Source organism: Pagrus pagrus, assembly GCF_965226575.1.
Source record: "Pagrus pagrus genome assembly, chromosome: 13".
Lineage (NCBI taxonomy): Eukaryota > Metazoa > Chordata > Actinopteri > Spariformes > Sparidae > Pagrus > Pagrus pagrus.
In genome coordinates this window covers 8,599,667-8,865,010 of record NC_140197.1, presented here as the reverse complement: position 1 = coordinate 8,865,010, position 265,344 = coordinate 8,599,667, and the positions used below count along the sequence as shown (strand labels likewise).

The following is a 265,344-nucleotide window of genomic DNA, read 5'->3' as shown; positions in this document are numbered from 1 at the left end:
CAACAACCAGTGGTTGATATAACCCATGGTATTAAAGGTGCAGTGTGTAGGATTTTGTGGGATCCAATCATGTTTTCATTAGTGTATAATCACCTGAAACAGTTTTTGTTACCTTAGAATGAGCCTTTTATATCTACAGAGGGAGCGGGCCCTCTTCCACAGGGTCTGCCATGTTGCACCACTGTGTTTCTACAGTAGCCCAAAAGGGACAACCCAAACACTTTTGCATTTTTAGCAGCCACTGTAGTTTGTCTATGATGCTTCGTGAGACGAGATGTGTTCAGTTGCCAGGAGCACTAAATCCTACGCACTGGCCCTTTAACTTGTATCCTAAACACGAGGAGTCTTCTCCATCCGGCTCAACAATTACAAACAAACTTATTCTCATAAGACAGCTACATTTCACACAAAGCATTCACATGCTTGCAGGAATGATCAACATCAGGGTCTCCCAGGTTAGCTGCTGCCTTCATGTGCTACTTTGTCAGAACATTAAAGTGGTAATGTGCGACATTTTGGGAATTACACTGATTCGCTTTCTGACTGAGAATCATATGAGAAGACTGATGTTACTCTTGTGTCTATACAGTAAATATGACGCAAACAGCCAGTTAGCTTAGCCTAGCATAAAGACTGGAAACAATATGAATGCAAGCTAGCGAACAAATGTCGTTTATCTTGTTTAATTTGTACAAAAAACCCAAGTGTAAAATTGACACCATTTTTTATTTTATTTTATAGAAATGGTTTTATGTTTACAATATTTGTGCTAAGCTTGGCTAACTCATCGCTAGCAGTAACTTTTATATATAGCTCTCATACGAGTGTGGCATCGATCTTCTTCTAGTTTTCTCTGAGAAAGCAGAAAAGCAGATTTCTCAAAATGTTGAGCGACTACTTTTAAACGAGGATGTATTAAAATTAAGCTTTTAATTGGTACTAATTGGTAAAACACCAACTATAACTGTTGGTCCAGCTGTTGCCAGATGTGTGATAAACATAGGTCTATTTTTTTATTTTCTGCCACCTGGTGTGTCGCTCAAATGTCACTGTTGTGTTCAACCGACAGGTAAATTGTTCTTCAATTTTTCCAACTCCATGTGAATTTCCAAACAGAAATTGAGTTGTTTGTAGCACATGAATGCATAGTAACCGCAACTTACCCCACTGTTGAGGTCAAAGGTCTACTCTTATTCTCTCACTTGCTTCAGCAACACAGACACGCCCCGATCTCCCCCCCCTCACGGCTGCAGCTTACGGCTGCAAGTTGTTACTATCCAAACTCAGCCCTGTCATGTTAAAGCAACATTCTGCCTTCTCTCCTCCTTCCTCTGGTCTCATTTTGGTCATCTGTCATGCCGTAGGCGTTACTTTGAAGTGTGTTTGGGCGTGTGGGGATTGGGGTCCGGCTACAAAGGTGAAATACTACAGATGGTGGAAGAAAAAAAACCCACAGATGGTCAAATATGTTGTGGAGCAAAAGTACTGTTTTTTTTTTTTCTTAAAAGAAAAAGCCAAGCTGTTTTGATTTGATTTTCCGCCTGTGCTTCTCTGAACGGATGCCGGACTGGTGTCTCCTCTGCTCTGCAGTGACTGTATGTGAATGCTTGAGAGAGGCCGCGCGTGTGTTATGTGTTGCTCTGCTACTGACTGTATGAAACCTGTGTGTGAGTGTGTGAGCGTGAGCGTGTGTGTGTGTGCGTTGTAGTGAGTGGACAGTGGTGTGCTTGCAGTGACTGCATCTTATGGCCATCTGCTCTGAATAAATAAATGTTCTATACAAACAGCCTCTCTCTGTGTTGTGATGTGAACTTTGTATGTTCAAGGTCCTCCTCCAGGGGGCAGCACATGACTGAAATACAGCAATCAACTGTCAGTGGATGACACCTTTTAAAGCTCCCTTACTCTCACACAGGTGTTTTCATTTTATTTGGCTATTCAGAGCTCATGACGTACACACAATATGCTTGATTAAAAGAAAGGTTGACATATTGGGTGATTCACCATTTGATTTTCTGGCCAGGAGTCAGATGGGAAGATTGACACCACTCTAACCAATGGTTTTTCCAGTAAATAAGAAGCTACAGCTAGCAGCTGGTTAGCTTAGCCAAATGTGGCAAATCTGTCTACCAGCAGCTCTTATGATCACTTATAAACATATAATATCTTGTTTATTAAATACGTACAAAGACCAAAGTGTATAAGGGCACATTGAGTTAGGGTGTGACTGCCCCCTGAACACATGTCATTTCCACCCATAAGGTTCTCTCAATCAATGCAATTAAAACCAAAGATGCCGTTGGATGACGTCTTGATATGTTCGCAGAGGTTGTTTTAAAGCTTTGCCGACGTCCTTCCTCACTTTCTAATGTGTCATCTGGTGCTTCCCCAGAAAGTTATTGTGACAGGCGACCAGATGAAACACACAATTACCTTGAATAATATAATGGATTGTTCTTGGTTCATTCTTTGAAACATTTGGCGTATTGGAAGTACTTAACTCCTTTAGGTCACCTGTTTTCAGCTGTGATGCCAGCCTGCGAGAATAAACAGAATAAACAACTACACAGATATTCCTGTAACCTTTCCTATGCTTGACCAAACAACAAAAACACTGAGCACAAGGTCCAATTACAAGCTTTCTCTTTTGACAGCATCTCATGATCTCCATCACATGACTAATGAATGTTTGATCATGTAATAACAGGTGGCTGTATATGGGCGGAGGTCGTATACCTCGTCTATGTTCTAGGACAGTCTGATGTTAGATGTGAATGATGAAGACCATTATACTGCCCTACAAGCGCAAACCGCAAGTTTTTTTGACTGTCCGGCTAAATGTGTTTGAATAGAACAGAGGTTTTGTGCTCATTAAATGTATATTCTTTAAGTCATTTTCCAACAGCTTCAATATCATAACCAATTATTTGAGCCATGATCCTAAAAATGCATTGCAGTTTCAAATCTAGGTCAATAAATGTTAAAACTGTTGCGATGCTAGATAATATACATATAAGGTAAGAGTCCCCAGGGGAGAACACAAACATAACCTTTTTTGGATTATCCTGAAGAGGGCTAGAAAACAAGATTTACAGACACAGACACTTTTTACAGCTCTAACATACCACAGTTACTGCAGCCAGAGCACAGAAGAATCAAGGCAGTGCTGGAACTAGACTTAGAATAACCGCCTTGGTTTTTGGTTGGATTTTGTAGTTAATTTGACATTATTTTTTCTGTAAGACAGAGCAAGACTAAACTTAGACAATTAGTCACAAGGAATAACAGACATTTAAAAGTTCAGTTTGTGTCAGTGAGTTTTGACCATAGTTGTAGCGACTGTGCTTTGGCTTTGTGAGGCAGAATATGCACTTGAAAGTCCTGAAAAGCTGGTCAGGCCGGTGGACCGAGTGCGTCATTGTTGAAATAAACCAGATCAACAGTTCTCAAAGTGTACAACAGTTTTATTGATCAATGATCAAACTCAGGCTTAAATGATTACAAGTATACAAGAAATCACTGAAACTGTGACCAGTGAAGACACTTCCTCTCGTCCCCACTACCTTTTCTCACCAAGGCTGAAGTAAGGAGCGGCCAAGTCTGCTTTGAAATGAAGGCAACATACTTCTGAACATCTGTGAAAACTTAACTTAGCCCATGTGACTAAACTTGGATGTAGATGATGTCATGAAATTAAAACTACCCTCCCAGGCATATTTAGTCATTTTTCAACCCAATATGGGTCCTGAAACATCATTTAGGAAAGCAGGACTTTACTTTAGCTCGATGGCACTTTCTCTGCTTTGGCCTCTGGGAGTTTTAAGGTTAATTACACACAATCGACTGCTTGCCTTCACTACAAGTCTGTGGAGTGTTACAGTCATAGAACAACAATCAGTATTAAGTTATGTTTATTCTAACCAGCTGAGGTTAGAGATCGGAAAGGAGGGGGAGACAGGAAGAGGGAAGAAAAAGACACATCATTACAGTCTGTCCTCACTTTTCATCCACACATATGGCACTCATTGAAACACACTCACATAGACACAATAACAAAGACATACATGCACGCGGACCGTCTTCCTCTCTCCCTGTCCCTCTGTTATTTAGGCCAGTGTGAGTCATTCTCATGGGCACATGTCCAGGCTCGGCACTATCTCTTATTTTACACAACTGTACAACCGTGGAGTGGCTCTCAATACATGGCACTAATAAAAAAACTCAGGAAATCTATAGATCTGTTATTCTCTTTAAAGTCTTTACTTATTAAAAGGTGGTTTATAAAGGCTGGTTTCACAGAGCTCGGCTGGGTGACACCACAATGAACGAGCTGGGAGGAAATGTGTTATTACACCTGCGTCCGTCCCTGCTGACGTGCACACTTTTTCCATCTAGAACTGAAATGCAGCGTTAAGAGACAAACCCTCTTCCTCTGGACATCCTCTGCTAAGGAAGAGGAAAAGACTTCAGTTAATTTTTAATGCTACTCAACCAATGTTATGATCAATGCACTTGCAGGGTGGGAGTGCGGGGACACTTCATTCAGATGTGCAATGAAATCTCATTCATGTGAGATGATGTAACATACACCAATGTGTTTTTCACATGCAGCCTTGGTACAGTTTTTTGGCCCACGTGAGAGTCTGATTGACAGCTTTCACATAAGTACTTTTACCTCCAAAATGTACTCAGATGAAGTACTTCACTACACCGTTTTAGTGCAAATTTGTTGTTCTGTCACATTTAACTGCTGCTCACTGTTTAACGCATGTTCCTCTGAACACAAACTCTCAGTCCTGCTGTGTGTGTAGCTGCCAGCTCTATCAGCTCTGTTAGCTGTTTGCTGTGTTAGCCAAGAACACCTCAGTTCTCTGCTGCCCACCGGCTGCTAACAGCTATTAGCTCCCCTTTTTCCTATTTCAGTAAGGATTTGTTGTTCTCAATGTAGCATTATCAGGGAATAAATGGATAAAAGGAATGCTTTCCCCCATTGATAATCAATCATCATTTCAGATTTTAACAGGTCATATTTTACACAGGTCTCTGTCTGAGTAGCCACCCAGTAATAGTAATAATAATAATAATAAGAATAGTAACTATAGTTACAGCATGAATGAAGACGCACTCCTGTGTAGTCAGTGCTCGGTTCAGTTTTTCATTTGCAAATTGTAAGTTATACATACATAAGTACAGAAGGCCTTTTCATCCTAGATGTGTCCCGGTGAAGATCTCTGTTCGTCCTGAACACATTTTCTATCACACCTGTTTAGCCAACGTCTTACATGATACAGTCTTAGGTTGAGGTTGAGAGTCAAATAAAAACTATTTGGGAGTTGTTATAACTGAGTCTCTGCCTTTTCTGTCACTGCTCAGATCTGTGCACTTTAACAGTAGGTCACATAGATATACAGTACATCTTTGAAAACGAGAGCAAATGGTAGTATGTGAGAATAGGATTTCTGGGCCGGAGTCTACATACATTGTAAAAAAAACCAAAAACTGTTGCTACTTCATATGCATTAAACAATCCCATCCCACTTTGCATGTCTCATCTTTGTTCCGGTACATTCTGGGATAACATAAATACATTTGGAGTGAGTGTGGTGTCACTCAATGTTTGTGAAACCAGCCCTTTGACTTATCTGAACAGTATGCATTAGGCATCATCAGTACAGTTCTTAAATGGCAGGAGTGTCCACAGGGAGTAGGCAGGACCATCTCAAGTTTAAAAAAAACTCTCTGCTTCCTGCTCTGATTACGGGGATGCAGCGTCCAGTCAACGTCGGTTTCGGTGCAGAGTGGTGCAACTGTAAGGCAGCTTGTCTTATTTTGCCCCATAATGCACTGCTGATGAGGTCACTAAGGAGAGCGTGACCCCGAGCTGAGCCTCGACCCCGACGGTGGGGTCCAGGTGTCCAGGAGTGTTTACAGGAGTGTAAAAGCAACTCTTATATAAAATAGTTCCGATGCAGCTTGCTTGTGAGGTGGCGGTTATTATTGGTCTGTGGCCGTTTGATCACAACCAAGGTAACGGGTGTGAAGGAGAAAATCATGTGGAAAGGTTACCGTTCATAGCGTCATGTGAAGTCAGCTGGACTCCTGCAGAGCAAGCTGTTAGCTTAGCATGTCCACACCTGAGAGAGAGACAAAGAGAAATTACTGCAGAAGCTCCAGCAAAGTTACAATCTATCATAAGTTACATATCATCATTAAATAAAGATGCTTTGAAAACCAGCAATGGTTAAACTTCAGTCTGTAGTATGAATGGACAGACATTTAACATACATAGCACTTATAGAAGCTGGACGGATAAAGCAGTAAATATCCTAGTCATGAGTGATGTGAGTGAAATGATGGAGACATGATGTGTCATACCTTGACAGTGCTGTCGACAGCTCCAGAGAAGAGGCGGCCTCTGGACACAGCAAGAGCTGTGACACTGCCCTGGTGTCTCAGCAGGGTCTGGGTACAGATCATGTTGTCCATGCTCCACACCTAGACAACACATGTACACACACACACACCTTTTACTTATTTTTTGTTTCAAGTATATTATATGCAAAATTGACCTCTGCCTTCTCATCTGAAGGTTTTGTCGATATGTATTTTTTTCTCGTGATATTGGTTTCACTGCTACCTCAGCCAAGACTATCAACTTGTGTTTGCTGCTTTTATCTCACATGCCAAGGGAGCACATTTTAATGAGCCATACTTGCTAAACTAGTCACAGGTGAACATAATTACAGCCATCTGAATAATTCTTTATTTGAATTCATTTTGGGTTCTTTGGTGCATGATGTTGATGTTGATTGTTTCTGGGTAATACGCTCATTCGCTTTGCTGCTGAGTTAGATGAGAAGATTGTGTTTGCACCTCAGTTTTTGGAGGAATCAAATAAGATTTAATGTGCGTCAGTGAGCTTTAGAGGTGCTGTTGACAGATTTTGGTACCGTTTCCACTAAAGGAACTTTCCCCAGGGATGAGGAAGCTTTGGAGCTCAGTGCATTTCCAGCGCAGGGACCAGGGTTTAAATTAAATTACAGTGACAGTATTTTACCACTATACTTATACTAGTGGACTTCAGTGTTTTATTTATCACAGATACTTAACGCTAATAAAGCATCTTTATGAGTCAGTGTGTACTGTCGCATGCTACACTCTCTTTCCTGGCACTAACACATTTTAGGAGTGCTTAAATATAAAACTGTTTAAGGGTTCATCTTTAAATGTTTATTATAAAACACAAACAACATCACATGCAAGTGAGTGACATGTATTCTATGTTTCCACGCTCGTACAAGCACACACATAGAAACAGACACACTGTGCATCCTCACCCGAAGTGAGCGGTCATAGGAGGCGCTGAACACTTTGGTCTGGTCAGGGGTGGAGATGACAGCAAGAGCATAAACTGTTCCCACGTGACCTGTCAGGGTCCGCACCTGCTCTTTGGACTCAATGTCCCACACCTACAGAGAAGACACAAACACCTTCGTTATCGTAATAATCATCATTAAAACACCAACATCACAGGTCTGTGTCCAAGAAAGTATCTTGGCTTGTAAGATAGTTGGAAGTAAGCAGCGGCTAAATCATCATCAGGTCCACATCAGATCTTAGTCTGGCGTTAGTGTGTCTCGAGTGCATTTAAGACTGGCTTAATAGTGGGTGAGCCCTATGTGATTAGAATTTGAACCCTCAAAAGGGCATAAAAGGGTAATAAAAAAAAATAAAAAAAACAGCAGTCCAAGTAGGACTGAAGCCAGAAAGGACCTCATGCCTTGCGAGAGAGGGCGAAACACATTATGGTTTTGCTCACGAGGCAGGAATGAAGAAAAGAAAAATGAGAATCAAAAAACAAAAACGTATGTACTCAGTCCTGTGAGTGTGTGTGTGTGTGTGCACTTGTGTGCAATCCCTCTTACATGGATGAGGTTTTCATAAGTGCCACAGACGATGTGGTGGTTGGTGACGGCGATGGAGTAGACGCTGCCACCGCTGGTCTGCAGGACGTGAACACACTCCAGAGACCGGATGTCCCAAATCTGACAGACACAGAGAGAGAGGAGAGTCAGAGTCAGAGCTGGGTTGAAAAAAGAGGAATAAAAGGAAGGGACAGATAAATACACAAGTTTTCAGCAGTGGAAAAAGTGAATTGCTCAACAGCTGCAAGTTGTCAATTTTCATCTCCATGGCAACACACAGTGGAGCAATAGCTATCTTAACAGAGGAGTCTAGCTGGCCAATCGCAATGCAGCACTGAAAACAGGCCATGAAATGCAGCAGAGACAGAGAAGATATACTTCATATATTATCTGTGTCTGACTGTCTCTTTCATGCACACACACACACACACACACAGAAACGCACACACATATAAGGCCAAGCTTCATACAGCTTCATAAATGTCTTTATTGTCAATATTGTTTTGAAGCTTATCAACTCAGCTCTGCACACAAACATCGCTGTGAGCATTGAAACACTGGCAGGTTTAAAAAAAATAAAAAACAGCCAGGATGATCCTTTTGGTTGGGTGACTCAGTACTTTGTTTCATTTTTTCCTGGTGCCCTTTGTTCCAACACCTCACCCGTCTGACTGAAATGAATATATTGTCGGTCTGAAGGTAAATTCATAAATTACACACCATGAAAATGTAGCATCTTGGTTTCAAATCTGGTCTGTGAGCTTTGTCACGAGGCATCTCCCTGTCTCTCTATTTTATACTATCCAATAAATGCTAAATTACCAGATAATCCTTGGCAGTCTGATTCATTACAGGGAAATTACAGTGCCAACTATTTTTATTACAGTACAGTGGTAGCCACAGTTTACAAGCAAGCTAATGAGTCCACCTTATCAGACATTAAAAATAAAATCAAAGAATTTTATTTTCTACTTTTTAGAAAAGACATCAGTGCAAAAAGAGTTTTATGTTTAAACTCTTTTCAAGGAACTTTGTGTCTTCACTGTGTCAGTAATTTAATTGCCAAAATGTTCAAAGGGATGTTTTTCACTGAATGTTGGCAACATTTCTCACACAATTTCTGCAGCAAAACATTTTCTAAATGACTTCTGCAGCTAAGCACTGGCTAGAGACTAACTCCTCTACTTATGAGCGCCATAAAAATGACTTTATCTGTCCTTTCATCTCTCTTTTCTCATTCTTCATTCTTCCACAGACGTCCCACATTCCCAAAACCAGCCCCTCTCTCTTTGCTGTCGTTTTGCTCCTTCTCTTTATCTGTCTGCAGCGTCCCTGAGGTATTCATTAGTGACCAACTCTAGCATGACAGCAGACACACACACACACACACACACACACACACACACACACACACACACACACACACACACACACACACACACACACACACACACACACACAGGCAGACAGAAATGAACATGCAGGCACACAGAGTACTTTCAACAGTGAGGCAGTGAATGAAGATGACAGTCAGACAGAGACACAAAGTCCTTTTTATATAGAGAGGACAGAATCCAATTACTGACCACAATATATCCAAACAGCTTTCACTGCGCGCGCGCACACACACACACACACACACACACACACACACACACACACACACACACACACACACACACACACACACACACACACACACACACTTCAATTTCACAGTTACAGCAGGATGGTTTCTGTACTTACAACTAATTACCACCAATATTGTGTTCAGGGTCATGCTGATGTACATAATATCTAAAGACATAGCTAAACAACACATAAGGGTCTTGACCTAGCTTTACATAGTCACACTTGCTCACACACACAGCAGGGCATGTATTTTAACCTATTTACTAGGGGTGTAACAATACACAAAAATCACGGTTCGATACGTACCTCGGTTTCGAGGTCACGGTTCGGTTCATTTTCGGTACAGTACGGGAACAAAATGCAAAACATAAATTTGCTTGTTGTTTATTCGGAACTTTTGTTAACCAACAATTTATTGTAACATTATACAAAATATGAAAATAAAATAAAAAAATAGAATACTGTTGTAAAGTGCTGCCTGGTAATAAGTTAAATAAATTATTTTCACTGTCTCTTTAAGTCCCTCTGCCAGGTTTGCACTGGTGTGTTGTTCATACGGGCTGAGTTGCTAGGGAGAGGCTGCTTGATGGCCAAAGTCAGCTGCGTTTGCACTAAGGTCATTTTTTTTTCTTGTAGCAGTGATATTCACACTTGGGTGGTGCCGTTTCAAGTGCCGCGGCACAACGCAGAAATTCAGCCGAATTTAGCACAGAGCAGACAGGAAGTCTGACACGAAACAACAATAATACATCCAGTTGATTTTCAAAATAAAACACTCCGTATTGATACAAGCACAAAAACCTCAAAAAAGAGACAAATACGCGCTCTTCTTCTAATCCTTCAGTCGGGAACACTTCATGTTATGTTTATAACACATATAACTGCAGTCGTGTGTGATTACGTAATTATCACGGGAATTCCTCAGTTTCGTTTCTCCAGCTGTTCGGCGGAACTGCGCCGTGCCGGACTCGTCTTTCTCAGTTGCAATATTTAACCAGGAAGCCGAAGTGTTCCCAAGCAGGAGACTTAAGCGACAAGGGAGGGTCTTCAAGCTCTGGTTTCGCGCTAGCGTTAGCCATGATGTAAACGGGCAGAACGTGTAGCTGCAGGCAGAAAATAAACACACGCAACTTCCGTTCTGGAAACTCACCCGTGCACAGCCCTGTACCGAACCGAACATCCTGTACCAAAACGCTTCAATACGAATACATGTATTGTTACACCCCTACTATTTACCAACCAAGAGGACTTGTCAAAGAAGTGTTCTGTGTACTGATCATTCCTATTAACCATGTGGAGCTGTATTTTTGGGCAACTTGGCACAACTGTGGGGCCGGTATGAATGTTCGTTTTTCTTCTTCCTTCCTCCAGCTTTTTATTTAATGCTCCGTCTCCAAAATTAACAACAGCCACCATCCAAATCCCACTCAAATCTGTCACTGGCAGATCAATCTGGAGCACCTGCCAAACACAACACTTTCGAATCGAAAACTGAAACTTGATTAAGTGCATCTGAGTTGAATACTCACATTGCAACAGCCACAGTTAAAAACTAGAATGGCACTCAGCAGAGTGCAAACCTCTGCCAAGGCCTAACAGTTCCATTTAATTCAACAGCACTGATGCTGTATTGCAGAGTAGAGCTAGTCAGTCCTTGTACTGTAGTCTAATAATATAAATAAAAATGAAGTTGAAATATTCTTCATTATAACATAACCATTGGATGTTTTGAAACTTCATCGAAAGATCAAAAATTAGTTAGAACTGTGTGTATACGTATCCACTAATAATATCACCCCACCCCTCCACCTACCTTGATGGTCTGATATGAGCCACTGTACAGGTGGTTCTGGGAGGCCACCAGAGCTCTAACCCAGTGATTCAAACCGGTCAGCTCCTTCTTCAGTTTCAGCTCCGTCCCCACGATATCCCACACCTACAAACACACATATACACAAATACAATTCATGAAAAACAAAAAAAAACCTTTTTACCGACTAAACTTAACAAGGGAATAGACCTAATAAAAAGGATAGAGGATCAAAACTAAATGAACAGCACTGGTTTGACTCGTATCACAAAAAGTTTCCTATTGGAAAAAAATTGTGTTGCTATTATTGCCTGAGTAATAACAATGTGCTTTCATTGCCTTTTTAAATAATCAGCACACACACGCAAACACATGCTGTGCATGGAGCCGAGCTGTGGGCGAATAGACAGTGGTGAAATCAGTAAAGTGCATGATGTCACTCAGCTGAAATAGGGAGATGCTGGGTGACAGGAGGAGGAGGCAGAGTTGAGTTGGGTAATGAAAGGAAAGTCCCTGTGTACGAGGACTGACATCACACGCATACGCATGCACACAATCACTTCTCTCACTCACTTGTAACCATAGTAACAAAGACAAGGTTACAGCCATCACTTCTTACTGTCTGCCTCTCCCCCTCTCCCCCCTCAGCCACAGTTTTACGCTCTTCTTTATTACAGATCTCAGCAGTGAAGTCGCGACAAGCAACAGCAAATATTAAACCACTTTTAAGAAATCAGACTCACATGCTCAGCAACTGCAGACCAATTTCTTCTCTTCACTGACTTACTTTCATGTCAAACCTGCTTGAAAAAGTTAGTTGTTTGCTGCTGACCAATCTTCATTAGTTTAACTGCGTGTCCTCAGTACTTTGCCATGCTTTTACTCTTATTCCAAAACATACAATATAACTTATCCTGGCCTTGATAATAACCTTTGTAGCTCAGGGCTCAGTCTTAGGTCCTGTTCTCTTCTGTACATGCTACAATGAGTTGATATTTGTAATCATAATATCAGTAATAGTGTCCATTATGCTGAAGTTGCAAAGTAACACATGCCAAGATTAATCCAAACCAATAAACTACATCAAATCTTCTGTCAAGATAGCTTTTCACCAAGTCCGTAATAAAGTAAGAATCCGTCCATTTCTCTGTTTATCTGATTCTGAGATTTTGATCCATGCATTCGTCTCTCTCCTTTAACACACTACAGATCATTTTTAGTACTGTTCCTGACCTATAAAGCACTGATATATAAAATGATTTGTATAGGTGATTTCTTATTGATGTGATGGTGCACTTTAAACAAACCTTGACTTCAGTGGGAAATAACCTGACTTCTGTTTTTAAAATGATACGACACAACATATACTGGAATATACCATGTACACAACTGTACCTTAATGGCCTTGAGGGAGCCGCTGAACAACATGTTGTGGGAGGAGACCAGTGTGCATACAGGGTTGTCATGGGCACGGATAGTATTGACTTTCTGCAGGGTCTGGATGTCCCACACCTACGCAGCAGCAACACACAACAGAAAGAGAAAAACGCTACTTCTATGGATGCTCACAATTCAAACTGTCCAAGTTTGCCCTTAAAGGAGGAAGCAAGGATGAATGCTACTCACGATGATGGTGCAGTCTGCAGAGCCACTGTATAGCTTGTTTCTATGGAAACAAAAAAAGAGATCTAGTCATGGTCTGGGGGAAGGCCAGTCATTACCAGCTTTACATGCATGTTATGATCACAGAATGTGTTGTTTATGTCCATTTTATTACCCCTGGATACACAGTGCCAGTACGATGCCATCATGACCCTCGAGGGTTTTCTGACACTTGTAGGTGGTGCAGGTGTCCCAAACCTGAGGGGTAAAGGGAGATTGATTGACATACTGCTAAAGGGCAAAAAAAAAAACTTGTGCAACTTTTTTCATTTCATGTACAACAATGTTTTTTCTAACATTGGAGTAACTTTATTTGCGTTAGAACAAATCTTAACTCAGATCTCCAATACAAAACAACGTTGTGGGCGGAAGTTATCAGAATCTCTATGGAAGTAGGTGGGGGAAGGCTGTGTTCAGACCAAAAATAGTACTGCGTCAAAAAAGAAAAAAAACCCATTAGGGGTTGTGTTGGTGTAGGCGTGTTGCTACAGGTCCTTAATGGAAAATAAAATCTGTAAAGTCCAGTTTGATTTCTACATCCATGAGTTTTAAGGACCTCTGCTACATAAACAGTGGGTGTCAAGAAAATAAATTCTGGAGGATAATTTTTTTTTTTTGACGCAGTGCTAATGACGATCTTTAATATGTTTTGTGTGTGTTGATGTTACCTTGATAGTCTTATCTGAGGATCCGGAGAAGAGCAGGTCCCCGGTGGAGTAGACACACAGACACCAAACGGGACCCTGGTGGCCAACAAATGTCCCCTTACACTTGAAGATCTGCTGGGGGTCGTATGCTACACACAGGCACAGAGACAGGTCAGACTGGATATGTACTATCATTGGAAACTAAACAAGTGAGGACTATAACTGAAGTTGGAGTAGGAGAATTATAAAGGGACAGGGATGTAGATAGGAAAAGGAGGAAGGAAGAGACAGACAGGTTGGTGAAGGGGGTGAGTGGGAGCGAGGGGGAAGAGGAATGAATTGCCAGAGCAGACAGTCAGGGCTTTATTTTACATTTCAAATCAACAGAACTGTAATGATTAAACATTAAAAACTTGACATGTTCCAGTTCTCTGCAAGGCTTTATCAAATGCATTCCTCTACTGAGAGAGGTGAGGAATAATGAAGAAGAAGAGTATCTTAAAAAGGAGGACAGACAAAGGAGGCAGATACTTACAGCCCAGGATTCCCATGTTGAGCCTTGCATTGATGTGGGACAACTCATCCTACAGAGACAGAGACAAGAAAATGGGGGATTTGTTCACTTGTAAGGGAATGAATATCAAGTGAACCTTACTCCAATCCTGTTATTCTGGCCACCTGATTCAAACATTTACTCTCACATACACACTTGTCTCTGTGCACAAACACACTTACGTTAAGCATGGAGGCATCTCGACGAAATTCCATCAGGTCCTCACTCAGTTTACTCTGGTTCTCATCCAGCACATCTGAAAAACACACACGGGCAAAGTTAACAACAACTGAAAACACATTAAGGATGATGTGCTCAAACAAGGAAGCCAATTAGTGTCGTAAAACTTTCTCAGTCCATTATTTCTGTCAATATTTATCCATCAGCAGCTGTGTGGTCTTAAAATAATGTGTGTGTTGCAGTGCAGAAACATGATCTGATGAAAACAGGCAATTAGTGGTGTACCAATGCAGTGTAAACACAATCACACTCTTCTACATGTTATCAATAAGAATGTATTCACTTGGTAGAATAAGTAGGTACAACTATCTCACCAAACTTGAGCTCCAGGTTCTTCTCTAGCTGATCCAACTTCTCAGATAGTTTCCCTAACATGGAGCGCAGGAAAGCAATGTCTTGGTCCTTCTGGGCCAGAGTCAGCTGCATCTCATGGAACCTAAACAGGGTCAAAGGTCAGAGTTTTCATACAGACAGAGCAGAGGGGGAGACAATAATATGTTCACTATGTTCTAGAGGTATTTAATTACATTTAAAGCTTCATTAGAATTGTGAAAAGTAGGCTAAACACTTAACAGACTGAAACCAATCAATGTGAACTCAAGTGGCATATTTGTTATAATCAATAGCTCCACCTGTGATCTGTATAGTTTAAGCATGTCTGCTCACCTGTCATCAGTCTGCTGCAGAAACTCCTTCAGACCCTCAAATTTACACACTTCCAGGTGTGTTTCATATGTGTCTTGATTACCAATGAATGTACAGCTGTCGGGGAGGAGAGGAGAGGCAGATTAGGGGAAGGTAGAGGAGCATGTTATATACGAATAGAAGAAAGACAGGGACTTCATGAGACACAGTAGATGAAAAAATGAACAAACAAAAAGATGAATTGCAAATGTATGACAAACAGTATAAGACTTTACAAGAAATGGGGGAGGGTTAATGTGTCAGCACATATACGCATTTGTGTGTTATTAGGACTCACCCATATTTGGAGTGTGGACACTTGATGTGCTCACATTCTTTGAGGTGAGCCTCCAGGTTCATGGTGAGCAGCGGGGGGCAGGAGGGGTTGTTGGGGCAGCGGACTGGCCTGTAGTCACAACTGACCTCATGTTCTCTGCAACATGAGTTGGGGTGAGGAGAGGAGATTTAATGTGGTGCTGCTTTGCAGTATGTCATACTACATTTAAAGGGAAGCAGTGGAAGAACAACATCCCATGAAATTCCTCTCTATAGTCCTTACTTGCGTGCAGACAATTTGATGGTGAACGGGCAGCCCAGTGGGTCCACCTCGTATGCTCCAGGTTTCCCGGCCACTGTGGAGGTGGAGGCTGCAGCCCCTGCTGCCGCTGCGCCTGTGGCCCTGCAGCCGTATTTACAGTGAATGAACAGCTCTCCGATCTGCTCGGCAACCGCAATGTTGTTCACTACAACTGTTAGCTTAGCTGCATCCACTGGGCACTTGTCTGTGAGGAGAACAAATATGATCAGAAGGTTATAATATACTACAGCCACAGTAATATCACATTTAAATGCAATATAGATATTATTAATGTTATTAGTAGGGTTGCACAATCACTCACTATTAAAAATGAAGCATTTTGATGCTTTATTGGTACAGCATTTTTTTTTATATAATTGAATATAATTGCAATTTTTCTTTTTAGCACAACATTAAAGGATAACTACCGTTTTTTACAACCTGGACCTTATTTCTGGCAAAATATATGGTCATTTACTCACCCAGATAACTTTGGTGTCATTCGGCGTCGTTCGGACGAAATTAGATCCAGTGTAGCGGCGATATATCCATATAATGGGAGAGACGGGGCAGCGACACACAGCCTCTATATAACGCATTATCTGCCATGAAACTAGTTCATTTCATCAATATTTTGTTATGAAATGCTAGCGCTGTTAGCCTCTGAGTCCGGGCTCGTCTATTGTCAACATCCGGGGTCTGTAGGCTGATCTACTACCTCTGACCTGGAAGATGTCGTCTCTGAGCTGCGCGCGCACCCGCGACAGCGCGGCTTGTTTACCTGTAGCTGCTACTGCTAGTTTGACCCCGGATGTTGATAACGGACGAGCCCGGACTCAGAGGGGAATAGCGCTAGCATTTCATAACAAAATATTGGTGAAATTAACTAGTTTCGTGGCAGATAATGCGTTATATAGAGGCTGTGTGTCGCTGCCCCGTCTCTCCCATTATATGGATATATCGCCGCTACACTGGATCTAATTTCGTCCGAACGACGCCGAATGACACCAAAGTTATCTGGGTGAGTAAATGACCATATCTTTTGCCAGAAATAAGGTCCAGGTTGTAAAAAACGGTAGTTATCCTTTAAGCCCTAGTTATTGATGCCACCTATGGTTGACAAGTAAAACTGTCCATCATGATGCAGGTCTATTACTCGCACCAACACATTTGAACTCTTACCTGAAGTCAAGGCACATCGTCTGCAGAAGGTGTGCTGAGGAGGGAGGAAAAACAGATCATCATAAAATTTTCCACATTTGTTTTAACACAAATGACCATTCACTGAGCCCCACCTCACTTGGTTAGAGTTACTATGCCTGTCGAGCTTTCTGCTGCAAATATAGAGTTTACAATGATAATTGTGGCAGATTCAGCACATCTGAATCAGCATTCAGGTGTAGACAAAAGGAGGATTCTCATTTCTAGATGGCGACCTGCGATTTCATCGGCTGTACTGACACCTGTTGCTGGCAGTTTTTAGCTATTAACTTTATAAGCTGAGGTAAGCTTCTGAGTTAATTGAAAATGCTGTCTTAGGCTGACGTTTTAATGGTTCCAGCTGACATATTTTCAAACAAGAAGCCTGTGAATGGGTCTTATGTTCCTGATGAGGACAGCCATGTTATCAACCATCTACCAAGCTAAAGCTACATGTCCCAGAAATCCTCACCAACTGATGGTCCATATAAAAGGACATGAAACGAGAAAAACCTAATTGTTCTTGTGTTGCAGTGTAGATACTTGCTAAGATCAGAAGTATGGAAAATAAAATGTAAAATCTCACTAATTTTTGCTTATTGTTCATATTTCAAATAGTTTGTTTGACTTTTAAGATTACAAGAGATAGTCTTTCAAGATAAGGACTAACTGGTGTGTTTTGGTGAATGTTGCACTATCTGTGATAACACATTTGACTGGAGTTACTGGAGTGTAGCCATTTTTAGTTTCTGTGACACAACAGTAACCAGGAGCTGCTCCCATGAGGTATAGAAATATTACATAACAGACAAAACATACTTTTATTTACACACAATAGTGAATACTGCTGGCCGTGGAAGTAATACTGAGTTGCCATTATAAAAAGTAAGCTAGTTAGCTGGACATGCTAATTATTGTAGCTGATGTTAGAGCAAATAGATACACTGTACATACTTTTGCTCTAGTATTTGTTCCTTTGTAGAAAGTAGAGAATACAAACCACTATCCAAACAGGTAATATGCAATGTATCTCTCACACTACAACTCCATGAACACTGCCTCGGCAAGTTGAGAAATCCAAAGCCTGTCGTGCCTAGTTACAGTTGCTAAGCTATGATTGGAAAACTGCTGCTCAGGGGAGGGGTTTAGCAAACTGTCAGTTATAATTTACTTATGGTGCATCATCAATCACAGCCTTTATAGGAAAATGTCACATATTTATGCAAATCTCAATTGAGAAACTGTTAATTTAAAAACTTCAGAGAATGAGCAGAGGGAATGAGGAAGATGGAAGGATGAAGGAAAGGCTGGAAAGGACCAACTTCAACTCACCCCACATGTAGTAATGACAGGGTCCTTGAAGACATTACAGCACAACTGGCAGCACAGCTTCACTGACGGCTGTTCAGCAAACACCTGGGGCTCCTATGCATAGACACACACACGCTAATTTGTTTATTTGCTCAGAATTTGCAGTGGTTTCAGTTCCTAAACTAACTTGCCACTGTGCTATTATGTTTATTTGTTTGTGAGCATATGTTTATGTTTCCCGACATACTGTTTGTATATATATTTGTGCTAGGCGTCATACCGTGTCCTCCTCCTCTTCATGTAGAGAGAATGTAGAGCGCAGAGACATGTTGGACTCTGAATGGAGTGATCGGACTGAGATGGCTGAATCAGACCTCCGAGGAGTACCGATAGGAGGCTGAGGAGATTGGAGGAAGCAGTAAAGAGGAGATGTCATGCCCTATTCATACATTAATAGTACCATAGTACATCCAGATGTGTGGGATTTTGTTCACAAGTTTCATAATTATAGTTCACACAAAACTGATGATTAAATGTGACGTTTGAGACTCATTAACCCATTACAGGTTTATTTATCGCAATGCTCCTCAAAAATGATCAGCTTCAGTAAGCTTCATTATAATTGGTAATTTGTTTGAGATTTTTGAATTTATTAGGCTGAGCTGGAAAAACATGAAACGTAAAAGGATATGTGTGTGTGAGAGTTCACCATTCCATCGTCGTCATCCCGGGGAGAGTAGGTGAGAGTGCTGGAGGAGGAGGGAGTTCTTCGATGCTGCTTATAGCTGCTGGACCCTTCTGCTGAAAACATATGAAGGCAAATTAACAAAAACAATTACCAGAATAGTGGAGTATTTCAGAGACGATCAAGCAAAAAGGAGAAACAAAAATGCAGACAAACTAAAAGCACTTATTATGCAAGATAATGTGTGTATCACCTTTAGTTCCAGCAGCTACGGCTGAGAAGGTCGGGCCAAATGAGGCCTCCATCTTGCTCTGCAGACGAGAAAGGAAACTTTCAGCCTTAAGATTATTTAAATAAAGAGAGCCAGCCAGAATATGTCACGCAACACAGCTATAATATAGGTATTTGATTAAAATCTCTCTTCATGACTGTAGTGTTTCTTACCCCACTGCTGGAGTCGGCTGGTGGGGTGGAGGGGCTGCTGGGGGTGGTTGCTGTGGTGGCTGGTGCTGCTGTTCCCGAGTATCTGTTGCTGCTTGGCGTCTTACCGCTGCTCATAACCCAAAACGCAAGCAGATGCACGAGGAAACACTAGCAGCTAGCTGGGCTGCTAGGCCTGGGTATAGGAGAGAGGAACATGGGGGGTGCAGAGAGGTCAGGATGGATGTTCTGACACACAGTGCTAAAATAATACATTTCATGATTTGCCTGATTTGATTTGAGCAGCACTCCAGGAGCCTGGATGAGATCAAACCAAGTACATACTGCCTTCCTTTATGGTTTAACAGAGAGGGAACAAACACACCCACACTTGGCAAAAGAAATATTGATGACTGCCAGTGGTTACAGTACGGCTTAAAGCTACTTAACTTGAGAGGAGGCGCAGTGAGAAATCATGGAATTTGTACTGTGTGGAGTTCATGTTGTTCATCAGATGACTTTGACCTACTTTACTGGCTTCAGGCACAACAACACACCCAAACAATAACTATTCCACTTTAGTCGTTTCAGCAAGGAAGATTGTTTCATGCTATAGTTTGTGTGACTGGATTGTTTTTCATAGTTTTTAGAAGCGTCCAAGCTCCAAGCACATATTCAGTAAGCAATGGCTGAATACAGGAAGTTTAAAGTTCAGTCAGTAAATCAGTCAGTCACTAATTCACCGGTAAGGAACAACTACATCCTCTGGAAGTGGTCTATGTTTTCCTCAAACTCTGATCAGATTTTGTCCATCCAGGTTCTTGTCAAAGGATGTTTTTATATCAATATCATATCTGTGTTCTGAAAGCTGCTGTACAGAGCAGCACAATTCATTGGAATATTACAGAAATAGTATTATGGCTGAGTGTAATATCCCTTTCACAGTAGCTACAAACTTTTGATAAAGGTAAAATATGTGACAAAACAGCGTTATAAGGAAGTAATGTAGTGCTGCAGGGCGTACAAATCTCGCTCTTCAGATGTAAGAAAACATGTTTGTTTAGAACAGACTCAAACAGATGTGCGTCATCATGATTTTAATAGTTGTTTCAGTGAAAAGAAAGTGTATGATGGGTAAATGAACCATCTCAAATCAACCGTCTCAAAACATTTTGCTATCGTTATATCTGTCAAAATTATCACATTGGCTTTTTTTTTTTTTTTACCATATCATGAAGCCTTACTGCTTTAATTCTCCTCAAAGTAAGTAAACATGTCCTATCATTGCTTTTAGTATGGTTTTGCTCAATGTGAATGTTTCCCACAGCGATTAAAAGTGAGAATGAATGTTAATGAGTTAAATACAAAACTTACATAAGTTCTTTCTGACACAAAGTCAGTCAGCAGTGTCAGCTAAAAAGAGGACGTTCAACTTTGCAGAAGTAATTGTATTTTTGAGAGGCCTTTAAAAAATTGTAAAGTACATTGTATAAGTGAACATATCTCTGCACTACACAGGAATGCACTGTTGAAGTCAGAATTCCTCCTCCTGAGACGTACACACAGCTGAGGTAGCAGGAAAAAACCCACAACAGCTGTCTTACTGAAAGCAGCACTGACACCAGGCCTTATCAACAATGTAATGACGGGAACAGTGAAAAAGTGACCAGCATCTGCAAACCCTCAAACACACAGGCTGAGAGGGAGGGAGCAACACACAGACAAAGGCGAGTGGGAGAAAGTGACAGCCAAAAACCAGTGACCCGTTCAACTAGATAGTGATTTAAACAGAAAGGTATGCGGACTGTCAGTTCATATGGTAATAGGCTGCAGAATCTGCCGATGAAACTAGCCAGGACCTCTAATCCGCTGCAACCAGCGTCACTGTCTTTTTTCAGGAGCCAGGAGATTCCCGTAAAGAGGAGCCTCGACACAGAAAAAGGGGGGCGGAACACACAGCGGAGCAAAGTTGAAGACTGACAGCTAGCTAGCTAAATGTTCAAAGGCCGAAAATGGAAGAATATAACAGTTTTACGCGAGTTAGCTGCTATACACGACAGCTCATGCTGTAGTTTTTTTAACAACCGTCATCTTGTCGACAACCATTTAAAACTGCGATAATTAGCTAGCTAGCTAGCTAAAGTGGCTTGTTTGTTAGCTTAAGTTAGCTAATGTTACATTTTCTGTTAGCAATCACTGCTGCTAACTGCGTTCGGCAAACTCGGCTAACAACCAACGGCAAGTCTACCTTATTCAATAGCTAGTAAGACAATTATTTAATAATAGCTTCGTTTTAGTTTTTGGACTTACCATCATTTTTGTAACAGCGTAGCCTGAAGTCTGCAGACGAATTCCTAAATCTTCCCCTCTCTCGCTCTCTCTGCCTCACATACACACAGCTCTAGTGCCGCAGTGCATTGCGGGACATGTAGGAGCGGGCGCACCGCTGTCCCGTGACGAATATGGTTCTCTCCGCTGTCGTACTACACCACCCACAATCCACTTCGCGGAGCTGCCATTGGACTCGGTGCTGTCAGTAAATTCCGCAAACCAACTGCAAAGCGCACTATTCCCAAATACATCCACATCTGCCCCGGTTCCGCGTCGTTATTGGTTCGTGTAGAGACCGAACCATCATGCGACAGCCAGCATCACGTTTTACGGTGAATACACGTGCACGGTGGTGTGATGTAGGGAGAGACTAAGGGGAGACTGTATGATGCAGCTGCACGGGTAAAAGATATCATTATAATACCAGAGGGATGATTTACTATATGCACGCTGTGGTTCTATACAGGAAGGTTGTACTAATAGAGTGTAGAATATACAACAATTATATTATCTACCCACTCCCACAGTAAATATATTGAAAATATTGCACTGTTCGCCTTAAGATAACACACACCATAATAGGCTATACAAATGACATAGTAGCAATAATAATGCACAAGTCAATTGTACGTTGTAGATAGAATGGAGTTATAATGGGGTAGGACCTACATGCACAACCTCCTTTACCTACAAAACAGGACAAATCGAAACTTGCACTGAAGGAACAAGAATTTTCATGTGGCATTACTAATTGATTAATCATTTATGGAGCAAATGAGTGGAAGACTGTACGATGCAAGTACAGAGAAATGATGAAGGTGTGAAGACAGTGATGGGTTGCAAGATGACACTGTCAGCATGTTCATGTATTACAGTATAATAACTATGTATATAACGATATGGTAATTCTAACAGCTTGCTGTGTAGTGATTAAAGCTATACATCTCAGCCCTCAGGTGATGAATGATGCTCTCTGACTTGAGACACCAGCAGCAGCATCAGTGTGTTGTTCATGTGGGCTCAGTGTCAGCTCTACTTAATGATGTTTAACATTGTAGAAACACAGACCACACACACACACACACACACACACACACACACACACACACACACATGCAGTGAGGGGTTAGGCCAGATAATGTCTACATTTAATGTAAAGTTATTCTTTCATGTTGAGTCAATGTGAAGATATCAAATGTGATTGAATTAATGCAGATTTATCCATAAACCTGAAGCGTTTACTCAATTAATAGCCTGCGTGTGAAGTTAAAGGGCACATATGTGCGTTTCGAATGTTTTTGTATTCAAGCATTATATATAAAAGTAATGCATTTCAAATTGGTTATATTCTCTCCTGTAATAAATCACACTTCCAGCTCTTGACTCAACATGATAGAAAAACTTTGCATTAAATGTGAACCTATATGTTGTACTGAACAGAACTAGATGGACATTTCACATGTAATTAAATACTTAAAGTCACTGTTTTAGACAGATTATTTATTTCATAACAACACAAATGCCAAAAATAATATCTGAAATCTAAATATGATTTTTCTAACATCTGAGTGCCCCACTATAATATGCGCAAAAACTAAGTGTAAAATGATGTGCTGATATGTGATCTGTTGATACAGAAATATTAACAATGGATTTAAAGATAAATAACAAGATATACATTATATATCTTTTATTTTGTGGACATCTTAGGCTATATGGAATTTGCCTCTCTCCGTAGTTTGTGTTCAGAGTCTTTAGAATAATTTCTTATTTGATTATTTGTTGACATTTTTACACCAATGCCATCCAGACAAATTCATGCACTTACTGCACTCAGCAAATGAAGTCATTCTTTTTTGACTCGGAGTGATTACACACCGCACACTGTGAACTTTCTGCTGCGAAGGTGGCAGTCAGTCAAGTTCAGACCATTTATTTCTGAAGTGCTTTGACACAAGGCACTTTAGTGAGAACAGACAATGCAAGAAATACAATAAAACCATAATACTTCATTAAAACCCCACAGTCCTTGAGGTTTATTAGCACATGACAAGAAAAGTGTGTGAGCACTCGTGTGTAAGTACAGAGGAGCTGTCGCAGAGAGCAAACTAGTGTCAGGAACCCTGATGGCTGCTTGTTAGAAGGATGGAAAAACTTAGAAGTCTCAAAAAGTTATTATTCAGTTTTCTCCTTCCCCAATTCTTCAGTTTAGCCTGGATATCTGGGTATAAGGTATCTATGCAACTTAATACTTGTACTCTACATCTCAGAGACAAATATTGTAGTTTTCACTCCACTACATTTGTCTGAAAGCTGTAGTTAGTTGTGGTGATTTTGAATGTTTGTGATAGACTGAAGGGTGAAGTGTTCCCTTATGGGTTGAGTAAATTCTCCTGCTTCTTAAGATACATAAAGTATTAATAACCCTGCTGGATCAGCTGCAAAACACATTGTCACAAAACTGAAACCAGGCTGTTTTTCTGACACTTGAAAAATTGACTTTTTAGAGATTTGTGGTTCTCACAGGACATTTAGGATACAAACATCAGATTATCTCAGAGAATATGATGCATTGCTGTACAAAATAGTTCAAATGAGCTCAACCTTAAACATCTGTAGCAGTTAAATGCAACATACACATTAATGCAGCAGTGATAATAATCCAAACAAATATTATCAATATCAAATATAATAGGAAAACATTGACACGGACCATTTTACTGCATATTGAGTACTTTTACTTTTGATACTTAAAGTAAATGTTGCTGAAAGTACTTAGTCATTGAGGTTTTGAATGCAGGACTCTTACTTGTAGTGTAGAAGTATTTTCACCAGTACTTTTACTCAAGTAAAGGATCTGAAAATACTTTTTCCACCACTAACTTTACACTACCCTGTTTTCACCAGAGGAGGGCGCTGCATATCCAGATGTAGTCAGAGCATCAGACTGAAAACCCCTTTTTATGGCTGACTGTGATTCTCCAAAAAAGTGTCTAAGAGATGACAAAGTAACTGATACAAACACTTAATATTCATCCATATTACCTTCAATTGCTCGATTTAATGACTGTTACCACAACTAATACAAAATACAAAAAACATTTAAAATGTCACATTTTGAAAAGCACAGGCGTAATTAACAAAATGATGATGGCTGGGTGTCAATCAGCAGGTATTTATCATGCTGGCTCACTGTCATGGCTAACTCTTCAATAGATCATAGCCACCGTTAATGTTATCGGTAACACCTGTGCTCTTCCTGCCAGAACAAGTCATAATGTCTGTTACATGAATCACATCAAAGGCCCTGCAAAACCATTATAAACCTATAGAAGGGGTTTTAGTTCTTTTGACTGATAAGACTTGTCAGGACCGCGAAGACGTGAACGGACTGTGCTTGACCATCATCACTCTGATCACAACTGTTGCATAGACCTGCACACCTTTGACCTGAGCAGAGGTCCAGTCAGCCAGAATGATCGACAACACCTGTGTGGATGTGAAGTACTCAGATCCATTACTTAGATAAAAGTACCAATACATTCATGTAAAAAACACTTGTAGTAAAGTAAAGAATTCGTACCCCTCTTGTATAATTATTTACTTATTATAATGCTGGATGATGATTAGTAATGCATGAATGTGTGAGAATCAATTTCTGTTGCTGTTGGTTGAAGTAGAGATAATTACTCAGAATGACTATGCAGAAAAATTACCCCTGTCGTGTGAAGTGGAGTAGAATCATCATGGGAGTTGTTGTCCTCAATGGTAAACTGCCACCATTGCTGATGAAAATCTCTTTATGACTCAGACAGAAATACTGATGTATTAAACTTTTACTCATGCCATGTTTAGTCACTTTCTCTGACTTTCTTCCTCATTCTCTGACGAATCATCTGGCGCTTCCCTGGAAGTTATAAAGACATGCAGCCAAATGAAACGCACCATTCCCTTGAATAATTGTGAGAAACATTTTGGATATTTTGAACGTAAGTACACAATTCAACAAAATATATGACATAGGATGCGTCATTTTTTGGACATTTTAATGCAGAGATGCTACATATTATATCTTGAAATGTAATGCTTGGAATGGATTCTAATCTAGGTCTTTTGTGTGAAATACTGGAATACTTTTTTCCTCACTGGCTCTCGAACAGTTATGTAAGTGAATCCGAGAAGGTTTAGATGGTAAATGCCTCTTTACTGGAACTGCAAACAAGCACATAGACGTCTAAAATGTGACAAGGTTCCAACTAGGCTGGTTTTTTGTCACAAAAAGGGGGGGTCACAAAATGAAATCTGAAAAGTGAGTGAAATAGAAGTACAAAGTAGAATTAAATAGAAAGTCATTCCAGTAAAGTAAAAGTACCTAAAAAATGTACTTTGAGTAAATATACATAGTAAAACAAAAACTGTGAATACGTTCTTTGTTTTATATGGCTAACTGTGTCCACAATTACACAAAATGTCTCGTGACCTTGGCGAAGGACATTACATATTCATGATGTGAAGAAAAAATTGCCTCTTCACTTTCACAGCAGTGTGTTACGGTGTGATATATGTTGGATGGGGTGCAGGGGAGACAGGATCGCCACACATGGGGCCGATCCGTGCAGCTCTGCAGCCTGGAAAACAGTAGGTGCATGTGAATAGATGCCCACATGTACACAGGGAGAGGGAGGGAGCTGTAAATAGAAAGAGAGAAAGACCAGGCCTGAATGCCGTAATGCAGCCGTGAATAAGAGACGTTTTGAATGCAGCTTTGTTGATATACACACACACACACACACACACACACACACACACACACACACACACACACACACACACAGGCACATGCACAGCTCAGCGTTCCATTAGAGGAAGCCCAGGCCATTAGTACTTTTATCTTTTCTGTGTGGGACATCACTGACAAGACTCCCCTCTCAGCACACACACATAATCACACATCAACACACATGCAGCCAGCAGTCTCTGTCCCTCTGATGCAGATGTTACTACAGTGTGTTTTAATGGCGGTCATAACAGCGGAGCAGGCTCTCCACAGAGAGTGATTCAGCTCCATTTTCAAAAGGCTGTCTCTCCTTTCATGCTGATAAGATGCCTCAAACAGCTGACACTGCGCACAAAATATCTCCGCCAGTCTCTCTGAATGTGCAATTTCAAAACGTCTCATTGTGTCCCCGTCAGTTCGGTCTTCATTCACAAAACACTTGTCTCCTTCTGTGCAGATAACCATGCCTGTAACAGCTGACAGAGTGCATGAAGAAACATGTTCTGGATGTGACATTGAAATGTTATTCTGAGTCACAGTAACTGTGTCGTCTGTCTGCATAAACATGTCTCATTATACACTCGTAAGAAACAGCTGACGGCATACAGTGTGTCACTCACACACATAAACAAATGAACCAGTGAGTAAATGCAGAAGGTTTGAATGCATCCTCAGTTCTTGTGCTATATGCTGGCCACAACCTCTCTTTATGTGCAGTTGGAGGAGAAAACGGTGCACTTTGCAAATGCTAATCCCAAAGACGGCAAGACGTGCGACATAGTTAATCTCTAGAATTTGAAAAAAGATTCAGCGCTGGAGTTATGAGTGCATGCTTTCCTCCTCAAATTTTAACCCTCAAAAACCCAGGACAGAAACATGCCAGAAGAATTTAAAGTGAAAACGTAAAACTCTATTCACCATGCTAAAGTCATCATAATACGAAGACCAATGAGAGCCAGTTACATTAGCTCGCTAGTTAGCCAAGAGTAGACAAGAAACTAAACAAGATACGATTGTTGAAGAGGATATAATCAATAATTTTCTGTCAACAATGGACCACATTATTACTTTTGTGTAAAAAATACATTCATACTGATGATCCCACAGAGAATTATCACCAAACTCTGCAGTTACCCTCAGCTCAGAGTCTTTTTAGGGTCTTTCAGCTCACTGTTTTGGTCTTACAGCATGCAACGTCACTCTTTTGGTTTCAGTCCCACTGTTGTCATTATTGTTGTTTTTGTTTTAGCTGTAGTTTCAAATTATTATTATGGGGGGGGTTCTGTTGCATCACCCTCGCAAAAAGAAGACTTTTAATCTCACATTGCACGTTTTTATGAAAACAGTGGAAGACTGGACTCAAAGTCAGTGTTTTTTTTGCTTTTAGTTTGAACACGTCCTGCATGCTAAGTGACCAGACAGTAAACAAACCCAATACCAAACACAGGGCAGATTTGAGGCAACTGTATATAAATTCACTAACATAGTGACCTGTCTTGTCTGTTACAACCCCTATTTTTTGTAATTAGGACTGATTAAACAGGAATAATTTGTTGTACAGTACATGTAGTGTGTATAGCTTATAAGTGAGTATAGGTCATGCAAAATGATGCAGATTAGATAACTTTTTTTAATTAAATCCTAATTAATAAACAATACTTAAGGATGTTTTTTTCTGACCTCCACTTTGAATGCTGCTTATTTAGCCAAGTTATCAAGATAAACTTTGTATTTAAAACCATATTTGTAACCATGCTTAACGACACTGACTGTTGCTCTGTTGGTCCACTTTGGTGAAGGCTGAAATATAATGTAAACACCTGTTTGACCAGTCGCCATGAAACTGGATACAGACATTCAGGATGAAATGTACTAAAACTAGGTGTGGATACTTTAACTTTTCATCAGGCTTACCTAAAAAACAAAACAGAAAAAAACGACATTCTTATCAGTCTCAGTCTTCGCAAATGTTAGCATGTTAACACGCTAACTCAAGATGGTGAATATGGTAAACATGTTACCTGCTAAATATCACTATGTTAGCATTGTCATTGAAAGCATGTCAGTATTGTTATCGTGAGCATGTAAGCATTGTTACCATGAGCATGTTAGCATGCTGATGTTAGCTGCTGAGCCTAAGAACAGTCTCACAGAGCTGCTAGCACGGCTGTCGACTCAATGTGTCTGGTTTCCCTTTGAAAATGGAGAACAAGGTACCAGGTCAAACACACACTCAAAATCTTTGATGATGCAGACTTATACAAGGACCCACACACACATCCTCTACTGCAGTGATACAAGTGTTGCTCAGTTTGTGCTCAGGACATACAGTATGTACACATTGATTTTATTAGGATACATAACATACATAAAAAGTAGTTGCACCATTACATGTACATGGATCTTTCTACACACATACGTGACTCTGCCCGTGAGCACACATGTATACAAAGTATACTCTCAAACAAAAGGGCTGCCCGCCCACCGAACACACACAAAAACACACATGCTCATATGCACACACTTGACCTTGATAGAGACAACAGGGTGGCATCTCTTTCCCATTGACTGGGTCCATTAGGGGCCAAAGTGCAGCTGAGCCACATGCTGTACCACCACAAAGAGACACACTGGATTACAGAGGGACAGCCAGGCATACAATGGAGGAGGGGTGGGGGTTGGCGGTGGTGGGGCTGGGCGGATGAGAGGAGCGGGATGATGGAAGCGGCGGGAGGCAGAGAGAGACAGAGGATTGGGAAAGGAGAGAGTAGGATTTAATCTATTTTCATAAAGGTTCCATTTTCATATTATCAACGTACAGCTGGCTATTCTGTAAAACTGTCATTTAAATCAATTGATTGCTCACGGAGGTTATATTTCGGGCAAAAGAACATTTGATTTGTGGGACAGAAGATTTGATCAAAGCAATTCATTTTTGGGACAAAAATATAACCAAAAAGTAGGACATTATTTATTGAGATGAAACCTTTTTCGTGATGGGCTGACATGAGGGGAGTTCAAAGTGTGAGTGCAGAGAGGAATGGAATATTCCCTTTACGGGACACGAGGTGGACGAGTGGATTTTTTTAAGAAACAGAACAAGAAACACAGGCTCTCCCTTTTTCATCATGCACTGGTCCAACTGAACCTTGCTCTCGACGCTCTCTTTTTTCTTCTCTCTCTCCCACCCTGTACCCCATCTATCTACCTGGCCGTATATGATATTCTTGTTCTAATGGACACTTTTTCTCAGTAATGTAAGGCTGAGGTTCCTGATACGAAGTTCCATCTGTGATGTGCGTCATGAATTAATGATCAGTGCTGAGTAAGACCCTGTCTCTAAGTGCTGCTGGTGCTCACATCACCTCCACTGCCCCATCTGTGTGTGTGTGTCGCTCAGTTTTCAATATGCTTCACCTCTCTGCACGCAAGCAGAGGCTGTTAACTCAACCGCGGCTGTAAAAGGGGCGCTTATATCAGGAAATTCAAGTGAACAACACTGAAGATTTGATCAAAGCAATTCATTTTTGAGTGCTGTAGAAACAGTGCTTCATCTCGTTTGAAGAGAAAACAAAGGAATGCTTCCCAAAAGGAAATAAGCGACAGTGATACAGCGTCGATATCGACAGTGAAAGTGACATTTCAGCTTGATTTCCCTGCATACAAACCAGAGATCACATCACACCAGTTCCTCAAAACCTCCACTGGCTCCCCAATTATTGGATGTGGGGGGGCAGAGGCTTCTTCATTGCTGCCTCTTAAAATCTGGATTTAATCTATGATACATTAGTCCCCAAGCTCCTCGCTCCTTTTTCATTTGCTGTTGTTTTTGTACTGTTATTTGTTATTTACCTCTACTGTTTCTGTTATTGTCTTTTCCCCCTGTACCAAGTAAAGTGTCAATCTAGAAAATACTTAAATACTACTATGTTACTGTAGTTACTCATTACATTAAAGGATATTCCGGTATTTTTAAAGATGGGCCCTATATTTAGATATTTTGGTGTGTAAATGATTCATACTTGCCAAAAGTTATGGAATCAGTCCAGATTGTCTCAGCTGACAGCTGACAACACAGACTGCAATGGCTGCCTTGTTACTTATGACTATTTAACTGATTTTGACAATCTAGATGAGGCAACCACTGTAACAACTGAGACCTCAGCCTGTGAGTGGCACAAACAAGCACTTTAAGTAGACGTAACGCTGACGGTCGGAGTTGCCCCAAAGGATTACGTCGCAGCCATTGCAGCTGTGTCATGTCTGCCAGCTGAGACGATCTACTTGAGCGATTCCGAAACATACGTATGAATCATTTACACACCAAAACATGTCGTACGGAGCCCGAAGGATACTAGAAGGACAACGCCCATCCCAGCCTTGGTCTGTTCACCCTCAAAGATACAGATGTATCCACTGCCTTACCACCAGACTACAGAGCAGCTGCTTTTCCTGAGGATGTGAGACTCCTCAATTCATCCTCAACACTCAACATTTGGTGAATGTAGCACAAAAGGACTCAAACATAGTTTTGTTTTGTAAACCCCAGTGTGTAAAAATGCTAAATAAATGTACCCTGTACCTTACAAATATAGTCCCCAGGTTTAATAATACCAGAAATCCCCTTCAAGGTGAGTTGTTGTGGAGCCACATTTGAATCTGGAGAGTGTGATGGTACAGCGTATTAAATTTGCCTAAAGCCATAGTCTGGAAAATACAAAAGGCAGTACTTAAACATGAAGCAACCAAAAAGGAAACTGCTAGCCAGGCTCTGTCATAATGGTGACAAAAATATGAGATATAATGAAGAGAGCTTTACAGATGCTGGTAGACAAATTTTGTTTCATTGGACAGAAGCAGGCTAGTTGATACCCACCGTTTACAGTTTTTGTGCTAAGCTAACAGGCTGCTGGTGGAAGCTGTATACTGTACAGACATGAGAGCAGTATTGATTTTCTCAGCTATATTCTTAGCAAGAAAGCGAAAATGCAAAACTTGCCAAATTGATTTGGATTTTCTAAAACACTGTTAGAAGTCCTAAAACATTACAGTAAGTGCAATCACCACATCATTTTATACTGGTTACATTTAACTAATGTGTCAAACAAGAATAACTTCAAGAAGTTCATCACTACCACCAAAATAAAATGTCAATTCATCATTTATTAAGCCAAGACAGTCAAAAGTTTATGGTGTCAAAGTGTCATTAAAATTGCATAAACATTTAAATTGTGTTTCTTGAAGTCATATCACCGTGTGTGTAAAGGTTCTGATCACCAGTGTGTTTAGCGAACTGGTCTCATAAAACCAGCAGACCTTCTCTAATGGAGCATCAGTAATCTGCTGAAGGACCTCTAATCCAAACACACACATACAGAAGGACATAGTATGCAATCTCACATCTGCGGCGTGCAGATTTACACAAAGAGGTGTAATCTAATCTGATCCAGGCCCTTTTTTTTTACTGGCTGTGACCATTCATCAAATATGTCATAACATAAATGAAAGCAGATTAATGGGAATGGGTGAAAGCATGGAGACTTCCTGGATTAGAAACAGCTCGTCGAAGGCTAAAAGCCAGGAGGTGTTTCCAGAGCCTTCTCTGGAGTGACAGGTTGTTACAGACTGCCCTACATGGAACTGAGCCTTCATTAAAAGTGTTACCTGTGCGTTTCCTGCCATGTCAAGTCAGAATGTCTGACTTCAAAAAGGTTGGTCACAAGATTCATCAACATTCACTAATAAAGATAATTTGCATCAGTACACATGCCCTACTCTTTAAACACAATGCAGGATTTGACATAGTCATTCATATTCAACAAATAAGGGCCAAATATCCTGTGTTACAGAAAATAGTTTAGACAAAATATCTTGTTATGTTTTTTATTGTTATCTCTGTTAAAAAAATACACAATATTCAAGCTATTTTATGTCATATGTCACCAGTTAATAAAATCCCCTACGGGCTTCCACTGTAAAGATTCAGGTGATTGAAATTATGATTGTACTTTCATCATCTCCTTGACCCTCTAGTTCCTTTGATGAATGAAGGCATATTTCTGTAATCTATCAGTATGTGTGTGATTATCTGAATGCTCCCAAGTCTTACCAACTGTACATCTTTCTGTTTTTGCCATTCTGCTGACAGGGCTTGAATGTAGCAGAAGAACTTCTGAAGCTGAGCAGCACAGCTCTCAAGCTGACCTTCTGCCTCCTGCTTTTGGGAATCAATAGTGTTGAAGAAGAAAATCTCTTCAAGGTTTTTCTAGGACAGTGAGACAGCCAATTTCCCAGTCATTTCACACCTTCTGTGTAAGTGGTTGAATGCCTCTGCTCCCAGTGTGCACTCTGGCTCCAGCAGCACAGCGACGGCAGGTACAGGAAATCATCGGCCGTTGAATGGAAATGGATTTTTTTTTTTCCAGGGGGACTTTAAAGAGTGGCGGGCCATGACCCTGTGAGGTGAAGGGGACTTATCCGATCCAGCCAGCATCCTGGTGTCTCTACTCTCTGAGATGGTCACAGCTCTTAATGGAGCCTGTAAGGTGTAATATCTGTTACTGTGGGGGGAGGGGAGGCTCTATAATAACAAGTTTCCAATTTTTCCATCAAAATTTCTCTTCATCTCCAACAGCTTTCATCCTGGATTCACTATCTATGCTCCTGAACTCCTTACTGGCACAAGAAATTGATGGACTAAAACCAAGTGTGAGTGAATCTGAGTAACATTTAAACTCAAAACCAGATAGATAGAAGATATTTTTCTTAGAAGTTGGTGTGGGTGTCGTGACCACAGCGTGCTCCTAATACTTATCCTGTTTTTTCCCTCATGCCTTATCACTAACTCTCCTGTCTTTTCAGATCGCACTTCACCTGCAACCAGCTCCTCACCTGCAGCTCATTACCCTCATTAGCCTTCTAGTATAAACCAGCCTGTTTCATTCAGTCCCTGCCAGATTGTCTAGTGTGTTTGTCTGGCCTTCCAGCATTTTTGTTTTCTGTTCGCCTGATCTGCCTGTTCTGAACCACTGCCTGAATTACGGACTCTTATCTGCCTGCCTGCTCCTTGTCGGCTTTGTTTGCTCAATTGGACTGATTACCTGGTTTGACCCCTGCCTGTGTTCTTGAGTCAGTAAACTAAACTTTCCTGCATCTGACTGCTTTTGTGTCATGCTTTTGGGTTCAATTGTGCTACGTGCCTGACAGTACAATCTGGTCAGTATTAACCCAGCCGACTCAGAACCTTTAAAGCAGGAGCTGATAGCCATAGCTGACACTATTAAGCGACATGAGTAACAACTTAGCAGGTGGGCTTCAGTTCGCTTCGAGCACAGTTTGGAGTCTATCTGTGTCATCTCCAGAGGCTCTCCATTCCAGTTGCAGCTCCCACGGCTCCTGTTTCTCCTGGTCTGGTGGCTCACACATACCCAGGTTCCGAGCCACATTTTTAACATCACTCAAGGAGGAAGAACCGTGGCTGACTTCTCCACTGAGTTTCGCACTGTGGCGGCTGAAAGTAAGTGGAACACTGCTTCCTTGTTTGATGCCTTCTACAAAGGGCTATCTGACTGTATTAAGAATGAGTTAGTGGTATGGGAACTCCTGGTTGACCTCAATGCTCTCGTCGCCCTGGCTGTATGCATTGATGGCCATCTCTGCGACCACAGGAATACCTGGACCTCAAGGAGGTGTGCAATAAGGCTTGGGCCACCTAGCTCCCTCCTCACCACCAGTACGATTGTTCCATTGAGCTTCTCCCAGGGGCCACCCCACCCAGGTGCTGTCTCTTCTCTCTATCTGCTCCTGAGACTAATGTTATGGAGAAATATATTCACGACCATCCTCCTTGCCTGCAGGGACAGGGTTTTCATGTCAAAAAAGGACAAAACACTTGCATAGTCTACAGGGGACTCAACACTGTTACAGTCAAAAACAGGTACCCTCTTCCTCTCATTTCTTCTCCTTTGAGTTTCTTCAGGGGGCCACCATCTTTTCCAAACTTGATCTAAGGAACGCTTACCACCTTGTACGTATCAGGCAAAGGGATGAGTGGAAGACTGTTTTCAATACACCCAATGGCCATTACAAGGCTGGTTATCCCTTTTGGCCTCACTAATACTCCTGCTTTTTTCCAGGGACTCGTCAATGATGTGCTTCTTTATCTGCTCAATGTTTGTGTTTTTGTATATCTGGATGATATACTTATTTTTTCCAAATCTGAGCAGGAGCATGTTCAGCACACCCTCAGTGTTCTTCAGAGGCTACTGTTTGTAAAGGCAGAGAAGTGTCGGTTCCACGTCACAGTGGTGTCATTTCTGGGGTTCATGGTCAGCAGTCAAAGGACAGAATATTACAAAAAAAACAATAACAATAGCCAAAAATTAACAATATATTTTAAAAGGTAAGAAATAGAATAGACTTGTATATACATATAAACATGATATTGTACAAAATTAACAGCAGTGAATTTTTATTTACAATACAAATAATAAATATGGGTATTAAGAAAATTGACCAGATAGTATAGTCGTATTGCACAGTGCAGAGTGCAGAGTGAGGTCTATTGGGAGCAGTGCCGATTGTGGCGTCTGACAGCAGCAGGAAGGAAGGACCTGCGATACCTCTCTTTCACACACTTAGGGTGTATCAGTCTGTTGCTGAAGGAGCTGCCCAGTGCTGTGAAAGTGACCTGCAGGGGGTGGGACTCCTTCACCAGCAGCGATGACAGCTTGTCCATCATCCTGCTCTCTCCCACCATCTGCACTGGGTCAAGAGGGCATCCCAGGATGGAGCTGGCCTTCTTGATAAGTTTATCAAGTCTCCTCCCGCCTGCTGCCGAGATGCTGCTGCTCTAGCAGACTACTGATACGGAGTATCCAGATGAAGCCTGTCGAGGTCAGAGCAGCCACGGATTGGCCCGTCCCTCGCACCTGCAAGGACCTCCAGCGATTCCTGGGCTTCTCAAACTTCTATCATCACTTCTTACAGAACTACAGCTTGGTAGCCGCTCCTCTCACCTCCCAGAACATCCCATTCCAGTGGTCCCCAGCAGTTGAGAGGGCATTTGGTGATTTAAAGACTGTTTCCCCTCTGTTCCTATTCTCATCTTCCCATATCCCGCCCACCAGTTCATTGTTGAGGTGGATGCTTCTGATTCAGGACAGAATCTCGCCTCTCTCCTGGACAGAGCGTCTGGTTCTTTACTTGGGACCTGCCCCTCAGAGTGGAGTCTAGGACCCTGGCTCCTAGATTAAGTGGACCCTTCCCCATCTTCAAGGTCATCAACCCCCATGGCTGTCCGCCTGTGCCTTCTTCGGTCCATGAGGATCCATCCCACTTTCCATATCTCCCGGGTCAAACCAGTCAGGAATGGCCCGCTGCAAATGAAAGTTAATGTTGCCCTGTATCTAGGACAGGATAGGCAACTGTGTGCTAACATGTTAGCCATATGAACTCAAATAGACAATGCTATGTCACAGCTTGTTTCTGCTGCGCTCAAGTGACCGGAATAACTCAGTTATTACTGATTTTAGGTGCTGCTCAGTGGTAATGAGGGAGGGACAAGTTGCCTTTCACTTTCCCTACCCAGATTTATCTTACTGGTCTAGTGGATTGAAAGGGTGACCCTCTTGCCACAAGTTCGCTTCTCTCACCTTTTAGGCCTACTGTACAACCTTTTTTCGAAGAAAGTGAATAAGCTTATTTCCTAAAATGACTCACTATTCCTTTAAATCATATAAATATAAAGTAATGGCTCCTTTGAATGTACGACGAGTCATCATCTTATTCAGACACTTTAAATGAGAGAATCTTGTCTCATATTACATCGTCTGAGAGATGGTGCCAACTTGCTCAGATCTGCTGATTCAGCATGAACCAGATTTTAAAATGGCCCAGGTTGGGTCCAACACTGGGCTGAAAGTCATTTAGTGTGATGTTATCAGAGCAGGAATGAAGCCCTGCTCGGGGGAAGCTGTCTGGACTGGACTCCTATCAGAAGAATGCTGTGCTGATAGGGAGTTGAGGATATCAGCACTGACCATACACCAGGAAGGACTGCTGCTCCGCTCTGAATGTAAAGTCTACAGACAGCATATATGCTGCTGCCACTTTTGACCAATTTTCACTGTCAGAATACATTTTGGTTGAAATTATATACAATGATACAATCATATCCTTTTTAATTCTCTATTTAAAGGACTAATCCACTAGATTGTTGTTTAAGATATTATTGGTGACATCTGCTGTATAGTTATGTATATATATGTTTTTGCATTACACCTCTTCAAAAGCACTGCTAAAATGCCTTTTTTTCTGTTGGTTGCACTGTTTTCTTTATTTATCCATGTCAGTTATCACTGTTCACGCTATCTAGCAGTTTTCTTCTGTTTATTACAAACTGCTTTTGTTAGTGTTGTTGGAAGTTGTAACTGCTCTCAGTGCTTACACATAAACTTCTCCCACTAGGGGCCTCTCAATTAAACTAATGAAAACAGGTGTCCAGATAAAACACACCTTTACCAAGTACACACCTCAAATCCTTTCAGTGTCCCATAACACTAATTATTCTGCTCTTTTCAACATTTTCACCTCTAGTGAAACCACAACTCACTCAGTAATAACACTCAAACTGACACTTCAACTACTTCCAGCACTTTACTGTAACTGCAAATTCAGTGACTATCATGATTTGTATCTCACGGCTACTTCAACTGTTTCAGTCTTTCAGCTTTTTCAAAAGTTTCAACCATGAATTTTCAGCACATCTCCTTCTCCAGAAAATATTCTAGGTCATGGCTAAATCTGAAAGCCAGATTTTGTTTTCTTCATTTGTGTGTTGAATCCAACAGACTTCATCCTCCATCCATTCTTCCACGCACATTACTGTTAAAATCAAGTATGTTCCCTCTCAATAGCAAAACCTTAACAGATGAAAATGATTGTGCTGTTTGCTGCTGCACTGACGAATTGTGCATGTGCATGTTTCGAGGTTTCTATTGAAAATGTAAGTCAATATGCACCAAGCGGACTGGAGGAGTATGGAAATCTACTAACCCAGTAATGGTCCAGCTCATGAAATAGGAATGTACATTTTTTGTTTTTAGTTAGTCTGCATACTCCGGTCCAATGTAGCCTGCAGTGAAAGTACACCATCAGAATACAGATATATTTTCCTCTGTTAAAGTGAAATAGACAACATTATTGACTTATACGGTTGTTTTTATTGACAAATGAATACATCACATTAAAAATCAACCATTGCTCGGATAAAAACAATAAAAAGTCACTTATAGTCACAGTTATAAGATCTGTTCATCTGTGTCTTGATGCAGCAGTTTTTTGTAAAAGTGTATTTTCACACCTCAGTGTAGACACGACCTTTGGGCAGAAGTTGAACTGCCCTCAGTGACCAAAGTAAACCCAGTTTCACCATGGCTCAACTGAATTATCACTGTATCTTTATTGAAAACATAAAAAATATCTGAAAATGATACTGTAATAATTTCAACATACAGTATATACAATCGAATAACAGTTTTATTGTTTAGGCAACAATTTATAATGAGAAAACGTCGTACACCATTGCAGTATTTAGCTGGTTAGCAGTGCTACCAGAATGGACATCTAAGCAGATTGGAGGAGGAAGAATAACAATTGCAAAGTCATTACATGTTTTAGGGGATATTCAGTTACACCATTCTGTTCAGTAAGGCTCTGAAAACCAAACTAAACTTACAAAAAATATGATTCTCTTTTTGATAACACTAAAATAAACATAAAAAGATCACATGCCAAGAGATTTTTCTGGTGCTGACTTCTTGGAAGGGAGCCACCTGAAAAGGTCTGGAAGCTGCAGTGCACCCTGGATCGATCTGAGCCTGAAACACTTCAAATGATTGCTGTAGATGGCTAAGAAAAACTAGTTTCCAAGCAAGATATCACAGCTCAGAATGTGCTCTATCGCACATGCTGAGGAGGCTGTTCGAGATTTAATGTAATTCAGAGGTCATACAGACAAACTGGTTACTGGCTCACTAAAATACAGTCAGGGAAGCACCCGTAGAGATGATGTATGTAGTCAAACATGCTCCAGCTCTTCTTCTGTGGTCCCTTGGCACAAATGCAGTATTTCTCATATGTGAAATAAAACAAACCCAAATATGTGCCCCCCCCCTCCTCACAGTGAGAACCTAAATCTGCCTTTTGCAGATGGAGCTATAAGTGGCCATATTAGGGCAGAAATCCAGAGTCTGGCAATGGGGGCAAAGAGGGGTCCGCGCACACGCACGCACGCACGCACATGCACACACACACACACACACACACACACACACACACACACACACACAGCAAAGACAGTTTCTCATTTGACTGGTACCTGCTTTAACTCCCCCTCCCTCCCTCCCTCCCTCCCTCCCTCTCCTCGCCTGGGCAACTCTCTAAACGCATCCTCAGGGAACTCTCCCTCACACACACACACACACACACACACACACACACACACACGTACGCGCGCACACACACACACACACACACACACACACACACACACACACACACACACACACACACACACACACACGCACGGGCGCTCATATAGGAGGATCCCAGCAGAGAAGCGGCCAGTGAACGGCGGAGCGCGCACCGGACCGGCTCGTTAACTTGTCCGCTTCCTATCTTCGTCCCCCTTCATTCTCGGGCATCTTCAGCAGGAGCAACTAATCGAACTACCGGGTGAAGAAGAGACTCCTCCAGACAGCCTCAGACTGGTCGTCATCGTCTGTTTTACTCCGGAGACTGCGGATTTTATCCTTGATCGTTTCCAGTGGATACCGAGAGTGCGCACCGCCTCCCCGAGAAAAAACAAAGTCTACGGACACTAAAGTCTGCTGTTATTTGCGCTACAGCTGGGAAATAAAAAATCCTCTATCCGTGTGTCGGTCGAGCTGATTTGTCTGCCCTCCCTCCGGTTTAACTGCACCGGTCAGACTTGGAAAGAGCAACAGCCACCACCGGCGCATCAGTGAGGTAAGAGATGCGACTGCCCCTGTAGCCACATTACACAATTATTGTGCCAATACACTGGGCTCCTCTCTGAAAATCCTCATTACAGGCCTGTCTGAGGAAATGAATTATATCGCATTGAGTGTATTCAAGATGGACATCAAATTGGCTCCAAAATGAATTTGGGGATGTGAAGATGATCATTCAGGCTGTACATGCAGGTGTGTCATCTGCAGGTCGTCCTGGGTGTATTTCACCAAGTGCAACAACCTGGCTGGACGATTTCACACTTTGTTCTGTCCGTCTCCAGCCTCCCTTCACACACACACACACACACACGCACGCACGCACGCACGCACGCACGCACACACACACACACACACACACACACACACACACACACACACACACACATCTCAACACTGGGCCCTATGGAACCCACGAATATTACATAAAACTTACATTTCTCCGCTGCACTTCATCCTCCTCCTCCTCCTCCTGCATCTCTCCCTTCCTCTCTTTCTCTGGCCTCACCTGACCCTGTTTTAGAGGATGTTCTTCTCACACCTCTGGCTCTGAGCAGGGGCGGCTTTAGAAACTTTGGAATACAGGGGCAGAGGCTGCGGGGCTTTTTAAAGAGGGAGGCCTATTGTATAATGAGAATAAAGTCCTGTTAGTGTGCAGAATGTAGTTATATTGGTTATTTAGTGTGATAAATATTGTAATGTGAATTTACATCAATAAATAGTCGTTATTTGTAACCAGCCAGGGACAGATTATGAGACAACAGGTCCCTGGACACAGAATTGTAAAATGCTCCCAGCTCTTCTGCAAAGGTGCAAGAAATCTACACTGAAAGACACAAAACACAAAATGGCTGCATCGCTGGAAATCGTTCTGTCTCCTTCTGTAGTTGTCGCTTTTTAGTTGTGTGTCTTTGTAGCCATTTTGTGCCACTTAGTATTAATTTTGCCTTTTTTTGTCTCTTTGTAGTCATGTGATGAATTTTTGCATCTCTTTGTATGCTTTGTGTCTCGTTGTAGTTGCACTGCGTCTCTTTGTAGTGATTTTGTCTCTATTTGTAGTCATGTTGTGTGTCTTTGTAGTCGTTTTGCATCTCTTTGTACTTGTTAATTGTCTCTTTGTTGTCTTTGTGCACCTCTTTGTAGTTGTTTTCAGTCTCTTTGTCGTGATTTTGAGTCTCTTTGTAGTCGTTTTGCATCTTTTTGTAGTTATATGCGTGTCTTTGTAGTGATTTTGCATCTTTGTGTGGTCACTTTGCGTCTCTTTATAGTCCTTTTGCATCTCTTAGTGCTAATTTGATCAACTGTCCAACAAGAAATGTTAATTGTCACTTCACACAGATGTTCTGGTCGAGGGGCCCCTGGTCCGTGACCAATAGGACCGTTCAGTAATCCATCCCTGACACTAATAAGCCAACGACCCATTACCTCCAGACTCCGGCAGAGGGGGCACCAGGGGTGGCCAATAAGATTGTGGGGGACCCCGCCCATGCTGAGTCCCATTTCTACCCTGTGAGGTCCAGACCCACAGACACATTAAGGGACAAGCATACCCAGATAAGAGAACTCTGTTTGGGGTCCTCACAATAAAGTGACAGTGGTGCAGATATATAACAGATGACCTTAGTGTGTCCTGACGCGCATGAAAAACATTTATTCCATCCAGTCCAGCTCAGGCCTATATTGATCGGATTTGATCGACTGGACATGTCCCCATGTCGGCAGGGCTGTGCTGGTTTGATATCAGCTGGACTGGTCCCAGTTGCTTCAGAGCTCATTGAAGTGCAGAACGTATCGGCGGGTTGTAAAAGCTCAAACATCGTCTGTCATCGCCTGGCATTTATTATCCTCAGCAACATCTCTTCCTCAGTTTAACAGCAAGGAGCCTCGTCTTTCTTTCTAAATCTCTAGTCTCAGCTGGTCAGAGGAGCGCTGCCTGTTCCTTTCTATTTTTAGTCTCTATTTACAATGCAGTAGCTATAGAGGCACTCTGTTTCCCTTCATGTGTCTCTTTGCCTCACATCGCTCCTTCTCCGTCTTCCTTTTGTCTTTCCCTCTTTCACTCACTCATTTTTTGCATATCCCTTTCACCTTCGGTTTCCTTGTTTCCCCTCTGAGCTGTTTCAGCTGCCATCATCATACATCATCAAGTCAGACAAAGCGATTCAGTACATTAAGCATCGGTAGCAGCTCACCTCAAACTGCCACCTGCTCCACTAACACGCACACATGCGAGCAGACAGTATATTACTGTGTGAGGATGGGAAAGACAGCGGAGGAGACAGGGGGTAGAGGTTAATCTCTGGATGCTTTTGACCCAAATCACCATGCGACCTACATACCCTCCCCTAAAACAACCATAATATCCACCACACACCCACCCAAACATATCTTTAAAAGGCAGCGCACACACAAATACACAACAGCCTTTTGGATGCCGAGCCACACTATGACAGAACAACACATCCTTATCCCTATCCCACACATTTCTGAGGCCCAGTGAGTTATTAATTACCTGTGACAAAACATGCTGCAGCTACCGGATTTGGCCTAAATTGCGTTGAAATACTGAAGAGGAAAAAGTTTGATTAGAAGATCTCAAAGAATAGTTTTTAATAAAGCAAATGTAATTAACTTGTTCTTCATCTTCCATAATACTTCAGCATAATCTTGAGGCAAACCTGACCTCCCTTCATGGCAAAGTGTCCCAGTTTAGACTTACAGCTCCATATCTGCCGCAGTAAGGACTGCATACACACCCTAACCTCAACCAGACACCACACACTGCTGCTCAGAACTCACAACCAGTCTGTCACACCGACTGAACTGCTAGAGTCTAAATTAGATTTACGTTGGATTACATAAATCGGTCCACCACTGTCGTTCAGACTTAAATATCTCAACAACTATTGGATGGATTTCCATGAAATTTTGCACAGGCATTCATGGTCCCCAGAGGATTTACTTTGGTGATCCTTTAACTTCCCCTCTAGCGCCATCCTGATGTTGACACTTCTGGTTGTGAATGAAATTTCTCAACAACTATTGGATGGATTCAACTTGGTATGCAGGGTCATGCCCTCCTGAGGAAAGATTGTAATAACTGGTGTTCCGTCATTTTTCATCCAGATCAGAGCTCAGATACGATACGATATGATACGATACGGGAAATTTGTCTTGGACTCAAATGCACATAAATGCCTCACAGCTACAGTAGAATAAACTACATAAAACAAAACAGCACCAGCTGTGTCAGTCACAACGATAAATTGCACATAACAAATATTGCACCCACCCCATGAGGCATAAAGCAACAGCAGCACGAGTCTGGGCTGCAGCAGGGCAGCGCCACTGGAACAGCGCCACCGGAACAGCCTGTTAACAGCAGTTACCTGCTAAACATCAGCATGTTAGCATTGTCATCCTGAACATATTAGCATGCTGATTCTAGCATGTAGCTCAAAGCACAGCTCTCTGCCTAAAAATAGCCTCACAGAGCTGAGTGCGTTATTATGGATCCCACTGCTTTTCTTGAACCTGCCCTACTCTGCCTCTGATTGGTTGCCTTCGCTGGTTGGGTTGGTTGAATTAATGCATGAGCAGTGAGATTGGTTGGTTAGGGTTAGGGTGAAAATATCAGTGTAGGCCAGCTGGATGTAGATATTTAAAGTGACTGACTTTAAAGCAATGTTAACAGTTGGTTGTATTATTCCACAACAGTAATATTGCCAGTCTTCATACATGTTTGCCATTACACTGTGACTCTCTTCCTATTAAAAATGTCAAATTCTACTTCCTGCATTTGTGTAGCAGATGTCCATTTTTATTAAGACCACTTGCACAGTATTTCGACTGTGTGTATCTGTAAAACACATGTCCAGACAACACATCGACATCAGTCAGAAGCCAGAAGGGTACAGCCAGTACACATCCTTACCACATCCTGTGTGAAGAAGACGCAAAGCCTTTGGACTTTCTCCTGATGTCAGGTGGTGGAGAAAAAGACATGTTTATGCTCTCCAGTACAGTGAAGGAACCTTTGAGGAAGCCGATGTGATCCTTGTGAGAGTAAGCAGACGAGGGTTTATGAGATTGGTTTATAGTAATTTAACAATAAATTTGTCAATGTGTTTTAACAAACCACTCAAGCACCTTTAAATATGACTGCTGGTTGAGGTGGAGTGTGGTATTTCGGAGGGTTTTTATCAATACCAAGACGTACTCCTGGCTGGGCCACAAAGAGAAAGAGGGAGAAAGATTGCTAATGTGTGGTGTAATTGATAACTGTTTGAAATTTGTGGAAATGGACAGGGAACACTTAGTGAGGAGGCATCTGTGGAAGGCAGCAGGAGACAGATGGAAAACAGATACCAGGGAAAGTGAGAATGCTGCGGAGGGAAAAGCTGCCTCGACTAATCTTTTTGATTTAAACCCCGGAGTGTCAGACAACTGTAGATACATGGCAGCACGTTCCATCATTCCAGTTTTCATAAGTAAAAAATGTTTACATCATGTGCTATCCAAGGCTTAAAGTTTGTTCAGGTTTTAATAAGCTGGTGGCTCGGATGCAAGAAGATAAACATAGACACATGTAGTAGTAGTATGGGTGTGTGTTGAGCAAATGACAGGCAGAGTAATTTGAGATGAGCAGGAGACAGGACAATGGATGGAGAAGAGAGTAGAGAGAATATAATAGATGCAGATGGATAGATGGATGAGTGAGAGGAGAAACCACAACAACATTGTTGTTAAACATCACTTTGATTTAATGTGTTCATACATTTCATACATACGTGCAAATTTCTACCTGACGATGCATTTCATTATTTTCATACAACATCCGTTCATACAGTAACATGATGTGTTACTTTATGAGAGCTGAACTGAAACTGTTTTCTTTCCTTCAAGTGCTGATCTAGCCATGCATGCGGTACTCAGAATGTGAACCAGGTCTCTGGTGTCAAAGTCCTGCACAAACTTCAATTTGTGTGTGAAAAACCCCTCTGTCTCTTTAAAAAAAGGTGGCTTGTCATCATAATTCAGGCTGCAGCTGACTGTTTGCAGTCAAGCTTTATGTTCTCACATAGCACATAGAAAGCTGGAGTGAAACCGGAACTTCTGGGCTCCTTTCCAGAAGTAAGAAAGAGTTTGTTGTGTGTCTCACTTCATATTTTTAGATAAGGGTGATGGTTTCTTGTTCTTCTTGTCGTCTATTCAACATTCAGTCTTTTTAGCAACGCTTAAGGAACACTATTTCCCATAAGCCCTTCACAGGGTGGTGTCAGTTCAGACATGTAGTTTGCCAAAGCTGCAGTAACATAATATTAAATCAATATTGTTGATTCAAACTGTGGTTGCAGGGATTTTTAACTGTACACAATGTGCCATCACCTACCGCCATTATGTCCTAAGGCCAGTCTACCCCAAAACATGTTGCGTCCTCTTTCAGAAAGATGACGGCAGAGACTGAGGCAGAGAAAGAGTAAATAAAGGCCGTGAATGAGACAAGTGAGTAGAAGAAAAATGAAAAAGGCAGCACACAAACAGAGACACTGGCAGAGATGAAGCGAGAAAAGGATGCAGGATAAGAGGTAGAGGCTTGGAAACAGACCGATAGAGCAGACAGATACAAGTGAAAGTGGGGAAAACAGGGATGAAGGAGATGGTGAGCGATAGAGTTAGAAAGAGGAAAGTATTCAACCCTCCTGTTGTCTCTAGAGGATGCTGCTGAAACCTGATCTCAGCCAGGAACTGGCCATCACTCTGCCTCTCTCTGTCTGTCTAATATTGGTAAGACACACACTTTGTCATGTAATATTGCACCTGGTGTTTTCCTCAAACTCACAAAAGGACACACATGGACACGCCTCACTAAGTCATTACAGATGTCTCCCTGCCTTCCTAGCAGTCTCTTTTTTAAACCCACAACCTTTTTCTTGTCTCTCCTCCGAAATCACTTTTCATGATGCAGTAATTGTTGTCAGGCCGAGATGTTCAGAAACAAAACAGTAATAGGTGTTGAAATCGGCCAGCCATTTATATGCGCCTGAGGCTTTCAGATGTTCAGACAGCTGATTGATTATTTCTGCAGCAGCATCCTAGATATCCATTTCAAGGAGGGAAAAATCATTACCTGCTAATTATTTCTTAAGGCTGCTTAAATGCTGATGATCTGGTATATAAAAATCACTGTTCCTTTAAAAGAGGGATACAGCGAGCCATATAACTGTTGATCAGTGGGCTGTAGCGGTGCCTTCAGAGAGCGATCTGTTTCCAATCTTAATGCTAAGCTAAGATCACTGGCAGCTGGCCGAAGTCTTATAGCTCCCTATTTACCGAACAGACATTAGAGTGGTATCGATCGACTCGTATAACTCTCGGCGGGAAAGCGAGTAAGTGCATCTTCAAAATGTGTAACTATATATTTGACAGACAAGATGTACACTGTATTCTGGTGTGGAACGACTCTAGACACATGTAGAAAAAAAACATGTATGTTTTTGTGACTAGATTCCTTTTTTCACCATGTATGTATCCCAACCATTCTTACTGCAGTGGAGAGTTTTAGATCCATCTAAATGATGTTATGGATTAAACTGTTCTGGTTTATGTACATCATTAGCATCCTGACCATGCAGTGAAGTGCAGGTATTGAATCCAGTGCTGCATTTCCCTGCCTCACAATGCCCCCTCACTCACTAAACTGTCATAAAGGACAATTGTGTAATATCAAGTATTAAAAAAAAATACCATTGTTGTTTCGGTGCTGAAGCACCTCAGTGAGATCGATTCTGAGCTCAGACTAGACAAGCACTCGGCTCACCCGAATCCTCAAATGACTCACATGGGCGCACGCACACACACACGCTCTCGAGGGTACACAAACGCAAGTACACACGCACACAAGAGGGGAAGAGTATTGTTGAGAGGGTATAGTGGACAGAGAGCGTGGGTGGGGAGTGAGAGCGAGAGGGAAGGCGAGAGGGAGGGAGGGCGAGAGGGAGGGAGGAACAGGCATAGAAAAAGACGCAGCGGAAGAGAGTGAAGACAGTATTCCTGTTGAGAGATGACCACGAGCATGTTTGGCTTTTTCAAATCAAATTCAAATCCATTTATTTTTATCTGAACAAGTGTTTTCCTGACCTTAACATGTGAGACTTACAAACTGGTCATAGCCTTAAATGCATTTCACAAAAGCCACTGTAACCCTCACAATCAAGTGTGTATGTGTACCTTAGTGTAGATTACACATACACAGTTGTATGTTATGTAAAGGCCTGAATATAATGTCTACGGGTGTGTTCGTAAATCCAATCTGACACTATAAACTAAAATGAAAAGGTGTAGTGACTGTATGAATTAACAAGTAGTTTTAACATTACATCTGTTTTACTATCTGAAATATTAAAGCTGCTGTAGGTGATATTTTTAAATTAAATTAAGTGGTAAATAGCTGTAGTAATTAGTTTGGTCAGTAATACCACTCTCTCCTCCCCCGGCTCATGCAGTAAAAGAAGAAAGACATTTTCTGGTACCCCTGCCCGCTTTATCCAATCAGGAGAGAGAACTCCATAAAGAGGCGGTCATATCTACTCGTGAACACGCAGAGAACAGGATCCTCCTCTTTGCTGCTGCTTGTTACCGCTGCGCGTTCATGTGGCGATTTAGAGAGGAGGGAGGGTGACTGCTAACTGTAAAACGGACAGGACGTTAGCTAAAATGACGACAACGCTTACAGCAGCTTTAACATGATAAAACTCAAACATAGGCTATTAGCTTAATATATGCTTGTCTAATGTAATGTTAGCTCAATAACATTAACATTTCAACACATCAACAATCACAAGTACGTCTAAGCAAAGTTAAAAAAAACAATATTACCTCTGCGTGCACGCTTGTGTTGGTGACTATGTCCATGTGGCTACTACTTCTAACAATTTATCTGTTCATTTTAGTTTTTTGCCATTTATCCAATCCGTTTAGCTAATAATTAGACTTTCTAGATTGGTTTCATGCACTGTTACTCACAACAAGTGCTCTGGTGTTTCAGGTGACTGAAAAAAAAAAGGGGGGGTTTCTTTTTTTAAATTTGGTGAGCTACTCAACGATCTTTCCACATACCCCCTCAACTGCGTAAGTACCCCCTGGGGTGTAAGTTCCCTGTGGTTTGGAATCATAAGCTAAAAGCTGCATCACTGCCTTTTACAGTACTCTGATGTGGAGGTTAGGGAGAGGGCTACACACTCATCTTTCAGAGTTTTCTGTTGGGACACAACTGTATTTCAGAAGCACACGCAATGAAAGGGGGGAGGCGATGGTGGTGGTGGCGGTGGTGTTGGGAGGAGGGGGGGTTGTGAAGAGCAAATGGGAAGAAATGGGACGCAGCATAAGTACATGCTGTCCTTTTTCTTCTTTTTGGGCATCGAAGCAAAAAGTGTTCTCCTTTTCTCTCCCTTCAGACATTAAATGCAAACTCTACTCCAGCCTGCAGTCATGAGTGTTAGCATGAAATTATCAGACTACAGGCGGCAATAAACAAGAAATTAACCAGAATTTGCATAAAATTGATGTGCTGCTAAACTGCTGTCATGTTGGTTACAAACGTAATTAAATCTGGCATATTCATCAGAGCTGTGGAACTTTTCCTAAAGTGGAAACAAGCAGCCCCAAGGACACACTAGAAGGCAACTGAATGTATCCTGTGGTGTTAAGTGGGTCCGCCAGTTTTGGCAGCACTTGTTTGTGCTCCATGAATTTAACAGCTGCTGTTCTCCCTTGCTGTAGGTGGAATGGATAAGCAGCGGTTATAAATCAGATGTACTCCGTGGTGTTCTTGCTGCAGGGCACGGTTGTATTGAGTGCGTCTGCCTACTATTAAACAGTGTTACGTGCTGTATAAATATAACTCTGGCCTCCCTGCTGTGCACAGGTAGAAAAGCCCTACATCAAGCTGCAACCATGGATGAGATGGACCTGCCCCAGATGAAGAAGGAGGTGGAGAGCCTCAAGTACCAGCTGGCCTTCAAACGAGAGAAGTCCTCCAAAACAGTCACTGAGTAAGTGTTGCACAAAAAGCTCTACAAGCCTCTGCACAACCCCCGAAAGCAACAGTGATGAGTAGCTCTGGCGCGGAAAATAACATAGCTTTGTTTTTGCTAAAAACACAGAGCACACCAACAAACATAAAAATGAAATAAGACAGTGTTCAAGAATTAAAAGTTTACATAATGAATCAAGTTTGTGAGATTTGAAGTCAAACATATGTCCAACTTTATTTACAAGACTGCGTTTTAGGCAAAGTACAGTAAAGTTATTAGTTTGATGTTTGAAATGTAAATATGAAGCTACAGCCAGCTGTCAGTTAGCTTAGCTTAGTACAAAGGCTGAAAACAGCTAGCCTGACTCTAACTGGGCAGATCCAGGCTTTGTGCTAAGCTAACCTAAATATGAGTGGTATGATCTTCTTCTTCATTGAACTTCTGACAAGAGAGCGAATTAGTTTATTTTTTCAAACGATCTCTTTAACAGACAAATTCACACTGCTGTAGAACATTACTCTCTAACATGTGGCTGTAGGGACACATTAAGAATAAAAGCATATATATTATGTTATTTTTTATAATAAGGTTCTTAATTTTATTGTACAGATTTACACATTTTAAAGGCACCTTAATACCAAACAATATTTTTGTAAACACAGAAATTAAGATTGGGAGCCAGTTAGTTAATAACAAGGTTATTGTTGTGTTGCGTAAGTAAAAAGCACCTTTCCCAAAAGTGAGGTTTATATTTTTTTTGGTCTTTAACATATTTGATATCTTTAATCACTGTTCCATAACTAATCAGCAAACCACATCTGTTCAAAAAAAATCCTGTGTGATATAGAATTCAGTAGTCTGCTCCAATAAACACCAATATAATAAATGCTACTTGCAGGCTTTAAATATCTGCTGTTGTTATTCATTATAATAAATATGATTGTGGATATGACAGCATTAGTCATCCCACCACAATGATAAAACGATGATATGACTTAATTAAATAATGTTGCCTTGAAGGCTACTGTCACAGCCACTGCGCATATTGAAGCTGCAGCCGTCATTAACGACTGTACGGCTCTCTCTTTGTCTGTGTCGTGCTCTCGCTGCAGTGCCAGTAGATTAAGGGCCAATCACGGAAAACTGAGACGAAACACTTCATCTGAGGCTTCATCAGCACCGCTCGATAGGACCGTCTTCTGACTGATGCTGTTTTTTAATGTAGAGTACAAAAGTATGCAGGGTCAGTGTTTTCAAACCCTGAGTGTGACTCTTGTGAATGTAAAAATATACTGGAAAAAATAGGAGGACTGATTAGAAGCACGCTTTGTTTTTCTCAACTAACGTGCTGTAATTTAACGAATAATGAGCTGAATTTAAAGTGAGGGCTATGTGACCTAAGAGATTAAGATTAAAGAGTTCAGCTCCCAAACAATAGAACACATCTTTGATGACTTCAGTACACATTGTGCTACAGGCTCATTGTCTGGTACGGCGAGCTCATGGTGGCTAACGTTAGTTAATGTTACAGAGACATTGCAGACATTACTGAGACACAATCTCTCTTTACTTGTGCTTCTGTCACATTATGTTTTATCATGTCATAGATTAACATTTGAAGGGTTTTATGACAATAGTAGAATATGACGTAAACACATGGTATTTACTGAAATGTTCATTTGAGATTATCTTTCTGAAGTTTGCTCACATTAATAGTTAAATAAAAGCACTTCATTCAAATGAAACATTCTCCAAAAAGTTGAAGTACCCAAAAAGCTAGAGTTGCACAATGTAGTTACATCTGGCCTCTTGTCACTCATTCTTCCTCTCTTTCTTGCCTTGTATGGAAAAGAGGAAAAGTGGATGGTGGATGGATTGTGGTGATAAACTCCCTCTGGAATTAGAAAAATGTCTCTGTCTCTCTCCGTCTTTCCACAAAGCTTGGTGAAGTGGATAGAGGACGGCGTCCCAGAGGACCCCTTCCTGAACCCGGAGCTGATGAAGAACAACCCCTGGGTGGAGAAAGGAAAGTGCATCCTTCTTTAGAAGAAACCAACCAACCCTGCCAAGACCTTCCAACTACAACCGCCCTGACCAACAAACACCAACAGATGACCCCCCCATAACCTGACCCGTCCTGGGATGGCCACGGCCGGACAGCGCCTCCTAACCTCTCACCGTGAATGTACAACAGCTGATATCCCCCAACTTCCCTGAACTAACACACCAACAAGGGCATAGAAAAACACACCGACAGAGACACACACTCAAACACTATCACTCCAAAAGTTTGGGTTTTTTTTCCCTGACTGCCACACATTCACTGCAAGTTTAATCCTGCCACGGCAATGCATCATCATTACTATAACATATGACGATGATGATCAATACTCTTATTACATGTATAGATATATGATGACTTATTTATGCAGCTGCCAGTCACAAGCTTTCTCTCTTCATTTACAATCTCTACTCTTCATTGTGAGAACCGCCGTTTTATTAATTTTTTTCTCCATCTTTGATGAGTTGTAATAAACTGTAGAGTCACATTCACACTGCCAGACAGCAGACCTGCTGGAGTAATTTGGCTCCATGTCGACATTCGAAGCACTTACAAAATTATCACTTTCGTAAAGCCAGAAGCTAAATTATGGTACTTTTTCCAATTGAAAGTTAACAAATTGCATAACTCTGTGGTTAACAAAAGTGTTAACACCTGATTAAAACTAAATTAACTTAAACAGCCTATAATGACTTTTAATTAGATGATCATGGTTTTAATGTCTACGATTGCCCCAAGATAGAAATCGGCCTTGCACAACACATAGGACCCTGTGTACATTACAAGGACATTAAGACTCATCTCCTCATGTGTATTTGCTTGCTTTAAGTTAAGTAAGATGCTTGTTCGTCATCATAAAGCTTTTGGCCGCCGTTTACACTTCAATACAATTGTCATTGCTTCTTGGATGTTTTTACGACTGGTTCTTTGACACATGTACTGACCAAGTGTAAATGGTTACTTTGTCCTCACTGATGGCACTTCCCATCCAACATGGGGTCATTTGTAACATAATATCCCCATGATGCACGCCATTTTAACATTTTATGACCAATTTGAAGTCTTTATAAGTTCTTATGGTGCTAATGTGTTTATTGTTAAACATGCAACACCATTGTTACAGATATTTTTGAAAGATAGAAAAGGATTTGTTGTGTTTAAACAAGCTTGTCAATTGTGTAAAGGCTTCAGTGTGCTTGAAACGAACTAGTTCATACGCAGTGTCTAAAGTCTTGCAGCTGTTTCCGAACTCACAAAGACAGCTGAGGACACGCATGAGTTAAGAAAAGTTCGACGTGACGGCAAAACTAGCCCACAGCTATCCTCCCGGTGTGACTTGCAGAGCATGGTTTTTTATCATATTTACATTCTGAAGACGAGATCTGTAGCCAGTGTTGTTTTTGCTTCAGTGTCATTAGGTCAGAAAGTGTCATAGCAGCTCTTTTTGTGTTGTCAGAGCAGAATGAAGCTATGGGTCTCTAGAGGGGTTTTTGAGTTTACTGCTCCTTCTCCTCCTTAGCTACAGCCCCTGAGGACAACACACAAACACGCATATACACACATACAGGCACTCGACATGTAAACTAACCCTGCACACATACTATCTCTCTCCACTCCACACATGTACAGACGGACCCCTTTAACTTATTAACTTATTGATCAATTGGTAGTTTATTTATTTATTTATTTATTAATGAGACATTTCTCTCACCTTAGTTTTTGTTTCCCATGTCTGCACTCCCTCCTCCTCATACCCCACCTCAAGAGAAAAAAACAGAAAATGACCAAAAAATCGACTACACCTTGCCAGATCACCATCTACTACTGCCTTGTACACAGTTTCCTTAAAACAAGAATGTAAATATGTGGCATGATCACCGCTGACCTCAGAACTGGCCTGCGTGTGCGTGCATGCGACTGTAATTGTGTGTTTATGTGCATATTGGTTTTTTTTTTAAAGAGTGCATACATTTGGATGTTAGGCTCCCTTGCAGATTGTGAAGCACACACACATGCATGCACACACGTGCAGCTGTGTCACACACACAGGCAGGCCTGAGGCCGAGCAGATCTACAAAAATCACACACACACACACACTGCATAGTGAGAATGTGTATGAGGGGAGGAGTGGCAAGGATGTGGGATTCTCTAAATGACTCGGGACAGGGGAGCCTCACATCATCTCAGTACTGTAATGAGTCTCATTATATACATTTTCTTCAAGATGACCCAGTTCCCTAAAGGCTCAGATGACTTTGGTCCTATTACGTGTAACTGCAAATATTTAATTTTCCTCTTTTTTTAAATTACTTTTTGGTCAGTGATGTGCTAATAAATTGTTTTATGTTTTTTATTGAACATGCCTGCATCTATCTAAGACTGAACTTCTTACTTCCTGTTTTTTTTGTTTTTTTTTAATTGTATTTATTAAAATACGCTTGGGGAAAACAGTAACAAATGAAAAAGAAAAATTGCACCATTGTACCTGAAGTGAGGCCAGTGAATTTAGGATGTCCAAGAACAACAGTAAGCATATATGCAACATGACGACTCCAAATGAAGCCATCTTAGAAGTCCCAACGTTAGTTGAGATGCACCCCTATATTTTGGAAATTAAGTTTTTTTTAATAGCTTAGGTGTTGGAAAGTACAATGTATGTTAACTAGTTGAATGATACTTACTTAAGATATAGTCCAAACAGTCATGATAAATGCTCAGACTTCTAAAATGGCTTCCAGGCTCTGAGTTTCAGATTTGTAGCTTTTCCAGTGTCCGCTAAAAAATGTTGAACTTTTTTTTTTAGCTCTTACAAAACCACCAGAAAAGCAACAAATCTATCCTGCCACAGTCTCACAGCGACTGAGCTCCAGAAGTACGTGAGAGGGTCCCTGAGTCTGCCTGTCCCTTGTCTGTTTTCTGTTCTGCAACTTTACTTGTTTGGTTTGTTTTTATATAATCTGAACGTGCGTACGTATGTATGTTATTACTATTATAATGACAGCATAAAATCTTGTCTAAATATCTAGCAACATATTCCTTGTGAGAGTGCTTTGGAAAAAAATATTATGCATCAGATCAAGTCCTAGTGTAAAAATGACAATGAGCAATAAATTAAAGATCATTTTTTATTGAATGTTTTGCAAAAACATTTATCTTATTGAATAAAGTAGAAGATTTTTAGACAACTTGGTCGTCTTGGTTGGCTTTTTGTTCTTGCATGTACCAGTGTGAGTCAAGTATGTTTTCAACTGCAAATCTACACTAAGAGTGAATCACTTCATACAGTATCACTGCCTATCTAAACACTATAGATGTTGTGTTGTGCTGACTGACAGCTGCAGGTGACAGTAAGAATGGGGATGGCATCTTCAATTGACAGCGCTAGAAAATAGCTACATTCATGAGAAATAGCCACAGAAACATTGTCTAGCATGGATGATATCAACGCTGCTGTACATGATATGCGGCCTTTCTGAAAATGACACCAGCAGGACAAATAGACCACTTACAAATGATTAGTTAGGGCAAATAAAACAAATAAAAGGCTGCTATCTCCGAGCCAGAATGGGCTGTCATGTGATGAACATAATGACAGATTGAATAATGACGTGAAACAACATGGCAGAGTTGTACAATATAGTCAAAGGCAGCAGCTTTAAATGCACAAATTGGTGGGTAGTAGTTAAACCCTAACCGAAGTGCATTAAATATTCGTCCCCTGCAGGCTACATGGGTGGCTGAAGTTGGTAGTTTATTCCTTTATAACTCCTTACTACAACAACACCTGGTTAAACCTAACCAACTAATAACAAAGCCCAGAATAGGGACTAGAATCGTCAAAATGAGTTATATTCATGACCATATTAGCATCATGGTCTTGGGAAATCAGCCGGTCATATAGTTTAACAGCTAATTAGCTATAATGTATCAAACCAGCTTTTGATAACACTGAGTGCTCGCCATCATATTTTCTTGGCTTCAGTCACTCCTTAGACCAAGAAACAACAGACAACACTTCTTAGAAGAGCTCTGCCTCCGGGATATATTAAAGATAGAGTTAAAGATAAAGTTATATTACAGCGACGAGCTAGAAGGGTGGCTGGATGAAGTTGGTGGTTTCTTTGTTACAGACAACAGCACCTGGCTAAATTGATAATTTAAATGTTATTAATGACCGTATTAGCATTCATAGTCATGGAAAGTCTTGGTATTTAGCTACCAGCTAACCATCATGAAAGTTTGACCATTCTCAGCATCTTTTCCTGCCTCTTATGTGCTTAAATCTGATGGTTTTCTTTGCCTCAACTAAATTTGTTATCATCCAAGAGCTCAACTTCTAGGCTATAATCAGTGTTGGGCAAGTCACTTTCAAAATGCAATATATTACATATTACTAGTTTCTTTTATTTCAAAGCAATATATTACGTAACAATATAACTGTCTGTGTAGAGTAATGAATTACTTATTAAACTTATTATTACACTTCTTACATTCAAAAATGCCCAAATAATCTATATCGAACTATTAAATAGCCAAGATCTTTTTAAGTAGATGAATGTCCTTGAACACAGTGATGAGCAGGCAGAGGATCACAGTCTGATTAATATTTTCAATTGTAGGCTCAGTCACATGAAACATGACAGACCTATACCTTCTATAATGAAGCCTATAATGACAAGACAAGACAAAAATCTCTTCTTCTATGTCTTTATATTTTAGACGAGCGAACAAGGAAAGCATGGACATATGTGATTCATAATGTGAATTAAAGTACACTCGAGGATCAGGCTTCATTATTAGACTCAGTCACACACAGACACACAGACAGAACCTATAGGCTCAGCTATATTTAAAGACAGAACCTATATTAATATGGTCATGTTTGTGTGGATGGGTTCTTAAAAAAACATAACTGTAGTAACTTATTATTGAAATATTATTAGTAACATGTTATATTACCCCATTACCACTAAAAGTAATATATTACTGTAACACATTGCTTTTGTAACACGTTACCCCCGACACTGGCTAAAATAACCTCAGTAGGCCAGAGGGGTGTTGGTAGTTTTCTCCTTCATAGTGTATTTCTTCCGAGGAAGAAGAACAGAGAACCCCGCTGAAGGTTTTTCTCAATGGAAAATAAGTTTTTGCTGTTCTAATGAGCTTCTGCAGGTTTCGCTGGTAGAGCTATCCAGCTACAGTATGTGATTTGTTGACCTTACTAGTTTAATAGAGCCCATAACAGACTGGTGGTTCATCCAATCACCTGCCAAGTATATTTTAAAAGTCCCCCCCTGCCCTTTTCCAAACATCTCCCAGGTTTAGCAATGGTCCTAGCTGGAGAAAACAGCAGCTCTTTGCCTCTGAACATCATCTTTTCATTTGACTTGCTGTACTTTAAGAGAGCAGCTCTGCCTCTGGGATATGTATGCCAAAACTCTCGAGTATAAACCTGCAAAAGGAGGCAGAAATGAATTTTAGAGCAAGACACCTGGAGAGAAAATAAAAAAGAGCGAAGGACAGGGGTTAGAGACCGAGGGGGCAGATGGTCCTATAGAAGGCTCCACTTAGGGGAAAGACAGAAAGCTGCAATCTCTTCTTCTCCTTCCCCTCCACTGCTTCTTGTAACTCATGAATAATAGAAAACAAGAGATATTGAAGGGGCCTCACTTTTTTTCACCCTGTCAGTGCCTCTTGGTCTCTCACTTTCTCTTCCCCTCTCTGTCTTTCCCTTCCTATCCTATTCCTTCTTCTCCATCTCATTCCCCTCACTTCTCTCCCAATTTTAATCCACAGTGTACTGTGTACTGGAAAATTGATATAGGAATATAAACTAGTGTGTAGCCTACAGCATGTAACACATTAAACACACATCAGATCAGAATCCATTACAGGTTTATCTACAAGTCGGTTTTCAAATACAAGGAATTTCTCTTGGTGTTGTGACCAATGTGACAGTCAACAGTCAAAATATAGAAAGCATGAAAAAGGACTGCAAAAGTCAAGCAAACAAAACTATAAAATACTGAAGTTACATAGTGCAGAAACAAGTGATGGGGGGCAGAGTGGCTAAGACAGAGACACCATTCACTCTACTACAAGACACTGTACCATCAAAATGATTTTGAAGCTGTTATTTCAAGGTAAAAAAGTTATTGCTTGCTTTAAAGCACCACTTCTGTAACACATAGTTCATTACATGAACACATTCAAAAAATAATTGCTTTTCTACTTGACTTTCCTTTCTCAAGTAGAGTGAACTTCCTCTACATGTATATTTTAATGACTCAAAACTAATTAGTGGAGAAAAGCCTAGCAGCTGGCACATGTCATGCTATGAAGACGACAAACAAACATACCTTCATAATAACAGCCCCCATACGGCACAACTATAAAACTTACAGTATGTTTAACGCTAATTATCCAGCCATTTATGTGTGATGTTGTTTCTTTTTCATTTATTCCGAGACAGTTTTCTGATTAGCTCAGAAAGTAAAAATAACGCATTAAAAACAAAAACAATGCTTCATACTCTTCAACAACATTATCTCACATCTTAGCTATTAAAGGTGCTATTTGTGGGAAAAGTAGATTTTTGAGTCTCATTCCTAACCCGTCAAATAGTGACACTTTGGGATGGCCGCCGACCGTCCTAATTTTTTAACGAGGTTGGGAGTTAGACTCAAAAATCAACTTTTCTCACCTTTAAGAACAAAATGCAAGTTTGTGTGTTTGGACACTGAACTGCTTAATAAAATGCAAGCAATCCCCAATCTTTCCTATATTAATGGTTTCATTGACTCTTTTTCCTGTGGCTTATGATTTGTTTGGGGAGCTTCAGAGCAAATCCCAGCGCCCCTTGTTCATAAACTGATACCTTCAGACGAGTGAAGGTGGCATCTCAGCTTCATATATTGCAGATATTCTCAGTTTTTAACGCCGGTATGTTATAGTCCAATTCATTTTTGGGTATATTTTTAAACAAGAGGACATGGAGACGATGGGACGGCTCTTGCTCAGGGTGTGTCTGTCTGCTTTTTATGGGTCACCTCCCCTCAATCCCTTCGACACACACTGACACACACAGGCACTCACTAATGCACTCAATCCCCCTCACCCGCGCTGCTAAATCCTCACCCCCATTGTCCCTTTCCCCCTGAAATCCTCAAACCATCAGCCCTCCTCCACACACACACACACACACACACACACACACACACACACACACACACACACACACCCTCGCTCTCCTCACTCAGTTTCCCCAGTCTGTCTGCAGTCAGGGCTAATGCACTGGTTAATGGCCCCTCTAACCCTCTATTCACTCTCAGATTACACACTTGCACATGCAGGAAATACACACAAACATGCATACCAGTGCATGCACGTGCACGCCCATGCATAGACTTAAACACACACTGGTAAACAGGCACATGTGTTCACATACACACATGGACGCACATACATAAACACAAAACGGCCACTAATGGCCTCGCTGTACATTCACGAGTGGATTAGGATTAACAATCAACCCGCAACACCAACACACACACCAACGCAGTGTATACAACCAGAACCAATCTCTAATGCACATTCTGCTGGTGGTGATAATCTGCCTCTCTCTCTGTCACACACACACTCACCACACACACCAGGCCGACTGCTCTCTGTGCTGCCGAGGTCACCAGATGCCATCTAATCTGAGAGCTCTAATCCACTCTTTCGGGGACCTTCTCTCCCTCTCTCCCCCACTCTCTCATGAGTGCACTGCTCTCTTTTTAAAGCACTGGGGGCAGAAAAAGCACACAATAGTGCATATTGTATTACTTAGTTGGTCTCAGACATGCAAAACCACCCCTAAGTCTGTTGTGATAGACAACAAGCCTTGAAGGCTTAAGACAAAAAGATAAACTGTCAACATGAAGGCCCCAGTCTGCTTCAAAAGAAAATGTCTAAAGGCAAAGGGGTTCATACATGTTCCAAACAAACGCACTCAGCACGTTATTACATTAGTGCTCAGTAATCATGGGTCAAATCATGAATGTCTCCGAACTCTGCCTCTATTTTGATCTCAACTACACACCTGTCAAGTTTTGTTTCTGAATCTTGCATGGTGATGTTGCTGATAAAAATCTGTCCACAGACAGAAATATAAACCCCTGGAAACAACAGTCATGCTTGTGAAATGATCCTCTAAATTTTCTCTTTTTTCGTTTTCTTTTGCATCCTTTCATAGCACGAATATGCAGCTTTGAAGGCAACCTCTTGTGTCACTGTTTCACAGAAGGAACTTAAGATCTGTCTGTTTTTTTCTCTCACATGAGGGCTATTTTTGGCATCCAGAAAACATTCTGTCTCTGCTTCGCTCTAACTCCCCAAGCTCAAAGTGTTTGCTGTCTCTCTCTGCCTTGGCTCTCTCAAACGATATGACCTAAGTGTGCCTCTTTCTGCCTGGTCCCGCAGATTACTGATCTGATCCGCTGATCGGAGCGGTGGATTCCCTCGTCTTTAGGTTACCTTCGACGCTCAATATCTCAGCAAGGGGTTAATCCACCAGAGCTGAAGCTCAGACACTCACATAACACTCTGCTATATCCAGATGGACATGTCAAAAAACTAAAATGTTTTTACAAGTTGGAGCCAGGTCCAGGCAGCTTTTAGTGGCACAAGCCGCACGCAGCAGTGAGTTACTGCTAAAAATTTGCTCTGCCTCTGAGAAGCACTTTTGTTCTCCAATCAGGTGTTATAAACTGAAAATTTGGTCATACAGAAGGTGATTTTTGGTGTTAGTAAGTAGCTTAGGTTTAAAGCAGCAATAATTGACATCATCATATAAATGTATTAAAAGACAATGTGGGAAAGATGTGATATCACCTGAAGCAGCAGCTCCACACAGATCATTGTTTAGCTATCCAGCTCACAAAGTTTTGGTCAGCGAGTCAGGACAGGGAAAGTTTTTTGGTGAAAAAGCACTATAATCCCACTGTACACCTGCTCAGTACTCAACAGACAGTGATTATAGTGGAGCCAATTAGCCAGATATTTCCCTGAGGACCAAGATTTTTGCTCACAACTTTGCCCTATCAGCTTAAGAAGTGATGATATGTTGATGCTGTGTTAAACACTTGTTTTGTGGCCCAAAATATTAAATAAAAAATGAAAATAAATCCGTCAGTTTAACAAAATAGTTTGACATTTTGGCATATAACTTTATTTGCTTTTTTTCCAAGAGCTTGATGAGAAAATATTGCCCGCATGGTAAATAGACCCATGAAGCTACAGCTAGCAGCTAAATAGCTTAGCCTTCACCACCAAGAAAACCACAATATTTAAACAAACAAGATATATTACATTAATAAGTGAGCTTAATAGGTGCTGAAAAGATTTTGTTACTTTTGGAAAGAGCCAGACTTGCTTTTTCTACTCGTTAACAGTTTTTATTGTAAGCTAACTCGCTAATGGCAGGCTAGCTTAATTTTTTAGTGTAAAAACACGAGAATGGCATCGATCTTCTTATCTAACGCCCTTAAATTATGGAGCGGATGCTGTTGAGCTCTTAGTTACCTTCAATACTTCTAACTGTGGGTTGTTTTATTTTTATATTTAAAAGATCCTCATGTAAAATTTTATGATAAAACAAAAAATTGTAAGACATTCATCTTAACCTTCACAACCAAAGACATTAGATCAATCTTAACAGTCAGTATAAAAAGAGGTTACAACAACTTGATGTCACTGCTACTGCCTGTTATGATAATGTTATATTCTCTCAACAGATAAAGCACATTTCACAACAATATAAAGGTCCAACATAAAACAAACATACATAAATGCAGATTCAAAAGTAATTGGAAACCTGAAAACTACTGCAATTTGATCAACTAAAAATAATCTAAAACAGTCTTTTGATTCCTGTTAGTTTACTTTAAATCATGACAGATTAACGAAGACCATGAAAGTCCAACAGCCTCTTAGGAAGATGTATGGCTCCATATTTAGATGCTGCCTGGTAAAGTTAAATATCATAATATCGCCAGCCCTGTCAACAACACACCCATTAACCCAGCAGTAATCCAAGCTCAGCGCTACAGGATCAATAATAACCCAGCAAACAACTCCATCCAACCGGATCAGATATGAGGTCAGGTCAGCGGGGGGAGGAGCAACCACAACATACTGTACTGCAGAGTATTGGTAGTGAAAAACTCAGGACTACTGGTACTCAAGTGGTGGCTGCTGGTATCTTTTTCTCAATCAACTATTGGTAAAGAAAATATAAGAAGAACATCCATACATACTGTGCATGAGACTCAGGTAACAGGTGTGACAGGGGTCAAATCTGTGACCTTTTGCTGTATTAACTAAGATTTTAAACTAAACTTTAACTACATTTGAGGCCTAGTGCCTGAGATTAGGTCTATGTGACACCAGAAAATGATGAGTTGATGCTGTATTTGATATATATATAACTTATGAGGGAGTCCATCCCATACACACTTTTTAAACAGCTGACCCAGGTAAAAATGCTGCTGCTGAGCTGGGATAATCCTGACGGATTTCCAAATGCATTCCTTATCTGCCTTTTTACCAAGTATGATCATCTTTGTACTTCAGAGTCAAATCCAGAGGACTTATTGCATCTTGTGTAACAGTAACGGTTGCGTAGTTAGCAAATACAATAGTGTGTGGTGGTGATAAAACCAGATGGCTACCATGGCATTTCTCAGGCTTTCCCTTAAGCAGGAGAGAATACCAGGTCAGCTGAGGCTTTCCTCCTACTTTGTCTCCAGTGATGAGAGTCATTTTCTCTGGTGTGACATCTTTCCACTGAAGATGTCAAATCAGACAACCTGCTAACATGGCGTAAAAATTCTATATATAGCCTATGCACAGGCAATCTGTGGGGGTTTTACAGCGCAGACTGTGCTGTAAAAATCATGGCAGTGTGTAAAAATATTTAAATGCTGATTAAATTCAATCGATTGGAGGCTCATTAGGATTTTTCAGCAGTCACTCTGATTGTTACTGTCATTGAACCATGACAGTCTGTACAACCTAGTGTACTGAATGGTTTAGTAGGCCAGTACACACTTACATGTAGACTTGACAAGGCGAACGTTCGGTTTCCTTTTGGACTACTGATGGTGAAGCTCGCTCTTTATCTGCAGAAGACAAGTTGACAAAATGTTTTCGACCGTGCTGCCTTGTGTCAACTTCACGGTGTAGACAGCAGCATCACAGCTCTCAGTACTCTCTCTCCTTCATCTGTTATGTTATACAATGGCTATATTTTGTTTTGTAAAGCATTACTTATTTATTATTGTAGCAGAACAGGCTTAAAACACAACAGTGACAGTAAAGTTGCAGGCCGTGACATCAAAACAATTAGCTGAAAGACGCTAAAGGGCTCCGAAGAACTGAGCAGAACTGCAGGAACGGTGATAATTTAATAATAACGGTGGGTTTGTAATGAGTGAACCCTTTCATATTACAAGTCAGTTGATCTGGCCTTGTTCTTTATTTACACTGTCAAGGAACAAATGACCAAAACCAACAGATTAGTCTATCTCTACATAAACTAGACTGTTGCACTCACTCAGGCCCAAGCCCACACATTTCTACTGAAGATATATCTTTAAAAACTAAATAATACACCTTCTTTTTATATACTGTATACATTTTTCTGTGCTGTGGTGATGGCAGTGCTGGTGTTGGTGACGTCTATAGAGCGAGACGATGTAGTTCACTGAGACGTTTTACACAAAACTAAATGGTATTTTGCCATCTTTATGACAAACTGTGACTTTCTTGACTTGCAGACTTATCTTTAAAAATTTACAAACATCATATGTGTAAAGAGTGAACAATTACCTTTTTATCTTTGCATCACTTTTTACTTTATTTAGTGTTTGTGTTCTGAAAGGGACTGTAACAGCAACCTCGTAGTTGCCACTATCATTTCCATTTAGTTGAGTCATGCTTGAAAGAAGTCTATGCGAGCACGCGGTACGAGCCTACTTCTCCTGTTTCTTTTTAAGTGCCCTAATCCGTTAAATTAGCTGCTGTAGTTGCCTGTGAAATTCACAGACTTACCATAAATACATCTGTTTGCTGCGGCTGTCCATGTTTTCCTGAGCGAATGCACTGGGATGCGTTTCGATTGGAAGTTGGAAAGACCGACTCAGAAATATTGACTTCCAACTTGCGGTGGATTGCAGCAAAAGGTCCAATGAGGGACACTGGAAGGGGAATGACTTTGCCTCTTTATGTGCGACTGACTCAAACTAAACTACAATTGTCATGGTAAAGAAAGTAACAAATCATTCTGTGCGGCTGTGAGGCTCATTTATGTGTTTTGAATATGTTATTGACCACCAATGGAAGTCTATGGGCATGGTAACGAGATAGATGCTAAAAATAGGCCACAAATTATCACATGGCTACTGCTGCAACACAAAGCTGTCAAGAAACCCTGCTGTATTATGTCCATGACTGTATATGGAGAAGGGATCGAGGATCTGGTTCATTAAGACCTATGCACTGAGCCATGACTTCTGTTTTGGAGTGCTGATTTTGGCCTCATCTCTTTGCCTTACAAGGAAACGTCCGACTCTAACTGGTACAGTTGAATCATCGCTCATCTATCTCGCTGCTCCCGTCCTCACATCTCTGTCTTCCTTCCTTCCTCCACTTTTTGAAATCCCTCGTCTTCCTCTGCCCATTTGATGTCACTCCATGTACGTATAAATTAAAAGATATGCTTCTCGCTCCCTCTCTCCTCTCTGCCTGCCTGTGTCGGGAGATATGGGTCACTCAGGGGGCAAACTTCATTTCCGTAAATGAGGACAGAAAAAGAAATCCTCACACACTAGTTAGTTAACAGCACGCTGCCCCTGTGTCACCCGAGCACGCACACACACGCAGAGCGAGCCGGGACCTGTTTGTAGAGCTAATTAGCATTGACTCTCGCCGCGTGCCAGTGTGTGAGTGTGTATACGTGCACGAGTGTGTGCACAGCTGGGATAGGGTTGTGCTCCGTGGCCCAGTTTTGGCTGAATAAGGGAGAATACTGTAGGACCGATAAAGAGTTAGGAGTTCGGAAGGACAGATATAGATAGAAGTGAGAAAAGGAGAGGGAGGGAGGGAGAGAGCGATGTTGACAACTGAAACACCCCACTCCCCTGCGACTTCCCTGTGTGTGTGTGTTTTTTTTTGCGCCCAAGTCTGTGTTTTTTCCTCTGTGGTGTCATTACCGGTTGTCCCGCTCTCAGGGGAGTCCATGTTTACCCAGCATGCTCTCTGAGCTGTCACCGCGGGAGTTGTGCATCCGTCATCGCCACGGCAACCAACAGACGCACCAAGCCTGCCTCGATGTCACCTTCAAACGCAGCCTGTTCAGCATATTACACATTTGTCAGGTGACAGCTGAGCGGAAGCTGAACTGAAATGTTGACTCCTTAAAGTCAAACTGAATTATTTTGTCAGCATCAAACGGTTTCTTCTGAAGAAATAAAGAAGCTGAAAGATTTAAATGATCTGGTAAATGATGCAGTGTGCAGGATTACTTTCATTTCTTGGGCATTTACAAATTGTTTCCAGTCCAGTCTCATTTTTTTATACACAGCCAATGATGAGCTTGATTAGAAACTTGGACCTCAAATGTTTGATAAAAAATGTAAGAGGTTGCACACACGGACTAGTAACAGCCAGGTGTAATAGCAAAGCTGAATTAACTGGATGCTAAAACTTGCTTTCTTACATGTTCCATTCAGAATTAATAGTAAAACAGATAATATGGAATATGGTCGATCTGACAGGGAACTGGAAAGTTAAATAACATTTTACCCCAAACTCTACCAATACTGTGTATAGTCTGATATTGGCCTATCACAGTTATATCTATATCTGTATCAGCTAATATGCTGTCTTATTTTCAACAATATCTCAATATCGACAATAAGTTTATTGTAAAACTGTAAAATATCCTGCCTCCATTACATACATATCTTTGTCACAAGTGTTTGACAACCATATTTAAGATGTAATTGAAAATATCAATCAATTAAATATCAACATTGGAATTTTTTTCCTACCATAGATCAGCATCAGCCCCCAAAATTAAAAAATATCACCAAAATACAACAACATACATCAAATGACATAAGGTTATAATGTCTAATGACTAAATCATGTCAATCATGACATTTAGCCTCCTCTATAGCATTAAATAACTAATCAAAACCAATGTACGAAAAATTAACATTTTAACTTACATCAGCGTGCTAAAGACGACCTAAACTCTGAGCTTTTAGTTTGGCCCATGTCCCATCTGCTTACATAGAGGCGGCAGGATTTATGACCTGTACTGCAGCACAGCAAGGATTCACTTTTTTTGGGAGCTGTCACGTCGTCCATCTTTATGTACAGTGAACGGGCTGAGCTGAACGCTAATGTTAACATGCTAATAGTCTCACACTGACACTGTAAACTGATGATGTTTTGCAGGATTAATTCTTACCATGTTCACCATCTTAGTTTTTAATTGCTATCATCTGTTTATTAGCACTTAAGTACAGCTATGGCTGATGGGAATGTCATTCATTTTGCAGGTATTTGGTCACAAACAAAAGAAATTTTGATCTTATGATGACACTAGGGATCACTGAGGTCATTAGGCTCACTAGCAAAAACATTTCTTAGGTTTTAAGTTTGCAATCTGATTTAGCAATGAACTTGCTTGAAACTAGCTGGCAATCATTTGGTAAGAAATTAGCAAAGGATTTATAAGCCGATAAATCCAGGACTCTAAATCTGGGTGACCATTGTTTAACTTCACTCATGTTCGTACAGAATGGCAGAAGAACTAAAGAGTAAATTCTGTTTTGGGGGATTTTGCATGTTTTCACCTATCTAACCGGAAGAAGTAGAGAGAAGAGGAACATGTGGGCGCATCTTGCTTGATATTGTCTTTCTTCCAGTAAATCCCCTCTGAAACAGGGTGTAGGAACAATACAGGACATGTGAGTTTTTAAACCGAACGATACAGTGCTATTATTAGTTGGAGTTGGGAGTGCAGCAGCCATTCCAAAGAATACACTGTTTACCAAGAAGTGACAGAAATATACAAAAGCAACAAAAATACATGACTTCACAGAGCGTGAGTGTGTGAAGAGTGTAGGCCTTATGGGTCTCCAAAGTCTCATATTAACAAGAATCCCTGTGGGTTGCAGGCATGACTCACTCATTGCACTGGTGACAGCACCGTCACACACACACACACACACACACACACACACACACACACACACATGCGCGTGCACAGGACAGTGTGACATATCGTGGCTATGCAGATGATACAGTGCTGTGGGGGTGTTCCTGAAGAATAGAAGGATTTCTCTCAGAGGACAACAGAGAGGAGGAGGAGGAGGAGTGACACACTCGGTAGTTCCTCTGCCAGCTACACCCCAATTAAAAGTTATTTTGGACACATTTGTTTGTTTTCTCTTTTTTGAATGTGTGTTCGTGTGCATATGTGTGTCACATGAAGTAATTTACCATATATGTGCAGTTCCTGTTAAGTGATATACAGAGGCCGTAAAGTTGCACCACAGATCTGGCGCCATCATAAATATCCAGTGGAGAATTGGCTTTGTGGCGATGAGTTTGTTCGACTGTTATTTTTAAACAGACAACAATTGGAAAGTGCTCAGAAAAATGGCAAAAGCAAAAAAAAAAAAAAAAAAAATGTAGCAGTACTCAGTGGCTTTTTTGTGAGGGAGTAGAAATTATTCCCGAAGGTTTAGCGAGCCAAGATATGACAGCTTTGATGCCTGAGCTTCTCACAACTAAGGGACTTTATGTTCCCAACAACAACAAAAACACATATGGAGAAAGTGCCACTTAAGGATGTTGTTGTGGTAGCGAGAGGTGGAAATTATGGATCACTTTGCTGGTTTAAACCTTGTCATTTGGTTCAGTTAAAAGCCACTGTAGCTTTTTCAGTTTTTTTTTTCTAAGCTAAGCCAACATATCACTGTTCAAGTAAACTACGTCAGTAACAGACTATCACTGTTCACAATGCCCTGTAATAATCTGACACAGTCCTCTGCAAAACCACAACCTGTCATTTTTACACTGGTTATCTCAGCTGAGCATAAAAGTTATAAACGAGGCCTGGAAACAAAAACACAAAGTCTTCGGTGGAGTCTCGTGGTGACGGCAAGACCTTTTTACACGACACAGTACTTAAACTGGCGATAGATAACTTTTTCGCTTTATCGTAACATTATGAAGTAAGTGTTGATTGCACAATGTAATGTAATCGGTTCCCTATAAACCTCTCTTTCTCTGTAAGCCACCGGGCAAGAAATCTCCCAGGAAAATGAAAACTGACTGATGATCCAGTAAGGCTGGCAGCCTGGCACCATTTCTACTTGCTTTCATGTCCCCATTTTAGACTAAATAAATGGATAAACTCAGATTTTGTCCTGTGTTGCTAGTCGTTACTGCTCGGCAGAAAACAGAAAGCAGTTGTCTTTGTGACAGCGGCCCAACAATAAAACCACATGGAAATGCTAGGGGGGCGTCTGTTTCTACTTTAAATACACACCTGCCTTCCTCAGTGTCGCCTCAGGGTTTAACAGAAACGAGGACACAACTCACTGATTACACAAAATTGCTCAACAATAAATAATAAGCCTATGGACATTTTGGTCGGTGCAACAAATATTGTTGAGCTACATAAATTAAATAGCCTGCCACTAGAGCTCGACCGATACTCAGGGTCGATTTTCTACAATGTAATCTCTAAAAACAAGAGTTGTCCCATCGGGGAACATGTATGCTGATACCTACAAATCTGTGTGATAGGCCAGTACTGGCTGATAATATCAGCCAACCGGTTCGCTGTTTAGGCTCTACCTGACACTTCTTACAGAAGATGTCTGCAGCCACAAACACTAATTAACTTAAAGCAAATAGACAGCCTACACAGTTTTTACATACCACACACACACACACACACACACAGACGATGCATGGTTGCTATAGGCAATGGTTGCTGACGTGCGAGTTTGGTGAGTTCAGTAAGTACACAGTACAAGCACACAAAACTGCTCAATTTGGAAAGTGTGAAATGACTTGTGTTGTGAATTGGCGCTATGATAAAATAAAGATTGATTGGTTGAATTAAAAACCTGAGTTTGTTAGAGTAATGAGAAAAATCTAAAGTGTTACCTCCGTCTCTGGACATGAGATTGAATTTGTTAATTAGTAATCTATAGAGGTGCTGGTAGTTGGATGTGGTCACCTTTGGACAGAGCCAGGATGGCTGTTTCCAGTCTTCATGCTAAGCTCAGCCTCGTTAGAAGCCTCGCTTTTAATTCTGTGACTTTGTGACATTACGCTACGTCATACATTTGCATAATTTATGTCTTGCAGCTAGTTTGGCACATAAGAATTGATCTAGCACAGCTGCTCTGTTGTTGTTAGTGGTGCTCAGTATGACAAAACTGATGTGTTGTTTGAGCACTGAAAGCATGAAAACCAATTCTGGTTGTAACCCAAAAAAATTATTAACCTGAAAATGAGCATAATATGTCTCCTTCAGTAGGTCAGCAGCCACCTATGTGCAACAGAACTATCAGGTCATGATTTATATGTGGCTTTTGGGGTCTCCACTGCAAAAAAGTACTGATTCTGTCAAAATGAGTGATGATTCAATATGTTCAGATCAGTTTAAAGGCAAAGTGCACTGAAAACACTGATGTTATGAATGACTTTTGCTAGATGACACACCATCTGTATGCTCGGGTCAGACAGAACTAAGCAACTGGTCCAAGACAGATTTTAATCCACTGATTTTTTTTTTTCCATGCTCCCAATCTGTGTCATTGAATACTGAGTATATGCAGATTCGGACGTTTTCCACCATATTACAGCAACAAAACAGACATATAGACACACATTAAGCAGGGCCTTAAGTGACTGAGGCACTGAAGCGCTGAAAAACAAAAAGCCATGCCCACGGTCACAGCACAGCTCTTCAGAAAAGATGGTCTCAGTCAGGACAAAATAAAAGCCTGCAGACAAAAGCACACGCACAAACACAGACATTGTAAGTAGGTCTGTGTTTCGAGCCATATGCCCACGAATGCAGCGAGTCTCAATAAAACATGGTGGCTCGTTGTTAATCTTTAATAGTTCTGTCCTGGAGAATTAACCCAGATGAACACACATTTAGGGCACCATATCCCCACACACACACACATACAAACACTCACACACGCACACACACACACACACACACACACACACACACACACACACCAGACAGACAGATTCACTGTCTCTCGTTCTTCTCCCGCAATCTCTTCCTATTTCCCTCTGTCCCTTAACCTCCCTCCACTTCATGACAATCTCCCATCAGCAGTCCTTCCTCTCTTCCCTCTCTTCCCTCCCTTCCTCTCTCTCTGACATCTTTTCCTCACTTTGCTCAGTCCTTTTTTGGCCTTTCCCTACCTCTTCTCCCCTTTCACAAGATCTAGTCTACAAACCAGGATGATCCCCTTAAGAAAAAGATCAAACCAGTTGGTGAAGAAAATGAAGAAACAAAAAACGACCATGCGGAGGAGAGGAAAGGGGGAAAGAGAAAGGAAAAGAGGTCGAGGAGCAACAGGAAGTAGAGAAACAAGAAAGAGACCGTGCTAAAGTTGGCACTGAGCGATGGTTCAGGGGCTGATCTGATAAAACATTTATGTCGCAATGCTTGGTGGGAGGTTCGACTGATGGTCAGAGCAGTGTATGTGTGCGTTATTGTGCGTGTGTAATTTGGTGATGTCGCAGGTAGGCTATTATTCTGATGGATTAAATCAGATTATTGCAGCACTCTCACCCAGCAGCTGCCCCAGTGTACAGATGCGTATAGACATGAGGATCTGAACATGTCGTGTCCATTCACCGCTGAGCATGCATGTCCAACATGTGAAGGCCCAGAGCTTCATTTCATTCCCCGTCTCTGTCCCTCAATGGGAGCGGTTGCATAAATTTTAGTGAGTGAACTCATTCACCCATCCATCCGCCCGTCTATGATATAATACCACCACTCGCTGTTGACAGTGCTCTCCGTTCTCCTGACAGATCCAGTTAAACAAATAACACATCATCCCAAGCAAACACAACCAGCGACATATTGGATTTCATTATGTAAAAACGTCTCATTTATTCCTCCTGGCTGTCTACTCAGCCTCTCCTTCAGTCATGCTCTGTGCTGATGACAGCAGTGTCGTCTGTCTCTGAGCAGTCCAGCTCTGCCACCTGCTGGTAGTGTAGGAGAACTGCACAGATAAAGTGTGTGTGAGGGAGCTGGGCGCTAACGAGACAGACAGATCTCCTCCAGATGCAGGCTTATAACTGACTGGACTGCATGTTCAAGCAATTCAAGGTGCATTACATACAGAAATTGTAGTGTAACTATAGTAACTAAGTACATTTCCTCACGTACTTTACATTAGTACAAGTTTGAGGTAATTTTCTTTATCTGGATTTTCCATTACTTTATACTTCCTCTACTTTTTACTCCACTATATTTATTTAATACTAGTAACTTTGCAAATTCAAATTATATATACAAAATGTAATCATGTAATACATGATGGTGTATTATTGCTGAAGCTGCCCAGCAAGTAATTCATGAAGTCCCACATTTACAAGCTGCAACATTTACATGTTAACACATGAATGCATCAGTAATTATATTTTATATCCATTAATATATTAATAAATAATACAGCATATAATAAGTATATAGTGATATTATTGCTGTTTTATTTGAGTAATATTTTGAATATTTTACACTAACTAGTTTATTATGAGAATGCTGCAGCGCTGATTTGCTGTGAAGCTCCAGAAATGTTTTGGGAACTACAAAACTTCAACCAACTTTCACTCAACATGAGTGTGAGTAGATAATGACTGAGTTATATCTTTTGGTAGAACTGTTTCCTGAAGTCAAAGACTGGAATACTTCTGATAGGGTGGGTGATAAAGCATAAATGCTGAGCCAGATGTTTGTAGGTCTGGTCTCAAACCTGAAGGACCTCAGCAGCTACAGGCTGGTGGCACTGACAAAGCACCTGATGAAGACCCTGGAGAGGCTGGTCCTTGTCCATCACTGCCCCCTGGTGAGCCCATCAATGCACCTGCTTCAGTTCGCCTATCAGCCTGGCATCAGGGTGGATGATGCCGTCATCTTCCATCTACACAGAGCTCTCTCTCACCTGGAAAAGCCTGCACTGTGAGAATCATGGTCTTCCGTGCTTTCAATACCCTACAGCCTGTTCATCTGAGGGATAAGATGGAGCACTCAGGGGTGGACCACCACCTATCATCCTTGACAACCTCACCAACCGACTTCTTAACTTAATCAATGCTCTCTATTTTTGCTATCACCTCTGCTGCTGTTCTAATGCAAATGTCCCTGCTGTGGGACTAATAAAGGATGATCCTATCTAATCTTATCTGCTGATGTCGTCAGTCAGTGGTTAAGACAGGTAAGAATCATAGTGGTTGGTTTGATTTGAAGCTCTTATTTGCTTTCTTTCCAACAGGTAGAGAAGATTATACAGCAAGCAGCCAGTTATCTTAGCTTAAGATTAAGACTGGGGGAAACACCTAGCCTCAAGGTCAAGAGTTTAAGGAGTTACTGGTCTCAGCCAAGAGATAGCTCAGCACATAACCCCCATCAAACATCAACCTGACATTGTTTTTTATTGTTTTGTGAACAAATTAAAAGAACAACATTTTGTACCTCTGAACAGAGCAAGCCGTTCTAGCACTCTTTGTGCTCAGCCAAGTTAAGCAGTTTTAACCATGTATTTACCAGACAGAGCTGCATCGATCGTCTTGTTCAAACTCTTGGCACGGGTAGAAATGAACTCTTCCTGTAAACAGGCCTACGTGCATCATACAGACATCTTTCTTGAAGACATCGGGTTGTGGTCATCAGACTGTGCTCCTCCCTCAGGGGAACACAGCCTGAATCACTCCTTCCTACCTTGGGCACAATACATACTTCCCATTACTTTATTTAATTCAAAGTGCACCATGCAGCACCCTCAGAAAATCCCAAAATGGAACAAAAATGTAGTCCATGTCCATGGTGAGAACTAGTGTTCTCACCATGGACATGTTCAAAATCTCAGTTCATGCTCTCTCAGCGATTTTTTTTGGATAGTGGTTATATGATTAACATCCTATATAACTCTGTATCAGAGTAGTCCCTAAAATGCACTGACATGCTTTTGTCTAAAGCTACATAAAAATGAGGTACAGCCCGAGCTACAGTAGATCTGTAGTAGCCTTTGAGAATGCCTTAACGCTCAGTTCCTCGTTCCACCTGACTCAAGTGCCACAAGGCTTGCAGGTGCATGAACTATCACATGACCCTGAACTCCAAAAACGTTGGGACGCTGTGTAAAACGTAGACATAAACAGAATGCTAAGTGAGCTGTCAGCTCCAGGGTAAGAAATCGTTCACACTGGAACATTCCAAAGAGCGCTAACTCCAACTTTAGCCTAGGCTTGCTTAGCCCTAGGCTGAGGATAGCCCTTTTCACGCGCAGATTGTTAACCCAGGGTCAACCTAAACCCAGGGCTATACAATCCATACTGCACTTCCACTATCCCTGGGTTAAGCATGCAAGTGATGCTATGATGAACATCCTCATGTGTAATGAATGTAACTAGTCTGTTTACCTCAGCCCCATTTCACACTGAATTGTTTTGGCAGAAACCCAGAATTAACTTATAGATAGATAGATAGCTAGATATATAGGTAGATAGATAGATAGATAACCTTATTAATCCCCAAGGGGAAATTAGGTTATCATAGCAGCAGGTACATTACTGGTCATAATGTGAGATGTTTGGATTTGTAATATATGATAATCAATAATCAGTGGTTAATTCTCTGTACGGGCCTAAAAGTCAAACATCTCGCATGTTGAGGCACTTTGCTGCCACAGTCGCGTGCAGCACGAGATCTCGTAGCTTCCAGCGGAGCTCTTCTCGCCGCACCACCAACTTGTCACCAAAGATGGCGATTTGCTGAGTGCTCATGGATACACACATTTCTCGGCTAGTTGTTATCTTACCAGAAACGCCAACTTTAAAAACAAATTAACTGCTTCGGCGAGCAACTGTTTCTCCATCTGAAGCACATCTGACTCCGCGTCAGCCTCCGCCACCATGCAGATCACGCTCAAAACACTGCAACAGCAGACTATTCAAATTGAGATAGACCCCGAACAAACGGTGAGTGGCTATTAGCTAACTTGCTAACTTTAGCTAACAGTACTAGCTGTGGGACATATGTTTTAACTTTGCGTGTGGACTTGCCATTTTTGCTTGATATTTTCAGTCACAGAACAATGAATGTAGTTTCAGCCAAGGGTGCTCTCTAACCGCACGCGTTAGCTTGTTTGCCAGCCTACATGAAGCGGGTGCTAAACAACGCGAAACCTCACTAGCAAAACGTTAGCCAGTTAGCTAGCTGAGCAGCCCGTCAACAAAGTCATCGCGACGCGACTAAAAACGAATTTCTCATCGTTTCTAGTTTGTGTCGTGATTGCTTTGCTACTACTGCTTCTTAGCAATACCTAATGTGATTTTTAATGTAATGCCGCAACTTCTGTGGTGAACCTAAGCTGCCCAAGACGCTATGACGGCTAATGCTAACACGTATGACACTGCCAATTACGATTAGCCTTATTGGTAACGTACTAAGAAGCTGGCTAAGTTTGTTAGCATGTATACATTTTTAACATGCAGCTAGCAAGGCCAGCGTAACGCGAACACAAGGCTGGGTTACTCAACTTATTTCACGCAATACTTACGTTCCTCACGGTACATATCTCTTAGAGATAATTCACTTTCATCTGTGTTAGAGTAAGCACTGTAATGCTGTGTAATAGACTGAATCTGAAAGAGTAACTCTTCTTACCTTTGCAAGTCAGCTATGATGCCTGTTAATGACATTGTCATTGGTCAATCTATTAGTACATGGTAGAAAATAGATGTCCTGTGACTTGAAGGTCAGAAATCAAAGAGGTGAATGAAAGACTTGAATAATAACTTGTAGAAATGAAAAAGATCATTAGGAAGTTCTAACATGTGGATGGTTGGTCTCTGTTTTTTTTAGGTGAAGGCCTTGAAAGAGAAGATAGAAGCAGAAAGAGGAAAAGACAACTTTCCTGTATCTGGGCAGAAGCTCATATATGCTGGAAAAATCCTGCAAGATGACACACCTATTAAGGAGTACAAAATTGATGAGAAGAATTTTGTTGTAGTAATGGTGTCCAAGGTGAGCTCTTTTGTTATAATCGCAGATGACATTGGCTTTTTGTGCCGTTTTGTTGTTTTATTTTAACATTCACTTCTCAGCTGATCTCCTTATCAACAATCGCAGAAGTTAATTTGAGTGTTAAGGCACTCGTCTGACAGCACCTTCTTTTTCGAACTGTCAAAAGTCTAAGCCTGCAGCTGCCGCCTCGCCTCCAGCCTCAGAAGCCCCCAAGCCCCCTGTACAGGACTCTGGCTCCACGTCAACAGCTGTCCCGGCTGCAACCCCAGCTTCAGCTTCAGCTTCAGCCCCGGCCCCGACCCCCGCCCCCGCAGCTGCCCCCACTCCCTCCGAGGAGGCCAAAGAGGAGCCAAGTGCCGCAGCCACAGAACCACAACAGCCAGCCAGGTAGAGCCACATTCAAATCCTTGCTGGCGTAATGCAGAGAGTCGGGGAGTAGGACTTGGAAAATTAATGAACAAGTGATATTCGTATGAATTGTAGGGTTTGGTCGTCAATGTGACATGGGCCCCCCACAAAACATATAATGTCCTGGCACTGCGCCCAAATGTACCCTACAAGTTCTGGTGTTTTTATGTTTTTATATTTAAAGAAAGAGCGAGTGGCTCACCAACAGATTTATAAATCTGTCTGTAGATAAATGAGCTGTAACTAAGGTTGTTTTACAACCTGAGTTGTTAGAAGTGACTTTTGAATATTACCAGAACTGGAAAACTACACAGCAGAGCAGGTTACGGAAATCATAATCATGTTTGAATGTAGTTTGTATAATTATTTGGTTAATTCAAATATACGATGAACATGGCTGTTCAGCCTTGCCGCTTTTCCAGTAATAACATTTGATTGCCCGGTCGTGCATGCAGCCCCGCTATACAGGTGCACCATGCTGTTTCACTAGTCGTGCTTTTCCAAGGCAAAGATGTGTGTGATGTGCCAAGTATTTTCATGACAACACAAGTAATCTGTAGCATGTAATTGTATAGATTTGATTCTTAATTTCTAAATGAATTTGTCGACACTGTCTGCTGCTTTCCTTTTTACCTTGGAGCCACACAAATGTTTGTCTGATTTTCCTCTTCACCTTTGTGTTTGCAGCTCCAGCGGCGCGGGTCAGGGCTTGGATGCCTCCTCAGCGCTTGGTAGGTAACGGATGGCTTCTTGCCAGACGCGCATCATATGCTGTACAAATGCTGTGTGGCTGTAACCGTCTCAGTGCTGCAGTTTGGATATATTTACTCACTTTTAACCTAAGTTGTACAATTGACAGTGTGGTCAGTGGTTTCATATTACAGCAGTGATGTTTCTTGGGTATATCAGAGGTTATACTTGCTGTGCCAGAAATGGTGACTGCTATGAGTCAGTGACTTTACAGGCTGCAGTGCAATACATACTGCTCCTATATTTAGGCTGTGACAAAAGTGAGACATCCCTTATTGTGGTGCCGCAGAGAGGACTGGGGATTCCCCATTGGTCCACACATAGATTCTGTACATATTACAGAATGTTTAAGTGCAGGAGTCATGCCTTTATTAAAGTCCATATTCCTGATGGGCTTTTGACTGTGTATGATTTAAGGGTTTAGACTCAGTTCTTTGTTATTTTTGTGTTTGTCTGATCTTAACATCACTGGTGATTTAATCCTTAGTTCTATTATATAAACTACATGGTTGAAGGAATACTCTTCTAGTAATCCATTATAAGTATTAAGTATTATACTACTATTGAAATGTGAACTCAGTCACTGCCAAAAATGGGAACTGTTCATAAAAAACCAACATGTACCACTTTTCTACAGCGAGCTGCAGTGGCTTCCGTCTCAGGACAAAAGTGCCAAAGGAATAATAAAGAATGTAAATACACAATGCAGAGTTTTAACCATTGACACATAGAGATGTTCCAATACCTGTGCTTCGGGAATCAGCGAGTACCTATCTGATACCAGTGTGTGTAAAAAAACAAAGAACAAATGAAGACATGTAGGAATGAACCTTAAAAAACCTTTCAAGCACAGTCACTTTTTAATTAGAACAGTTTAAAGCAGTAGTGCAACAGCAATTTAAATAAATCCAGGAATAAATAATTCCCTTAAAACTTACTTATGGAACTCCTTTGATTGTAGCACCACACTTTGAAGGGTAAATGTTGATGCCGATACGGTGTCCACCCGGTGTGCAGATTCAGCAAAGACATGGGGCACACGTCGGAGGTCTAAACGTCAGTAGTAAAGCTGATTGCCTGCACGTCTTTCGGCCTAAATGAAATGTCATAAAATTTGGGGAGAGCAGTTTCGTCGTGCCCTTTCGCGTGATGCGTCTTCAAATGCTTTATAAGGTTGCTGGTGTTGAAATTGGCAACACTCGGGCTACTCCTCCAAATTACAGCCTTGTATACTGAACATGTCGCTGTGTCACTGGTGGGGTTATCCAGATGAAATATTTCCAAATGGCTAACGTGTTGCTAGCTCCAATCTGACTCATGAAATCAACTTCTTCTGCACTGCTCTAAAAACAGTAGTTGCCAGGGACAGCACAGCGCAACTTCCTGGTTTGGCTTTTAGAGCGGCAAAGAAAAATTGATTTCTGGTGTGTAATGTTAAACAGAGCTAACGGAGCTAACTGGGAAGTAGCAGGTTCCTGTTTCTAATTTATCTGGTATCGGATTGGTCACATACTCACCGATATCTACAATTTCGGCAGTGTCGGCAGCATTTCTGGTACAGATATCAGAATTGGAACAACTCTATTGACACATACGAGTATTTGATGGTCAAATGAAAGATTTTAGGTCAACTAATGCTACATTGAAAACAGGATTTTCGAGAAATCTATATAAAAGTCCTTCTTACAAGAGGAATAATTAGAAAAACATTTTATGGTTGATTTTTATATTCCTGTTGCTCTTCATGCATGAAGGTGTAAATTTGCAAATATACAGCATAAAGTAGTAACATGGTCATCTGTGTGTTTTGTGTTGTGTTTTCAGTGACTGGAGCTGAATATGAGGCCATGCTGAAAGAGATCATGTCTATGGGCTACGAAAGGGAGAGAGTGGTGGCTGCACTACGGGCCAGTTTCAACAACCCCCACAGAGCTGTGGAGTACCTTCTCACTGTGAGTCCCACATAAGCAAAATGATATTGGTTCCATCTGAAAAGCACTTGTACCTAAACATAAAGTTAGGTCAAGAACTCATTTTCTACCTAAAATATGCACACAGCTCCATTATCAGCATCAGACGAACAGCTCTTTCCCTTCCTGGCATTTTTAAGATTTGCTACGTAAAATATTACGAGCGTTGTGCCTACTGACCATCATGCCAGTCAGAAATAAACACATACTTTCCTACCCAGAAATACAAAAAAAGACTTTGACGTAGCCTACGCTCTTCTCTCTCCAGCACAGTTCCTCTCGCATCTCACAGAGGACCCGCTCCCACCACTCAGCTTTGTGTGTGTGCTGCTTTTACTTCGGAGAGGTCACATTTTGGGAATAGGATGGCTAACTAGGCTGGAAAAAAAACCTGATGAACATGATGTCAATCAGTTTGAGCAGCTTCCTGATACAGTTTCAGTGTAAATAATCTATGGCACGCTCTGTTCTTCTTAAGCTTTGTTCTGCACACAGTGAGGGAAATTCATATCATGCACTCCACCCTCAGTGTAGTCTCTAAAATGACTAATTCCCATAAAGTTCAATCAAAACCTGCCTAAAGCACAAAAAGTGAGAGCTTTTTTTAATTGCATCAATTGCCATTACATTATCCCTCTTTAGTTTTGGCTAAGTGCATCAAATAAACTAGCAACAGACTGTGTGCTATTTTGAGATTACTGAAGCCTTCACAAGGCAGTTGTCCACTATGATGGACAGTCCTGCAGAGCCAGACTAAATAAAATGTGTGAGTGTTTTCAAAGTCAATGTTTTGAGTTGTAATTAACAGCTAATAGTTACCAAATGATCATTTGGCGAACTCTAATGGCCCTCGCTGTTTTGATCTCTACACGTTCTTTGGCAGCAGGCAAGGAGTGTGTGTTTGTGTGTGTGATTGACAGTGGTATTGTTGTGTTTCCAGGGTATTCCTAGCAGCCCAGTCCAGGAGAGTAATCCTCCAGCACAGGCTCCCGCATCTGGACCCACAGAAGCCCCGGCATCTCTAGCAGAGGGTGAGGCATGCAGCTCATTTTGGTCCAAAAATACACGCAGGCGACATTTGTGTCTCTCTCTGCTGCATAAGAAATTAAAAAATAGTCCTAGTGGGGTATTATGGTGGATTTGAAATCTGCCTTTAAATCTCTTATAGCTGTAATGTGTGAATTGAAAAAAATCCCAAATGTATAGAACTCATAGCCTCAAGTGGCATCCATGCGTGAAAGAGAGCACATAGAGGTGACTCGTACAACCGTTGTCAAAAATCTGATCATTTCAAGCTTAATAGCTACAATAATTAAACGTCGTACTTAAGGCTTACTGGTTGGTGACTCATTGTATGACTCATTAGTCAGTGAATGTTTTTCTACCGTGGCCATGAGTCAGTTGTTGTTTAACTTGTTGCCACCACCTTTGTTGAAATGTCATCATCCAGTGAAGAATTGTTGTGGCCTTTCTCTGAGTGGATAAGGTCATTAGGCAAAGATTAGACGATTACTTGATATTAGTAATAGGGCCAGGACTTTAACGCGTTAATTAAGATTAATTAATTACACAAAAATTAACGCGTTAAAAAAATTAATGCATTTTAATCGCACTTATTTTTGCACCGCGGAACGTTTCTCACTGGATGAGTTTCAGGCGTACCGATTATACTGGAGCATTATTTAACAAGTTAAAAAGCCGCCGACACTGATCACTGCCCATGGATGTATAAAGTTTTGATGTAGCCTGAACGCAGCTCAAACCGACCCGGTGACTCAGCACTGCGACCAAGCTTTGATAAACACACCGGATCCGTGCCGGTTTACAGTATCCTCCCGTAGTTTAGCCGGTCGCTACTGTTTAAAAAGCGCTCGTCGCAGTGGAGCTGAGAACAGCGGAGTTTCCTCTGCTGCAGCTGAACAGCTGACATGTGGTCAAGACGTAGGTAGCCTACAGACCTGTCACTGTCTCACGGTGCACATCACACAGGGAAAACATAGAGCTGCCTGTGTTTTATTAATGTTTACATCAGGCTGAGTTCAACAAATCAGTTTATACTACTGTGATTTAAGTAGGCTAGTTAAATACAGTAATCATCATAGTGTAGTGGCAGGAAAGACCATTTACCAAATAATGTGTTACTTAAACATTTTTCATTGTGCTGTGCTCTAAAAATAAACTAACAAACTAGTGTAGAGTCCTGTATAAGGAATGTTCAGCTTAAATTTCCCCTTAAATTTAGGTTCTCAGGAAAATCGCATCTTATCAGGTAATTGTTAATCGATCGATAAGGTCCATCAACTGACGAATAATGAATTAATCGATAATTTGCATCCCTAGTCTGTTGGTCTTGGTTAAGTACCACCTTGAAAAAAAATAAACAATGTTTTGTTGCTTAAGCTTATGTATTCAGTCATTATTCAATGGTATACTAAAACCCATATGAAAAAAATTGCTTCTCACTGTTCTCAGGTCAAATATTTATATGCGATTAAAAATGCGATTAATTTCGATTAATTAATTACAAAGCCTCTAATTAATTAGATTAATTTTTTTAATCGAGTCCCGGCCCTAATTAGTAAATGAGTATCAGTGAATTTCCAGCAAAAATGTGAAACAGTTGTGGAATTTCGGCTCACTAGACCGTTGAGGAGAGATGAAGAAAACTCAGACACCGCTGATTTACGTTGAAGTAGTTTGTAAAACATGGCCATGGAGGAACAAAATAACAGCACAACTGTATGCACAGTGCGTCGCCATGTTTATCCTCCCGAGTCTCCCCAATGTTCAGATTATATCTACAGCTCAGAAAGCATCCCTCCCATACACGTTTATCTGTTTAACAACAAAGAAGGGAAAAGTTACTGCAGAGCTTCTCACCTCTGGCCAAGTGAGGAATAGAAAGAAAATGCGTAGTCAGTAAGTCTGCTACCCTAGATGGATCGAAGGCCATCCTAAGAGTTTACACAAACAACAGTTTTGGTTTGTCAGGAATTTGTTCTGTAGACATATCTACAGCAGCCTCCAGCTGCTAAGTTTGCAAAGGCCATGAGAGATATAAACTCATAGATCAGATGCCACTACGCCCTCATCCATACCTTATCGGGCCTAACGTTTATACAGGGTACATACGACATCCTATCTTGTCTTCTAAATTGAATATTTGGAGGTCTTTGACTGCTGGTCGGACCAAACAAGACATTTGCGGGCCCGCACAGAGCACTGCTGAAACCACAGGGTAGGTTTGGATGAACTGGAAACGCACATTAAGCTCAGTCTGGTCGTGGATCTTCACAGTGGAAGGGAACAAAATTAGTGTTTGCATGGCAAGGTGTTGATGACTAGATATTGATACATTTTCCCTCATATGATTGATCGTTTGCTGTCCCGCTAATGGTTGTTAATGTTGTACGTCACTAGGAGAGAACCCACTTGCATTCCTGCGGACCCAGCCCCAGTTTCTGCACATGAGACAGGCCATCCAGCAGAACCCGGCTTTGCTACCAGCTCTCCTCCAGCAACTAGGCCGGGAGAATCCTCAACTTCTACAGGTAACCAACTCTGTATACTCGCACCAAGAACTCTATACATGCACACATGAGATTAATGTTAAGTGTTTGGTGTTCATTAATAATCCTGTTTCTCATTTCTGTGGAATGTCTTTGTAGCCACAAGGCAAGCCCAGCTGCATTCAGATGAAGTTTTGTTCATTCATTTGATGGATCGTTACAAGTTTCAGATGATAACCACTCCTCTTCCTTCACATCTGTTCCTCTTCTGCAGCAAATCAGTCAGCACCAGGAGCTGTTCATCCAGATGTTAAACGAGCCAGTGGGAGAGGGGGGAGATCCGCCGGAGGTTGGAGAGTTGGGGGCAGCGGGGGAGGAGGGCGCACCTGTCAACTATATCCAGGTTACACCTCAGGAGAAGGAAGCCATTGAAAGGGTGAGTGATGAGTAAATGATGCAAATGTGTTTTTTCTGTTGTTAAATTAGAAATGAGGCACAGAATGTTTTTAAAGCCTTATTTTCTATCTCATTCTTTTTTCTCCCTGTCTAACAGTTAAAAGCATTGGGTTTCCCTGAGGCTCTGGTGATCCAGGCCTACTTTGCCTGTGAGAAGAACGAGAACCTGGCAGCCAACTTTCTCCTCAACCAGCTACTGGAAGATGACTGAACAGCGGAGATCACTGCCTTCGTGTCCCCCCCTCCTACCCCTCCTCTCTTCAGCTCAGCATAAAGACTGCACCCCCAAAATTTACTGTACAGCTACCAACCTCAGCTCAACCCAACAGGAGGGGAGGGGAGGGGAGAGCCAGCAGGGGGGTGCGGGGCGGGGGTGGAACGGGATGGGGAGACGGGGTGGGTTAGGTTACGGTGGGGTTGCACGCTTAAAAGTACACAAAGTGGAGGTTGTGTGCAGGAAGGTCAGACTTGGATTATCGGAGGTCGGGGTGAAAACGTGTGGAAGAAATGATAAAACCCACGTGAATTCCAATGGAATGTGTGGGGTTTGTCTGGGGGAGATCTTTAATTTGATTTTAGACGCGCTTTGTGAACATTAGGGAGGGGGGGAGGGGGGCAGAGGGCGGAAGGGTTTGCGATAAGAGTGAGTGCTTGTGTGTGAGTACATGTCTGTGTGCCTGTGCAGATGGATGCGATACAGTTAAGCTGAAAAAGTAATCAATTTGCATTCTCTAAGTTTGTTAATGCTGTAGCGGGATTGTATGGAAGCACATTCTCCTCACTGCACTTCAACAACATTATCAGTGTGTGTAACTGCTTGTATGTACCTGTGTAAGGCTCATGTACGTACATTCAGGAGTGGAATTGGCAGAGGTAGACTGGACCGTGCTGCCCTTTGTATGTGTCTGTTTGGGGGGAAAAATGGGAACTAAACTGACAAATAAGTATCTGGTTATTCTGTTTATTTTGTACCATCCTTCACCTGTCCTCCCACGGTGGCTGCACAGATTGCAGCCAATCAGAATCCCTGCAAATGCTGTGCCTGCCTGTAAAAGTTACTCAAATGTGGATTTTTTTTGTCTATGCTGATAGCTTTTGGTGCTAATGAACACTACCCATAAAAATCCTTTGCAACTTAAAAACACTTTTTAAGATCTAGTACAATAGAGGGAGTAGCTGAAATTGTTTTACGGTCTCATTCAGTTAAGATTCTTATCAGATTTTAATTGTTAGTAGATGCGGCTGTAAGAAAAAGAGGGACACTTTTATTAAGACTGCCCACACTCTGTATGTTTGTTAAGTTTGCTGGGATTTGACCCACAGTACGTGTGAAGACACATTATACAGGTTAAATGCATAACCAAAATAATAGAATTCCCTCGCACTTATGTTCATCATATTCGCACATAAATCTGTGTACTGCTCGGTGAGGTCGACACCTCCTGCACGGGGTTTTTACAGTCTCAGGTGTGATCGAGTCATCGGTTTCTCTTTAGGTCATTCCCAGCAGGTGCCGTCAGATACATTAAATACAACTTTCTAGTTATACGGTTACTATCATACATTGCACTTACATGTCAAGGGTGTCTTGAAAAGCATTATTTGCCTTGTAACTTTGCTTTCAGACATTTAGAAAGAACTGGAAACCAGATCCAGTCACAATTTCTTTCAAACATACTGTACTTTAATCTTCCCAGCCTGTGGAAAATGATCGTTGGAGATTCAAACCGTTGATTTGATTGAATCTGACTCCTATTAAAGCTTAAATGAAATTGAGAATTAAAGAAAAATTCTGACTGTCCTCCACTGTATGTCCATTACTGCCCATTAGGCTCAACTTACCATGAGAAGCTTACCCCCACCCCTGACTAACACCTGTGTATTGTACCTTTAATTAGAATAAAGAAAACAAATACAGTGGAACTTTGATAAACTACATCATGAAAACTGAGGTTTAACGCCACACAAAAAATTGTTACGTGAAGAGCAGATGTAATCATCACCATCACACTGTACGTGCAGATGGCCTGATTGTCCACTATGGATGACTGTATTATAATGTTTATGATGATAATTGTTGGCGAGGTGAGGGTGTTTGGCAACTTGTTTGTTTTGACTGCAAAGGTTCTCACTTCATGGGAATCCACGAAACAAACGTTAACTGTAAAAACAAAAATGTCTCCAGTCTCATTGTGTATGTGTGAAAGCAGTCTTCACTGACAAATGTCCTACAGCATCAACATGACTTCAGACTGTGCTGTGCTATATTAAATATCAGCAGTCTTTCAGGCTTTTGACTCTTTGTGCCTCATTAGCGCATTATCCTGAAGCAGTCCTTCAAAAAGTATGAACCAAATACTCACCTGTGGCTCAGTCCTGCCTCCAGCATGTAATGGATATTAAGCAGGGAGCACCTTTACACCTGCCAGAGTTTACAGTTAACCATATCTGCATGTCTCGACTATTGGAGGGAAACCCATACAAACGACTATTTACATGATAACTCACACAAAAAGGCTAACAGCCGTCAACTAATGGATCAAATGAAATGGTCTATACAATGAAATCAGAATACCTAAATATGAAAAATACCCAACTGTAGTCTAACTTCAAAGCCACCATGAAACTGCTTACAGTTGGCTATAAAATGTAGCTGTTCTGTGGCTGTGTGTTTACCTTTGCAGCCTAAAGTTGTCAGATATTGTTTAGAACAATTATTTATGCCATCTCCAAAGTTTCCTTTAATCAGTGCCTCATTTCTCAAACTAGAGAAAGCAATTTTTGAGGAAGTTGCAGTGTGGATGCTGGTTGTTGAAAATCTGTTGCTAAACTACATTGCTTGCTCTAAAAGTTGAAAAATACCCATCATGCATGAGCAATGGGGAACATTTGCTAATTTACACTTTACATTTACTACTTACTATTACTAAAATTTGTGTAGAGTGAGGTCGAAGGATGTAAAATAAACTATAGGCTGGGAGCTAAACTGCACTGCTGCCTTGGATTTGTACAGAGATATTTCCCCTTGAGATACTACTTCTACTTCTAACCCAAGTTGCACTGTTAGATTAGCAGTTCAAAGTCCTGTTAATTGATTTTTTTCAAGTGATAAAAACATGATGTCATTATGAAGTTGTCGCGAATGTGTCAGCAAACAGTTGCTCACTTTACACATCCAGCAGACATCATGAGCATCGATGTGGAGTCATGTTTCCGGCCCCCTGATGAATGTGTATCCATCATTCACTCTCCTTTTAGCTTTCTTCTGGCTACGCAATCCTGAGGTAAACCACCTAACTGCTAATGGTGTCCATCTGCCATTTGATGGTGGATAGGTAGTATACAATGGGTTTAATAGAGGTATGTGAATAGTTGAATACAGCTGCCTGCTGTAACTGGCAACAGTGCTGATGACAGCAGAGGGACTAAACCAAAACAGTAAAGTTCTTGGCCTTAAAACCAAAACAATTAGCTAAAAGATGCCAAAATGCTCTGTATAGCTGAGGGGAACTGCACACTGAAATAGATGGTTATTCTCAGGAGGTTCATCACCAGGAACGACCCCACTAACATTATATGTAGTCAGTTGGTCCGTTTTTGATATAAAAAACAATAATGCAGCTTTAAAAGGGGAATTTCTCTACTGAGCAGAGCTGCTACTTAATCTACAGAGCTAAACTGAGGTAAGATCACAATTCAGCACACAAAGCCTGCACATAAAACATCTGTGAGATCAGGCATTCCCCATTTAACTTGATGAACTAGAAAATGCCCTTAAAAAGTAACAGATAAATGTTTTAATAATCAGGGATTTGCATGCAGTGGTTTGATTTTACTCTTGGAAATGTGCGCCCCCCCAATAGAATTTAAAGCAGCATTATGTAGAAATTGGCATTTTGTGCGATTTGGTTACATGGTGCAGAAACAATTGATGGGGTGGCAGAGTGGCTGAGACACAGGCATCATTAAAGGTATAGTTGGTAATGTTGGAGAGCTAGCAAGTTTTGAAAGTGGCACCTCGTCTAAGCTCCATCCCCTTCTCCCCCTCCCGTCAGTGCTCCGTCCAAAGTCCGGCCCCCACAAACTTGAACGCGCATCAGACGTCTGTCAGCAGGGCAGAGGAGAGCCGTTAGCATTGGGCTAATACAAGCTACAAAAGTAGCTAAGTTGGCTAACGTTACATATTTCATGAAAATAACAAATCCCCCCCGAAGCAAAACAACTAATTACCTGTCCAACAGAAAGACAGCAACCTCTGCATCACTTCTGGAAGTGCTACTTTTGGCTGCATTTTCTCTGACAGTGGTCTCTCCTGCTAACTGTGCCAACTCTTCTTCTTCTGCTGTTTTATGGCTGTTGGCAAACAACTTTTAGGTGTGTATTACCATAGACATATATACGTAGACGCCTCGTTGACTGACGCTGCCTATTGGAGCGGACGTATCAGCGCGGCCGCCATCTTGGCTGGGTCTCCAATGCGACCCCAGTGCATTTACTTCTACTGAAGAAGGTGTAAACCCCCACTGAATTAATCACAACTCCACGATTTTTTACCCGATTTTCACACGGTTTTGTTTGTTACAAACGGCAGAGATTCAGTTATGATACAGGACGCTGTCACACATTAAAAATACATGCTTTCCTGCTGAAAGACTTTGTATTATGCTCTTTAACAAAGGCATATGGTATGGCATATTGAAAAAATGTATGAATCAATTCATTTTATATTTTAATAAAGAAACAAGTTTGATTGTTCATTTGAATTTATTCTCTCTCTCTCTCTCTCTCTCTCTCTCTCTCTCACACACGTTGATTTCAGAGAGTGAAAAAGAAAGAAAGGTCCACTGGTAGGTCCACTGGTAGAAAGGACAAGAAAGGTCTTCAGCTTTCCTTGAAGTTTTTGTGCTCCTCGTCACTACAGGCTAAAATATAAGAAACGTAATACTTAAAAACAACTTCATCAAAAAATCCCACAGTGTATTGTAATACACAATACATCACTAATTCCTAAACATGCAGAAAGAACTAACGGTAAAAAAAAACCAAACAACCATGTTTAGTAAAGTGTGATATTAACTTTTGTTTTACATATGATTCATAGACATCTCTGTTAGCATGTAGAGTAAAATACACCTACTCTGAGAAGATGAGATTGGAAGTTAAAGACAGATGGGGTCGCACCATCTCTAAGCCTGACAATCTGACCCATCCTGTCAAAATCATCAGGCTTGAAGTGCTCACTACAGAGCTTTGACGACTCGGTCGCAACAAAATCCTCCCGTTTTATAGCAACTTCCCATTGCCTCCTCAAGCCTGTATCACCTTCAAAATGTGAAGAAACAACAAAACAAAACAGCAAGAGACAATGAGAGAGAGTACCAGTTCCTGCTGTAATAACGTTACACGTCAGTGACGTTAGTTACGATGACAAAATGTTATAAATGGTAAAATAACCAAAATTATTCTTCAATCTTACTTGTGAAGGTAATCCCACGTGATCTGGTGTCAATACTTCGGCGGTTATTGCAACCGTAAGCTGCACAAAATACCGGCATAGTTGCTGCTCTCCGTTGACTCCAATTGACTCTGGTGCTAGCCGAGAGTGAGGAGACCCATCCAATATGGCGGCGACGCTGGTTACGTTCCAGCACGTCATGCGGCGTGTATGTATATATGTCTATGTGTATTACCGCCACCTTCTGACCTGGAGTGTGTATCGCATGCCAACTCCATATGGAGTGTGCTGAATATATCCGGCAACACGTGACATGTGATGAGTGCGTGCAGGGAGGAGGGGGGGACAGAGGGGGACGCAGGCAGGACGAGACACGAAGGCATCTGATTGGTTCCTTCAACTCGGACCGAGAGGGAGGGATTGGTCAGAGTTTTTATAGGCCTGCAGCTGCCACAGAGGTTTTATTTATTTCAGTCCTTTTTCTGAACACATTAGGTATGGACTACTCTCAGGATGGGAAGACCATTTCACCCAGTATAACAAAGAGTGTTTCTGAACAGGATTACCAACTATACCTTTAACCCTACTACAATTATCTGTATTATCAAAGTGATTTTCAAGCTGTTATTTTAAGGTGAACATTTTTTTTCTTTAAATAACTTCATATTAATAAATTGGAAAACTGACTTGTTTGACGCCGGTAGCTGCAGTGACTGAGGGAGACTGAGCTTACATGGAACGGTAAACAACTCCACGTTCCTGATAGGACGTTTCCTCATATACTGTAACAAAGACACAGCAGTACAGACAGAGACAGTACAGACAGGCATCATCGACAAGCATCACGTCCAGGTCATGTCACTAAACCTAACTGTAAACAATGTAGTTAAAAGTTGCTACAACTCACAAGCTACAATGGTAGAATGCTTCTCACATGTAGATGCATCAGTATTAACAACCTAATTATGTAAAATATAGTTATATATCAGTCACAGCGCCCATTTTTTGCATTTTAAATTCAAGATTTTTACTATAGCCCCTGGACGATGGGCATGTTTGAGAGACACCACTGAAATGACACAATAATCACAGACAGATAGGCAGGATACAGTCAAGAACATCCTTTTATTCAATCAAGTAAAGGGGTTGCTCTTTTCAAACTGTTTTTTATTATTATTATGGAAAAGAAACTGTAATTAACACATGCATTTCACCATGGGCTCTGGGGGTGTGTGTCTGAGGATATGGGACACTGCTCTGAGGGAGGAAGAGGAGGAGGAGAAGGAGGAGGAGGAGGAGGAGCACTCGCAGCGGGAGGTGTGTTGCAGGCCAGAGGCGAGGGGTTAGGCTGGCCAGGGGGGCTCAGTCTACAGATCACTAACCACAGCCCAGCATCCTACGAAACGTGTTAAAAACAAACAAAGGAAAGTAATGGGCGGACGGTTCGGCCACAGGGTCCGACTGGGCTCTTTGAACGGTGCAGGAGCGGAAACTGTGGACTTCCTCACACACATACACGCACGCACACATACACGCACACGCACACGCACACGCACACGCACACGCACTGCTCCCTGCAACCTGTTCGTCTCTGATATGGCTTCTCAACTGTGGCGCTTTCACTTGTCAAGGCTTGATTGATAATACTGCTGCTGGCTTCATTTGCTTGATGAAGGAAAATAAAAAAAAAGTTGCATATATTGTGTATTTTTTTTTTGTTTTTTTTGCAGGACAAAAATCTGTAATCACTTGATTTTGCTGGTGGAATTTTTCAAGGTGCTTTCTTTACGAGTCACCAAAAGTCTTGGAGTTTAGTTTTGGAACCATATCACTTTGGTCAGCGTGTCTTATCGAACACTTGCGATTTCAAATGGCGGTGAGTCAATACGATATTGTGAAGCAATGTGTAACATCTCTTATGATTGTGCTAAATCTGAGCCTTTCAGTCACCGTGCTGTGGAACCAGTCCGCTTATAAGGTGCTTCGAGTCATTTTCAGTTGTATTTTTTTCCATTTTTTTTAAAATTTTTAAATAGCTGGTCTCATTCAACCACTGAAAAAGGTGCATAATTGAAGAGTCTCAACGCAGCATCTTACCTGCTGCCTAAGACACATAGTAACAATGACAAAAAAAAAAAGAATCAAAAAGCAAATCCAAATTCAATTATAAAAAAAATAAATAGATAGAAACAAGGATTACAAACAAACCTGCCTACACTAGCAGTCCTACTGGTCATATACCCTCGCCCTCGCCCGAAAAAACAAAGTTCCCCGCGAGTGCTTCTCTCCCTCCGCCGGGGGGTTGATTTGACCCCTCACTTCTCCCGTGACCCGGCCCCAGTCCTCAGCACAGCCCAGAGCCCCGTGGTGTAACTTGTTCACTTACATTAGCTGTTGAATGGAGAAGCTGAAGAAGATGGGTATGGTAATACAATGTGAAGCGTACAGACAAGAATAACATGTGAGCTAACTGCATTCTGCTCAGACAAAAAAATCTTTGCGTATTCTTTTTTTTTTTTTTTTTCTTTTCTTTTTGAAACCCCGCCGTTCAGAGAAAAGGGAGAAAGGAGAGGAGGAGGAGGAGAGGGGAGGGAGGGGAGGGGAGAGGGAAGGAGAAGGAAGGAGAGGGTTACGCGGCTACAGACTACTCCAGTGTCCAAGATAGACAGAAGACAAGATACAGAGGAAGAGAAGCAAGACAGAAAATATCCTTTTTTTTTTTTTTTGGCTTTTTTTTATGCTTTTCTTAATTATTCAACAATAAAAAGAGGAACTAAATCACACCAATTTCCTTTAGTACTATGTATACTGCTTTAAAAAGCTCGAAGAAGAGGAAGAGAAAGATATAGAAGTACGAAGGAGGGGACGTTTTTTTTCTTTTGAGATGGGCACTCAGGATTACAAGATGGAATCTGTGAACAAAAGGCACTTTTTAGGGACAACCTTTAAGATGCTCTGAGTCTATAACACTACATCACCAAACAAATATTTATAATCATTTACAGTGGGAGATGGGGGAGGATTCGGGGGGGGAGGAGGGGATGGGGAAGGGGGTGGGGTTCACTTGAATTGATGACAGCAGACCAGCTGAGCAGGCAGAGGTCACTACTTCCCTCTCGCTGAACCAACTCGACATTTAAACACCCAATCAGAATCACCACTCGTGGTCGTGTTTTCTCTCTTTTGAAAAGGGAATCCGTACTTGTGCATCTCCCAAATCGGGGAAGATCTTGTCTTTGTCCCACATTAGGATCACTTGTGTTGGATACAGTCTGGAAAAAGCGTGTTTTTTCTTCCTACGACTGTTCCTCTGCTATGGCGGAAAGGTTGGAGGGGAAAAATGCCTTTTGTCACGACAACCTTTTCATACAATGAACCCCTCCCCCCTCGGTAAATACAAAAAAAAAAGAGAAATAGAATAATGCATGTTTTCCTAAAATTTGCTTTTTATGATAACACTTAATTTTGTTTATTATTATTTATGTATAATAGAGATTGAATGTACTTTATTCTTTTACGAAAGCACCAGTTTTCATAGTGATATATATTTTATGAGTTGCAAAATTGTTCCTTCAGCCCTCCCACATTCTGAAAACAAATGGTTAGAAATGAAGATTTTTCTTCTTAAAAAAAGCGATAAAAGGAAAAAAACAAAACACAAAAGGAAATTAAAAACAATTTCCCCAAACTTACTTACAAAGACTGGGATTTTTTTTATAATCGCCGCCCTCGTATTTAGAGTCCCAGAGCATGTGGACATGAAAAACAAAAAAAAAAACCTCAGAGGGTTTTCCCTCTTTTCTCGTGACACCCTCAAACAATCGCTAACAAACAAACACAATTCCTCTACCAAGGCATTGCACATGGCTCAATCAACATACATCATTTAGTTTCAAGAACAATACTTCCCATCAAAAACAAGAAAGAAAACAACAAAACCTAATCTGTTCTTTTGTTTTTTTTACCCTCGACTACATCATCATCACTGTCTATGTGTCTATTGTTGTTTGCCATGGATTTTCGGTTCCGTCATTTAACGCGAGAGTGGGCTTAGAGACTGGTACTTTAGCTCTAATCAGCGGTTTTTGAGATGCATCCTATGACTGTGCGATGTACGCCATGCTTCAAAAAATAACTAGACTGCCACAGAGCTTATCTTGCAAATAAAAAAATGTATATATCTATAAATATATATGTGTATTATATATAAAGATGCTTGCGATTATCTAGTGAGCTGTCACCGTTTTTTTTTTTTCCCTCTCCTGACATAAATTTTTCATCATTCACTATAGCTTATATGTGAGAAAAAGAACCTGAATTCATGTTTGACAAATTGCATAATGGGAATACAGAGGCACTTCCATAGATTAGAAAAGAAATCACCTTAGCCATCGTCTTAACGTCTTACTCAGCAGAGCTAGTTTCTCTCTACGAAGCTGATGAGATGGTCGCCAGTCTGTTGGCCAACTATGTTGTGTTTCCCTGCAGTGAAGAACGTGGCCAGGCAGTCCAGTTATTTTGTGAGGTTGGATGGGTGGTGTGAATTTTTGAACAGGAAATAACTGAATCGGTCAGAATATGTGTGGGCTAAAGATATAAAATGATTAAAAGCATAAAGGCCTCCTCAGATTGTCTATTTTTAAGACTTCCCTTTGAATTCAGTCGGGCACAGGGGATGTGTGTGCATAATAGTGAGTGGTCTTTATAAGTCCGTGTGTTTAAGAAGTGGCAATCTGTGCTCTACGAGTGTGTTTCCATCCCAGCGACACATCCACTGATTTTGAAACATTAAGTGGTGGTCAATACTGTAAATCTTACCGAAAAAGAAACTCTCAAGGTTGGCTGGCGTGATTGTTTTAGTGCATTTTTGATCGTTAAGGGCTCATCGATTCACAATAGCTAGAGGGGAGTGCTGGTGTGTGTGTGTATGTGTGTGTTGGGGGAGATAACCTTTGAAACCTTTACCATATCGTGTGCACCAAAACAAAACTGGGCACATGGGTGATCCTCCTACTGCCGGCCTTAGAGGCCCTCATTCCCTCTCCGAAACAAGCCAGATATGTCACATATTCATTTTGCTCCACAGTGTGGCTCGCTCTGCTCTTGGAGCAGCGGCCCGTCTGGGAGTGTAAACAACAGGGTAAACTTTAGGGAGACAGAAAGAAGAGCTACTCTCTCTTTTACTCTGGGTCCCATCTTCAGCAACCTTCCCTCCTCATGTATCACCACCAGTTACCAGCTGTACCCGGGTCAAATCATACACGCGGTTAGCTTTTTGTTGACCTGAATGGTTCAGCAGGTAAGTTCCCAGAAAATTGGCTTCCTGTGATTGTCAAAACCCTGCATTGTGTGGTCTTAAAGCACAGTGTGTGGCGAGCAAACCATGTCCAAGTTTGATATTTTGGGAAATAAGCTTATTCGCTCTCCAGCTGAGAGTTAGACAAAAAAGATTGTTACCACTCTCATGTCTGTATGGTTAACAGGAAGCTACAGCTAGCAGCTGATTAGCTTAGCTTAGCTTAGCTTAGCAGAAAGAGAGAAAACTGAACAAGACCTAGTCTCCATGATCTCATCCTTAGGTTTCTTTGAAGTTCAGTGTGGTAGCTCCAGCTGCCACCATCTTGGAAGTGCTGGTTGCTGACAGCTAGCTAGACAGCTAACAAGGAGCTGTCACTATGCTCTTAATTTTAAATAACTTTAGGCCTGAATATAATGTAAATTAGCAATTTATATAAAAAATCTAGTCCCCACGCAGTTTTCATGAAAGGAGAAATTAGCTAAATTAACTTTAGAGGCCAAAACTGTTTTGTTTATTTCTGCTGTCTTATGGGGATTTGTATTAGCTTCAGTTCTCAGCATCAGAGGTTGCCTTTGGAGAAACAGCTAGGGAAGCAGCCCCCAGCCTGAGCTAACTAGCTAAACGCTGGTTTGCGACTTGTGTTACCTTCAGACAGACCAGGCTAGCCGTTTCCTCCCCGTTTTCTGCCTTTATGCTAAGCTAAGCTAACCGGCTGCTCATGGCAGCCTCATATTTAACGTGCAAACATGAGAGTTGTCTCAGTCCTCTCATCTAACTCAGTAAGAGAGCAAATAAGTGTATTCTGCAAAATGTCGAACTCTTCCTTTACGTTTTGGCATGTACTGTTTGATCCAGGTAAGCTAACCACCCTGTCTACGCCGCTTTACCATCCCACTTCCTACCGTGTTTTTCTCCATAAGGTGCTGTCATTCAAATACAAAACAATTATAAAATAGTACAAATCCAAAAGGAATAAATTCAGATAAGCGAACACACAAGAGATAACAAAATCATTCATCTACATTACAAGAGGGCAAAGGGGGAACCAATAGCTGCTGTCTACAGTCGTGGAAACTGTCAGTAATGATGCACTCACACTGGGATCATCAGTGAGTGTGTGTGATGCTTGGATATCTAATTGAATAGGTTCACTGGGCTTACTGTGTGCATGTAAAATGAAAATACAATAACACAACACCACCACCTATGAATACTACAATCTAAAAGGTCTGACTGGGCGACTGTGTGTGTGTGTGTGTGTGTGTGTGAGTATGTGTGTGTGTTTTCTCCGTTGTACATACATGCTGTGGTAATGGCACAGATTGTGTGTGTTGTGCGGGGAGATGTGAGAATGAGCGGAGGCCAATGATTTGTCGAACTGAACGATGGGGGTCAAGGACACGTGAAGGCTTCTTGTACCTTGGTTTTTTCCTCTTTAAAACTCTTAATAGGCAAGTCTGGTTTACCTCCCATGCCTTGTAGGTAAATAGTGCACATCGTTAGGATTAGTGTTAATTGATTCAGCTTCTAGTGCAACCCTTAATCAAGATATGTTTTGGCATGGTCTCTCTCGAGTTAGTAGTAGGGTAAAAAGGGACTCAATGGTCATTCGGAGAGAGAGAAACATTGGTCAATTTGAACACGTTTTGGGTGATGACAGACATCACAGGAGCATGGACTGCAGCTTTCATTGGAAATCAAATAGTCTTTGCTTTGATCAGGCTGTGGATTCATTGTGGGTGAAGCTTTGTAGCTTAAATGTTAAATCTGTGTCGTGGAAACCTGATTTTGTTGGACAAGTTGATTTTCTTAGCCATTCATTACACAATGCATCCTCACGAAGTAGCAGAAGTTGACCGCTTTTTTCATCCTTAGGTTCCTCTTGTGTTGCTGTCGTGTTGTGCTGGTTCTGTAGGTTTCAGGAGAGATGCCTGCTCGCTGCCGTTTGTCCCCTAACCCCTTCTTTATCCTGGCATCCACTCGTCCATCCATTCATCTTTCCATCTATCCATCTTTGCTTGAAACGGGTCCTCCCTCTGACTGGGTAAATGAGTCCAGAGTTCCTCTAAAAAAGCGTAATGCTGCTGTAATTTCCTGCGTTGCTCGGTTATATTTTGGATCAGGTGAGACGTACTGTCAGGGCCGGTCGGTGGGTTGGTTGGAGGACAGTTACTATCCTGCGGGTTGTTTCTCTGTTTTTCTATTTCCGATTGTAAAGAAAGAATTCTAGTTGCTGGTTTGTGCACAGATCTTGTCAGAGGAACCAAGACTGCAAAAGACAAAGGGAGAAGAAGGGGTGGAGAATGAGGTTAGTGTCAAAAACAGTCAATGTGTGTACAATGTGTGTACATGTGCACAAACAAGAAGTGGACAAAATAACAAAAAACCTTCAGGGTTTTCCCTATTGTTTAAGGCTTAGGGGCACCACCCATAGCACTGTTGAATGTAAAATGCATCTTTTTTTTTTAATTGAAAAATGAAAATTTTCTTGGAGCAGGACACCCCAACCACTTGCCAAAACCAGGTGAAACGCTGCATCTTAATACAGCTGAAAAGACTACAATTTGGCAATTCTGGTGACTGGCAGTTGAAGCACTTCCAAGGCTCGAATGGACATGAAACTCCTGTTTTAAATCATAAGTACCAAAGACCTACTGTGTAGCTGTATATGCAATCTCCACTCTGCAATCTGTACATCTGTACAATCTAATACAATACAAGAGGTTTGCCAATTACCACTAAAAACAAACCACAGCCATCGCAAATTGGAACTTGATTATGACGGATTACAAACATTGCTAGACTTTATCCGCTAAGGACAATGAATATCACTGCAATCCAGCCAAAAAGTGGTGAGATATTTCACACCGAACAACAAATGTCAATTTCATGGTGGTGCTGGAGAAGAGTCAGATTCACCCTCTGGGGAACATGAACATCTGGACAAGATTGAAAGGCAATCTACTAAATAGCTGCCAAGATATTTCAGTCTGGACCGAAGTGGTGGGCGGTCTGACCATCCGATCTGTACTCGGTAGCAGCCGATAAGCAAAGTTCAGGTGTTGGAATTGGTATCGCAAAGGACAAAAATTGTATCTGAACATCTCTGACCCAAACAGTTATACTGTTGACTCTGTACACTGTGTTGACTTTTTGGCCACTAGAGGTTCCTACAGCTCTTCAATAGAGTTAGTGACAGAACAGTCAACTGGGCCACCAGCCCAGCCATTACCATCAATTCTGTCCATTTCTGGAGTCAAGTACGGTATGTCTTGGATTTGGCCGAGCAGTGAATGGCTACTAATGGCCAAGCAGCAGCAGGGGGAGAGCAGTCTGGCGCTCCCTGTCACTTACACCATCTTCACGTTGGGTTTCTCCCACTCAGCGTGAGCAGGGAGCAGAAATGGGTCACCGTCGCTGTTGTTGGCTGCCCTGCTTGGCCTGCAGGATCTGGCACCGTCGCAGCCAGTGCGCCAACATTCTACAAGTCAAGCCTTGGAAACTACTCGGAGCCTCCAGGGAAGCAGCCTTTTGTTTTGTTTGACTCTAACAGGTCGCATGAATACCCCCCTTCTGCCTCCTGCACTTCTCAGCTACCCTACTCCCCTGGGCACTGTCCCAGCAGGCCTTGGGCATTGTGACTTCTCCCTTCTTAGTTACTCTCCCTCTCTCTCCTTATGTGTATGCTCTTGCTCTTACAAACACACACACACACACACACACACACACACACACACACACACACACACACACACACACACACACAATCCATCTATCTCCCATGAACACTCCCACTAAATCCTTGGCAGCAGACAGTGACCACCCTCTTTTCTTTCCTGTCCCCCCCCCCCCCAACCAACCCCTTCTCAAATTCAAGATCAACTGGCTATGACATCATGTCTGGTTGCTGGGGGTAACGAGACGCCCGGGACGTGACTTCTATAAGGTTCGCTCAGTTCCCTCCATCTCCCCACTTTTCCTGCCCCGTTGGTATCTTGTTTCCCTTCTCCTCTGGTTGCAGTGCCTCACGTCTGCCACTAGAGGGCACATGGAGTCCACTGTTGTCAGTGTGAGAGCCTGTCTTGCAGTCACCACATGCACACTTCTGACATGCTCTTTGTCTCGCAATCAATCACTTTTTTAGTGGATCGTTAATCTTCTTGTTTCATTTTTCCGAGAGGCAGATGCAAACAGCTAATGCTGTGTGTTTTGGTTCAGCCATGGAAAGTAAAACCATACTTTATGACATTATGTCCCACTCAGTAGTGAACATCAATGAGCTGTTTAAGAAAACTATATGGAGACACGCTACATGGCAGTAAGTATGCAGATACCCTTCAACATATACTTTTATTACTTTTGGTGTAGGGCTGTTATGGTTTGGTTGAGGCCTCCTTGCTCCAGTGAAAAGAAGTCTTAATGTCGTAGCATTCAGTTATATTTTAGTCAAAAAAAACTGTTTGGGGAGGACCCTGTCCCGTTTTAACATAACAACGCCCCTGTGCACGGGAAGAAATGGTTTTCCCAGTTTGGTCTGGCCTGGACAGAACTCTGACCTCAACCCCATCCAGCACCTTTGAGATGAACTGGAACTTCTCTGAGTCCGTGACCGACCCCTTTATAATGCTCTTGAGGCTGAATGGGAGCAAATCCCTGCGGCCAAGGTCAGAAATCTGGTGGAAAGCCTAAGACCAGAGGACTGGAGGCTGTTATGGCAGTGAGCTGCGCACGGCAATGCCTGTGATTTTGGAACGAAATGTTCAGAAATCACATATGGATGTGATGTGGGTGTGTCCACTTACTTTGGCCACATAATGTCTTACCAAGGTAAAAAATAATAAATAAGAGAATCATTCAAAGTGAAGTTAGATAATTCAGCGTAAAGGTACAAAAGTAACAAAGAAGTCTGAAAAACTGACAAAGTACTTAAGAAGATAAAGATTTGAGTGAGAAAGAGGTGAAGGGGAAATAAAGAGTTGAGTATAACGAGCAGCGAGGCAGAGAGGATCAGGAATGGGAAAAGTAAGAGAACAGAGGGCAGAGAAACAAGGGAGGGGATCAGCCGAGCAGTTTCAGATGGTTTCCATGTGTTGAGGAGCAGCGCTGAGCTGGCTCCAGGTGGGTGTGGTTGGACACTAATGAGAAAAGTACTGTGGTAATGGAGGAGGCATATGAATGAGGCGCAGAGTGGTGAAGGGAAGGAACGAAGAAGGTGAAAGAGGAAGAAAGTACAAGGCAGAGAAAATTAATAAGAGAGAGGGAGGAGAGCGGAGAGGGACAAAGCTAAAAAAGAGGGAGAAAGTGAAGAAGAGAAGTGGGGTTCAGCAAGAAGACAGAGGAGAGCGAGCAAGAAGAGGGAGTGAAAAAGGCAGCGAGGGAGAAGGCCTGCTGCCTGAAGGGTTGGCTCCATATGTGCCAAATAAACAGTTGAGCACATATGGTAAACCACACACGTACTGTAAAATACAGATATACAAATGCACACTGCTGGTGTGCTGTGGGATGGTGTGAGAGGAAACCCAGCAGCAGGTTTCAGGGAGTGAGGGAATAAGAAATACTTTGGCGTACATCCACACAGTTAATAAGTTTCCAGAGTCTGACCGGTAATCACAGTCGAAACAGATGAGTTTCTGCCTCACTTTAACACACAGAGACGGACCGCCAGTATATCCCAGAGTCCTACCTGCGTCTGCTGCGGGATGTTCAGAAAGTTGTTGTCCCGTGATCCGATGCCGACAAACCTGTTGGGAGCTGTGGCGCCTGGCGTGGAGTATGCTAAAGAAACAGAAGAAGAACAAAAAAGGCCATCAGTGCATACACAAAGACAGCTGGTCCATTAACATGTAAAAGCAATAGTTACATTCTGGGATATATGCATATTCACTTTCTTACTTAATGTTAGATGAGAAGATTGATACCACTCATGTTTGTACTGTAAATATGAAGCTACTGCTTGCAGCCCGTTAGCTTAGCTTAGCACAAATGTTAATTAGTGAGTTCTACAGGTGCTTGTAGGTGGATTTTGTTACATTTGACAGCGCCAGACTAGCTGTTTCCCCTGTTTCCAGCCGTTATGCTAGGCTAAGCTAAGTGGCTGCTAGCTGTAGCTTCATATTCAAGAGAGGTAGCCTAAAACTCTTCCCTTGAAAGCAAAACACTAAAACTGGGAGGCTGGCCTGGCTCTGTCCAAAGCTAACAAAAATCAACTACAAGCAACTCTAAAGCAACTGCTTAATCCTTACAGAAAACAATTGCTATTGTTAGCTTCGTGTTAGTTCAGCTTAGCACAAAGATATAACAGATAAAACGTGTTAATTAGTGCGTTCTACAGGTGCTGGTAGATGGATTCTGTTAGCTTTACCCTAGCCAGGTTAGCCATTTCCACCCATTTCCACTCTTTATGCTAAGCTAAGCTTAGCTAAGCAGCTGCTGGCAGTAGCTTTATACTCAAGAGTGGTAACCCAGAAAGCGAATAAGTGTATTTCCAAAAATGTCAAGCTACCTCTTTGCTTGTACTACAATACAGTAAACCTACTTCATCACTTTTGTTGAATAAATAAAAATAAAAGAAAGATAAACTCACTAAGAACTACAGAAAGTACTGCTGTATTTCATTGAGGTCACTAAAACTCCACAGAGATGCCTGCCAAAATCTGGTATGCAAACTTAGATCTCCCTGAGTGATTAAGTCCCGTTGATAAACTCAGTTGAAGTGAATGGGCACACCAGGATCTTGACGTTGAGGATCAGTCAGGGACAGTTAAAACCCACTGGCATCAAAGTCTTTGACAAATTTAGGGCAGTTTGAGGTACCCTACGGACTCCAGCATCTGAATCCTACTGAGGGATTCAAGATGCAGTGTATGGGCTGTCATATGCATGTGTGTTGAGGAAAGGGGAGGAAGGACAAGGAGGAGAGAGACAGAGAGAAAAGAGAATTTGGAGGTTTATGTGTATGGACATATACAGTACATATACTGTTTTCTAAGAATTGGAATAACATACATAAGACATAAAAGACTTTGAGACGCTGACTGGGGGGTAAAACGCAAACACTAATTTGAAGGAAAGCTAAAAACAAAAAAAATTAAAGTGCTCCATCCAGTGCCCCTCCTATCACAGGTGAGGAAGACAAATGCATCGTGAGAAAAGCCCCACGGTTGGACTGACATCACCCTTCACCTTAGAAACACACACTATTCGGCTAAACAAGCACCAGACAAAAAATTAAATAAAAAATACAGCCAAGAAGTTGAAATCAGCTCAACTGATAATGAATAAAAAATGTCCACTAATGTCCCAATTTCTACTGGAATGTTTGGAGTCCACATAAATTAACTGCCCTAAATTTGTGCTCGTCGCAAGTAAGAATCAATTAATGATCAAAAGTTTTTTTTTAAATAAGTTTTGCTAATGAGTCCAGCAGGGCAAGAAAAGAGGATCTAGGAGAAGAACTGGGTTGGTGTTGCAGCTTCCACACCAGACAACGCAGAATGGGCTCTAAGACTGTTGGGGGGGCCTAACAAGAACCTTGATGAGCACCACAGAAGTCCATTAAGAAAGATATTTCTCACCAGATCACTGGTGGCCTTGATCTACTCTACTGAGCTCCACAGTATGCTTGCTTCCATAGCCTTCCAAGGGTTAAGGGAGGTGAGATGTTGGATACACAGGAACAATGATGGCACGAAGTTGGAAGAACAATGGCAGGGGTCTTTTCACTGGAGAGGGTTGGGATTTTCAGATTTTTTTTTTTTGTTCTTGTTGGTTTGGTTTTGAGAACAGTCTCTGCGGGGTCACTTACACGGAGATGCGGGCGAGGAGAGTCCGCCATCAGGGGGCGTGCTGTTGGGTTTAGAGTCGGGCATGGGGAGGGGCACTGGGCGGGCCACTGGGGGAGGTGGAGGCAGCAAGAAGGAGCCTGGCATTTTGCTCTGGCCGCTCCCGTTTGGCTGCAGACAACACAAATAGGGTCAGGAGGGCGACATGCGACAATCCGCAGACACGGGATGAACAGAGGACGCAGCTCGGGAGGCCAGGTCCAAAAAAATATCCATGACGGAGGGGGAGGGGGGGAGGCGATGGTGGAAGGAGGGAGAGGAGGTGGTGGGAAACAACAACCAAAGGAATGATATATGTGGACGGCATCTTTTATGGAGGTGTGAGAAATAATAATCACCACAGGGTTTGATAGAAGTGGGAGCTGGAGCTTGAGGTGAGAGGTTCCACAGGGGTGGTCCGTGGTGGGTGGAGGAGTTGTGGAGGAGGGGAGTGAGCAAATTATTGACTGGGTTCGTCCAGAAGATGGCAAGAAATCAAAAACCATGGGAGAATACTCGTCTACACAAGCACAACACCACCAACGATACCAGCACCAAACAACCAAACTCCAACTAAAATCGTAACAGCTAGAGATGAAAACAGAAACACGATGACACAACACAGGACGGGTATGCTTGACTGAAGTGTGCCGTGACTGATTCACCCTCGTGCTGATGGTTGTAATTTTTGAGGGGTTGGGTGGAGCAAAAAACAAAATAAAAAGGGGGAGGAGAAGGAACGTCGGGGTCTGAAACAGCAAACGGCAAAATGACATTGACAAGACAATACAAAGATTTGTTGACTAACTGAGTAAACAGATGTCTAGTGTGTTCACTTGTGTTGCTGTGGTGAGCATTTCTGTGTATTTCTCTATATTGTACATAGAAATACAACACCAAGAAAAAAGCACAGTCCACTGAATGTAATGATATTCATATAATTAGAAAATATTACATTTTAGAGCAATGCAAACAAAGTGCTCAATACAGCTGCTTTTATAGAACAGGCACGTATACGGAAGCAAAAACAGGCCAGAATAATTTGAGTTTCATGAGCAACTGAATACCTAATTTTGTAATGTAAGTGTTCACCTCACTAAAATACTTAAATCTATCTTTCTGACTTTATGTGGTTTGAATTCCCTCTTTAAAAAATGACAGAAGTTACCTTCATGTCGTAAAATTTCAAAATTTGGTTCCAACTTTTGTAAGGCTTTACAAATTTAGAAAATGTAAATATGTAATATTTGTAATATAATAATGTAACGTAGTATTTAAAAAAAACTTGTCTGAAGTTTCAAAATTCAGTTGTAAATTTCAAGCCATGTAAAAAAAATTAAAAATAAATCAGGTCACTTAAATTCGTTTGGTTATATTTACACAGCATTTAACATCCTGGCTATTAAGGATCAATCAAGCTTCAAGAAATCGGTTGGACCTCGTTGTCTTATCAGGTTACAGAAATGCAATTCAGTCACATGATCTAAGAAAAAAAAAAGTATTAGCTTTTAGTAGTAACTTTGATGAGTGATTCGAAAACTTGGACAATGGAATTTTTCTCTGAATTTGTAGATCAGAAAGGTTTTTGAAACTTGAAACCTTCTGAAACTGTTAAAGAGTAAAATCAAACCACATGAAGCAGACGGATGGTTTTCAAAGTATTCAGTGGTTGTTAAATATCACAATTAGGTATCCAGTTGTGTATAAAAATGTTTATTAGTGTTTTGGCCTTTTTGTGCTTCCATACACAAATCTTTCTAATAGCATACTTCTTTATTTTTCTAATATCAGTGGTCTGTTAGTATTTTATAATTGCTAACACTCGCATAAATGGCACATTTCATTAGAGTAACAGTGTTCTCCTCTCTGGCGGCGAGTCTTACCTGTCCGGCGGCCTGCCCCGAACCATCAGCACAGACAAACTGCACAAATTCCTTCAGGGGGTCCTGTCCAGGGTGGTGGTGGTAGCGGATGGTTGGGTGGGTGAAGTAGGGGCTAGACTGCTGGATGATGGAGGGAGACGGGAAGTGCAGGGCCGAGGCTGAAGCACGGGGACTCCCTGCCAACAGAGACATTTGTATTAGATGAACACAAGTGGAGACAGATGCAGAGAGCGAGAGGGAGACATGAACCATTGAATTTCTACACGTTCTTACAGACGGAAGAGATGTATTGAGTGATTAATGAATGATAGCAACAATAGGCCATCACGTCATGAATGGAAACGATCAAGTTTTAATCTGGTTTTAAAATGTCGAACATGAAAGAAGCGTTGTTTTTCCAAGAAAAGCTGATTGCGAGTTAATAGCCATTATGGGCATTGCTCATAATGTTTTATGATCACTCCAGTAAATCTATACAGCTTTATGGAGGAGATTTACACACACATTGCATTCATATGTGCTAAATCACAAACACTTTATGACAATCTAAGTGAACTGAATACAGACTTGGACGAACCCTGCACTCATCTGAATGTGTGCAAATTCAAAAGATGCATGCGTTATATTTTAAAATCAGATCCAAAGAGCATGTAAAAGGAAAAAGCACAAAGAGATCATTGAGTACTGTCTTAAATTAGCCGGTCTTAATGCCTACACGCCTGTGTGCTGTTTTGAGGGTGTGATTCATTGGCGTTGATGCAATTTGGCATCAACTGACGGTAAAGCCGTTTTTTTTTATCTGACTCATTTTGTTTCTATGACAGAACTAATTTGTACGTTCACACTTGTATGTCTAAGTTGATGGTTTTCTGTTAATGGGCTTTGGAGCCTCTTATCTGAAGATATCTATGTGTGCGCGTACGACAGGTGTGGGGACGCAAAATATCTCAGTGTTCGGCCGCTAATAAGCTTTAAAAAAAGCATTCCTTGTTTTGTTTTACAAAAGAGGAAAATAGAGGAACTCGGACCCAACAGAGCTGAATATACGTTTTGGGGTATTGAGGGGAGCAGTTGGTTGAGCCCTACCACCAAACACAAAGCCCTCTCTGTCAGACCTATATCCATTACTAAATCTGCTTGATTTGTATTAGAAACCTGTTCTCCTCTTAGCTGTGCCAGTCTGACACCCACCCCATCCCATCCAGGCCCCCCAGCTGCCCACATTGGGCTGCCAACACTCTTTGGTGCTTGCATCTTATACATTGTGTGTGTGTGAGTGTACTTCATGTGTGTGCCAAACCCGCTGCATTACCCCCCAGACAGGGGCCTATGCCTCTGAGCCCAGCAACACCTTGCTCCCATGCCAGGCTTGCCTGCTCCCCAGTGGAGCTGTCTCCCTGCTTCTATTAGTCCCCTACTAATCCCATTAGAGACTGGGTGAAGGCCAAACACTCTGGGGGTATGGGGGTGGGTTGGGGATAGGATGGGGTGGGGTGGTGGTGATTGTGGGGGGAGACAGGATCAGAGGGAATCCCTACACCCCTACCCTCTGTTTCTAGAGTAGTAGTTCCCAACCCTTTTTTGTCTGGTGTACCCAAAACCCTGTCAGATGAACTCAGCTACCCCTTTATCAACACCACTACCCATCATCCAAAGCTGTTCCTTTGAATTGATTTTCAATTAGACGTTTTTTTAAACACTATTGATTGTACAAAAATTAAATCAATTTTCATACAATTTAATTTAACAATTTAACTTTGAGTCTGTTTGGTCAAGTTTGCATTTGTACTACTACTTGGAGTGGCAGAAACTGAGTGTTTCAACCATTTATCCATTAGCCTACTTTTAGCTAACCATTTCAATCTTTTAATCATCACTGTTAGCTAACTATTTCAACCATTTATCAATTTCAGCTACCTCTTTCAATCTTTTAACCATTGTGGCTTTGTCACCATTCATCCATGACATTTAGCCGTCTTTCTGTTTTTCTTAGCTGCTGTTCTTTCAACTGTTTATCCACTGCCTCTAGCTATTTATTTCAATTCATTACTTTTAGCCAACTATTTCAACCATTAACTCATACATTCACTTAAGTATTTGAGTATACAGCTGACTCATTATATGTACATGTATATTTTTCTAATAAAATGTTGGTGGGTGGCTAGCGCTGTCAACTCATTGTCAGCCTTTATGTGTAGAGTTTGCATTTTCCCCCTGTCCCTGCACAGGTTTTCTCCATGAGAATGAGTGGTTGTGGGTTTGAGTGTTAATGGATGTCTCTGTGTGTTGGCCCTATGATTGACAGGCGACCTGTCTAGACTGTACCCAGTGTCAGCTCCAGTGCCCCATGACCCTAAATGATATGTAGGTTTAGCTAACGGAAGGATGGATGAAAATTATGATTTATGTTTTTTCAAATTAGTTCAGCTACTCCACAATCTTCCATGAAGTACCTCGAGTTGGGAATCACTGCTCTAGAGGAGGCATGGCTGAATGTTGCTGGAGGGACAAAAGTACCAAAACCACCACACCACTGCACGTGGCTAGCCCTTGCAAGCTCCTCAGCCCAACTTCTCCAACGCCTAAATCCCCTTGGATCTAAACTTCCACACAGAAAAACAACAACGCTCATGATGTGGTAAGCACTTTCACGCCAGTGCTGGACCAGCTGCAGCTTGCATAATATAAGAGTTTGTGTAAAAAGAAACAAATCACAACCGTATAAATGACAACTGCCGGCCACAACAAGGATGGGATATTGTGTATGTGTGCACATTTTAGCGTGAATATGAATATGTGTCTGTGCTTGTGGAGATTGGATTTGCTGTAGTTACATCTCAACAGGCATAGGGCCTGTCAACAACCACGGAGGAGGGTTTAATGACACGGCGGTCAACCTCATTGCTTCACATCTGCTTGGTGGCTTAAGAAGTCTTTGATGTAGCCTAGCTGCAGACCTACAGCACATGGGTAATTATCTCCAGTGAGCTCCTTCACTGGGTGAATTCACAGACGTGCACTTTCCAAAAAGAACAGGAAGTCTCTTTTTTGATCTGTGCCACGGTGATAAAATTAAGAGATGATTTATTGTCGGAGCCCCTTCGGCTCTGTTTGATATCTGATGTTATCGCGAGCTGCTTGTTTCAGCCTGGTGGAGGATCAGCTGGTTCACACAGCAACTCAGAGCCATATTTCCTGCTCTTGCCAGCATGAATAAAGACTTGTGCACCCACACTGAGATCCAATCCAAAGTTCCCACACAGTCAAGAAAAGCAAGTCAATAAGAATTTGGAAGAAGAAGTGAAAAAAGATAGGAAGGAAGATAGAAACCAGTGAAATGGAAATACCCAAAAATAATTTGCTGTGGCCTCCTCCTCTCACTCTGTGCAATGTGTACCGTATAACTATTCTGGGATATTACAAGGCTCTAGGTCCGCTGTGTGGTAATTTGATTACACAAACATGAATTTAGGAATATGCACCATGTAAAGATGGTATCAGCATCACCTTAAAACAAGATTCTGACACAGGAAACATCTTAAAGATGGGACCTCAAGACCCACATGAGGCTCTGATCATGTCAGTTGATATTGTGCTGTTGTGTTGCCCACTTTGTCCCGTTGGCCTCATCAAACCCATGCCGAACAGATGAAGAGCCCCTTAGTGACTTAGTATTGTACTTCCGTGAAGAAGGGGGATTCACAAGACAACGGTTCAAGACACGGTTAAAATCATGTTGTTGTTGTCATGGACCAAGCTCCAAAAAACCTGGATCCTTCATTTCCCATAATGCAACTTAAAAGTGTGATTCATAAATCCCCCTGCCTCCTAAATGCCTCTTTCAAATCTCAAACCTCCAGCTTATGACGCTTCATGTCAAAATTAAAAGTTTCAAGCCCAAGCTGAGATAACCCCGATGACATCAATATGACATCATTAGGGTTATTTTATTCACTTTGGAAAGCTCTCTTCAGAGCCATGAATTACATTACAAAGCTATTTTCACAGGCCTAGTAGTATTCACTGTAACAAGTAATGTAGGTTTATAATTAATTGTCGGCGAAGAGCATTTAAGAGGTCCCATAAACATTGCTTGCAACTTGTCCATCAAGAGATTCCACCAAAACGTGATCAAAACAAAATATAATGGTCATGTTGAGTCATCACTTATTAATCTTTCACCTGAAATTGCAAAGTATTTACAGTCTATCCATGTTTTAATATATACTTCTGGTTAAAGATGTGACATTTGAGGTTAGTTTTGTTGCATTTGAGACATTTAAAAACGTCTGTTGAGTCTTTGAGATGTGTCTGGACCAGGTCTTCAGCTTTTGCAACTTTTTGTGTGTCGTGACACATGACAAGATCGTCCAGGAGTCAAGAAAATGACACTTGATCGTGAGGAACCGAGATCAAAGTACGTGAACTTTACAATCAAGTAAAGAGATGTGGCAGAAGAGGCAGCAGCAACCCCCTGGTCTTCCATTCTTAGGAGAAGAAAGTGACCTTTATAGATACTACAACCAGCCACCAGACAGACAGAGTCACACACCACACCCAGAATCCCAAGAAGCTCCGTCACCAGCTTGACCTGCACCCTTCAAGGTCCCAAGAGGAGGCAGAGGTGCCTGCCAAGTTTTAATTCCCAGCCACTCTCATCTCCCAAAGACAATGCTCCCAACTGTGCGCCAGGGGGAAGGGGTGGGGCCCTGAAGAAGTGGGGGGGTGGGTAGGAGGATATGGTGAGGGTGGGGAAGAGGAAGGGTTGGGGGCGATCAGGGGGATCGGGAGCTGGGTTGGTCTCACCTGGTCTCACTCCCGCCAGCATTGGCAGTGGGTGGTGGGTGAACGCCATGCGGGGGGACCTCGTCTGGGAGGACAGGGCGCTGAAATCGAATTTCCCCGGCTTCTTAAGAGAACTAGGCGATGAGAGTCCTGGCAAAAAGGGGATCAACAAAATGGCAGAACAGAGACGAGGTTTTAATCAAACATGGCTGCTTTTCTTACTTTGACTCTACTCAAAAAAAAGATAGAAAAATAAACTTATCACTTTTAAATTTGATTGCAAGAATCGAATGATTATGACTGAAATCAATGGACTGATCGATTGATTCATTCATTGATTTGTTGATTGGCTTAACATACAGATGGGTTCTCACAATCTGTCCAATACTCTACGTTTCTGTACAGTAGGCGGGCTGTACCATGTCCGTCAGATTGAGGGGGTGGGGGGTTGAGGGCAGGGTCCGGTGAGAGGCCATGTTTTGAAGCAGCAGGGGTTCAGAGCGAAGGGAGGTGACGGGGGAGAAAGGGGGAAGGGGTGGGGAAGTTGGGAGGTCGGGAGGGCTAGGGGCTAGTGTCAGGAGAGAGGAGAGCTGGGAAATGCAATGGCGTTCCAACTATGGTCACCACTGGAGCGCATGAACAACACAGCAAAGTTGTGCCGACTGGTTTTACTCACAGGGCGTACCATTGATTCAATTCAGAGACGTCTCCTTTTCGAGATCTAACTAGTTCCAAACCACAAAGATCTCCGAGCTCAGTGAGCTGCAGGAAGTCAACAAAACACGCCAACCAACCTACTCAGTGCACTTGTCAGGATGCCTCTCCAGAATGAATGGGATCCTGGATGGCCTCGTATCTGGGGCAGACTGTGCTTTTCAAGCCAGAATGAGCTACTCGGCTACATATAGCTGCAGGAGAGCAAGCCAAAACATACATCAACTGATCCTCTGATGTAGTGCCCTTCTGCATATCTGACTGTCAGGTATTTTATGTTGCTGCTTTAAGATGTACAGTATTTCATAAAGAAGTGCCTTCTGAACTTTCTTACACACACACACACACACACACACACAAGCTGTTCAGGCTGAGTGGCGAGCACCGGGCAAACTGCCAGCCAACGCTGGATGGGAGAGCGGCAGAAAGATGGAAGGAGTTAAGCGGCAGAGGAGCGGTGACGGCACAGCCGACACACATAGACAAACATATTAAAGTGTCCCCCTCTGTCTATAAATGTCGGCTGAGGCTGAAGAACTGCATGAAATATCCCTCAGTTTGGTAAAAACGGGCACACTAAGTACAGGCCAGGCTCACCAGCGGACCAGAAACATGGCCAAAAGTGTGAGAGCTACAGATAAAAGAAGCTCTCTTCTGTGATCAAGGCCTCGTGCGGTGGGTGCAGAGGGAATTTATTTTGATGTATGGTAATCCAAAGGCACAATTTAGACTTTCAGGGTTTGAGGACCAGCGCCAAATGGTGTATTTGACCTCTGCCGGTAACCACAATGTTGAATATATGCTGAAATAAAACTTCTGGAAAGAACAATCCATAAAACAGAGAATAATGAGGAAGTAAAAGTATAGAAAAGTACATCAGCATGGACACATAGACCTCATTACTTCTCCCTGGAACAAACTGGACTCATGTTTTGCTTTTGCCCCACATTTGGTTGAGAAATACAGTGATAAACAACCCTGGCGAGCAAAAGCCCCATAAACAACTAAACGACACAATATTCACACATATAAAACAAATACACTCAAATAAAGACGTGGGTAATTTCAACATGGCCCAAAGAGACGTGGAAATAGATTTTATGAGCTAAGCATATAAAGTCTAACAGAGCAGATTTCTGAAAAGCTTTTTCTTTAATGCCACACTGGGAAATGTTTTATCACTATTTACCCACAATGCTCATAGGCAGCATGGGCGCAGCTGTGCATGTGTGGGCACCGATAAGTATAGAAAAAGGTGGGCGCCGGCACTTATGTTCAGCTAGGCACATCATGTGACACGTGTAGGTGGGAGGAGCGGATACAATAAGCAGGGTGAGATAAATTTTGTTTACTGGTGGAAGAGTGAAAAAAAAACAAGGATAAACACAAACAAAATAAAATCTGAGATTTTATTACGACCATGGCTGTGAAACCAGAAGGGCACAAGATGTTTTGGACCGAATTTCATGGGAAAGGAAGAGTAAGAAAGGGAGGTAACTATATAGTATTTATGTATTATATTTGGTACGTTAAAAATCATTCTTGGCTAAGATGTCAGCGACGTATTGCAGATCATCGATAATCATGATGGTACTTGGCCAATCATTGAGTCAACAGCCTTGTCATACAATAAATAAAAGTGGAGTAGAGGAACAGCTGAACAGTCTGGAGAAACAAAAGTTTCAGGAAGATAAAAAGTATTCTGCATTCAGCAGAACATTAGGAGTTCTGCTTGTCATCCATCTGGCTGATATTTTACTTCCGATGGAGTGTTTGGAATGTGGCTTGGTAATATATTACCACCAATTCAATTCAATTTATTGCATAAGGGAGTACACCTGCTGTTGCAACACTTGAAGAGCTACGAGTGGTGAAAGACGCAATGAGAACCTTTACTCAAAGCTGTCTAGGATAGATATTTTTACATCAACAGTAGATCACGTGACTGCTTGAATATGAACAGGCTGGATGGTAGTGAGCCCACAGAGTTATCACCTGACTCTGCAGTTACCCCCCAATTCTATGAGGCTTTATAGCTTCATTTAACTTCTTCATTTAACTTCTTGTTTTGGTTTTCAGCCCACAACTTTTGGTTTTTGTTCACTCTCAGAAACTCATCAGCAGTTGTTTCCAGCCACCACAGGCAGATGTTTCCACCATAAAACCCTCTAAAAACGCACCGTATGCTTTTTGTCCTGCGCCAAACTGCAGCCAGACAAAGTTAGCTGGTGAACACAGTGGAGCATTTACCTTGAATTAGCTAAAGAGATGAATATTTTTCTCAAAAGTTTGTAGAGACCAGAGAGCTTAAAGGAAAGTGAATATTGAATTTAAATTCGTGAGGTGGACGCAAACACGACACAACATAAATGATAATTTATGCTACATATCTGCTGGATGTGTATAATAGGAAAATGTTAGCTATCACAGGTTTGTGTTCACAGCTCATCTCTGCCCACAAGTGACAAAAAATTCTGTTTTTGCAGGTTTAAATAAAAGGAGTAATAAAACATTATAAAATACTTAGGTGAAAGTTTTACTTAAAGCTGCTGTAAGCAATATATTTTTATTAAAATAAGTGTGAAATAGCTGTTTTTTCCAACAGTAATCACTGTTATATAGTGTTTGGTCAGTAACCCATGTCTCTCCTCCCTCGGATGACGCAGTAAAAGAGAAAGGACATTTTTTGGTATCCCTGCACACTTACTGCTGCACATCTATGTGGTGAAAGAAAGGAGGGAGGGGATAGCTACCTGCAAAACGGACAGGAAGTTAGCCAAAATGACGACAACACTTACAGCAGCTTTAAAAGTACGTTAATATTGATCATTATTCTGAATGGCTACTATCCCAGTATTATATTATAGCTATATATCATATTATTGAATTATACTTGTTGACACATTAACATCTGTATTTGTATTTGTATGTAAAACTATGATATGCAAAGTAACTACAGATGTCAGATAGCAGTACAAGTGCAATATTTGTCTATGAAATGTGGTGGAGTAGAAGTATAGAAGTACTGTATAAATATAAATAGAAGTGCCATTAAATTGTACTACAGGACTTGAGTAAATATACTAAGTTACTTTTCACCACCTCAACGACAATAATGAAGCGCACAGGAACATAACCAGCAGGCTATGGCTACTGTAAGGCTTTACATGCTGTGCTGAGAATCAGAGAGTCAGGAAAAAAATTTATAATTTCAATTTTTGGCATCTGGATCCCTTCTTGCACTTTTATAATCAGACAAACTGAGCCTCGACATGTTATGGATTCAATGCATCCTTGCAATTAAAGCTGTTTAGCTCCAGTTCCCCGCTGGTACGTATAGAGATGACTGCCTGCCACCACGGAACAAGTTCAATTATAACCAGCTTATTATGCATAAACAGCCTTAAATTATACATATTGTTTTTAGTCTCTCTGATATTCCCTAATTAGTCGGTATCTAGCTGAAATATCTGGTACGACGAGGCCTCTCAGTGAGGAGCAGCAAATGAGGCCCAGATGCCCAATGAAAGCTTTGTCTGATAAAGCTAACAGAAGTTACTCTGATCCCTCCCTTAATCTGTGTGTGTGTGTGTGCACTTGTGTGTGTCTACACATATTCGCACACACGCAGTTGTTTGTTCTACATTATTTCTGTGTCCTGCTCCTGGCACACTGCACGAGCAGACTGGCAGCCAATTGCTCCCATGACCCTCTAGTCTTGCCACGCTAACAAGCTGGCGACCACACAAACCCCCTAACTGTCACAGAACTGGTCCACTAGCATGAGCACAAAAAAAACCCACAAGAAACATACACACACACACACACACACCGAAGAGAGAAAGTGAAGCTCACACACTCATCATTCAGGCAAGCAAGAAACAATGTGCATTAACCGACGACCTCGCACATCATTAGCACCCATAAACACTGAGGTAATGTGCTCCGGGCAAAGGAAGAACACCTTAACAACACCACAATCACACCCACACACATCGCAGTTTTAAGCCCATAACACCAAATGATTAGCCGGAATTCTCCGTCGCAAATATCAGAAATAGTTGGGAACCCCCCGCTCCCCTTACTGAAGAGTCGGTGGTGGGATTTCCCACCTCGGAGCAGCAGGAGCAAGCAGGCAGAAGGAGAGAACGGAGCAGAGCAGAGCGGGAGACAGCAGACTTAATGATGAATTACATGATCACCTGCTATGCCTCAGAGCTTTTCATTCAGGTAGAGGCTCACCTCCAGAGCAGGCAGAGGCGGAGGCCCTCCCCCCTTCCCTCCTCTTCCTCCCTCCTCCGCCCCTCCTCATCTCTCACTCCCAACACCACCACCACCATCACCAGAACAGATGTCTGCTGTAACCCAGTAGCTCCCTTCGCTGTAGACACATGGAGGCGCCATCTGGACCGGAACGCTGCTCCTCTCCAGATTGGGGTGTGCGTGCGTGTGTGTTTATGTGTGTGTGAATGTAAATCAGAGAAAGAGCTTAAATTTTGTTGTGTGTGTGTGTGTGTGTGTGTGTGTGTGTGTGTGTGTGTGTGTGTCTGCATGCCATTTGTAAATGTGCGTGTTAGTGAGTAAGCATGTCTCGGAGACAGAAGGTGCCTTGTGCATTGATGACACACCTGAGTGCCTTTAGTCGTGTTTGTTTGGGTCGTATGTTGTTTTTCCTGCGCCGTCTTTCAGAGACGGTTGAGTCAGGCCTACGGCAGGTGGGACACCACTCAACAGCTCTGTCTAAACAACTGGCTGGATGAAGCGGCTAACGCTGCTACTCAACAAACCCTCATTCACACGCACCCCCCTCCTCCTCCTCCTCCTCTGTGTCTTTCACTGCTTTCTCTCTTGGGGCTCGACAACAAAATTACAACACCCAAAGCACTTAGCTGGATGTTGCTGACAAATTCACACCGCCTCGGAGACTCTGTTTGTATGCATGTGGTGTGTCACAACAGTGTGGGTTGTGGATATGATAATGCACATATTTATACATTTAAAATAAATTGGATTGTTTGTGTCAGGATAAGAGTAATTCATGTTTTTGATTGCACCGGGGACGTCTTCATCCTCCTGGATGTCTGATTTCTTTCACAGATTTACAACAACATCTTTGAGGCAGACAGGCGGTGGATGTTATGGAGCTACTGGGCTACCAAAAGGCTTTGGTAAACCCACAATGGACAACAGCAGACATCTGGTAGAAACACAACCCCACCCAGCGGCAGCATAGCCAGAGAACAAGACACAGGAGAGGGATGGAGAGAAGAGAAGAGAAGAGAAGAGAAGAGAAGAGAAGAGAAGAGAAGAGAAGAGAAGGAATGGAAAAATGCAGAACAGCTCAGAGAGCTCACAGGAAGTGCATACAGACTTGGAAAGAGGACAGAGAGAGATGTGTACAAGTTTGAGGGTGGTGTGAGCTGAAGGAGAGCATGTATACATGTAAGCAGTATAATGTTTAATGTTGTTCTAACCATGGTAAGGAAACTGCACTCCATCGCTCTCATGCTTAATCTTCCTCTCCTGCACACTGGCCAAATGGTGCTGCACTGAAAGGCCAAACAGGGGAGAAGGGAAGAGTTAACAATGGAAGAGGGGAGGAGAGAAAAAGACAGAGAGAGAGAGAGATGGAAAGAGTGAGAGAGAGAGGAAGAAGGGTGGTTAAATAATGGGCAACAGGGGAATTTAACGTTATAGAGTGCAGCAAGTGTCCATAAAATAGTTACATCATTACTGCTGGCGGTATTAAAATGGCAGCATGTGAGTGGGAGTGACGGTTATAACTTGCAGAATACATGGAAATTTAGCAATTCAACAGAATCCCCAAAAGTCAAGTACTAAACACAAGAGATATACATGTAGTCTGTTGTAAATTCATTTGACATGGTCCCCGTCATGATGGTTAAAAATTATGCAAGTCAAAGCGTGAATGGTTATGGGGGGTTAACACTGCGCTGCTCTGCTGCAACAGTCAAGAAGACAACACTGAGGAATTTCGATGGTAAAACTCAGAGGGGGTCTGGAGGATAATGTGAAAGAGATAGTTAGACATCTTGGGAAACAAGTTACTCACTTTCTTGCTGAGAGTTTGCTGAAAAGATTGATACCACTGACTGTACGGTAACGTAATCATGAAGCTACACAGAGCGCTTGGCTAGCTTACCGTTAGCTTAGCACAAAGATTGAAAACAGGAGTAAAAAACTAGAAGCCAACGTATGTATTTAGCCTGTGTTATTTTCTATTTGTTTAAGCTGCGCACTTTCTTTTAAAAAGAAAGAAATTGCTTAGCTTAGCTTAGCTTAACTAGCTTAGCTTAGCAGAAAGACTGGAAGAATGGGGAACCGGCTAACCTGGCTGTTAAGAAAGGTGACCAAATCTGCCCACCAATGCATCTAAAGCTTATTAATTGACAATTTATATCTCCGTTTTACAAAAATTGTAAAAAAAATAAATAAAAAGTGCTAAAACAACATGTAGGTTAGCTCGATGTTTACAGTCTACGTCCTAAGCTATGCTACTTGGCTGCTAACTGTAGGTTCATATCTAGCGTACACAGGTTGTATCTGAGTTGAGTTGTATCAATCTTCTCATCTAACTCTCGAAAAGAAAACGACTAAGTGTACTTGTCACAATGTTAAACTATTCCTCACAAATGATACGGTGACAAACATAAAAAGATCTTACTACACTAGTCTGTCATGGTTTCTTAATCTAAGTTTAAGTCAGATGAACAAAATAAAACACAAAAGCCACATAGACTGTGGCTTTTGAGAGTTATCTGTGTTCAATCTACAACATGGGACTCTGGACACTTCTCTCTTTCTCTCAAACACGTACACACACACGTACACACACACGTACACACACACACACACACACACACACACACGTACACACACACACACACACACACACACACACACACACACACACACACACACACACACACACACACACACAATCCAGTAGTTAAACTCAATGAACATTACTGCTAGCGCCATAAGGACTAACTGAGCAAAGTAAATCCATCTCTGCCACTCTTCTCACTGATGACTGACAAATATTTCAATGTCAGTTCAGCCAAAACCAAAACAGAAACATAATTTTTTTGACACTTTCACAGAGTGAGCATAAAGATAGTTTCTGGTTTTATTTGCAGAGGTTTGGAGATATCCGTCAATGCCTCCACCCCATCATAAGAGGTGTGGTCCTCATGTTAAAAGTTATATTGGAAAAACTTGAGACCTCACTAGCACAGACTTGACTTTTTTTTTTTTTTGGGAGGGGTTTGAAAATAGTCCCCAGGGAAAATTATTCTCAGGAACTCTTGACAGAGAGTTTTTCAAATGTCATGTTTCACCACAAATGATGGTCATTTTCTTCTATTGTACTGGGGTGGTGGCAGATGTTTTAGTGGAAAACCTCTGGAAATACAACCAAAACTGCATGTTCTAACCACAAGGAGTGGCAGAGGAAATATGTTTTTGAATTGGATTTAGGTAAACTGGCCCTTTAAGTCCCTGCTTCTGCATTTGAGAAATGATACTGTAACCTGGCTGTGGCAAAATGACGACAACTCTACACTTACAGGTCTGTTCTGCTCGACGGGGGCACGGGTTGTAAGTGGAGGAGAAATAGTGAATTGAAGAGGTTGAGAAAGAGAGTTGGGATGATGGGGGGGGGGGGGTGTCAAGTGATGGAGAGAGGGGTCAACACAGTTCAGAGGCGAGTGGTGTGTTGGACGGAGGTGAGCTGTGGCTTCTGGTCCATTTCAAGTCAGTTGTAAAATCAACACCTGAAAATAGTTTTTTTTTTTTAATTAGAAACGTCCTGAAAAGACATTTTCTCAATTAGTTACTATGAGCAATTATAGTTTTATAGCTTTTATAGTTTGAAGGCTCCTTTGCTTACGGTGCCAGCACTGCCAGTCAAATCTGATTAGAAATGCACCCACACAGTCACGATGAAGCAGATTAGCAGAGTTTGTGACTGATCAACTAATAAAAAATATCAAAGATGCTTTCTGAAAAAAATAGCTTGAGATTGTTGGAAATACTCTTGCTAGCTAACAGCCAGATGAGAAGATTGACACCACACTCGTGTCTCCACAGTAAATGTGACGCTAATGCTAGCAGCTGGTTCGCTTCGCTTAGCATGAAGACTGCAAACGGCTAGCCTGGCTCTGTCGAGCGGTAACAAAATCCGCATACCAGCACCACAAAAACTCATTAATTGAAACATTCTACCTTGTTTATTTTATCTGTACAAAAACCTCCAGGAAGTTACTGCACCGGGCCAAGAAACAGTCTGGCACATTACCCGCCCTTGAAACCACAACCTATCGGTTTACACTCTGTGTACAGATTAAACAAACAAGATATAACATGTAAATTAATGAGCTTTAGTGATGCTGGTAAGTGGATCTTGTTAACGTTGGAAGGAGCCAGTCAAGCTTTTCTACCTGTTTCCAGTCTTTATGCTAAGCTATGCTAACCAGCTGCTGGCTGTAGCTTCATATTTACTTTATAGACACGAGAGTGGTATCGATCTTCTGATCTAATCTCAAAAAGTAAATAAGCATATTCCCAAAATTGTCAAACTATTCCTTTAAGGTTATAAAAATAAAGTTTTCAGGTGCTATATCTCAAGAAAAAAACACTGGACGAGCTACTTTTGTTGCAGCCTCCATTAAAGTATCGTATTCTTTTTATCTATGAACTTAGAAATCAGTTTAATTTTGCGTCTGAATTGATGTGGACCTCAGCCCAGCTGCAGCAGAATCTGATGGGAAGGTTGTAGCTGGACTACCTGCATCCACATCATTAGGCCAACCGCTGGACTGAGAGCTGCTGCCAGCCGCTGGGGAACGGCCTGAGTAGAAGACATCGTCCACTGGGCTCTCCATCTCGCTGTCGTCAATGGACTTGCGCTTGTTGGAGCTGTGAGAAAAAAGAACAGAGGAGGGAGTTTATTTAATTTTTGAAGGGGAAGAGGAGGGAGTTAGAGGGACGCCTTTATGTTTGGTCATTTTTCTTAAACTTGCATGTGAGCCTGGTTCCTCAGCCCCTACTAATGGCTATTTGGGGCTCTAATGAATGTAGAAATATAATTTGTGGGACATTCAAAGACAAATGTGAATGCTTATTTTCCCTGGAGTCAGGCATGTGTCTGCATGAAATCAAGAGTTGTAAAAATTCGAAATGTCAAAGTTTCCTTCAGTGTTTTGTTTTGGTATTATGTTTTAGCCGGGGGGGACAACGCAACACAACCAGAGACAGCGAGACAAACACAAGTCCAGAAGTTATACAACGTGGTGTATCCATACCGGCCTGAAGCAGCCTCATGCTACAAACTGAGGGTATAAAAATTGTGCATGGTGATGCTGGAACGTGTTTTTCCTGTGTGTTTGCAGATTCTTATAGACTCATACATCTGTGACCAATAAAATAAAGGGGGTTGTGAACGTACAGTGTTTCACTGCTGATCCAAAATGTTTAAATATGTGTGCGCTCATGTGCATATCTACGTGACAGCATGCGTGTGTGGCTTTTGTGCGAGTGTGAGGCAGGGGTCTGTGTTGCATTAGTATCGAGGGAGATATTCTGTAATGAGTGTAACTACCTCCGTGGGAGACTTGCATAAAGCTCCATTTCAGTCCTGCAGCGTAAGATGAGCGAGAGAGGACGATAGAGGGAGCGAGGGGAAGTACCAGAGATGATTGACACAAACGCAGACAGAGTGACGGACGGATCGGTGGGAAAAATGAGAGGGAACGAGAAGGATTAGCAGTGAAGGAGGAAAAAGAGGGGAGAGAGCAGGAAGAGAAAGTCCACAGTCAAAAAGCAGAGTAAGCTAAGCGTCAAGAATACAGCAGTGTTAAAAGGTTAAAGATTTAAGAAATTAAGAATATTAGTAAAGAAATAAACACGTTTTGAGAATTGGTGTTTGCATGTGTACCTGGTAGAGGGGGTGGAGGTGATGGAGCGCCGTCCCAGGGTCACCTGGTTGATGTTGTAGTAGCCGGGGCTGTCTAGGTCAGCCAGGGAGAAGTTGGGGCCGGTCGCTGTGGCCACAGGGGCTAAATGCACACACAGACACACACACACGGCAAAATAATATCAGGAAATTTGCAAATACATACTATATATTATCATGACTTTTCTTGAAGGATAAGGCTGGGTTCCATTATTTATTATGTTGCTACACGGATGGCAAGTCTGTCAGTCGGTCAGTCACCGTTTCATTCCAGACTGAAATATCAAGAACTATCGGATGGATTGCCATAAAATCGGACAGTTGTGGCACGATGACTTTGTAGCATCCAGTACATATTATCCAGCTACTTACTCTATACATGGTTAAAGCTCAACATGCTGGCTTTTCAAATAGCACCATCACCAGGGTCAAGTTGGTGTGTTGGTATTTATTAGCTGTTGCTTCCTGACACCACTCTGCTTCTGATGATCTTACGTATGTTAAATATCAGTGGATCTCCTTCCATCTCTCCACACTTCCTGACTGCCCCAGCCTCTCTGTGGCTCTTGGTTTCCACTGAGATGTCCATCTTTACAAGAATAAATGGTTTCATTTTCAAAAAGCCACAGTAATGTCCCTAAACAGCTGGCCACTGGAGTTTTTAGCAAACATTACTCCAACAGGAATAAATAGCACATTTACTTGGAACTATTTTCAGCTGCGGATTAAAACACATTTGGTGCCTGAACAGGTGTTTACAGCTGCAGGGTGGTGAGTGTGGGATTAATTCAAAATAAACTGCAGAGTGTTTGTTGATGGTAAAGAAGGAACATGTCAGCCAATGAAACATTGAAGATACATCAAGGCTTTGGACACAGTCAATACTTCTCATTACGATTCATTCATTCTTTTGGACCATAGGGAATACGTAGAATAACACCAGCCTTCTCCTTCAAAAGCTATTTTTCCCTAGAAAGTAAGTTCTCCCAACAGTAAAAACAATTGCTCACTGGTGTATGAAGGATGCTGCTGTGTGTACGGTGTTATAACAAAGTGCCTGTATGAAGTGTACAAGGGCTGACAGGGAGAGTGTGTTGTCTACACAGAGATTGACAGGAGGAAATTATAGCTGTGACTCACTCTGCGACACGCGGACCAGCTCGGCTACGTTCCACACCCCTGAAGTCACAAAGCAGTCCTGGAAACTCAAGTGGCCTGAGAGGGAAAGAGGAGAGTGTGTGAGGGCGGACTGCATATACCAAACATGCATAAAATTACATGTGCGCACACACATGCACACAGACCAAACTGAAAAACACATGTATGAAAACACAGTGCTGGTGTCACCCAGTGGGACCATGTGTTTTCTATAAGGTACAACGCGCCTGTTGGTTTGGACATGTTCATTTTTTGGATAATCTCCACATAGACTGCTACATAATGTATATGTACATTGTGTATTATGATATCTATGTATATATCATGCACATGCATATCAAAGCACAAGCGTATGGGTAAAATGACGCATAATAACAAGTATTCAAGCTGTGACGCATGCACACACACACATTCTTGTACTTCCATCTTTATGACAACACTTGCTGTAACCTAAACCTTAAAATGTAAATTCTGGTTCGGATGTTAATTTCTCCTTAGTTATGATTACATCATTGTGCTTATCGACGTAATGGCTGAGGACTGGGATTAGTGATTACAGGTTGAGACAGGTTGTAAAGTGAACAGCTGAGCCAGGTCATCTTAACCACGTTTTTTGGAGGTGAGTTCACCCACGTGTGTGTGAGCCAACAGCTATGGCAAGCAGGATAGGTCAAATTAGAAAAGTTGGAGCGTAAAATGTGATGGATGTTTAGAACGGGAAATCTTTTAAACGTTCACCTTCGACTTAGCTTGTCTTGGCTTATCTGAGGTGTTTTTGGATAAAATCTGTACAGTCATCTTACCGTTCTCGATTCTTTGCCCATTCTTACTTCTTTCAAGTTATGTCTGTTCCCAGCTTGTAGCAGTTCACTTGGTGAGTACAACATCATTAACACTGATGGGAATGATGGCCAAAAGTATGAAGAGTGTAAATAAAGTGGGATCATCTCTTAATACCATATATATTCTAATGACTGAGACCTAATGTAAACCTATATGACTTCATCTCACCCCTAATTTTTAGGTTTCTTCAAGCTTTATGTGGCGTTTTAGCATCTAGCATCTTTTAACTTGTACTCTCATTGTTCTAATTAGCTTCATTGATTAAAGCTCTAAAGACCCACAGTACAGTTCTAAAGAGACAGATATTTTCTCTGGAGTTCATGGAGACCAAAAACATCTCAAAGAAGACCGAATATTAACATAAATTTGCTAGGTGGTCAGAGACACGACGCTTAATGAATGCTAATGTTGCTCCGTATCTACTGGCTCGCTAGCTCCTCAAACTCAGTTTCACCATAGCCCTTAGCCTAGCCAAAAGTTGACTTAGCTTAAGCTTGATTGTAAGATGAGGTAACTGAATCTTGGTTGGAGACCTCGCCTGCATTTGTCAAATTTGTGCAAATTAGCTAACTAGCTAAAATTCCCAGTGTACGTACGGTTCTTTTCAAACAAAGTTCCTTCAGCCGCCCCAAGTAAAGTGCGACATGCTGCTCTCTAATGTCCAAATCCATATTATCCAGGGCTATGTGGTGTGTGTATATAAAGGACAACCGAAGCCCTAGGGATGAGTAAACCGACACCCTTCCTCCCTCCTTCATTTCATCCATCCATCTCTTCTCATGCACCACCACCCCCTTCACTTTTCTCCCACTCTCCATCTCTTCTTCTCTCCTTCGCTCCATCCCTGTCCGGGGTTAACCACAGCGGGGACAACGCATGAGGTCAGTGCTCAGCTCGGCAGCGGCCATGTGGTTCCCATCTTCCAATAACGTCAGTGTGATTTATGAGTGGCCCACCACAATCCCAGCACAACCCCCACAGTACAGTACCATCAGCTCTCCTAACCATAATAAACTTAGATCAACTCTGCTGGGACACACACACACACACACACACACACACACACGGAGGCCTGTATGTAGGGGTAGTGTGCGCATACAGTATGTGCGTGTGTGTGTGTTAGCGTATGCACTTGTGTGATTGTGTGTAGGCACAGGTATGTCAAACAATTTCACGCATGCATTGTGTGCAAACGGGACAAGCTTGTAAACGTACCATTTGGTGGGGGCTTGACGTCTGTGTCTCCTTGCTGGTTTGAGTTGTCTGATTGTCCTGATTGTTCTGAAAGACAGGGAAAAAAAAAGAGAAAGAGATGGTAAGTCAGGTGGACAGATGTCTGGACACCACCCAAGGTGAGAGGGCAGGATAGCATCAGAGGGAAACTCGTCAGAAACTCGATGTGAAATGGTGCCTTCCTTCATTCTTTCCACTGAAGAGAGACAGACGTGGGGCTGAGATTAAAGATGGGAGCATATCCCTGCTCAGGTTGAACCTCAGTTGAAAGTCATAAAATGGCGAATCAAAAGGTTAGTATGCTTACTTCTGGAGTCTGTCACTGTGGGAAATCCACTTTTCTCAATAGAAAAAGCCTCAAAAGACAATTCTGTTTGGAGTGTCTTAGGAGTACACGTTTTGCTCTCTCTATACATCTCTTTCAGGGTCTCCCACACACTTAAATGCACACACAATATTTTAGCAAGGACCTCAGACAGTGAAGGTTGGGTAAAGTGCCAGAGGTCTTAAGAAATCACCGCTTTCCACTGTTGACTCTTAGGTTGAAGGGTACTTGTGAAATGCAAAATTCTGGGCTGGGCGCATTGTTTGTGGTATCCTTGGCGAAACCACTTCTGTCTTTTTCTATACCTCTTTTTGAGACACTCTGGCTCAAACATACACCCTACTTCAGCTAAGGCCGACAGTGTAAGTTGGTTAAAGTGTACGAGGCCCCAAGAAACCGCAACTTCTTCACTGCTGACTTGTAAGTTGAGGCGCACTTGTAAAATGTACACTTTTGGGTTCTCTGCATTGTTTTGATTGCATCTCCTGTGTGTGTTTACTTTACCATCTATAGGGGCAGGCAGGCAGAGGGCGCCTGCTTCAGCTAGTTTTGTTTGGCACGCTGGCTGCCATTCTTCTTCAGATGCGTAATGCAGCCTTGTGGAGTTTTATGGTTGTATCATATATACCATTCAGGCCAATTACCCCACAGCTCTGAAGCTTTAAGGCCGTCCTGGGCCAAGTCTCCCTGGCCAGAACGTGGCCCCCTTGCAGTCAGTACTAGGCCCCCCAATCTTAAAGTCTTCTAAGCCCAAATCAGCGTCCTAATCTTGGGTGGCATTAGTGGACGACGTGCCAGCAAACTGCTGCACTATTCACCCTGTCCGTGCGTTGCCAAAACCAAGAAAACAAAAAGAGACAAACAGAATCGCCTCATCACTCTGGGTCAAAAAAGAAGCGGGGAAAAACACACAGGGATAGAGTTTCTTTTACCCGCAACGCTTCCCTCATTCTGCGGGAGTGAGAGTCCATCTTCGCGTCTTTCTCCCTCAATTCCTCTCACACTCGTTCTGTCTCTGCTTCTCTTTCTCTCTCGTGCTGTCGCTCTGTGGAATCCTGGCAGCCATCTTAGCGCTTGGCAGCCATCTTAGCTTTGGCGGTACCCATGCATTCCTGCTAGCTGACGGCACACCCACACACACACACACACACACACACACACACACACACACACACACACACAAACACACACACACATGCTTGCAAAGCACACTCACTCACACACACACACACAGACCCAATGGTCTTAAAGATAAAAAGACCTACAGAGGATATGCAATGCAAATGGAGTGAGGAGAAAACCACTGGGATGTTTGTCTGCAATTCTGCGAGTGTCGTGTTGCCCGCCCTATAGCGTATTACAGAGAGTTTAATAAAAATGAAAGATGAGCACAGACGTCAGACACTCTTTTAAAGTATAAGGAAAGACGGAAACGGGAAAATAAAGGAATCATTCAAGGCAAACAAGGTGATCATGTAAGATGATCCAAGAATTAATTAAGCCTGAGGACTCTCTTACCCCGACAACCCTGATCATGCGTTTCCCTACAAGCACAAAGCCTTAAAACATTTTAAACCTGTACGCCTCTGAAAAAAAAACCCTCTCCTGCACTATTTGACAGTTTCCAAGCCAAAACTCAGTGCCTAGTTGTCATGACAACAGGGATGGCACACCACAGTTAAAGTCCCTAATGATGAGTGGTTGTTGAAGCCCGCGTGTGCATATGTGTCGCTGTTTGGCCTGGCAATTAGTTCGAATGAAGATAATAATATAGCCCACTGGCATGGGCTCAATGTGTTGTTTTGTTTAAGTGTTTCTTGGCACCACACGGACCGGTGGCCGCTGTGCTACACTGTGATGAGGTTGACTTTTTACTATATCAGTCTTTCTGCATTTTAAGGTGTTAAATCCTCTCCAGTATCTCCAGTATCAACAAAATATCAAACTGGGCTTTCAAAAGTTTTCAGCTTTCTTGGCAAAAAGTGAGCAGAAATCGATCTCTGGATGTTGACAGTGGTGTATTGGACTCCCGTCTACCAAAATTATGATCCTTTCACTTTGTCATTTAAATCAAATGAGCTTTTTGGGTTGTGGAAATGGAGCAATGTGTACTTGTGACTAAAATTAACGATTACCTTTCAGGATTTTAGAGCCCTGAAGGAGTGAAAGTATGCAGAATGTCACAAACAAAGCTAAAACCAAAAAGAAAAGTAGAAGCAGTGTTATGATAGTGTGACTACATGGTGCTAAATGCTCAGAACTTATTATCTTTTTAACTTTTTGGCATTTAATGTCTTCATTAGACAGTGAGGAGGCAGACAGGAAATGTGGTAATGATAACAGAGGTCGCCAGCTTGAATGGAACCATCAATGGTTGCAGCCATGTGGCACGGGCTCTAAACATTCGGCTATGGAGGCGCTCCCACAGTTCATTTCTAACAGTGGTGATCATTAACCTGCTTTAAACCTGTATTAATTTATCTCTTTGGCCACTTGGGGGCAGTGGAAAGAAGGTGATCTATTTGAAAATTAGGCAGATACAAACACTAGCAATCATTAGGACTTGTACTTCCAACTGATGATGTTAAGTCCAATAGTCAATCTCCTTTTAGTTCTATTTTTTGGTCTTCACCAACTTCTGAATGAATCTGGCTCTCTAGATGCTCAAGTCGCCACTATGTTCACCAGCTGGTTGGTGCCCGTCGCTGTCTGCCATTTGGTGCTGGGCTCAGCTGCTTGCTGCGGCCAAAAATGGTGCTGATGGGAGCTGTGAGAGTGAACCAAAACAGTAAAGTTGTGGGCCAGAAAACCAAAACAATGAGCTGAAAGATGCTTAAATGGTCCATGAAGGGAACTGCAGAGCTGGATGATAATTCTCTGTGGGCTCGCCACAATGAGTGTCGCCTGGCACATCACAGACAGTCATTTGACCCATTTTTCATATACAAATATTTGTAGGTGCTGCTTTAAGGTGCACCCACCCTCATTAGGTGCTGTGCCTGTTACCACAGAGTGGCAGAAATGAGTAAATACAAACTTTAAGCCACCACTGAATATCTGAAGAGTAAGAAGCTGTTTTGTCTTCTGGGTAGGACAAAAGAATACAAGATGCACCCTATAGAGACAGAGATATGTGCGTGCTAATATGGATGCTAACGTCCGCTCGTCCCCATACCCATACCTATAACACACAGGCATGACACTGGCTGAGCTATACTGTATGTAACCACATGAGCCTTTATTAACAGCTGGTTCAAATACTTGCATGTGGCCGCACCAAACATGGCTACACATGCCTCCGAAGCACAAACATGCTCTTGCGTTCACACACACACACACACACACACACACACACACACACACACACACACACACACTACACACACGTTTAAACACAGATGAATCACCCTTATCTCATGCACACAGTCGCCCCAAGGCCCCCTGCGCACGCCCCGCCAGAGATAATACAGCATAGACACACACAGGCCATCAAATATACCAAGCTATCGCTCCAATCACACACACACACACACACACACACACACACACACACACACACACACAGAGACAGACAGACAGACAGACAGACAGACAGACACACACACACACACACACACAGGGAGTTCATTTTGTGTCTTGGTCAGTATACACTTACTGCTGATATACTCCTGAGTTAACACTGTCCATACATTTATCACACTGCTGATGCAGACAGAGGCTAATAACTCACACCCAGGCTAATGTACACACACTGGAAATCACACTTACTTAATCACGCCATTCATCATACATACACAGACACAAAAACAACACGCCACACATTCGCACCCTCGCATACACATACACACAAGTGGAAATCATTAAGAGACACTTCAATGTAAAATTACATACACATGCTCACCCGCTCGGTACGCAGGCAGCCATTGCCAGCGCTAATGGACCCATTTACCGTGCGCACATTCATATACGAGTGCACATTGCTCACTGCTTTTTTTTTTTTTGCCAATTTACCGAACAGCTTAGAGTGTTCGTTTGTGCATCACAAGCACACATGAGCAAACAGGCCCTCTGTAATCTAATGTGCACTAAATGAAGGGGATTTTTCAGACTGATGACAGACTATAAAATCAACCTCACCAGTCCAACACTGGAGATAAAATATTACAGCTTTGGCTGTTAAACTTGATGATGATTGAAAGGAAAGAAGTCAGTCAAGCATGTACATTTTCATAAATGTGTTTTCTCATATTCAGTGTTAACATCTTAGCTTCCTCAACATGGACTTTTGTTACTGATTCTCATAAAAAGAAGGGGAAATCTTCATCAGAAAGGCAGAGGCTTTTAGTTAAATGCACCAATTTAATCTTTCCTTTAATCGCTAGCATCACATCTTTTGGAAATAGTTCCCTGTGTTCCTCTCAAGCACTTGTTATACTGTTCTGCAAAATCTATGTGCAAAACTGGAATATAAATAACTTTCCCCTAAGCAGTCACATCTGTCTGTCTTTGAGGGAGGGCATGCCAGAAACAAGTCTGAAAACCAATGCATTATGGGATGTGTCGGATTTAGCATTTTTGGAACTTGACTTATATTAGGGACTAAAAGTCAAGATGACCCAGCTTCTTTAGTATCTATTTTAACTATTCTTCTTAAACCTTTTTCCCATACTAGCAATACTAAATTGCCAGAGCTCTCCTACAAATAAGCCTATATTGTTTAAAGTGGCACATTAAAAGGTTTAAACCCTCGAATCTACAAGGAAACTAATACTAGGGAAAATGATAAAGTGATTTTCTCTCATCACTTACCTTACAGAAAAAGTTCACCCAAAAATGTAAATTTGGTTATTATCTTACTTACTCCTGTGAGTAGATAATAGATTTTTTTCCTACAATCACTGTAGCTGCTAAGCTAATAGCATTAGCACCCGCCCTGTTTAAAGTGGGTGAACTTTTTCATAACTTCTTTTGAAATCAGTTTGAGATCCCGGGGCTTCTGGAGACTAGGATTGCACCAGACGAACTGTATGGAGCCGTTTTATGTTTTTGTTGGTCCCCATCTACTTCAGTTGTTCAGGAGAATGCTGCAACACTGTTTTGCTGTGAGGCTCCTGAAATGTTTAGTGGACGACCAAACTGCACCTTACTTTCCATCAGCATGGGAGTAGATAATGACAGAATTTTCATTTTTGGGTGAACTGTTCCTTTAAAACCATTGTTGAAGTGCAACAACTTGAATTTGTGCTATGACCGCTGAGCTGCTGATGGCTGCAGCACAAAGAGAAAGCTGCTATCGTGAAGTATAAATACATGCCAATGTACAGTTGAGGCCGACAGTACAGCCTACAGCCCATGACCCCTCTGACTCCGTCTGTCTCCACCCTCTGTGTGCTGTGTCATTTAAGGATAGCTCCACAGTCATGGTTCAGTTCACAGTCAAATGATAGGGGCCTCTTCCTCCGACTGCTCCCGAGCGCTGAGGACAGATCGACCACTGTTCTCTCCCTCCTTCATCTCTGTCTCGCCTCTGCCGCTCCCTTTCACTCTCTCATGCTGTAACCCCCACCACCACCCCGGCTCCTCCAGCTTCCCTGACTTCTGTCTGTAAGAGTTGTGGTGTGTAGGTCATTCCTGGTGGAGTGTGTGGGTACCGGCAGCAGCTCAGTCTCAGGGTAACTGTGGGAATGCAGCTGTGGCATTGCATCCGTACATCTCTAGATGTGGCGGCGGGGGGATTGTATTGCACTCCGCGCATATGGAGACTTATATAGAGAAATGCTAAATATAATGGAGCGTGTATACAGCTTCATGCTGATGGAAGATGAATGTAAAGCAGACGACATGTGTGTGGCTGCGCAGTCTCACCACCACCATCTCTCTCCACCCCCTCCCCCCCTCATCCACCAGCCTCTGGATAAAGAAACCGAACAGCCTCCCCAATTGGGTTTCGCTTAAGAGGTTTATCGGTATGTTGCTAAACATTCTGACCTTTTTTTTTAATCTTTAATGCGCTTAAAATGTTCGAAACCCTCCTAATCCCCACGGCTATCCCACACAGATGTTCACTCGGCTCTTTTATTGGACTTCATTTCAACCTCTTTTTTTTCTCCCTTCTTCTTCTCCTCCTCCTCCCACACCTCCTTCATCCTCTCCACGTCCCTCTCCTCCCCCCCTCCTTTTTCATTTGCCAATTCGTTTCCGGTTTTCAAAAAACTACTCATCGCCCTCTGATCAACCCCCACCCTATCCCCCCTCCACCTCTGTGCTTCAATCTTCTCCAAGCAAAGCTCGTCCTGACCCCGGTTTATAAGCCAGTGGCTCTTATTGGACAGTGCAGCAGTCAGGGAGTAGTTGATGGTACAACATATCTGTCCCAGGAATGACCCCTGCTCACTGTGGCCACCTTTAGGTTCAGAGAAATGAACACGGCTGAGACAGGAAGGGTGCCCCTGAATATTTCATGGGAATTTGCTTCATTAGATAATGTACAGTTGAGCGTAACAAGATAATAACAGGGGACATGCTCCTGCTGAGCCATTAGGACATCTGGAACAGCTGCTTCAGCCGATACACAACTGAGTCATCCACTCCGATTCTACCCTTTCATTTACTTCTGTTTCAACATTAAATTTTATTCACCGCCTGTCTTTGTTTTTTGTCACAATTAAAAAGGAGGATCCAACACCGATTCCAACTGTGTTGTAGGAGTGCAATGATAGACCAGTTACATTACCCACTATGCAACTCAGCCACTGAGTGACAACACTGGAGGCAATTCATCAGATTACATGCAGCTTCCTCTGGAGCCGCAAAAGGCTTTATACGACTTTTTCCACATATGCAGTAGTACTCCCTAAGACCTGTTAATACTTTAATGGTTTAACACTTTGTGAACACACGGTGTACAATTTGTGGAGTTATCCTTTAAAGTTGCATTTAAATCAATCTAACCAAATACAAATGGGAAACTCTGTATTGAACATTAACTAACTCTACTTAAACATGTTGAGTTTCCTTGATAAAAATGATAATAAGATAATCTTGCATTTGGATCTTTACTACAAGGGGCTCTAAGTTTTGATTCATGTGCTATTGCATTTTTTTTTTTTTGGCTCTTGGAGTGTCTTTTAAGGAGATTATTAACAGTTTTGTTCCTAAAAGTACACAAAGTACCATTTTGGGGCCTGAAGAGGTCAGCAGTAGGAATGCAACTAACCCGCATTTTCATTTTTGATTAATTCTTTGTTATTATTCTTCTTGTTTGGTCTATAAAATGTCCAAAAATGGTGAAAAATGTGTCTCCCAGAGTCTAAGATGACGTCCTCAAATGTCTTGTTTTGTCCACAACTCAGAGATATGCAGTTTACTGTCATAGGAGTAAAAAAATGGAAGGATTATTTTTCTTTAAAAATTATTCAAACCGATTAGACAACTATCAATACTTGTTGCAGCTCCAGTCAGTAGGCGATCCCCTCAGGCTTCATCAGGTGCCAACAACCTCCACCAAGAAGGTAGGACAGCCTGAAGAGGTAAACCCAGAGCCAAATATAACCCTCATTAATCGTAAAGATCTGAGTGCACTGTTCAGATATCAACATTTTTATCATCTCCTCTTCATCAGGGTTGTGGCAGTGAGAGATTTTGTTGCGCAAATGAACCTAAAAAAATAGAAGCGAGAGGGACAAGAATAAGACATGCCACTCCATCAAGTGGAAATGACACCCTTCATCTACTGACCAAGAGTGGAGAAAAAAAAATAGACCCTGAATTTGTTGAGTGACATGAGTGGCACACATATGTTGTCAATGTTCAGGTTTATAATGAAGAACAGCATCCTTCTGAAAGCACCCAGTGTTCTCTGACTGGAACGACGGCCCATTGACTGTCAATGGTGCAATGGACTGTGCTTTCAAAGATTGTCGGAATAACACGCAGGCTTTTCTGTTTTAGGATGGATTTTCCCTTCCGCTATTTTTGGCTCTTTCCTGGGAAGTTTATTTGGCTTCCACATCCACACCCTACCTATTAAACCAGCAGCTTCAAATTCTGGCAATTCCACTTGCACTACGGTGGTGTCAACTAAATAGCAGTTACAGCCTCTTAGCCTCGCAAATCCCTGTCTTTTTGATCCGCTGAAACATCAAGTCTATATAATCAATCTTTGTTCCCGCATTCAGTGTAAAAGTGACAATAGTGTATCTCTATGTAGTTCACTGAATGCCTGGTATGTAACTGCATGTGACAGCACAGCATGGGGCGACGTGATTAATTGTGAAATGTGTTTCTGCGCTGGTAGTGCTGAAGTGTGAATGTGTGGGCGCCAGACTATAAATACATCAGTTGGTGGCTATGGATGTGTGATTGTGTCTTATATATGTTTATGATGGTGTATATGTGCAAAAATTTCTGGAGAGCACATGTTGAGGCACAGTTGGAGATAAGCGTGTAAACATCTGTGACTGACAGGCTGAGCTGCAGAGTGTGGGAGGGAGGCAGCGTTCCTTTTTTTGAAAAAAGACACGTAACATGCGTGTGCATCAGCATGTATGGCTGCTCGTGGGAGTATTTGCACGTGCGTGCTCCCTGCGAGTCCGTGTCTATATGTGGGAAAGTTCAATAAATCGAGGGAGATAATGCCGCGTTAGATGCACATCTGTGTTTTAGTGCTTGTGTGTGTGTGTGAGTGTGCGCACTGCGTGGCCGCCTGGCCCGAGCCCTGTGCCAGCAAGGAGCAGGTGTGGGGAGGCAGCCCTGCATTGCCCGTTGCCCATCTGCGTGGCCGTCTGTGTGCCGCCTGCGCCCTCTCTGTGCCAACGCCACACAGAGCCGGGGAGCCAGGGGGTGAGAGGGGGGTGAGAAGGGGTGAGAGGGGCCTAAAGGGAATCAACCATGGGAGAGAGAGGAGGGCAGGGGGTAGAAGGATGGAGGGATGTGGGGAGAGTGGGGGGGGGTGGCTGGCTGGCTGCCCATGTATCCCCCCTCCCTCCCTCCTCTCTCCCTCTGCCCTGTTTCTTTTATCTTTTATCTGTGCCTATGCTGATGAGCTGTGATGTACAGGGGGAGATCGACAGGGAGGGAGGCAGAGGGAGACACGGCTCTTTACTACCCTGCTTTTTCTCAGGGAGGTAAAGTGCTTTCCGTACGGCAAGTTTGCAAAAATAAAACCCACACTATTACGAGGCTGGTGCTCAGACTGTTATGTCTTCCCTGATTTCCACTCCCCTCCTCGTGTCTGCGCTCCAAACCTCTCCATCCAAACGTTCACATTAAACTGCAAATGCATATGGAGAGGTGTCATTGCTCCATTTGGCCAGCAGATGTCACTTGTTGGCAGTGGGGGCACGACGCAGCAACACATGCTAAAGAAATCTGCCTTTCGCAGGGGGAAGAGCGAGCAGTGGGAAAGATTTCAGCGGGGCTGCCATGGCTTTAGCAAGGAAGGGAGGGCTGGTGGGGGCTGAAAGCTTTCTGGCATATCTCGCTTTAGTGAATATTCCTACCAACATACAAAATTTCTGTGGTAACAAAGAATCAAGTCAAAATCTCAACAGAAATCCTTTTCATACTGGACATAATGGATGTCAGGTTTGAACATTTCCATCCCAAAAGAACACTTTTTTTTTGTTCTTGATCAAATCTGACGATACATGATTGGTAATATCACGGACACAGCTGGCCTGCCGACATGGACAATAAACACACACTGAAAAACACTCAAAGTCAGCCCAGACTTGAGATACCAGCAGGCTTGTTTAAACTGCACTGATGATTTGTGTATATTAAGTTTCATGCAAACAAAGCTGAGTATAACGTATAGCACTGAGGTCCACAGCACTGAGCGAAAGACATGAGCCACCCTGTGGTACTCCCACGTTTCCAATGTTGTGATATACGTGTGTGTGTGTGCATGTGTGTGTGTGTAGCAGGGAATGGGGATCATGTGATGCCAGTGTTTGCCAGGGAACGGGGGGAGAGGGGGAGAGACAGAAGAGGAGGAGGAGGAGGAGGAGGAGGAGGAGGAGGGGTTGGGGATATAGGAAGAAAAGGCAAAAAAAAAAAGGGAAGAGAGGCAGACAGAGGACAGAAGTGGAGACAAGACAAAAAAGAAGTGAATGAGAGAGAGGAAGAAAGGGAGAGGGGGGAGAGAGGGAAAGAGTGATAGACTGAAAGGAAGAGGGGGAGAGAGAGAGAGTGGGGGGGGCTCGGGAGAGGGATTGTGAGAGCTGTGGGAACGTTTTGCCTCGCCAAGAAAGACGTGAGCAGAGAGAATAAAAGAAGGAATGAGAAAGAAAGAGAGACTTGTTGGCAGAGCGGAGGAGGAGAGGAGAGGCGGGTACGAGGGGGGAGTGAAAGCAGCGTACAGTGGGCACCAGCTAGGGAGCAGACGCGATCAAACCCAGCACTACGGGGGAGACGAGGAAAAGCAAACACACACACAACCGACACCGCAGCCACCGAGAGGCAGCGCCGTCACTTTGCAACGAATATTCTGAGCTACTCTCGATGGTTTCCCCACATTAATAAATCTCACACACATCAACATGAACATTAAATGTGCGTGCAGTGATCCAGGCCCGTCGTCGAGAGGGAGGTCATGGCGACCTGCCACTCAAACCATGTCAGTGTGTGTGTGTGTGTGTGTGTGTGTGTGTGTGTGTGTGAGCTGAGAGCATGACCTTGTGAACTTCTGGCTCGGCATTTTATCACTATTCCCCACTGTGTCAGCTCCCCCTCGGGACAAATTCTCAGCACCAAAGTCACAAGTGGACAAGTTCATCGAGCTTTCAGAGCAAGTGAGAGGTTACATTACAGGCCAAAGACGTTTACTGTGTCAGTTGGTTTGTGGTCATTTTCTGACTGGTTTGGTAAAAGCTGACACTGAAATGATAAAGTAAGAGCTCTCAAGCTGCTCTGGTCATTTTTTTCCTATATATTTACAGTGAATCAAATGATTAAGTGCAATGTAAAAAGTGTCGCTCTTAGTGACAAACCCACTGAGGATTGTCACCTGAATGTTTTTCCAATCAGCTTTATAGAGTGTTAGCATCTTTTGTTTTGGTTCTACGGCTCACACTTCACTGTTTTGGTTCACTTTCACAGCCATCATTAACTCAATTAAGATCAACAGTGGGCAGCTTTTTTGAGAAAAAGCTCTTAAAAACCCTCTCTGCACCACCTGCTCAACACCAAACAGCACAGCGACAAAGTTAGCAACTAGCTGCTGGAGCATATAGCTGCTAAAATGACAGATATTTCTCTCAGGAAAAGAGAGAGAAAGAAAATATTGAACTTAATTTTTTCAGGCAGCCAGAAACATGACTCTAAGATTAAAATGAATGCTAATTTATTATTGCTAAAACATTAGCTAGCTGTTGTTCCTTCCGCACATTAGCCAGAAAAATCCACTACTGCAAGTTTAAAGACACATTAAAACAACAACCACAGTGTACCCCTGTCTTAATTGTATGTTCCCCATTTTTATACACCAACTATACATCAAAATAATGTTTACAGGGGCTCTGTGGAACTTCTGTGTTGTGCTGGAAGCCGATGACACTCGTGCATAAAGTCACATCCTTTGGACTGTCGAGGAAATTTCCGACCTGAGTCCTTCACAAAGAAATCCACAGTCCAGCAGCATTTAAGCAACTTAAACAAATCGGTAGCTGGACATATGTTTGAAATCATGGTGTGAGAAATTAAATAGTTTTCCATTCAGTAAGAAATATACTGTAAACACCATATCAGGATGTGAGAACAAAAGGGGAGAAACCCCTTTTGCTGTAAGTGTCATAGAGAGGTGTTACAGGAAGATAGATGGTAGACGACATTTACATTCTAATGAAGTAGCAAAGGGTCACTGTCCTGGGAAAGAGACGATCCACCAAACATCAAGGGGTCATTGTTCTGGGAAGAAATGTTGTAACCCCCCACTCTGTTTTGTATTTAAGTCAGAAACATTTGGAAGACGGGAGAGAACACTTCAGGTCTTCTCTCCATGCTGCATGTATTAAAGAGATCTGATTCATGATACTGATTCTGATTCTGAAGTTCTTCAGAGAATTAGCAACTCTCTACTTCAACAAGGAGAATTTCCCTTACAATTGTCATATAGCACAATATGGCAAATGTATGCCAAAACACTGAACTGTATTCCACTGCATCAAATGAGACCAAACTTTTCATATGTGTGAATCAAAATCTTTCGTCAGGTCTACACCTTCCTCAGAATTCCTCAGAGAAATTTGATAATATCATAACATTTACGGGGAGTTGTACACTTACTTCAGCTGTCCTCTAGCCCTACAGGGTAGAAAAGACCTTCTATGCACGAGGAGGTATAAAACTAAAGATTTAATCTTGTGTGCACGCTTAAATTAAACTGTATACGACACTCAAGGCCCGACTTTCTGGCTTTACAGCAAAAGTCATTTGAACAACAGTGTATAGCCAATATTCACAACATAAAAGGATGTCATCATTAAGGGAGCATTATGTCACTCCTCGCACATTTTAACATAATGTCAACAAAGTATTATTGAAATTACAAGACAACACTGTTTGCATCACACCCTTCAGTCTGATGCAGCTCGGGCCAGAAAACACTAACGATTTATTTTGGGTTTGTGAACTATGCAAATAAATGCTCCCAAATCTATCTGGGGCTTGGAGGACGTGTTTTATGAGGTTGTAAAACTCCACACAAACACATAAAGCAGGCCTGTAAAAATAATGTGTGCTCTGCATAAATGCTCATTTAGACTAATGAATTAGGGGAGCGATGAATGGCTGTGTAAAACTCCACATCCTCCCCGGGTGATGCCAGTGGAGGCATAATGTATGACGGGCGTGATTTGTGAAGAAGTCTGCCTGTTGGTTTTTTCTGCCTATGTGTGAGATGCTGTGTTAATGTGTGCGCGCGTGTGTGTGTGTGTGCGTGTTTATGCATGTCAGCAAGTGCTTCATGTGCATGACTCATGCTGCTCTTCTTCAGACCTTTCAGATCAGTGTCAAATAAGGACACTGAGTGACTAACAAATCAGATCTGGGATAACACACACAGACACACATACACAAACACAGAAGCACCAGCGTTGGCTAAACACACACTGACTAGCGCTCCAGTAAACTTGGGAGCTAATCTGCATACATCCTCGTGAGATGGCGGGGGCTTTCCCGAGTAAATCGGAAAGAAGTTCAACATCACGGTTTCTGGGGAAGGGACAGCCAGATCTGCATACCTACAGCATGAACTGAAGATTTATCCTGTCAGCTGACAGAAAGAGAGGGAGGAGAGAGGAGGAGACACACGCACAGTGAGGGACAGAGATCGAGAGTAGCAGATGAGGCCTGAGAAAAAACAATCAGCCAAATGAGGGCACAGATAGAAAGGCAACCTTTGACCACCAGCTGTCTGGGAGTCACCGCCCAGCCGCATTTGTCAGTCTGTGTCCCCAGATGAACCCGGCCCAAGGGTCAGCGGCCCCCAGCGCAGCCGTGTGTTTGTGTGGTTTGTTTCCATGTGTGCACACACGCCGCTGCAGACTTGTGCACACATGCATTAGTCGTCCGGCGTTTGTGTGTCCGTGCGTACGAGCTGTCTGCTATCTGTGTCAAAGCTGGCTTTATCTCTCAGGCTGATAAGATGAGTAAACAACTGCCCTGGCCTTCCTGTCTCTGACATGCTAGATGATAAATTCTCCACCCTTGTGCCTCCAACAGATGTTCCCCGGTATCCGGTCTAGGGACGTCGGACAAACCACTCAGCAGAGTCCCAGGCTCCAGCTGCAGCCAAAGGCCTGCAAGTGAAATCCTGCTGCAGGAATACAGGCATGCAGCTCTCATCATGACCCCCAGTGGAGAGTAGGTTGCTGCCTCAGCCTCACATATGAGGAACATACAGTTAACGCAATCAGATTGACAGCATGATAAATCAAACGGCATGTCCATACATGTCAGACATACAGGATTAGCCTAGTTCGGACAGCTTATGGCTTCACTCAGGCTCTCCCCCGGTCAAGCTGATAATTGGAGATTTATTCGTACCATCTATCAATCCATCTATTAACTTATTAACCCAGATAAAAGCTCTAAAACCTTCCTTCCTCCCCCCTCATCAGAATCAACACGGCGAAAAGAGATTAGAGCAGCGCCAATCCACTTAGCGAGTCAAAAAAAAAACATATTCATCAATAAGCATCACTGAGCTCAGCCTTAGTATCTGTGAACGCAGCCTCTGCGTGTTCAAGTGTTGCACTTCTACAAAATCTGACCTCGTTTGCAAAACTGGCAGTAACGGAGAGAAAGAAACAGTTAAAATTCATACGATGCTGAAAAGAGGAAGAAAAAACATGCAAAAATGTGTTAACAAGATAATTCGGTCAAAAGAAAAACAAATCTATTCTGTAAAACGAACCAGTTAGTGAACTCTCTGTAATCTTCAATACTATAATACAGATATTTTTGACCATGACACAGGGGTGATTATATCATGTTGAACACATCTGAATACAACGCCATGGCAACACACTCCTTTCATGCTAATTTCCAGCACATACCGAGGCAAAATGACCATTAAGTATATTGATTTAAATGGGAACCCCTGTCGTTCTGTTCTGCCTCTAAAAGCGATGAAATGTCAGTGCAATGGCTGCCCTGCTGCCTATGGCTCTGTGGTATTAAATGGAGAGGATGTTCAAGTCGAGGGGCAGACCAGAGGAGCCTGCATCTGTTTGGCAGTCGCTCAGAAATGTCTAGCGTTTCACACTACGCCTCTGGGATCGCTGGCGAAAGCTCAGCCAGAAGTTTATGAAAAACAGAGGGAGAGAAGGAACCAGGAAGGAGAGAATAACGAGGAGGGGGTGAAGTGATGGAGCACGAAGGAGAAGAGAAGAATGAGCTGGATGACATGAGAGGACAGAAAGAGAGATAGCGGAGAGGAGGAGGTTGGACAGCTGAAATGAGAAAGGGAACCGGTTTAGATGATGATGTGATGTTTTCCATTCTGCCTGCAGTGTGTGTGTGCGTGTGCAGGGGCTCTCCTGAGGCCCCCTAGGAGCCTGAGGGCCCCGGGTGGGATCTATGAGTGGATTCAGGTGAGGAACAGGTGTGGCCACACATCAGAACACATGACAGTGACTGTGCTAATTACACACCATTGACAAAGTACAATGGCATGTGTATACAGTATGTGTCCATGTGCACAACTGGCAACCACGAGCGGTGTGCGTGATTCATGCAAAATCTCAAGTTTAAACAGTGTGCGCGAGGATGCATGACTGTGTGTGTACATTTCATGTACTGTAAGCACACACAAATGCCTGTGTATTCCTTGGATTAACATGTGACAGGCGGCTCTGCCTCCAGTCAAACCCAGTCCTCCACAACAAACCAGCTCCCCAGAGCCCGATCTTTGGTTTGGTCTCCATCTCAGCTGTCACCACGCCTGCACTGTCTGCCTCCTGTCAGCTTCACTGAGAAAATACTCAGCGATTTACAGCCATAACATAGCGTATGCACACACACATGGGTACACACACACACATGGGCACACACACACGGGTACACACACACACACGGGTACACACACACACACACACACACACACACACACAAACACACACACACACACACACACAAAGCTTTCTCTAACGGGCAGACCAGATGAGCATGCTTTGAGTTTCATTGTCCATTCAAAGTGGTTGTTATGAGCAGGAAAGAGGACGTTAAGATGTTTTACACACCCATACAACTTGTTGAAGGTCAATTTGAGTACTTGAAGAATTATTTGTGTTTTTATGTGACTGCCTGGTGGATTACTGAGTGTAGATTTGTATGAATGAAGTAAGCAAGACATGTTGAAAACTAGAATGGCACTCCGTAGAGCGCAAACCCCAGCCAAAGCCCAGCAGAGCCTTTTAATTCAATCAAGTCTAATCAAATGTCAAACGTGTTAGCCCATTTCTCTAAATTGTAAACCATCCATAGCTAATTAACCATAACTTAAGATCACCAGATCTAGGATAATCAAATTGTACTCAGATACTGAAGATACCAGCCACCTAACTATGCCTGATTTTTTTTCTTCAAGGTTTATGCATTATTTCCTGCGAACTTATTATTTCCCTATTATTTCCCCATTATTATTTAGGTGTCCTAGTGATATACAAAATAACTATATTTTCTTTAATGTAGCTATAACTGTTTTGCATACATGGAGAAATGTGTGATTCAGAGTTAGTAGTATTCAAACAGGTTAGGATGAGCAAAAAACTGATTAAGCTAACGTATCTGACACTGTTATTAGCATACGTTTTCTTATTCGAGTATGCTGTGTTATTTTTGTCATAGGTCATTTAAAATCTTCACAGTTGTATTACAAAAGCATTTTGAGCAGGTGTCAGGTCATGTGTCGACCATATTTCATGCTAACGTCACTTGAGCCGGTTAGCTCAGCTAGCTTTGCGACAGCTATACCGGCCAGTTACTGGGTGTACGCAAAGTAGCTACTATGGTGCAACCCATTTTAATTTAGTGGTGTGAAAATGTCTACTTGAAGAGGCTCTGTGGAGCTTCTGTGTTGTGCTGGAAGCTATTTCTTTGTTTATGTTATTGGACTCCTTCTTCTAAACTACTGTCAGCTACTGTTGCTGTCTGTTAGCGGGGCGGAAAGAGGCACTGAGACGAGGCTCTCGAGGAACTTACATAGAGTCACATCCTTTGGACTGTCACGGAAAACCTGACCCCGAGTCCTTCACAAAGACATCCACTGACCACATGTAAAATCCTACATATTGTTACATAAAGCCCCTTTAATAAACACCTGTGTTATAACTAGCATTTATCATTTTTGTTTTGTAACATATAGCCTAAAAGAAACAGACCCCTGCTATTGTATTGACAGAAATATGTAGGCTATTGTGTTTATGTACAAATATATGAGATTAAAAATAACAATACCAGTGAGCTTAGACAATCACTTAAAAAATTTAAAATGCAATTTGCTTTACTCTTCTGTGACTGTCGACCTTCTTGACCCATACCAAATGCAGTAATCCCCTCCCATCTGGTATCTGAGGCAGGTTAAAGCACATTCTCTTCATTTCTATATATTACTCTGTCCCAGTCTTATATGGTCTACCTACTAAACAACTTTAGTTCATATGAGCTGGAAGACTTTGACCCCACAGGGTGCCTTCTTTCCGCATGCGGCCAATTAGTTCCTTTGTTTTGCCGAGGCACGTTCGTCCAATAAAACAAATCAAAGCAACATATTTATAGGGACTTGGAGAGGCAATATGAGCCAGACCTCTTCCGCTAAGGTTTGGATCCACTGTCAGACCCTCCTCAGTGAGAATGTGCACTAACTCAGGCCTGCAGGAGGGAGGTGGCAGTGTGTTTATTTTACTGTGGGCTGTATCTGGCCATCATTATCTCACACTGCAGAAGGAGAGCTGTAAACAGATGCTTGTGGCCCACTCAGCTGCAATAGTGCGTCTGGCTGTGGCTGCAGCAGGGGCGGGAGAGAGGATCTAAGGATGCTGAGGTTGGAGGCATGAGAGCGGGGACAGACTGTGGCCAAAGTTAGCTGATGCTGGGGCTGAGGTTCAGCTCGAATAGAGGGATGAAGATGGAGCCGCTTTTTGAGGTTACGAGAGAGGGACTATTATTTCTACAGCTGGCACTAGTAGGGATGGCGCAAGGAGCTGGGACCATGGGATTGAGGCAGGGCCTGGAGCTTTGGCCTCGCTATGGCCTGCAATATTATCACACCAAAAGAAAGGTTGTTTTGTAACGGTCATAACACAGAGGGAAGCCATATCACTTCAAGATGCTCTTGCCGGAAAGCTCAACAAACACTGGCAGTGAAGTTTTCGCAGAGCCGCGTGGCCTAAACAAACTGCTGTGGAAAGAACAGAGAGGGGGAAGAAAGTAAGAAAAAAGGGGGAGAGAAAAATGAAATGGCGTCTCTGTTAGTTACAGTTGGGAGAGAGGGGAGCGAGCGAGAGTGGGATCTGCTGCTTTTCTGACTTTAATCAAAAGCAGAGACGCTCCGCAGTGGAAAAAGCATGACGAAAAGCAAAGTTCACATGAGCTAAAGGCAGAGAGAGAGAAGGGGGAGGCAGGAGGGGGGAGACGGGCAGAGACAAACAAACAGACAACTACTGACGAACAGCTGCACAGAGCACTCCACTGACAGAGAGGGCGAGGGAGAAAGGGAAGGAAAGGGGGGAGAAGAAAGAGAAAGAGAGCACCCTAGTTACAAAAATGGAAAGTCCACATTTTAGTGCAGTATGGAAATATGGTCCTCATTTCATGATTCAATTCCCGCTCCCTCCCTTTTTCCCTCCCTCTCTAACTACCCCTTTCCCCACCAAAACTCTCTTGCTCGCTTTTGCAGCTGCAGCCGGGTTATAAAAGCCTGTTAAAACACAGGAAGACCAGTAAAATGGATTGAAAAATAGCAGGAGGGAGGTCTTGGGCTGAGCCAGGGAATGGAGCAAGTATGAGGAGTGAAAAGTTGATAGAGGAGAGGAAAAATGCTAAATGAAAGTCTAAACAGAAGAACTTCAAACATTGTAAACTTTACAGATGTGCCTCTTGTGAATTAACTTGTTTCATTCAACTTTTACGTTCGTTGAAGTCCAAAAAGTCGATTAAAAACTCACCGAGCGTCAGAGGTTATTTATCAAGTTTTATTTTGTATCTAAGATAGTGTTCGGTCTCTAAATGTTCATGCAGCTACAAAACCTCCACAGAAGACATTAAGTCTAACTGCTGACTCTGGACATAAGAACAGTTTTTGTGTGTTGCCAAAACACCATCAGCCGCCACGTCCATCCCTCACTTTAATCTCCAACTCATCTCCTCTTCATCTTCTCCTCATCCCTTCCTCATCCCTCCATTGCGTGTGCAGTAAGACACACTGAACATCTCCGGGCCGCTGCAAAGTCCCTTGTTGACTGTCTGAGAAGCGGCGAGCGACCTGGTCGGCCGCGGTCTCGACGACCCTGACGGTGCTCATCCCAGCCTCGCCTCCCGTGTCTTCCCCTCATACAGGCTTAATCCCAGCGGCTTTACATCTTAAAAACTTTCCCCCCTCCAGCTCAGGACCTGTGCCAAGGAGAAATTAAAAACTTGCCCTAAGAGGCTGAAGAAGCAGGCTTTTCCATGGAAACTTACATTAACCCCGTTGACATTACACATCCTATAACAGCGAGCACATCCCCTCGTACCAAAGCCACCGTCAGCTCTGCCTACACATGCTCTTCTGCTGCTTCCCGTGCAAAGCCTTGTCCTCAGATCACACTCTGACACGCGCTCTCTACCTTATCTGTTTTTCTTTCACTAGATGTTGTTTCTCCACTTATTCCACTTTTGCTCTTTTCCTCCTCCATCAGTTCTTCTCCACAATTCACTTCCCTCCCTGCTCAAATCACCAAGTTCGGCCAGGCAGTTCATTATTTCAAATTTACGGCCTGTCCGTTTGGCCTGCCTCAAGGAGGAATAAAATCAGGCTTTGGTTGGCGCGATGATCCAGGGCCAAACCCAAAGCCCCTCCTCCTACCCTTTTACAGTTTAATATAAAGTCATATCAAATTAAATTTAACGAATAAAAAAAGTGCGCCTGCGTGCCAAGAGCTCCACTTTACAAAAACACACACACACACACCTCAAACTCATACAGTATACACACACTAAACTGCCCTCTGTAGGGGATATAACTCAATTTGGCAAGTGCGCACAACTGTGTGTGTGCGTGTGCATATGAAAGCTCTTGTGTGGGGGGTAAAAAAAGACTGACGATCATTCATCTAGTGGAAAATGGCATAAATTCGTACACATAAAAATAACCTGCATGAGCACTCACTCTTGCTATAAACCCTAAATAGACAGTAACATCATGTAGCTGAATTTGTATGTGGAGGAGTACCATGAATATGTGTGTGTGTGTGTGTGTGTGTGTGTGTGTGTGTGTGTGTGTGTGTATTATGTGCGTGCGTATTGACCCACATCTATTAACCCACCGCCAACACTGCCACTGAATAGAATAGAGAAGGCTGTATTTTAAATGGATCAGGCTCCATGGTAATACAAAATAATGACGGTTGCGTTATGTCAAGGCCCTCAAAGCCTTCCTATCCCTACATGCTCATGGGCCCTTTGGGGATTTCAGCCATTTGAAAATATTTTAAAGAGGCCCGATTGCCCCCAGCTCAGCGGCTCAGAGAAGCCTTAAAACCCTGCAGCTAAATCCTGGGGTTATGTAAGGTAAAGCCCTAAATCTCACCGCGCCTGATGTTACATATTACTGTAATTGCAAATGAAAAAAGAAAAAAAAACAAAAAACGAAAGAAAAAAATACAGGGTGGGGTGGGGGTGAAGAAATGCATAGACAAGGGACTTTGGGGGCTAGTGAAGGAAAGAAAGAGGAGGGAAGGAAAGGAAATGAGGGAGGTGTGAGAAGATGGATGGAGTCGTGGAAAAAGGAAAGATGGAATCAGGAATCGATCAGGGAAAAGAAGGGGAAGGGTACTTCGTGGACACTGATGTGTACTCTCTTGCTCCCTTTCTCCTCAGTTCTGCTGTTTGTGCGACACTCTTCCCTTTCCAGCGGACAGAGCGCACTCGGAGGGAAAGTCAGAGCGCTGGCCAAAACCGAGGACTAAAAAGGAAATCCAATAAAACGTAGTCTGCATTTATCATCTGTCCACCTTACATCGTCCGTCATCGTCCAACCCAAACCTCCGGGGGCAGACAGAAACAGGCCTACACATGTAAACACAAATGTGAGCCTGAGAAGTCATTAAAAGAACCGCCATTAAAAGAAACTCACCATGTCACTTTAAACTCCAGTATTTCTTCATGTCTGTACATAGTTTGTTTTTTCTATGTGTGTGTGTGCGTGTGTGTTTCCAGTACGTGGTTCTCTGCATGTATGAATCTAAAATGTGTGCGGAGGCGGATAAGGCCGTTAACATTATGATCACAGCGCATGATGCAATGCATCGTCTGAAGATGTAAACAGGCTTTAGAGTCACTCACATGAGGAGTTTCTGTAAAAGGGGAGCTTTTTAAAGCGTGCAGCCCCTGGAGGCAAATGGGGTCTGAGACACATGATCGTGACAGACGCTGATGTTAAACATCGTCTTTAAATCTGCCAACGCAAAATGAAGGCTTTCAGGATCTGAACTTGCAAGAAGAGCTGCTAAATCTTAGCCTTTTTCCTACATACACAAGAGCAGATCACTTTACTTCACATTGAAGGGGAAATAAAAAAAGCAATAAGACTAAAAGTTTGTAGCCATGTTAACAGCTTTGTGAGACAAGGATGACAATGCTAACATGTTGATGCTAAGCAGTTGTGATGCTTGCAATGTGAACCATCTTAGTTTAGCATGCCCAACATGTGCTAATTAGCACTAAACACAAGGTACAGTTGAGACTGATAGTAACGACATTTGTTTAAACAAAGTAATGGACAATTTAGGGGTTGTCCTCTGGGAACCATGAATGTCTGTACCAGGTTTCATAGCAATCCATCCCTGGCTGTTGAAACATTTCACTAAAAGCCTAAAATATCTACTGCTGGTGGCACTACAGGAAAAGTTTGGGGGTGACCAGTATCATTAGGATTCTTCCTCTGAGGACCATGAATGTCTGTACAGAATTCCAGGACAATCCATCTAATAGTTGTTGAGATATTGTACCTAATTGTGAAGCAATGGACAGAAGGATGTTGTCATTCTTAGAGCCATGCTGCTCGCATGTTTAACAACGTGATGTAAGGGTGAAGTTCAAGTCCACAGAGATCAGGCAGAATAAAAGGAAAGTAATTGTTTGAGAATGCGAATGCCTTTGGGAATCATCCCCAAAGCGAGACCCACACAGCCTTACAGCCATGTAACCCAGTCTGTTGCTATGCCCATTAAACATCATAATGAAATCAAGCCTGCATTACAAGCGGCACCTGGGACTGGATTATACCTCACTGTGGATTAGAGGGCTGTCGGCAGTACAAACTCAAGAAAGGATAGTGAGTGTGAGTGAAGAAGAAGGTCGAAGGAGGGGTGGCTAAATGCCGCTCATGTAGATCACTCACACTGCCAGTGTCATTGGCTGCTATCCAAGAGAGGGCCAGTGAACAAAGGGACTGTGAAAAGAGGAGAGACTGTAATGTGCACTTGCTGTGTAATGGCTTGGGATGTCAGGTAAAATGAGCTGCAGGGTTGTGCTGCTGCAGCGGAGAAGTCAGGAGATCAATAGAGGTTTGTGTCAGATGGCACAGGACAAGCTGACAACAGACGGACTGCAGAGGCCCGACGGACAGATAAATTATGAAAGTTGATAATCTATTGCCTGGATCGTACTCCAAATGGACGCGTTAACGGACAGCTGCAGACACCATGGGCACATAGTGGTTGTAGTATTTACCTATCTGAGTCTGTATTTCCCACATACACAAATTGGAGGTATGCGGATGTCCACACACCATGAGTACACCCTCCAATGACAAAATGTACATCCCACGGACGCTAGCGGACCCTCGCTGACGTGGAAAGTGTAATCTTGGCTTGAGGCTCAATACCTATTTGAATCTCCTGAGCTCTCTCAACCTCAAGCGACCTTCCGCAGGCCCCATACGAACTAGAAAATGTATCAAAACACACTATGACCACGTCTAAAGGCGAAAGCATTGATACCTGTTCCAAACCGCCACGTTCAGATGTCGGGCAAAACTGGCTTTTCCCCTAATCTAATTCTGAGAATCCTGCCTTCTACTGTACATGTGTTAGTGGTCTCAACACCATGAATCATACAAACAGGCGTGGCAGCAACACTTTCGGATGGTCTCCTCTTGAAAGCATTCACGAAAAAAAGAGCCTGAGAGAGATTTTTTCAAACATCTCTTCAAATCCTGCCAATCGCTACGTTAAGTGGGCTTGATTGTCTGATTTTCTGTTGCGAAAACTTGCATAATTTGTTGGATGCAGTTGCCACTCAACAGACACTCAACCATCTTTGTCCAGAGTTCTGTTCTTCACCTTTAGTGGTTTGAGGTAAACAAAAGCAGAGCCGAAAGGAAAGAGAACACCAGGTTTACATTCATTAGGTGGCTTCAAACACGACTCCAGATGAATGCTAATGGCCGGATGTGAATAAGCCGTTTGCTAACAAGCTCATGTGAACTCGGAAATGAACTAGAAAATGGAAGCGCATGAGTTTTAGGCACTCGAGCGTCCACCTGATTACATACCGTAGGTTATGTTTTGTCCACATTAACTTAATGGGAATTAAAGTGGTCAAACACAGCGCAGACAAACACAGCTGCCTATGAATCCCACGCAGGTTTCAAAAGTTCAGAGTTTGACTGTAATGTGAACAAATTCTCCTCATCTTGAGCATCATTCTAAAACTCGGCTCTCTTCTTCTTCTGCTCCGTCTTTTCCCCTCGAACTGCTGCCAACATGTGATTTCACTTATCTTCCAGTGAAATTAGAGCGGAGAAGAACAGACTAATGGTCATCTTCGCTGTCTCTACCTCTTCTCCTCCTCTCTCTCTCCTCACCGTGGCAGGGCTTGATGAAAGGACCTGTATATTTTTGCTTTAGTTTCAAATTCCGCTGCACGAAAAAAACTGCAGATGTGGGCTGCTCGCCACACCTACACAAAAATGCTGGATTGAAAAAATAAAAAAAGTAAGCAGCGCAGACAAAGAGCACATAAGATCTGCTGCTCCCTCGCTCTTCCTGCAAACATAAGATGAGTTTCTGTCTGTTGCGCGACCTTTTCCGGTCTTGCTCCTCTGTCTGGGTATTGAACACAGCAGACATCATGAGCAGGGAAGTTTTTCTCATCCCCATTGACTCAACGGCTGGGTCATGTGAGCGTTCTGAGCTCAAATGCTTCCACTTACGCCTCCTGTCTTAAGTTACCGCACCGCCCAAGTGAAAACTTAAGTCATTAGAGTTAATGACCAACTCTGTGACCTGCACAGATATGGTATTCCCAGATGTGCCAGCATGCTGAGCCAGATTAGGTCACCGCTAGAGAGATAACGCTAACATGTCAGTCAGCTCTGTCCTAACAACCTCCTCCGTTCTCTATTGGTCCCACAGAGGGTCTGCTGCTGTCTTCAAGGCACAGTAATGGTGATCAGAGAATCCCACTGTGCTCTTGGCTCTCTGTCATCTCTTCTCTCCTTCCTCTCATCCCTATGGGGTGTTTATGAGCCATGGAGACACAGTCCTACATCTGCAGCAGCCATCATCCCTCCAGTCAGAGGTCAAAAGATCTCGAGGACTTTTGGAACAATCCGAAGGAACGGCTGTGATGTGGGATTTTGAAAATTGAATGTAATACAATCTATTCTCGAGATGGAATTTCACGTTACAAGCGATCGCTGGCGTTTGGGCAAAATGTGTTTTTTCCAAGCGCATTCAAGTTGAGCGAAATCTCAGCAGGGAAGATGATTTTGGCTGAAACAATTCGTCCCATGAGAGAGAGCAGACAGAGCGCCAAACAAATCAAAGCCAGAGATTCATTCATCGGAGCCAGGAGAGTTTCCTAGTCTCCAAACGTTAAGAATTTATACACGCAAGTATATAACGAAGCATATAGATACTCTCTGAATTATATTTTCTGAATGTTTTCCTGAATATGAATCACTGTTAAAGAGATGAACAGGTGTAACACTAAAATATATTTTTTTAAAAACGAATACTTGGGCCATCTGGACTGTGGTGTGCATGGAGCTCTAGTGAGACTGATACTTTCTATATATAGTTTGGAGCCTTTCCAAAACAAAAAATACGAGAGCAAAAGTGGAAGGAAAGTGTGTTTGTTAGCTCGCAGGTAGCCAGCAACTTTAAACATTTCTGGCTAGCTAGCTTCATATAAGCCACATTCTCAACTAGCACATTCGCTGGGTAGTATTTTTTTTCACTGTGTCGATCCTGGTTGCTATCAGAGTTAGCTGAAGTTAGGAGCTGTCTTGATCTTTACTGGAACAACCCCAGCTAATGCCACCTGAGATAGTTTGACGTTCGCTAAACACATCAGTGGGTTTTAATCTGAAAAGCCTCCACTTTGTAGCGTTGAAGTCGAAAAACACACTGTTAGTAATATGAACAATTATGCTAGCTAAGCTGCCAAGAGGATTATGTCTAAAAAAAAAAAAAAAAAAAAAAAACTGATCTTACGTTACTAGGAATAATAAGCTCTACACTGCACTACATGAACAATGCTGCTTCTTCTACATGAAATACAGATTCAAGAGTCTTTCTATAAGACTGTGGGAAACATTAAAAAACAAGAGACTGTTTTCAACCAACTCATGGACTTAAATGCACAGTATGTAATTTCTGTCACGAGGGGTCTTTAAATCAAGTCAAAATAAACGATGTAAGTTGTGTTGGATCATGGGAGTTGTAGTCCTAATTTTAAAGCCACCACCAATGGAAATATTGTATTCACGTCTCACGTTGTGTTGTGTCCCACTTCCTTCCTCACTGTCCGACTCTCTCCTGGAAGTTACAGTGACAAACGACTAAATTAAATGTACCGTTACCTTGAACAATATTACAGATTTTTTTTAAGTTTGAACATTTTTGTAAATTTGATATAGATCTGGTCATTTTTAGACATATTAAGGCAGAACTGTTGCATTTTATATCTTTAACAGTAGCTTATCTAGCTAATTAGCCACAGTTGTTAAATTTGCCTCTATTATTTTCAAAATGTAAAATGCATATGTGCCAAATGAGTACAACAGTATTTAAGGGGCGGGGCTTAATGACCGCTAATTAAATGGTTTGGTTTCATTAGAAGAAAACCAAAAAACTGAACACAGACGCAGCAAACTGTTCCTAAAGTCGGCTGCAGTGAGTTGTGGCCTGCTTCAGAGCTGGTTCACAGTTCCCAGGGTGTTGTAAGAGATACACTGCAGGAAAACTTAGTGCAGGAAGTACCTCACCAATAGTAACCCCGCTGGGATCGTAAGATAAAGTGGAAAAAAAGAGGGAGGAGAGATGAAGAGCAAAGGACACAGTGAACGAGGGGAGGAGAGGGGAAGGGATTGGGGAACGGCTGCTAATGCGTTCTCCAGACGCTGGCTCCTGAATGTTCCTGTAATTGGTGCGATCTGAGAGTTTGGATCTTTCCATTTCAGTTCTCCCTGTCTTTCTTCCCCTCTTTTTCTCTTCTTCTTCTTCCCTTCTCCTCTTTCACCTCTTCCTCATCCTTTAACCTGCAGGAAGCGTCTTGGCAAGGTTCTTTTCAAATTCTGTCTCCTTCATTTAGCAAAGCCGAGTCAAAGAGGAACCGCAAAGAGGGAACGGTAACACTGAATGAGGGCGCAGAAGAACTCTGGAGGAAGGCCCTGATTATTCCAATCAAAATGTTAAGTCAGCACAGCTCTAAATGAGGGCAGGGAAGCCAAGATCAACGTCAGTGAAGAAACACAGGTGGCAATTTCATGATCACTGCTTGAGATTTTCCACATGGGCTCTACTTTTAAACTTCCTTCATGTGCTGCTTACATAGCCAGCAGTCTGTACTGGTCACCAGCTGCAGGAGACATCCTCAGAGGCACTGAGCCAGGACTGAAGTAGGCAAGTCCAGTCGCTCTCTCAAGTCTGATCTCGAGACATTTTTGTGTTATCTCTGATGTCTCAGTCTTGGAGGTGTTTTTACTAACACTTGTCTCGGTCACTGCTCCCTTGTCTCGCCTGTTCAGTCTCTGGTCTCGACCGAGTCCGTCTGGCCTTTCTCTACTTTATGTCTCCCTCTGCTCCTGTGCCTCCAAATTAAATTGTATTGAGCTTTGAATTTCAGTGTATCATATTCTTTTGAAACATTTATGTATTTTTGTTTCGGATTGTGGAACATTTTTCTAAATCGTGACAGTGAGAGTGTGATTCACACCCATTTTAGAAACACTAGAATCTAAAATCCTCCCTAAGAAATTTCTGAGCAGCCACCAAACACAATATCCATTTTATTTATCCTACAGATTAATTTTTTGTTCTTCACATTAATATTTTGATATATCTAAATGCAATTTCAAAACCTTCACTACAACCACCACGATGAGCAACACTCTGGTTGAGAAATACCAAAACTATATATTTGATTTAATTACATTACAAGAGAAATCATGATTAAACATACTGATTCTAAAACACAAAAGTTGCAATTTGCAATTTTGTTGGTTAATGTAAATTGTGAAGGCGAGCCTGTTCAACTTCAGCCCAACTCAGCTAATCTGTGTGTAGTATATGCGCCTCTCTATCCTGAATAGTCTGCCTCTGCAGTCCAGTGTTGATCTTTGTGAACTCAGTTTAGATTAGACTGTGTATATTTTTTTAAAATTTCAGACAAATTTTTCATCCCAGAAATCCCAGTTTAGTTCACAGTCGGTGCTAATGCAACAATCCCCGGTCTTCCTCTGGAGCCAGACTGAGAGGGCCTCCCAGGCATGAGCACCTTTAAGACCTATGGCTTTACAGCTGAAACAGAAGAGATAAGCTTGCTTAGCCGAGCATAAAGGCTACCTACACACCATTCTGTGAAGAGGACACACGGACTTAGATGGATTATTCACCGGCTATACGATCCACTCATGGCTGTGCATGAGCCCAGCGACAAAAGCCACGCTTGCCTTCCTGCACCGAGGGCTGGGGAAGCTATTGTTAAGAGGTTTTTGAATAGCGCTGCCCATACTAGGATACCAGGGGGTGCTAATGACAAAATAACAAAACTTTCTATGACACCTGACCACAAATCAGCTGTATAACAACTTTTCAAAACAAAAATATATAACAAAAAATGGTTTACATTAAGTCTGAAATAGACAAAGTCCTGATTTAAATTCTATCTGGTTGCAACTAACTTTTATTTTATTTATCAATCTGCAGAATATTTTCACGATAAACTGATTTCTTGTTTTGTCTCTAGAAATTGCTTTATTTGTCCAACCAACAGCCCTGAACCCAAAGACTCTTAATCAAAAGTGACAAAGAAAAGCAGCATAATTCACATTTAAGAAGCAAAATTATGATTAATCAATTGTCAAATATTATTCCCCTTATTTCCTGTCTGCATTCATATAAAAAGGCAACACGTCCCTGAAAATAACATCGAGATCTGATATCAAGCCCTGCTGAGAGCACAATCTGGATTGTGTGAAAAAGCAGAGGTAATATTTGAGGTTGCATGCCTGCAACTCTAAGTGGATCTCCTCTTTCCATAAAGGATCATCCAATTCCCGACATGCTAGCCTGACCTCCGGCTCAGATTCTGTCCCCAATCAAAAAAGGACAACCTCGTCTTTTAATCCAGCTCCATAATCACAAATTCTCCCGTTCACATCAGCCCGGCCTCGCTGTCCTTCGGGAGCTCTGTACAGAGTGTACAGAGCTGAGCGGGCACCCTCGTATTACAGCAAATGAATATCTCCGCTGATTAAATCATTAAGGAGCTTTTTTTGACCAGCCCTGCTAAAACCCTGTCCTCTAAATTTGCCTCCGTTTCTCCCCCTCTGCTGTAGATCTGGAGTTAGCGAAGGGATGGGGTGGGTTGGGGTTGGTGTTAGTGATGGTGGGGGTGGGGATTAACTTGTTTGGGCTGTCCGCAGGCTCAAACACTAAGCGCTCAATCACTCAATCACCGGAATCCACACGCTCACTGGGACTTAGCCTCGCAGATCCCACTGACATTGACCGTGGTTGGACTCCTGAGCTGACCTGCACAGCCGCTGATGATCCCGTATCTCTATCTGTATTTCTGTATTGACCAATTTTGCATCACTATCAGCAGCTTGCCATGAATGATGATATCAAACAGAGAGGGGGAGGAGGTAGAGCAGGTAGGTACAGGATTAGAGGCTGGCTTTGGTTTCCTGTACTGTACATCTTTAAAAGCGCACTGAAAAGAGACAAAAAACAGAAGGGGACGTTTGATCCAAATTGGCAGATTTTTCGGACCGAAGGAGACTTTTGGGATTCATGGATGAGTAATTGTGGAGCATGTTGACAGTCCTCTTTTCTACTAAACCTCTCAGTTAGCCTCCCGCACTTCTAACAAGGCTTTTATACTCCCTTTCCTGTCCCCCAACATATCCAGAGTGCTTTGTACTGCCAGAAGCTTACACACTCGTTTCATTAAAAAGAGCGAATAAAAATATAATAACCTCATTGCTGCCTAATTCCCTCGCCTCTTACTCTTTCTTCTACTCCCCTTTTTCCCTTCTGTTATTCTTACTTTTTCTCGCAGGCTAAATGGACAGGGCAAAGAGCGCTTTAAAATGAAGAATGGTATGTGCGTGAGAGGGAGCGATGTAAGAGACAGAGACAGAATAGCAGAAAGTCTAGAGGTTCAACTCTGTGTTAACTTCCTGTCCCCCCAGAGCTCATTAATATCACTATCATCACCTGTAACATCACTCCTCCTCTCACACACCTCGTATAACTAACTACAGTCTGCTCCGCTTTACACAGAGGACGTACATTTCTTACTACATTCTGCAGCCTCGTGAAAGAAAATGTTCCTGCTCTTATCGTAAAATCTCTAAAAATCAAACTTGTCAAACTTTTTCTCTGAGGCTCCTATGAGTGTTCCAAGGCCGATTCACTAGAGTCTCTTAAAGGTGCAGTAAGTAACAGTTTTGATGTTATGACAACTATGTATTGTGTTGCAGAGAGCTAACCCAGCTAACCCTGGCCTGCCCTGGGCCAATGCTCCCCTGCTAGCAGTATAAATGCCAACACTTCCCAAGTGCGCCGAGCTCCCAGTCCGGACTGCTAGCTGCATGGCTAACTGAGCTTACTAGCCAACAGCAGCTACACAGATAGCAGCAGTTAGCGATTACTCTTGTGATATGCTGCCCCTGATTTGTTTTGAGTATGAATTCGGCAGGTGGTGAATTCTAACACATTTCACCTTTAAATCCACAAGCATTTAAGATCATCATTAGCATAAACAAAACACTACTAAAATGAAAGTGAATCAAAGTTCCAGTTTATGTTTAAGAAAATAAAAAACCTCATTCAAAATCCCATTGACATTTGCAATAAATTAAATAATTAAAAATCCAGCCTTGGGACAGAGCCTCTCTCTTCACTTGTCCTGTCACATGTCATTTGGTTCACTTCATATGTTCAGAAAAGGGCGGCAATTTAAAAAAGTTTATTTGACGTTTCAGTCTTTAACAAAAATGCCTCTCCCACAAGAACTGGACCTTCACAGGCAGTCATTGGCTAAGACATGTCTGTTACAGCAAGACAGAGAGGTGTGAACAGTGTAGATCTAGATGGCACAAAGTGCAGCCATAAAGTTGGAAAAATTACTTGTAAGTGTTGGATATTATGTTTACCAAGTTAGAATAATGTGGCCCTGTGACCTATAGGGGTTAAGGCGGCGACCATAAACCACAACTTTCACTTTCATGTTTCATGTTTTCTCTCTACCATCTATAAAAGAGCATAAAAATGTGCAAAACAAAACTTGGCAGTGTCAGTAGTTGTATTCTGGAACCCAAAATAACTTGAAAATATTAAGTACAGTTGCCAGTGGGAAGCTATCACACCGTGCTGTGAAAGTAATATAAAAAGAATAGCTTGAGATTAAAATGAGCTCACAGAGGGGATGTGACAGAGATGGCTTTCCTACAGCAGGTGCAATGAGGGATGATCCAGCATGAAGATGCAGAGACAGCAGTTGAAGTAACTACTGAACTGTATAAGCTGTCGTGCCTAAACATGCTGATAAAATCAAGCATCGATAAAACAACCTCTCAAACCTAACTGTATATAGGCAAGGTGAACATAATTTTAAATGCACTATGTTTATTTTATTTATATAATTTATCTTTGTTAAATTGGTGTGATATTTAACCTCTAATGTGTTTTTCTGTAAAACAACCACCATTGCTGATGAAAATTGAGGTGACTTGGGCAGAAATGTTCACGAACATGGTAATGTTAAAGTTTTATTCATGTTGGCTGACTTCCTTCCTCATTTTTTAACTCTAGGTATGTCTAGCTACAGGCGACCAAACTAATTGCAATGTTACTTAGAGTAAAATAATGCATTTTTGTGGGTTTAAATATCATTAGATACATTTTTGACAACGTAATTGCACAACTCGACAAAAAATATAAAAACCTCCAGCTGTCTTGTAGACATTTTAATGCAGAAATGTAAAAAAATAAATATCTTTAAGTACAAATCTGTTCATATGAGTGGTTTGTGCATATGGCCCACTGTGGCCTGCTCCACCATGCTCTAACACCTATCCTTACCAGAGAGCAGATCCCAATCTAACATTGCTGCTGGGTCACTGCACTGCAAATACACACACCAACACACACAGAGAGTATAGGAAACATCAGGCAGTGATTAAGTTAATGTAGCTGTCTAACAAACAGAGAAATACTGAAAGCCATTCAACTGTGTGACGGGACGTTTTATTGTCCAAAAGCTGTATTGTCCAAACCTTGAGGAAAAATTGCCTTGATGAGAGCGAACTGTTGATTCAGGGCTCAGGCCAACCACAGGGAGTAATATAGCCAAGCTCTGCAAGTCTGCCTTTATTTATCTGGGGTTATTAAATTTTCATTTTATTAACACTGCCTCAGTGCTGCACTATTTGTCTTTAAACGTGTATTCATTCTTTTATTTATAAGTGTCATTATCTAAACATCTTATCTTTATGAGCCAATAGAGAATCCCCACTGGGCTTACTTCTGCTGCTGTGGAGTGATTTTTGATTTTTTTTGTGTGACTGGAACACATTTTTTTCTTCTTGCGGCTCTTTAAACTGTAAATAACAGAGGTTAATTAAAATTTTCTGAAATACAAAGAGTTAAGCTTGTTGCTCTGTGATTCGCAGCTCTCTTTTCAGCGGGTGAAAACCAAAGACAAACAACGAGGAGGGAAAGAGAGACAGAAATAAAGAGGGAACCGGCGCGAGAGATGAGATCTTGGAGAAGCCGAGGTGAGAAAAGATCAAGTTGAAGGTTTTGGAGGAGAAGGAGGAGAGAGATGGAGCGCAAACGAAGCGGTGCTGGTGTCTGTTTTCCCTCTGGCTGGTGGTGGGCGACTGCAGCCAGCATAAACACATGCCTTCATGGCTCACACATTTCCTGCTTCACTCCACATCCCAGCGCTGGGCCACACAGGCTCAGGACACCACAGCGAGCTGTGTGTGTATACGTGTGTGTGTATTTGCATGCATGCATGTATGGTATGCATGCTCATGCTCTTGCGGTTAACATGGAGTCGCACTGTTTGCGCGGATCTTTCTGTTATTATCACAACTCTGACGGTGTCGCAGGAACACACACACACACTGGCGCGCACACAAATCACACATCTCAGCTGAATGCAAAGGAAGGTATATTTCTTATTAGGCTTCCAGGGAGGAAAGAACCACGCTTATTCCCATCAGATTTCTAACATATGTGGTTTCACAGGCATTAACACTATTCATCTCCTTACTTGTTGGCGTACCTCTCCTCCCACAGGCAAGATATCTTAACGCGTAGTGCTCCGTCTCATTCTTTATGGTACATATGTGTGTGCGTGTGTGTGAGAGAGAGTGTGTTGCATCATTCTGTTACTTTAAGGGGGAGTGTAGCAGCAAGGTTGTCTAATGTGTTGATTCTACACAGCTCCTTTCATCTATAGAGAGCCTCTTTTCATCTATAGCGAGAACCTCCTCTATCACCTTTCAGACAAAATCAGGCGGAAAGAGAGATTTAAGACACAATGACGACAGGCAGAGAGGAGCAGGGGAGTGTGGGAGATTTGAGAGGGGGGATAGAGAGACTGAGGAGGAAGGGAAGCAGACGGAGTAGAGAAAGCAGAGTAGAAAGGTCCATGTGATCTATCATCCTACAAAGACACTTCCCAAGAAAGGACGGCACTTTTTCCAGTCGCTCCGTTTTGTCTTATGGTTACTTGGAAAAGATCTCAGTAGTCAGCTCCACTTGCATCCTCTCCCGTCTACACTCACACAGGCTTATTTAGGTATGCTTAATTTTAGGTGTTAATTTGAGAAACGACAAAGGAAATTCACTTCTCGCCATCCACTCCACCAGCAAAGGCTATATAGATTCAGAGCAAAGGGGTCACTGAGGCAAGTCGTTCCCTCTCTTCTTGGTAAATGGGGTGTAAAACAGGCCTGGTGGTGCCGAGAGTGGCTGTAGCCCAGAAGGAGATGATTATCTGGGGCTAATTTCACCCACAGTGGGGCTGTAAGTATCCCTCAAGGATCATATAAGGGCCTTATAGACGCTATATAGTACTGGACGAGGTGTCTCTAAAGTGCTTTAACAAGGGCACCATCCTTCCTCAGTGGATAAAATGGTGCTGTCCGTTCGTAAATTTGGCTAAGGAGGAACAAGAAGTGCGATGGCATATATGTAAGTGATAAAATGCCACTAGACCTTACGAAAATGCTGTAAACATGAAAAAAGTATGACACATTCAGAAAAGTGGTACATGTGGAGCCTTATCGCTATTTCTAAGGAGAGCCTGAACCAAAACCTGACAGTCCATTATGTCACTGCGACAGCTGGTTACTTGACAAACACCGCCGAAACTCATTACATATTACTCACCGACTTACATAAACTGAAGACTCCAAGTTATAAAATGAAATCTGGCTGTGTAGAGTCAGAAAGAAGTGAGCTTACCAGACCTCTGCATCCCGCTTCTCATCTCTGCTTGTGGCTAGTAGCATGAGGCTACATTAGCCACTCCTAGCATAGCCATAGATTTTAAAAAGAACTAGGCTGTGAACCCAAAGATGGCGTCCAATTTAGTCCAATAAGATTGCTCACCTCACACATACGGCAAAAACGTTTTCTAGCTTCCGGGTTTACTTCGTGGTTATAGCCTGCAATTTGGGCCAAAGGGGAATTTTTCGCTGCAATACTGCAAGTGGCCACTGGGAGGCAAGGCCGAGCAGCGCCCTCGTATCCCAGTCTATAATCCATTCATGAGCATAACGCATGTGAATCTCTGACCAAGCTGATGGCAGTCGAGCTGCATTGTGCATAATAGACACAAAGTTTTGAAATGGAAGAAAAATTCAATGAAATAAAAAAGACGATTCTGATTCTTCTGCTTCAATTTTGATCCATCGTGAGTCTGACGATGTTACAGGAATGCAATGCTAAAACAACGTCAAACCCTTCACACCAACACAGCACATATTCTGAAATTAACAGAATTTAACACAAAGCTAGCTTACGGTTTGGAGCTATGTAGTGACCATCAGTAGCTAGCGTAACGTTTGCCACTTAGCACTCCAGAAGTTGTGTCCTCTCTGGTGATGCCAGGATGCCAAATATTTACTAGGTTTACCAGTGGCTAACGTTAGCAAGCTATATAAGAACATGATATGTACTGTAAATGAGTCAACTTTGGGGTAACCAGGAAGTATTTAATGTTACTGAGAGGTTTAATTCTCTTCGAGTAACAGGTAACCGCCTCCCAACACTTCCAGCCCCTGCACCAAGCCAACATGCCCCAGACCACACAGTCCAGTAAACACACCAAGACAAAACTGGTATCAAACTATCAAACTTCCCTATGTTAGCAACAAGCTCAACCCAAAATGGAACAAAGCCAGGATTAGTAAATTAAATATAACTAAACTAAATTGTAAGTGAATTTCTAATCCTTCATCCCTGAACTACTCATTACTAAAAAAATTAAAAGTCATTATGTTATGAACTAATGCACTACTGTCCAACACTACTTATAAAATGCAAGTCTTGAATAAAAATGGACCCGTCAGTCTGCGTCAAACACACAAGCACAAAACGGCTCCGTCTCCCAGCCTGTGTAATCATGTGTATCAACATGTGTTAAGTACGTTTGCGAAGGTCATTAGTGTACACAAGACGAAAGCTGATCATCACTGGGCCTATCAGCTTACATGAAAATTAATATGCGTCACACAAACTCTCTCATGTGACATTTTGTCTTTCTCTACTACCCCCCCTCCCTCCCTCTCCCTCTCTGTCTGTCTGCTTTTCATTCTGCCTGTATCCTTCTCATGGCTCAAGTGAGGTCATTCTTTTTTGGAGAACGCACCCAGTAACCCCTGTCAGTGTGCGTGTGTGTGTCTGTGCATATGTATGCATGCATGTACTGTATATGTCCGTGCATGCATAACAGTGTGTGAATGTGTGTGTACTTCTCATGTTGGCCCAGAGCAATGTTGCTCTGCTCTGAACTGAGCAGAGCAGTGGGCTGTTTCAGGCCGCGGTCTAAGTTCAATAAGCCAGGTTTGACATATGCTAGCATTCTGTACAAACACTGTCCAGTGGTCGGCCCTGCACTCTAACCCTGCTATTATGACTGCTGAGTATGTGTGTGTGTGTGTGTGTGTGTGTGTGTGTGTGTGTGTGTGTGTGTGTTCCTGTTACAGAAAGAGCAAAAGAGGCAAGAGAAAGAAAAACAGGACGAGAGATGGCAACGAAGAAAAAATACAGTAAAACCAGAGTCCAGTGAGGATAGCGTGATGGGGTGTGCAGCCCAGACCTAAAAATGTTCTTCCACAACAACTACATGAGTTTCTGGGGCGAGGGTAGGGATAGGACAAGATAAATATATGTTAGGGGAGAGAAAAGTAATTTGACAAAGATTGCTCAGAACAAGACCAGCAGGTGGCCCCATTATCAACAGGATTATTGCAGGTAGAGGCAAAGACAACTCCACCTGGGGAGAGCTGCATAGAGCCAACTTGAGGTTGCTTTGCTTTGTCTGCTCAGGGTGCATCGTGGGTGAAGTCTGCACCAGAGCCTTCTCTGATTAGTCAAAAAAAAAATATGACCTTTGCAGATTCTTTGGAAAACTACACTGTTCTCATATGTACCCTGAGACCATAACCTAATTTTCTGTTGTGGAAAATAATGATAAAAGCTGGATCTTGATCTGCTTTGTAATGAAATTCACCAAATGGAAAATGTGAATTGATTTAGCGGTCTGTGAAAGCAGCGATGTTGTTAATCCGGAGAATTACCTGTACTCTGCCGAACTGTGCTCTAATCTAATTGACCAGTGAAGGCCATCAGATAAAGAGGGCCTTCTACATCCTGTGAGTTTGAGGCTCGTCTGCCTAACATCCTACCTGCCTGCCAGACTATTATCCTGCGTGCCTGCCTGCCTCTTTTCTCCACCCACTGGGCCGACTTACTGCCGTCCTACCTGCCCACCTAACAGACTGTTTGTCTAACAAACCTCCGGCCTGCTATATGGACAGCCTCCTTCCCTACACAACAGCCTGCCGGAGTCTCCACTTGTGGCACTTACTGACTACCAGACATCAGCTACACTCTGTCTTAGCGGTGGTTCTCCCATAAAGAGCTGCAGAGTGTCGGCCTGCTTGCCTGCCAGCTTGCTGCTCCCATAAAGACGTAGGAATGAGGGACCAATCTCATTAGGGGAAGATTAGGCCAAATCTGTTTGCTGTCCCGGTGCCACTGCTGCTGCCGCTGCTGCTGCTGCTGCGCTGCTGCTGCAGCTGTGGAGCTATGATGAGTGGTAATGCCACTGCCAGGGTATTGTACCAACTAACATGCACACAAACACACCCACTTTCCACACAATCTAAGCTGTTATGAGATGCTAATCACCGCTGTCATTGGCTTGGAGTGGGAGAGTTAGTGGTGGCCTGACCAAGTGTGTGTGTGTTGTCTTTGTTCTACTGTATGGTCCAAGCCCACAAACAAGTCCCAAAACACCCGAGAGAGATGAGTAACAGGCCCGAAGACAGAACCCAAACAGCTATAATGTTGGGAGAGGGAGGGAGAAAAAGCAACAAGTGAGTAAGAGACAGAACGAGGGAGGGAGGGACTGAGGGAGAAAGGGAAACACGTGAGGAGGTTAAATGTAACAGAGGGTTTATTGTTTGTGGTTCTTTGGGGAGGGAACGAAGCGAGCGAAGGAGGGAAAGGCAGCAAAACGAGGGGAGGAGACGAGGAGGAGGGAGACAGTGGGAACAGTGCGTTGGCAGAGGCCAGAACGTCAGGCAGCGCTGCTCAGCGAGCCAGCAGACCGGGGGCCTCCCTACCAAATAAATAGCACTATAATCAGACTAATACTGCTCAGGAGACGGCCAGCACACTGGAAATCAAATAACTATGGCACAAGATTAAACACTCTGCAAGAAGGAGGTCAAGTTTCCACAATAAGGTCACTAACAGACTAGACACAAAGCACACACGAGCATGTGTGCCAGGCAATGCGCTTGACATTTGGTCCTGCACAGTCATCTCATCAAATTTGAACATTTCATCCGCACAGTGACTGCTGAGAATACAAACTCAGCGTGTGGTGGACATTCTTCTTAGCAGCTTTTAAAAGTTATTTGTTTACTTGCAGAGAGAAGTAAACAATGAAACTCTAATGTCTGTGTCTATAAAGCATGGGCCAGGAGGTTATTAGCCTAGCTTAGCACAATGACTGGAAACACATGGAACAGTTTGCCAGTCTCTAACCGAAGTTCAGAAATATGTTACCAAAGCTCACAAATTAACAGATGTCATCTCACTTGTTCAGCTCATACACAGGTAGAAAAGGGAAAATGAAAACGTGCTAAGCTACTAATGCTAAGCTACATGTAACCTAACCAAGTCCTTGCTCTAACTAAATATATACTTAACTGAGTGCAAAGCTGTCAAGTAGCACGCTTTTACTGAAAACTGTCCACCATTTTATCTAAGTTTTTATTTTTTCTCAGAAATCCCCAAAATGGAACAAATGTCCATAACATGTACACCACTCATTGCTAAAAATCCCACAATGCAATGCTTCAAAACACTTTGATAGATGTCAAAGCTATTTCCAACACGGCTCTGGTTCAGCTTGACTTTATTGGAAGACACCTCTCTTCACTGGAAATTTGGGGTAATTTTGTTTCATGACAAAATAATCTCATCTTAGTTTCACTTGGGGCTTTCAATGCCATCATCATCATTTTTTCTTATTTATGTCCTTTGACCAATTTAAGATTCACTGAGAAGATTGCGCCCAGTGAGTTTGTATTTCAGGCACTCTTCCCGTAAAGAAAATGTATGAACATCTTTGCGAATTAACCTAACCTAATTAACCTAATTAGGTTTATGCTATCTGTCAAGCTTATTCTGCTGGGACTCGAGGAGCAGTATGTACAGTATATATGGAAAAGAGACATATGCACACACTTCCTCATCGGCGGCAGGAAGACAACCAGCAGATAATGATCTGTGTAGGGGCCAAGTGGTCTCCCTTTCGCTCTGTCTCTCTTTCTAACTCGTGCACTTACTCCTTTTCTCTCTCTGTCTTTGACAGATTTTAAGTAAATACCAGCAAACAAGCAATTATTTCTGGCAGCCCGGGCCCCTTCTCTCTTCCAAAAGACATGGAGCAGAGGGAGAGGGGGTGGATGAAATCACCCTAACAGATGTGATTTAAATCAATATTACATTATATGTGCCTTTATTTATTTAAAAAAAGTAACACAGGGAACAGAACCAAAAAGGGCTCAGTGATGACTGCTGCCCTTCGCTTGACGGAATAATTGCTTTTAATACATCAGGGTTTTTCATATTTTAATTTCCTTTTACCCCCTGCCTGTCCTTCTTCTGTGTTCCTCCAGGTCTGAGCAATCCCCCCGATGTTAAAATAATATCAGGGAAGAAAAAAAAAAAAAAGAAAGGAAAAAAAAAAAAAAAAAAAAAATCAGCCGAGCTGTCAAACGTAGAGTTTTAACACAAACCATCTGGTGGAACGATGGAGGTAAACAGGCGCAAACAGAACTGGGCCGGGGAGGAAGAGGAGGGGTTGAGAAGGAGGCAGCAGAGGGAGGAGAAAAGAAGCAGAGATCTTGAGAGGGGAGATGGGGTGAGATAAGCCGAATGTTACGGGGGAGGAGTTGGAGTAATGGGAGATAGGGTTGGTGGGGAAGAAAAAGTGGAGGATTTGGATGCGGAGAGAGGGGAAAGGTGGAGGATGAAGAGGAGGAGGCGGAGTGAAGGATGATTGGGAGGGGAGGGGGTGGAGAGGGTGACAAAAATGTAGTCTGGGAACAAATTAAGGTGTTGTAGTCGAGACTTGACAGAAGGAGAGGAGGAGTGGGAGGCTCGAACACTCTCCGGTGGTGTATCCATTATAACAGAAAACGGGACAATAGGAGGGCTTCGTTCCAAAGCACTTTGAAACCAGTCTGAATTGGAAAAGTTAGCTTGCGGTAATTACGACACGTTTCCAATTACTTCATATATCTAATTAAATTTTAATCTGTAAACTTCAACCATTTTCAGAAAAGTGTTAGACACTGATGTATTGGTGCTGTACGGTAACCTTTCCTTTACCCTAACTGAGCTAAAGCTAATATAACATCCTCAACTGAACAACATTCAGGTGTCAAGCATCTGGCTTACAGCTCGTAACTTAATCTTACTGAATATGCCGAAGAAAAACTTAAATTCAAGGTTTTCATCATTCAGTGTCAGCGCTTTAAGAATGATTCATTACTACAATATCTGAGAGAACAGAGAAGAATGGTGAAGGTTAGAGAATTGACATTTTGTTGTTAGGGCAAATGAGCTAAGGTTAAAGGTACCATGCAAAGTGTTTAGCAACAGGTAGCACTGCAGAGCAATGTTCTTCCTAATGGCTCCCCCGTTTGTTGGTATTGTGCAAAAAAACTCTCCAGGGCACATTTAAGGTAGGGTTAGGGGTATGTAAAGGCTGGTAAGGCTGGACAGGACAAGAACTTCAGCATGAGGGTTGTATGTGCTTCCCACCCATCCACAACTGCACACACAGCTTCCTGCTTTAACACCAGACATTGGCGTTGTATGTTGATCGTGTGCTGTAGAATAGTACAATATAAAAGTAATCCTTAGAGATAACACACTGTGCTGAACTGCAAGCATTGCCCAGACCCATGAGCCTGTCTCAGTGAAGTGATCTCAAAAATTGTGAGGGACAGGCTGAAAGGTTTTGTTGTATTATTGTAGAATGAGTATATTGAAACAAAAAGAGGATATATGGTTCAGAGTGAAGACAGGCAACTGAAATGAGTTTTTATACGTATATTAGTATCTTACCTTTTGTTGAGACAGCAGCAGGGCAGCAGCAGAAACATGGAGGAAGAAAGAAAAAGATTTGAATTAGCTGCATGGTTTCATTAAACACTTCAGTATACCAGTCTAATAGGTTTCAGTTGTGGCAGTGGCTGGTGACATAGCTGACGAAAAATGTTTATACAGATGTTTCATGATCCCCGAAGAATGAATCCCGAAGACCATGGTGATCTCCCGACTTTTCATTTCACGCCACCATGAGTTTGACCTTCATTTGGATCAAACGTTAACTTTAATACTTACCGATAACATTCAGCCTCTAAATGTTCCACTCCATCCCCCTCCTTTTATTGCATTCACGTTACAACAGCGCTGTTGTTTTCGAATCATATGCCCCCCTTTACGTCGCTAACGCTAGCTAGTTATCATAAGGGGCAGTACAATATGCTTGATGCAGACTGTAGAGCTGAACCATTCTTACGTATTTACCAAAAACTGACAACTACCAAGACTGTTGATTGCTGATGAAATACACAAACCCAACGGTGTTATACTACTGGCTTACAAACCTTGGCAGATGCTGGAACTAATGGTCACAATTCTTACACAGAGGTAAACAAAACAATCATTTTGGACCCAACAAACATTTTAAAATTATTGATTCACAATCATAATAATAATTTTAAGGAAAAGAGAAACTTTTTTCCTGAACTTCTCTACAAGCTCTGTAGATGTATTATTTTTAAGAAATGATTTGTCATCAATGTGACCTGTAATAATAAATGCTAATGCTAACACATTGCCATGTTCACCTCGAGCCTAACCATTTGATTAACTGTTATTCTTATTAACCATTACCATTTAACTGTTAGCATGCTGGCATTAGCTCAAAGCGCTGCCGTGCGTCACAGAGCTGCCAGCCGGACTGGTTTTTTTTTCCAGAGGGGGAAATGCTGGCAGGTAACTGACTGACGTTGTGAGTGTGTTGACATTATCATCAGTGTGGAAAGAAATCACCTCCTTGATATCAACACAGTGTTGGCTGCCATCAACAAGGAAAAGATTAAGTAAGTGGGGGAACAGAGTCAACGAACACTCCCCGTTTTCCACAGGTACAAAGAATGCAGCCACGGCCCAGCAGCCCCCTCCTTCATGATGTCAGTGACTCCACCCCTCCCCTCTCTCTGTATATCCCTCCTTGTGGTGGCATGGCCCCTGTCAGGTGACACAGGAGCTGATGAGGCCTGACAGAAGGTCAGCGACCTCACTTCCTACTCTAATTGGTCCTGGGTGATAAAACCAGCCCCCTGGGACTCGGGGGAGATGGCGGGGCTTGGTGGAGCAGGGAGGAGCTAGGAGCCGTGGAATGGGGTGAGTAACGGGGGTCTAGCGAGGCCTCTTCTAACTCAAGCATTTGGTAATGCGCTAATTAATTTTAAGAGTTCGACATCCCCCTCTCTGGCCCTCAGTAGAAACAGATGTCAAGCCGAGGGGGGATGGTGGTGGTGGTGGTGGGTGATATGGAGAACGCTGCTGAGCGAAACCCAGATACAGATCTCCAGAAGAGGAGAGGGAAAGAGGGTGGAGGGGAGAGGGAAAGAATGTTCTAAAGGATCTGAGTCACTTTGCCACCCCCCTCACTGACAGGTGAAGCGGATGACAGTGCAATTTCACACCTCGCTGAGCGAACGACAGATTCTTCTGTGTTAGCGGGGCGGAGAACAAAACATCCTCCTGAGAAGTGGCGCACGTGCCTTCATACACAACACAGACACACACACAAGGAAACAGCACGCAACAGAATGTATTCTGTTAACACTTGCGGGTTACACCCTGAGAAAAAACACAATGGCCTATTCATGAGATATGTGTGTATACAATGACACGTGGGTCTTTGAAAAAGAGAAGGGGGGTGGGTTTCGAGAGGCATTTGTATCTTAATAAAGATACAGCGAGGATGTTGTGTGTGTGTGTGTGTGTGTGTGAAGGGGGAGGGCGTACGTGTGTGTGTGTACACTGGGACAGTCGACACAAAACATTCAAAGTCAGCAGTGAGCGCAGGATAACAGGAGCAAGAGTTCTGCCTAATGTGTCAGGGGGATCTGGAAGTGATCTGTGGCCCTGACATGAAAGCAGGAGGGGAGGGGGGCGTGTGTCTATGTGTGTGTGTGCGTGTGTGTGTGGGTGTTTAAGGGGGTAAGAGGGGGTGGGGAGGTCCAGGGAGGCCCAGTTGTTGTAACCTCTGACCTTTCGGCACGCTCCAGGGCCTCCCAGAAGCCACTTCAAATGCACCCTGCATGGAGGCCCCCGTGCCACAGAGGGAGAGCAAGCGGGGAGGGCGAGTCTCAGCTGTCATCGCTGTCACAGAGACGCATGTACGCTAAGACCTACGCACAAAACAAGCACACTATTTGTCTCTGAGAGTCTGTTAAACACACATACATCCATCCTCACACTGGTTTGCCGGATAGATCCCGTTGGCGTCACATACTGATGTTTGTTGGCGCTTACTTCCTTTTATCTCCCAGTTTTCACCTTTTAGTTCACCTTTAGTAAACAGCTTTAACTTTGGAAAAATCATCTAATGCCACGCTACAACATGGGGCTGCAGAATATGCTCAAAAACATCATACTGTAATTATTCTTCATGGATATTTCAACCATGTTATGATTCATGATTAATGGGAATGATCATTTTTGGCATCACAATGTTCATTCTCACTGGAAAAAAACCCAACTAATATTATGATGATGTGACCTTGGTTGGGGTCAGTACCAAACAAACATGTTTGCAGCACTACAGTTCTTCACTAAGATGCTGTTTTGTCACACATGTAACCTTTATAAAATAATTAGATTTTAATAAAATTTTGATTATCTGCACAGCTTTACTTTACCAGCTCACAATTGAGGGTTCATGATGTTAACGATGAGTGAAATATTTGAGCGAAAGACTTTTATTTCATGGTTGCATTAAGTAAAACCTGTTTTAGATGTCTTAAGCATCATTTTCGATACAATCAGTACGGCTTACAGCAGAATCTACACACGGTTCTTTGCTTAATACACACATTGCAACAGGTGACCAAACTGAAAAGCCAAGGAAGCCATATAAAAAAAGGAGTTACAAAAAGGTAAGATAAGAGAGATAAAAGAATAAAGGAACAAAAAGGAAAAAATGTTAAAATAAAAAGCAATAAAACCATCAATTGATTTCTTTGTGATCTATATATGTCGGATTGCCATATTGTTCCGACATCTGTGATTGTTGTTTGTTTTCTGATGATGTACGTGCTGAATGGCTGCACTGGGCTGCTGCCAGTGGCTTTTCACTCCAGTCACCTGTCGCAGATTGCTGTCATTTTGTTATTATTATACGTCATCTCTGTTTGTGCCGTTTACTGCCCGATGAGGATGTGATTGATCCAAAAAACTGCACAGCAACAGTGAATAAAAAAAACATTGTGAGAGCGGAGAGCAATGTGCAAACTGTTCAGCACATGTTGAAGAGTTTTCTTTGGATCTACATGCTTTTTTTTCTCCACACTTTAGCATGACACATCTGGTATCTTTGGAAAATTTGGGATCTCAACTTGAGATTTAAATAAAGTTGGAGACGGAGATTGGCTGCACGCCTGAGTTTGAGGGGTTTAAGAGGTTAATTCCGCCTAAGACACACTTGAACTTTCCCTGAGGTCGAGGCTCTAATCAGAGTTTTCTTTGTTTCACAGTCTCTTTCTTTCTTCCTCTTCCTCTGAAACCCTTTTTACTCCTTGCCCTTGGATTTCCTCACTGTACGGTAAAACCCCCTCACCCAAAACCTCAGCCCAGCTCCCCTCTCCTCCTCGCTGCCCTGCAGAGCATTACCCGTCCAACAACACACTCCCTTCTCACCGTCTCTCTCCTCTCCGTTTGCCTTAGTGTGTGTGGTCTGATTAGTCAGGCCCTGGTGGTTAAGCTCTGACCCAGGGAGTATGCGGTGTGGTGGGCGAGTGGGTGGGGAGACAGTTCGATGAGGGTGACGTGCCAGCACGAGGAAATGCGATATCATCCGTGAGCTGTCAACCTCCAGTGAGAAAGCAGACCCGGAGCGCCGTTGTCATGCCAACCCCGTCCTGCCCCAGTTGATCCCCCAATTCTTCTCATAGCCCCGCGGCTATTTCTGACCGATGTAAAAACCACCTGACAGTTGACGGGAATCTATCATCAATCTTCCTGACTGGTTGCAGGAGTGCGCGCACACACACACAGCTTATACAAACACATACATCCACACACAGTAAGTGTGCACCATATTGATCCAGTGCACATAAGGGGATTCCTTTCTGACTTCAGCCTCCTACAACAGTAGCACACACTTCCAAGAGACTGAGGGCGGATTGCTCATTTACTTTGGCTGTGTCAGCAGGCAGCAGACACCTTGGCCAGACCGACTCTTCCTGGGTCTCCTCTGGCCCAGAGAGAAGAAACAGCTACAGAGAGAGACGCTCAGAGGAGACGGAGGAAAGGGAAACCAGTGGTGGAAAGTACGTATGCTTCTGTACTTCAATACAATTTGGATATACTTTTACTTAACATGAGTATAGATTGAAGTATCAAGTATCAGATACAACCAGCCTGATTATTTCATCAAGTTCCCTGCATTATTCCCTGAGAAATTAACAGAAGGGTTAAAAAACACGCTCTTTCGCAATGTTAAAGAAAGTAAGGAAAATTCCTGGACCCCCCCCTTTATCTGGAGACACATCAAAAGTTAATGGGTACTATTCTGGGCTGAACCCCATCCTCCATCCAAGTTCTGTTGAAATCTATTCAGCAGTTTTTGTGTAATCCTGCTTACATCAGATGACGGAGGTAATGATGCAATAATATGAAATCTAACAGAATAACAATGTCAGGGTTCAATCTGCATGATGACATTTTGCGGATTATACTTTATGTACAATTTTGAGTTTAGAGTAACACTCTGATCACATATTGATATTTAAGTATTATAAATCTATCAAGGTTTTTTGACGCTCCTTCTTTTATGTAACTAATGCTTTGGAGGATTTACCTCACCGCTTCAGAAAACAGATGAAGAGAAAGAGAGGTCCTGTCAACCACCTACTACGCTGTGTGTCCCTCGCTCATATTTTCTCTGCACAATTTAAAATGCGCCAGTTCTCCAGCCAAAGAGTAAAAACACATGATGCAGATCATTGCTTTGGGCTGACTGATGCGAGGGCTGAGCTAGAAAGGGAAAAGACGTGAGGGGTGAGAGCTCTTCTTCACAATATATGATCGTAAAGTTGTTATCGCACCAAGGCTCTGAGGCAGGTCCAGCTGAGGGGGAAACGCGGTAAACAAGCCCAGAGTTTGCACACACACACACACACACACACACACACACACACACACACACACACACACACACACACACACACACACACACACACACACACACACACACACACACACACACACACACACAGCAACAGGCTAAAGCGTGGTCAGAGGGAGGGGGGCGAGAGGGGGTGGGAGAAAGATTTGAGTTACTTAGTCCTTCATTTCCTGTCAAGGCCCGCTTAAAGAAATCAGCAATGTGCTGCGAATGTTGCACAAACAACTGCTGGCCATATTGGTGATCACAACTGGCAACATTCCCCAACTGGGTTGATTCGGGTTCGACACTCAACAGATTGAGCTGTGTGAGTCTCTGTGTGCTCACCATCGCACATGTTCTAACTGTCATACCAGTCATCTGCTCCGAGCGCTCTGCATACACTGGGCACGCACACACATACACACAGAGTGAAATATTGACACAAGCTGCTGGAAGGCTGGCTATTTTGTTCAGCAAAATGCAGGAAAGGCCTCGTCTTTCCATCACTCAAATCTTGGCCTCTCCGGCTCTGTTTTGGTTAATGTCTTGCTGCTTTCTGAGGGCCCAAATGCATAACACATGCTGAACGTGTGCACTCATGATAATGCAAGGCAATCTGGATGGAGGCATGTCGTTATGCATGCATTAAGCCCGTCGGGCCTGGGATGTGCCGATGCAGGCTGGATGAGATTTAGAGGAAACAGGTCTTGAGCTACGACCTCCAGATTATCAGTTTCTCTATGAATACAGGCCCTGGAGAATATCCCAGCGACCTATAATGACAGACACCATGAATTCTGGAGTCAATGAGCCTAACAAATGTTAACAATGAAGCCCCTCTTGCCGTCGCCCCCTTTTCAGCCCCCAACCGCCGGGACCATTGTAGCAATTAGTATAATGAATGTGGTTTTGCTGGTAGGTAATCACATACTGTATGGCGCAGCCCCCTCTCCCCACATACAGGCGCTCGGCTATGAATGCTTTGGTTTCATTACAGTCCTCCCCTCCAGAAAAAATCCACTCACTCCCACTTGCTTTCTCTCTCTCATTCTCTTCCTCGCAAGCTCGCCTCCTAACTCCTACACCCTTCCTTTCCGCTCCGTTCAAATCTAAACAAAAGACACATCTGGTCTGTCTCTTACCCCCCTTTTCTCCCCTCTCGCTTTCTTTCTCTTTAACTCCCTCCTTGTTTCTACTCCGAGTCTTTTTCAACTGTTTCTATCAGCGTAAGAGCAGCACTTTGTTGGTGGGAAGAGCCGGGTGAAGGAGCTTTGTCGGAGGGTCAACCACTCGACTTAAGACTGTCGCTGAGTCCAAACTCGCAGTGAAAGACGACCACTGTATCCCACAACCTCATGTATACAAACTCCTAACCGACTGTGTATTAATCTGCCTTTGTAGAGCTCTCAAAACTGTTTATGTATCCTTCATCAGCAAACTACAGCAGTGGTTACTGCATTTTTCTGTCTGATGTACCCTGACAGCCTGACAGCCACTGCATCAACACATCACTTGTACTGTTCCAGATGTGTTCGTTTGAATGGATTTTAAACTGCATGTTATTTTAAAAATGTGGATGCTAAAATGTTTTTATTTATTTTATACAATGTAGCCGTCAAAGCTGGCTCAGTTTGGTCAAGTTTGCTTTCATAGTAACCTACTGAAAACTTTGACTGCTTATCCATTAGCCTGCTTTAGCTAACTATTTCAACTGTTTATCCATACTTAAAGCTGACTATTTCAAGTCTTTATCTACTACTTTTAGCTAACCATGTTAATCATTCATCCATAGGCTACTTTTAGCTAACTATTATAAATGTTTATTAATTACTCTTAGCTTACCATTTCAAATATCTAGCCATTAATCTAACTATTTTAACCGTTTATCCATTCAGCCCACTTCCAGCCAACTATTTCAACTATGAGCTATTTCAACGATGTATTTATCCTACTTCATTTAGCTTTTTCACTCAGCTATACATTATTTTTATTGTTACTCCTGGCTAAAAAAAACAATACATTTCTTTTAGTTAACAATTTCAACTGTTTATCCAGACCGTTAACTTAATCATTAGCTGATTATACTTACTTTTAGCTAACTTTCTTAACTGTTGCTAGCCTATTTTGTTTTTTAGCTTTCTATGTAAACAGTTGATCCATTAGGCTAGGATACCTTTAGCTAACTGTTGAAACCACTTATCGAAAACTTTTAGCTTACTGTTTAAACTTTTCTCACATAGTGCTCAATATATACTCAGTATGTGGATATATTCATAATTTCAGTTTCTTCCACATTAGCTGAGCTTCTACAATCAGTAGCCTACCACCTGGCATCTGCAGAAGTTTTTCCCCGGCGAATCTCTAAACTGCAGGATTTCCTAAACCTCCTGCTGGTGGAATAAACGGCGCAGCAGGCACATGAAAGGTGGAACTGAAACACTGGCTACATCTGTTTAAACTGTGTCACAAGCAGAACTGGGAACATGTTGCTGCTCAAATTTAGGATTATCGATTAACTTCTCAAAAGATAACCTCCTTCATCCGCTGTGCCCAGTCAGAGCCCTCGGGGAGTCTCATCTCCACCAAGACCACTGACACCGTCACACAAATGGAACTGCAAGTGTGCAGAGCTGTGGGTGATTGTTTTCTGTCCACAGATGTGCGTAAACAAGTTCATTTTCGGGTGTTAGAAATTCTCCATCTGTGAATATGACACTTATCTCATGGTTAAATTATAAAACTGTCTATCTGTCCTTCACAGCAGGGTCATCGGGGTCAGCATGACTCACAAACTGCCTCACTTTTGCCCCACGTGCTGTCAAACTACAGTGGACAGCTTCACATCTGGACCCAAGGTGCTATTGAACTGCAATCTTCTTCTTCTTCAGCCTTTTTTTTTGCTTGTCTCTCACTTTTTTCACCCCTTTTCTTAACCTGATATTCTCTTTTTCTCACTCTCTTCCCAGCCCCGTTTCTCTCGATTTCTCCCTCCCTCCCTCGGTTTTATATGGAAAAACATTCCTGGTGTTCTACTCGGCTCCAGTGAAACCTGGTGCTTATTTTCAGTGCCCTAAATTGATAGCAAATGTGAGGACAGATCCCTCCTCTCGTTCACTCTTCCCTCCCTCCATTCCTCCACCACCCCCCACTCCCACCCCCACCTCCTCCCTTTTTGGCATCGACAGTGAGGATACGTGGAACATTTTCGTGACCATATTGAACCCTGGAGTTTTATGTTTTTGAAGGTGTTCCCCTTTATATTCAACTGCATGTGTTTTTGTTGAATTTCTGGGGAGAGAAAGTCTACAGCCTGAGAGTCTCCTTGAGAGCAGGACTGAGTCATAGACTTTTTGTTTTTCAATAAGCCCCCCACTGCACCGTGGAAACCAAACCTGGTTAGCCTCAGCTGTCTTTACCCATAATTCAACAATCCCTGTGTGTTTGTTTTCTCTTTTTGCCTCTCCCTCTCCCCCTTTCACTCTCTTTCTCTGACTCTGTAAGTGAAACCCTAACTGCTCCCTTCATTTTGCTGCAGCCAACTGAGTTCTGCTGGACCAAAATGCCCTCTATTGTTATGGATGGGTGCCGGGGAGAGAAACGGAGCCTTGTGGATCGTCCCTCTGTGGGTGAAGCTCATAATGGTTTTGATTAGAAAATGGGGGAAGAAAACCCAGTCAGCTCCTTGTGAAGTCTGTTTTTGTTTCAAAATGCAAACCTTTGGACTTTGTGGTGTAGCCTGTAACTTTCAGGAAACCATCTTGTGAACCAAACCTTCAAAGTTTAACATTGTTTTCCTTTTTTTCTTCTTCTTTTTTGGGCCATGTATGCAGACAATGTAGAAATCAGGCAACTATGGATGACAGCGTAACAGCCAGTTCAGCTGATGTTTTCAATAGTTACCATTCACAGTGAGTCATCCATTCATCAATGATGTGGTTGCACTGACTCATGTCCTACTAGTTACAGATGCTGTAGATTATTGACATCAGTTTGCAAATATCAGCAAACACAACACAATAAAGAAGGGACTGTGAAAGCTAGCAAGCTGGTTAGATAGCCACAGCTAGCCTTAGCAAAAGGTTAATGTACTTGATTCCCACGAACTGGGTCTAATAGTAGGGTCTTGTAATTCCACATAACTAAATAAGTGCAGTAGCTAAATACAGACGGAAAAAAACTGCTAAACTGTATGTCTGCTAAAAGGTATCTATAGCAGGGTGTCAATAAGTGTCAGCTCAGCTTCTGATTTAAGTGAAATTCATGTGATTTACAGTTAAATAATATATTTCAACTTGTAATATCTTCAATAATTATTTTTTGGCCACTGGAGGCAGCAGAAACAAGTTTTCAAACCAACATCAACATATGACCTTCAAAGAGGATATGACAAACTTATTAGCAATTCACACATCCAGCAGCTACAGAGAGACATTTAAAGTCCATTATTCACTCTCCTTTAGCTCTGTATTTGGCTCAATCGCTGCTAAATGCTACAATAGATTCACAAGCTAGCCACTTAAAGGATAACTACCGTTTTTTACAACCTGGACCTTATTTCTAGCAAAATATATGATCATTTACTCACCCAGATAACTTTGGTGTCATTTGAAGTCGTTTGGACGAAATTAGATCCGGTGTAGCGCCGATATATCCATATAATGCGAGTGACGGGGCATCGACACACAGCCTCTATATAACGCATTATCTGCCACGAAACTAGTTCATTTCACCAATATTTTGTTACGATATGCTAGTGCTATTCCCCTCTGAGTCCGGGCTCGTCTGTTATCAACATCCGGGGTCAAACTAGCAGTAGCAGCTACAGGTAAACAAGCCGGGCTGTCGCGGGTGCACGCGCAGCTCAGAGACGACATCTTCCAGGTCAGAGGTAGTAGGTCAACCTACAGACCCCGGATGTTGACAATAGACGAGCCCGGACTCAGAGGGGAATAGCACTAGCATATCGTAATAAAATATTGGTGAAATGAACTAGTTTCGTGGCAGATAATGCTCATAGAGGCTGTGTGTCGATGCCCTGTCACTCGCATTATATGGATATACGGGGCGCTACACTGGATCTAATTTCGTCCGAACGACGCAAAATGACACCAAAGTTATCTGGGTGAGTAAATGATCATACATTTTGCTAGAAATAAGGTCCAGGTTGTAAAAAACGGTAGTTATCCTTTAATGCACTGGTCTGCTGTTGGGATCGACCAATATAATGTTTTCAGTGCCGATAGCGATACAGATTATTAGTTGTCAAGGAAACTGATACAGCTACAAGATACTCTGCAGATTCAGATTATTCAATGTTGATAGGCCGTGACTCGTGACATGTAACCAATCAGATAGTGGTGGTGACTACAGAAGGAGAATGAAGTAGTGTATTTTTTACATTAATTTATTTTATCACCAATCAGACACAAAAACAAACGATACTGTTAATCGGAAAAATGCTGTTTAACGGATCCATCCCTAGTCTACTTCTTAGTGCTGAGCAGGGAGTGTACAGGAGGTTTTCAGAGCTTGGTGAACAGAGTGAACAACAACAGTAGTCGTAGGCTGAAAAACCAAAACAATGAGCCGAAAGACACCAAAATCTCTTACGAGTGGAGCCACAGTCTGGTAATAATTCTCCGTGGCCTCATGAAAACGAACCTATTGACTGAACAAAGAAGTCACGTGATCCATTGTCAAGATAAAAATATAATCGCCCTTTAAATGTTTTGAGCACTTAATAAGCTGACTGTAGGATTTTGTAGGTTTTGTTTTTGATGATTTCTTGCCCCTAGTGGCCAAAGATCACATCCATGCAGCTCCTGGTTCTTCCCTGGGCTACAGCAGGAAGATGGTGGTAGGCTAGCTGGTGGTTGTTGAGCTCTGCACGGATGGAGAGCCAGGCCTGCCTGTTTGTATTGGCCAACTTTCAGCATTCCACATGTCTTTGTGATTTTCAGCTCCCTGACCTCAGGAGACCCTCCAAGCTACTGTAAGTTATACTCACACCAGGAGCACAGATGGATCAGGAAGGAACGATGAAATCCTATTGGTGCTTGGCTGATTTCTAAAGGCACATGTAATGAAAAATGCAGGCCACACTGCAGCTGCCACAGCAGATCAACTTCTGAAATATGACTCCTGTAAATTTTCTAAAATGATGATCACTGGCATTTTTCAAAGAAAGTCTGCCATAGTTATAGTTCATGGAACAGCGCTGGAAATATGGCTCATAATTTATGTTATTTCTGCAAATGTGAATTGTATTAGTACAGCTAAGAAGCATCACCTGCTTTTCTTAATTTTAATGAGAAAATCAAATCTTTCAACTCTACAGTTACGCTCAGATATCAAAGACATTGGAACGACAGCTCAGAATAAGGTTCAAAGCTACAATTATTAATGCCGGCACAGTGGAGATGAGAAGTAGTGTGTTGAAATTCCCCACCGCCGCTCCAAGTGGAACAGGAAGTCAGGGGCAGTAGGCTGCGAGTCGGCAGTGACCCATGTGAGCTGTACCTTTTGCTCCAAAGCATTGTTAGCAGGGCGAGTCATGGGGCCTCCAAAGAAAATGAAATTAGGCGCTAACAAAGTTAGAGGTGCTAATTACAGACTCATGCTAACTGCCCGGTCGGGAGAAGAGCCCGATTCCATCTCACTCCAGCCCGACCCATATCAGAGTATATTTATGTATCTCTCAATTTCATACTCTCTAACTGAATATGACACCTTGTCTGATGCCTGAACACAGCTCATTGACTATACAGACTGAGTTGCTGTATGTTGGCATAACAATGTCAGTGTCACCTTGCCCTACTGCTCCAGATTCGTCACCTTGATTGCCCCATAGCAGGCTGTTTAACATGATGGGAAACAGCGAAGCATGCGCGCTACACCTAACTGTGTGCACGATAAGCAGAGTCTAAGTTAAGCGGTAAGAGGACAAAGATAAAGACAGAATGTGGCAAGTTAAGAAATTAAGAGACGGTGCATGCACAAGATTAGGAGGAGGTGAGGAGGTGATTAGGCTGAGCGAGGGGAAGGAGGAGGGTGTTCGTAGCCAAATTAAAGAACAAGTAGTGCCTTGGGGCTGATCTAAACAGGATTTACCTGTTGCCGTCTCGAGGTGACTCTCTTCACTCATTTACCCAACCCTGCCGCGGGGCCCAAACTCCCAAAGACTCGTTAATTAAGGTGCCGACATGCAAAACATTCTGCATGTGTGTGTGCAGGTGTGTGTGTGTGCGCTCCCAACCTCAATCTCCCTGCACATAAGGGTTCTTTTTATTGAATTATCTGACACTGTCACCTTAAACGAGTGTCTCACCAACTCCGGTAAACACAAAGTTAATTTTTCTTTTTTTAACATTCTCAAATGTACATGTTAGACCGCCGCTCTAACAGAGAGGCCTCTGTTACAGCAACATAAACCCAATCACCCCATACTGTATCCACTTGCCCTGGGGGAGCGAGCCTGCTTCCACTCGGTCCGGTATATCCAACTTCGGTCAGGAGGATAATAAATTATGAGCTATGATAAACAAATCATGATGTCATAAATCCTCAAAGCAAAATAGTGCAGTGACAGGTGGAGAGGTGGAGAGGTAGAAGGCAAAAAGGTGAATGTTCTAGCAAATGTATTACCCGCCGCTGGGTAAACTAGTCCTCTTTTGAACCGACGTGTTAGAACACAGGCCTCGACACATAAACATATGCAGAGCACACTCATCAGCGGGTCATGGTTGGATGTCACCCTGCAGTTACCAACCCTATTATTCAAAAAACCAAAAAACAATAACTGTCAGCCACAATCGACAACGCTGGGAACAACGCCTGGACCGGCTCCATCTCCCAGCTCATACCTCTGCAAATGGAGACCAAACTGTCTACTGCCCCAACTCCCCCCCCACCTTCACCAAAAAACGCTCCTATATCCGCCCTTTGCCCTGGGGATGTGTGTCAGGATGGTTTACACACTAAAAACAAACAGGCGTCCCATTGCAACAGCAAGAGAAATGGATGTGGGTTTGGACGAGGTGGGAGACAGCGGGAGGAGGGATGGAATGGAAAGAAGGGGGGGGAGAGAGGGAGGGTACACAAGACGAGAGGGAGAGAGGGAGGGAGGAAAGGGGGAGTGTAGGGCAAGAGAGTGAAAGTTGTCATAAAAACGACAATAATAAGAAGCCTCAGTGCCACCCAGTGACCACATCAAGGCTGCTGTAATGACAGGCTGTGCTGAACACATGTCCGCTTGAGTGAGGGAGTGTGTGTGTTTGTGAACGCGTGTGCGCCCTTCTGTCAGTGTTAAAAAATGGCTTAGTTAACCGAGTAATATTATTCTCAATATGGAGACATGCACAGTACATCATACAAGCCACAAAGCAACACTCAGAAGGCGCAGAGTGCACACATGCAGCCTTTAATTCAGACTACACTGCGCTCTGCACTCGCTCAGGGAACGTAGGTACATTTTACTGTTATGGCACAAAGTACAAATAAGAGTTGCTTGTATCGTATGTTGTGCATAAAATGAAGCAATGTCTATTTGTGATGAATGTTTTTGTATTTGAGAGCAGTTTAACCAAAGACAGATGTTTCCCAGAGGTTGAAGTGTCTCGAGTTTCACAACAAATTTAAAGAAAAGTTCAACAGAATTTTGGAAAAATAGATCAAGTTCTGTGTAGCAGAGATGCTCTTTTCTTTCTCATCCATTTAATCAAATGTTGATCTCGCAGATTTTTCTTGGTGCACCTTTCAAAGCCCTGATCCCAGTTAAGAGCACTTGAACGGTATGGGGGTTTATATCAGGATGTGAAGTGAGAGCTGAACAAAAAACAATAAAAAAGACTGAGATTTCTGAGAGAAACTAATAGAGCGTGTCCCCGTTCCTGCTTTTTCTACTTCAGTCTTATTCCAAAAAATATTGTTACCTCCTCGAGGAAGTTCTCAAGAAAAATATTCCGGTGCTGGCCACCATTCAGCCATGATCTGCATCCACGTGGATATCATCTTTAACCCCCTAGGTGCACACATTGTACGCAGGTACCTGCAGCCATATGACTAAACGGTGGTGATCAGCTCAAGTATATGACAAACATTAAAGTGCAGATTGCATCTTCTTGATGTGTCCATTACAAGATGAATCACATTAGATAGATAACTGCTGCAGCAATGCTCTCAGCCATGACTGACAGCTTAGTCAGACATGCATTAGTCTATCAAATCTGTCCCATCTCTCATTAACTTTAATAAGGACTGTATGGCAGCAAACTAAGTAATGTGTGCTGCACGGCAATATCTATCAAGTTTGCTGACATTAGCCACCACCAGCAGCCCAGTGGGACAAGTGTTTGTATGATGTCCAGGATACTGTAATGCACTATATTTACTGTCAGCCATTCTATTTGGGTGCCTGAATTCTGATTGTGTAAATGTATCCACTGTACATTGCCCTGAAAAGTTCAACTGAGGAACGAAAAAAGAAGTGTCGTGGTGAAACAACGTGCCACATGAGTAAAAAGTTACCATTTGATGCGAGTCAGCGGCTGTCAGTGATGACCCGAAATGATGATGTGTCCAAAATCCTAATTTCCTGCTCGCTACAGGGGCGTGGAGTATGAGGGGATGAGGGAGAGATTTCAACATAGGCACAGTCTCACTTTAATTCAAAATTGTGGTCATGGCAGGTGTTTTCCATCAGCTCTCAAAGGCAAACATCGGCTGTGACATCACTAATTGGGGTGTGGCCAAATTCAACAAGCATGGAAGTTTCCGCCCGTATAAAACGGCCCAACAGCAGCTCTCTTCTGTGCTGTGTGGTGTAGGATTAACTTTTTACAGCTAGTTCATACATTTTGCATTAGCTGGGGCTCAACCTCTGTCCTTGTATGCATTGACTGACTTCACGATGAATGGATGTTACGGATCTCTGTCCGTAGTATCATCTCGTTCATGTGGACAAAGCAGTAGGCTAGCAAGCCGGTGTAAACAGGACAGAGATTGGCCTTCAAGCAGTATTCATTACATAAAATGTCATCGACACGTCGGGTGTTGCCAGCACATATGTTCAGGGAAAGTTGTTCAGCTACATAAACAGAAAAAGAAACAGGAGCTTATAATGAATGATGCCAAGGAAAAGTTAAAATATATTCCAAGTAAAACTTCAGCGGGTCCAAAAATGAAATCAGCAAAGTTTCACCCCAGAGTGTGATAAACAGTGTGTGTAGGACACGGCTGTTTACCAGAGCAGACCTGGACAAAGAAAGCCAGACAGGCAGCAGCGGAGCGATGGAGGGACCTGAGCCCAGGAGAGAAAATCCTGTTCTTTTTCACAAACACCTTGTAGGAAAAAAAAACAAAAACTCCTGACCACAAAAGAAGCTCTGTGCTTGAGGCTATTTCAGAAGAGTTCTAGCCAGGACAGATCCACTGAGAGCACAAGTGAGATGGAAAGAGAGAAAGAGAAAAGGGAGCTTTATTTGGTTAACAACTTCCACGAATCGGTACGGGGGGAAGAATGTGTGTAATTTGGCTGTGTTTGTTTTGCATTAGGATATAAAATATGTCGGGATTACTTCATCACACATCTAAAGCCCAGTGAAAAGGAGATGGGCGAGAGTTTAGAAGAGGGGAACCACAATTTTTTGTAAGTTGGGTTTTGGGTAACATATCAAATGTGTCTCACTGGAACAGCAGCTCCAGCAAAGCACAGTGAAAAATGTGAGCCCAAAAAAAAAGAAAAAGAAAATGCTACAGTGCCAAGAAGACAGCCACAATCAACATCAATCAACAGCTGCAGAAAACTATTTGGCAAGGTGATGAAGATGTAGAGCATCACCCTCTTTAGTCAGAAGTACGCTCACAACCCTGTCAGATGAACTGCTCCTTCATGAATATCACCATTTATTTCATCCGTTTATCCATTTTACTTTTAGTTATTTTCCATTTATCTAAAAGCAAAAAGTTCCTGATATATGGATGAAAAACTTTTACCATTAGTTTAAGCTAACTATTTGAGCTGATAATCATTAGCCTACTTTTAGCTAGGCCTATTCCAACCATTTACTCATTAAGCCAACTTTGAATGGCTTTGTTCATTACTTTCAGCTGTTTCAAACATTCAAGTTAACTCTTGCTCACTTCCTTCATACACTCTCAACACATGGTAAGAGGCTACTTCACAATTGTTTACCAATGTACCATCTACTCGGGTAACTGTCAAAGTGCCCCCTGGGGTACAAGCACCCCTGGGTTCAGAATCACTTAAGTACTAATATGTAGCCCATGTATGACTATTTTGAAAGTGTGACTGAACCGAGGGCCGTTTTGTGTCTCAAAGTGATGTTTATATATTCAGCGTGACATTGGTCATGCAGGGTAAACAATCATGGTGTATTCTCGGAAGATTTTTCTGCATACTGGGCCTGTAGTTTGGTGAAAGACCATGAAACAGCAGCTCTCTGTGTAAGTCATCTTTAGTTTACTGGGATAATCATGGCTCTTATCATAAGGATTTCCCATATTTAGCTGCCAGGATTGCGTAGTTTGAATCCATGCCCAAAGACAAAATCTTCCAGTCGATCAGAGAGAGAAAAAAATTCTGAGCATGTATCAAAAAACAAAAAAAAAACTTGGACTTGGAGAAATCACATCAGCCTGTATTTTTAGGTCCTGGTGGAAAACCACCCTGGATGAAGGTGGTGGGGATAATGGGACCAGTCCTGATGCTTTTCAGTGTGAATGGTATCTCGTTAGGGTCCATTTTACAGCCAAGCCAGAGGGAAAAATAAACTCAGATGAAAAGAACAGAAACAACAATAAAAGAGCAGGCAGACAAAAAAAAGAAAGCAGGGATCAGAGATGCTCTTAGGGCCAAAACCGCAGATAAAAATCTAACCGCAGAATGAAGGCCAGATTGCTCTAATTCACTGTCATCTCAAGTATTTTTTTCCTGCATGGAGGGAGAGAGCCAGGTTTGAAAGTGTGGCAGAAAGAACCCATATACTGCCTCCCTCATTCCCACCCACCTCCACCCCTCTCCTCCATTCAAATTTACTGCTCTTAAATTGTTTGCCCTCTGCTTTTAATGGCCATCTCTAGATCATCAGCTCTTAAAATAAACACAGAGGCTTGGATTACCTTCTCTATCACCATTCCACTGGAGCCGAGCTTCGACTATGCCTCGCTCCACTCCTCCCTTTCTGTCTTTACGTTAATGCTCTGTGTGTGCTCCCCTGAATGTTTGGGTTGCTGGAGGAGAGCCTCGAATTAAGGCTGAGCAGCAGAAGAATGGAAACTCAAGTAGGGCTCAGAAGCAGGGTGGTCTGCGTCTAATAATACACCAATCAAATGTTACCACACAAAGGGCAAATGAGAGAGAGTAGATCGGCTCCATTGCTGCTGCTGCTGCTGCTGCTGCTGAGAGGGACAGCAGAGTGAATGAAAATAGCTACTAATTTTATTATTCAGCTCAAATTATTTGCAGAATAGGATTCTGGTGAAATGTCAAGACATATGGTTTTAGAACTTTCGACTCTAGCAGTGACAGATTGCACCCAGTCAAGACCAGTGAAGAGGACCCAGTTGGGGTCTGGTTTACCTCCTCTCTGAGGCCTGCGCACCCCGCAGTCTAATCCCAGGTCCCATGCCTGCCACAGGACAGCTGGGTCAAATCAGTGTGTGTACATTTTTGTGCGTGTTTGCTTGCAAATGCGGTCCCTTCTCTTCATGTGTACATACAAGGCTCGCAGGCATCAGGTGTGACGGGGGATCAGGTGCTGGCTGAGTCCGGAGAGGACGCTCATATGCTCGGCTGCGGGAAGCGTTTGTTGTTGCTCGGCCTGCTTCTATGGCGCACATGAGCATATGCGCGAAGGCACACATACACTCTTAGAGTGCTCGCACAAACAACACCTAAAAACATACTTCACACACACTTCACTCCTATGGACTTAAAGAGAGTCACTGGGGATGTAGGCTTAATCTTTTAAAGAGGAAAAACAGATGCATTTGAAAATCAAAGGGGAAGGGATGCAGGCAGTGTTTGTGAACGATAACAATTCAGTCGGCCAACTCGCATACAACGCTTGTATTAATGTTAATACAGAGAACTTATACTGCACTTATCTGTACTGGATTGGTGTCTAGAATCTGACCTTGTCACTCCCCATAGTATACCTTTATGACTGCATAGAGCGAGATTGGGGAGTGACGATAAAGACCCTTCTCCCTAGAAAACAATCAGAGGCTACAGGTGGATGTAGGGGTGGAGTAGCGTCAGAGGATGGAGAAGAAAACAACTCTCAACTGCGACTTCATTTTCTGTCTGAACCTTCTCACGGCCGTCACTCCCTAATTTTAGTGTTTCATGTCACCTTGTTGTTCTGGAAACTCCAGATCATCTTCAACAGCTCAAAAACATACTTCATGACACGATACTTAGATGTTTCTTATTATATACTGTAATAATTACATATACACATGATTTTGAACTAATGACATGTTTGAGAAGTTTGTTAGAGAAAACTTCTTGACTTCTGTTCGGTGTCTCAAAGACCCCAGCTGTTGAATACAGTAGACTTCTGCTTTATATCTGTGACTTGTGTTGACTGGACTTTTTAACAGCTCCACCCATCCAAAATCCCAAATGAGTGTGTTTGGATCTTGTTATTGGGTCGTTTTTATAAAGAGGTTTAAGAGGAGTCTGACTTCTCTAAATGACAAACACATACTACCATCATCACTACTGTATGTACAGTAGGATAACAGACTACAGTTATTTGTCTGTGAAAAGACACGATCACTTCATGCACAATATAAGTTAAACATAGATTATCTGCTTCCTATCGATGCATTATTGTCATTTCTGTATTTTGTCTCCTCTATCAAATGTGCAAGCTCATTGTGTGGCTAATGCACATGTTACCACAAAAGAGAGAACCATTTGAAAGGGGAAATGGTTGATTTTGCAAACATTTATGATTTCTGCAGATGTCCGCAACCCCAAATAACGAAGGAGTGAAGCCAATGTCAACAAGACACGAGGGTTGGAGCTGTTCCGTTTCCCAGCAGAGGAGTCTTTTATATCACAGGCTCCCCTGCTTTTTTAATTACAAGTGATATCTGAGCTGCCATCTCAAAGGGTACTTAAAGCTTCTTAGAGGATAAAACTCACGTGTAAGCCCCCCTGGACTGAACTAAGCCTAACAAAATGTGTGAATAACATTAAGGGAAAAATCTGCTCTAAAATTACCATTTGACATGTTCATATGTCTCACTTGGTCCACGTCCAATGACAAGTGTTTTATATATCCAGAAATAGTATATCATAATGCCAAGAAAATCTAATATCCTCCTTTTTTCCCCTCAAAGGAATATAAATGATTCCTTTAAAGCTGAAATCACACTCTGCCTGTAAAAACTCATAATGTTGACATACAATTAGTGCGGAGCAGCTACCTGTGATGTTACTTTGTTTGTGCAGGGCACGCTCAGCTGTGCTGTATAGGTATCTGCTTATCCATTTGCATAAGTGTGGGGATGCCCTCTATAGAGTGAAAGTGATCCGAGCGGATTCCTCTGGCAGAGCTCTACGCTCTGGTTGCCCACACAGTGGGCCGGAGTGCCACGGAAACAGCCCAGCACTGCATGGCCACTCACCGTGCCAACCAGGCCAGTCGCTGACACTCCTTGGATATCACCCAGGAAAGGTGCACTGAGCAAAAAAAAAAAAAAAGCTACGTGTCCATGGCAACTCTATTCATTGGCCTGTCTGGACAGCTATCCAGTGAACTGATACAGTAAGGCCATTTACACACCGGTGCCCCGATACCTCAGTGTTGTTGTTGTGAGGTTTAAGTCGATGTGCAACTTCTTTTTTTTTTCAGGACGCAAACATAAAATGTGTGAAACTAAACTATAATTTTGGACATGTGTTATTCTGATAAATAAATCCAAACAAACAACGCAATTTCATACACTTCTTTCCCCCTAATCTCTTCCATATTTCTATTGCTCACCAGGGAGAGAGGAAAAAAAACTGTGTTGTTTTTCTATCTTTTATGAAATTTATGCACTGGAGCTGCCAATAAGAATTCAAATGAGTCTGAAATTATAGACGAGAGAGTTGAGCGCTGACAGTTGACGGGAATAATGAGAATGTTACCATCCAGAATTATGCCTGTGAAATGGAGCTGGCCGCCCATACAAAAAAAGCAAACAGACGGAGAAAGTGAGCGAACGTGTCAGGTGATTTTGGTGTGCTTCTTTGAGTGGGAGGCCGGAGCTGGACGGAGCCCTGCCCTGGAGGGTGTCCTCACAGGAAGAATGACTGGAGACGGATGAGCTACTGAAGAAAACTATGACGCTGAGATAAGTAAAGGTGTGTTTGAATAAATTAAATGTGATGATATGCAAAAAAAAAAAAATAGTCAAAAAACTGCTTTTATCATATAAGTCAACAATTCGGAATGCAAAATTCTGGACTCGCATGAAAGACTTCACAACTCTCATCATCAAAGCCACAGAAAACACTGTTTAGGTTATTATTATAATCAAATCTCCCTAATCTAAGCGCAGAGCTGTGAACTACATTTCCTCAAAGTGATGTGGAGGGGCGGGGGGAACAGAAACACAGGAAACACAGTCCTTTATTCTCTCCAACGGCTCGCTCAAAGTGTAAATCCCTCTCTTAATTTCTTTGTCCCTGCCTGAGCGCCGCGTTTGCCGTTCAGCTGCTCGGAGACATGCCGAGTTTATTTATTTATCCATTTCCCATTAATTAGAACATTTGCGCCGACAAACGCGGAAGCGCTCGCATTAGCGCCTAGTTTACACCCACCTTCCTCTGACTATCGCCTCTAAGGACGCAGGAGTCTGGAGTGCTGTGAATTTCTTAAGTGACGATGATGGAGAAAAAAAAAAAGAAAAAAAAGACACCCAGGTGCACTTGTAGACACACAGAAACACTCGCACTGCCAGAATTTCTGATCTCAGCGACACAGGCGTATCAAGTTAATTAGACAAGTTAGTCTGATTAAAAAGTAAGTATGGAGGGAAGCCAGAAAAATTGGCTATTGAAATAAGTAGAAAATGAAGGATGGATAAAACATGGAGTGTACCTTACAGTCAGTAGATTTAGTCCATACCATGCTAAGCACTGGGAACAGGACCCCCACCCCTGAGACCCCATATATTCACTCTGTTATTTCAGGGAACAAAAGCGGGGCTCTCGAGGCCATGGGTGGATCCATGAAAGGAAGAAAGGAGTCCTGCTTCTGGTCGGGGCTGAATAGAGGCCTTTCACACTTAGAGAGGCCTGTTTACTCTCCCTCAATAATGGCTCTAATTTTCTGATCATTATTGAGTAATTCCATCCACCCCCACACCCAGCGTTTAACACTTTCTCCAATCACTCACGGCACCACGAAGGGCCCCAGTCCCGAATGATGTACAATACATCGCTCCTTAATCCTGACTAACATTTCCTGCTCCATGAGGACACCTGAAGACATTGGCAGAAGTCAAAAATAAGCAAACGCAAAAATTACATCCACATAAAAAGGAGAAAATCAGTCAGCATTGTTAATTTGCCAGTATTTTTTCCCCCCATATGTGGAATCATTCTCTCCGCTGATTGGAGAGGAGCTGCGCTTTATCCTCCATTTTGTTTTGGACCTGAATCCACAGCAGCACCATCACACCGAGCAACGGCGTTCGCTCTCTGCTAAAAGCCCGCGAAAAACATTTTGGAGGAAAGAGGAAAAAAAAAAACCACACACACAAAAAAAACCCACAGAACCCGTCTGGTAACACGATAGCCATTTTATTCAACACGCAAAATAAAACCTGAGTTTACATGTTCGGCTCGCTTTTTCTGGCAACCCGCTGTGAAAAAGCAACCATAGGAGCGGTGGCAGGGGCGGAAAGGGGACGCGCAGAGGGGAAGACGTGTTAAGCGAAAAACAAGGATATGGGGGGAAAAATGTTAAAATGAGAGAGAAAGAAAAGGATCAGAAGGAGAGAAGTTGGCAGAGACTGTGTCGGTTTGAAAAGCTGGCACCTTCTAAACAGAGCTGCAGCTTTGGTTGCCAAATGCTGCCAACCAGCCCCACTAGCCTGAATATCTGCCCTCCCTCTCTCTTTGTTTTCAGCATGGCATTTTGCATCATCTTTATTCTACGCTTTTCTTTTTACTTTATATCAGCGCTCAATATCATCCGAACAGCACTGAGTGACATTTATTACCATTAAATGAGAGAGTAAATAAGGCAAGGGAAAAATCAGAGGGAGATATTTATTCATCTATTCATTATTAGTGTTCATTTCAACGGATTTTATTTGGGTTTTTTTTTTATGTAAGAGGATTTTGTTTGCGTATAATTGCTAATTTTTTTAATTCGAGACGGCTTTAAATCAAAACACAAAATCCACACAGAGACGGGGGATCTGTGCTCGGCGGTGTCGCGGTGTTCCGGTCCCGTTTTTCCGTATGGAAAGAGCTGTCCCAATTACAGGGCAGTCTCCGCCGTGCTCTGCTCCAGTGGACCGAGGGAACAAGGCGCGAGGCGGGCCGATCAGAATCAGGCTGCTGGGAAGCGGCCCAGAAAAAGGACGCTCTATTTTCCCTCTCCTTTCTACTCCTCTGCTGTCTTCACCTCTCCTCTCCTCTCCTCTCCTCTCCTCTTTGCCCGTCGGCTCAAGCAGCCGAGAAGCCAAGCCGCCCCTCCTGTGCGGGGATACGTATGTTTTTAGGGGACAGACAGATTTCAGGCCTGGCGCCTGTACAGAGGGAGAGAGGACTGGTCATGCAAATTCACACACTGAAACGAGACAGCGTTCAAATAATACACAAAGAAACTAGAGGGGAAAATGTACGCCTGTTTTGTTGTTTTCAAAAAAGGGAGAAAATCCATCCAGAAATACAGAAACAGTTTTTGCTCAGAAGATTAAAAGCCTTTTTATGTATTTTATTGCATGTGTTCATTATATTCATTAATATTGTTTTCATGCATATTATTAGGTAATTTAATTTCTTGAGAAATAAATACAAATCCGTCTGTTAAATGTCAGCTACCATTTGCTCAGCAAGTATAAAAAACAGTGAACTGAGCTGAGCTGCTAAATTGCTAAAAGAGACACCATAACGTTTATTTATTAGCCTTAATTACACAAATAATTAAAAATCACTGTACAGTGAAATTAGTAAATAAAGCTAATCCATGTTGCCCACAATGGGCACTTTCTGCTACAAGGAATTTTTCTATTTGCAGAGCTAAGACCTGACCTTTGTTTCAAAATGAGACTTAATTCAATCATATACTCAGTCTTTTGTGTATCTGTTCCCAGTATTATTCACTAAACTGGATAATTACAGTGAATATGAAGCAGGTTGGCCTGCTACCAAGCCCATAGAGCTGCTCAGCGGTCGGACCTATAGACTGGTGGAAAGTTGTGAGGGATCGGCTAAAGGAGGTCAGAGGATTGGGCCGAGCCGCGGCGTAACGGTTCGCGCCTTTTCACCGATTTATTTGGAGGGCCGATCATACTGGAATAATCTGTTTACCAGCAATTCCTTACACTCCGCACACTCCACTCTTCTTTTCTCTTTTCCCTCCTTCTAACACACACACACACACACACACACACACACACACACACACACACACACACACACACACACACACACACACACACACACACACACACACACACAGCAAAGAGCAACTGGAAAAAACTGGGGGCTCTGAAAACGGGCCAAGCCGGAGCTGTCGGAGGCCCCTATGGCTCAGTGCATATTAAAACACCACGGTGTCACTGACGCTGTCCCGTCATGAGAGCGGCTCGCCGAAGCTCAAACTTTATTGGGCGCATTATTTCAAATGACAACAAAGCGCAAGAAAGTTTCCGTTGAAAGTGTCGGACCAGCAGTGTTTTTCACACCAGATGAATGCGGCTCCCTCGGCGCCGACACTCTCTGTTTCTCTGTCGGCCCGGGTTACGGAGCGGTGCCAGAACACTGGAGCACAATTCTGCTCTCCGTCCAGAAAATCTCTGCTCTGCACAGCCAAGGAAAAGAAGAGACTGAGAGGGTTTTTTTTTTTTCCTCTTTTAATCATTATGATTCCCTCTTTTCTTCTTCTGCAAACACTCAGCGACTAACAGGACAACATGACCTGACTGTACGGGAGAAATACTGCTGCTATAAACCAGCACACACGTGTACAAATAAAACAAAACCCTCTCTGTCCTGTTTGGTCTCTCCTTCATTATGTAACTGCATCTGATAGCGTTACCTCCTTTTGAAGCCCAGGATATTGGGCAAAGCAGATAAGATGTGTTTGATGGATTAGCGTGACGTGCAGGCGTTAAGTCTCTCAGTCTGGCTGTCTGTCTCCCTGTCGATTCCTCTCTTTGTTCGCCTCCATTAAAAGACGTTCTCTTGGCCATTTGTAACGTCGGGGACTAGGCGCGCAGACACATTGATGGGTAAATGAACATCTTAGGAGCACCGTAGCAGCATGGAGATACGGTGCAGTCTGGCACACACGCACACAGTTGGCTTTCGGACCTGGCCCGTGACACCTTCTCCAGTCCGTCTGTCTCCAGCACACAGAACAGATACGGAGGCTGCACTCTCTGAAACATCTTTTTATCATAACAGCTAAAGTAATGAAAGCTGTATGCGGCAGCTCAGGCTCCAAACATGACTAATGCTGGAACCGTGCGCCTTCGTCAGACTGACAAATATGGAACACGACGCTCGAAAAACATGACCCGATCCGCGGGTCTCGAGGTGGAGGAAGGCCCCTCAGCGCCCAACTGGCGAGCCAGACTTTAGTTTTCGACAGACATGTGATCAAAGATGAGATCAGATCCCTTCTCGCTCTCTCTCACTTCCTCCACATCCCTGAACCATTATTGTTATCATCATCAGATGCAGCAGAATCAGTGAAAAAGAAGAAGAAGAATCACTTTCGGGGGCGACTCATCAGCCTGCAACAATTATACCATGATCTGTTTGTGTTGTGCGTGGTCCAGGTATTCGTCTAAAGGAAAACGATCAGGCTCTTTTAGGTAGTGGAGCCTTTTTTTTTTGCAGCTGCAGAGCAGAAGCGCAGCGGCTGTGATCTGTCCCAGCTCCAGCCGCCCCGCCTGGAAGGGCCCACGTCTATAATTGGACAAAAGCAGAGACACATACTGTACTGTAGGGAAGCAGAAACAGAGGAGGGGGTTAGATCTGTCAATCACACGGCTTGAAAGCAGAGCCCCCCCTCCCTGCAGCTGGCGACAGTGACATCAGTGGGACGAGAGAACTGAAAACACTGCGGCGGGGACAGGCGGGTGAGACGGCCGCGGTCCAATCATCAGGCCTGGCAACTGATAGCTTCCGCAAAGACACAGACACCCTGGAAAGATGAGCTAAGAATAAAACTGTAACACTGCCACCCCAAAGGTTAGAATGGAGCCACTGTCTGTCTGTCCTCTGTAAACTCTGGTTAACCCCAGCCTGCCTCCTGGAAAACACAGCACTCCGAGCTGATACAAGTGGATGTTTTTAATTCAAGGTGTTTCTGAACGTCCTCCCTGATGAATTCTGGTCATATACGTGCTGAATGTGAGGCTGCTGTGCAGAAGCTGAGAAGGACCTTAATGAGACATCGCCTCCCTCCCACAGAGAGACGAAGCTCTTAAAATGTACTCGTCTTGTTCAGACATTACCGCAAGCAGTAAGGGGGAAATAAATAGCAACACTTTATATATGACCAATATTTAAAATAATGCTCATATTCAATTAAGGGAATGGTTGGCACTCCATCGAATACAGATTTAAATCTGTGCAAAAAGAGACACGAATGTGATGCACAAACACACATGAATCAGTGAGATGAAGGCTGGTGTGTGTGTGTGTATGGGGGGTGAGCGGCTGCTGGATTCTGGCACAGAGTGAAAAAAAAAAAAAGGGCTTTACTCCGAGGGGCACCAGGCTGCGCTGGGAGCTAATCTGAGCCGCGGTTCGCCACGGAGCATTGTGGAACAGGAAGAGGCGCTCACGGAGGCCCTGCGAACTCAAGCAGAGTTACACACTGGGCTGAAAGGAGCCTGGCAAGGGGTACTCTGTCACAGAGGAACGCTGCTCCTCCCTGCCAAGGAGAAGAATTAAGGTCCTGTAACTGTATGCCAGTCTGTGGTCAGAGACCCAGGATAACAGTGAAGGGCAGAGAGTGTCTGTAACTGTGTGTGTGATGAGGCAGTCAGGATTTACACCTGATCTACCTGCAAACACCTGAAACATGGACACAGATAGCCGAGCTCTTATTGTGGAGGAGCTTCATGATGAAAGGTACAATATATATTTGCACATTACATTGAATTTTAAATAAATGCTGTTAGAACTGGAGTCAGAAATATAAAGTAGAAGTGTTAAACTGTGAATGACATTAATAACTCGCATACACCAATATGAGAGTCTGACACCACCTGCAACACCACCAGCTGTGTTCTTGTCTCAGTCTCACTGGTTTTCACATTTTCTAAACAGAATCGTGACACACCTCGAAACTTAGTGCTGTTAATTATTTAGATAAGCAATTAAGGTGGATTGTTAGCAAAAAATAACAGGCATGCTCATTGCAGTAATACCACAGTAATTAATATGAATTCTAACAGCCTAAACTGCTCACAAAAAATATATAATCTTGTTTGATAGAAAGAAAGTGTTTTAAATTTGCAAAAGCAATAAAAAAAACACATTTAATAATTTTACATTGTCATGTTAATTCAGCCTTTTTTATTTTAACAATGCTATTTAATGAGCCAAAAGAATAATCCTCGCAAAAATTAGAATTTAATTAAGTACCAGTATCTATGTATGGCAAAATGTGACTAGCTGTATGTTCAGATGATTACATCCAACAGCAGTTAAACTGCCCTCACAGAAGAATGCATGCTGGCTTGTTTACACAAAAATATTTTCACCACCTCTATTTTAACTTTATGGTCGCAGCAGGAAACGCATGCACCAAATATGGAAAAATAAAACATCTCATAAACAAACAGAGGCAGAGCCGCGCTGCCACAAACAGAAGAGTCTCAGTGTGTGTGTGTGTGTGTGTGTGTGTGTGTGTGTGTGTGATCAGGACATTCAGACGAACATCGAACGGGGCAGCTTGGGTGAGTTGTGTTTGAGAGAGAGCTCCTGTGTGTGTCCACTTCAGAGTGTGTGTGAGTGTGTGTGTGTCTGTGCGTAAGGCTGAGGTGGCTGAGGCTGCAGACAGGCTGACTCTCCCTGCCTCCTAAACTACCTGGGACTGGGCCAGCTGTCACTGCACTCTCCAGACCACCCCACACGCGCAAACACACACACACACACACACACACACACACACACACACACACACACACACACACACACACACACACACACACCAATCTCACAATAACATACACATGGATTACAGACACATGACACACACACACACACACACACACACACACACACACACACACACACACACACGTATGCACATGCATGCACACACAGATAAACAGGCTTGCAGATGCTTTTGTTTACACATGGCACCGGAAAACATGCACATTTGGATTTAGACAAATTTGCACACAAATACTTGAACAAATGTACCAATGCAAACATATCTCTAGGTAAACACAGGTTTTAAGCCGGGCTGTCAAACTCTCAGAATCTCTTTAAACCAGACAGAAACATCTATGTGAGACACATTTTTTAAAGATTAGACTGCGCAGACTGGCCCTTTAAATGTCAAGATGTGGTCGTTATCTTAATTCTGACTGGGTTTATCACAGCCTGGCACTGGCTCAGCTGGGTACATAGTGAAGGGAAGGGTCTAATCTGCCACTCACATGCCACATGCCGTGTGCGTGTGACCTGTGTGTGTGTGTGCGTCATGTGTGTATAATCTGCCCACATACCTGGTGTGTGGACGAAGTAGGCCAGGTAGAGGTCCAGCTCCTTGACCGTCACTCCAATGTGGTGCGGCTGGACACACAGGCCGTGGTTGGAGCACTGGGGCGACTTGACCAGCCGCTCCCCGTCCGTGCTCTCCAGGGGGCTGCCCTTGAACAGGATGACCATCACCAGGTCCAGCCGCCACACCTTGTCGGCCTGGCGGAGGCAGTCGATGCGGCGGATCTTGCCCTTCTGGTCGGGGTTGGACAGCACGCAGCAGGGGGCCTTCTTCCCCGTGATGGTGAGCACAAAGTCCTCACGGAACTCGGGCCGGATGTCCTTGCGGAGCTTGGCCAGCAGGCGTGAGGCCCACTTCTGCTTGATCTCCGGCTTCTCTCCCAACAGCTCGTCCTTCACCGCGCGTTCTTCGTCCTTGGTCATCCTCTTTTCGTGCTTCTTGAAGTACTTGCGCTTACGGGCCTGCAGGTTGAACCAGGTGTAGGAGAAGGCACGGACATGGGGGAGGAGGGCCTCAATGAAGGGATGAAATTCATCCTGAGGAGAGAGAGAGAGACGTGGTGTGAGGAGGCTGGAGAGGCTTTTAGTTTGAAAGAGAGCATGCAAATCTTCAAAATAAAGCTGTTAAAACGTTTAGATAATTTTCAATGAAAAAGTGAAAATGTTAAAAAAATATGATTATACAGTGATTATAAAATGATTTATATTTTATAATTAAATGTTAATTAAAATCTAATCACATAAATTACTAAAATAGAAAAAATTCCAAAAAACAATTCAAATAAGCATTATAATTCTAAATGTCCACATGTTTTATCATTACAAACATTCAGGTAAAATACAAATTGCAGCAATAAGTAAGAAAATGTGTCTTAACTGTAACATGCAAAGCTTCCTTTTATCATAAATAAACACTGAAACATTCTAGACAACAAATGCAAAATGCATGAATTCAAATCCAAAGGCAGAGCCAAGTTGCGCTCCCGGTGTTCTGCAGGAAAAAGAGAAGTTATTCTGCTGTACCATAATACCTTCACTACATATCTCTGGGCAACAAAGCCCAGATCTCGCCACAGCGCTCCTGTGCCAGGGTTGCCACACACCGGTCGCTCACCACCGCCAAGCTTTGCCGCCACAAGACCACTGTTGAAATGTGCTGCTAAAAGATCAGCCATACCATTTCCTATCTGTGCTACCATGCAAGGGAGCTCCAACCAGACTCACATTTCCACAACAAACTGAAAGCAGACAGAAATCACCACAGAAAACCACAGTGCTAGAGGAAGACAGACGGCCTGGTAGTTACCATTTTGCACTCTCATCATAAATTTGGCACAGCGTTTAAAGTGAAAAAAAAAAATCTCCTGCACCAGTTTTTTTTTTCCTCCTCCCGCGCTCCCCAATGTAAAGCAAGTGCTGGTTTGGCAGGGTGTGGAGAATTAGCTGATGAAAAAAAAAACTTGGGGGGATGAAGAAAAAATAATTAGCAGAATATGCTGCTCACTAAAGACAGTGGGCCGAAGTTTAAAAACAAAAACAAAAAAACACCCCAAGATTTTTAGGAAGGAGAAAATTCACTACAGCAGGACCACGTCCAGCAGCTCTTTCGACCAAAAATGACAAAAAAGACGGATAAAAAACTTGTAGCAAATTATCAAGTGGAAATAGAAATGTTAAGAGTTTAATAAAAAAAAAAAAAGAACTTCAACAACGCGGAGGGATGCACTTAAAATAAAAACAGTCCTTTGTGCATTCCAAAAAATAAAAAAACTGAACCTTGAAAAAAAAAAAAAAAAAAAAAATCCTTGGCAAAGTGTAATTGGTAGTGGTGTCTGTTCTGATCCCTGGGCCCGGCACAAGACTCACACACTCACACACACACACTCGCTCACTCACACACACACACAGATGGGGGGGCCAGGGAGAGCAGAGCACAGAATAGGGAGGAAAAAAAAAAATAGAGAGCCGAATCAATGTTGGACGAGCGCATACGACCGCTGGCAGAGCCGAGTGCTGCTTCTTTTTTCCCCTTTTCTCTCCAACTCTCTCTCTTTCTCTTTCTGTTTCTCGCTCGCCGTCTCTCGTCCTCTCCGCGTTCTTTCCCTAACCATTGCTTGAGCCTTTGCCAACACGAGTAGGGCCCACCTATTTGGCAACAAGATGCCTGTAGCCCAGCCAATGCGTTAGCTTCAAGAGCTGAAAGGGAGGGAAAAGAGAAAGAGGAGAGGGTGGGGAAGGGGGAGGAGGGGAGGTGGGGGGGAGTGTAGTGGCGACGAGAGAGGGAGAGGGAGAGAGCGAGAGCGCGCAGGAAAGAGAGAGAGAGAGAGCAGGAGGGAGCAGGTGGGAGTGTAAGAGAGCTAGCAGCCCTGTCCGACGCCGCACAATTTGCCAAATCGACAAGTTCCACTCTGACACGGAGGCAAAGTTCAGGGGAGCAAGCCTTCTCCTGCACCAATCCCCGCAGCCCTCAGCCTGCCTCCATCTTTACTATGGCCGCCATCGCCTCGTCTCCCTCACCCCCACCCCCCACACAAACCCCCGCCCTCCCCTGCGCTCCTCTGCCTCTCTCTCTACCCTTCTCTCTGCTTGCATAATGCCACCTTGGCAGAGGATGGCAAAGAGAGGACACACAGCTTCAGAATCCCTCCAGACCCCACCACCGGCAGCTGCTCATGGGTTTACCACAGCAAACAAAGAGGGAGAAACAAACCCGGGCAGCCACACACACACACAAATCAATGACGAGATGATTTAGAGGCAAAATACTGAGATGGTTACAGAATTTAAGGCGGGGGAGGCAGCAGGCAGAGGAAACAGAGTCTGCACTGAGCAGCAGATAAATGGTCAGCGACAGTGTGTCCCACGAAATCCCCAGTCCCAAATTTTTGCCTTCCTCCTCAACTCCCGGGAGGATCTGGCGTTTGGTCTGTGAGCGGCGACGGCTGCCATGTTGCCTCATCGTGAAACATGTCATTCAGGGTTGCACCTGCTCTGCAGACAGCTCGTCTGAAGGCACGAGTGCTGCTGAATCACAGAGCAGGAGAACGGAGGCTTGTGACTCCAAACAAAAACTACAGGCGAGAGGAGAATTCAGCGAGCACAGAAATTCTCTGGTACACGTGCTGTTCACATCATTTACAAGTCGGGTAACGCTGGAATACAAAGCAGACCTACGAGCTGTAGCGCTTAGTCAACTAATCGATCAGTTGTCATCAATTAAATAACTAGCCAACTAATTTTAATCATTTTTAGTCATTTTTTATGAAAAATAATCGTCCAAATTCTGATTCCAGCTTCTTAAATGTGAATATTTTCTGGTTTCTTTCCTCCTCTATGACAGTAAACTGAATATCTTTGGGTTGAGGACAAAAGAAGACATCTGAGGACGTCATCTTGGGCTTTGGAAAATAATGATCAACATTCTTCGCCATTTTCTGACATTTTATAGAGCAAACAACTAATCAATAAAATCAAGAAAATAATCAACAGCTTAATCAATAATCAAAACCTCCAGACTTGCTCCGTTTCCAATCACATGCAGTCAACGAATGCAGACACAAAGAACGTGTGAAGAGCTGAGACGATCAACAGAAAATGAACCTGCAACTATTTTGATAACTGATTCATTGTTTCAGCCTTGAGTGACATGAAACTGAACACATTTTGACAAGACAAAACGAGACATTCAAAGACGTCACCTTTAGCTCTGGAAGTTATATTCAGGCATGTTCTCACAGCTTTCGGGGCATTTTGAAAACATAATAATTGATGGAGAGAATAACTGACATATTAACCGATAATGCAGATTAATCGTAGTAGAGTTGCAGACCTAAATGCGTTTTTCACAAATTATTTCAATTCATAAAATTCAAAGAGAATGACTCAGTTACACCAGAGATCAGACTCAGCCAACCATTACTCAAAGCGGGCCGATAATCACCAGGACACAGTACCAGCACTTCTACATTTTACTCTCTGGTGCACCAGGACTTTTTCCTCACAAGACTCAAATCTTAGATACGTCATTACTCCTAGTATGAGACACACTCACGAACAGAGTAACATTTCAGTGAGATAGGTACTTGTTTTAAGATGACTTTCACCTGTCCCATTGTCAAATTTCCGTTGCTTATTTCAAGCAAGAAACGCCCTGTTTTCACTGTCTTGTACTTAAATTTGAAGTAGCATTGTTTCCAGTCGATACTCTGGGCCCTTAATAAACTTCATTACCCAGGGGCCGCTATGTGATGCACACCTGTTCCCCCTTTTCGCCCGCCTGCTTTTCTCTGCCAGGGGCTAGTCCAAGTAACGTTACATTAACCTATCAATAACGTTGGGCTGGCTCCAAAAAGGCACAAAGAGAACATGAACAGGGTCAGATGACGACACAACAAAAGCTCGGGAGTCAAATTTTGACTGAGGACATCACAGCCTCAGGATATCACTGCACCACACACCATCTCAAGTGTATATAGTACATTATTTTGTCACTCTAACAATTAAAATTAATATCCTCTTGGTTAAGTAAAAGTACCAATATGCATCTTTTACCCACTGTAGAAATTCTGAATGTAATACTAAATTATTTGCTGTTACACACCCGCCAACATGTGAATAACGGGAGCACCGACACTGTTTTTGTTCCACTTCAGGCACCGCTGCCAACTCTTTAAAAAGAAGCCTAAATGTTACAATGATGGCCGAGGTTATCCAAATCCTCATTTAACCAAAGCAAAAGTGCATTATGCAAACAAAGGCAGAGGCACTCAAAAACACAATGCCACGGCCACTGCCACTCTCCTGCTGATAAACATCACGGCCTCCAGCCTTGGATCCACACAGCCGTGCATTCCAGCTCCTGAACATCAGGCTAATGAGCAGAGTGAAGGACAGCACACCTCCAAACTCATCCATGCTCGCTTTGTGTGTCGTTGATCGATGCAGATGTTTGACGTGCGGGCAGATAAAGTGACAAAGGGAAGCAGAAGGGATCCACACATCTCACTGTGGTGCATGTTGAGCACAAACATATTCCTGTTTCCATCCCCACCTGCACTAGAAAAATCTGAAAACTTAACTGGCACTTGAATGTGGCTCCCATGTGTCTGCTTTTCAGTCAAAAATTAAGCGTCTCTGGGTGACCCTGCCAAAATGCAAATACACCACCATTCAACTGTCACTGGAATTTGACTACAAGGAGGGTTTAAGTCATTTTCCTTAGCTACGGCTCTTTTTTTTTTTTTTTTGCCTTCCATGGGCTGAAAAAAGTCACATATTTATTTTCCAGGAATAACTGTAATGCAGATTCGTTCAAAGTGCCAAATCTGGAGGGAGAGACAGCATCATTGAGACTCTCCGTGGGTGAGCTGCAGTCAGTCTGCACTATCTGCTGCCTTCACCACGCTGGCTCTATACATGGGATGCTCAGGCTGCTCTATTGAACGCTTATTTAGGTGAACTTAAACGCACCACGGAAGGCGTCTCTCGGTTGATCTCCTTACCTGGAAATTAAATTAAAGCCAAATGCGCTTGGCCTTTAATTCGGGCTGCTTATCAATTAGCAGTCGGTGTTTTCTTCTTCGTGGTATTTTTACAAGCACCTGACGACTTTCCGGTGTTTTACCTCATTAGCTTCACCTTAAAAAAGACGCTGAAGCACCCAGACACGTCTGACCAAGAAGCATCCGGTCTGCGCACGGTGCATTGTGGGTCATTTCAGGCCTGACAGTTAAGGAAATAAATAAATAATAAATGTCAAACAAATCCCTGCGCGAGCTTCTCTAATAGACCGAAATTCGCCCAATTAAAGTCGTGGATTATTTTGTCCACCAACATGTTTCTCTGCCTAATTCCCTCAAATATCATCCAGACTCCGTTAATAAGACGGGAAAAAAATAACTCAGCCAAAACAATTAAAAATGCACCATCACCCTCTCTCTCTCTCTCTGCCTCTGTCTCTCTCTCCTCACAGGGCACTTAAAATATGAATACTTAAAAAAAAAAAAGAGTGAAGACATCATCGATGGAGTCTGCCAGCAGTAACATGAAAATGAAAAAAAAAAAGCTGGAGGAAAAAAACAAAAAACAAAACAGAAGAAGACGAGCTGGCATTCCCGCAAGCGACACATTAGTGCTGCACCGCTACTAAAACCCGACGTCAGTGAACGCAGCGACGAGAAACACGTGTGTTCCTGCAAGGCCCTGAATGACCCGCAGAGCACGTGACGGTCAGTGGAGGCTCATCTGTCTTATTCTTTATATAAAGATGTGTGTGGGCTACATTTTATAACTGACTAATAAGGCTGGATAATATTAAATGTTAAAGTGTGAGTTATTAAAACGTGTTATTCTTTAATAAGCAGACCGCACTGGAGCCCACCACCCCACACACCCGCCCGTCCCACCGCCCGAGCGTCGATTTCAAATTTCAGAACCCGCTTCATGAAAAACCCCTCCGCTGGATTTTAAACAGTCTATGACGAGACAAAAGAAATGATTTTCAACTCCTTTATTTTTCGATTCTCCGCACGTCTGACCGAGACTGTGGAGTTGGCTGCCAACTTCAGATTAACTCTTTCAGCGGGGAGAGAAAAGGCTCTTTACTCTGAAAAAAAAACAAAAAAAACACCACAACAACCAGAGTTTGATTCATTAGTGCGCCTGTGAAACCTCTTTGCTTTTTCAGCTCCGTTTGGATGAAGAGAGGAGGGTCCGCCGTTTAACAAGAGCTGATATCTTTGTATTTGTTTTATTAATTTGCATGATTGGCCTTCAAAATGATTTTTATTGCTTGCTTTTCAAAATAAAATAGATTTTATTATTTTCTATCTCAAGTAGATCTAGAAACAATATTGTAATTTAATTTGTTGAGTTAATGTTGATCAGAATTGTCTGTTTTTTCTACGTGGATCACTCCTGCAGGTCTACATCAATGTTAAACTGTCCATTATTAGAAAATATGTTATATACTCATTCTATTTTCTCACATGTTTGTTGATTAGACACACTGCTGTGCTACAATTATTGATCAATATTAAGGCTTTATATTATGAGGCCGCCCTGCCTGCTCAAAAAGCAAATATCAGTTCATAAATGTGTGTAAAATGAAGGCAAATATGATGCAATTAAAATTACAGCGCTGTTAGAGCAATCTGTTTAGTTTTTATTCAGTCGACCTCGTCCAACTTTCCAGGAAAATAATGGAGGTAAAAGTGAGCTTTGCTCTGAAGTCCAACTCCTCCAGCCAAATAATCAAAACTCTGGCACGGCGAGATGTATTATTTTTTTGTTATGATAAGTTCCTGATTTGAATGTTTTTTTTGTTCCAAAAAATATTTTGGAAACATTATTTAATCTACCTTCCGAATGCCCCAGATATGAGATTTCTACATCGCTTAAGAAAAGCTCAACAAACTTCCTCTCTCTGACCCTCAGTGCCCAGCAGTAGGCCTCTCCGCCCTGCTTTGTCCTGCTCCGTCCTGCGGTACCTGACCTCGCCGAGGATGAGCTGCATCTCATTAGACCAATTAAACCATGGTCTGCATAACCCGAGGGCCTGCAGCCGCCTGGCCCTTCATTAGTGCCGCCCTGTGCTGGTGGGGCTCGGCTCCGTCCTCTCCTGCCCAGCTGAGCGTCCCTGACCCCTGGATGAAGCCTGACGCTGGCTCCCTGTGACCCCCGCTGACAGAGCGCCAGAGCAGCGAAGTGGAGGAGACAGAGTTAAGTTTAATCATTCGCTCAAGAGTGCGAAGAAGCCTGTGTGGAGGCGTCATGTGACCTTCAATCAGTGAAATCTTAAAAACTAAGCAGCCAGATGTGGGTATTTTATTCAAAACTGGCCTCATAATCCTAAACTCAATGTAAGTTTCTCCCAAATTATGAAACTGCCATTTAAAAGATAGAAGGTGTGCTCCCTGGTTTTCATCCAAAACTCTTCCTAACGCTACAGACAGCAGGTCTTCTTCAGCTCGCTGTGGTTTTGTACTGTAATCAGAACAAGCTACAGAGCGCTGCTGCACGACCCTCCATTGTTATCACACACAGTAATCATTCCTGTTAATCATTAGAGGCGGGGGGGAGACACAGGATTACATTTTAAAGACAGGGGAAAAAGTCCCTGAGAACAGCCCACACAGTTACTGTTACTGTGGCGAGGAAGTGATGCGTAAAGATCCAGCGTCGGTTGCACTTCTCCCAGTTTACAAACCATCACGTTACTATGTGTGAAAAATCTGCAAGCAATTTGCGGTGGCTGCGTGCTAACGTGCCCGGGGTGGGCCGCGCGTGTGTGTGTGAGCGCGGAGGGGTGAGGGGGGGGGCACTAGCCGAGGAAGAGGCACGCACGGCACATTCCAGTCCCACAAAGGGGCTCCGCTGCCTGGCTGCACTGCAAAACCAACTGGGCCCTCTCCGACCTCTGGCTCTGGAGCTCCCTGTTTATCCCCCCCTGCAACTACCACCAATATCTGCTCCGATATTACTTTGTTTTCTGGCTCCAGCAGATACTGATCCATCCTGCGCTTCAAATCAAACTACACAGACGTGAATTCACACGAGGAACAGTGAGGGTTTTGTGTGCTGAGAAAGAAAAGAAACACATTATGCTCTAAAAGCAATGAGATCAAGGTAAAAAAAAACAGATCACTCGAGGCTATTTTGTTTTTACGATTCCTCTTAGAGGTTTGATAAAATAATATTTGTTCCTGCTTGAGGAGCTATGAAACACGTTGAGACGTGCAGATACTCTTGGATGAGGTTGACAGTATCGATGAGCGGCTGTGGGAGGAGCGGAGGAACACAATGACATCCAGTGTGTGTTCCACCTAAACTTCACCCGTGGCAGTCGTGCCGTTTATTGACATCGAAGTGCTGATGTCACATCTCACCTGTAAAAATGTAAGCCTCATGACACACATTACTTTTTTTTTTTTGCACACACACGCTCAAAAAGACCTCTTCCCACCCGCCACTGTCTACAAAGAATGTGCTGGATGAAGGAACCGCCCTGCGTCTCGCTAACGTGTGTGCACGTGAGTGATTGGCCATGCCTGGGCAGGCCGACTCAGCACCACAACAGCCATGACTGAGTGTTTTCTCACTGTGCCAGCCAACAGACTACTGCTGCTCACGCTGCTGCCAGTGCAGACCGGCTAACCGTGATGCCACACTGACTGGACCGAGACGTTGTGTCCTTTTTTTTTTTCCTTTTTGTTGTTGCCTTACCTCTTTAGATTTAAATAGACCAATTTAAACTAAAACACACCACAATTTCATCATCACCAAGATCCAAATAATAATCCTGCCAAAGTGGCTGGTAGAGGAGACAAACTTACACACCGCAGCCAGCTTTTAGCTGCATTTGGCTGGTGGAGGGTGTTAATTTTCTACCCTGGTAGGAACCAGCTCTGTAATCGGTAAACACGGTGCGCCTGGCCTGCAACAAAGAAATGCATTTAGCAGATTCATTCTGTTTGATCCTGCATTCCTACTTTGGTTTGATGGAGGGTGCTACATTTTTGATGAACACGTCAGAAACATTTTATCATTGCAGAAGTGAGATATCATATCATTATAAGGGTATATGAGCTGCCGGTGCCTGGTGGCCTTCACTTTATACCACATTATCTTTGATCTGCAGAGTCTGGTTGACATGCATCACAGAGAATTACAAGCGCATTGATTTATCAATAGGCTCAAAGCAGAGGGATGTTACACCACAACCCCGCTTATGAAAAGATCCCTTGGAATTAGAAATTTCAACACAGGCCTGAAATGAAAAGGATCTTCAGGTTCGTGTGTTAACTTGCCGCCTGACAAAGCTGTAGGGCTTTACTCGTCTTTTCAAAGAGATGAGTGTGAAATGCCAAAGACAGCCTTTCACACACTGTTGGGGGAAGAAAGTGAGCTGAAACAACACGATTGTGTGTTCAAACCCGAGACGAGCAGCGCGCTCGAGCAGAACGCCGCTGTTTGTTGCCCGTTTGAAGGTAAAACCGACTGCAAACAAGTGCCGCTGCACCAAAGGAGATTGGAAAACATCCTCCTGGTTGTCTGAAACAGACACTACCATTAATACTCAATGTTACTCCAGTCTGGAGAATGTGCAGCTTGTCTCCACCTCCGACTCACCAGGTGCAGGATGTTTGGGTTCACAGTGATTTACGAGAGATTATGATCACTTTATTAGCACTCCTTTAGGTGTGTTACAATACATTATAATACATTAACTTTAAACTAAATGATGAACCTTCTGACCTGATCTTGTTTTTGATGAGTGCTGATTATGGGTGGGGGGAAACAATAGATCTTTAGATGCATCCCGATTCTCTCCTGAAAGATTATGTATGAATGCAGTAAAGTCAATAATCTGACATTTAAAACCAGATTCAGGACATTACGATCACCTGTAAGAATTATTTAAAACCTGCCATCATAGATTTTCCTTGTGGTTGGACCAACTGGATGATGAAACATAGCAGAAGTACAGGAAGACCTAAGCCAGGCTACTTCTTGAGTTTTGGCTGAGCATGAGCCAGGATACTAAAGTAAATTAATCGGTTTATTTGAATTATGGATTGTTAAAAAGACGCTTTGTTTTGGAGGTAGATGGAAGTCACTCAGCATGAAAAAATATATCACGTAAATTGTGATGCATTAAGATGCATCACTAATTGTTTTATAATCACATTTTATCCCTCAAAATAAGAATGAAATCGTGAAGTGGCTTCAGACATTTCCATCCCTAGTACTGAAATAACTGGTTGATTGATTACTGTCTTAAAAATGTATAATTCTCTGTATCATTCACTCACAATCTAAAAGTCTCACATATATAATCTGTATTATTCTCCAGCTTTTCATTGAAGCTGTCTGATGGTGACAATGAGTGGAATAATCAAACCCAGCTAGTGGTGGAGAGTAACTAAGTACATTTACACAAGTGATGTACCTTCGAGATACTTGTACTTGAGTTTTCTATTTTATGCTACTTTACACTAGAGCTTGACTGGTATCCCTGTTGGCCGATATCATCAGCTGATAATTTGCTTATGACAGATATATCGGTAGCGTATATGTTGCCCGAAAAAGATGCTTGGAATAATTTATAGCTATCAAAGTCCCAATAAGTTTACTGTTTTAATGCTCTGATGTCATTTTAGACAATATAATTAATTGTTAAACTGTTAAATATCCTGCCTCCGTAACATTACACCTTTTTCCGTTTCAACCACATTTGAGGGATCATTGTAAATAATCAGCCGATAACACGATATCAGAATTTTTTATTCCTTAATATCAGCATCGGCCCTAAAAATAGAGTGGGCTCTACTTTAAACTGGTTCATCACACTTCTAATTATCACATTACCTTCGTGTTTTTCTCTCCACAACATTTATTGGACAGCTATACTTACTAATTTGCCCATTAAGATTTTATTTTTAAAATATTATTGATACATTGATAAGCCTTTAAAATACAATGCATCAAACATCAGGAGTGGGTTTGTGACCTTTTACAAAAAAAATCACTGTCTAATTGGGGCCTTTAGTCACGTTTCAGCCATCTCGTCTCATTGTTTGACTCCCAACAAGGACAAATATCCAATATTTTACAATGTACCTATAATACAATATTAACAATGTTTTTTTTATCTCTTCTGTCCCATGAATCATCCGACGATCCCTCAGATTTATCTGGTGACCCTATGGAGGAGGCCCACCCCCGAGGTTAGGAACACTCGACTACCTCATTACATTCAAATATAAAGTAAATCCAGCTACAACATTGAATGGTACTCACACACCACTTTCACTTTGATACTGTGAGTACATTTTGCTGATAGATACTTTTGATCTTTACTTCGTTATGATTTTGAATGCAGAGATTAAGCTTCTAATTAAGTATTTTTACAATGCAGTACTAGCACTTTGACCTAAGATCTTTAATCTGTGTACTTATTTCACCACAGTACCCAACACATCACGCCTTTTATGGCTGCAACTGTCCAGTAAATGGAAATATTAAACTTGTTCTGTGCTTCATTTTTTTCAGATTTACTCAGAATTCATCCTGACATATCTGGCATCTCTGGAAATGTTTTGATCGATAAGAGGAGACTGTTTGGCTGCCGATCATTAAGCAAAAATGAATTAAACATTTCAGTTATTTCTCAAGTAAAAATACACAGCATTTACTTCTCAAATGTGAAAATATTCCTCTTATTAATTGAATATTTTTTAAATTTTTTGTCTGTTGGTCTGACAAAATTAGGGTCCAAGTTAAAATATAAAAATAAAAAACCTTTCAAAATGAGACTGTAAACAAATCCCTTCACTTTTGCTAATATCTCTACATGTAAGTACACAGTAACTTGACATCACCACTGTAAATTAGCACTCACAGAGCCCACAGAACCCCTTTGTGGTCACAATGAGTTTGCAGACATCACACTCCTAGTGGTCATAAGGACCACAGGTGGCCGGCGATGTGCAGAATCAAGCCAAGACTCTATATGCAGCGCTTATGGACGCAGGGCCAGAAATAACAGGCCCACGTTAAATAATCGTCCCTTTCACTGCCTACTGCCATGACATCACCGCAACCACAGCCGGCAGGAGGGGAACAGCAGTGTTGTGGTTCTGAGAGACAGAGGGTATAACACACACATGCACGCGCACACACACAGAAGCCACTGGCTGCCTCTCTGCAGTCGTCTTCACGCCTGTATTTTTCTGCTTGTCCCTGTACAAATTGTAAATAGTTCAGATCTGAATATGGCATCAAGCTAAATCAACACTGTAGTTAACCTTAGCTGGATGCTTGGAGATAAAGGGTGGAGACTTGATGAAACGCACAGGTCAGAAACTTTCCCCGAGCCGCCTGATGTGCTGATTGCACACAGTATAAACTCAGAGACATATGTGCAGAGCAGGCCAAGACAGAAAAACTCCCTCCTGCATATAAAGGCTCCAGGAAAGTAAAGCCCACTACTAATGCAGTGTTGAACGCTTTGCAATCAGACAAATAAAGGGGCAATCTAGCACACAATCAAACTAGAGATTTAGCCTGCTCTCCTGCCAACAGCTAGGGACCTCCTCTTTCTGAACAAGGGATGTACTATTGACTATACCCCCCTCTCTCTCTCTGTCTCTCTCTCCAGTCTTCCCTCTCTGCCAGTCTGAAAGGCGTGATGCCAACCTTTTCCACCATTGGGCATGCTGCCCTGCCCTTTATGCAAATGCTTTGCCGCAATCCCTAACTCACAACCCCCACTGTCTCACCCTCCACGTCTGTGCACCCCCCACCCTCCCCGTATGGCCTCCTGTCTATATATTCTTTTTTATCTTTATACGTTTCCATTTAAAGTAACTGAACTTAAGCTGTAGCCATAAGTTATTAATTAAACCCCGATGATCGGAGGTCCTGCCTGTATGGATTCTTGAATGAACCGAAAGGCTCAGCACGCCACCCTTCAGGCCTGCACTTTGTTCGGTGCCCTCCATGGGCAAAATGCATCGACCAGGGGCGAATATTTGACAGAGGTGTGGTTGTGTGTGTCTGTACGAGCTCTGATAAAGAAGGACATCTCCTGGCGAAAAGAATAGAATACAGACAAAGAGCGGGAGGGAGAGCAGGGACGGGGTAAAAGGAAAAGAAAGTACGAATAAAGAAACATTTCCGGCGATTATTTGCTTGTTGCATTACATTTACATTATTTAAAACATCTCTACAAGTAATTTCCATTTTTATTGTCCATTAATCTGCTGATTATTCTCCCGATTAATCTATAAAATGTCATAAAAATTGAGAGAAAATGTCTATCAATGCCCAAAATGGCGCTTTTAAATGTCTAGTTTTGTCCACAACCCAAAGGTATTCAGCTGTCATAGAGGAGTAAAGAAAGTGGAAAATATTCACATTTAAGAAGCAAAAGATACTCAAAATAGCTGTCGATAATGTAATAGTTGGCAACTAATCCTTTAATTGTTGAAGCGCCACAGAATAGAATAGAAAAGGGGTCACTTTGATATTAAGATTAGGTTTCTGCAGAAAAATACCTCATGGTGGGGTCCAAATTTAAGTCCAAAAACACTTTTATCGTCCATTGAAGTGCTGAACTAAAGAATAATGAGGGGTTAATAAACTTCCTGCCAGATTAAATGAGAACGAAGGGGTTAATAAAGTGGGAGAAAGTCAATCATGGCTGCCACTGACAGGCAGGTTTCACAAGTTGGCACGGCGGCTGAATAAACAGGAGAGGCTAATAAATTAGCAGTAAATGGAGGTCAGAGCAGACCAGAAGAACCTAAAGAGTTAACAAAGAGAGAATTCAAGTTACAACTTAATTTACAAAAGAAAACATACGGAACATTTCATTCTAAGCAAGCAGAAGCTAGGGAGGCCACTGAAAGGCTCTAAAGGGGGGACGTGAGGACAGTGATAGGGTTAACACAGTGGGCCGGAGGTTGAAGGAAGAGCCCTGCTAATGCTGTTAAAGCAGAGCTTCCGCTTCTGCCGTAGGGCCGCTGTCGAGCCGCACAAACAGGGCGCGGGGTCCACACAAGCTGGACGGAGTCAAGCCCACACACACCACAGGAAAGGAGCTCGGCCTAAGACAAACACTGCACGACCAGACACACACAGACACAAACACTACTGTCTCCTTATATGCCCTGAGTACACCAGGACATGTGGTGTGTTACACTTCCAAGCGCGGAGCAGACTGAACAAAAATGGCCACAGAGTCGATCCAAGCATCTGAAATGTCATGTCGAAAGTGCAAATAAATGCTGCTCGGTAATATAATTGTTTTGACGCTGTACCACATGTGAACAGGTTCCCCTCGCGAAAGAAATCTCAATCGCAGTGGCAACAAATGGAATTTTCTTTTTTCCCGGATAAACAAAGACGTCTAAACCCTAACAGTCTAGACCAACAACATAGCACCGCAACAATCTCCAAATATAAACTTCAAGCTTTATTTCCCAAGCTTCCACACAATGGCTGCTCTAATCTTCCTGAGAGAGGATAGACAAATAAACAAAACCAAACAGGTTGGTTGAGGGAGAATTAACACCCTGTGCTGTTTTTTGGTGAATGCCACTACACACACACACACACACACACACACACACACACACTCACACATACACACACATACACACACACATCCCTTTCCCCTCTTCCTATTCGGACTTCCTTGTCTGAAGTCACTGTAATAAAGTTTTCAAAACCCAGCGCTGTGCCAGTAAGAGACGGCGGGCAGCGATGAGAGACGTGAGGTGAGGGAGGGTGAGAGAGGCAAAACAAAAGAAAGACTTAAAGCTACAACAAAATACACAGTACAGAGTTTTTTAGTTGGAATATTTAAAGTCACTTCCTACAAATGACTCTGATTACACTGATTAAAAACACCATTTGGAAATAAATAGATTTTTTTTTACAAAGTTATCTCTTTTTACACATAATTAGTTAATAAGATGAAGCGCAAAGCACGAGTTGTATTTTGTAGTTTGGGTCAACAACTCAACCCAGTGATTTTCTTTTTTTTTCTTTTTACCCAGTGATTTATAAAGTGGGTCCAAACTGACCCGATGTGGTTCAGTGTAGCACTCGGTTGCTTGCAATGTCTCTCAACTCAACTGGCAATATATTGCAACAGTGTAAGAGTAATTTGTTTTTATATTTAGTCAAATTTGCCACATACACATTTGTGTAAATAACCCAAGAGTAATGTAAAAAGAAAAAAAAAAAAAAACATTAACACCAGGTAAAAACTGACACAGATTGGTATTGGTACCTGTGCAATACTCAGCAATACCTTTACTCAGTAACCATCAGTAGAAAACTACTAGAACCCGACTGATATATCGACCTATATTGGCCTATTGCTGATAAAATGGTATCGACATATTTGTTGTTCGATATGTGCCAATATGAAAAAGTTTTTTCCGATTATGATTCAGAAAAAGATGCTAAATTCCCAGAGAAGTGTAATGTTTCAGTGCACTGATGTCATTTTGGACAATAAAGTTTATTGGTAAACTGTAAAATATCCTGCCCCCTTTACATACGTATCTTTGTCAAGTGGTGTCTGATGTCTGAACCACATTTAAGGGATGATTGCAAAACAATGTGTATGTATCTGCTAATACATTGATATTGGACATATTTTACTCTCTAATATCAGTGTCTGCCCCAAAAATCAAGTATAAATCGGGCTCTGAAAACTATCCAAGAAAATGGGCTGCTAAGTGTTGCTAAAGTTTTATCTTTTCATATGACTCTTGGATAATTTGTAGTGGTTAAGTGTTATAATCTACTACCATTGGTAGTCTACTACTGTGTTGATCCTTCACAGTTTTAAATGTTGCAAACAACAATTAATTTGTGATGTATGTTGTGAGGTAAAAAAAAATGAGCTTGTCGTGTTTAATACTGAGTCAAAATTACCTCATTTTGGTTTACATAAAATAGCACCAGTGATAAAAAAACAAAAACAAAATCACTAGCACGGAGTAAAAGATTGGCCCAATTTGGGTCAAAATAGCAATACTAGGTTACTTTTACCCCAAACTCTTCAGTAGAAAACCACTCAGGACAATGGGCTGTTTAAAGGGGCACTATGTAGTTTTAGAGAAGAAATTCAAACTCAGAATTTTAATATTTACAATATTAAAGAGGTAATAATACAAACTCAGAAACATTTATCTTTTCCATAACTGCATAAAAAAAGATGTTCTGGGGAAAATAAGGTCCCCAGAACACTGTTTGAGGCTAGAAAGGTGGCAGGGGCGTCAAATATAAACAAAGTAAAACAGTTAGCAACTGTGTCGTCCTTTAATGTCAGTTTATTCAGACATGAGTTTGTTTATTTACTTTGCTTAGGCAGCAAAAATCAGTCAATGAAGATCATTCTGTTCTGATTCAAATTTCTTCCCCAAAACTGCACAGTGCAGTATGAATGTACTCACCTTTTTATATTTCTGTTCAGTTATTCAAAGTTATTCACTTAAGCTCTTTTTAAACTTATACGTCACTTTTTGTTAATGATTGCTTACAACAATATGTTCATCCTTCACAGTTTTGAATGTCATATGCACATTGTTTGGTACATCGTATGACATTTTGAAGGTAAAACATGAGCGTGTCGTGTCTTACACTGAGTCAAAATAAATATGTCTTAGTTTGGGCAAATTACACTACTTCATGTAAGAAGAATTGTGTCTGCGCTACAGTTATATTGACCCATTTCTTTGTCCGTACAGGCATCATTTTATGACACTGGGCTCACGGCACAATGGCATTACCCAACCTTTAGACGCAATTATGTCCTTTGACACTGATAGCCATTTACAACAATAATAAATTGTGACGATGACAAGTAAAACAGATAACAAGAGAAATATCAGGATATATTAGAGGATAATTAGCGTCTATCAGACCAAACCCAATCACAGTGAAAAAATGAAAAAGTGTGTGTGTGTGTGTGTGTGTGTGTGTGTGTGTGTGTGTGTGTGCATATGTGGTGGAAGGAGGGAGGGAAATGAATGAGGCCTTTTCTTACAGCAGAGCCCAGATCAGAGCTCCTAACTATGGGATTTGGTGCTGTTGCCTTTCTCCCCCGGGAGGGAGTAATTAGGTTAGGGAGGACAACTGCCGCATTGTTTTAACAGAGGAGGGATTGTGCAGGCCAAAGTCCCACCAGCAACATGCTTCCCTCACAACAAAAATGCCAAACGGATTCTGCGGCGCTCGGACACACACAGAAAAACTTTTTTTGGGGTTTCCTCTGTTAAGTTCTGCACGGAGAGAAAAACCTGTCTTTTTACGCAGCGACGGCTTCGGTACCGTGTGTATACTATGAAATGTCAAATACAGTCCAACAGTGTCAGATATCCTCTCGTGTTGTTGCAGTTGTGGGATTCTGGCTCTTTGTGGGTCTCGGTTCCCTTTAGTGTAACTGCGTCTACTCTCTCCTGTATCCAGAGGCTTGGCACCACGCACCGCTCCTAACTAGTATAATATGGTTATGATGCATTTGCATTCCTTCCAATCCCCTAGGAAATACAATACGCCTATATCGTCTGTTTTAATCACGGTCTGCTTCCAAGGAAAGTAAGAGGAGAATACAAACAGCCACAGCTATAAAGAGGCTTTCTCAAATATGCTTCAAGTTCGTTTAAATACATCCTCCGCTGATTGATAGAGAGTAAATCAAACAAATCACGCTGCTAGAAAAAATAAAAGGACATGAAGTGCTCCCCAGTCTACTGTATTTACAACACACAGACTATGGCCTCTTTCATTCCCGCCCATTTCTCTCTCCCTTCTCTCCCGTCCTTTCTTTTCCTCTCTGCGCTGTACCTCTTTCTATAATCTCTCTGAACCGAAAGAGAAAAACATTTTGTGCTGTTGTTTCACTCCTCTACACCATTTTTAAGGCCTTCAGCCTCTCCAAGTATTAAAAAAACAAAAAAGCACACCATAATGTGCACCTCTGCATACCGCCCACACTGTCCCTATTCACTTTCATCATAAATCTCTACAGCCTGGCTGCAATATACAGTCAATTTGTGGTTCCCATATGAGTCCTAACTCTAGCTTGGTAATACGTCTATTCAGGTGTGCAGATGGAGAGGAAAAACAAGGCAGGGGGATAAAAAAAAAAAAACACCATGAATAGAGTAAATGTGTGTGAACTGACTCTACAGACAGGTCCACAAGGCCTACAAGAGTCTTTTCTCCACCGCAGCTTGCCACAGGTGGCCGAGATGATTGCGCTTTATTCCAGACGATGACCATAATGAGCCCAGTTTGAGTTTCACGAGGCTTCTCTCAAGACGTCTCGCACGCTGAAGAGACTGACAGCAGCTTGACACGTCAGACAGCCGACCGCTCTCGGGTCCGTTCCCTCCACGTCCCTTTTTCGACAGAGGCCGAGCCACAAAAGAGGAGCGGCGCGCAATGTTTCTCCATTAGGGTTGCAGGCGATCACATCAGAACAAAGCGCTCCTGTAAGAATTTGATTCGGCTGTGGAATGGATGTGAATTTATAAACTGTCATAAAGAGGCGCAGAGATTGTCCCACTCCATGCAGGGTAAAGCTCAATCTGGCCCATCTGTGTTTTATATTTCAGCAGTGACATGAAATCTTCATCCTGCGCTGAATTTTCCTCTCAAATATACAACTTTCCATGTAACGCACACTAATCCTGCAGCTATTTCTCTGAGCCTAAACAGAGCAGAAAGTTTATATCTGAATTCCCTCGCAGAGTACGGTGCAGCTGTAGTCGGGATAGTAGTTACTGACTGGCTGGGCCAAAAGGAGAAGCCACAGAGTTGTGTTTGAGTGTAACCCTGAGCCCTGCTTGGCCTCGGCCTCCTCTGCTCAACTCTACTCTACTCTGATCCTCGCTTTTTTATTTCAACAAGGCTCTATTTGACTCTACTGTACTCTGCCTGACCGTCGAGGGGGTTTCAAACAGCCTCGGGCCTGCAGCGGCAGCAGCAGCCAGCAAACACAAGTCACAAGAAGCATAGAGCGCGCACTCATACCAACACATACACAGACACTTCCACACAAACAGAGTCAGTTAATAACACACAAACTCCCGCCCTCCAGCTCTGTTTGCTCACAGCTGCCAGGCCTCCTCAGAGTTCATCTGAGGTAAAGATATGTTATGTTATGCAACCGAGTATAGATTTTCCACCCTTGGCCTTGTGCCAACTTCCTGCTCCAAAGACCAAGATCTAGCGCTTTGTTCCCTGGGGTGACAGCTATTCCTTGCCGGACGGGGTGGCCGAATTAGATACACAGACAGAAACAGAGAGGGATCGTAACAGGAAGAAATGAAAGGGGGGACACAAGTATGTCAGAAAACATGCGAGAAAAGAAAAGAAAGAAAGAAGACATGAGGCTTTGTCGTCCTAAAATATTGTTGTCTGTGTTTCTTAAATCCTCCTTTCCTAACTATTCCATGTCTTTTTCCCCGGCTCTTGAAATCAGGTCACAACTGTTTTCATTACTGTTTGACTTGCGGGTTCATAAGCCTCCAAGCGTCAACGTTCCTCCACCCACCCCCAAGACAGGAAAAGATTTCCCCTCCAACATTAACCCCATAAATGCCTATTAAGCCCAATCACAGGCTTTAACCAACGTTCCCGGCAAACTGGAATAAAAGCAAAACTAAAAAGTCGATGCTCAGTTTGGGTCGTGGATATAATCACTGCTGGGCTCATAATTTTATCTGCTAAATAGCCGATGTAATTATACTTCTGCAAGGTCACTGTTTTTTTAAATCTCCTGTGCAGGATCAACATATCCAGGACTCTGCTACAGCATGAGGTAATGTAGCGTGATGATGAAAGAAAGCCTCGGGAAATTTGAGGTACAATCAACGAGCCAATCAATGCCTCTTTATCCCTCCTCTACTTAAAAGGAAAGCCAAAGAAACAGTGAAAAGATAATGAATGCTATAACATCATCCAGTGGCGTCACTGTGTGATATCATCCATTGACAACCGAACAATCCTCAACACCACCGTCATTCCCCAATTACCGGAGTTCCAATAAAGTCTTAATCCTTTGTGTTCAAATGATTATATGGCCTCCCCAGACTTCACCAGGTGTGCAGATATGTTGGCTTTGCCTGGTAATAAAAGGATGGTAGGGTGGATGGATGGATGGATGGATGGATGGATGGACCAGGTCACAGATGCATTGCTGAATGTATGTTTTACTGGCTTCTTATATCAGTGATTCTGAACCAAGAGTACTGATGCCCCAGCACACAGGGTACCTCTGCAGTTGCCAAGGGGGCATGTGAAGAGATTGGAAAGTAGCTCAACTAATTAGAAAAAACTACAATTTACAATTTGAAGAATAAAATTATATCCACTTCTGACTAAACGGCAACACCTGACCACAAAGTGTTGTAATTTAAATTGCGTGAAAACTAGTTAGTAAGCTAACAAAGAAGTATAAACGTTTAGCTAAAAGTAACAGATAAACGACTGAAATGGTAGGAAGTAGATAAGGAAATAAACACAAATGTAATAAATGCAAATGTAAAGATTAAATAGATAAATATTTAACTAAAAGAAATGTATCAACAGTTGAAATAGATAGCTAGAAACGAAATTGAATCAATTAGGTAAATGTAATGGTTGAATGGGCTAAAATAAGTGGTTAGCTACTAATGGCTAAATGGTTGAAATAGTCAGGTTAAGTTGTTGAAACAGTTTAAAGCAGTGGCCAAAACAGTTAGAAGCTAAAGTAATGATTAAATGGTTGAAATAGTTAGATACTGGTAGTGCCAAAATGATTAAAATAGCTAGCTAAACTTACATTATAGCATAGCTAGACTGTTAAAAAAAGTCAGCTTAAGTTGGCTCGCCTAACAGTTCGGAAATAGTTAGCTGAACTAATGGTTAAGTTGTCGAAATAGTTAAAAGTAATGATTAAATTCTTGAAATAATTAAAAGTAATGGTTGAAATAGTTAAAAGTTATGACTTAATGGTGGGAATAGTTAATGGTTAAATGGTCGAGATAGTTAGCTATTATAACGGTTAAATAGCTTAAGTAGTAAGCTAAAAGTAATGACTAAATGGATGAAGTAGTTAAATAGAATGGTTAAATGATTGAAATGGTTAACTATTAGTAATGACTCCACAGTTGAAATAGTAAAAGTTCAAAAAGTACATGAGGTAAAAGTAATGGATAAATGGTTGAAACACCCCACATGGTAGCAAGCACAAATCCAGACCTGACCAAACTTAACTGAACATTGACAGTTCAATTGAAAAATATGTTGTAATGTTGTGATATTGTTATAATATACTTTCACAAAATCAATAGAGTTGAGTAGCAACCATAATCCCAATGTAAAATCAACTCAAACACATTTAGAAGATGATGATCACATCATACAAATAAGGTATGAACACACTGTACTGCTGACACAGTTATACTCTGTGTGGAATTTTTTTTAAAGAATGCACACCTGTGCCTCATGTGACTCAGTATGTGCAGGTGTGTTATGTATGAGGCACTGCAAAATACAGCTTGTACACGTATTTAGGCTTGAATTCAAACAGGCACACTGTAAATGTAGAGAGGGGTTGTTTGTGAATGGGTAGACCTTTTGTGGCTCCAGCTCGTGTCTTATTCACAAGATGATAATATGTATGCGTGTCTCATGTTTGTGTGAATGCCTGCATCTGCCATTTTTTCCCTTTTTTTCGGATAGTGAGTGTGAGAGACTGACTGTGATCCAAAGTCAGGCTGGGAGGCTTGTGAAGAGAAGGCTGCAGTCAAACACACACGCAGAGTGAAACGGGGATCAGATTTCATCCAGATTAATCTGGAAGCTTTGTAATGGGGGGTCTACTGTATATATTTAGCCGGTGCAGTGAGATGTAGGTCAGACAGACAGGCAGGACAGGCCAAACAACATGCCCAGATTGCCCACACTGAAGTGACCTTGAGTGGGCCGTCAGTGATCTGCAACAACAACTCTCTATCTGTTCCTGTTGACCTGTGGCGGGATGATACAATGGCTTTGCACGCTCCTTGTTTTGCCCGGTCACAAGTTCGGGCCTTTCGTTCCTCCTTGCGGCGCACAAAAGATGTTTGAAAGTCGATATCATGCAGCTTGTCTTTACGGAAACGTTACTTGTTGATTAAAAAGAAAGAACAGAGCATGAATTATTGTCAACGTTCGCTCCGTGTGTTGATACTGGCATTCGTTCAAATTTATTCAATGCAAGAACAAAGCACACTCAGACACATTTCTCAGTCTGTCTGCTGCAGCCCTAGACACGGAACAAAATTAACCAAACACGGCGAAATGTGCAACAATTACTCACTTTACAATCCGCAATGTGACTTTATTGACTGAAATTCTTTATAGCAATGACAGTTTTGGGCTACTGGCCTCGCACTAGTAGCTTTGGTGCAAATAAATAACTGATTCTCATATTAAATTTGCAGTTGTGATGAAGTGAGCGTTCCCCTACGCTCAAAAACGCGTTTACCTTATTGTCACTTCTGGATGTTTGACCTTCAACTGCAGCAGGTGGAAAGTTTCTCTGCGCTCATCTTGAAGCTCAGATTACAGCCGTACATACGAACAGGAGGAAATGTAACTAAGTACATTTACTCAAGTACTGGACTTAAGTACATCTTTGTGGTACTTGTACTTTACTTGAGTATTTCCATTTTCCGCTATGTCATACTTCAACTCCTCATTTTGGAGGCAAATATTTTACTTTTACTCCATTAAATTTTTTTGCTAACTTAAGTTACTTAGCAGATTGCAAGCTGCATCAGAGCCAACGTAATGCATTTTTTAAATTAATTCATTTTATCGGCAATCAATGAAATGCTGGATATTGGATCCATAGAAAGTAGAAAGTAAATACATTAAAGTAGATACATATATGTATAATTTACTTCTACTTGTACTTTTGATACTTAAGTATTTCACTTTTACTAATGATATGATATATTTTATGTATATTTACTTTTACTCAACTAACCCTTTTTTTTATTACTCTGGATTTTGTGACATGCTGCTGACACAGTTATACTCTGTGTGGAATTTTTTTTAAAGAATGCACACCTGTGCCTCATGTGACTCAGTATGTGCAGGTGTGTTATGTATGAGGCACTGCAAAATACAGCTTGTACACGTATTTAGGCTTGAATTCAAACAGGCGCACTGTAAATGTAGAGAGGGATTGTTTGTGAATGGGTAGACCTTTTGTGGCTCCAAATTAATTCATTTTATCGGCAATCAATGAAATGCTGGATATTGGATCCATAAAAAGTAGAAAGTAAATACATTAAAGTAGATACATATATGTATAATTTACTTCTACTTGTACTTTTGATACTTAAGTATTTCACTTTTACCAATGATATGATATATTTTATGTATATTTACTTTTACTCAACTAACCCTTTTTTTATTACTCTGGATTTTGTAACATGCTGCTGACACAGTTATACTTCTACTGTGTGGAATTTTTTTTAAAGAATGCACACCTGTGCCTCATGTGACTCAGTATGTGCAGGTGTGTTATGTATGAGGCACTGCAAAATACAGCTTGTACACGTATTCAGGCTTGAATTCAAACAGGCACATCACAAGTCTGGGAGCAAAACATGGTTCAGTTTGCAAATTAAGGGAGTTGGCGGCTTTCTAAGAATTTCTTGCGAGGTAATTAAACTTTTGGTGGACAAAAACATATCAGGCACTAATATTATTCAAAGCAGAGTATTTGTATCTGTCCTCAAAAAATTCTGAAGGGGGTCTTTAAAGAACGACAACAGACTCATCAATAGGAAAACATACGCCACTTTGTCGCCCAAAGGTTTTGCCCTTGAGGCCGAGTGACAGAAATGTTGCCTTAAAATTTGACATTACTGCTGATACTCTCACAGATCTAATAAAACTGAGGAGCCCAGGAGGAGGAGTGAGGTAAAGTCAGAAATATGTGTGTATGCCCCATGGTGTAAACTAAGGGTGCCACACCCTCTCTCCTATACAAACACCGTACATATCTCTCCCTGCGTCTCATTCTTTCACACACACAAACACTGCTTGTGTGTCACCACAAACACCTTATCCTCAATTGCCCTGTCGGATTGGTTGTCACAACGCTCCGAAAACCCGCATAATGGCGGCACTGTTGTTGTGATTTATGACTCAAATTTGGAGGAAAGAACACGCTGTGCTGATGTCTAAAGCTCAGCTATGACAAAGCTCTCAAATATTCACCAATGTATCTCTGTTGTCTGCTCAAGGTTCCTTCTGGTGAAGGCACACTTTGTCTTTCTGGTTTTAAAATTAAGACCCCCCCTCCCTTTCTTCATACACTCTATCCTCTGCCTCCCTCCTGCCCTCTTCCCTTTCTCTGCTTTCATATTGTACACTAAGTATTTTGTGTTCCTCTGTATATTCTAGCTCAATTATGTAATTTAGCACCCATGTGTGTATGTGTGTGTGTGTGTGTGTGTGTGTGTGTGTGTGTGTGTGTGTGTGTGTGTGTTCAGTAGCCATGGCAACAGCACAACATATCGGCGACCACAGAACCGCGCTGGGGCCGCGGGCACTGCCAGGGTTGTGCCAAAGACTAATCCATGCCAGAGGTGACATGAGTGAAGGAAAAGTGAGGCGGGTGGAGACAACATGACACACACACACTCACACACACACACACACACACACACACACACACACACACACACACAGACAGACACAGACACACCAGCGTGTTACTCTCTCCTCTCACTCCTCGCCTTCCTTTTAAAACACAAGCGCACACACTGGATATCCTCCCATTCTTCTTGGCTGGAGCCTCCCATGGCAGTAGCAGTAGGAATCCATTCTCCACGGATGCTGGGACAGCTGTGCTGATACTGAATGAGACGCAGTTGGTCCTGCCTCTCTCTGCATGCAGCGCAAGATAAAAACTACATGCTACTTAATTCAAATCTATATCGCCTGCTGCCAAATTGCGCCCGGCTCATCTCGTCTTTGTTTTCGCCACCAAGCTCTACATTTTCTTTGCGAAAAAATCGCAGTAAATTCGCTCCAGCTGACGCACGGTGGCCCCGCCAGTCACCAGCTGACAAAAAATGCAGAAAATGTATATGACTGACGAAGGCATTAATCACAGAAACCTTTATAACCCCCTCAGTTATGCCTAGGAATATGACACATAGTTAGACCGCAGATCATCCACAACATAGGACCAATTTTGAAGGTGGAGCTGTTGGGTGTCTAAGGAGGGCCACCTCCTTGTTCAAGGCTAGTGGCCTTTAATGGCACCGATGGAAGGAGGACACAAATACACAAATGCCACCTTGGGTGAGCCAAGAGTGCAATGTGCAGAACATTTGAGCGTATTTTTGCAGTGGATTGGTCTGTAACTGGCTACGCCGTATGAATGAATAAATAAAAGGAACACGGTGTCCCAGGCAAGCAGTCTGGCATTATGACCTCCTGGTGTCCCGTGATGAGGGGAAAGGATCCGGCGCTGCACAAAACAGCAGCGCAGCCAATCAGGGACTCCGATTTCACCCCTTATACTCCCTGCCTGCCTGTCTTCCCCTCTTACACGTGTGCACACACAACTCAGTTACCAGCGAGCACAATAGATCAGCCCTAACCTGTCAATCAAACGCACTATGAGTTCATTCTTGTGTCTGCTGGCCGGAGGCAGAGTGTTTTACTGACTGCCGGGTCACTTCTCCGCACAAGTATCCACACAAACTGAACTTCCCTTTGTGTCTGGCATCTGAGGGTTACACTGCAGCTGTATTTATTTAATTAAGACAATTAAACTTGTCTGCAACTGAACCAAACCCCACAGTGATGCTTTAATTCAATATCTGAGAAATGTCATACAGATTCATTCTTAACTCCTCACAATGCGACTTTAGTGTTTGAGCTCTAAAAATGGAACCGATGTAGGTGAGACACAGCCGCCTGGAAACTGGCATCCCGGCTCATCCAGTGATAACCACTCCCAGGCCTAATTGGCATGAAGACATGGTACCAGAGGTTTTTAGGTGCATGTTTGCATGCGCGCTTTTGTGCATGTCTGTGCACACGCCTGTGTGTCTCTTAATTCTGAAAAATCCAATATTTTCTGTTTATTCAGACTGCGGTTCCATCAGATTTTAATCCTCTGAACAGCTGTTCCACCTCATTTTGCAGGCCTTGGGAAGAGACACTGTGTGTGTGTGTGTGTGTGTGTGTGTGTAAGGTTCACCTCACCTCAAAGTGTAAAATTAATGCTTCAAAGTCCTGGTATTGATTACATTAATTTCATCAGCTTTTGAACATAAAACAAACGAGCTCATGATTTCCCTCCTCTATACACTGCTTTGATGTTTTCATTGAAAACACAGCTCAGAGATAAGGAGCGATAAAGTTTGGTGGTGACGTAAGAAAAATATAATACATTCTCTTGGAGCAACATATAGAGCTGATAAAGCAACTCATTGCTCAGACTGGGAGGACAAAACAATACGTCATGAGCGCTGAGACGGTGACCTGAAGGCAGAGGTGACTCCGAGCTGTGAGAGGCGGACGACACAAAAAAGAGCTCTTGAAAGTGCATTGTCCGATAATTAGCGCACATCAAGGCAGAATGGGACTTGCAGCTGCGTGAGTGGAGACGAAAGGCCTGAGGGAACAGTGCAGGTTAGAGTTTGAATGATGCAATTCAAATTAAGATATGAAGAATGAGCGATTTCTCAATGGAGGCTGGTGTTTGAGAAATGATTGCAGGATTATTTTTCATTTTTAAACACGAAAAAAAAAAAAAAATCACCGCCATGAAAGGCACCTCGCCTTCTTCATTAAACACAGCTTAGAAGTAATATCTGTGACGTCATCTTTCTATCTCTGCTCCAAAACCACGATCTGATATATATATTTTTTTCCTTTTGCACACATTAAAACACAGAGTGGTCGGAGCTGCAGCCAGGTTTTGGTCTGTTTGCGCTGGAAATGAAGAAAGAAAGAAAGAAAAAAAGGTGTCGTCCGCTCAGACCACGCTGCCTGCAAAAACTCACACACAGAAAAAAAAAATGCAACTTTTCATGGAGTGTGTGTGCGCAAAAATAATCCACCCCACCCCCCCAAAAAACAACTTTTTCTCGTCTTTCCTGCACGAGCCATAAACATAAATCCAGCTGCAGGTCGGCGTGAGCGGCCCTGCATGCAGGAGGATCACAAAAGGAAAGGAAAAAAAAACAAAACATTTTCTCAAGATGGAATATATGAAAACACACACACCTAATGCGGAATAAATAGGGACTAAATAGGACTTACCACTAAGGCATTGTTTAGAAGGTGAGTAGGGTAATACTTTAGTGTTGAGAGGGTGTTAAGAGGCGAGGAGAGCAGGGGTCAGCGTCCAGGCGGGCAGAGGGGGGCAGAGGGAAGGAATAAGTTAAAATGTCGCACCAGTGAAAACAGTCTGAGATGACAACATTACGAGCTGAATAATAGTACGACTGAACACAGTGAGAAATGCAATGAAACCAGAAGAAGTTTGCTTTTTTTTTTCCTCCAAGGTGCAGATTTGTGCTGCGTCATTGTGGCCTGCAGGGAACGGACACTTTAGGTTTTTGAGGAAAGCAAGAAAAAAACGGACCAAAAAAAGTCAAATGATGGAAAAAAACAATTGTAAATGATGAGAGAAAATAATGTGAAGGCAGGTTATTGTAACTGTATCGTTAAATCATGGGCTGCAAATGTGTTTAAAGAATGAATGAGGAGATTAAAAATGCAACACCCCGCAGAAGAGCTGGCTTCCACTTTCTTTTCACAGTAGTATCATGTCTGTTCTACGTTAAAAAGGCCTCAAATAAATGTGATTTTTATCCTAAATTAGTTCAACATGAAAAACACACTGCAAGTCACACACACACTCCTTCTCCTCTCAGGGCTCTGCCCGTAATTTGCTTCCATTACGCACCGTCCGTCACATCCCTGCACGCCGCTTCTCTCCACCAAGGCTTTTATCACAGTTAATAATTCATTCGATTGTTTACAATTGTTGCCATATCCGAGGTCCAAGCTCGAATTTTTAATTATTAACAGCAATTAAATAAACAAAATGTGCCTTTCCGTCTGCAGACGGTGCTGCAAGGGAATGCTGCGTGTGTGTGTGTGTGAGAGAGAGAGTGTGGTGTGTGTGTGTGTGTGTGTGTGTGTGTGTGTGTGTGAGAGAGAGAGAGAGAGAGAGGGAGAGAGAGAGAGAGTGTGTGTGTGTGTGTGTGTGTGTGTGTGTGTGTGTGTGTGTGGAGAGAGAGTGCTGCTGGTGCTGTTTGCACGGAGATTGAAGTTGTTTCTTCTCCACACACACACACACACACACACACACACACACACACATACACACACAGATGGGTACAAATGTTTTAAAAATGACAAGAAACACAGTGTGAGGGGCTTTTCCCTGTTGCACACGCGCTCCAATCTTCCTCCTGCCCAGCCAATGACACACTGCAAGTTAGCATTATGTGCAACATGTGCACTACATTACACTGCATGAGCTTCTGTTGCCAATTAGTGTTGATGAAGGGAAATTTATGTAGCTAAATAAAAGCTTCTTTTGTGCAAAGATTATCTGCTGTGAAAGATTTTTATCAATTACAGATAAAGTCATCATGTCTGCAGGCCTGTGGGGAGACGCAGGCCGGAGAGTCTCAGAGCTGAGAGGCATTTTAAAAAGGAATCTGCAAGTCAAACATCTCATACACACATCTTATCTTGATCTATAGGAAATATGTGTGATGTCTGGAATCATAATTTAACAATCTGTTTCTACTTTCTCCACATTTCTGAATCAGTTTCACTCTAAATCACCACGCTAAGTGGCCTCTAACAGTTCCTTCAATAAAGTGAAGAATTAAGGGGAAATAATAATTTTAAAAAAATCTGCTTTCCCCTTTGTGGTGTGAGCGACATTATGGTCCGAGAAATGGAAAGCAGACATGAGAGGAGCATCCTCCGCCTCAGCCTCTGGTAGCAGTCGTCAGAGGCGTACGATGGGAGGAAAAGTCTTTTAGTAAAAGCACTGTAAAAATCAGGACTGAATTACACATCAAACGCCTCCTGGCAGGCCACTGTCAGACGAAGCCAATGAGGGATAAACAAGTCTGCTTTATAAGAGTGAGACTTCCAGCAGCTGTATAACACGGGCAGGTCGGTGCCACCGGCTGGCTGAAATGAAGGAAATACCCTCAAAAATAATAAAGACGAGGAAAAAAAGAGGCTTTTTCTGCTAGAAACATTTGAGATTTTATTTTTTTTTAAATTTTGCTGGACTAAGGACAGTTGAACACTTGAGTTTGTAAAATATTAATAGTGTGAGAGGGAAGCTGGATTTCTTCACTCTGAATCTGAACATTTCTGTACGGCTGTGGCACAAAAAGCCCCCTGAAAAACTTCAGCTCACTCTCTCAAACTGTTGCCAAAGTGTTATATTTAGGCTGAGATAAAAGAATAAAACAACGCAGGTTTTAAGATGGTGAATCGTTACCGAAGAGAGTTCAAACCTCATGAAAGAGAAATTTAAAACTGGTCAAAAGGCAACTTTCATTCTAGATGCCTCACACCTGAAGGGACACCTTTCACCACATTGTGTCACACTAACAAAATAAGTTCAAACGGCTGCTCGGGAAACATTTGTGGAAATTTCCTGACACTTTTCCTCGACGGCAGCAACAACGTGTGAATAAAAATAAGACTGTGTTAAATATGCTGCTGCATCATAAAAAAAAAACTATTAAAAAACTATCAGCACCTTTGTTTCCAAATTATAAAACGCTTTGAAAAGACAAACACCAGTGTTTAATGAGGTGCAGCAAGATGTCAAAGGAGCAATTTTACATAAAAATCAGAGACTTTTATTTTGTTAAGTTGGCCTAAATGAAATGTGACGTGAGAAGCAACTGAGCACACTCAGCAGGAACATATAAGACACAGGCTGACATATAGATTTAAAATCAATGTAGCTCCTGTGACTCCTGTTAACCTGTAACCACACATGTCAGCACGTGTTGCATTCAAGTGCAAGAAAACTTGTAAAATAGTCAACTGGTGCAGCAGAGCTCCCAGAAAAACACTTTTTAAAAAAAGATGCTGAACGTCTGTGCTGCTCTTCACAGTATATAACACACACACACACACACACACACACACACACACGCCAGCTCCAACGCTCGCTTCTCCCGGTCTCAGCTCCACATGAAAGCAGCCCTAAAGGCGGCGGTGTGCACCTCCTCTCAGCGGCCAGAAAACCTCTTGCGAGCCTCGACATTTGGAAAAATCTTCCAGCAGTAGGCTAATATTAAACTCCGCTCCACACACACACAGCCTGCCTGTCCCTGCGCTCTGCCTTTCCCCTCCTCCTGCACGGCTCCCCTCCTTCCTTCCTTTTTTTTTTTTTTTTTTATATGAAATACATTTCGGGAGAAGCGCCATTTTCTCTCCAAAACCATGTGCGATGGAAACGCGCAAGAAAGTTTCCTGCGGCGACAAACGCGCTCCGAGGCGGGACGAGCGTCCGAGAGTTGAGCCGAAGTTTCCGAGTGAGTCAGAGAGCAGAAAGACGCTCCGGCACAACAAATAAACACATGTAAAATAACAGACAGAGGCAGCGCAATAACAAAAAAAAAAAAAAAAAAAAAAAAAAGCCCGGCGTCCCCACCACAGCCCAGCCAAACAATGAAATAAGATAAGACAATTTACCTGTGTCAAGCAGTACGGGGAGTACATGGTTATTTTTAGAAAGGAGAATTGGAGAGCTTATTTAAGTTGGATGGAAGCTCGGTATAGTGCTGCATTGCAATCGCTCGCCGTCCTGTTTCTCTCACTCCATGCTGCTGCAGCTTACAGTAACCCCGCCTAGAAAGTGAAAGCTTGCAAACTTTCAGGGAAAAAACTTTGTCTCCCTCCCCTCTCCTCCTGCACGACTTTTATCGCTCTCCTCTCTGCAACGAGTTCTCCCGAAAGGCGGTAAAAGAAAAAAAAAAGAAAAAGTTCTCTCTGTTATTCATGTGCGGATTCATCAAGGTGTCGCTGGCGCAACTTTTGACTTTTTTTTTGGAGCGAGATGAATCTTTTTTTTTTTCTTTTCATCAATCTTCGACGGCCGTCTGACGCGCCACGCAGAGCCTATAGGGCACATCCGCGCGCCCCTACACCTTTTAACATGGTAATGTCACGCTTTCGGTTGCGTTCACTGACCCGTCCATTCAAGGTTAAGGGGGTAGAAATAATAATAGCGTTGGATGTCTGTGTAGTTACGCTGTTGTTGCATTTTGATTTGAAGGAGACACGTAAACGCATCACCAGGATAGATCAGAGTGCAGCTGTGAGGCAGAAAAAAAAGGGAGTGTGACCTGTGCAAACTTGGACACATTCTTAAGAGTCTCTGATCTGACTCAGAAAATAACTTGTTAATACTGTATATAATGTATAAGCCAGGGTTGTTTAAATACCGCTCAGCTGCATGAATCAAATATTCAGCTACAGCTCCTGATGTGAGGATTTCAGCTCTTAAATCTGGTGTATTAAAAGCTAAAGTTTGCGCTGGATTATATACTTAAATTCATTTGCAGGCATTTGAATCGACGCATTATCTCATCAGGGCTGTAAAGTTAAGACTATTTATTTACTGAACCATATTTGACCCAGTCTGGAAGCCACAATTGTAGTTTTAAAAAACCAGTGAAGTGAGTCCAAGCCAAACAGTGACTGCAGCCTTCACTCTGAAGTAGAAGACTAGCAAACACTGAAGACAGACACATAATCACAGCCTCTGAGCAGCATCAAGATTGGGTTAAATTGGGGCGTGAGGGAATAGAAACTCTCTCTCTCTCACACACACACACACACGCACACACACACACACAGAAACCGTAGTGAGTGAAACACATATCGCATAAAAGTCATATAATAGAGTCTCTCGGATTGGGTCCTCACTGTGGTACAGTGGGAATTTTGGGTGGGAATGAAGTCATTGTAAAGAAGCGGAGCTGAAACTTTCGGGCCTGACACTGGAGTCCCACAGATTTATGAGGCCTACTGCTTGTGCATGTCTACCGCAAGCCTCTGCAGGGCGAAAACAAAGAGATCTGGGCTCTGTGTGGCCAATTACTGCGCACGGCCAGATATGCGAGCCAGAGACGCAGGCGGGGAGGGAGAAAGTGTGCGGTCAGGAGTGTATGTACGCCACAACCTCCTGTCCTCGCCGCCACATGGGGCTAGAATACCAGCATTCCTTTCTGTGAATATGATACATGACTAATATGAAACACACACATACAGACGCGCCCTATAACACACTCACACACACCTTTGGGCAGGTGTATTGATTCGTCAGTGCTGCCTGCTACATATGAGGGAGGTTCTTTGCTTTCAGCTCACTTTTGCGGAGGAGTCATTAAAAGCACCGCAAGTGCAAAAGGTTACAGCGAGCGGTTAGATGGGGATCAAACCTCCCCCCTCTCAATCCTTTATAGAGTCGACTTGCATGCAAACACTCCTCTGCCGTGGCTCCTTAAATGAGCCACACATTTAGTGGTCTGTGTGAGTAAATCTCTCATTAAGTAACACATGGTAGAGCCATATGCTATGGTTGGTGGGTCTGCTGCGGCTCTGCTTTTTCACACGCTTGGAATATACATATTTACCACTGCTTCAGAGTGGCCGGCACTGTAATGACTTCCCCCATCAGCTCGGAGCTGTTGTACAAGCTGCATTAAAAAATAAAGCAGAGGCTCCAGCTAATAAACGATCAGAGAAACTGATGTGTTATTGGACGACTTCACTGGAAGTTTAGGTCTGCAGAACAAGTTGTTCAAGGGTGACAGTAACCGCAAAATTCACTAGAGACGCTCACAAGAAGCGATGAGACCACACCTGGCTGTCTGTATGGTGTGAAAAAGAGACACAGCACACGGGAGATAAGGAAGTGTGGTTGCGATGTTTGGCTGAGCAGATGTCAGCCATTGTGGGCCACAGTTTACATACGGAGAAGGGCTTACAGGAGTGTTCCTAACCTGAGGTTCGAGGCATGATCAATCACAAGGGGCCATGAGATCGCTGCAAAAAGCTCCTTTATGCATGTGACTTCAGACTTTAAAGGAGCACTATGTAGTTTTGGGGAAGAGATATTAATCAGAAGTGAAAGATCTTTATTGGCTGATTTTTTATGCCTTAACAAAGTAAATAAACTTGAAGCTGAATAAACAAACTTTAAATTGAATTGAAATTGAACTGAAACACAATTTCATACTGTTTAATTTGTTTATATGTTGCGGACTCTGCCACCTTTCTAGCTTCAAATAGTGTTCTGGGACCTTATTTCCCTCTAAAAACAGCTTGTTTATTCAGTTATGAAAAAAATAATATTTCTGAGTTGGTATTAGTTCCTCATTAATATCGTGAATATTAAAATTCTTCTCCAAAACTACATAGTTCCCCTTTAAAGATCCTGATCAGACATGTTTTAAGATGTATATCATATACACATTGAATGATAAAAGGTTTCTGACATGGTTTTTCCACACAACACAAACTTACTATCTACTCTTTCCATCTTAATAAAAAATTCCTGAATCAGTTATTATGCAAATAAGTCTCATTGCAAAACTACTTCACAAGAGATGTCTCCAACTTCAATTAATAATAAAGTCTCCACATCACACTGCTGTGCCGGCTGCCAAACTGTTTGTGAAGTCACAAATCTGATTTCCAGTGAACGCAGAGAAAATTTACACTTTGAGCAATGAATGTGGGGAAAAAAAGCCTTCTCGTGTCAAACTCCTCACATAGATCGTTCTACACAGTGAAGCTCAAACATTCAACTTTAGTGTCTTTTTCTCCTTCTGAAGACTACAGACTACATTGTGTAATAAAGGAATGATTCGTTAAAAAAAGTATTATGTGATGTAATATTGGAAAATTCACTACGTCTGTTTGCAGTTGGAGCTCAGTTTTATATTTATATTTTATATTTGAAGAGCTCATTGACCTGAATTTGTATGCACAGTGGAGAGGGTTTCTGGCGTCCTCTGATTGGTTGATTTTCCCCGGTGAGAGCCTATAGCCTATATATGTAAGTATGGTGTATGTCTATATACATAACTTTGCCTGATGAGGGTCAGAGGACCGAAACATCGTCATTAGAGTGATTACCAGTGTGCTGGATTCCTTCTTTCTTCTCAGTTTTAAGTATTTTCTAAAATCACGTTTCATTTTTCCTCACTATAGAGTGTTAACATGCCCTGTTCTCTCCTGTTTAACAAACGGAGGCATAATAATATCTATCAAGCTCCTGGAACAAATTGATTTCTGATGGAAAGAGATTGAAGTTGTCACTGTACCTGCAGATTCTGTCACTTTTTAGAGAAAATTAGAAGAATTTTTTTCTTTCGAAATACTGGATAGTGTGATTTAGTCGGGCCTCTTTAAATCCTACTTATGACTCTTCATTTTAAGGGGTCACAATGCCACAGGGTTGGGGCTGAAAGAACCAAACTATGGCACTGCAACATCTCGCTCTTCTGGATCCTACCACTTCCGAAAAAGTGCTAAATTCATATCTCCATTCAGTTTTTATAGTCTTTTCTGGAAATAACTCGACTAAAAGAAGAACCCTGACATGTGAGCCAAACACACACACATGCACACACACACACACACACACACACACACACACACACACAAAGACAGGGAAAGAATGGAGCCGTGATGCACTTCATACAAGACTAAGCCCCCAACAGCAGACCTCCTGGTGAGAAGTTGGAGGTGGACACCCTCCTGTGGATGTTCTTGAACTCACTGCCCCTGGAATCCAATACAGCTCCACCGACGCTCCTCCCCCTCTCCAAAACTCTCTCCTCTAGCAGCCGCGCTACTCAATTACAGCCATAATGGTTCATTTCTGTACCCCGAGACACACGATACACTGTAGCAACCCAGATTCTCTGGGAGACTTGGCGTTAGTCTTAACTCTGGGAAACAAAGACTGCAGCCTAGAAAAAAGGCTCCCACCTCATTAACAATCACATTTTCAGTCATCCACAGTTACCCCCTCCCCTCCCATCCCACCCCCACCCCTTCTCCTCTCACCCCTCCCCATCCCCGCTGCTCTGTTTTTATTACCATTTTATATCACGTCGATCGTTGTAAATCCGCTGTGCTGCTCACTTTCTCTAAACTCTCCACTCCTTTGGTTTTTATACAACTAGGCACGCTGCACATTATCGTCGTCATTTTCACTCCCATGAGGCGAGGGCGCTTCGGTGGAGTTGTGAAGGCCCCCACCACCCCCCGACTTTTTTTTTTTTTTTTTTTCTTAAATGTGCGTGTGGAAATAATGATTGTAATGGTTTGCAGCTGAGTAGAGGGAGCTGTGAATGACATTATGATTGCGGTGCAATTACCAAGAGCATGAAAACAGACTGTCAGTCATAGTAATGAGTAATGACTCAAATAACACATTTAATACCAACACATGAAATAATAATAATAATAATAATAATAATAATAATAATAATAATAATAGATGCATACCCTGTATGAATCTGATACTACAAAGCATTCAGGCATCCCAGGACCTCTGGAGGGTTCTTCGTTCAACAGAAAGGTTTCGGTTGCCTGAAATGTAACACAACAGTCATTTATTCATTAGTTGACACTGACTTTATGTCAGGGAAGTTCAAAACACACAAAAAAGCTGTCTGCAAAGCTGTAAGCGCACAATTTAGACGTGAGAATCGTCCTAGCTTCTTACATCGACCTGTTTATTAATCATCCTCAAGTCCCACCACCATGATAACTACTGGAGAAACAATGTCTTTCATTTTTACATTCCTCTCTCTCTCTCTCTCTCTCTCTCACACACACACACACACACAGAGTTCACGGTGTGTGCTGCCTGCCTGAACCCATATGCTGTGCAGGCCTGAGGCCCGGCCCTGCCAGTCACCAGCACTTGAATGGGGAGCAAAGTGTTTAGCTGCCGTACCCGCACACAATACTCCGACACAATGGCATTTCCTGTCCCTGCTGTTTCACCTGCATGGTCACTTTTCTGTCAGCGTGCACTGATTCAGCACAAATCATTCACACACACACACACACACACGCTCATAGGCACAATCACATACTACACACATTCGGCAGAGACTCGCACATACAGAGGCCATAAGTCTACCCGCGTGAACACATATATAAACACGAGCTCTTGGCTGCGCTACAGGCCCTACATTGCATTCACCGATAGATGCAGCGAAAGTATTTATTCTAAGTGTTTGTTTCTATTCAGCGCAGTTCATTTGTATGCCGTGGGACGCGCCAGCAGAGACTTGGGCTCTGAATGAGCATCCATTGCAGTTCTGCTGTCAATTGAGGCAGCCGGGCCAGACAACATGGACGGGAGGGAGGCACAGACTGAGGATCTGGATCAGGGATGGGAGTTCTGCCTGGTTAGCTCGCTCGTGGCCATTACTTTTAAGTCCAAACTGGTACAAATTGGTTTTTCGCCAGGCTAAATTTGAATGTCTGTTTTGGAAATCAACTAAACCTGTCAGGCGAGGGCTAAAAATGGTGAGGTTCGTGAAAATAACTCGGGTTCCGTGAGTTAGGAGAAGGAAGTTTTGCTCCTAATGAGACCAGGAGTTTTAAGTTTAGAGGAGAAGAGATGAAATAATCCTATTTTCCAGAACTTTACGTCCTCCTATCTCCACATACCGTACGCGGAAACAAGCACAGACCCAAAACAGGAACAAACATTGCTCGTGGCCAGCAACGAAATGTAAAGTTATACTATTTAAACTGGCATGTGAGGTAAACAATTTTACTTAAGCATTTACATATGCACAAGAATACACACACGCATACGGTGACACGGGATTGCACTTGAACAAATGCATGCGCAGACACATGCATAAACACACAGCGCTATAATAAGTCCCAGACTGGGGCTAACCAAGCTGCGGCTGGAGACACAGTCTATTCATATCCCTCAGAATGAGAGGTTACAGCCCGAGTCTTTTCCCTTTCCCTTTTTAATGTAACACAGGAAGGGCATCTGTGTGTGTGATTTCACCCCATCGCTGTGGCAAAAGGTCCAGCAGGCAGATTGATTAACATAAGATTAGCATTGTCTTTGTTTAGCCTCTCTCGCTCACAATGAGTTGAGCGAGGGTCAGGGTTAGGCAAAGCTGGAATTCAAGTCATCCAAGTGACTAAGAAAACACCACTCGTGGAGTTCAGCCTCAGCATCCAACCTCTGGCCTGTCATCATTAATACGTGGGGGAACACTGGAGGGAAACCATTTGTCCCACTAAATGGTGCCCTTGTCAAGCTCCCTTGGCTTTCTGTTAAGCTCTTAAACTGCCCGGACCAGCTGAAGGATATATTTTACTCTGTTGATAATCACAGAGCAGCACAAAACAAGGCGGGCTGGTACATCTAGAGGCCTCTTTCTGACAGGTTTTAGTCAATTAAGGTTGAGAAATGGTTTGTGCTGAACAGCCGATGGAGTTCAGGCTCGAGGTGAGTACACAATAAAAAGACAGTTACTGAATGTGGCATTTATCTGTCATATCTTCCTACCTCTCTCTATCTCCAACCCTCAGAGAGGGGCATCGTTTCTTTGGAGACTGATTGTTTGATGTAGCTCCCTGCAGCACTGGCCCCTTTTCCACCCTTTTTATGGAGCATGGTATCAATTATATATATGTGTTCTTCTATATATACGCAGCATATGCCCAATCCATATGGCTGGCCTTGAGCTAGAATAGACGCAGAGCCTTGTGTAATTAACACTTAAAAAGCTCTAGAAGTCTTCAATGTTGAGGTTTTTGGGGACCTCGTTTAATACAACACGGAGATGCTTGTCAGGTGTTGTCAATGGAGAGCGCAAAGAATGTCTTGATAACCGACAACTGGCCAAATAACAGGAGAGAACGTTTTTGTGGTTACTGTTACAGTTCAAGTCTCCATATTATGTATATACTACGTATTAAATTGATAATTTGACAATTTGGGAAATCGCCCTTTGTGCTTTCTTTTTCACGAGTGAGCTGAAAAGATTGATTCAACGTTTCTCCATAGTTGAGTCACATAGTGTTGAGCCACACAAGTTGGAAAAATTGAAATGTTTTGTACAAATTATTCATCTATGGGTCAGTATTTTTGTCTGAACAATGAATGACCCACCCACAGACGGTTATCCTCTGACTTTGCACTTTCCCTCAGCTCTACAGAGCTTCATCTTCTAGCCCGTTGTTGTAGTTTTCTGGCCAACGACTTTACTATTTTGGTTCACTCTCACTGCTCCCCTCGTGTTTATGACAGCATCAGACAGCTGTTTGCAGCAAAAAAAGGCTCCAAAAGCCCACCTTACGCTACATGCCCAGCTACGCCCACAAACTTCAGACAAAATTAGCAACTACCTTGTGAACATAGTGAAGCATTTAGCAGCTAAAGAGCCAGATAATTCCCACAGGAGTTAGCTAGTGAAGATCAAAATAAGCTAAAATGACAGAAAATATTGAACTTGTCTTTAACATGTACACAGAAACATGACTTTGAGTGAATGCTACTGTTAGCTAACGTGTTAGCCATATCAACCTAAAATGTTCAGTTTTGTGTTTACAACTTGTTACTGCTGCCCCAATTATTTCAGGTTTACAGATGTAAAATGCTGCTGGATAAAATAATAAGGTTTTGGTTTTACCTGGAATGTTTGCATTGATAATACTGTCTGGCTGAATCACGGGGTCCCAAGGTTATAAATGAGGTTTGTACTGACTGTACGGACCTGGAGTCTGGAGGTGTTAGCCAGTTAACATAAAGACTCGAGGCAGGACAGAGCAGGCATCCTGCCTCTGTCCAAAGTGAACAAATACAACGACTAACACCTCTCAAGCTGTCTTACTTACTCACTGTATTTTGTTTGTTAGCTCAGGCACTTGTCTTTTGCTAAATTACATCGAGTTATTTTTCACATTATTGTGGTTGTTAGTGAGATTTAGAGGTGTTAGTAGGTAACTTTGTACAGAGCCAGGTTAGCTGATTTCCCCATTTCCAGTCTTTACGCTAAGCTAGCTAAACTCAATGTCAAAAAGAAAACAAATGAGGCCATTCAACCCGCAGATTGATCACAAGCACGATCTGATATCGCCGTCCTGGTGTTGCTCCTGGAACATCATAACTAATGTTGCTCCAGGGCCATCACTGAAACTGACCAATGACGTTTTTGGAATGTCATAGCATAGCAACTCGGGGGGGAAAAAGACGGTAAAAATATGCACATGGGAGAAATTATCCTTTCAAATATATGTGTTGTGTAAGGGTGTATTTGAACCCAGATCATGTATTTTTGTTCCCTAAAGCTAAGCAAGTACTTTCATTGCCTAAGCCAAACAAAGTACTTTTGTTGCCTAAACCTAACCAAACACTGACAGAAAACTGAAAAAAAATGGAGAATTATAATAAGTGAACTTAGTCCTGAAGCAACATTAATCAGGATGCTCCACCAACACGAGACACAGAGCTATGACTTCAGAATAACGCAATTGGTCAGTTTTAATGAAGGTCCTGGAACAGCATTAATTATGATCTAGGAACAATACCAACATGGCAATATCAGATACACTGTAATCTAGCAGTCATGCTACTAGGGACAATAAAGAGTGTTTACATGAAATTTGATCTCTAGTACCTCAGCTGCACTCTGCCTGCTCACCTCTCTCTGATGTATACTGTGTACAATAAGTCAGATGTAAGGGAGAATGCTGGCTGCCTTTCACGGCATTGGATATATCAGAGCTCATGCCCATATGGCCCTCCTTCTCCTGTCTCACCCATTCTCTTGTTCACACACAGACACACACCAGCACACAAACCACCTGGGTCTCCAAATTTCTGGATACACAACAATCCATGTGAGGCAGGTATCCTCACAATCACTGATTAGCAAACCTTCTGATCCTTCCACTGTAGCATCCTAATCATTTGCAGCACTGGAGCCCAACAGTTTCTGGAGCATCGCAGACTTCAACTGCAGTACATAGCTGACATCCTACCCAGTCCCACTTCATTCAGCCTTAATTGTATCCTCATTCTTCACCTGGTAACAAGCTAACAAACCTGTGCAGATGTGGCACACACATCAAAGAGAGGGAGGGATGGGAGGGGGAACTTGTTTGTAGAAAAAAATGTGTGGGGGAATATGAAAGGGGAAATTTTACGTTGTGTGAGTCCAAGCCAGCGCCACCTCAGGGAGAAATGCTGGAAAAATGTGATATTTTACACCTGCATCTCAGGAGGTGAGGAATGAGACAGGGAGCAGGGGAGGCGGTAATTAGAAGAGCGTGTGTGTGCGTGCGTGTGTGTTTATAAAGGATTTTTAGTATGTTTCTGGGGCTTGCCACTGGTTCTTTTTCAGCATTCAATTTGGTGCGACGCATTCGATGCCAGATTATTAAAAATGCTAAACCTGGTTACGAATGCTCGAAAAAAAAGTGTTGAAAATTTAAACAAATATGCTAATATTGTTACAGTGATAAATAGCTGGCAAGCTCTGTTTAATGAATAATGCTATTGGCTCTAATTCCTCATTAAGGCCCTAAAGAGGAGAGTGAAGAGAGAAAATATATGTATTGTTGTGATTTTTTCCCCCCCAAATTAAACTCGGAAGGCAGAAGATACCAACACCTTTCCAAATTAAGTAGATTCAAATTACTCGGTTACACAGCTGGTGTGCAGTCTGCGGTGTCTTGTGAAACCAATTAATGTGAGGGTTAAGTCTTGATAAAGTAATTGAGGCACGGGTAGAAATGAGATGGAAGAGTTAGGAGTGTTACATGATCAGCCTGAGCTCGATGAGACAAAGTAAGGGTTTTTTCACACTGCAAAAAATATCTGTCTTGCTCTGCTGTTTCCAGAGCAAACCGGAGTCGAATAATCCTCATATATCTGTTTTATTTCAAGATAAAGTCATTTATTTGAAGAAAACGTTAGACAAAACCCATTTAAACAGGTCGTAAAGACAGGCTGTAAAAAGGGACCCTGCTACCTTCACCACAAAGTGCTCTCCACTAACAAGTTAATCACAGCACTTCTGATACTTTTGAAATTACCATTCATCTTTTCAAGAGTAAATGCTCCATAAGAAGAGGTGCCACTTCATAAAAGAACCTTTTTGTCCCTTTGAGAGTGTCTGTTTTAATTAGACTGATTGATTTACAAGTGTGTCCCTGAAGAGGACTGACTTGTAATATAAATATTTCTTTTAAAAACAGGCGTGGGATTGAGCTGTCTCTATACTTAATATATGAATTACTTAATATAATGTTTTTATTAGCTTGTACCTCGTAAATCGTTGGGTGTTTGTCTTCATTTTCAGGTGTACTCATAATGATGGGTAAATAGTTATTCTAGACATCCTACACTCATTAACAAGAAATTAAAGGGGCAGTTTATTCGCCATGTGAAAACAGGAGCATAACGACGTACTAAAAGTCTGAGAAAATGACCCTGATGAGGTCACAGTGATGTCATCAGGGTTTTCTTGAATTAAGCTGAGACAATTTGCCTGGAACATGGGGTAACAAACTGGGACCGTGGTGTTTAAAAGATGAGGGAACACAACAAGCAGGAAAGATTTAATGAATGATGCTACTGCATTATGGGAATTGTAGTACGCAGCTTTCGTGAAGCTTGACTCGTCAGAACGACTATCTCCGGCTCCAATGCTTTGATTTTGACTGATCTCATTTTAATCTGTCTCTCATTAGTCCTTCAACTTCACACAAGTGCAAAACTAAATCACTGGAGTGCCCCTCTAAGGCTTGTTTTCTCTGCGTCTACCAGTTGTGCAGCTTTTAAGAAGACACATGCAAGCAATTCAGGCCCGCCACTCTTTGACTGTCAGGAGTGACACTTCTTTCTCTTTCTTTTTCCTTTCACTCATTTAGTGCAACGTGAATTTCACATCAAAGGACGCATCACATGAGTACGCCTCTTGATGCGTCCTCGATAGCCACTCTTCTAAACCATGCTAAAACAGTTAGAACAGCTTAAAAACCAATCAACCTGACAAACCCATCTGAGCTCACTCTCCGAATATTTACGCCGTTTGAGCGAATATCAGAGTTTCCATCTTTAAACTACGGCGAAAGCTTACACGCTACATAAGCTGTGATAGTCTGCTTGAAGCCTTATTTATTTTTCCAGAGAAATGTCAAGGCCAGGACAAACATAATAGCATAATATTCTGTATACAGTGAGGAATGACATCACTGGCAGCAACAGCCAAGAGGGAGATCACACAAGACTGGAAAACCGCTTGTCTGATCATCATCATAAGGCGGGCTGCACACACGCACATTCACACACACTCACACACACATGCACGCACAGTGCAGGATACAATTACACCAACTATTTAAACAGCTATTTATTTACACTCCGTGATTACGGTGTTTGTTTTTTTCATACAATGACCCTGAGAGATACTTTTAATACACTTGTACATTTAAAACAGGACTAATATCGCTTCTAACTGAGGTCTAATATCCATGTAAGCTGTAGTTTGGGATCTTTGTGTGTCATGTTTACAGTTTCATGATGATAGGTCACATTTTCTTTATGCGCTCCAACATGGGTCTATCTGGAAAAATCAATAACCTGTGGTGCCAGTGTTGCAGAGTTTAAGTGGTTATTTGTGTGTCAAAGACAGCATCAGCCTCGGGGGGAACTAACAGGAACCCTGACACTGACTGACAGATGCCTCCAGTGCATTCTGACTAAACCAACATGCAACTGAAATAATTTGGCACCAATTCACAAAATAGCATTTCCTTCAAAAAAAAAAAAGAGGTGTGTTGCTGCTATAAGTAGGAGAATAACAAGTCGAGATAATCCCATGTGAGGCCTGTCCTGAATTCTGTATCATTTTTACTGATGAGCTTCTTGGGCAGCTGCCATGTCAGCTAGGATGCTCGTAAACAAATAATTATTCATACTAATAATCTTCCATATTCATGTGCAAATAAGATCCCTTCCTGCTATCTAAGCAGCTTCAAGGTTGTATGTGGGAGGTTCCCCTAACTATTGCCTGACTTGACTCATTTCATGCCAAAAAAAAAAGGGAATATCTAAGGGTCAAGGATGTGTAAGCTATAAATCAAAAATCTGTATAAAACAGACTTTTTATTACTGATTTTGAAAGCCACAAGCAGGGCATTAAAATACATGTTTTCACAACCTCACAGGGAATACATTTGCCAATTTGAACAAATATCCTGTTAGGGGCAAATGGGGATAACACAGGAAATAATAATAGATTTTCTTATGAAAGAACTCAGCCAATTCAAATATATATTATAAGGAAACCTCAAATAAAAGTGTGGCTGTATCCTACAAGAATGCTAAAAGTGAGCAGATTTCCAGGTCAGGCTTTACAAACCTTTGCTTTGTGATGTCACAGGATTTCTCTGAATTGCACATATAAATCACCTGCGTACTGAAGGAATTGGTCTAAACCGCTGTGCGTAATTACGCACAAATCAAATGGGCGCATAATTAAATGTTGGCGCAAAAAGAAAGTTCCATCCTCTCATAGCCAAATTTCCAAACTCTGTTAAACTTTGCCTTTAGGTGGGATTGGTGCTTTGGAAGCCCTTCACGTGTCATCATGTAACCTTTACAACGCGCAGTAAGACGCCTCTTGATTAGCTCCTTACACTGTATGACATGCGATAGCGCGTATCATACATGTGGCTATAAATAGTCCACAGGCAGGCCCACATCAGAGACCACTGCAAAGAGGGGAGTCATGTTCCCCATGTGGGTAAAACGGCAGAAGGCAGTGGGCATCGGGCGGTGAACTGAGAGGGCTGGACACTGATTTGTCCAAGTTAGAAAGAAATTCTGGCAAAATGTTATTCGGCTATTGAAATTATTTGCATTATGATTTCCTCACAGCCACACCATTTCAAATCAGCATGCAATATTCCAGCAAGGCAAACTCTCCTAATTTAAAAATAGCCATACAACCATAATAAGTCTAACTGTGACAGCAAACACATACAGGTAGGTGGAAGGACTTGGCACACTCTGTGGTGACTTGTACCCATTAGCTACACGAGTAAATAGTACCACACGCAAGAATAATAAAACTCAGCGCACTAAACTTTACTTTCAAGTTTTTTTTTTCCTTCTGTGTATCATTAAATCTATGAACAACTACAGTGAATCTGAAAGCTGACTGCATAAATGAGCAAATTATTGGTTTACATAGCACGTACCATTGTGGTGCAGGGAAATGTGCCAACACTCTCAAAGACCCATTTTCCACTCTCAAAAGTTCGGCTTCCAAAAAAAAAAGTGTGTGGGAGAGAGAAAACTGCTCGGTTTCTTGTTCAGCTGGGCCTTATACCGGAAGCAAGAGAGCCCTAATACACGGCCTGTTGCCCGGTAAACATTTTTTCTTTTTTCTAATTTGTAGTCAACTCTTCTCAGTCAAGGCAAAGGAGTACGCGGCCGTATAATCCAAGTCTTCAGCTCCCCGACTTCTTCACGCAAGGTGTTTATGTTCGCCTTCGACTCGTGATATTTCCATGAAAACCGTCCGTGTCGAGGCTGTGCTCGCCCGTCAGTACGCGCTGCTCTCACTCCAGTCCGTCCCGGTGCCGTAATGTCCACCGAGTCGCCGCGCTCTGCGCCACCGACACAGTCACCGTCTGAGCCCCGAGTGACAGAGCAGGAGTCTGGCTGTGCACCGACAGTAAGTAGCTTGCACTCTCTGCTTACGCGCTCACCAAATCAGCTGTTGCTCCTGCAGAGGGGACGACTCCGCGCGCTTTCCCCTTGTGCATGCTCCGGCTTTTTGCTCACAATAGAAAATGCGGAGGGTCCTACCCCACCTGTTCCTCAGTGTCCGGAGAAAGTTGCGGAGAGAGCGGCATCTGAGACAAAACTCACCATGTGGCAGCGCGGACGTCGCAACATCAGAGACACCAGGGGCTGATGAGACTATAGCGGGACTTGGTGGGCAATGCCAGCCGGGACTGCCTAGAGGCTGAAAACAGTAACAAGGAGGTGAAATCCCCCGCGTGAGACACCGAGCAGCCAAAATTAAGTAAACAAATGCGAGAAGGGAAAGCACAGCGTGGCTGCACGCACGCACCAGTGAGGACGCGCGGTGTCCTGCGGCCGCGGCCGGAGAAGCGGAGCGGAGGGCTGGTGAATTATTAATAACCAGAGCGGTTCACAGTCTGTCGTGTTCAGTGAGTAACCAGGGCGGCAGCTGGGGGTTTAGAGGAATTAAATACGGGCTCAGAGTAAACCATGGACGCAGGGGATTAGTAGCTCTCACCGGCAAAAGTGTAGGGGCAGCTCGGGGCCGACAGACAGGGCGGGAGGGAGCGGAGGTTAGGGAGCGGCGGGGGAGGCAGCCGCGGCGGCAGGTTATAGATAGACCCAAATATTTTTATAAGCGTGTGAAATACAGGAGAGAGGGAGCTTTAAACTTTATATGCAGCCTAAACGCAGGGATCAAAAGGTTGGGGAAATGTGACCCTCATCAACCCACAATCTAAATATGTTTATATTTTATTTCTAAGGAGGTTAAGCCGGGTCCAGACGTGTTAAAGCTCTGCCGCCCAGGGTTCATTTAATTCTCAACGCAAATGACTGTAAAAAGATCTATTTTGTGTTACGCCTGTGGCGGGAATAATGTGAGAAGTTGCAGCAGCATTAACTGTCACGTGTCCGGCCTTATTTGAGAGATTTGTAACACCTCTGTAATCGCCATATTTTCACAGATTTTTACGCACAGCCACCACTCCCCAAACTGCTGGACCGCAGGCCTGATAGTTCACAATCACACAAACTATATTAAAAAAAATAATAACTTGTGTGTTTTGTCTGTTCAGGTGAACCTCTGTTTATTTTGTCATGAATAAAAGCAATGAGTCGGGCCGTTAGAAAGAGCAGGTGCATGACTCCACACAAAATATTTATTCAGCACATTATCAAATGATCCCAGATATTGAGATGGTATTTCAGCAGACACGCCCTCAAAAGAGAGACTGTAGTCATGAATTAATTACCAAAGTGGCGTTTTGACCTTTTATGGGGAAACCGAGCGCTTCACGGAAGTGCGCAACCGCAGACGTCACGCAATAAAAATGACGAGCACCGTCAAAATGGAGCCCACCTGCCACCAATTTAGTCTGTATTGGTTCAACTTTATCACTTTACAAACAGACAAATAAAAAGCTTATGGCCTGGTCCTTACAGAGAGGCATGCTGGGATACTTCAGAGAGAGGAGCAGCTTGATTCTCTAAATGTTTGAATTCACCGAGAGCCTCAGAGCCCCAAACTGTGAGGCTTCATGAAATTCAGATTTTTATAGACTTTAATAGACTTAAAAAAATACACAGTGTAATATTATAAATTCTGGATCTATAGATTGAAAACAGGAATATTATGAAGTTTTAATGGCCTCATATTTCTTTAACAGAACGATATAAGCTGCAGATATATTTAAGTTTTACATTTTGCATTTCTTGACTACAATATCTGTCGACACAGTTTTCAACAAACAGCTGCATTTAAACTCTATCTCACGTGAAAGCGTTGTCAATTAAGGCGCAATTAAGTCTTTTAATTTCACACACCAGGCTCCCTTTAATATTTATTACATTTAATAACCGTCGTTTCTTAAAGTTTATTTAAAAAGAAAGAACAACTATGCGATTATTAATCGTTTCATAACGTTTTACAGCGCACAATAAAACAGAAAAACCAACAATTACATGGCAAATAATTAGATTAGGCCCCAAGCATTTTATTTGTAACTTTAAATAGCCTAGTGTAAATTAAAATAAAACGCAGTGACAGTGGAGATACATGTGTGGATGTCGTATTTTCTGGACTGTAAATATCCGAACATTTTATTAAAAAAGGCTCCAAAAGCATCAGAAGAAGAAGAAACTGCAAATCTGCTCAATTGATTTGATTTCCTCATTGTTGTTTCAGTTATCAGGCGACACAACCCAAGGCCCAGACTCCGTCAGACTCCAGTCATGGCTCCACAGTGTCCAGAACCGAAGCGCTTTAAATACAAAACGATAAAATGACAGTTTGGTGTGTTTAAAGTGTGTGTGGCCTTGTCGAGTGAGCGGCCTGCAGGAGAGCACGAGTCTGCACTTTAAACCGTCTTTGGGCCTGTGAGAGCACAATCATCTGTTACAGTGTGTGTGTGTGTGTGTGTGTGTTTTATTTAGTCAGTGAGAGTGTGTGTAACGTGAACGCACCGGCCTGCTGTTTCCTTTAAAATGCTGTCATCCTGCACAATCTGATAACTGCGGAGCGACTTCTGTTTAAAGGCTGGAGAACGTGCTGTTACATGAGATCAACCTTATTAATGTAAAGTGTGATATATACACTCATATTATTACGCTGGTACTCAGTCATCTCAGACTGCTGGGTCGTTTAGCTTCCACCTGACCTGCTGTTTGACCTTACTGTTGGAGTATTTGAACTTCCTTGAACAGACGGCCTCCTCAGCACCTAAATACAGTTTTAATTGGAGATGTTTTAAATGCTCGGAATTTAAAATTTCAGCTCATTATATTTGGGGGGAAATGGAAATGCGAATATGAGGATGGATTCTTTTTAACATAGGGGCAATTTAGAAACACCAGTTGTGGCTGATATGAGCAACAATCTTTGTTTAACACACACACATTTAGTACAGAAAGTGCATGAATAATCACAGGTAACTGGTATTAATATTAGTTTTGGTGGTCACCAAACTCTCCCCTGGCTCGACACGTTCCTCTAATGTGACTTATTTATTTTGATTCCAGATAAAGGCCATATCTCGTTATCATTTCATATATTTTATTGCTAAAAGAGCGCACTGAGACTTCCCTACAGGCTTAAGTGTGTCTGTACCTTTCCATACATCCTGCCTGCAGCATGCAGTCCCAGCTCATTTGCACACTCCTTTCTTTGGTCTCTCCTCTCCCGCTCCTATATACCGTCTCTCCCTGGAGGTTTACACAAACTGTGAGACAAAAGTTCCACTAGGCAACGGCCTGTCGAGGAATGCTGACCTTGGCACGGCCAGTGGAACCGGCCCGACTCACGGCCATTCTCCCGTTTTCTTTTGGGGCTTGAATTAAGACGCATTTGACCTGCGCCAACATCCAAGAGGTGCCACGGTGGTTCAGAGGCGCGCTGGAGCCATGTGGCTATAGGCTGCTGCTGCTGCTGCTGCTGCTGCTGGCCTGCACTGACTGACTGAGATAACGTTTAGAAGAGTAGAAACGTCATATTACAGTTTGAGAAAATGACCAGTAAGAGCTGAAGTTTATAGAACAATGTTCCCAGATGTAAAGAAAACCATAATGTCAGGTCACCTTTAATTCATCTATATGAATAACGAAGAGGAAAAACTCAAAAGCAATTAAGGTGGCTACAAACTGCTTTTAGGAAGAGTGTGATATTATAGGCTATAATATAATTATTGAGAGGATCAGGTTAAAGAATAAACCTAAAAGTATCACTGCCTTTTACTTATATAAAATAACATTATCACATCAAAAATACTCCAATGCAAGTAAAAATCCTAGAATCATAATTTTAACTTCCATAGAAATACAAAAGCATCACAGCAAAATGTACTTAATATACTCTCAAAAGTAAAAGTAATCATTAGAGGCAAGAGAGTGGCCCCTGCATCACTGGATTATTAATATTAATGCATTCAAGTGCATTTTAATGGAATACCTTATCTGGTTGTGGCAGAACATTTGAGCTAAATGAGAAGTTTAATATATAACAATGTATCATTTTTATTTATTCATGTATTTAATTTATTTATTTAGGGCTTGCTGCATATTTTGTATCCAAAATCTATAAAGTAACTACAACTGTCAGATAAAAGTAGTGGAGTAAAAAGTACATTTCCCTCTAAAATCTAGTTAGGGAAAAGGATAATGTAGCTACTAATAGAAACAAGCAAATTAAAGTACAAGTATTTCAAAATTGTGCTGAAGTACAGTTAGTAAATTAGTAATTTTAGTTATAATCCACTACAGATAATGAGGCCACTGCGACAGTGCTGTAAGTTTCCATCACTGCATAATGATGGCGACCAGAGTCCTACAGAATTAAACATCGATCTTAGGGCCGGTGGGTGGCCCCGTCTCTTCATCACTGCACCCCTGATAAAATGCTGAGGTGCCAGAGGACAAACACAACCCAACCAAAAACACAGCCAACATTTCCCCACAGTAAAGTTCAGAGAATGAACACTTAAAACCGTATATTTTAAAATGCTTCCACAGGACCTTTAAAAATAAAAGAAGGAAATTACAATAAAAATACAGATGATAAAAACAGACACAAAATATTGAAGAATAAACACAAAAGCTAACAGCAACATTTAGTTAAAATGAATCATAATTACTTGAAGAGAGTCAAACAAGGACATTAACTAGAATATAGTTCATTCTATAAGTTGAATGGTTCACTGGTTGTATGATGAATGATATAGTTAATTATATATTTAATTCACTCTGTATAAATCTGATTCAGAGAGCCCCGGAGAGAGGCCGGGCCTCTGAGAGGAAAACATATCTTTCTATAGGTGCCTCCGCTGACACGACTCTTCAAATAAGTTTCTGATGTTGAAATGCAGTAGTTCACATTTCACAGTGTATGGACTGATTCATCTGTGAAAGTAACTGACTCCCAAAGGGCCTTTGAAATGCAGGTTGAGTGTAGATTAGAAACGGTACTTAATTACCAAAAGACCCTTGAGAAAGTGTGTTGGCCCTTTGTACATGAAGGTAGGAGAAGGTTGTTAAGCAGGATTAGACTTACAGTGACTTTCTTCAAAAACAGAGGTGTTCACTTTACTGATCGGAGAACAAAGGCTTTCTAGAATTGATTGGCTTTTTGATAGAGCATCTTGTGGGTGGGAGAAACTAAATTTCGTCTCACAGCAAAAACCAGACGTCCATTTTGTTTTTTATTGTTGCAGTGAAACCAGATCCTGCACTCTGATCACTTTTCTCACATTAGCATGAGATAGTCTGGTTGCTAAACACAAACACAAACACACACAGCAAACACATCCACCTGCAGGCTGAGCGCTGAGATTAACAACACCTGATGGAGAAGGATGATTGGCGGAGCCTCGGGCCCTTGCGAACCTCTGATTGGCTCAGCAGAGGACCTGGCTAACTGATGCTGAGCAGAATGTGTGTGTGTGTGTGTGTGTGTGTGTGTGTGTGTGTGTGTGTGTGTGTGTGTGTGTGTGTGTGCCTGGATCTCTTAGGGTATCCCACACTCCCCTGCCTTATCAGGCAGCTCCACGGCACCGCTAGAGGAGCGCTGCTCTCAGGAGGGCAGGGCTACCAGCACACCGCTTATCTTCTACAGGCAAGGAGGGTTTATAGGTCTGATTAACTCACTGTTTGTATGTGCTGTGTATATGAGAAAAGAAGAGAGAGCCGGGGCTGTATTATTGTGCATTGTAGAGTAATGTGTGTTTGTGTATGCAGCGGTGGCTGGATAAGTGGTTGTGAGTGTGACAAAGGTGTTTATACTCGAGTGCAGTAAGTTCTTGGTGAACCACACGGTGAAGGATGCCACACACACAAAACCAAAGCGAATCGCAGCTCTTCAGAGGCACCCAGGAAGTAACACAAAGACTCCGTCACGAGCCAGAGGTCGAGTGTTGAGTGTAAAAAAAAAAAAACACACACAGCGTCCTTCAAAAGCAAACTCGCTGTGATGCATTACAAAGATCCAACGTTAAAAAAAAGGGGGAGAGATAAATTAAAAATGTCCCTGCTTTGTAAAATTCTGTATCAAATTGCACCATTTGTCATCGTGGTGATTGGAGCACTCACTCCTCCCCGGCAGAGTGGAGCGCAGCGATATGATTTGCTCTGGTTTGGGTCCAGCCGGTACCACCAGAGAGTGTCATCGTCAGAGGAGGGAGGAGGGAAACGAGGGGGAAGAGTATGGCCGCCCCCCTGTCCCCACCCCCCATAGGAGAAAACAGGGCTGCTATAATCTCCTTTCCTGGCTCTCCATGAAAGTGAGAGGAAGAGCCACCAGAGCCTCGGTCCGCTTAGATCTGCTGCCCCTCACCCCAACTGTCTATCTTCTATCTGCTATCTCTTTTTCTCCGCCTGTCTGTCCCTCTCTACTTCCTGCTCTTCATCCGTCGCTTTACTTGCTCATCCAGGATCCCCCCCACGGTCGCACTTCATCATTCATGCATTAAGTGTGCTCATTGTGTGTAATTTCTCACTCCTCCAGTCACTGCCTTTTTGGATCTACAGTATGTGCCTGCTCGTCTCTTTTGTGTTCCCGTCTTTAGTCATTTTGAGCTAACAGCCTGGCTCTCGGGATGATGGCAGTAGCCAGGTTTCCATTCACATGTATTGCAAATTTTAACCAAACTTTGTTTTGTTGGTGTGGTGATGAAAAATCTAAATCAAAGGCCCACAATCTTAACAACAAAGCTCAACAAAAATATGACAACACACATGACCAAGCTCAACCTTAGCATTTCATACCCAATCAACATAAATGAAATATGTCAGAAAACCATCGTGCTGTTACACACAAGAAGAGGGCGTAATTGGAAGTGTGCCAGTTGAACCTCAATTGGCCAGAAGCAATGTAGAAAGCATGATGGAAATATGACATTTATTTTTGTATTGTGTATTAATGTGAGGAAGGTGACATCAGATCTGTGTGGAGCGAGGGGGAGTTTGTTCTAACCTGCCGCCATTTTCGCCTCTTCAGTGGAGCATACACTTTAGTGGACATGGAAATCACATGCTCCGTATTTTGCTTTCCCACTTCGGCCAAGACTCAAAACTTTTTGGCAATTTTTCAAGACTTTTTCTAGTTGTGAGGTTTTTAGTGCAAATTGAAAACAGGTAGATGGAAACGCACCCTAATGATGGTCTTGCAGTTGGTGAGTCTATCGATTGATTGCAGCATCTTAGGAACTACTAGATGGATTGCAATGACATGACATTCACGGTCCCCAGAGGATGAATCCTACTCACTTTGGTTATGCCTGACTTTTTCTTTAGCACCAATGTGAGGTTGACATTTGTGGTTTTGAGTGGAATATCTCAACAAATGTTCTTTTTGCCCCTGGCAGGATAAAGTGTAACAGCTTTGGTAATCCCTTGACTTCCCCTTTAGCGCCACCACCAGGTCAAAATGTAAAATTGCTGCAACAAAGTGTTTTTAATTTTTTTTTTATTGTTGATTAATCTGTCAGCTTTTTCCTCTATTAATGGATTAGTTGTTTGGTCTATAAAATCTTAGAAATTGGTTAAAAATGTTGGTCAGTGTTTCCTAAAGCCAAAGACGATGCCTTCAAATGTCTTGTTTTGATCAAAACCCAATGATATTCAGTTAACTGTCAGAGAGGAGTGAAGAAAGTATGCACTTTTAAGACGCTGGAATCAGAGAATTTGGATTAATCAATTATCAAAATAGCTGGCAATTAATTTAATAGTTGAGAAATAATTTATTAACTGATTAATGGCTTAATAGCTGCAGCTCTAATGTTTTGGTTTATGACCAAACCTGCAAAGGTAGCGATATTCCCATCAGCCTTAGCCGTGCTTTGTGTTTGTTGCAAATTTGCTATTGCTAGCACGCTAACATGCAAAACTAGGATGGTGACCAACATGACAAACATTATACCGACTAACCATCAGCATGTTAGCATTGTCATTGTTGGCCCGTTAGCATGCTAACACAGCCTCATAAAGCTACTGGCATCTAGCGTTGCAGTTATCAATAATTGTCATTGTTCACAGCCTGTTTCCAACTTCTTCATGCATGTTTAATTGCAGCATGAGATTTTAAGCAACGCCCTCAAAGTACAAAATGTTCCCGTCTTGTTTCCTAAATTTCCAGCACCCGCTCCCATGCCCTCCTCTCACTGCGCCCCCTCTTTCACACCTCTGAGGGGGGCTATCATTTTATGGATCCTTGCCACTCAGTCTGGTCTCCCACCCCTCTCTCCGTCTGCCTCCACTTCCCGTACTCCTCCATCACTTTTCCCCAATTCTCCCTATTCTTCCTCCTCCCTGTTTCCTCCTTCCTTTCCTTCTCCCTCACTATCCCCCTCCCTCCTTTTTTTGATGGGTGGAGCCTCTGCTGTGGTGCCATTTTCTGTTTGGTAGTACATACAAGAGCACATGAATATTCATGACGAATCCACCATCACCCCCCCTCCCCACCCCAACTCGGCCCTGCAGTCGAAGGCAACACTTGGTAGTGGCACATGGCGAGACAGCTGTTGCAAACCAAGCCAGGCATCTGTGCAGTGGGAGAGTATGAGGAAAAGAGAGACAGAGGGAGAAAGCAAGCAAGAGACGCTGTTAGAAACCGATAAAGAGGACAGAGATGAAGAGACAGCGGGAGGGAAGGGAGAGAGAGAGATGTAGAGATAGAGTAGGGATGGTATAGAATGGGCAGAGGTTGGGGGGCATCTGGGTAAAGGAGAGCCAGACAGACAGAAGGAACGGGGCGGTGGCAGGGTCATCTGGGTGAAAAGGAAGGGGACGAGCCAGACGAAGGGAAATGGGCACTGATGGGACGGTCTGTCTGGGGACGGAGGGGGAGACAGATTGAAAGAAGATGGGAGAGAGGGAGACAGAGGGAGGGCAGCACAAGGGGGCATCTGAATGTAAGAGACAAAACCTGCAAAGCGACAGCGGTGGAGACGAGAGGATGGAGGGGTGTCACACACCTGACCTTAATGCTTGTGTAGAGGCTTTCGACAAGCTACCCACCAAACCTAATTCAATTTTCTGGGTATTTAAAAAAATAAGATAATAATAATTCACATTATACTTATTTATTTAACTATTGGGTTTTATTATCTATTGAGTTTATGTTGCTCTAGATGTTTCAAATATTTTTCACACTGTTTGGAAGATTTTTTTTTTCTAAAACAGCTACATTTTAAGGGGCATAACAGGTGAATATGGTTAAAAATAAATAAAATGTAACTGATAGATAGCACCATGAAATTTCCCCATTCGATTTTTTTACATTAAGACAATCATTTTTTGTGTTAAATGTATTCTGAAATCTTATGTTGTAATATGCTAATGATACACTATTGAATTAAATATGCACTGATTTGCATACATTAACAATAATCTAAGCTAGAATAAACACCTAAATGTGTATTTTGGACTTTTCTCTCCACTACTCCAAAAGAAGGCCTGTTATAGAATCAGAATATTCTCAAAATTGACCAGTGCATGAGAAAAATTGTTTTCACCTCCCATTAAAATACTGTGTCGTCATAAATCATCATATTCAGATTTAAAATCCATTGTGTCTAATATGTATTTAATCACAATATGTGAACTCCCTCCTCATCTTTTTAAACCATCCAGATAAACAGAAATACCACCAAGGTCATGACCGCTGTGACATAGCTGCAGCTCTGGTCACAAGATGATTACAGGAAGAAAGAAAAAACATCTGTTTGACAAAATGAGTTCCGGTTTCTGACTTGTTTGCTTCTTTTTCTTGTGAAATACTGAATGCTGTCTTTTCGGCAGGCCTGTTAAAAATCCTCCAAATGAGACAATCTGAGAATTCATTGATTGGACAGCAATGACTCTTTGGTTGAGCTGCTCACACCTTGTGTTCACGCCATAAGTCCTATGATGAGGAGTTCCAAGCAGAAGATATTAGCAGCCGATGCCAAAACATGTGGAAATCACTGATTTGGAGGAAAGTGAATAAACGGTCCGTCTACAGTAATCATCATGAGGAAATTATCAAGACAACAACAAAATGAGTTGTTTTACTAAGAAAGCATTGATTCACAACCATCTTCATCAGGGACTAGTAATTGAGCTGTGTCCTGACCCTGATGATGTCATAGGGATGCGGTCATGGTTATGTCAGCCTGAGCTTGAAGTACTTCATTGACAGGTGACATTACAAACAAGAAGTGTGGAATTTGAAAGAAGCAAGCAGGGGTGCAGTGATGGTCGAATGAAGCACCATCCAGTTGTATTGTGGGAAATGTAGGATCCAGTGAGATGGACCCATATCAGGGACAAAATCTCTGGATATCTGCGCTTCTGCTGCTAAACTTTAAACATTCTTCATCAAATATGTCCTAGGGCTGGAAAATATGGTCTTAAAATCATATAGTTATTATCATAGTTTTAGGCTGTATTGTGATACATGAAATCTATCTCAATATTTTGAAATCTCATCGAAAGCGCATCACAAATGCTATGACTGGACGACAGAATCAAACATCAAATATTTGTGTCCAAATTTCTCAATATTGAAATTGCAACAATATTGTAGGGATGACATTGGTACTCAGAAAATATTAACACAATGTGATTTTTGATAAATAATTATCAGTAATGTGGCTATAATGAATAAGTGGTTAAAGTCAAGTATTAGAACAAGAAGAACCATTCAGAAAATGACATCACTTTACTGTAATACAGCCTTTAAATACAGGAAAAGACAACAGTTATGCCATATCATGTTATATTTCCCAACCATAGTCAGTCCCATAATTTGATCAAAATGCTTGAGCAGTCCCTAAAATCATTTTATTTTACATGGCAACCTTAAAATGTGAATAATCTCAACTCTACAGCTGGTAAAATGGGTTTACCTCCCACTGCATCCTTGCCTTTGTCTCAGAACAATTTCAGCCATAAAAACAAGAAAATAGACATCTTAAGAATTGAATGAGTTTGTGTCTGGAAAGCTGAAATTCTGAAAATAATAATCCCAGTGAAACCTGCCGACACCCCCCGGCTTTGTGTATCACGGAGCTGAGACATGTCCACAGACGGAGGGAATGCTCCTTTGCCAGCCATGCCCAGCCTGTGCCCCCTGTAGCACCCTGTAACCCCTCCACCCCCTCCTCCCAACTCTCCATCTCCTGCATCCCTGCATGGGGCCCCAATGCTGGCTGCCATCCCTCCCTGTCTCCCCCATCCCCCCCCCCCCGCCACCTCCCCCCTCCCTCCTCATTCCCACCCAGGCGGAGGGTCTAGCTCTGCCCTACATAGCAGCGAGCGCAGCAGGCTGGCGCTGAGAGGAGCCCTCGGGTTTACAAACTGTGTCAGGCCTCGAGACACCTCTGTGATCAACACCGACCGCCACATGAGGGGGAAATAATAACCCAAGACCCAGAGTGATTGATGCTGTCAATATGTGAAATCTGGAATAAATTAGCCCTCTTATCTGATCCAAACTGTGGATGTTTGTGTGACAGGAAGACTGAAGGTCAAAAGCCAAGAAGGCAGTAGCTACAGCCATTGCTTTTCACATTGCACAAGTTGAACTCAGATGCTGTCATTCGCAGTTACTCTGCGAATTAAAAACAAAAAGTCATTGTAATACATTGCTTGTGAAAATGTCTGAATCTGAAGGCAACAATGTCCACACAGCAGGTGGGGATTATAGGAAGAAAAACAGCGGGGTTTAAATTAGTGCTGCTCATGAGGAAAAAAGTGTCCATGTGTGTTACCTCAGAAGTGTATCATGGCCCTAATAAAATTCTGAATCATTTCCTCTGGTAGCATAAACAGGTTTTAATTAAAAACCCACATCCTCTGGGATAAGCCCCAGATATCTTTGATGGAGTCAATCACCCAAATTAACTTGTGATTAGAATTTAGGGAGAAAAACTAAGTGCATTTTTGGGAAAGTGGCTCCGTCAGCCCGAAGACATTTTCCAAATGCGAATATAATGTTACATATGATCACTTCATTCAAGTTTACACACACTGAAATAAGTGATGGTTTTCAGATGATTGCATCATAATCTCAACAACCCCGCTGCTAAAAATAGACAACTGACCGATCCAGAGTTGGCCTTCCTTTGGCCTTAAGCACCAAACACCTTGCACAGACACTTAGCAAGTGACTGAACGCAGTCATTTCAGCTGCACAGTGTAGAAAACATGCAGCGTGCACAACATGTCAGCATTCTGCAGCAGAGCAGAGGGATATTTCATCCAAAACAAGACAGGTTGTAAGTGCAAAAGAGAGCAGAAGTATATGTAACACAAACAGAGACAGAGACAGACGGATCGATCGACACAGAATGAGGGAGAGATGGGGAGCATCCATCCTACCATCCACCATGACCTGGCAGAGAAGTCATAACACAGCTGCCACCTGAGCCCGGGGTCACTCTGCCTCTCCCACGCCATTCCACACACTGCCACGCTGCCTCTCCCACGCCAGAATCCTCTTCCTGGGACTGCTGATAATTATATAAATATATAAAACACAGTCAGTGAGGGCAAAAACACGGATGGAGTCACCAATCAGGAGCTATCTGTTACCGGGGTGCTGCTGCGGTGTGAGTGATAGAGAGGGTGTGTGTATGTGTGGGTATATACTGTATGTATGCTCTGGTGTGTGTGTGTGTGTGTGTGTGTGTGTGTGTGTGTATGTGTTTGGAGGGAGAGGGGACACAGACACAGAAATGCCACGGAGCCCTCTCCAAGCAGCTGTGCCTCTCGCTTCGCCAGTCCAACTGCTCCTGCTGCCATGTGCGGGCTTACCGAGCCACCAACCCTGCACCAAATCCTGAGGTACATGCTTTTATACGGCGCTTCACACACATGGAATGACTTGCACATGAGTGCTACGCTCATATCTTGTCAGTATGTATATTGCTAACAATTTAGTGAGTCAAATATCGGTCAAATGTCGGTCAAATGCGCTCGTTTCTATCGGCTGTGCTCTGTGCTGATATAGATTTTCCAGGAGGCCCCGGGCCAAGCTCAGATGTCTGAGCCAGGTTACTGCAGAGCTTCCATTGGACATTCGACATGGCACACTGAAAGCAAAGCTTCTTACAGTATGTGTGTACCCTTCTATCATCTTCTTCATTTACATCACTTTTGAATGAGGGTTTGAGTGTTGAAGTTACATCACTTCATTACTCAAACCCTTAGAAGCACAAGTCACTGGAATCAACACTTCCATAAGTAGGTCAAAAACATGGCCATATTTCATCCAGTAGCTTTCGCTCATATCAAATATATGGTGTCTTAAAATTTTTGAGCAGAATTGAATAAATTCTACATAAGAAATACTGAAGATTTGAAACCATTTGATTCATTGCACACTTCTAAATGTCATTTCCTTTATGGCAGAGCTGCCCAAAGTGGGGCACAAGGGCCAGTTTTAGCCCACTACAAGGTTGGATTAAGGTGTTTCTATTGAATATTTTTTATTAATTAAAAAAATATTATTATATAAATTGGTTTAAGCTGCTTTGTGAGATAAAAATGCTCTTTAAATATTGAGCATCCCTAAGCATTAATTATTTCTTACAATCTGAGCATGACACTGTGCATTTTTGCACCATAACAATAACAATACATTACAATAAAATACCATACAAAGGTGTTTGCTGTATGCCTGTGGCCCACCATTAAGTCTTAGTTTTGGCCTTCCAAATGAAAAGGGCACTCCTGCTTTACGGTAACTTTTACTGGGCAGATATGACATATATGACTGGATTAATAGCTGGGGTGAAGGTATCCAGTCTGCTGTGTGGTTGGAGCTGCTTCATGGTGAGCTGAGGAAACACTGTGATAATTTAGAGATGCCAGACTCTCAGCCTGAACACCATCACTGATTCCTCACCCAGCCATGTTAACACAACAACAACAAACAAAATACAAAAATCATCATACCATATAATCACTATATACATGTACACAAATGTGAAATGATGTACATGAAGGCTCTTACAAAATCAGCCTACTGTCACCTACATCAGAGCTGCCAAAAGCGGGGCCCGTGGGCCAAAGTCTGCCCACCATTAGGTTCAAATCTGGCCCGCTAGATGTTTCTAGCAAAAAAAAAAAAAGAAAAATCAAATTAGGGTTAGGTGGTAAATGTGTGCTAAAATGCTCTTTATATATGTAGGATCCCTAATAATCAATTATTTCTCATAATCTGAGCATGACAGGCAGAGTAACACAAAGACCTTTTTCACAGCAGCCAATCTGACATTAAATGCAGGTAAGCAGGTTTTACTCATCACATAAATAAAGGTACATAAACCTTCATTGACATGATTAGTAACACCTGTATTTACCTGTAAAACATTTAATCTCAAAATGGTTGCTGTGAAAAAAAAGGTGTCGCTATTAATTGGGATCCTAACACCATTTTGCATCTTGACAACACAATATAATAGCCTACAATAGGTATTATTTGCTTTTGGCTAGCTGTCGACCACTCAGTTTGTTTTCAGCCCTTCAAGGGAAAAACTTTGGGCACTGCTGACCTAGATAGACTGAGGAATCAAATCTTTTCAGTTGTCAGGTGTTTACACTGGCTTCCGATTTGTCAGAATCCACTTGATAATACTGCTGTTGGTTGGTTTTGATACATGTAAGGTTGTAATAATGTAAATGTCCTCTGATACTGCCTAAAACTGTGAATTTGGTTTCAGCAAATACATCTATGTCCCGATCCGATACCACGTAATCTATTAGCCCCAAAATGGGACCCTGCAGCATCCTGTACTTGTATGCGACGTAACATGATTTTTTAATGCACAAGTGACCAATAACCATACACCACAAGTGTGTAACTTCAGACACATGACAGCAAACATAAATCTTTTTCATCTTTTTCAGTTATGACTTACTGTCAAACTAAAAGAAAGTTTAATGGCATTCATTCTGTATGTATACAGAATGAATGCCATTAAACATTCATGTTTTGCAAAGGGCACACAACAATGATGGCATGATGTCACACCTGTACTGCCTGACAAAGGCTATTAGCACAACTATGAAACTGAGAAAAAAAGTTTTTTGACTGTCAGGCCAAATGCCTTATATGAAGAACAACAGTTATGTTCTTGTCAAATATGTACACTTTAAATGATTTTAAGTCTTAAAAATCAGCACCAATTAATTGACCTATGACCCTAAAAAGGCAGATACTGCATTCTGTCTCTGTATTTGCTAGAAAAGATATATATATGTAGGGCAACAGCAAAGTGCAGTAACTACTGTCTTCCTCTTGTGTTATTCCTAAGAAAATCTAAATGTAATTTAATTTCTTATCATATCACATCTGTATTTAATTGTTTTAATGTTTGTGCATTCAAAAAGTTGAACTAGACGAGTAATTCAGAAAGATTCAAGCTATCATTAAGTAATATTTTGTGAGGTGTAACCTATTAAGATGACTTGATACATTTAGTGTCACTGTGAAGATACACTTAGAATAATGCGCTCTCATACAAAGCACAGAAAAACCAAGGAGGAGTGTAGTAACTACACATACTTATTGGTTTTTGGTTGGATGTTATAGTTATTTTATTTTTACATCACTTTTTCTCTCAGACAGAGAAACAGTCAACTTGGAAATTTTGTCCAAAGACATTTATAAAATCCATTTCAGTCAGAATTCATTTTGTCCAAAATTGTAGTTACTGTGTTTTGGCTTCGTAGGGAGGTAAACATGGTGAGTAGTGTGCAACTGTTAAACAATAATCATATATTTAACTTTCCCCGGTGTTGAAACTAAACATGGAGGAGCAGCTTTCTGTTTAAATTCTCCACATATCTGAAACAAACCTAGAAAACTTGAGGCTCTGCCCCGTCTCTGAAATCATGGCTGAAGACTTTTCTGTTCAACACACGCAATTTATTACATTTAATCATTCAATTCAATTTTACGGCTTAATTTGTCTTATTCTATTTAAGCTATTTTATTTCATTTAACTCCTTCAAATGTGTTTGTCTTTTACATTGTGTCAATGTTTTTAGTGATTTTTATGTTTCATGTAAAGCACTTAAATAATTAGATCACATTGTCATTGACAGGTACTATCAAGCTGTTTGCCCAGGAGCATTAGTCATTTTAATCCACCCACAGCTACAGTAGAGTAAGCTGTAAAGTTAGCTGACATGACAGTTAAAGCAGATTACTTAATTGTAATCTGTGTGTGAACAGTGTGTAAAACCACCACCAGGATAGTGATAGCATTATTAAGGACAAATTAAAGCTAGATAATACTTTACAATGTCATATTTGACCCATTTATACATGTTAAACCTCCTCTTGGTTCTGCTCCACTGTTACTGAATGTGTTGCACCAGCAAAACTACAAGGCATCTTTTACTATGGCCACCTGTGTTTGGACTGTTTACACTCAGTTTGATTTTTTTTTTAAAAAAGGGGGAAAAGAAGAAGAAAAGCCAGCACCATACAGCTTTCAGTCCCGGTCACATCACCAGGCACGACGCTCCTCCTCTGCTCTCCGGCTGCATGCAAACCAGAGCGCAATCTGTTGCTGATGAACATAATAAAAACAAACGAAAGTCATTTTCTTCTGCGGTGTAAACAGTTAGTCATTTCACATGAGGACGGCATTATTGTGGATTTTATTTAGTCATGCTTGTTATAGAAAATAAAAAGAGAAGTCTGAGAGTAAAATTGAGTTTGGCCCTTTTTGTTTGAGTTCCGTGCTCGATCCAATGGAACGGCACATTTTATCTGATGCGTCCTATCTGTGTGATCAGTCCGCCTGTCTCTGTCCGTGCGCCAACACGTGATCGTGTCTTCATTCATCTGTCTGTCTGTCTGTCTCCGTGTCCACTCTGTCTGTCTGTCTACCTGCCAGCCTGCAGACAGACTCCACAGACCTGTATATGTTTATGTATGGCTTCATTAACAGGCATTGACAGCTTGTGAAGGAGAGTGCCATTAACATCGCATGTATTCCCAAGTGGTGATCCTGCAGTGAGTGTCTCTGTGTTTTACATGCGTAGTGGGTGACCACAGTGAAGGAGGGGGGGGGGGGGGGGGGGGGGGGGACGAGTGGCAATTACAGGCCCAGTTATAGTGTGATAGCCTGCTCGACGGGCCACACTTGGCACGGCTCCCTATTTTAAGGGAATTTTAAAGCACTACACGAGGCTCTATTGTGTGACCCTACCTCTCCTCTGCCTCCTCCTCCACCTCCATCCATCCATCGCTACCTTCCAGTCATGATTCAATCCTACTTTTTTAATCTAACCAGGCCTCGGCGGAGCCTAAAAGCACGGGGACTGGGCGCAAAGCCTAGATGACCCTAGGTAATATGGAAATGGACCGAGCAACACCACTCACAACCCCTCACGGACCCACTCACACGCGCGCTGAGGTGCTCACTTGAGCACATATGCAGCACGTCGGCTCTCTCATTTTTCCATCAGAGCTGCTTCACCTGAAAGTGTTTGTGCCAGCAGAGCAGCACGCTCCCCTCCTCGGAGCCCTTCTGTCCCCTTGCTCCCTATACCTCTGCAGAAGGGCCGCTGTTACGCAACTGCACCAGATTCCCTCCTGCACGCTCACAGCGCAGGTCAAAGAGCTCAGTGAATGGCCACTGATCGCTACAGTGAAGTGCACCACAGAAGAGTCAACGCGCTCACCTTTGCGCACGCTTTCTTTTGAGCTCTGGCGCGCGTTTTTTGTGTGTTTGCAAACTTCTGTTTTCTGCGAAGTTGCTCGACCTTGTGGAGTCAGAGCAGCCCGCTGTGTATTTCTGATCATCCGGCATCGTTTTTCCACTCGAGGATAAATTTATGCTTCTTGAGAGACAGGACGCACCAAAACTCCAGAGTTGACCCTCTCCCCCGCGCTCCCTCTCGCACACAAACTCCTCGTAATTTGTCTGCCCACTGGTTTCACTTATTAAGTTTCAAAAGGTTTCTGGGCAACGTGGTTTGAGAAAGGGAAAAAAAAAAAAAAAAAAAAAGGAAGCATGGCATTTTTTTGGCACACCGCTCTGCCCGTCTTGCCCAGAACGAGGAGGTTACCATGGCATCAGTGGGCACCTCATAAAGCAGACCATTGTTGGTGCTTGTGTGTGTGTGCATGTGTGTACGTGTGTGCGCCACACTGAGTTGCATGGCAACAACCTCTGGGCACCACCAGCACCGGCGAGTAGCTCAAATCTTGCACGGGGCAGTGCCAGCCTGCCATGCAACATAAACATGAACTCTCCTCAATCTGATTTATTCTCTACCTGCTTCTTAATCTGTCCCGCACACAAACCTGAAAGTCTGTCAGCATATTGCAAAGAAAAAGGAAAAGGAAAGGGAAAGTAATTGTTCCTCAGATCATGATTTATCATCCTCAAACACAGACGCAACGTGTTTGTCAAAGGTTAGCAAATCAGCAATGATCTGGCCGTGTATTTTTTGTGCAGCGGTGTGTGCAGGTTTTCATTGAAGCCTGAAAATTACCGAGAAACATGCACTGCATGCTCAAAGAATGGCCACCGCAATTAGAAAAACGAGCCCGCAATCTAAAATAACCTGAGGGGGGAAAACAGAAACGCTTTATTTTCTTGTCTTCTCTCGTCAGATCCATTAGTGGAGAGCGGGTATAATACAGGTTTGTTTCTAATTGTTTCGGTTCCAAATAGCCCAAAACACTAAGTTACTATGTGTGAAAATCTGGACACAATTTGTGGTTCCCTTGGAAGGAAAAAAAAAAAAGAAGAAGAAGAAAAGCGAGAGGAGGGAAGGAAAGGAGCTATTTTCAGTTTATAAAAGTTTTGGTGGGAGTTGAAAGGCGTGGGTGACAACAACCTTTGACAGGTGTGCGCTCTCTGGCTCACTGCAACCTTTGTGTCGGAGTGAAGGCCTGGATGTGGGGAGAGTTGTGAGCTGCAGATTAAGTGTGGAATAAAGAGGAGCCGGTCCGAGGTGAGATGCGGGTCCTCTGGCGCACTCTGCTGGTGTGTTTGGAGAACTACAGGCACTGACGCTGACGCTGCTCTCACACGTTTTGGAAAAAAAAGGTTTAAAGTAGCCCTGGTAACACTTTAAAACACATGCTTAATGATTCATGATGACTTAAAGGAGCAGTGTGTATAATTTAAAGGATGTATATATTCATAATCATGTTTTCATTAGTGTATAATCACCTGAATCTAAGAATCATTGTGTTTTTGTTACCTTAGCTGTGTTACTACAGGCCAGACTCTTAAGACCACATTTTTTGTGTTTTTATTGGCCACCGTAGGGGAGGGTGAGATGATGAGTATTCAGTTGTTTACAATCTGCTAGATGCACTAAATCCTACACAACGGGACTTTAATGCAGTTGTTAGGGTTTACTACTTTTTCTACTAATAAAAAAGGATCCAAGTTGGATTTAAGGGAAATAAACGTACGCATGACAGCATCAGCAATCCTTGTTTATTTCTGCTACATAAACCATATTCATTCAACGCTCAGCTCAAGTTTCGCTCCATATTTTTTTTTCTCTGGTCATCCTCACCCTCCCCTGCAGCAGCTCTGTGCCCCTCCACGTTTGAGAGCCACCGACTTAATGTATGATTGAATGCAGGATGTGTGTCGACATCCTGTTGCTCAACGTTCAGAAATCATCACATCAATATGAATTGATGTGACGCTTAGTGGATGTTGATTCACAGTTACTACATATATTGATTTGTGTGCCAACAAATTCGCTGGAACACAGTTACATAATATTTCACACACACACACACACACACACACACACACACACACACACACACACACACACACACACACACACACACACACACCCTACCACAGACAAAATTAACCCATGTTGTACCACCACCTGCATACTGTATCCACATACCTCACCCAAATCTGGCTTATTGTTGTAGTTTAGTCTTACTAATGTCCATATGTGTTAGCTGTTACAGTGATTATATGTTTTTTATCTGTTCACCCATCTGTTGTGTGTTGTGTCTTCTTATCATGATGTCCACGTTTTGTGTATTGCTGTTGTTGTACAGCGAAGATATATTGTGTCGTAACTGTTTTTAATACTCATTGTCATTTTCTGAACAGAGATGCTGTCTCTGTCTCCAGTCCAGGGACTACAGGTGTAATGTAGCTTGTACCTGACTGATGTATTTGATCAGAACAACAGTTAGTTATCACAGGAACATGAGGCTGTTTATATCAAAGTGACGGTCGGATGCAAATATCAAGTCCAAAATAGATCCCTGACATTAATTTCACTCTCACTTCAGTGCAGTGTAAACTGTTATCGGTGTTTACATTTGGAGGTCCATTTGCTCTGATTCATCAACTGGCACCAGCGAGATGTTTTTGGTTTTGGAGTGCCACACTACACCTCTCCCAACAACAATGAAAAACATAATAGTTCCCCAGCTCGTTAATGTAACATATTCAAGCAGTTCATGCAGCAGCATTTAGATATTTGCATCTGATCACCAGTTTGATCAAATAACATTTTGAATGCTTCGTATTAGTGTGAGAACATGTGCTGTTTTTCCTTTTGATCACATAGCTGCAGATTAATGAATCTTTTCTGTGCTGGTGGGATATAATTCTAATGTATAAAGTAACTTTGAGTTAGCGTTTTTATTAATGAATTAGTCTTCCTTTAATCATGAACCAATCACATAAACTCAAAGTGACATGATCATTTCAACAGAAATTGATGAATACACGTCCTCCATCAGTATCATGTATCAGGACTCATACGCTAATTATTAGTTAAGATATCCTCTGCTGGGTGTTACAGATATTTGTCTCTAGTTGAGCAAAGGCACGAGAGATTATTAGTTTGTTATAAAGCAAAAAATCGATCTACAACATATAGAGTAAAACTGGAAAATCTTTAAATAAAAGAAACATACTATAAAGCAAAACAAACCATACTGTGTTTGACTGAAATATCTCTGAAATGATACATTATATATGAACAATAAAGTTAAAAGCATTACATGCAACTACCAAAAGCAAAAACCACGTGTTGGTGTTTGTTCTAGTCCTATACACAAACATGTGAGGATTTCTTGAGTTGTCTGTTGGATTTTTAAATGTTTTTATTCTGTATTGCCACAACTGGTTTTTATTCTTTCATATGGTTTGAGAATCTTCAACTTGCAGAGACTAAAATTGCCTTGGGTGGCTGAATCAGCTGCGAATATTTAAAGTCAAAGTTACTTTATTATGACATTACGCAGCTGCAGGATTTTCACTACAGTCTGCATTACAGCAGTGTTACAACAACATAACTTTGACGGAAACAAAATAATGCGAAATGCAGGTTTTCAAGTCCTTGCAAGTTGATTTTCTGCCTGGAAAGAAAAATCAACACATATTTTTTTTAAAAACCTCAAAAACCTTGGTATGTTCTGCAAAAGTCTTTTGGCAGTGATGTGGCGTGCGAGTGATTAGCAGTTAATGGGCTCAAACATGTAAAAGTACCAGTATGGTTTTGTGAAGAGCGACCTAAGAGGGTTCAAACTGATATATCAACTTATACATGCAGCCACCTGGAACAGACTCCCTCACTTGCCAAATACATGCCATGTTTATCCTGGGCAAGCCTGGCTGCGCTGAGTGTGTCTGAGTGTGCGTGTTTGTGTGTGTGTGTTGTCAGGTCTGTTACTGTGGTGCTCGTTGGGTCCTCTGCTGTTGTGCAGCATGTGGCCCGCAGATTAACGCTTTAAATGAGACTCTCTCCTGTTCTGAATGCCCCCTCTGTTTGCTTACAAGGCCCGGGTGAGACAGAGTGGAAGGATTTGAGAGGGTTTTTGTATCTCCTCCTGTTCAGAGGGGGGCATCCTATTATGAGTGAAAAGCTAAGGGAGGGCATGGTCACAAAGGGTTAAAACCTGAGAGTGTCTTTTTTTGGCATAATATGCAGAATTGGCTCTTTTTTTTTTTTTTTTTTTAAAGACATGTGGAAAACGGCTCCAAACAGATTTTAGTGTAAGACAGGTGCCAGCTCTGCCATCTGCTTTCAGTTTTTACCTCCCTGTCTGTCTGCTCTCAGCCGATCCCCCTCTCCCTCTCCACAATCCTGATTCATCCATCTCTCTCTCTTCCCTCTTCCACCAATCAAATCAGTCTGACACCCTCCCAATCATGTGTTGGCACACACCCTTTAATTTCTTCCAGGTACCTGGAAGAAATGAAAAAATGTGGAGATATCAAATCAAAAGGGAAATTTATTAACTTCACGTTTGACATGTTTGGAAAATATTGGGTAGCAAATGTGCAACTGTGTGTATACACATACATGGATGGGTTAGGGACTGTGTGGAAATTATTAGGAAGGGAATTGGGGTTCAAAAAGGAGGAGGGTTGTGTATTTTTTCTTTTGAATGAAGCGGAGAGCACAGGAGGGTGTTTTACCTTTGTCTCATTCCCTGATTATTATTTTACATGTGAGATTTATTGTAAAATAAAATATCAAGCATAATATAGCATAATTTGATTTACCATTGTTCAGCTACAGTTTATTTAACAGCTCTTTTTTTCCCGGAAAATCTATTTTCCTATGTTTGCCATATTGTCTTGGGATATTAGGGTGAGGGTATTGTTATTTTTTTTACAAGTCAAGGAGTGAGTTTAAAGAAAAAATATATAGTGGCTTGATTTTTAAGAAATTGAAATAATAGATTCAGGCCCTCTACCCACCCCAATCACTTTCCCACAGTCCCTTACTTTGTGTGCCTACTGAGCCCAGGCCCGGGAGCCCAAGGTTTCAAGCGGTCCCTCAGTCAGACGCTCTGTTTTAAGTGACTGTTGGAAGTGAACAAGACCTGCTGTCTAACTGGAAAGTCAAAGGTCGGTCAATGTCCTTATCACTCTTAAAATGTGTCTGAATCTTTTCATATTGAGTATCTGAGTTCATTTTTAAAAATATTTTCTTCATTGTGCAGTCGTGCAGTGCATATGTCAATATAGCAGTGCTTTAAAGGAATAAAACCTGCATCACATCCTTCAAGAATGATGTTTTTCTGTAATTTTATATTGTGCTCTGTGCTATTTTTGTGTGCGTCTGTGCTCAGTTTTAGAAGCTCTAGAAAGGAGGCTGATATTCTGTGTTGATGAACAAAAGAGTGAAATTAAAATGTCATTTTTTTAACATCAAAATGTTGAACATTTTTTCTGTAAACAATTGTTTAATATCTCCACTGTTCCAAACTGAATACAACCTATTAGTACCAGCACTGTGCTCATTTGTCCTGTCCTATGTGATTGTTGCCTCACAGCATTCAGATGTTTTTTCTAGTTCTGCTCTGTTTTTTAAAAGCAATCCAACCAGATTTGTTCTTGGAGGATCTCTGGTTATTCTGAGATGAAAAAAAAAGCTTTTTGTACAGCCATCTACTAGTATTATTGGGGGGCACGGTTGCAGCCAAAATACTCGCGACATTGGAAACCAGCACATTCCTCGTGTTTAAACGAGGTGCTTTTTATCATTCAAATGGCTCCAGCTGCACACTCTTCAGCACCGAAACACAGAAAAGTGTTTTGGATGTTTAGGGACCTCTCCTTGACCACATCTTTTTTTCCCCCTTCCCATTGTCTTCAACAGTTTCATTTGTTTTAATGGGCACAACTCACCCCTCCCTTTTGTCAAAACGTTGCCTTTAATTTTTTCATTAAATATATATATATATGTTCTTTTTTTCCCTCAGTGTCACTCTGCTTTTACATGTCTGTGCAGGGGCGGGCCAGCTGTCTCGTAGTCCATCCGTCTATCCATAAAGTCTGTGTTCCTTTTCCCTTCACTGTATTTTAGGTCAGTCTAAGTGGACACAAACCTCCTGCATGAAACACATTCTCAACGTATTGCTTAAACTCCTATGTGCAACAGTCCAGCCCAGAAGGAGGGAATTTAATTTTAGCACAGGCATGTCTCTTTTTTGGAAAAGATGCAATTTCTTGTGAATAATATCGACTCTAATGGCCAACTAGATGACTTATGAAAATACATAAAAGTGAAAACACATTGTTGGCTCCTCTCTCTGCAGCTTCCCCATGAGAAATGGGGCCAAGCCTCATTTAAAGTGCGGCGCCTGAGCCGTGTCGCTCGGTTCAGAAATGTGGAGCTTTAACCTGGTGGTTTTCTTCCTGGAACGAGGCCGCTGCTAATGAGCCCGTTAGGACAAAGGTGAGCTCCAAATGAGCGGAAAGAAAAGTAAACAAGCCAGGTGACAAATTGCAAATAAGCGAACATCAAGTAGGCTGGATGGAGATTCTGTCCTCGCATACAAACTTGCTCACAAGAAAACCAGCGACTGTCAGAGCTGTGAAAGAGTTGTTGAGGCTAGACGTTTTGTTTTGGAGACTCTTAAAGCGTGCAGGTGCTCTTTTCAAAGGCAGCCCTCTCCGCCGGGCACTTCTTGGCCCGTGTTGAATGTTGGGCTCCCAGGGTGTTTGTTTGGGTTCTGTTTTGTATGCCTAGTGTCTATGCCTGCTTGATACCTATTCCTCTTTTCTTCTGTTATTTAAACGCACATTTTCTCAGAGAACACTTGCAAAGCTTTCCAAAACATATAACCTGCTCACAAAAAGCGTAGGTCAGTTTTTCCATTCACGAAAAGAAAAAGAAAAGAAGCAACGGGAGACTTAGATGCAAGTTCTCAGGCCTTATATAGTCATGCAGCCCTGCAGAGAGAATTCATGCTGTATATAGTGAATGTTGCTGATTTCATCGCTCATTCTCTGGAGAATTCTCTTGTTTTCCTATACAAACTGGTGAGTTAAAGGAACAGTTCACCCAAAAATAATAATTCAGTCCTCATCTATTCATTCTCATGCCAGTGGAAGGTCTGGAAAAGTCAACAAAACATTTCTGGAGCTCCACGGCAAAACAGCGCCACAGCATTTCCCTAAACAACTGAAGTAGGGACTTGTTTCTAAACATAAAAAGACATTAAAAAATTAAATAAAAAGGCTCCATACAGCTTGTCCTGCATAATCCAAGTCTCCAAGAGCCCTGGGATCACAAATTGATTTAAAAAAACGCTTTTTCAAGCAGAAATCTTCACTGTAGCTGCTGAGCTAAAAGCATTAGCGTAGTCTAACTCAGCAGATGTAGACTGATGGTATGAGCCTGCCATTGGGCGCCTGTTTCAGCCTCTTCCCTTCTGCTGTCTGTGTGTGACTGTTTGCAAAATGCCTATCGCTACAGGAAACAACAACAATTACCTCCGATCTAGCAACCTACACGCTAAAAATTTTGAATTATTCTAACACTAACCTGGTCGCTAACAAGCTAGCTGTTGTTACCTTTTCTTTTGCAAATGAAGCATTCTAATGCTGGGGCTCACCTCCCCACGTACTAAACAAGTTCTCCCCGACACTAATTTGCAGGGGCACCCTCACTGCATCCTGGGTTTATCCCCGCTCAAAGAGATTGTGATTGGTTTTAAAGAATACACACAATTCCCTATAGCAGAAAGATAATTGATGCAGCCAGACAAGAGTAGTGTTAGCATGCAGATGAGCTGCATGGAGCTATTTAATGTTGGTTTTATTTTGGTTGTTTCTTTTTTTATTTTTAAGTTCCCATCTACTTTCAGTTGTTCAGGAGAATGAGTCTTCCTGTGAAGCTCCAGAAATGTTTTGTGGACTATGAAACTTAACCCGACTTTCCATCGGCACGGGTGTGAGTAGACAATGACTGAATTTAAATTTTTAGATGAATTGTTCCTTTAATTTCTAATTAAAAAATATGTTTTCAGTCTCACACTACATTTAAATCCCCTCCATGATTTTGGCCCACAATTCCTCATCGTGTGTGTGTGTGAGAAATCATCAGTGTGTCAGATGGAGCCTGTTGTGCCAGGCAGCCGGGCAGCGGCGGTGCCACTCTGTGTGGTCAGGGCACAGTGTGTCCTCTCAGCTGCTGTTTCGAATTCACAACTAACTTGACAGCAGCATCCTCGCTCATTCACTGCAGCAGATGGCGGCGAGCTTGCTGTTTGCGTGTGTTTGCCCATTTCTTTTGGAGAGGCAGCTGTGGGAAGCAAAGCTTTGCCCACTGCTGCGTCCAGCTTCATGTGCAGGCAACAAAGAGGAGGACAATTGAAATAAAACTCTGGAGTCTGAAAGATCAGAGAATCTAAAAAAAAAACCAAAAAAAAAAACCAGGATACTCGCAGACAAGGCTTGTGTAAAATCTCCGCTATCAGTCTGTATCATCCAGAGAGGCCCCGGCCAGTTTCATCAGAGAGTAATCCTTGAGATTATATCCCTGCATGGTGGACAATGAGCATATTGTTGTGATCTTGTTGCCGTAATCCAGCTCAGCACCATATGCAATAAACAGCAACGCTCTCTAGAGAGCTGCAGTGGTGAATAATACACTGTCCAGTCTTAGCACGGCAATCAATCTGCCGCCGGCTCTCTGTTTCTGAAAATATCTCCACTAGAATCAACTGTGAGGCATCATATTAGTCTACTCTCAATCTGTTTTTTATTCTGGATGATGCCAAATTGCAGCTACAAATTTTGATTGAAAAGGACCATGATTATGATTTAAATTTTGGTCATAACCCCGAGTGCACAGAGAGGAGGTAAATTCAAAATGAGGATGGTGTGAAGCCATCTGTTTTGCGGCAGAATGAGAGAGGCAGAGGAAGAAATCTGTAGGAGTCGAGCGGGGACGCTGGAAATCAGTCAGTTGGGGCGGCAGAGGGAAAGTCAGCATATATAATGATGTCGTACTAATAGCGGTGCCACATTCATGGTTTTTGCAATACCTTGAAGGGTGACGATAATTTACATCTTATAGTGTTGAACTACATTTTGCACCAATTTGAGAACGCTTAACAGACAGCAGACTTGTAGGTCACAGCGAGGCAATGGCGCTGAATTCAAGCATGAAAAATGTAAGAAAATGACAAACAGCCTTTAAGTGTCACCGTACAGAGGCAGTAATTACAGTTAAATCACACACAGATGACTGGATTGAACTCGCTCCAGTGGTTTTGTCCCACAGAATGATCAGGGAAACCTGGAAAACTCTAGAATCTCTAAAACGCCACAATGTGTATTTTCAAGAAGTATTAAAAATAGTAACCGTCATACATATATTGATATTTATGTATAAAAAATGAAGTAAAACATCCTCCCTGCCACAAAAACACAGCCTGCACATGTAAAAAAAACAATGTGCTCAAACTTTTTTTAATTAACTGATGGTTTTTATTACGCTCGGTTTTAGGAGGTGCTGCTAACCCCCCTACTGCCTGCATCCATGGAGCCGCGGCTCATAAAGAAAACAGCAGACTCAGGCCAAATTGCCAGTCAGTTAGTAGATGAGATGTCATGCTAGCCAGACACGGCAGACAGGCGGACAGCGTTGCCTGAGGAGGAATCCTACTATTTAATGTGTCTCTGCAACCCAGCTGATTCACCACAACGCCATCCAGTCTAATAGGTTTGGTTCTGGTGAATCACTCCAGGTTTCCTTAATGGAAAAGCCAAACATACTGCTCTAACATTGGGTGACAAGGGCACCTTGGCTTTGCAGATGTTCACGCAGATGACAGATGGCGCCGGCGTAGCTAAGGGAGCAACGGGAACGATGTCTGCGCCAGGCTGGTGCCACGCACCCCCCCTCCCTCCTTCATTCCCCCTCTGTAATGCAGAGTCCCCCATCCCAACATTTCCCAAAATGAGGAGTGTATAGCAGTGTGTATGTATCTGTACATGTGAGTGACTATTAATCATGAATGTGTATGTGCACATGCAGTGACTCAGCACCCTGTGGTCAGACTGTACAGCTACAAGGCAATGTGTACGTTTTCCTTCAGTTACCCAAGCAGACTCCTCATTTCTTATTTCTAGTTGGTGGCCATCAGTTTTGCCAGCGGATATGAAAACCCTTGGTAGATTTTATCAACTATGGCTAGTGAGCGCTAAATTTCAAGCTAGCCCTTGAAAAAGACATACTAATTCTGCATGAAAATGTCTAAAAACAAATATACTTTTCTTATATATTTGTGTATTTACAATTTTCCAAACAAGAAGTCCACAAGTTTAGTCCAGGTAACAGTGCATTTCATTAGGTCACCGTTGCTACTTCCATACTTCCACAATAGGGAAGTAGGCGAACGAGACTACATTTAAAGTGAAAAAAACTGTAAAACATTACCTCATCTGTGAACATTTGTGCCTGAGTCACATCAGATACATTCTCAACACTTTGTGTTTTTTTGCGTTACTCACCCAGTGCTTATCTGCCCCAAACAGCCAGTTTACTTTACCGTACACTAGCCTTAAACACAAGTTAGTGAGGAACTTGTACACACTGAGGGTGTCTGCGTGGTTAAATTCAGCACATCTCTCAGTAAATTCAGTAGCCTACTCACCAGAGACTCTGCTGCTCCCTCTTCTTTCCCCCTCTTTTCACTGTAATATTGTTCATGAAGTTCAGTTCATTCACAGATCGCTGCAGCAGCTTGCTAACAGGAGTGAAGATAAATCCACTTCATAATCTCAAAAGTTTGAAAGTTATCTCTGAGCACTCCTCCCGTCGCGATACGGTTCCGGATCAGAGCAGAATCTGAAGTGACTCCAGGTGTTTTTTCTGCAGAGGGTCTGGTTCTCCAGACTCTCTAGCCGCTCTAAGCAGCGACTCTTTCGTCAACTCTTTCGGCCCTCCACACTCGCAAACATCTTTTGTTTTGTTTTGATAGAGAGCCCCCTAGTGGCAGAAATTATATATTGTATGTTTAAAACAAGAACTACAGTAATACTGTTATATTTAAATGCTGAGGCTAAAGCTGCATTTTCCAGGCAAAAAGTCAATAGCATCACCAGTGGATGCTCCATGTGGAAGACATTGAAATAAAGAAGTATGTCCTTATATTACAGAGGTTTACTTCTAGTATTATACGTGTAGTAAGGAAAGGTAAGATACAACTGCTTTTTAAATTTCTAATTATTTCTGCATTAAAGAATTCATGTCCATAGCCTATTTTTTGTTGAGTTGCGTACTTACATTATCCTAAATGTTTCCAACAATATTCAAACCCAGAGAAATCCATAATTTTGCTGAGAGTAACAGTGTGTTTCTTCTGATTGCATGTCACTAAAGGGGGTCAGAGTTAGGAAGGAAGTCAGAGAATGAGGCTAAAGGTAACGTGGGAGTCAAATCAGAGAGATTTTCATCAGCAATGGTGGTTTTTTAGCAATAAAGACAGCAACTCCCATGATCCCACGCTACTTACACCTTTTGTTTTGCTTTGATTGAGAGACCCCTAGGGGCAGAAATTAAATACTGTGCCTTTAAATAGCCTTGTTGCTTGTGTTTTCCATACTGTATTTTTCACGTGTAATGTTACAGGAAAGAAGGGTTTTACGACAAGGCAAACATAATCCAATAAAGTTAACATTAGCTTAAACTCTGTTGGTAAATACATCCTGTGATTGACTGTACAGTCGCTGGCAGGGAGCAGGGTTTAATGAATAGTCAGTTTTGTTAGGGGACCCTGCGGCTTTCGACGAATCTGGAGGAAACATCTCTTTTACTCACTGAGGTGGAAACCGCTAAAGGTGGCTCGGTTTGTGCCAACAAGGAAATGAAACTCCAGCACTGTTAAAGTTTTTGTCATATTATCCCCTAACTGCTCCATCAGCGGTCACTACTCTGGTATTTTGGCAGCAAGAAAGCATATTCAGTGCTTCTGGCAGGAGATTTCATAGACACCAATGACATTTTCCAACAATGCCAACTGGAAGTGCAAACAATAATAGCTCTGTTGACCAAGTGATAGCAGTAGCACTTGTAGTCTGACTGTATCAGTGGAGAAAGCCTGGTGATTAGATCGGTCGGTGCCAATGTGCAGAATGAGACATTCAGCGTGGCACTCAGGCATTTTGTGTCAGATGAGAGCAACAATACTGAAGCATTAGTATAATGTGGAATAATCTCTCACTTCAGACTCAATTGAGAACTATCAGTAAAAAGAGGAGTTTGATTTAAGCATCAGCTCATCATGCAGACAGATTAAGAGGCCTGGAACCCCAGGAAGCCGCAGAGAAGGCGAGGATGGCTGTGAGCAGGTAGAGCTGGTAATTACCTCCATTCATCTTCACTGGACCCCGGCACTGTTTTATGAAGGTGCATGTGAGTGCAGGCCCGCGTTTGATGAATCTCCCCTTAAAATTAGCAGTCACTGGTGGATCGAGAGCCTCCATCAGTCCGTATGCTCCCATTCATCATCTCATTAGGACCCTGGGCTGGGCTGCACAGGCCTGACGTCTCCCAACGAGAAGGAAGAAACTATGAGCTCCATCATAGCTAAACATTTTGGAGATGTCCTCGTTGTTTACAAATCTGTCAAATCCAGCTTTTTTTTCTTTTTTTTTTATAAAACCACAATCTGTTCAATTCCCAAGACCATTTGATCATTTGTAGGAAAAAAAAATCTTAATGTATCAGAGGCAGACAGTGGCACAGTTGTTTACTACCGCGGGAATCCGGAGCCATTACAGACTGGGAACAAATGCCAAATCTTTATGTAGGCCCAGTGTGTGTGTGCATGTTTGTAGGAATGCGTTTCTCTTCAGGTGTTTACATGAACGTGAGATATAAAGATTTGTGATGCAAGATAATTTCGTTAAAATGTTACAGCCATTATGTGGCAGGAAATGCAGTGGGAGTCCCAGTCCGCCGTTTTTACTGCACTCTTTGCTGCAAAGTGAGCAGAAATAAAAGCTCTCTGGTGGTTACGCTGCTCTGCTCCGCTCGTCTCTCCATCACCCCTTCGCCCAGGTGGATGAATCTTTCAGAAAAGCCACAACCACCCCTGTGTGTTTTCTCCCCAAAAAACTCAGTGGAAAATACAACAGGGCACAGAGACACCCCCGCACCTCACTCAAAACCCCCCGTCGCGCTCCAAACGCATCACTAACTGGATCTCCATGTGGTACATCCATTACCGTAAAATACTCTGCTGCTCCCAACTGAAGGCTCACCATC

At 42.4% G+C, this 265,344-nt stretch overlaps 4 protein-coding genes and 1 long non-coding RNA gene across 25 annotated transcripts; 3 read left to right on the top strand and 2 right to left on the bottom strand.

Moving 5' to 3' along the window:
• Window positions 1-3,449: 3,449 nt before the first annotated feature.
• traf7 (TNF receptor-associated factor 7) lies at window positions 3,450-21,746 on the bottom strand. Of its 2 annotated transcripts, none has more exons than XM_084370971.1 (22): window positions 21,657-21,746; window positions 19,371-19,542; window positions 19,180-19,237; window positions 18,951-19,042; window positions 18,522-18,638; window positions 18,263-18,355; window positions 16,913-16,946; window positions 15,713-15,935; window positions 15,452-15,586; window positions 15,136-15,231; window positions 14,784-14,905; window positions 14,412-14,485; window positions 14,212-14,260; window positions 13,698-13,825; window positions 13,145-13,227; window positions 12,994-13,033; window positions 12,763-12,879; window positions 11,371-11,493; window positions 7,926-8,045; window positions 7,338-7,469; window positions 6,376-6,495; window positions 3,450-6,134 (listed from the first exon to the last, which is right to left on the bottom strand). In XM_084370971.1, exons 2-22 carry the CDS (start codon window positions 19,482-19,484, stop codon window positions 6,120-6,122), a joined length of 2,085 nt encoding a protein of 694 aa, XP_084227097.1. In that variant the 5' UTR covers window positions 19,485-19,542; window positions 21,657-21,746; the 3' UTR covers window positions 3,450-6,119. The 2 variants fall into 2 exon arrangements, with proteins under 2 accessions (XP_084227097.1, XP_084227098.1); XM_084370972.1 differs by having other exon boundaries at window positions 18,951-19,039.
• Window positions 21,747-38,984: 17,238 nt separating this feature from the next.
• gng13b (guanine nucleotide binding protein (G protein), gamma 13b) lies at window positions 38,985-53,768 on the top strand. Its single transcript, XM_084371466.1, has 3 exons — window positions 38,985-39,483; window positions 48,412-48,538; window positions 50,461-53,768. The coding sequence occupies exons 2-3, from the start codon at window positions 48,441-48,443 to the stop codon at window positions 50,564-50,566; spliced, it is 204 nt and encodes a 67-aa protein (XP_084227592.1). The 5' UTR covers window positions 38,985-39,483; window positions 48,412-48,440; the 3' UTR covers window positions 50,567-53,768.
• Window positions 53,769-72,629: 18,861 nt separating this feature from the next.
• rad23aa (RAD23 homolog A, nucleotide excision repair protein a) lies at window positions 72,630-81,390 on the top strand. Its single transcript, XM_084370941.1, has 9 exons — window positions 72,630-72,894; window positions 73,781-73,942; window positions 74,109-74,329; window positions 75,038-75,081; window positions 76,925-77,052; window positions 78,011-78,101; window positions 80,491-80,621; window positions 80,854-81,015; window positions 81,133-81,390. Exons 1-9 carry the CDS (start codon window positions 72,829-72,831, stop codon window positions 81,244-81,246), a joined length of 1,119 nt encoding a protein of 372 aa, XP_084227067.1. The 5' UTR covers window positions 72,630-72,828; the 3' UTR covers window positions 81,247-81,390.
• Window positions 81,391-87,596: 6,206 nt separating this feature from the next.
• On the bottom strand, window positions 87,597-246,780 carry nfixb (nuclear factor I/Xb; the record flags this gene model as incomplete). 20 transcript variants are annotated; one of them, XM_084370906.1, is made up of 15 exons in its annotated part: window positions 246,682-246,780; window positions 225,033-225,116; window positions 216,771-216,806; window positions 188,924-189,455; window positions 120,184-120,249; window positions 118,108-118,182; window positions 116,950-117,070; window positions 116,614-116,649; window positions 115,801-115,931; window positions 112,466-112,540; window positions 106,299-106,427; window positions 101,493-101,668; window positions 99,594-99,741; window positions 97,473-97,564; window positions 87,597-94,058 (listed from the first exon to the last, which is right to left on the bottom strand). In XM_084370906.1, the coding sequence occupies exons 1-15, from the start codon at window positions 246,757-246,759 to the stop codon at window positions 94,044-94,046; spliced, it is 1,794 nt and encodes a 597-aa protein (XP_084227032.1). In that variant the 5' UTR covers window positions 246,760-246,780. The 20 variants fall into 20 exon arrangements, with proteins under 20 accessions (XP_084227032.1, XP_084227033.1, XP_084227035.1 ...); XM_084370907.1 differs by lacking the exon at window positions 246,682-246,780 and adding an exon at window positions 233,784-234,846; XM_084370909.1 differs by lacking the exons at window positions 216,771-216,806; window positions 246,682-246,780 and adding an exon at window positions 233,784-234,845.
• A 166-nt stretch (window positions 246,781-246,946) lies between these two features.
• On the top strand, window positions 246,947-251,015 carry LOC311267696. The gene is made up of 3 exons (XR_014623870.1): window positions 246,947-247,146; window positions 247,313-247,415; window positions 250,769-251,015. It is a non-coding gene; the product is annotated as an uncharacterized lncRNA (long non-coding RNA).
• Window positions 251,016-265,344: the final 14,329 nt, after the last annotated feature.

Excerpts from the sequence above, each read along its gene's own strand:
- rad23aa (XM_084370941.1), top strand. The coding sequence starts at position 72,829 with ATGCAGATCACGCTCAAAACACTGCAACAGCAGACTATTCAAATTGAG. Across the intron at positions 73,943-74,108 it reads TTGTAGTAATGGTGTCCAAG|TCTAAGCCTGCAGCTGCCGC; the intron begins GTGAGCTCTTTT and ends AACTGTCAAAAG. Across the intron at positions 78,102-80,490 it reads CCCGGCATCTCTAGCAGAGG|GAGAGAACCCACTTGCATTC; the intron begins GTGAGGCATGCA and ends GTACGTCACTAG.
- gng13b (XM_084371466.1), top strand. The coding sequence starts at position 48,441 with ATGGATGAGATGGACCTGCCCCAGATGAAGAAGGAGGTGGAGAGCCTC. Across the intron at positions 48,539-50,460 it reads TCCTCCAAAACAGTCACTGA|CTTGGTGAAGTGGATAGAGG; the intron begins GTAAGTGTTGCA and ends CTTTCCACAAAG.
- traf7 (XM_084370971.1), bottom strand. The coding sequence starts at position 19,484 with ATGAGCAGCGGTAAGACGCCAAGCAGCAACAGATACTCGGGAACAGCA. Across the intron at positions 18,639-18,950 it reads GGGATGACGACGATGGAATG|CCTCCTATCGGTACTCCTCG; the intron begins GTGAACTCTCAC and ends CAATCTCCTCAG. Across the intron at positions 13,826-14,211 it reads CAACATGGGAATCCTGGGCT|CATACGACCCCCAGCAGATC; the intron begins GTAAGTATCTGC and ends GCCTGTGTGTAG.